General features: G+C 43.3%; 1 protein-coding gene across 4 annotated transcripts; it reads left to right on the forward strand.

Annotated features, from left to right (window-relative positions):
* Positions 1-57,962: 57,962 nt before the first annotated feature.
* Positions 57,963-205,853, forward strand: CHL1 (cell adhesion molecule L1 like). 4 transcript variants are annotated; one of them, XM_030208520.1, is made up of 26 exons: positions 57,963-58,095; positions 110,737-110,890; positions 111,942-112,050; positions 119,864-120,054; positions 122,205-122,327; positions 125,940-126,110; positions 129,056-129,167; positions 139,705-139,889; positions 142,690-142,821; positions 144,617-144,760; positions 146,679-146,790; positions 146,893-147,059; positions 151,565-151,730; positions 154,029-154,153; positions 154,467-154,568; positions 157,664-157,861; positions 163,980-164,050; positions 167,100-167,322; positions 174,933-175,048; positions 177,273-177,477; positions 179,617-179,739; positions 187,786-187,965; positions 190,686-190,850; positions 195,929-196,060; positions 198,373-198,445; positions 202,047-205,853. In XM_030208520.1, exons 2-26 carry the CDS (start codon positions 110,806-110,808, stop codon positions 202,243-202,245), a joined length of 3,609 nt encoding a protein of 1,202 aa, XP_030064380.1. In that variant the 5' UTR covers positions 57,963-58,095; positions 110,737-110,805; the 3' UTR covers positions 202,246-205,853. The 4 variants fall into 4 exon arrangements, with proteins under 4 accessions (XP_030064380.1, XP_030064378.1, XP_030064382.1 ...); XM_030208518.1 differs by lacking the exon at positions 57,963-58,095 and adding an exon at positions 86,019-86,250; XM_030208521.1 differs by lacking the exon at positions 57,963-58,095 and adding an exon at positions 92,481-92,537.
* Positions 205,854-288,358: the final 82,505 nt, after the last annotated feature.

The raw sequence follows: 288,358 nt of genomic DNA on the forward strand, positions 1-288,358 counted from the left end.
TCAAGCTTTCTTGAATTCAGTCTTCATCTCCATCACTTCCACTGGGAGGCTGTTCCACACATTCACCACCCTTTCTGTGAAGAAGTATTTCCTTAGGTTAATCCTGAGTCTGATCCCTTTACCTTTATGCTATTCCCCTTCAAGGGACTCCTCCTGTGCATTTATACCATGAAGGAATTTTACTGTCTCTATTAGATCCTCCCTCTCCCTCTTTTCTTCCACAGAACATGTATTAAGATCTTTAAGTCTGTCCCTATACACTTTATAGCAAATGCCACAGACCATTTTAGTAGCTGCCCTCTGAACTGACTCCATCTTGTTTATATCTTTTGGAAGGTGCACTCCCTAGAACTATACAGAGACATTATTACCTCATTTTTCTGCTGGTCTTTTCTCTCCCTGTGTAATCAAGCATCCTTTTGCCATCCTTTTCTACCTGTTTGGCCACCTTAAGATCTTCACATATGATCACACCCAAGCAAGGCCAGCCGAAGGCAAGATGCTGCCTGAGGCAGAGCTAACATGCCACCCCTCCCCCCTGCAGCGTTTTACCTCATGTTGACGTTCTAAATCTGGCAGTGATTCCCATACACTGCCCTGCCGTCGGCACCTGCCTCTTCCCTTTACTGTGACTGCACCTCTGATGAAACAGGAAGTTACATCAGAGAGGTAGCCGCAGTAAAAGGAAGAGGCGGCGGGTGCCGGCAGCATATGGGAATCGCTGTCACTGCCAGGTTTGGACATCGCCATGAGGTAAAACGCCACGAAGGAGGAGATGCTGCCTCTCTGAGGTGCCGCTCCTGAAAAGTGTAGCCTAATGGTCGGGCCAGCCCTGCATCCAAGTCCTGCACCTCTTTCATACATAGAAGAGCTTCACCTGCTAAACTGTACCGCTCCCTCAGGTTTTTACTGCCCAAATGCATGAACCTGCATTTTTTAGTATTAAATCTAAAGTGCCAAATTCTGGGCTATTCTTTAAGCTTTGCTAGGCCCCTCCTCATGTAATCCACCCATCAGGGGTGTATACCCTATTGCAGATTTTGGAATCATTCACAAATAGGCAAACCTTACCAGTCAACCCTTCAGAAATGTTGCTTACAAAAATGTTGAAAGGAACTAGACCAAGAACTGATCCTTCCTACACACCCTTTGTAAAATCTTTTTTCTCAGAGTGAGCTCCATTTACTGGAGAGTGGAGCCGCCAGAGCTTCCCTAAATTCCTTTAGAATCCTCGGATGTATGCCAGATAGCCCTATTGCTTTGTCCACCTTTAGGTTAGCTAGCTCCACAAGAACACAGAAATCTCAGTCTTTGTTGCCTTCCCATGAATATGCACAAAAGAAATCTGCATTACTTCCATGGCTAGGAGGCACATGAGGATGTGGCTGAAAGCTCACTTTTCTTGTTTCTGATACATGCAATGGAAGCAGTAGCTCCTTCTTAATGCTGAATTAAATATCTTCCTTCTCCTTTCCCCCTCCTCCCACCAACCTTCTGATAGTGTATGAATAAGGCTATCAGTCAATATGATCAACATGAAAAAAGATGAGCAGTGGATAAGGAACTCTATGTTTTGTGATATGAATTTGTTTTTTTCCTTTGGGTCTGTAGTTTATCTTAGCAATGTTGTGCTGATTGGCATATAGTACATAGCTTCAAGCTAAATAAATTTGCATGGGAAGATATGATTGCTAGAATTATTCTCTTATGTTTCCAATTGTATCAATGGCAAGAAATATATATTCCTAATCATCCTGCCAGCCCAGCCCAGATGAGTGGGTATTTACATTCCTATTAGTAGATGGATACTGAGACCCAGATTTCCTGTGACTTCCCTTATAAAGACCCGGTATATCAGGGAAGACTCCATTAATCTCTTAGCATATGGGGGGGGGGGGGGGGGGGGGGTAATTCTATAAAGTTGTCTGCCCCACTGGCACAAACTGAGCACTAATTATATAATGGATTCTTGGTGTCAAATGTCTGTTATTGAGTACTAGTGCAAGCCACCATTGGAAAGCTGCCAAAAATGTAAAGCACTATTGTGACACCTAGGAGTTACTGGCTTTTGCTCCAGTTTCAGCCGGGGAGAAGACAGAGAAAGAGCTCTTTGCTGAAGCTCTGTAAAAACAGTTATATTTCATAACTGGGGAGATCAGGACATATAGCTGCTCACCAGTTATGAAATATAACTGTTTTTACAGAGCTTTAGCAAAGAGCTCTTTCTCTGTCTTCTCCCGGGCTGAAACTGGAGCAAAAGCCAGTAACTCCTAGGTGTCACTTTTTCTGTTTCACTGTTCAAGTTTTCAGACAATAAATACTATTAGTTTGTTGCCTCTGCCTGTCTGGGCTAATAATGAATCCTGGTGGTTTGTGAATTGGGCCTGTGAGTGCTTTCTGGGAACTATGGGACTACTGGGAGTGTGGCTCCAGTAATCTAGAAATCACTGGGGATAATTTGAGAGCGGGAGACTCGCCTAGAGGTGGTTGTGACGCAGTCAGTAGGAGGAGGGTGCTAGTGTAGAGCACAAGTGGCAGGTGCAGGTGATAGAGCTGTGCTGGAGATAGACCCTCTAAGTGGCCACAGGGTAACCCCAGGCAGGTGGCTAGGCATTTTGTGACAACCATAGACATGGTGTAACTGTTGGTGCACTAGTACAGCAAGGGCACATGTAGCTTACAGGATTCCATAAGGTGCCTGAATCAGTTGGCGTCCCTGCCATTCCCCACCCATGCTGCGCCCATTGGCATGTCCCCTAGAACTTATTTGCCAAACCAGTAACACACATTTAAAGAATGGCATTTAGCACACTTACACACTAACAGCCAATTTTTTCAGCAGTGATGTGTGTGTGGTGCGTAACTATATACACCAATTTATAGAACTGCCTTCATCGATGGCATGTCGGTGCAGCAATGATGAAGTCTGTTTTTTTCTTAGGCGCTGCTCCCCCCCCCCCCCCCTCCCGTGAAGCATAAGGCAAAGAAAGCCATCAGTCATTGACTGACTGATCTCCATTCCATGGTAGGATTTTTTTAGAACTGCCTCCATCGATGGCATGTCGGTGCAGCAATGATGAAGTCTGTTTTTTTCTTAGGCGCTGCTCCCCCCCCCCCCCCCCCCCCCCGTGAAGCATAAGGCAAAGAAAGCCATCAGTCATTGACTGACTGATCTCCATTCCATGGTAGGATTTTTTTTTTTTTTAATTGTGCACCATTGTGCAATTCTAGGGCACTAATGGTGTTATATTGAGCATTTGTAATGAATTCATATATAAATGTATTGATTTTGTGTTAGTAATTCCCACATCTGAAAATTAAAGCATGTTCCATAGGAGCACCACTTCTCCTACTGCCTAGACAGCTGGTGGCATTGCATGTTTATAGAGGCAGCACTTCCTCTGGCCTGCATCTCTTGATACACTCATGGTATTTGGATAGGAGAAATTGGGATACTATTTTTAACCTTTTTGCTCCATAAGGAGCAGCAGCATATGACTCACTTGAATCTTCTCTCCCCTCCAAAGTACCTCTGGGAAAATAGAGTGGGATAGATATTGTATGGACTGCAGGAGCCAGTGCAGATGTAGTATGGTTTGCACCCTTTTGTCCTATGTTTAACAGCGGTAGCAGTTTCCTTGAAAATAGAGAAGTGGTAGAGTCAATGCCCCAGGATGATAAGGTCCGTCCTGCAGGAATACAGCCTAGGTGTCAAGAGCCTGATGGTGGGAGCAGCATCCATTCCATTGCGTATGCTGAGCTCTTCTGTAAAAGAAACTGTGAGGGTATCTGCAGCAGGCAGATCTAACCATCCTTCACAGGCCTCATTCAGTTCCCCTAGGCAATCAAAGCTCTCCCTGCAATGTCAGATTCAAAGCCTCCTTTTTTTTTTACTCCAGAATTTATATATTACTGAATTTTATTTATAGCCTGCTTATTCCCACATTTCTAAGAGGGTTATATAAAACATACAAAATAATTAATGACAAACAAAATAGTAATAATAAAAAAACATGTCAAAGACTAGACATTATGACCTCGTTTTCAAATCCAGATGTGTGAACAATGGTGGCTTATTAGTCAATTTTCTGAACTTATATGGATAGGACCAGGCAGAAAATAAGACTGAACAGCCTGATGCTATCTATATAAGAAAATGGGAGGAGGAAGGGCAGAGTGAGAGTGGATCAGAATTTTATCTGGATAGAAGGAATGTGCAGCCACTGTCTGGGGATAGGAGGAATGTTCAGCCACTATCTGGATAATTTATATGTTTAGTTTAGGGTATGGGCTTTTAATTGAAGGAATTTTTGCCTGATAATCGTAATCACTTCAATATTTAAGAAGTAAACATTTTAATAAGAAATAAATAGTAATTAGTACATTAGTGTATATATATAAAGTGTTTTTTGTAGGAAAAAAGGTACCGGTCGGTACTCATTGTGGGTAGTGGGGTCACCATCTATGGCTCCACCCCCTATGGTAGCCACACCCTTTATACCAGCCATGGAGCATATAAATAGGCATCATTTATACCAGTATAGGAGAAAAAAATAACTTGTGATTGTTTTCATTATAAATAATTTCTGTAAGCTGTTACAGCTCCAAAATGCCCAGTGTAAAATAAGACAGCAGATGTAAATTCTCAAATTGGACATATTCCAAACACTAAAATGAAAATAAAATGATTTTTTTTTCTACCTTTGTTGTCTGGTAACTTTGTTTTTCTGATCATGTTGGCACCAGTCTCTGATTCTGCTGCTCTCTATCTGTTCTCTTAACTTCATTTCCAGGGCTTCCTTTCCATTTATTTCTTTATTTTCCTCCTTTCTTCTTCATTTCTTGCCCTACATCCATAAAGTAAAACCTGGGTGCTCCGTGGAATTGACTGGAGGAGGTATAATGTGGACCCAGCTTTTGCCTATTTTTGCCATCCATATGTAGTTTTTCTCCTCTCTTCCCTTTCTCTCGCCTCCATCCATGTGCATCTTCTTTTCACTTTCCTCCCTCCATCCATGTCCAGCATTTCTCCTCTCTCCCCTGTGCTGCCCTATATCCATCCATGTCCAGCATTTCTCCTCTTTCCTTCCCTCCATCCATGTCCAGCATTTCTCCTCTCTCCCCTGCGCTCCCCTCTATCCATCCATGTCCAGCTATATATATATATATATATATATATATATATATATATATATATATATAGCCTGCATACCCCTAATATTCATGCTTTTTATTGTGTCACTTTAATCCCTGATAGTAATGTGAGTATGAATATTAGTATCCTCTATTAACCATAAGAAATGCCACCAGCTAATAGTGAAATTTGGAAAATATAGAATGAAAATAGTTAACAAGCCTTATGATTTCATGGCATGAAGAAGACAGAACCAGCATGTTTTCAGTAAAAATGTTTCTTTCCCCAATTATCCTTCTATAGCAGAGTTCTCAAACCACTCCTCAGTACACACCTAGCCGGGCAGGTTTTTGGAATATCCACAATGACTATGCATGAAATTTCTAAAGAATGAAGGTAGAACATGCAAATGTATCTCATGCATAATCATTGTGGGTATCAAAAACCTGACTGGCTAGGCATGTCTGGAGAACCACTGCTCTAGAGAAAAGCATTGAATAAACAGCTTCTGTCCGTAATAGGCAATTAGGACTATTGTGGAGGAGTGGCCTAGTGGTTAGTGTGGTGGACTTTGGTCCTGGGGAACTGGGTTTGATTCCCACTGCAGGCACAAGCAGCTCCTTGTGGCTCTGGGCAAGTCACTTATCCCTCCATTGCCCCAAGTACAAATAAGTACCTCTATATAATATGTAATCCGCATTGAACCTGCTATGAGTGGGAAAGCGCGGGGTACAAATGTAACAAAAATTAAAAAAAATAAATATGGCGCCTGAAAAATCTGCATGGAAAAAAAAATACGCCTAGACCTAAATTTCTGTGCAGATTATGGAATACACCAAGCGCCCATCAGCATGACTAAATTTAGTCACGGACAGTTACGCCAAGTAAAACATAGTGTAAATGCTGACGCCTAAATTAGGCACAGACCAGGTGTATTCAATATCAATGAGCATACATTTGTGAAACACCCATGACCCGCCCATTCCACACCCAGGGCCATGCCCCCTTTTCAACTATGCAATATAGAATTTATACACAGACATTTGTGAGTATAAATTTTAATTAATGCCAATTAGTGTCAATAATTGTTTGTTAATTGGCAATTATCAGCACTGATTAGCTTGTTTACTAATTAAGTTGCTCACACAAATCCAGAATACAAATGGATTTGCGTGCGCAACTTAACTTGCGGTATGTAGAATCCGGGGGTTAGTGGGTTAATCAGTATTCTCTCTCTCTCTCTCTCTCTCTCTTTCTTTCTTTCTCTCTCTTTCTCTCTCTCTCTCTCTCTCTTTCTCTCTCTCTCGCTCTTTATCAGAAAACGTTTTTTAAAACCCTCATATAAAAGCCTGTTGGCTAACAAACCTAAATGTCAAACACCTGCATGCCTAGGCTACACAGGGGTGCGAGTGCTTCACAGCACCTCCGCTCACTCAGCAGCCCACGTTGTTCTGCTTTGATTTGGCAGCTTTGAGGAATCTAGGGACTGGGGACATGGGTTTTTATAATGAAAGGTGCAGGTGTCGTATATACAGTGGCTTTTCAGGATATGCTTTCTTTGTATCCCTTTTTCATACCACAGACTTTTCGAAATGGCACATTCTGTAAACAGAAGCTAGACCTAACACTGAAAGGTCGAATGAAAGAAACAATTGCAAATACCAAACACAACTGTACAAAACAAAACACCTGCTACTTAGCTGGAGTGATATTTCAGCCAATATTTCCATCGAAGTGCTGGTTGGGTTGAAACACTGTGGTGTGCAGTGTTAAACAATATTGCTACAGACTCTGAAAAGAAGACACTTTTAATATAAAAATTAGCTGCTGCATGATTTAACCTCCTCCCCCTCCCTCCATACACACACACACACACACAACATTGGACACCACTTCTAGCAGCTCAGCCTAAACCTGTCTGGAAGTGCTACAGCATATGCGGTCCACCAGTAATGGCATATCAACATATCCAGAGCATGGCATAATGGAAATTATTATGAATGGTATTTTGTTGAAACTATTGATATACATTACTATGGGGCCCTTTTACTGAGCTGTGTTAAACGCTAACGCACACTGCACTGGCTTCCAATTAAAGAACGTATCGCTTTCAAAATCTGCAAGACAGTTCATAAAATTATTTACGGCGAGGCACCGGGATACACGACAGACCTCATCGACCTGCCAACCAGAAACACTATAAAATCAGCACGATCATACCTAAACCTCCACTACCCAAGCAGCAAAGGACTCAAACACAAATCCACTTATACATCCAGCTTTTCCTACTTAAGCGCACAACAATGGAACGCACTACCAAAAGTAGTAAAAACTACGCTCGACCACCTAAATTTCTGGAAAGCACTAAAAACAGATCTGTTCAGAAAAGCATACCCCACTGATCCAACATAAAAAAAAACCTGGATACCTGGGACATAACGAAACCAAAGACCGTAATGGACATATCCTAACTCTTCCTCTCCCTCTCTAAGTTCCCCCGAATTGTATTTACCATACATGTACCTCATTCTACCATAAGATCACCTTGTAATTGTTCATACCTTGTATTTGTTTATACCGGAATCGGCTAATGCCGTTTACAGTACTATGTAAGCCACATTGAGCCTGCAAATAGGTGGGAAAATGCGGGATACAAATGTACCAAATAAATTAAATAAAACACTGAGGGCTAGATTCTATATATGGCGCCTGAAAATTGCAAGCAGTAAAAAAATACACCTAGGTGTATTCTTTAAAGTACACCTAAGTTTTATAGAATAGGCTTTAATTTCCGCATGGTATATAGAATATGCTGAGTGCCTCTCCATACGACCAAATTTAGTTGTGTCTATTTAGGCAAATCCCGATGCCTATATTAGGTGCAGAGTGGGTGTATTCTATAATAATGCGCATAGATTTTAGAAATGCCAAATCCACGCCCCCTTTTCAACTGTGCAACTTGGAATTTACATGCACCAGAATAGCGAGTTGTGAGCATAAATCGTAATTAATGTCAATTAGTGCTGGTAATTGCTTGTTAATATCCAATTGACAGCGCTGATTAGCTAGTTAACTATCCTGCTTATTTTCGAAAGAGAAGGCCAGTCATCTTCCAACACAAATCAGGAGATGGTCGGCCTTCTCCTAAAGCCAGCCAAATCGGTATAATCGAAAGCTGATTTTGGCCGGCTTCAAGTGCTTTCCATCGCAGGGCCAGCCAAAGATAAAGGGGGCGTTTCGGCAGGGTATGGAAGGCGGGAAGGGGGCGTGGTTACGAGATGGCCGACTTCGGACGATAATGGAAAAAAGAAGGCCCGCTCTGACAAGCACTTGGCCGGCTTCACTTGGTCCATTTATTTTTAGGACCAAACCTCAAAAAAAAGCCCCAACTGACCAGATGACCAGTGGTCACCAACCCCCTCCCACCCCCCCCAAAATTTTTTTTAACATTTTTATGCCAGCTTCTATGCCAGCCTCAAATGTCATACCCAGCTCCATGACAGCAGTATGCAGGTCCCTGGAGCAGATTTTAGTGGGTACTGCAGTGGACTTCAGGCAGGCAGACCCAGGCCCATACCCCCTACCTGTTACACTTGTAGTGATAAATGTGAGCCCTCCAAAACCCACCCGAAACCCACTGTACCCACATGTAGGTGCCCCCCCCCTTCACCCATAAGGGCTATGGTAGTGTTGTACAGTTGTGGGTAGTGGGTTTGGGGCGTTTTGGGGGGCTCAGCACACAAGGTAAGGGAGCAATGGACCTGGGAGCAATTTGTGAAGTCCACTGCAGTGCCCCCTAGGGTGCCCGATTGGTGTCCTGGCATGTGAGAGGGACCACTGCACTATAAATGCTGGCTCCTTCCATGACCAAATGCCTTGGATTTGGCTGGGTTTGAGATGGCCGCCATTAGTTTTCATTATCAGCGGGAAACAAATGGCGGCGATCTCTAACGCTGGCCATCTCTAACGCCGGCCCAAATGTTGAGATTTGGCTGGCCCTGACCGTATTAGCGAAATGAAAGATGGCCGGCCATCTTGTTTCGACTATACGGTACGGTATGATGCTTTCTGGGGCCGGCCTTGGAGATGGCCGCCCATATAGATGGGCGCCCCCGTTCGATTATGCCCCTCTATGTTACAGAATTTGGGGGTTAACATGGGGAAAATGGCCTACTGCATGCTGCATTAAAGCATTTGCGGTAGTTTGCTTCTTAGCATCCGTTAATCTCACGCTATTTATTTTTACACGCTGTTTATTTTTTACAAATATTTTGGGGGAGAGGCATGGCATAGGCAGGGAATGGGCATGGAAGCACCCACCAGCTAACATGATCACATTAGTTTGTGCTAACTGGTTAATACAGGATTAACGTGGGAACACTTAAATAGGAGGTGGTAAGTGCTTCCTTGTTAATTTTGTTTTTGCAAGTCCCGCAGGCTAATGCACCCAGTCTGCGGCTCCTCACTACCTCTCCACCCTCATCTCCCCCTATGTTCCCGCCCGCAACCTCCGCTCACAGGACAAAGCCCTTCTCTCAGTACCCTTCTCCACCACTGCCAACTCCAGGCTCCGCTCATTCTGCCTTGCCTCACCCTATGCCTGGAACAATCTTCCTTTACCCATACGCCATGCCCCCTCCCTACCCATCTTCAAATCTCTGCTTAAAACTCACCTCTTCAATGCTGCCTTCAGCGCCTAACCGCTCGAGAAATATAAAATGCCCCAATCTATCCACCCTATCAGATTAACTGTTCACTCGTCCTCTAGATTGTTCACTTGTCTTTAGTTTGTTCTTTTGTCTTTTAGATTGTAAGCTCTTTGAGCAGGGACTGTCCTTCTATGTTTAAATTGTACAGCGCTGCGTAACCCTAGTAGCGCTTTAGAAATGTTAGTTAGTAGTTAGTAATGGAAAAATTAGTGGAACTCAAAAAAGAAAAAAAAAGTCTTTTTGGGATGATACAGTAAACATGGATTTAACACATAGGAAATCTTACATTAGGGTGTGCTAAATCCAGATTTTGCAACTTAAACAAAATTTTACTTTATGGCAAGCGATTGCAATGTTAATTTATAAGCATCTTCTTTCAAAAATAGTTTGACAATTGCCCTTTTAGGAGTCTGTTCTGCTTCCTTCTCTCTGCTCCCTTTGAACTGGCTTCCCTGCTTAATCCTAAATCTGTTTTGGGAAATGCTGACAGATTAATGAAATATTGTGTATCATTTGAGGACAATTATATTTTTAGGTGACAAAGCACCAGGTTAATTTCGTTTTGAGTAATTCTTTTGTTCCTTAAGGTTCTAGAGTTATGCCATTATTTTTTTTGGCTTATCTCAGAGCCTTTTGATGAACAGTGCAATAAATTATAGGAAAACCAGTGTAATATTTCACTATCCAGAGTCACCTGTAATAGAACATTTCACTGGCACAGAGTTCAAATATAAAATCTGAACTGGATGGGGCTTTCCAGTTTCTTTTGTATCTCCCAGTAAAAGATTTGCTTTATAATCACAACTGTCCTTGCCCACTTATAAACACTTCTAGAACAATCTCTAAAATCGAATTTAAGAAAATAAGAGAAAGCAAATATATTGGGGTTAATCCAATCTCTTCTTAAGTGAAGTGCATCTGACTAGTATAATTTGGGAGAAAAAAAAACTATGAAAGAACAGGCAACTGGCATATCAAATTCCCAACTTAAGTGCACTGCTCTGTACCTACAGCTTCAAATTTATATTGGTGGTGAAAATTAAGGAAGGACAAGGAGTAAGCTTCAGGAGAAGGAGTGCAAGAACCTGGATATGCTCTCCATTTATGTTGTCCTGGCCATCGTATGCAAAGTGCTAGGGCAGGGTGTGGGCAACCATAGTCCTTGAGAACCACAACCCAAGTCAAGTTTTCAAGATTTCCATAATGAATATGCATGAGATTAATTTGCATGTACTGCTTCCATTGTGTGCAAGTAGATCTCATGCATATTCATTGTGGACATCTTGAAAACCCGACTAGGTTGTGGCCCTTGAGGACTGTGGCTACCCATCCTTGTGCTAGGGAATTGAAGAGGAGCAAAACAGAAGAGCTTGCTCAGGGGGACTGGTCAGAACAGTGGAATGAGACGGTATCATGAGGCCCAATTCCCTACTAGTCCTCGATGCTGACTGCCCCCTACAGATGTGCATTCATTAGCATACATTTGATTCATTAGCATGCTATGAAAACTTTAGGGGTCCTTTTACTAAGGCGCGCCGAAAAGTGGCCTGAGCTGGTGTAGGTGCGTGTTTTGGATGCAAGCAGGTCCATTTTTCAGTGCGCCTGGAAAAAAGGCCTTTTTTATGGCTGAAAATGGAGGTGCGGCAAAATTAAAACCAGAATGTGTCCATTTTTGGCCTGAGACTTTACTCCCACCCATTCACTTAACGGTAAAGTCTCATGTACTAACCAGGCGGTAAGTGTTGAACGCGTGTAAACTGCCAATTAAAACCAGGTAAGCGCCATTCGGTAGAAAATAGAAAATATTTTCTACCACATGTTTTGGACGTGCATCAAAAATGGAATTGCAACCCAGGGCACGTGATAGCTGGATGGTAGTTCCAATTTTTAATGCCCGTTGGATGCGCATAAGCGCCTTTGTAAAAGGGCCCCTTAGAACTCACTAAATCAATTTAATGCATGCTAACCTCTAAATTAACACATGTGGAAGGGTATTTTCAATAAAACGTCTAAATCCGATTTTGGACATTTTGCTAAAATCATCTAAAAAAAACGAATGGCAAACTTAGCCATTTTCAAACCTGAAAAACGTCTATCTTTTTGGTTCAAAAATCTCCTTTTTCTAGATGTTTTGTGCTCAGTGCATCCAAGATAAAAATGCCCAAATACCAGCCATTGGAATGTCTGGGGGTCCATCATTCTTAGTAGACTGGCCACACAGACATCCCAGCAGAGCAGTGGGGCAGCCTAGCGGGCACTAAAATGGAATTCATGCACGTCTCACCATAACCTCTTTATATTGTATGGTGAACCCTCCAGGAGCAGAAAAATATGTAGTGGTATACCTCACTGTACACCACTACAATAGCTCTCAAGCTTGCAGGTGCCACCTATATGTAGGTACAGTAGGTATTTAGGGACCTGTTTACTAAGGCACGCTAACATTTTTAGTGTGTACTAAAATATAGTGTGTGCTAATACTAGAGACACTTATATATTTCTTGCGTGCTAAAAATGTTAGCGTGCCTACAGTATGGCTTAATAAACAGGTCCCTTAGAGGGGCATAATCGAAAGGGGCGCCCAGGTTTTCCTGAGGACGTCCTCGCAGGACATCCAGGCGAAGGGGCGGGGAAACCCGTATTATCGAAACAAGATGGGCGTCCATCTTTCATTTTGATAATACGGTCGGGGACGCCCAAATCTTGACATTTAGGTCAACCTTAGGGATGGTCATCCTTAGAGATGGTCATCCCCGTTCTGAGCCTTTCTGGAGTGCTACGGTATATAAAAACTGATATGTTAATGTTTTATGTCAATGTTGCTGTGAATATTGTAGCTGGTTTTCTGTGTCTCCTTTTTTTAAAAATTGTATTATATAAATCTAATGGAGAAAGTTAGATTAAGAAGTTTGTCCCCTTAATATCTATTACCTCTTTTCCCATAGATATGAAACAGGAGAAAATCCTAATGAATCCATTCCTATATGTTAACAATCTCTCTATATAAAACGCACCTCCAACGTTCTAATGAAGCCTCTGTTAGCCAACATTCTAAAGTGAAGGGGGTGAGATCACATTGTGTCTGCCCCGCCCACGCGTCAAACGTGATGACGTCGAGGGCGGAGCAATGACACTCAACCAATCGCAACGCTCGGCAGCGAAGCGTCAGGGAAGGAGGCGGCGCTCTCGACGTCTAGCCTTCCCTTCGCTGTGTTCCGCCTTCTTCTGACGTCAAGGATGACGTCAAAAGAAGGCGGAACACAGCGAAGGGAAGGCTAGACGTCGGGAGCGCCGCCTCCTTCCCTGACGCTTCGCTGCCGGAACCGGCACGGAGGTAAATTTAAAAACAAGAAAAAAAAAAAACAAAACAACCATGTTGGGGGGAGAGAAGAGGGTGGCCACTAAAGAACAACAATGGGAGCGGGAGGGCAGGGGAGAAACGACAGCATGGATGCGAAGGGGGGGGGGAGAAGAGGGCGGCCCAGGCTGGGACATGGGAGAGAGAGGAGCATGGATGCAAGGGGGGTCATGAAAGGGAGACAGGGGACTTGCTGCAAAAGGATGAATGGAGGCGGCAGGGGACAGAGGAGCATGGATGGGCATGGATTGGGATGGCAGGGCTCAGGAAGAGAGGGCAATTGCTGGAAAGTGATGAATGGAGGGGGCAGGGGACAGAGGAGCATGGATGGGCATGGATTGGGAGGGCAGGACTCAGGGAGAGAGGGAAATTGCTGGATAGGGATGAATAGAGGGGACAGATGGGCATGGATGGAAATGGATTGCAGGGCAGGCCTCAGGGAGAGAGGGCAATTGCTGGATAGGGAAAAATGGAGGGGCCAGGTGACAGATGAGCATGGATGGGCATGGATTCGAAGGGCAGGACTCAGGCAGACGGGAATTGCTGGATAAGAATGAATGGAGGGGACAGATGGCCATGGATGGATATGGATTGCAGGGCAGGCCTCAGGCAGAGAGGGGAAATGCTGGATAGGGAAAAATGGAGGGGCCAGGTGACAGATGAGCATGGATGGGCATGGATTGGAAGGGCAGGACTCAGGGAGAGGGGAATTGCTGGATAGGGATGAATGGAGGGCACAGATGGCCATGGATGCATATGGATTGCAGGGCAGGCCTCAGGCAGAGAGGGGAATTGCTGGATAGGGATGAATGGAGGGGCCAGGTGACAGAGGAGCATGGATTGGAAGGGCAGGACTCAGGGAGAGGGGAATTGCTGGATAGGGATGAATGGAGGAGACAGATGGCCATGGATGGATATGGATTGCAGGACAGGCCTCAGGCAGAGAGGGGAAATGCTGGATACGGAAAAATGGAGGGGCCAGGTGACAGATGAGCATGGATGGGCATGTATTGGAAGGGCAGGACTCAGGGAGAGGGGAATTGCTGGATAGGGATGAATGGAGGGCACAGATGGCCATGGATGCATATGGATTGCAGGGCAGGCCTCAGGCAGAGAGGGGAAATGCTGGATAGGGAAAAATGGAGGGGCCAGGTGACAGATGAGCATGGATGGGCATGGATTGGAAGGGCAGGACTCAGGGAGAGGGGAATTGCTGGATAGGGATGAATGGAGGGCACAGATGGCCATGGATGCATATGGATTGCAGGGCAGGCCTCAGGCAGAGAGGGGAATTGCTGGATAGGGATGAATGGAGGGGCCAGGTGACAGAGGAGCATGGATTGGAAGGGCAGGACTCAGGGAGAGGGGAATTGCTGGATAGGGATGAATGGAGGAGACAGATGGCCATGGATGGATATGGATTGCAGGACAGGCCTCAGGCAGAGAGGGGAAATGCTGGATACGGAAAAATGGAGGGGCCAGGTGACAGATGAGCATGGATGGGCATGGATTGGAAGGGCAGGACTCAGGGAGAAGGGAATTGCTGGATAGGGATGAATGGAGGGACAGATGGGCATGGATGGATATGGATTGCAGGGCAGGCCTCAGGCAGAGAGGGGGAAATGCTGGATAGGGAAAAATGGAGGGGCCAGGTGACAGATGAGCATGGATGGGCATGGATTGGAAGGGCAGGACTCAGGGAGAGGGGAATTGCTGGATAGGGATGAATGGAGGGGACAGATGGGCATGGATGGATATGGATTGCAGGGCAGGCCTCAGGCAGAGAGGGAAAATGCTGGATAGGGATGAATGGAGGGGGCAGGGGACAGAGGAGCATGGATGGGCACACACACACACTCTCTATCACACTGTGTCTCACATACACACTTGCACACACTCTCATTCTCACACACACACTCTCACAAACACACTCTCTCTCTCACACACTCACACTTTCACTCTGACTCTCAAACAGTCACTCTCACATACACTCTCCCAAACATACACACTCCGAGGAAAACCTTGCTAGCGCCCGTTTCATTTGTGTCAGAAACGGGCCTTTTTTACTAGTGTACATATAAAATATTTGTGGATCATTTTCAGCCTTTTTTTCTGATTTTGGGACTTTATTTTGCATTATTTCACTTGTTTGGATAAAATTAATATGTGTTAAACATTTTAACATATGTTAACAGGTAATTCCTAGGTTACTGTGCATTAAACCAATTTTTCATGCATTAAATTTTTTAGGGTACAAGAGCAAATGCACTTCACTCCTATAATGTGATTATTCTTTCACCATTGTTTTGGGTATTTTATGAATGTTTCCTTTTGTTTCTGTCTCAAAGTAATTTCCAAGAACTAAGAAGACTGGCAAAGTGTTTAATCTTCTAAGTAGCTAACTGCTTTGTTTTTTCTGGGAAGTATTACTTTAAGGTAGCCTTTTTTTTGTTACATTTGTACCTCGCGCTTTCCCACTCATGGCAGGCTCAATGCGGCTTACATGGGGCAATGGAGGGTTAAGTGACTTGCCCAGAGTCACAAGGAGCTGCCTGTGCCTGAAGTGGGAATCCAACTCAGTTCCTCAGTTCCCCAGAACCGAAGTCCACCACCCTAATCACTAGGCCACTCCTCCTTGTTGCATCAATAATAGCAAGCCAATTTTTGAAACAAGTACAGTAGCCGGAGGGCTGAGAACTGTAAACACAACGGTTACTAGGATCAGCTACCAGTGGAATAAACAAGGCTACACCTGCACTCTTTTTATTAAATATATTTCATCAATGTCTTTCTTCATACCTGTACATACGTTTTGGAAACATGTTCTTGTCTTGTCACTGGCATTTAAAGGGGTGCACTGCTTAAAAATCATGTTATATCCTTTAAGAGAATTATTTCTTAAACACAGGGAGCCAATACAGTAAAGTAGGATTCAGAAAGGGACGTAGACCAATAGGATGTACATGGAAAATACTTTCAGCGGGGTTTTTTTTCTGTGTGTGTGTGTGTGTGTGTTGTTTGCATCTGTTCTTGCAGCCAGCGGAGTCCAAACAGGCCAGCAATACTACACAGACAAACCCTCTCAACTATACCTTAAGAAACTCTGACAGGTGGATTAAAGCCTTTAAAATAATAACACAGAAAAGAGAGCCAAGAGAAGCTTCCATTGGGGGAAAACACAGGTTTATTTTTTATCCAGAGATTTATGATAAATAATAAGAAATAGTCATAGAAATAGTCTAGAATATGACAGAAATGAGAACATATATAGAAATGGAAATTGCAATGGAAAGTTGACCAGGGCAGTCTCCCTGTTCTCTGGCATGAGACCAGGAGCACTGCACACTGACCTCCCTCCTATCTGGCAGAGGAATATTATATAGGATTTATTTTTCCTTTCAATACCAGAGGAGCACAAGAAGGAGGGAGGGTTTTTTTTCTCACCCCCTTAATTAGCATCTTACAGTCAGGCAGGATCTCCTGACAATAAAGAAATATATAGCATCTGTTTATATTTCCTTTTGAAGGTGCATTTGGTCTGTTGTCCAAATGTTTTGGACCATTATACCTCTTCTATTCATCTTTACAGCTTTTCTCACACAAGAATATATTACTCAGAACCTTTGACCTTTTATCTTAGTATTTCCCCTATTCTAAAAGAGAAGACAAAAGTTAACTACTGCTTCCTTATAGAGTTGCTATACAGGTGTTAGGTTTCTCTTGCTATTGACTCCAGTGATAGTGTTTGATCGAATTGTTCTAGGCAGAGAAGGAAATAAGGTGTTACCTGGTCTTCCTCTCATGGTTGTAAAAAAGGTAATTCTCTCCTGGATAGTAGCCTTACTTCAAAGGGCATGGGAAAGAATTCTGTCTCCTGACCATATTCAATGGGAGAGATTGTGGGCAATCAGGGCAAGAGTGTACTTGCCATTCCAGCAAGCCAGCAAGCTTTTCTCATGATTAGAAGGAAAGAAACCTTCATTTCTCTCTGTCCAACATATGAGACATTCATTTCTGTGCATTAAATAATTGGAGGCCTTCCACCTCCTACAACAGTGTACATGTGGTTTCATTTTCTCTCAATTTTCAGACATTGGTTCATTTCATGCATTTTGTTAAAATAAATGTATATTAGATCTTTTAAACACATATCACTCAACTTAAAGCACAACAATTCATATCTTAATGTGCATTAAATTCATTTAGTGCCCATTAAGGGGCAATGATATAACTGGTCACCTCTGTTTAGGTGCCTTGAAAGAGGAGGTAGGACCTTATCTATAACAAAACCTAAGTGTCTAGATTAGGTTATAGAATACTAGTGTAACCCAGTATCAGTGCACCTAACATGTAGGTGGCCACAGAGCTGGTGTAAGTGAGGGCACCTAAATGCAGCAGAGATACACACAGTGGTATTCTGGAGCCGGCTTGCACAGGCTCGCAAGAGCCGGTTGTTAATTTTTCTGACATCTTGCGAGCCGATTGTTGAGGTAGGGCGAGCCAGTTCACGGCACCTCTCCTCCCCCCCGAGCCGCATGTCCCAGCACATACCTAAAGCCTTTAAGGCAGCCACCCTGATAGTCTAGTGGATTCTTCGGGGCCTGGACAGGAAAGATCCCCAGTCTTTCCTGCCCGCTGCCAGCACTGACCCTCCACTGCCACATCGCTCTTTAAAAATGGCTGCCAAGACTTCCAGCTGATTTGAACTATAATGGATGCCATTCTTCTGTGATTTGAAAACAAGAATTGTGCTTTGAGTAGCAAAAGAGGAGAATGCATTCTGATTTCCTCTTCCTCTACTCCTCTTCTATTTCCTACCACTTAATTACCACGAGGGAAGGTATAGAAGGGTAGTCAGCCAGGGAAGGAGGGAGGAAGAAAATGTTGCAGGACAGCTGCTGATTCCAAGACCTGGCACCATAACCTTTTCCCCTTCTCACCCTTCCACAGCAGAGTCATCTTTAGTTGCCCTCTTTTAAACTGCAGAATCCTGGAAGGTTTGGGTCCTTGCTCATAATTACAAAGCTTTTGTATTTTAAATAAAATGTGGCACCCCATTTTACATAGAGATTGGGATTGAGATATCTAGTCGGGATGCACTTGCAAGCATGTAGCCAGACCCCTTTACCTCAAGTTTTGGGGAGGCCTGAGCCCAAAGTGGGAAGGGGGCAAAACATTTTCCACCAACCCCCATGAATTTTGGCCCTTCTCACTTTCCACCCCCCCCCCCCCCCCCCCCCATGTACTCACATTCCTGAGCTAGTGAGGATTTCCAGCGGAATACCTCCTCCACCCAAAGTCTGGCAGTTGGCAGCGCTTTTCCTGGATCATAGCACAAGGCCCTCACTTCTGCACATGCTTGTTTTTTACGAAAGTGAAGATGCCCACACCCTGAGCATGCCCGTTTTTCACACATGCGCAGTAGGTGGGCCTCCTTGTGCACGCTCAGTTTTACAAACATCAGGCATGTACAGGTGGGCCAACATGGTGGTAGCCAAGGAAATACACCACCAACTGCCAGGTTTCAGGTGGAGGAAGGGTTCCACTGGTGGGACATAGGGACCCCCATCAGCCAAAGAAGCAGGAGCCGCTTCAGTTTGGGGGGACCAAGGTCACCAAGGCCACCAAGGCCACTGGTATTTAGAAAAGGATCAACTGACACAAGCCTTTTCTAAAATACACACAGCCTGTTAAGCACTTAATTATTATTTTTCAGCACTTAATGAACAGGGAGGGGGGGTTGTTCCTCATTGTAGATATTTATTGAGCAGTTGCTTGTACTTTTGAGTATTATCAATAAAGTTAATTTTAAAAATATTCAGCATTTAACCTGTTGCAGGTTGCTACATAAAGATAGGACTGTGGTTTATGTGATCCCATTTATGCAACTACCCTGGCCACTTAAGTGCTGAATATCGGCACTTAACCAGCCAAGTGCTGACTCCGCCCCCAGATCACCTCCATAATAACCTGTTTGCACTCAGCGATAATTGCTAATTTCCAGTGGAAAAAGTGAAGAAGTGCAAATGATAATTAGCAAAAAGCCCAGAACAAGCAATTCAACCAGTCAGCAGCCATTTCTGGCTGATTAGATCATTCTCTTTATCATGTATAATCATGCACATTTTGAGTCTGTGAACATTCATCCTTTGCTCTATCCGTTGTGATTATCATCTTCTTTAGGTTCCCAAGAAAAGTCATTTGTATGGATGAACTTCAAATGCATGTGTCAAATAGGATTTTAATCCCTCTTAATTCATATCACATGGACTTAAGGAGCACACTATGATGTCTCCCCCACCAAAGCAAGTAAAGGTCCCACTAAGAAACCCTTCTGCCACAGTGCAGATCTCCATCTGGAAGACCCTCTTCAAAATGTAGACCCTCAGAATACAGACTCCTTTACCTAGAGTGCAGAAGACCTTCCTTACACAGTAGACAAAGAGCAGCTGGACAACAATGAGGTTAACATTTATATGCCAATACTTATATAAATGATTAGAATACTTTTACTGACTAGTGTCTATACCCACATTCAATTTCAGCCTAATAGCACAACAAAATATTCTATTCTAATTACAAGTAGCACTTGAGTGCATTCTATAAATATATGTATATATTTTGGGGATCATCAGAGTGTTGTAGCCTTTCAAAACAGGATACTGGGCTAGATGGACCATTGGTCTGACCCAGTATGGCTACTCTTATGTTCTTATGTCCTTCTCAGAGCATTAGGTTATAACAGGGGCAGACTGACCATTCAAGCAACTGGGCTGTACAGGCCTGAGAGTCCAGAGGCTCTAGGGGGCCCAGAGGCTCTGCCCAGTTTCCCCTCCCCCCCCCACCACTACCGCTGCACACTACAACTGTCCCCAGTCCCACGAAGGGCCCTGGTGGTCTAGTGGTCTCTGCGGGGGGCAGGAAAGAACACTCCTGCCCGCTGCTGCTATTCTGTCAGGCACTGCCATGTTTTAAAAATGGCTGCTGAGACTCTTTGTGGAAGTCTAGTGAGATCTTCCACTTAGGACTCAAAATACCTCTCTTATCCTAATGTCCTGGTTCACTGACACTGTACTGTATGACTGCTGATTGTGTTTAATATTATTGCAAGATAACCTATAAAGGTGCCATTGAAAAACTGCAAATAACATACCCACGTTTGGTAACATTTCTATAACCAGATCTTTCAGTCTTTCTCTGTGTCACATGACTGTAAAGGCTCCCTTTTTCCCAATCATCATACACTAGCACCATCTAGAGATGGAATGCGTTTGTGCAAATGTTTTCTTTATAAAATTATAGTGTACTTATAGCACAGTGTTGAGTAGAGATTTCCAAATATAATCCGGTAATATCTACTTACATTTTATACCTGCTAAAATACACTCCCAAACGGACTGCAGTATTTTTTTTTTTTCATTGGGTCAATACTTTCTTCCATCTTCAGTTAAACCAACGTCTCTCACTATCTCATAAGTCAATTTTATTAGCTTATTTTGGCCACAGAATGACATGCAGTGATCCCTCTTTACAACAGAATCCTTTATAACCAAATTTGGTTGTAACATACTGAGCTATTATTCCTTTGAGCATTTTGAGATCAGCCTTTGTTAAAACTGTCAGGCTCTGCTATAACAAATGCTCTTTGTAATGTACCTTTTTGTTGGCTCACAAATCATTTCTTAGAAAGAGACCATTTTAAATTGTTATAGATTCTTGTCCTGGTTTCTCTTTATTTTATACTTTGTTGTATTTTGCAGGTGTTTCTAGGCAGTCATTTATAAACTGCTTAGCAATACAATGCTTGGGCATTTGATACCCATTTCATGAAAACTGCCAAAGGTGTAAAGAGCCTGAGGAGAGGACTATTCTGTCTGCCTTTTGTGCAGGCAAGATTTCAATGGGAAAGAAACCATGCAGATTTGAAATTAAAATCTATGCACATCGGGTCTGATTTTCAAAAACTGAGCGCCTAAATTTATGTTCCTAAAATTGTGCTTATAAATGTGTGCCCTATTTTAAGTCAAACTTATGAGCACAAGTTTTCAGCTGTACAAAAGTTTTTCTCGTACAGAAGTACACAGCTATGGAACACATTACCCATAGCCTTGAAAACCATGGACAATCTAACCAACTTTCGCAAATCTTTGAAGACACATCTCTTCAACAAAGCTTACAAAAAGAACCCTTAATGACTTAATTCCACCCAACCCACTCAAGGATTAAAATACACCTCTTACACCACCCTACCTAATCACTTACCTCTCTAATTCCTCATACATCTTCTGATTACTACCGATTGTATCTTAGATCCTGTCATGACTTTGTCATAACAACACTCTGTAAGCCACATTGAGCCTGCAAATAGGTGGGATAATGTGGGGTACAAATGCAATAAATAATAATAATAATAATAATAAATTCATCTTAATTTAGCAGCTTAGAAGTTATGTGAACCTAATTTATGGACCTAGTGCTAAGCTCTTCATTTTTACCCCAGCCTAAATCCAAACTTGTTTTCATTCACTTTTTATGTTCCTAAATATAGGAGTTCAGTGAAATTTTGAGTATCATATTATACACCCAGTCCTTTAGTATTTTTTCAAAGGGATCAATATTCAAAGCGATTTAACCAGCTAGAAATGGATCCTGGCCAGTTAAATCACCTATTCAGAGCTGACTGTGAATTTACAGCAACATTTAGGGGCCCTTTGCTAAAGTATGGCAAGCCCACTGTGGGCTTGCCACACACCAATCCGGAACTATCGCCGGGCTACTGCAGGAACACGGTGGTAGTTCCCACCCCCAGCATGCACCATTTCTAGCACTATATGAATTTTTCTGATTTTTGTAACACTGGAACTTAATTGGCAGTAATCGGGTAGTGCCTCATGCTGCCCTGTTACCGTAGGGTTAGCATGGGAGCTCTTACTGCCATCCTCCTTAACCCTGACCCCTAACCCTGAGGGAGGGGGGAGGAAGGGGAGCTGGGGGAGAGGGATTGCAGCGGCAAGGGGAGGGGAGCTGGGATAAACATAAAGGAATCCTGTTCAGAAGGAAGGGATCCTCAGAAGCTTAGCCTTGAATGGGTGGCAGAGACGGTTGGGAGGCGGGGCTAGTGCTGGGCAGACTTATACGGTCTGTGCCAGGGCTGGTGGTTGGGAGGCGGGGATAGTGCTGGGTAGACTTATATGGTCTGTGCCAGAGCCGGTGGTGGGAGGCGAGGCTGGTGGTTGGGAGGCGGGGATAGTACTGAGCGGACTTATATGGTCTGTGCCCTGAAAAAGACAGGTACAAATCAAGGTAAGGTATACACAAAAAACTAGCACATATGAGTTTATCTTGTTGGGCAGACTAGATGGACCGTGCGGGTCTTTTTCTGCCGTCATCTACTATGTTACTATGGATGTGAAGGGAGGAAAAGGAGAGAGGGTGGGTGGTGAGATGAAGAAAGGAAGGGGTGGGGATGGAAGAAGTGAGGTGGGAGAGGAGGAAATAGAGGGGAGGGATAGAAAGGGGACAGAGGAGGAGGGAAGGAAATAGAGGAGAGACTGAGGGGAGGGATCAGGAAGGAGAGAGGATGGGAGGGAACAAGGGAGGAAGGAAAGATTAGAGGGAAGGGAGAGGACTAGGGGATGGAGGGAAAGGTAGAGAGGGAGGGGACAGCAGGTAGAAGTGGAGAGAGAAGAGGCAAGGGAGGGAGAAAAAGGGGTAATGGAGGAAGAGGAAAGGAGGAGAGCAGAGAGAAGTAGAGGACAGAGGAGAGGAAAAAGAAGATGGAGAGAAAAGGGAGGGATAGAAGAGGAAAAGTGGGGGGAGGAGGAAAGGGAAGAGAGAAAAAAAGGGAACAGAGAAAGGGGGGAGGGGAGTGAAAGGAGGGAGAATCAAGACCACCATTTAGGGGAGGGGGAAAGAAAAACAGAGAACTTGACCTGACCCCACTTCTCCAGGGGACCTCCCCCCATGGCCCATGCATCTCTTGACACCCTCCATCGCCTCCTCCCTAATCCCTTTAGCCCCCGATGCCCTCACCCTTCATTCTCTAACCTCAACTCTCATATTCTACATCCCTAACCCTCTTTGTACCTAGAGCAATGGCAGGTTAAGTGACTCATGCTATGCTACAGTGAGAATCAAACCCAGGTCTCTGTGATCTAAGTCAACTTCTTCCTCTCCCTCCCTCCCCCTTGCTCTCTCCACCTTCCCCCTCTGTTCCCTCCCTTACCTATACCTTCCCTTCCTTCTCCCTCCCTGTTCACTTTCCAGTTTCAGTCCAGCTTTCCAGTTCCAATTTGGGTCCTTCCCCTCCCACTTCCCAGCTCCTCCCTCCTTTTTCTAGTTTCAGTCTGACTTTCTAGCTGCAATTTGTGTTATTCGCCTGCTGCAAGCTGTACTCCGGCAGCGGCACATGGGCTCACTTACCTGGCATCTGTGACAGATGTGCATCTTTGTTACTATTGCTAATCGTTTCTATAGCACTACTATACACAGCACTGTACACATTATATGCAGGTACTTTCTCTGTCCCTCACAATCTAAGTTTTTATACTTTGGGTATTGGAGGATTAAGTGATTTACCAAAGTGGAAATCAAACCCAGATTAGTGATATCAAAGCCTGCTGCACTAACCATTAGGCCAGCATCTTGGTGACCTGGCTTTGAATCCCACTGCAGCTTCTTGTGAGCTTGAGAAAGTCACCTACTGCTTACAGCAGTTGACTTTGATCCTAGACCCTGGGTTTGATTCCCATTGCAGCTCCTTGTGAATTTGAGTAAGTCTCTTAACTTGCCAATGCCCCAGGTACAAAAAGGAGCGGGAGGATAGGTGGGAGGGGGAAGTGGGGAGGAGGACAGGAAGGAGGATGGCAAGGACAGGTGAAAGAGGAATTGGAGAAAGAGGGTAAGGGGATAAGGGGAGGTGATGAAGTGAACAGAGAAGATGAAGGCGGAGGAGCCATTGCTCTGAAGTCGACGAGCTTGAAACGAGAGAGAGCATCAGCCAGTACATTATCCCTACCCGGAATGTGTTTTGCTTTAATGGCAACATTATGCACTAAACATTGCAGTACTATCTCCCGAATCAAATTAATGGTAGGGACTGTATTAGCAGACAAACGATTTAAAGAGTGCACTACCACCATATTATCAGAGTGAAAAATAATAGCTCTGTTAGCTAAACTGGGTCCTCAAATATGGAACGCAGCCATTATCGGGAAAAGTTCTAGAAACGTGATATCACGCGTGATCCCTGCTGTCACCCAGGCCTCTGGCCATCGCGCCGTGCACCATGCCCCCTGGACATAAATGCCAAAGCCTTCCCCGCCCGCTGCATCTGTGAAGAACTGCAAAGCGTCCGCTGGGACAGGGGCATCATGCCAAAAGGAAATCCCATTGAAATTTGCTAAAAAAACATTTCCAAACTTCCAGATCTTGTTTAATGGCTTTTGTTACTCTGATGTGATAATACGGCCAGGACACCCCTGCCGTCGCTAATGCTAGCTTTCTAGCGAATATGCGCCCCATCGTCATCACCCTCGTGGCGAAACATAACAGCCCTAGAAGCTCTTGAAACTGCTTTAGCATTGCTTTTTTGGCCTGAAGCATAGCGTCGACCGCCCCTGTCAGCCTATTTATTTTCTCTAATGGTAGCCTGGAACACTGTTGGCCAACGTCTAGCTGTATCCCCAAAAAGGTAATTACTGGATCCGGGCCCACTGTCTTATCTGCTGCTAATGGGATGCCGAACTTCTCTGCTACCTGCATGAAGACCTGCGTTATGGCAGCGCATTCTTGCGCATCCCTGCCGCAAAACAGGAAATCATCCAAGTAATGTATTACAGCTCCCGCTGTGGCTATCTGCTCTACCACCCAGTGGACAAAGGAGCTGAACTGTTCAAAGTACACACACGATATTGCGCAACCCATCGGAATGCATTTATCGAAGTAAAATTGGTCCTGAAAAGTAAATCCTAGCAAATGAAAAGACTCAGGGTGCACCGGTAGTAAGCGAAAAGCGGACTCTACATCGGCTTTTGCGAGATGCGCTCGGATTCCATGTTGGTGCACTATCTGAATGGTCTTATCTAGCGATGCATACTGTACTGTACAGCTATCCGGGTCTAGGAAATCATTGACCGAGGCGCCTACAGGATAAGAAAGATTATGGATAAGGCGGAACGGCTCTTTTTTCAGTATTATCCCTATCGGAGATATCATCATGGGCGAGAATGGTGGGTCCGCAAAGGGGCCCGCAATTCTGCCTAGCGACAGCTCTTTGCGTAGTTTAACCTGTGCGATCTGGCACTGCGTGTTAATCGAGGCTGCGTTCCTCAGACAAGTAATGACCATGGGTAAGGGACCTTTGCAAGGAATGATATATCCGGAGCGGAAACCTGCAGTTATGGCTTCGGCTCCGGCTGTATCCGGGTAGCGCGATAACCACCACTTCGTGGCCTCAAGCCTGATGGGTGACAGTGCTAGTTGCTTCAGATCCATTCTTTTGTCTCCTATTGTTTGTGCCCCTGCAGTGTGCTGCGGCGTGGCCCCCTCCACAACTGGCACAGGCATGCCTGAACTTACAGGGATGCCAAGTACATGTCCCGCTGTTAAATTGCCTACAGGTTCTTTTACCTGCTTGCCCGCCCTGTTGACGCTGCCCTGGTGTAAACACCTGAAAGGACTGCCCCTGCCTATGGCCTGCAGTGTCTTGCATATTAAAACCCTTGTCATGCACGAATGGTCTATTGACTGACATCTCATCCAACCACAAGTCTAGCACCCTGTGGTTCCATGAGATCGCAGGGTTATCAGCCATACTTTTGCGAAATTTGATGTAACTGAGCCAAGCCCATCCCCCATAACGCTTATGTGCTCTGATAATGGAATCCATGTATCTTACTAAACACGGTCCCATTTCTGGCTCCTTTTCAATTATTACCGTCATAAATATATGAAAAGCAGATTGCCATTTGTTAATGGATTTGTAAATTTTAGGTTTTCTGTCCCGCTCCCATGGCGGAATAAGGCTGTCTTTGCCTTGGCTATTGTCCTCCCCATATCCCTTAGCAATAGAGAAAAGATGTCAATGAACTCATTGTTCCAAATTTTCTCTTTCATTGCTCTGGGAACACAAGTGGATAGGGTAAAAACCCCACAGAGAGCATCACCTCTCGGATTAAATACAGTCTCTACCTTGTCTGGCGTGGACGCTGGCCGTGACCCAGGTTCTGCAGCGCTCGGCGTGTTACCTGCCACTGCTTGCCCACTCAGCTGCGCTGCAGACTCTGGAGCAGTTGGCCTGCTACCCTCCACTGTTTGTCCACTCTGCATTGTAGCCCCAGGATGAGCCAGCACTGCCTCATAATCATGTACTGCATTTCTAATAACCTGCAGGAAGGCAGAGTGCTGACTCATTGCAGTGTGTGGTGTGGTGTTGTCATGTGACTTACCCCCTAAGGGTGTCTCCTGCGCAATCTGGATCGCAGGCACCTGCAACTGTGGGTGCTCCAGCAGATGTCGTGACATTCTTGTGTCTTGTAGCTGCGACACCCCTGCCACCTCCGCCTCATTCGGCGCTTGGGCTCCTATGGACCGCAACTGTTGTGTAACCGTAGACACTCCATGTTGCTCGACCTGCTTCCTAAGCTCGACCATCAATGCGTCCAGCTCTGCTGCCAATCGATCTTGCGATGTCTCCGCTTGCCGTGTATTTCCTACACGATTGCGACACTGTTGCGTTGCTCCGCTCGCCTCTCCTTTACGCCCTGCTTGCTTCGAGGTTGCATTATTCTTCTTTGTCGACGCAGCTGCCTTGGACACTTTCCCTACTGCGCCCTGTTTCTTTGTGCGCTGTGCAGGCATATCAGCTCTGGAAAAGACTACATAAAAGTTAACAGGCTTTTTTTTTTTTACTCCCAGTCACAGATCCTGCTGCTATGTATTCTCACTGTTTCCCTTTGCAGTCTAACTCTATCCATTTGTAATGCTGTGCTGGCCTCTAGTGGTGATCCTGCCACCTTACATCCCCTGAATATAATTTTTGCAAAACATGTATTGGCCCCATGTGGAACTGTGCTCACCCGCCCTACAGGCTATAAATGGCCGCCTCAGCATTTTCTATGCGTCTTAACGACGTAGACCGCGACACGCCCGCTAGGCTGGGCTCACCAGATGCGCTGAAACTGCGCCCCGTACCTCTCTTCACAGCGTTTCGCCAAAGACACCTCTGCAACGTGTGGCGCTATTGCAACCCGCCGTCGTCCCTCCCTTCTCATGCTTAGCCTCTTACAAGCAGGGCAAACTTTCCTCCCTTCCGTCTGACTAGCACTACCTAAACTTGGTCACCAGGTTACGTTCGCCTTCGGGAACGTGAGGCAACATCGCTCGCCATCTAAGCGGTCTCCCGGTTCGCGCCCTCGCTACACGGTATCCCCGCTCTGATCTCCTATTGTTTTCAGTAGGTGTGTAGGAGCCGCCCCTGTGGACACGCTAGGTGGAAATCGCATGTGCTCTACAATCACGGGTGTGCCTCAGCGTTACACCACCTCCCTACTGCCGTCGTATGCATGCGATCCGTTGGGCCCTGCTATTAACTCCCCCGTTGCTGTGGTACTACACGAACGGTATTATTATTATTAAGAAGGGCGATATCCGACTACCACGATCTCGCTTGATGCTACCGCCGCTCTGCTTGATTGCCCCGCCCAACACGCACTGCTCGTCTCTCGATTCCACAAGGGTCCCCTACGCCAAACTGCCCGCACATGTATTTGTTTTCTACTCACAACGAACAAAGTTAAACCTTGCACTGGGAAAACAACTGTGCCTCGTTGCTCGGCCTGCACGTACGACTCTGGTGCAGCCTTGATTGCCGAAACAAGTGATTCCCGTTTCTGCCCAACACGTGCGACACCGATGAATCAGAGGTATTTCTTTCAGCACTGCTCTCGTTGGTTGTCTAAATTCAAAAAGACCCTCCTCCCACTCTTCACTTCTTTTACCTTGCCTCTTTCTCCGCCCCTCCTCCTCTTCCTATTAACCCTTTCTCGCCTACCTTACCTTTCTAGCTCTCACTCCCCCTCTGCTCTTCCCCTCCCCTCCTCCCTATCACTGTCCTCACAGGCCTTCAGCCCGGTTGTGCCCAGCCCCCTTTTAACGGGTGTGGCTGGGTTCTTAGTCTGTAACAGAGAGGTCAGATACAGAAGGTGTGTTAAAGACATGGCTTAGGCCCAATAGTTCTGCTGGAATTCCAACTCTTCTATTAGAATGAATTCCAGTAGCAGTGGGCTCACAGTATTCTGACCACAATGCATATTGTATAACTAAGAGGTCGGATACAGAAATAAAATACCGCCTCTTTTTAAAAGCTGGATTTTACGGTGGGTCAAAATGAGGAGGTTTGTGGCCTCCACAGCTCTCCTACAGCCACTCCCTAACCTCCTTTTTAGTAGAGGCAACTTGCAGACATTCGATATGAAACTTTTTTTTACCCACCCTCCTCCTATTTGACCCCCAACTTTTCAAGAGCTGTTTGAAGACAGTTGCTCTACAATTTCTGGGAAATCAAATTTAGCCTGTTTATTGAAAGCTAATTTTACTGGAACTACATCCGAGGAGGTTTGATTTAATGCGAAACTAGACACTAAGTCGAGCCCTATATAATGTCAACGAGAATGCCTCTGCACAATTCGGACATTACTTATACAATTCAGCCTCATTCAGATCCACCGTAGCTTTAACGTTACATCTATGGGATTAATTTCCTCACAGGAGAAAAGGCCTGCCAGAAATGTTGCCAAGAACCGGACAGCACAGCGCCATGGGAGAATAAGGTAGATCTCTCCGATTAACACTCACGAAACATAAATCCTGCTAGCTTAAGAAGAACACCCCATTATGCTCCACAGAGGAATTGCGACAACCTCATGGAGGTGTTATGATTGGGGTCAGAACCCCTCTCAAACTTACCTCTTTCCTGGGGGTCAGCTTCTTAGCTGACTTCTGTTTCTTTTCTCTGTCCTTTCTGAGCTGGCTCTGTCTCTCTGTGCTGGCAGCTTCCAGCAGCATGGAGTTAATTGTTTTACTTTACTACAGCTGTGTGGGTGGACTGAGTTAGCTCTACCTCTCTTTGGGTGTACTGGCTTCAAGTGCTTCACGGTGTTGCATTGGTGTGGGTTGGGCCTCTCTGGGTCAGTGTGCTTTTGCCTAGGTCTAGGGAGTGTGACATCATCAGGGAGGGCCTTGATAAGGAAGTGGTGTTGTTTCCTTCAGAGGCTTTGCAACAGTGGTGTTTGCTTTAGGTAGGGTGGTGCAGTGTGCACTTCTGACTTTGTGTCTAGTTTCCTTGCTTGCTTTTGCTAAGGTCCAGGTTAGTGTTAGTGCAGTGTGCACTGGTGACTGTGTGTTTAGCTTTCCTGCTTTTCCCTTATGGTTCCCCTGCTTTTCCCTCTTGGTTTTGGAAGCATTGCTATGTGTAGGGCTTTGGAAGCTCTGTTGCTGATAGAAGTACTTCAGGGTTTGGTGTTGTTAGGAACACTGCAGAGTTTGCTGTTAGAAGTACTTCTGGTGTTTGTGCTATTGGGAGCATTGCAGTCTTTGCTGTTGGTGTTTGGTGATTTAGAATCACTTTTGGCTTATGTGTTAGCTTCCCTGCTTTTTCCTTGTGGCTCCCCTGTCTTCCCTTTTAGTGCTAGGAGCTCTTCTGGTTGCTTGCCAGAGTAGTGCTTAGGAAGCTCCTTGTTAGTTTTGTATCTAGCTTGCTAGACCAGTGCTTAGGTAGCTTGTTAGTTCTGTGTTTAACTTGTTAGTGTAGAGCTCTGCTTGTAGCTTGGTGCTTAGTAGCATAGGAGCCAACTTTTGAAAATTATTGGGGGTGCTAAGCCCAATGGAAATGACCCCTCCCTGGACACATACAAGGAATTTTCTCAATATTGGGGGTGCTCAAGCACCCACAGCACCCACAGAGTCGGCTCCAATGCTTAGTAGCACCTGTGTTAGCTTTGTGTTTAGTTCCCTGCTCTGTTAGTTTAGGGCTTAGGAAGTCCCTTTCTTGAGCAGGGCTTAGGAGCTCCTGTTTAGTATAGGGCTTAGGAAGTCCTTTTGTCAGTTTACTGTTAGGAACACTCCTGCTGGTTTAGGGCTTGGGAGCACGTAGATCAGTTTAGGTTTAGGAGTACTTCTGTTTCCAGTCCTGGTCCCTGTGTCATCCGGTATCCAGTAAGTCCTGCCGGCTACTCGAACCCAGGAGCTCAACTCCTGGGGGGCTTAGTAGCTAAGCGCAGGTGAAGCTGTGCGGACCAGTCCAGTGTGCTCCAGTCCAGTGTGTTCCGGTCCGGTGTGTGTTCCAGTCCGGGGGATTGCAGTCCAGTGTTCCAGTCCTGTGTCCTCCAGTCCGGGGGATTCCAGTCCATGTGTTCCGGTTCGCTGGGCAGTGCCTGCAGTCCCTGCCGGTGTGCTTACCCAGTGTTGGTTGGTGGGTTTTGCCTGCTGTTGTCGCTCCTCGGCAGCAGCCCAAGGGCTCACGTTTGCTCCAGAGCCCGGCCCCACGGGCTCTGAACCTGAGAACCTGACAGGAGGGGGCAACTGCTCCATCAGCAGCAAATATTAAGGAATCCTTTCTAAATATATCAGAAGGTAATCCAGCACAGCATCTAGGGCCGAAGTTTTGCATGGGCCGAAGTTTTACAGGGGCCGAAGTTTGGCTAGGGCCGAAGTTTTGCAGGGGCTGAAGTTTTCCATGGGCTGAAGTTTCGCTAGGGCCGAAGTTTTGCACGGGGCGAAATTTCGCTAAGGCCGAAGTTTTGCATGGGCCGAAGTTTTGCACGGACCGAAGTTTCGCTAGGGCCGCAGTTTTGCATTGGCCGAAGTTTTGCAGGGGCCGAAGTTTTGCTAGGGCCGAAGTTTTGCATGGGCCGAAGTTTCAACAGGGGCAGAAGTTTCGCTAGGGCCGAAGTTTCACTAGGGCCGAAGTTTCGTATGGACCGAAGTTTCGACTGACGTTTTGCACGGGGTGAAGTTTCGCTAGGGTCGAAGTTTTGCACGGACCAAAGTTTAGCTAGGGCCGAAGTTTCGCTAGGCCGAAGTTTTGCATGGACCAAAGTTTCGCTCGGGCCGAAGTTTTGCTACGACGAAGTTTTGCAGGGGGCGAAATTTTGCTAAGGCCGAAGTTTCACTAGGGCCGAAGTTTTGCTAGGGCCGAAGTTTTGCAGGGGCCGAAGTTTCGCAAGGACAGAAGTTTTGCATGGGCAGAAGTTGCATGGGCCGAAGTTTTGCACGGGGCGAAGTTTTGCATGGGCCGAAGTTTTACACGGGCCGAAGTTTTGCATGGGCCGAAGTTTTACACGGGCCGAAGTATCGCTAGGGCCGAAGTTTTGCAATGGCCGCAGTTTCGCTAGGGCCGAAGTTTTGCAGGGGCTGAAGTTTCGCTAGGGCCGAAGTTTTACATGGGCCGAAGTATCGCTAGGGCCGAAGTTTTGCAATGGCCGCAGTTTCGCTAGGGCCGAAGTTTTGCAGGGGCCGCAGTTTTGCATGGGCAGCAGTTTCGCTAGGGCCGAAGTTTTGCATTGGCCGAAGTTTTACATGGGCTGAAGTTTTGCAGGGGCCGAAGTTTTGCAGGGCCGAAGTTTTGCATGGGCCGAAGTTTCAACAGGGGCAGAAGTTTCGCTAGGGCCGAAGTTTCGTATGGGCCGAAGTTTCGCTACGACTGACGTTTTGCACGGGGTGAAGTTTCGCTAGGACCGAAGTTTTGCACGGACCAAAGTTTAGCTAGGGCCGAAGTTTCGCTAGGCCAAAGTTTTGCATGGACCAAAGTTTCGCTCGGGCCGAAGTTTTGCTACGACGAAGTTTTGCAGGGGGCGAAATTTCGCTAAGGCTGAAGTTTTGCATGGGCCGAAGTTTCGCTAGGGCCGAAGTTTTGCAGGGGCCGAAGTTTTGCAGGGGCCAAAGTTTCGCTAGGGCCGAAGTTTTGCATGGGCCGAAGTTTCGCAAGGACAGAAGTTTTGCATGGGCAGAAGTTGCATGGGCCGAAGTTTTGCACGGGGCGAAGTTTTGCATGGGCCGAAGTTTTACACGGGCCGAAGTATCGCTAGGGCCGAAGTTTTGCAATGGCCGCAGTTTCGATAGGGCCGAAGTTTTGCATGGGCCGAAGTTTCGCTAGGGCCGAAGTTTTGCATGGGCTGAAGTTTCGCAAGGGCAGAAGTTTTGCATGGGCAGAAGTTGCATGGGCCGAAGTTTTGCACGGGGCGAAGTTTCGCTAGGGCCGAAGTTTTACACGGGCCGAAGTATCGCTAGGGCTGAAGTTTTGCAAGGGCCGAAGTTTTGCACGGGCCGAACTTTCGCTAGAGCCAAAGTTTTGAAATGGCCGAAGTTTTGCACGGGCTGATGTTTCGCTAGGGCCAAAGTTTTGCACTGGCCGAAGTTTCGCTAAAGCCGAAGTTTTGCATGCATCGAAGTTTTGCACGGGCCGAAGTTTCGCTAGGGCTGAAGTTTTGCAGGGGCCGAACTTTTGCACAGGGGCCGAAATTTCGCTAGGGCTGAAGTTTTGCATGGGCCGAAGTTTGGCACGGGCCGAAGTTTTGCTTGGGCCAAAGTTTGGCACGGGCCGAAGTTTCGCTAGGGCCGAAGTTTCAACAGGGGCCGAAGTTTCACAGGGGCCGAAATTTCGCTAGGGCCGAAGTTTTGCATGCGCCGGTTTGGCACAGGCCAAAGTTTCGCTAGGGCCGAAGTTTTGCATGTGCAAAAGTTTCGCTTGGGCCGCAGTTTTGCTAGGGCCGAAGTTTCAACAGGGGCCGAAGTTTCACAGGGGCCGAAATTTCGCTAGGGCCGAAGTTTTGCATGCGCCGGTTTGGCACAGTCCGAAGTTTCGCTAGGGCCGAAGTTTTGCATATGCCAAAGTTTTGCTAGGGCCGAAGTTTTGCATTGGCCGAAGTTTCGCTACGGCCAAAGTTTTGCATGGGCCGAAGTTTCGCTACGGCCAAAGTTTCGCTAGGGCCGAAGTTTTGCATAGGTCGAAGTTTCGCTAGGGCCGAAGTTTTGCACGGGGCGAAGTTTCGCTAGGGCCGAAGTTTTACAAGGGCCGAAGTTTCGCTTGGTCCGAAGTTTTGCATGCGTCGAAGTTTCGCTAGGGCTGAAGTTTTGCAGGGGCCAAACTTTTGCACGGGCCGAACGTTGTGAAGGAGAGGACCTGGGGGTGGATGAGATGGAAGTGGAGGGGGAAGAAGTGAGGAGGCTCAAGAGCCGAAGGAGGCCGAACAGAGCCTTGCCTCCATTCCAGCCACAGAGAGCGAGAGGAGAAGTAGTAATGCCCCCTATGCAAGGGGGGAGGGAGAAGGACTACATTACCCATCATCCCCCGAGAGAGAGCAGAGAAAAGGTAGTGCCCCCTAGAAAATGGAGGTGGGAGAAGGACTACATTTCCCAGCATCCCCGGGGAAAACCCTGGTATAGGGATTATTGGCTCCAGCATTCCCCGGGAGAAGGCTCTGACAAGGCAAGGGAGGGGCACCTGGAACCTAGTCAAGTAAGAGAGGAACAGCTGCCCAGAGTAGAGGAGAATGAGCCCAGGGCAGGGACTGGCAGGCTGCTGGAGAGAAGGAGCAGGAGGCAGGCTCTGAGGAACCCATGGACCTTTCTGCCTAGGCTCATGCCTTGAAAGCTAAACTGAAAAACCAGGTGAGCTCTTGGTGTCAGAGCTGGGCTGAAAGTGGGAAGGGGAAAGGTCATGCGGGAGGAGGGTCAGTGAAGTAATAGAGTGACCCAGAAAGGGGGGATCTTTTCCTCTTTCCAAAAGGAGTTCAGGCTGTGTTTTTGTGAAGAGACTGTGTGTCTGAATTGAGTGCTAAGGCATTGAGCCCTGTGGATTTTGAAAGGTTGGGAAAACAAACCTTCTTTTGTGTGGGGGAGGGGAAAGTAAGCTACAGTTTTTTTTCCCTTTTGTGGGCTGAGGCCCAAAGAACTTTGAGGTTTTTGAACTGTTGCAGAAACCCAAGCATGGGGCCCAGCTACCTGGGTTCCTTTTGGTTGTGAAGTTGGACTACAGGGGAATCTATCTTTGGGGACTGTTAAATTGGCTCCAATTGTTTTTTTTTTATCTTGAAGCAGCAGAGAGCTGCATGGTTTTTTTTCTGCTGTACCTGGGCCCTGGGAGAAAAGCAGGAGCAACTGTTTGAAGGGCTGCAGGATTCCTTTTGCAAGTTACTGTGAATCCCTGACAATAAAGGAGCTTGGTGACTTTTACCTTTTTGAAGTTTATTTTCTTTGAGCCCTGCCCTGTGGACTGCAGTGGGCCGGGAGGCTGAGTGTCCAGGGTGGAGGCAAGATCCCAAAGACCCTCGGGCGGAGGGGAGGATCTTTCACAACGTTTGCACGGGCCGAAGTTTCAACAGGGGCCGAAGTTTTGCACGGGCCGAAGTTTTGCACGGTCTGAAGTTTCGCTAGGGCTGAAGTTTTGCAGGGGCCAAACTTTTGCACGGGCCGAAGTTTCGCTAGGGCCGAAGTTTCACAGGGGCCGAAGTTTCGCTAGGGCCGAAGTTTTGCATGTGCCAAAGTTTCGCTAGAGCCGAAGTTTCGCATGGGCTGAAGTTTCGCTACGGCCGAAGTTTTGCATGGGCCGCAGTTTCGCTAGGGCCAAAGTTTCGCTAGGGCCGAAGTTTTGCAAGGGCCGAAGTTTCGCTTGGTCCGAAGTTTTGAATGCGTCGAAGTTTTGCACGGTCTGAAGTTTCGCTAGGGCTGAAGTTTTGCAGGGGCCAAACTTTTGCACGGGCCGAAGTTTCGCTAGGGCCGAAGTTTCACAGGGGCCGAAGTTTCGCTAGGGCCGAAGTTTTGCATGTGCCAAAGTTTCGCTAGAGCCGAAGTTTCGCATGGGCTGAAGTTTCGCTACGGCCGAAGTTTTGCATGGGCCGCAGTTTCGCTAGGGCCGCAGTTTTGCTAGGGCCGAAGTTTTGCATAGGCCGAAGTTTTGCTAGGGCCGAAGTTTTGCATAGGCCGAAGTTTAGCTAGGGCCGAAGTTTTGCATGGGAGGAAGTTTCGCCAGGGCCAAAGTTTCGCTAGGGCCTAAGTTTTGCACAGGCCGAAGTTTCGCTTGGACTGAAGTTTTGCATGCGTCGAAGTTTTGTACAGGCTGAAGTTTCGCTAGGGCTGAACTTTTGCACGGGCCGAACTTTTGCACGGGCCGAACTTTTGCACGGGCCGAACTTTTGCATAGGCCGAAGTTTCGCTAGGGCCGAAGTTTTGCATGGGAGGAAGTTTCGCCAAGGCCAAAGTTTCGCTAGGGCCTAAGTTTTGCACAGGCCGAAGTTTCGCTTGGGCTGAAGTTTTGCATGCGTCGAAGTTTTGTACAGGCCGAAGTTTTGCACGGGCCGAAGTTTTGCACGGGCCGAAGTTTCGCTAGGGCCGAAGTTTTGCACAGGCCGAAGTTTTGCACGGGCTGAAGTTTCGCTAGCGCCAAAATTTTGTAAGGGCCGAAGTTTTACACAGGCCGAAGTTTCGCTAGAGCCGAAGTTTTCCACGGGCCGAAGTTTCGCTAGGGCCTAAGTTTTGCATAGGGCGAAGTTTCGCTAGGGCCGAAGTTTCAACAGGGGCCGAAATTTCGCTAGGGCCGAAGTTTCACAGGAGCCCAGGAACAACAGACTGACGTCGAAGGAGGGAGAAGCAATTGGCGATCAGATGTTTTATCCCGTGGAGCACCTTCGCATACAGGTGAGAGGCGCTGCACAGGATGGTAATATGGAGGGGGGGTCCGGTGGAGGGTGGGAGCGGCGGCGAGGATCCAAGGGGGGCGGGGCACGGGGGTGGAGGTGGAGGATGGCGGGAGGTGGAGCCCTGGAGCAAAGGACAGGAGACACAGGAAGGGTGGGGGAGCGGGGATGAGAAAATGTGGAGATTTGTTTTTATTAAAACCGGCTGAAGCAGGGAACAGCAGTGATCTCGGAGGGGGGGGGGGCAAGGGCGCCCATACAGGACGCTCCTGACGAGCGCCTTTGCCCCCTCCCAATCTAGTTGGATTTTTTTTTTGTGTTATGGTTAGTGCAGGGGGAAGTGGGGAACCACGTGTTTGTGTTGTGGTTTTTTTGAACGTTTGTGGCATGCGCAGAGCAGCCAGCAAAACACTTGGCTGCTCTGCGCATGATTTAGGGGCCCATTACCGACGGGGATTACGATTGATTGATACATTGTGTTTCTCGATACCGCAACGAACATGTTTGACCTGTTTTTTTGGTGCATGCTTCGGTTTTTCAAAATCGTTAAGGACTTTAACGATTTAGATTTTTTTACGTTTGTTTGTTTGCATCTGGGCCTAAGTTCTCTAATGTGGCTAACACAGGAAAGGGATCTAAAACTGTCTTACAAAAATGGCCACTACCGCATGTACTACAACAGGAAACAAAACAGGGCATACTCTGACCCAGTAAGCAGGGGGAAAAGCACCATGGGAGTACAGCCCACTCACTACCTTACACCCACCACAATGCATTGCTGATGTGCCTCTGCAGTGCACCTAACAGAAAAGGTGTCTCACTCACCTGAGAGCCACACCACAACCAGGGAAAGGCTGTCAGACGATACAACACATTCTGCTGTCATGGAGGTGGGTACGGCATTTGAGGCTGGCAAAAAAGGGTTTTATTTTTATTTTTTTAGTGTGGGACGGGGTTGGCGACCACTGGGGGAGTACGGGGAGGTCATCCCCGATTCCTTCCGGTGGTCATCTGGGGAATTGGGGCACCTTTTTGAGGGTTGGTCGTGAAAATAAAAGGACCAAGTAAACCCGGCGAAAAACTGATTAATGCCGCTTTTGTTTTTTCCATTATCTGCGAAAGCCGGCCATCTGGTAACCACACCCATGCCCGCCCATGTCCCGCCTTCGCTACGCTGCCAACACATCCCCTTGAACTTTCGCCGGTGAGGCGACGGGAAAGCGGCGATGCTGTCAAAACAGCCGCTTTCGATTATACCGATTTAGCCACTTTTGAGAGATCGCCGGCCATTTCCCGATTTATGTCAGGAAATGGCCGGCGATCACTTTCGAAAATAAGCCTGTTAGTTACATAAATCCTTACTTTCTCCCCATCACCTTCTCTCGGCAGTCTCCATTATTTGATAATTTGAAATACCATAATCCTGTATATTCCTCTCAGTTCTCTCACCACTGCAGTGGTGTTCACTGACAGTCCTCAAGGGCCACAGGGTGTCCTTAGGACACATACACAGTCTCCAATCTGGGGGAATCATCCTAAGGTACATGGTTCTCCTTGAGATATGAAATCACTGCTTCAATATCAGGCTAAGTGTCACACTGTAATAGAAGACTTTTCCTGTTGTATCAGTGTGCAAGTAAGTTATAGTTACTCCAGCATCTGTTCACAGGTCTTGGAAAGTTCTCCTAGTTTAACAAGTGCATAATCAGCACAGTTCAAAGCCATCTGACAGTCCTTTTGGGCAGAGTAACTTGAGCCTTCATGGGGCTGGTCCTGTTGCCACCTGTTTGAAACACAACCACAACCACATTAATTCCATAAAACTGTAAACATCTGTCAATTTACACCATCCCCACTTTCCTTGCAATAACCATTCCTGGAGTTCCCCCATTTTCCCCTTTATTGCACTCGTGATGTTTCACTACACTGTAGATTAATATAAAAACATAAGAACAGCCATATTGGGTCAGACCAATGGTCCATCTAGCCCAGTGTCCTGCTTCCAGAAGTGGCCAATCCAGGTCGCAAGTACCTGGCAGAAACCCAAATAGAAACAACATTCCATGCTATCAATCCTGGAGCAAGCAGTGGATTCCCCATGCCTTTCTCAATAACAGACTATGGACTTTTCCTCCAGGAAGTGGAGGAGTGGCCTAGTGGTTAGGGTGGTGGACTTTGGTCCTGGGGAACTGAGGAACTGAGTTTGATTCCCACTTCAGGCAGCTCCTTGTGACTCTGGGCAAGTCACTTAACCCTCCAGTGCCCCATGTAAGCCGCATTGAGCCTGCCATGAGTGGAAAAAACACAGGGTACAAATGTAACAAAAACAAACCTTTTTTTTTTAACACACATCCTCTGGCAATGAGTTCCAGAGCTTAACTATTCTGTGAGTGAAAAAAATATTTCCTCCTATTTTTTTAAAGCATTTCCATGTAATTTCATTTGAATGCAATATTCAAGGTGAGGTCACACCATGGAGTGATACAGAGGCATTATAGTATTTTTGGTCTTATTTTGCATTCCTTCCCTAATAATTCCTAGTATCCTCTTCACCTTTTTTGCCACTGCCACACGCTTGGCAGAAGATTTCAGCTTATTGTCTACAATGACACCTAGATCTTTTTCTTGAGTGCGGACTCTTACTATGATTCGGATTATTCTTCCAATGTGAATCACTTTCAACATGAACTGGAAACACCAGAAGAGGAACAAAATGTTATGCAGTGCAGAAAGCGGTCCAAAGAAAAGCAGAACATACGTCTAATGTGATAAAAAGGCTTTATTTGTGCCACTCTGTAAAATGTCCTGACGTGGCCATGTTTTTGCCTTACTAGAGGCTGCGTCAGGGTCTAAAACAGCTATTGTGGTCCCAAAGGGCACATACACGCAATAGAGCTAAAATCAAATGAAAGCAGCAACAAACAACCTTGCAGCTCGCACGGTTGATAGAACACAGCAACTGTCTCTCTCATTCCAGAGTTCTCTTGTGAGGCGAAACGTGGCCACATCATGACATTTTACAGAGTGGCACAAATAAAGCCTTTGTATCATATTAGACGTGTTCTGCTCTTCTTAGGATCACTTTCAATTTGTCCACATTAAATTTCAAATATGTTATGGCAGAGCTCAACAAAGTTTCGTAGGATCTAGGAGCAAGCCCAAAAATCTAGGAGCCAGACTTAAATGACAGGAATTTTTATTTATGTACACATAAATTACACAACAAGTTATTTATTAAAATGGTACTCCTGGGAGAATTCTGCACTACTGTGCAATGTAGAATTTCTGCAGAATTCTTATCTTCCACAGACTGCACAAAATTCTTTGTAGTCTACTGCTGCAATGCAGTGCAACACAGATGCTTCATTTCTGGCTGTCTCCTTCCCTCCCTGCACACACACCACTTCAGTGTGGCAAGAGAAAGAACTGCCCAGTAACTTCTCCTTGCACTGGAATATTTATTTGTGACATTTATATCCACAATACAGGTATATACTGCGGGTCTACTCATACAGAGAGTGAGACTTGACAAATGAATGGAAGGAGGGAAGAGACCTCAGACTGGTGAAAATATAGCACAACTGCTGGTCACGCTCTGATCGGAGGATCACCATATATCAATCATTGGTCTCGACCCCACCACCTCCCTTAACATGGAACAATATACTTTTTTGTATTTTTTTAGAAAATATGCTCAATCCAATGGAGTCCCAAAGTTCACACTACATATAGTGTAAGAAAAACCACTTAGCTGTGTGCAGCCTCGGAAACGGGGTTCCCTGCCCAACGGTCCGTTTCGCCAGAAGGGCTTCTTCTGGAAAAATAACACATATAAGGTGACCAATCATAGTCTCATTCGTCACACTAACTGTACCAAAAAACTGAAAGATCGTACTTACATTTGAACAGCCTGACTCACGGCTGAAAAAACGCTGCTGTGCGAGCATCACAAAAAGATCAGCTGTTTTTTAAGTGCTTAACAGCCAATGACGAATGAGACTTTGAATGGTCACCTTTTATGTGTTATTTTTCCAGAATTTTATGATTACCTCTGGAGCAGTGTTTTTTTGGACCAGGTGTTCGTGTTTCCCCTGAAGAAGCTTTTCTGACGAAACGGACCGTTGGGCAGGGAACCCCGTTTCCGAGGCTGCACACAGATAAGTGGTTTTTCTTACACTATATGTGGTGTGAACTTTGGGACACATATAGTGGATTGAGCATATTTTCTAAAAAAAAAAAAAATACAAAAAAGTATATTGTTCCATGTTAAGGGAGGTGGTAGGGTCGAGACCAATGATTGATATATGGTGATCCTCCAATCAGAGCGTGACCAGCAGTTGTGCTCAGTGGCGTAGACACAGGTGGGCCTGAGTGGGCTGGGGCCCACCCACTTAGGGCTCAGGCCCATCAAACAGTAGCACTTGGTAATGAAAATGCTGCTCTCCACAATACTGACACCTTCGCATGCTCAGTTTTCAGTGCATGCCTGCTGCAGACTACCAAGGTGGAGACTGGAGAGAAGCATTTTCCAACCAGCTGAGATATTTTTTTGGTGTGGGGGTGGGGGAGAGAACATTTGGTGCCCACCCACTTCTTGCCTAGGCCCACCCAAAATCTGCTGTCTGGCTACGCCCCTGGTTGTGCTGTATTTTCACCAGTCTGAGGTCTCTTCCCTCCTTCCATTCATTTATCAAGTCTCACTCTCTGTATGAGTAGACCCGCAGTATATACCTTTATTGTGTTTGCAAACCATAGCGGGTTCCCCTCGTTTGCATTTGTGACATTTATATCCCACATTATCCCAAGCAAGTTTGAGTTCAATGTGGCTTACAATAAACAATATAGGATACATAACAAAGAATAATGCATAAGAAAGTAATTTGTTGTAAGAATCCAATTTTACAAAACAATATCAGAAACATACTGGGATAGCTATGGATGTTTAACATTTAGAAAATCTATTATGAATGAGAAACTGTACATGAAGCAAAGAGAAAGTTAATGGTAAACAGAGTAATAACAAACAAAAAAGTGGGCACAAAACCAGGAGTCCCAGAGACTGGATCACAGTAAAGCTAAAACCAAATTTTATTAATTAGTATATTTGACTCGTATATTTGACTCGACACAACCGTTGTGTTTCGGCCAAAGGGCCTGTTCAGGAGTCTAAATACTGCTGAACTCTTCACGCAAGTGATCCGTTCCACAATTCAATACAAAGGTATTTTTTAAGACCATTTATACACTATTCGCCAGTATTTCTTATTCTGGATCATCATTAGCTGTCTACCTTAGTATTTAGACTCCTGATGCAGGCCCTTTGGCCAAAACACAACGGTTGTGTCAAGTCAAATATACTAATTAATAAAATTTGGTTTTAGCTTTACTGTGATCCAGTCTCTGGGACTCCTGGTTTTGTGCCCACTTTTTTGTTTGTTTTACAAAGTATCCGTGGGTCTTCTTTGAGTTCTCCACGCTTTGTGGATTCTCTATAAACAGAGTAATAACCAATTCTGATAATAATTAATTGTTTGAGATATGGTCATTCTTTGTGAGGGTTTGTTTGAATAGTAACGATTTGAGGATTTTGCAGAATCTAGTATATTCCTGAATATTTCTTATTTTGGGTGATAAGGAGTTCCACCATTTGATTCCTAGGTAAGTGAAGTCGAAAGAGTGGACAGTTTTGTAGATCACTTTTTTGCAATTTGGGAGGTGTAGTCCGAGATAGTTTCTTGCCTCATATTTAGTGTTTCTTTGAGATAAGTTTATTAATGGTACCATATAGTCTGGAGCTGTGCCATTTAGAATTTGAAAGATAAAGGTACATAATTTGAAGGTGATTCTCGCTTTGATAGGAAGCCAGTGTAATTTGATTAATAAAGGGGAGGGACTTTCAAAATGAGAGATTTTATATATGAACCTGGCTGCAGTGTTTTGAGCTGTTTGGAGTTTTTTTTCCAATAGGTACTCATTACAATAATCGAATTGGGATAATGTTAATAACTGTACCAATAGTCTGAATGTTTCTGATGAGAAATAGGGTCTGATCCTTTTTAGTCTCCAAAGAGACCTGAAAGATTTTGTGATTACTGAGGAAACTTGAGTATCAAATGTTAAATGTTTGTCTATAATTATACCTAGAATTTTCAGATTATTGTCAATGGTGAATTCAGTGATGTCATTTGTGAAACTGTTGTAGTTGTTTTGGTCAAATAGGTTGGTAATGACCATGGATTTAGTTTTTTCTTTATTTAGCTTTAATTTGGATTCTGAAGTCCAGGTTTCCATCAAATTTAAACCAAGTTTTGCCTTTTGTAAGATGTCTTTAATGTTCTTTTTGAAGGTTATGTATATGGTAACATCAATATTGTGTATGAAAGGAGGAAGCCAGGGGCAGGTGCCTGGAAAAAAGCTGGATGGAGTGGTATTTGCCATAGGTGGGGGAGGGATGTAGCAAGGTGGATGGGGTGGTCTGTGCCAAGGGAGGAGGAGGGCTGGGGGTGGAGAAAGTGGATGTGTTTGTCATGAGTGGAGGAGTTGAAGGAAGGTAGATAGTGTGTGTGTGCCATTGGTGGTGGTTGGGGGTTAGAGAAAGGTGGAAGGTGTGTGTGTGTGTGTGTGCCATTGGTGGTGGTTGGGGGTTAGAGAAAGGTGGAAGGTGTGTGTGTGTGTGTGTGTGCCATTGGTGGTGGTTGGGGGTTGGAGAAAGGTGGAAGGTGTGTGTGTGTGTGTGCCATTGGTGGTGGTTGGGGGTTGGTGGAAGGTGTGTGTGTGTGTGTGCCATTGGTGGTGGTTGGGGGTTGGTGGAAGGTGTGTGTGTGTGTGTCTTTCTCCTCACCCCCGTCCTATCCCCCATAGCCAGCCTTCAGTTTGCTGCTCCCATCCCCATGACACATTCACCCCTTTACTCTGCCCCCAATCCCCCCATGGCATATGATTCACCCCTTTAGTCTGCCCCAATCTTTCCCAGATACATTAAATGCTGATACCACAATCTCTGGCAACAAGTTCCAGAGCTTAACTATTTGTTGCATAAAAAAATATTTCCTCCTGTTTGTTTTAAAAGTATTTCCATGTGACTTCTTTCAGAGTCCCCTAGTCTTTATACTTTTTGAAAGAGTAAAAATCAATTTATGTTTACCTGTTCTACACCACTCAGGATATTGTAGATCTCAATCATATCTCCCCTCAGTCACCTCTTTTCCAAGCTGTAAAGCCCTTAACCTCTTTAGCCTTTCCTCATAGGGGAGTCGTCATAATAACATAATAAATGACGGCAGATAAAGACCTTACGGTCCATCCAGTCTGCCCAACAGATAAACTCATTTTACATGGTATGTGATACTTTATATGTATACCTGAGTTTGATTTCTCCTTGTTATTCTCAAGGCACAGACCATAGAAGTCTGCCCAGCACTACTGTTGTACTAACAGTTCTGAAGATTCTGGAATCCTAAAGAGTTACAAGATTCTGGAATCACTATTACATAAGTAATGCCACACTGGGATAAGACCAAGGGTCCATCGAGCCCAGCATCCTGTCCACCTGGCAAGCTTCCCAAATGTGCAAACATTCTATACATGTTATTCCTGGAATTGTGGATTTTCCCCAAGTCCATTTAGTAGTGGTTTATGGACTTGTCCTTTAGGAAACCGTCTAACCCCTTTTTAAACTCTGCCAAACTAACCGCCTTCACCACGTTCTCCGGCAACGAATTCCAGAGTTTAATTATGCGTTGGGTGAAGAAACATTTTCTCTGATTTGTTTTAAATTTACCACACTGTAGTTTCATCGCATGCCCCCTAGTCCTAGTATTTTTGGAAAGCGTGAACAGACGCTTCACATCCACCTGTTCCATTCCACTCATTATTTTATATACCTCTATCATGTCTCCCCTCAGCCTTCTCTTCTCCAAGCTGAAAAGCCCTAGCCTCCTTAGTCTTTCTTCATAGGGAAGTCATCCCATCCCCGCTATCATTTTAGTCGCCCTTTGCTGCACCTTTTCCAGTTCTACTATACCTTTCTTGAGATGCAGTGATCAGAATTGAACACAATACTCAAGGTGCGGTCACACCATGGAGCGATACAACAGCATTATAACATCCTCACACCTGTTTTCCATACCTTTCCTAATAATACCCAACATTCTATTTGCTTTCCTAGCCGCAGGAGCACACTGAGCAGAAGGTTTCAGTGTATTATCGACAACGACACCCAGATCCCTTTCTTGGTCCGTAACTCCTAACGTGGAACCTTGCATGACATAGCTATAATTCGGGTTCTTTTTTCCCACATGCATCACCTTGCACTTGCTCACATTAAACGTCATCTGCCATTTAGATGCCCAGTCTCCTAGTCTCGCAATATCTTCTTGCAACTTTTCACAATCTTCCCGCGATTTTATGACCTTAAACAACTTTGTGTCATCAGCAAATTTGATAACCTCGCTAGTTACCCCTACCTCCAGGTCATTTATGAAAATGTTAAAAAGCAACGGTCCCAGCACAGATCCCTGAGGGACCCCACTAACTACCCTTCTCCATTGCGAATAGTGACCATTTAACCCTACTCTCTGTTTCCTATCTTTCAACCAGTTTTTAATCCATAACAATACACTACCTCCGATCCCATCACTCTCTAATTTCCTCTGGAGCCTTTCATGAGGGACTTTGTCAAACACTTTCTGAAAATCTAGATACACAATATCCACAAGCTCACCTTTGTTCACATGTTTGTTTACCCCTTCAAAGAAATGCAGTAGATTGGTGAGGCAAGACTTCCCTTCACTAAATCCATGCTGACTTTGTCTCATCAGTCCATGCTTTAGAATGTGCTCTGTTATTTTGTTCTTGATAATAGTCTCTACCATTTTGCCCGGCACTGACGTCAGACTCACCGGTCTATAATTCCCCGGATCTCCCCTGGAACCTTTCTTAAAAATTGGCGTTACATTAGCGACCCTCCAATCTTCTGGTACCATGCTTGATTTTAAGGATAAATTACATAACAACAACAGTAGCTCCGCAAGCTCATTTTTTTAGTTCCATCAGTATCCTGGGATGAATGCCATCTGGCCCAGGAGATTTGCTACTCTTTAGTTTGCAGAACTGCCCCATTACATCCTCCAGGTTTACAGAGATTTCATTAAGTTTCTCCGACTCTTCAGCCTCGAATACCCTGTCCGGCACCGGTATCCCAACCAAATCTTCCTCGGTGAAGACCGAGGCAAAGAACTCATTTAATCTTTCCGCTATTTCTTTATCTTCCCTGAGTGCCCCTTTTACTCCTCCGTTCATCCAGTGCCCAACTAATTCTTTTGCCGGTTTTCTGCTTTTTATATACCTGAAAAAAAATTTACTATGTGTTTTTGCCTCTACCGCTATCTTCCTTTCAAAGTCCTTCTTAGCCTTTCTTATCTGCGCTTTGCATCTGATTTGACATTCCTTATGCCACTTTTTATTATCTTCAGTCGGTTCTTTCTTCCATTTTCTGAAGGATCCTCTTTTTGTTCCAATAGCCTCCTTCACCTCTGTTTTTAACCATGCCAGTTGTCGTTTGGCCTTCCGCCCTCCTTTACTGATACATGGAATATATTTGGCCTGGGCCTCCAGGATGGTGTTTTTGAAAAGCATCCACGTCTGTTGTAGGTTTTTCAGCCTATCCTTCACTTCTCTAAGTTCTTTTTTACCATTCTTCTCATTTTATCATAGCTCCCTTTTTTGAAGTTAAACACCAACATATTTGACTTCCGTTGTCTACTTTTTTGAAAGCAGATTTCAAAGCTGATCATATTATGATCACTGTTATCAAGCGGCCCCCGCACCATTACCTCTCGTTCCAGATCATGTGCTCCACAAATGACTAGATCTAGAATTTTTCCTTCTCTCGTCGGCTCCTGTACCAGCTGCTCCATGAAGCAGTCCTTGATTTCATCAAGGAATTTTACCTCCTTGGCATGCCCCAATGCTACATTAACCCAGTCTATATTGCCAATCAGCTGGAACTAAAATTGATTGACAGAGGCTACCCCAATAGATTGGTGTCTGCAGCGAAGAAACATGCAAGAAATAATCATAGAGAGTGGCTGTTGCAGCCAAGATTGACTTCTCAGAATTGAGAAGAAATTTTGACATTTGTGACGCGATACAATGCTCATTCAAGTAAAATGATTAACATCATCAGAAAACATTTACTTATGTTACAAGCGCATCCTTGTCTGCAGAACCTCAGGATCATTTTTGCGTACCAACGTAATAACAACCTTAATGATGCTTTGTGTCCTGCAGATACGTGGAACCGCATAGATTATTTGACACCGAAAGAAAGTTCCCATAGGGCTTGTGGTCATTGCTCGGTGTGCAGTGTCATGGTTGAGTCCAGGGTGTTAATAGATAAATGCACGGATAATGTTTATCCTTTGCGTTCAATAACTAGCTGTGCTTCTGACAATGTAATTTACATCATAAGCTGTCCGTGCAAATTGCTTTATGTAGGACAGACATCTCGGCCCTTGAGAACACGATTAATAGAGCACAGACACTGCATACAAGCGGACAAGACTTATGAGCCTATGGTGTCTCATTGTTTAAAGAAACAGCACCAATTTTCAGAACTGAGGTGTAGTGTGGTGGAACAATTAAAGGTACCAGAAAGAAGGGGTGACATTAGACGTCTGTTAAGACAAAGGGAACAACGATGGATATTTTTGTTACAAACAGTGATTCCGAAAGGTTTGAATGTATCCATTGAATGGAAAGCATTTTTGTAATCACTTTGCTCATCTGATTGGAGCACATGTCTTTGACGTCGGACGCAGAGTATTTAAGCTGTTCATTTGAAGAAAAAGCCATCCACCATTTTTGTACCATGATGAATTGGAGACTGTGAGAAGTTTCAATTACTTGGATGTGTTTTTGACTTGGATGTGTTTTGAAAAAGATTTCCCCTGAAGCAGCAGTATTTTTGCGAAACAGGGCTTCCCTGTCGGGATTGCGGGACTTTATGGACTTTAAAGAACATTAGAAGAGTTTGTGAAATGGCCATCCAAGATAAGTAACGATTTTGTTGTTACTTTCTAACATATGTGAAGTCTCGAGTATATGTGTTTGTGAGGGTACAGGGGCTGAGTTATTTTGAATTGAATCAGTGGAGTTTTTTTTGTGAAGACATGATTAAAGTGGTGCCCTCATTATATAAAAGGCATGTCCTTTAAAAATGAGGTGGTTCCGAGAATTCTGAGGTCTTTTTTTCTCCACTTTTTTCATTATTTTCAGCCACTGCTGCCCACAAACACGTGGTTTACGCAGTAGAATTATTGGAGTGTTTTTGGTAATTGAAATCACCCATTATTATCGTGTTGCCCATTTTATTAGCGTCCCTAATTTCCTTTAACATGTCTGCATCTGTCTGCTCATCCTGGTCGGGCGGACACTCCTACCACTGTCCTTTTCCCATTGACACATGGAATTTTGATCCATAATGATTCCAAAAGGTTGTTTGTTTCCTGTAAAATTTTCAGTCTATTTGATTCAATGCCCTCATTAATATACAATGCTACTCCTCCCTCAATTCGGTCCACTCTATCACTGCGATACAATTTGTATCCCGGTATGACAGTGTCCCACTGGTTATCCTCCTTCCACCAGGTCTCGGAGTTGCCTATTATATCTATTTTTTCATTTAGTGCAATATATTCCAATGCTCCCATCTTATGTCTTAGGCTTCTAGCATTTGCAAAAAGACACTTCAAGTTATTCCTAGTCACATTATGTTGATTACTTGACAGTATTAATTTACTATCTTCTGCCTGATTTTTATTATTTCTGTTTACAGACGAATCTATTACGGTCGCCTTTGCAACCTCACCATCAGGAACCCCCATCCTCCCTGTTTGGGCAATATCTTTACAAGATACCTTATTCCGAACCATACACTGTTGTGTGACTGTCGGCCTTCCCCTCGTTTCTAGTTTAAAAGCTGCTCAATTTCTTTTTTAAATCCCGATGCCAGCAGCCTGGACCCATCCTTACGGAATAGGCTCCCCCTTTCCCAGAATGTTGCCCAGTTCCTAACAAATCTAAAACCCTCCTCCATGCACCATCATCTCATCCACGCATTGAGACTCCGTAGCTCTTGTTGGAGATATTAACTCTGAGCAGATCATTGACACCTATGATGTCTAGTCACCGGATGTTTCTTCACTAATGTGACCATTTCATTTTGGGATTTTCCATGGATGGAAATAGCAGTGTTTAATAATTGATAATATTTTTGAATAGTATGGGAAAATTAGGTTCTTACCTTGGTAATTTTCTTTCCTTTAGTCATAGCAGATGAAGCCATTACGTATGGGTTATGTCCATCAACCAGCAGGGGAGATAGAGAGCACTCAAACTTTCACAGTGCCCTCTTGGCCAGCTAGCTCCACTGCCTCTTCAGTATTTGAAGCTTCCAAAGCAGTATGGCAAACCGCAATGGGAATCACAAGAGCTTTCCTCACAGCGAACGATGGCCCATCACAAGGGCATGAACTCATAAAGGAGGGAATGCACATCCTCCTGGAGGGAATAAACTCATCCTCCTTATTGTATAAGTGGAGGGGAACACACGCGCCTCCTGGAGGGAATCACACATCCTCCCAACACTCTGGGAGGGAATGAACTCATCCTCCTATTTATAGAACTGGAGGGGAACACACGCGCCTCCTGGAGAGAATCAACACATCCTCCAAAAAAAAAACATGCTGGAGGGAATGAACACATCCTCCTAAATTTAAACTGAACATGAATCCTGAAGATTGTTTTCCAACTTTCTCCCAAGGAAGGAACTTCAGGAAATTAGAACAGAACCTGAAAAACAGATTCACAGCATACAGACAATCATACAGGGAGGGCTCATGGCTTCATCTGCTATGACTAAAGGAAAGAAAATTACCAAGGTAAGAACCTAATTTTCCCTTCCTTGTCATCAAGCAGATGAAGCCATTACGTATGGGATGTAACAAAGCAATCCCTAGATAGGGTGGGAACAAGCCACACCACGCGCTAGCACTTGTGCACCAAAATGCGCATCCCTCCTAGCAGCCACATCCAACCTGTAATGTCGGGCAAAGGAAAGCTTAGAAGCCCATGTTGCTGCACTGCATATCTCTTGAAGAGAGAGTGCTCCAGTTTCAGCCCAAGAGGAAGAAATCGCTCTAGTAGAATGTGCCTTAAAGGCTACAGGCGGAACCCTGCCGGCCAGCAGATAAGCTGAAAAGATAGTTTCTTTGAGCCAGCGGGCAATAGTGGCTTTAGACGCAGGAGACCCTCTGCGAGAACCGGATAGCAAAACAAACAGATGATCAGAAGTCCTGAAAGAGTTAGTAACTCGCAGATACTGCAGCAGAGGCCTGCGCACATCCAAAAGGTGCAGCTGCCCAAAAGATTAAGTACATAAGTACATAAGTAGTGCCATACTGGGAAAGACCAAAGGTCCATCTAGCCCAGCATCCTGTCACCGACAGTGGCCAATCCAGGTCAAGGGCACCTGGCACGCTCCCCAAACGTAAAAACATTCCAGACAAGGTGTACCTAAAAATGCGGAATTTTTCCAAGTCCATTTAATAGCGGTCTATGGACTTGTCCTTTAGGAATCTATCTAACCCCTTTTTAAACTCCGTCAAGCTAACCGCCCGTACCACGTTCTCCGGCAACGAATTCCAGAGTCTAATTACACGTTGGGTGAAGAAAAATTTTCTCCGATTCGTTTTAAATTTACCACACTGTAGCTTCAACTCATGCCCTCTAGTCCTAGTATTTTTGGATAGCGTGAACAGTCGCTTCACATCCACCCGATCCATTCCACTCATTATTTTATACACTTCTATCATATCTCCCCTCAGCCGTCTCTTCTCCAAGCTGAAAAGCCCTAGCCTTCTCAGCCTCTCTTCATAGGAAAGTCGTCCCATCCCCACTATCATTTTCGTCGCCCTTCGCTGTACCTTTTCCAATTCTACTATATCTTTTGAGATACGGAGACCAGTACTGAACACAATACTCCAGGTGCGGTCGCACCATGGAGCGATACAACGGCATTATAACATCCGCACACCTGGACTCCATACCCTTCCTAATAACACCCAACATTCTATTCGCTTTCCTAGCCGCAGCAGCACACTGAGCAGAAGGTTTCAGCGTATCATCGACGACGACACCCAGATCCCTTTCTTGATCCGTAACTCCTAACGCGGAACCTTGCAAGACGTAGCTATAATTCAGGTTCCTCTTACCCACATGCATCACTTTGCACTTGTCAACATTGAACTTCATCTGCCACTTGCACGCCCATTCTCCCAGTCTCGCAAGGTCCTCCTGTAATCGTTCACATTCCTCCTGCGACTTGACGACCCTGAATAATTTTGTGTCATCGGCGAATTTAATTACCTCACTAGTTATTCCCATCTCTAGGTCATTTATAAATACATTAAAAAGCAACGGACCCAGCACAGACCCCTGCGGGACCCCACTAACTACCCTCCTCCACTGAGAATACTGGCCACGCAATCCTACTCTCTGCTTCCTATCTTTCAACCAGTTCTTAATCCATAATAATACCCTACCTCCGATTCCATGACTCTGCAATTTCTTCAGGAGTCTTTCGTGCGGCACTTTGTCAAACGCCTTCTGAAAATCCAGATATACAATATCAACCGGCTCCCCATTGTCCACATGTTTGCTTACCCCCCTCAAAAAAATGCATTAGATTGGTGAGGCAAGACTTCCCTTCACTAAATCCGTGCTGACTTTGTCTCATCAGTCCATGTTTTTGTATATGCTCTGCAATTTTATTCTTAATAATAGCCTCCACCATCTTGCCCGGCACCGACGTCAAACTCACCGGTCTATAATTTCCCGGATCTCCTCTGGAACCCTTCTTAAGTGAAAAGTACATAGAATTTTCAGAGAGGTAGTCTGTTTTTGTCTGCAGAATTTTCAGGAAGATAGTTTTGAGGTGGTAGGACGATTTATGTAGTTGTGTGAAGGGTATTGATGAGGTGATTTGTAGAGGTGGGATGTTGATTTTTGAGGAGGGAAGATGATTTATGTAGTTGTGTGAAGGGTACTGATGAGGTGATTTAAGTAGGTGGGATGTTGATAGGGATGGGACGATGATAGAGGTATGACAATAGCTTGTGTGGCTGTTTGATGAGTTTTGATGAAGTAGATTTGTAGGGGTGGGACATTGGTGTCTTATGTAGTTAGCTTTAGAATTTGGCCTACAGTGCTATGAGCCATCATTTGAAGTTATCCTGGGCTCCACCCCTTCCTTTTTAGCCTCTCAACCATGCTCAGTTATCTTGGTAATAAAACTTGGCAAGAAGCCTCCACAAAACTGCTGCCTGGCCTGCCTGCTTACACACCCCCCCCCCCCCCCCATCCTTTTTCAAAACCTGTTTAACAAGAACACATTGGTAGGACTGGCTACGAAAAGAGGACCTTTCCAAAACTTTAAAATACCAGTTATCACTGCATTATATAGAAAAAAAACACTGGTAATTTGGAAGCAAAGCCAGCACTAGGTGGACTTCTATGGTCTGTGCCCTGATGGCGGCCTGGATAGATATGGATGGGTTTTAGAACAAGGACAGTGCTGGGCAGACCTCTATGGTCTATGCTCTAAAAACAGCATGAACAAATCAAGATCAGGTATACATGCGTTATATCACCTCATATCCATACCTTTAAAAAAGAGGGCAAGAAAATAGGCTGGTTTAGGTGAAAGGCTGAAACCACCTTAGGCATAAAGGAAGGCACGGTCCGAACCGTGACTCCGGACTCTGAAAATTGCAGAAAAGGGTCTCTACAGGACAGCGCCTGGAGCTCTGACACCCGTCTCGCCGAGGTAATGGCCACCAGAAAAACGGCCTTCAGTGTCAAATCTTTCTCCGATGCTCGCCGAAGTGGCTCAAAAGGAGATGCCTGCAGGGATTTCAAAACTAGCCCCAGGTTCCAAGCTGGACAGGGTGCTCGCACTGGAGGTCGGAGCCGAAGCACCCCTCTAAGAAACCGTGCCACATCTGGGTGAGCAGCCAAAGACACGCCTTCCACCTTACCACGAAGGGAGGCCAACGCTGCCACCTGCACCCGCAGGGAATTATAGGCCAAGCCTTTTTGTACACCTTCCTGCAAAAAGTCCAGAATCGGCGAGACAGGAGCCCGCATTGGAGCAATGGCTCTGGAAGCACACCAAGACTCAAACAGGCACCAAATCCTGGCATAAGCCACGGAAGTGGACCGCTTGCGGGCTTGCAGGAGAGTGGAAATAACTTTATTGGAATAACCTTTATCCCTCAATTGCGCCCTCTCAATAGCCATGCCGTAAGACCAAAGCGGCCGGCGTCCTCCATGGCTACCGGTCCCTGAGTCAACAGGTTCGGTACCAGAGGTAACGGCAGAGGAGCCTCCAGGAGCATCTGTCAGAGGTCTGCATACCAAGGTCTCCTTGGCCAATCCAGGGCGATGAGGACCACTTCTCCTGGGTGCAGCCGAATCCGCAAGAGCAGGCGCCCTATCAAGGACCATGGGGGAAACACATAAAGTAGACCCGGCGGCCAGGATTGAGCCAAGGCATCCAACCCCGCCGAGCGAGGATCTCTCCGTCTGCTGAAGAAGCACGGGACTTTGGTATTGGCACTTGTCGCCATTAGATCCATCACGGGCTTGCCCCACTTGGCACAGATCTGCAGGAATACTTCGGCTGCCAGATTCCATTCTGCTGGATCGATCTGATGCCTGCTCAGATAATCGGCCTGCACATTGCTCTGACCTGCAATATGAGCTGCCGACAGACACTGAAGATGCAGCTCGGCCCAGTGGCAAATCAGTTCGGCCTGCGCGGCTAGTGCTCTGCACCTTGTTCCGCCTTGTCGATTTATATAGGCCACCGTTGTCGTGTTGTCCGACATCACTCTGACAGCCAATCCTTCCAGGGTCACTTGAAAGGCCAGAAGCGCCTGAAACACCGCTTTCAACTCTAGGCGGTTGATGGACCACTCCGTCTCCTCGGGTGTCCATAGACCCTGGGCATGTTTCCCCTTGCAGTGTGCGCCCCAGCCCTTCAGGCTGGCATCTGTTACCACTAGGCACCAAACGGGGAGCGTCAGTGGCATTCCTCGCCGCAGCATGCTGTCCGAGAGCCACCACTCCATGCTGAGACGGGCCGCAGGGAGCCAAGTAAGTCTGCATTGGTAATCCTGAGAAATAGGAGACCATCTCCGGAGTAGGGAATACTGTAGAGGTCTCAGGTGCGCTCTCGCCCAGGGTACCACTTCCATCGTGGCTGTCATCGATCCCAGCAGCTGGACAATGTCCCAAGCTCGCGGGCGGGGCATCCTCAGGAGCAGACGGACTTGATTCTGAAGCTTGCACCACCTTAGCTCAGGTAGGAACACATAGCCCGAGACTGTGTCGAACCTGGCCCCCAAAAACTCTAGAGATTGTGAAGGGGACAGGTGACTTTTGGCCATATTGACGACCCAGCCTAGAGATTGCAGTACTGAGACCACTCTGGCTGTAGCTTGTAAGCTCTCTGTTGCAGAGTCTGCTCTGATGAGCCAGTCGTCTAGGTATGGGTGAACCCTGATACCTTCTCGCCTGAGAAAAGCAGCTACTACCACCATTACCTTCGAAAAGGTTCGGGGAGCTGTGGGGAGGCCAAAAGGCAAGGCCCTGAACTGGAAATGTTTTCCCAACACCGCAAACCTCAGAAACTTCTGGTGCGGGGGCCAAATCGGTATGTGCAAGTAAGCTTCTTTCAGGTCTAGAGACGTGAGAAACTCTCCTGGCTGAACCGCCGCAATGACGGAGCGCAGGGATTCCATGTGGAAATGCCGCACTCTCAGGGACTTGTTCACTTCTTTTAAGTCCAGAATAGGGCGAAAGGACCCACCTTTTCGCGGCACCACAAAGTAGATGGAGTATCGGCCGCAGCCTTGCTCGGCGGGAGGCACCGGGGTCACAGCCCCTAACTGAATCAGACCTTATAAAGTCTCCTCCACCGCCGCCCGTTTGATGGCAGAACCGCATCGGGACTCCACAAACACGTCTCTTACTGGGGCGTTGAATTCTATTCTGTATCCATCTCTGATCAGGTCCAGAACCCACTGATCTGAGGAAATCTTGGCCCACTCCTCGACAAAGAGGGAAAGCCGTCCTCCAATGACAGGCATCGAGGAGAGGGCCGGCGCACCATCATTGAGAGGGTCGCCCCTGAACTCCTGGTCTTGAGCCACCGGCTGCGGAACGCTTGTCCGAGCGAAAGGAGTTCCTCTGCTGACCACGGGCACGTGAAGTGAACCCAGCAGAACGCCCCGGGCGGTACCTTCTAGCTTCACGGAAGCGAGGTCTATACGAGGAGTGGACCGCCTGGCCCTTAGAGGAAGGCCTCTGCCTATCTTCGGGCAAGCGCTGGGGTTTTGGATCACCCAGGCCTTTCACAATTTTCTCCAACTCCTCACCAAATAGGAGAAGTCCTTGAAAAGGCAACTTCACCAACCTTTGCTTAGAGGCCATGTCCGCTGCCCAGTGTTGTAGCCACAGACGACGGCTAGCCGCCACTGCTACTGCCATTTGTTTAGCCGAAGCTCTGACAAGGTCATAAAGGGCATCAGCCAGAAAGGACAAGGCCACCTCCATCCGCGGAGCCACATCCAAGAAGGGCTCCGCTCCATCTCTGGGCTGAGCCACTGCCTGTTGCAGCCAAGCTAGGCAGGCTCTCACAGCATAACAGCTGCCTGCAGACGCCCGAACAGTGAGACCTGCAATTTCAAAGGACCGTTTCAATGCTGTTTCCAGCCTACGGTCTTGAACATCCTTCAGGGCAACACCTCCTTCAACAGGGAGGGTAGTTCTCTTTGTCACCGCAGTGACTAGGGCATCCACTGTAGGCATTTGAAAACGAGCCATATGTCCCTCACGCAGAGGGTATAACTGCCCCATAGCCCTGGAAACTCTCAAAGGTCCCTCGGGGTCAGCCCACTGAGCCGAAACAAGCTCTAGGATGGAGTCATGCAAAGGGAAGGCCCGAGCAGCTTTCTTGGTACTAGCCATCCTGGGATTACCCAAGGAGGCCATGCCACTGTCAGGATCTTCAATCGAGAGGGCCTGCAGGGTATCTGAAATAAGCGCTGGCAGCTCATCACGGTGGAAAATCCTCACCGCGGAGGGATCATCCAGACCCTGTGGTAAATCCGCACGTTACTCTGGTTCCTCAGACCAAGAACGTCTGTCAGAGTTCTCTGAATCCTCACACCCCGACCACGGGGGGGGGGGGGGGGGGGGGGGGGGGGGGGGGAAGGTGCACCACAATCTGAAGGGGAATTAACCCTTCTGCGCTTATCTTTAGGCCAAGCACCCGGGAAAAAAGCCTCACTGGGCCGTCCCAGGCCAGAATCCATCGGGGGGGCAATCAGAGGAGCCTCAGGCGACCCTTGAGGAAGGGCTCTTTTCATCATGTATGCTTTATGCAGCAAAAGCACAAAATCCGGGGAGAAAATCTCACCCTGGGCACCCAAATCCTATCCGGTGCTAGCCACTCCTGAAATAACCTCATCTCGAGGTGCCCCACCCGGCTCAGGTCTCTCCGTGTCCACGGAGGCCACGCCATGCGGTGTAAGCAAAATGGCGCCCGCTGCCAGCTCAGAGCAGGAAGAAACATCGCTCGCCAAGCTCAGGCCGGCTCCTACGCCAGTACAGCACGATTTACAGAGCCCTGCTACTGATTTGCGCTTGCCACAAGTGGAACAGCGCTTTACATTGTCCACAGCCATCGCCAAAAAAACGGCGGTAAAATCCAAAATGGCGGTTTCGCGCCAAAATCGCCCCGATCGCGGGCCCACCCCGGAGGAGTTGGAAAACTCTCTTACCTCAAAGGATCTAGTGTACAACTACGATCCTGCTGAAAATCAGGTCAAAAAACCTCTGTTCCAGCGTCTCTGCGTTTAAAAATGTGACGTGACTTTTTTTTTTTTTTTTTTTTAAGCTGTGAGGAAAGCAGAGGTATTGAAGACTCCGGAGGCTCAGATGAGTGGGAAAGGCAGGGAAAGGGCGAACCTATATGCCTGCAACCACTGTTGGTGGGTAAGGACAGGGAAAGCAAGGCAATATGTCCACATCCACAGAGGTATGGGTAAGGCAGGGAAAGGGCTAACCTATGGGCCTTTAAAGTGAAGCTGCTATAGCCTCCAACACCCCGGTTAACAACTGGCAAGCCAGGAACCACCTCCCGGCAGATTTTTCTGGAGCTCGAACAAGCTGCAGCCACCCTGCTAAGGGAGATAGAGAATACTGAAGAGGCAGTGGAGCTAGCTGGCCAAGAGGGCACTGTGAAAGTTTGAGTGCTCTCTATCTCCCCTGCTGGTTGATGGACATAACCCATACGTAATGGCTTCATCTGCTTGATGACAAGAAAACATTGGTTAATATATGCTTTGAGCAACCACTTTTCTCTTTGACATATGATACATATCTAATATCTAAAGTTAATAAAAGGTATTAATTGTGACTATTTTACTTTTACTTATTTTTTTACTGTGTGTTGCCAGACAATTATGGATGTAAGCCCCACCCCTGGCCCCACCCTTAACCCCACCCCCTTTAGCCTCCCCAAACAGTTGGGCCACCGACCACCTATGCTGCCCAGCTTGGCTGGTCACATTTTAAAAATCGTCAGATAGCTGGTTATAGCCCCGATATAACCAAATACCCACTAGCTGCTTACTGCTTATCGGCAATATTCAGCAATACAAGGCCAGCCATGTATTGGCGAATAGCTGGTTTTTCGCCATTTAATCGGCCAGGTGCTGAGCCTGGCTGTTCAACTGCTGCTGAGTATCGGAGGGGGGGGGTAGGTTTTTTCAGTTAATGAGGTTATTAATCGTGAACAGTCTGGAAGTAGTAGTGAATTCCAGACTGAGCTCTGAGGCTTTTTCCTTCTAGATCAGAAGAGTGTTATCCACAGACTGTTCCAATTGTAACAGCTGTGCATTATCAGTATCATTTATTAATAATAATTTGTTATATTACCTTTACTAACAAGTAGACCTAGGCGGTTTACAATCTAAATACAATAAACAAGGTTGTAGAAATAGGAAAGGAAATACAATGCTTGATAGAACAGAACAGCAATCATTCTGACAGGGACAATGTATACTCCTGAGACAAGAAATGGGGAGGAGCTAAAGGGGGATGAGAAGGGGCTGGAAGAAGAATAGGGGGAAGGTGGGGCTTGAGGATGAAGTAGGAGTATGTGGCAGCACACCGCCCTCAGGGAGGTTATAAAGTTGGTGAAACAGCCACTTTTATGGCTGGTTTAAATTTTTTAAAAGGACTGCTCTGGAAGAATGTCAAGGGGGAGGGAATTCCATGGGAAAGGGGCTGCAACATAAAAGGCACAGTGTCTAGTGGTTTCTAAGCTGGATTGTTTAGGGTTAGGTAGGACCAAATGGTAATCATTGAGGGATCGCAACAGACATGTAGGTGAACAAGGAATTTGATGGACTTGTTAGAGCCTGTAGTTTTTCCACAGTGTTTTTTGCCTTTCTTTTTTATTCAAAGCCACTCTTATCCCTGAGGTTAAGTAGTAAGGAATCTTGCTACATCTTGGACTGCCAGGTACTTGTGACCTGGACTGGCCACTATTAGAAACAGGATACTACATTAGGTGGACCCTTAGTTGACCCAGTAGGGCAACTCATGTTCTTATGTTCTTATTCCTGACATATTAGTTAGGATTCCTTTCTCCATACTCCTCTCTTTGCTTTCATTGTGTTGTGCTAGTCAGGAGGCAGCTCTCCCTCTTTCTGTATTTCCTGCATTCTGTCAGTCCTATACCAGTTTCCATGACGCCAGGAAACAGCCCCTGTATATCGGGATGCTGCTCACGCCCCAGTCTATTCTCTGCTGTTCTATGAAGAGAGTGATTGATACTGTGATGGGAGGGAAGAAGTAAAGGGGGCTGTCTTTGAGGGAGCACATAGAGGGACAGAGATGTTCTGACTATTTCAAGGTGTGATATGTGAAACCTTTAATCGTTATTCACATCTCTTCACTCTGCTCAACAGGCAGAGACACCAACAGGATTATTATGGGAGCTGAGGGGAAATACTCAGAGCTGATACAGAAATAGAGGGGTCTCCTTCCATCAGCTTTGGTCCATCAGGGGTAAGACATACAGTTTATGTATCTGTGTTGATTTCGATTTCAGTACTGGTTAAGGGTGTTTATATCTCTATGGGAGCTGAATCTATCTGATTCCCGTACTGGGTGATTTAGTACCTATGATTGTGTCAGCAGCATTTGCTTGGTGTATCTGTCCATGAGATCTGCACTGAGCGTAATTGCCTAGTATTCCAAAACTGGATTTGGTTATTTGTGTCTGCAATTCCATTAGTGGATTAGTGTATCTGTGCATTGAAGTTCAAAACTGGATCAATGTATCGGTCTATGATTCTAACTCTGGGTTAAGGTATCAAATCTAGAATTCCAGCAGTGCTTCAGAGCATATGTGTCAGGATATTCATGTCTGTGACCTCATAGATATATGGTTACACATATCTATGCATAGGATTCGAGCACTGGATTGTGGAATCTGTGCCTGGTATTTCACGGTTACATGTATTTATGCATAGGATTCCAGAATTGGATTGCTGCGTCTGTATGTAGGATTTCAGCATTGGACTGGATTAGCAGTGTGTAGGATTCCATCTTTGGATCGGTGTAGCTGTGTCTCAGAATTCAGCATTGGATTGTGGAATCTGTGACTGCACTGGGTTAAGGTATCAAATCTAGAATTCCAGCAGTGCTTCAGAGCATGTGTGTCAGGATATTCATGTCTGTGACCTCATAGATATATGGTTACACGTATCTATGCATAGGATTCGAGCACTGGATTGTGGAATCTGTGCCTGGTATTTCATGGTTACATGTATCTATGCATAGGATTCCAGAGTTGGATTGCTGCATCTGTATGTATGGACTGGATTAGCTGTGTGTAGGATTCCATCTTTGGATCGGTGTAGCTGTGTCTCAGAATTCAGCATTGGATTGTGGAATCTTTGCCTGGGATTCGTTCAGTGAATCCAGACTGCCCCAATTTGACTGCCCCTATCGGACCGACCGTTCACTTGTCTATTAGATTGTAAGCTCTTTGAGCAGGGACTGTCTCTCTTTGTTAAATTGTACAGCGCTGCGTAACCCTAGTAGCGCTCTAGAAATGTTAAGTAGTAGTAGTAGTAGTAGTATATGCATCTTTGTGTTTTTGATTTTAACACCTGGTCAGTGTACTGCATCTGTGCCTGTGAGTCCAGCACTAGGATAGAATACTTGTATCTTATTGCATCGGTATTTCTGAATCATTGATTCCAGCAGTGGATTAGTGTGTAAGTTTCTGTCACTCAGTGCTGGATTGGTGTATCTATGATTGTTATCCCAGTGCTGGACTGTGTCTCTGTAGCAGATCCCAGCACTAAATTGATGTATTTGTGTCCATGATTCCTGCACTGGGATGATGTAGCTATGAATAGGATTTCAACACAGGATCCTGCTATCTGTGTTTGTGCTTTCAGCAGCTTATTATTATCTCAGTGGAGAAAAGTAAATAGTGGAGTGCCCCCAGGAACCTGCATTTTCACTTATTTATAAATTACCTGGAAATGGGAACAATTGAGGGGATCAGATTTGTAGATAACACAAAATTATTCAATGTTATTAAATCACAAGAGGACTGTGAGAAATTCAAGAGGACCTTGTGAGATGGGACATCCAAATGTCAGATGAAATTCAGTGTGGACAAGCACAGAGGGACTCACATGGGGAACAGCAACCCAAACTATAGCTACAGAATGCAAGATTCCACATTAGGAGTCACCACTCAGAAAAAAAGAACATTAATGTGTGGCCATGGCCAAGAAGGTAGATTGTATGTTAGAGGGGAAGGATTTTCAATTTTATTCATACACCTTATTCAGGTGAAACTCAAGGTGGCCGATATTTAAAACTATTTAACAGGCCATGAATGGCTCAGTGCGAGATACCCTACTATCTCAGTTTAATATTAGCACTTAGCTCGGTCACCGGCTATGTTGTACGATATAACCAGTTAGCACCAATATTCATTGGCTGACCGGCTAACCTGCGTAAATAGCAGGTCTATCTTTGGCTGCTATAACTTAGCTGGTCAGCCGATGAATATCAGCTTATTTGGCTATATTTTAGCAGCCAAAAACCCCCCCCTGGAAATTCAATGCCGGTTGTGGATATGGCCCCAGCATTGAATTTCCAGATTTGCTGCCGACTGCAGGAGATAGCTGGGCTCCCTCCCATGTCTGAATATTGGTCCCAAGGTGAATTACATTCAGGATCTGTAGGAATTTTTCTGTCCATAGAGGGCTTACAATATAAGTTTGTAAACCTGAGACAATGGAGGCTTAAGTGACTTGTCTAAGATCACAGTGAACCACAATGGGATTTGAACCTGGTTTCCTCTACACTTAAGTTAGGTTTAGGTTCTCAGCTTGGAGAAAAGGCGGCTGAGGGGACATATGATAGAGGTCTATAAAATAATGAGTGGAGTTGAACGGGTAGAAGTGAAGCGTCTGTTTACGTTTTCCAAAAATACTAGGACTAGGGGGCATGCGATAAAGCTACAATGTAGTAAATTTAAAAGAAATTAGAGAAAATTTTTCTTCACTCAACGTGTAATTAAACTCTGGAATTCGTTGCCAGAGAATGTGGTAAAGGCGGTTAGCTTAGCGGAGTTTAAAAAGGTTTGGACAGCTTCCTAAAGGAAAAGTCCTAAACCATTATTAAATGGACTTGAGGAAAATCCACTATTTCTGGGATAAGCAGTATAAATGTTTTGTACTTTTTGGGGATCTTGCCAGGTATTTGTGACCTGGATTGGCCACTGTTGGAAACAGGATGCTGGGGTTGATGGACCTTTGGTCTTTCCCAGTATGGCAATACTTATGTACTTATATGTACTTATCAATTTGATATACAAATCAAGATGGTTTACATATACTATACAGGTATTTGCACTGTCCCTGATGGGCTGACAATCTAAGTATATTGTACCTGGGGCAATGGAGGGCTAAGTGACTTGCCCAGGGTCACATGGAGCTGCAGATGGAATTGAACCTGTTTCCCAGGATCTTAGCCCACTGCTGACCGTTAGGCAACAGAGGAATTAAACCCAGTTCCCCCGGATCAAAGTCCACGCACTAAGAATAAAAAAAGAGAATCTCATAGTGTCACTGTATCACTCCATGTGCAACCAAAAGAAAAGCAGACCTCATGAAGAAAAGCAGTCTTTCCTAGGATTCACATGGCCAGAAAATCAGCTGGTGTAACAAGTGTGCCTTCTCCTGGGTCCTTTGAAGCCATGGCACAGGAAATGGTACCCCAGCTACTTTTCTAATGTGTTTGGACCATTTCACCATGGATGCATTGCCTGTTCCTGCCTGTTGCTGTCACATGGGACCTCTCCAGTCTAATCTTTTCCAGGGAACCAATTGGACTTGTTTTTCATCAGGTGGATGTGAAGCTGTCTGTTCACGCTTTCCAAAATACTAGGACTAGGGGGCATGCGATTGAAACTACAGTATAGTAAATTTAAAACTAATCGGAGAAAATGTTTCTTCACCCAACATGTAATTAAACTCGGAATTTCGTTGCCGGAGAACGTGGTGAAGGCGGTTAGCTTGGCAGAGTTTAAAAGGGGGTTAGACGGTTCCTAAAGGACAAGTCCATAAACCGATACTAAATGGACTGGGGAAAAATCCACATTCCAGGAATAACTGTATAGAATGTTTGTACGTTGGGAAAGCTTGCCAGTGCCCCTTGGCCTGGATTGGCTCTGTCGTGGACAGGATGCGGGGCTCCGATGGACCCTTGGGTCTTTCCACAGTGTGGCATTTCTTATGTACTAGTGGCCGTCATTTTATATTTTCGATTCAAAAGTCTGCTGTCCCCCCCCCCCCCCCCCCCCCCCCCCCCCCCCCGGATATTCAAAAGCATTTAACAGGCCAGGATCGGCACCTGGCTGGTTAAATGCCCCATAACCGACTATCTGGCGATTTTCAGCGGGGGATAGCCGGCTATCTCCCCCTGAATATCAGTGGCTAGCAGATAGTCGGTTATATCGGCTGACATAGCTGCGTGAATATGTGGGATATCTTTGCCCGGTTCGAAGATAACCAGCTAAGTCTGAATATCGCTATAGCTGGTTATCTTCTAATCAGCCGAAAATAAGCCAGATATTCAATGCTGGTCACCAGAAATGGTCCAGGTTTAGCGGTGACCGCTGGAGTTAGTTGGACTAACTTCCGCAGTCTGAATATCGGCCCTTGTAAGTCTTGTCCAGTTGCTCTTTCATGGTATTTGGAGTTCACCCATTAGTTCATTAGGTTTTTCTCTAGTTTCTAAGGGGTGAATATTCAAAGTGATTTAAATGGGCAGGACAGCCTCCTGTCTGTTTAAATTCCTTGTGCCTGCCTAGCTGCGGCACTCAACTGGGCAGTGCCGCTGAAAATCAACACTCACCAGCCATACTGTCAGACCAGTGGTCCATCTAGCCCAGTATCCTGCTTCCAACAGTGGTCAATTCAGGTCACAAATACCTGACAGAATCCCAACAGTAGCAAGATTCATACTACTGATTTGAGGAACAAGCACTGGCTTTCCCCATGTCTATCTTAGTAGCAGACTATGGCCTTTTAATACAGGAACTTGCCCAAACCTTTTCTAAACCCAAGTGGGCAGGTCAGGAGCATTACAGGGGGCGAAACTGGGAGTTATGTGGGTCCTGGCAATATTCAGTGTCAACACTCGTATAGTTAACCTGGTATGTAGGACCATATAAGAAGCAGTTCTAACTTTGTCCGGTTAGCTATGCAGGTGCTGCCACTGAACATCTGGGTACTGGCTTGCAACGTAGTGTCCTGCCCTCCCTTTCTCCCACCCTGACAAGTTGTGATCCCCCTCCTAACCCTCTCGACACCAGGACTGACACTCCCTTCCCCAAGTGGTCCAGAGGGGTGGTGGGGCAGGAGTGAACCACACTCGCTCCTACCTCTAGCGGTTCCATAGTAAAAATAGTCATGGTGATCTCTAGTAGTAGGTCTCATGATACTACTGCTAATACTGCCAGACGTCTGCTACAGGTCATGGCAGCTATTTTTACTATGAAGCTGCTAGGGGCAGGGCTCTCACTCTTGTCTCAGAGGGCCTAAAAGTCACAGCCAGCATTGCAGGGAAAATCAGGATCAGGGTTTTGACTGCCTTCACAAGCCTACCAAGAACATGAAGCTTAATAAGCTCTTGGCATCAAGAAATACCTACAAAGGAACTCTCTTCCCTCTTAGAGGCCAATGCAATTGAGACTGTTCCACTGTGGGAAATTTTATTCCAAATATTTTTCTGATTACAAAAAAAATATGGGCAGATATCGTCCAATCCTAGACCTGAGGGTCCTGATCTAACATCTCACAAAGCAAAAGTTCAAGATGGCTTTTCTTGGGTTCCTTTATTCCACTACTTCAAAAAAAAGGCTGTGGCTGTGTTCTCCGGATCTAAAGGACTCTTACATGCACATTCAGATACATGTATGCCATAGGAAGTATCTATGATGTGTTACAGAGAAACACTCCTACCAGCACTGCATTTTGCTGTTTGGCTTTGTGTCAGTTCCTCAGATGCTTGCAAAATGTTTGTATCTACACAGACTGGGGATGCATGTGTTTCTCTAATTTGGATGATTGTCTGGTCAAGCACATAACTCAGGAAGGGGCAGAAAGATCTCTTAATTCAACCATTTGGGTATTGGAGTTACTATCCCAAATCACATCTAGAGCTAACACAAAAATTAGATTTCATAGAACCCTTGCTAGACACGACTCAAGCAGCCAACTTAATTTCCACTGTGGAGGAAATTTAAGAGCGTCAGCAAGTATCAACTGGTCAAATGTTGAGAATACTAAGCCACATGGCATCAGGAGTCCAAATCACTACCATGGTTTGTCTTCATTGGATTGCATCTACAGGGAACCTCCAGGGTGTAATTTCTGTCATCAGTCCTCTATGGGACTGTCTGTCCAGGGGGACAATCCCATCCAATTTGGCAAAAGGAATCCCATTCCAAATTTCTCTGACTCAAGAAACTTTAGATGCATCTAAACTGAACTGAGCAGTCATCTAGATAGGCTTCACACCCAGGGTGTACAGTCTGCTTAGCAAAAACTTCATCAGATAAATTTCCTAGAGCAAAGAACTATATGAAATGCTCTATAGGCTTTCAAACATTGGTTGTCATACAAAGTCATCCTGAGGTAAGTATTACACAAACAAGGAGGTAGGAGCAGGGTCATCATACCTTCTGTGTTGCAGTGGCATTTCTAGGGTGGCTGACACCCAGGGCGGATCTCCAATGTGCCTCCTCTGGATGCAGAGCGACCCCCCCCACCCCCGGTGAAAGGACACCTCCCCCGGGTGCAGCGCGACCCCCACCACCCCCGGCGAAGGGACACCTCCCCCGGCGGAAAGAAGGAACACCCCCCTCCCCGGGTGCATTTTTACCTGCTGGGGGGGGGGGGGCGCGCCTGTCGACTTTGCTCGTTCCCTGCTCCCTCTGCCCCGGAACAGGAAGTAACCTGTTCCAGGGCAGAGGGAGCAGGGAATGAGCAGAGCCGACAGGCGCGCGGCACCCCCCCAGCGCCGTGCACCCGGGGCGGACCTCCCCCCACCGCCCCCCTTTGGTACGCCACTGCTGTGTTGGCAGACTCTGAGAATGTGAAAATGGGCCATTTCTCACAATATGTACCTCAGAGCCATGCATATGGTGGGCAAGGACAATGTTCTGGCAGACAAACCAAGTTGAGTCCTATGGTTCCACAAGTGGTCACTGGACAGCGAAGTTGCCCATAGTATCTTTTGGGAGTGGGGCATCCCTTTGATAGATCTATTTGCTATTATATGCAATAAGTGCAATAAGAAAGTACCTCAATTTTGCTGATAGGTGACACAGCAAACTAGCTTCGAACGCCTTCCTTCTACATTGGGGAGAGGGTCCCATGTATTCATATGCTCCAAGACTCCTCATAGCGAAGACCATTCTGAAGCTCAAGCAAGATCAGGGGACCATGATTCTCATAGCCCCTTTCTGGCTGAGACAAACATAGTTCCCATTTCTGTTAGACCTTTACATCAGTAGTCCAGTGAGACTGGGGTGTTTTCCATCACTAATCACACAAGAGCAGGGCCTCACAGCTTGGACTTTAAGAGAGTAACATTTTTTCCCCTGAACTGTCTGTTACTGTCTCACAGGTCTTGCTAGCTGCCAAAAAGGATTCCACTAAGAGGGCATATGGTTTTACGTGGCAGAGATTTGCATCTGGTTTGAGGGCAGGGTTGCAGATCCCTTCACTTACCCTACATGAAAACTTATTGAATACCTTCTGCATCTATCAGAGACGAGTCTCAAGACCAACTCAGTAAGAGTTCACCTTAGCACAACTGGAGTTATCATAATCAAATTACATTACATTACATTACAATGCAATACTTGCATTCCACAATTACCTATATAGCTCTAAGTGAATTACAAAACAAGAGGGCTAGGTCAATCCTAGGATATATATCTGATTTTTCAACATTATCAAGTTAGAAAATTTTCCAGCTTAAAAAATTAAGAAGTACAATAAGACAGGAATCATATTCTGGATAACACACATTTTTAAAATAAACTGGCCAATATTCAAAATGATTAAAGTGGGCCAGCTTAAATCGCTTGTCTTTGGCTAACCACCAATATTCAGCAGCACTTAACTGATTATCAATGCTAAATATTGGAGATTAGTACCTGCACCAAAACCGGCTAATTTGTGGACGTTCCAAGGGCAGAATTGGCACTTATGCAGTTAAGAGATAACTGTTTAAAATGGGCCAGATAAATAGTAGTCCAATCTTTGAGTGGTTCAGGTTATGCGGTCGAGGGCTGACTATTGCACTTAACCACATAAGCTTTAGCAGCCAACCTAAAACTGGATTTTCAGTGCCAGTGCCTGGACATTGACTATTCTGGAAAATACTCGGAGGTGGACGTAAAACGTTGACCACCACAGCTGAATATTGGCTGGAAAGTTTTCAATGCTTTCCTAAACTTAAGATAGTTTTTCAGCAACCATACTGAAGATGGTAAAGAATTCCACACCAATAGCACTTGATATGAAAAAGTCCCTGTTAATAGCTTGTAAGACCTAATATTATTCACTGCAGGAAAATTTAAAAGCATCAGATTTTGGAAGGAAGGGATATTACTGCCATTCGATAATTGAATAAGATGCATATGATGGCACATTACCATATAAGATTTTAAATGCTAACATACACAATTTAAATTGAGCTCTAACCTCAAAACGGTAGCCAGAGAAGGTTAAGGAAAAATAGAGACATTTTTATCAAACTTATGAGCAGAATTTATCAGTCTACCAGCAGTATTCTGTCTGTAATTAAGGCCCCCTTTGCAAACCCGTACTAGCAGTTGCCACACCAGCAACTGTTAGGGCAGCTTTGTAAAAGGGGGCCTAAGGATTTTGAAGATCCAAAATAAACAAAATGACATTAGTTCATTTACGATAACAGCAAAAATTGGATTATCAATCAAAATGTTATTAATTCGAAAACTTCATAATAGTTCTGAGCTGCATTTGCCACACCGAGAATCACTACTGCGCCTTAGTAAAAGGAACCCTTGATATTGTGAAAGAACATTTTATTATTTTAGAACATAAGAGTAGCCATACTGGGTCACACCAATGGTCCATCTAGCCCAGTATCCTGTTTTCCAAACAGTGGCCAAGCAAAGTCGCAAGTACCTGGCAGAAACCCAAATCATGGCAACACTCCATGCAGAATCTCAAATAGCAGCAACATTCCATGTAGAACCCTAAAGAATAGCAAGATTATGGAATCATAACAAATAGCAAGATCCCGTGAAGAATCTCAAAGAGTAGCAAGATTCTGGAACCCTAAAGAGTAGCAACATTCCATGTAGAACCCCAAAGAACAGCAAGATTCCTGAATCCTAAAGAGTAACCAGATTCCATTTCAGAATCTCAAAAGATTAGCAACACTCCAGACTACAAATCCCAGGGCAAGCAGTTGCTTCCCATGTCTGCCTCAATAGCAGACTGAACTTTTCCTCCAGGAATTTGTCCAAACCTTTTTTAAACCCAGATACGCTAACCACTGTTACCACATCCTCCGGCAAAGAGTTCCAGAGACATTAACTATTCATTGAGTGAAAAAATATTTTCTCCCATTTGTTTTAAAAGTATTTCCATGTAACTTCCTCGAGTGTCCCCTAGTCTTTGTACTTTTGGAACAAGTAAAATCCATAGTCAGCTGACTATCCACATGCATCCCCAAAACTTGAGCAGACATATTTAGGGCCAGATTCTATACATGGCGCCTAAAAAATCCGCATGGACTTAAGTGCATTCTACAAGATTTAGGCGGTGTATAGAATATGCTTAGTCAATACTGTAACGCCTAAATCTATGCACGTCCATTTACGCCAATATAACCTGTGTAAATCTGAGATTCGATTGCTACTATTTGAGATTCTACATGGAATGTTGCTACTGCAGGAGTAGCCTAGTGGTTAGTGCAGTGGACTTTGATCCTGGAGAACTGGGTTGATTCCCACTGCAGCTCCCTGTGACTCAGGGCAAGTCACTTAACCCTCCATTGCTCCAGGTACAAATAAGTACCCGTATATACCATGTAAACCACTTTGAATGCAGTTGCAAAACCACATAAAGGCAGTATATCAAGTCCCATTTCCCCTTCCCTAGTTGAGATTCTACATGGAATGTTGGTAGTATTTGAGATTCTGTTGCTACTATTTGAGATTCTACATGGAATGTTGCTAGTGGCGGAGTAGCCTAGAGGTTAGTGCAGTGGATTTTGATCCTGGGGAACTGGGTTCAATTCCCACTGCAGTTCCTTGTGACTCTGGGCAACTCACTCCATTGCCCCCCCGGTACAAATAAGTACCTGCATATACTATGTAAACCACTTTGAATGTAGTTGCAAAAACCACAGAAAAGCAGTATATCAAGTCCCATTCCCTTCCCCCTTTCCAAAACTCTACTGGATCAATTTAACTCTTGAGTAGCAAGGGTCCTTAAATTTTAATTCTTTCTTTTTGCACTTACCCATTCAAATTATTTCAAAATCTAACAAATAACAATAACTTCTTTGGTTGGACAAATAATTTTGAGATACATGACTAGAAAATCCTATTAAATCTAATTGATGCTCCTTTTCATATAATTTATGACTTGCAGGCCATAGTAAGCCAAGTGACTCCAGAAACGTGCATAGATCCATGGATTTTGGGTCCAGATGCTTTTCTAAATACAGATTCACATCTCCTATTAGTAAATTATGATCATAATTTAAAACATTCTTTGCAATGAAATCATAAAAATGATCCTTTGCTGTTGCCCATTTCCCTGGAATATAACAAAGGATCCATAAAACACTCATCCTAAATTTCAAACGCCAATATCTCAAGAGATGGGGACATATATTCCGCATGATATTTAAAACTATTTAACTGGCTGGGAATGGCTCCTGGCCAATTAAATGGCACTTAACTGGCTATGTGAAAATATTCCATGTAGGAGATAGCTGGTTCTCTCCCACTGAATATTGCCTGTTAGCGCTTAGCAGATAACCAATTATATCACGTGACATAACCGGCTATCCTGCTACCTTTCCAATCATCTAAGCTAAGTACATTAAAACACTCATAAAAAGCACAAACGGTACAAAAAAACCCCATACAAGCAGCAAAGACCCAGTAAACCTAAAAACCTACCCACCAACCAAACATCTTACAAATCAACCAGGTTTTTAACTGCTTCTTGAATTGGGATATAGACAGAAGTTGACACATAGCCAAAGGTAAAGAATTCCACAAATGGGGATCAGAAACAAAAACTCGGCTAGGAATTTCTTCCAAACACATCTGATGAAGTGACGGAACAACCAGCAAAGTCAGGTCTTGAGACCACAGCAGCCTAGGACCACAAACAGTGCACTAAAGCCAAGGGAGCGACACCCTGACGGGCCAGAAACACCAATAACAGAAGTTTAACCGGCCAGTGCTGAATATTGACTCGGCAGGATACGTTGAAAACTACTATACTACTATTTAGCATTTCTATAGCACTACAAGGCGTACACAGCGCTGCACAAACATAGAAGAAAGACAGTCCCTGCTCAAAGAGCTTACAATCTAATAGACAAAAAATAAAGTAAGCAAATCAAATCAATTAATGTGTAAAGGAAGGAGGAGAGGAGGGTAGGTGGAGGCAAGTGGTTACAAGTGGTTACGAGTCAAAAGCAATGTTAAAGAGGTGGGCTTTCAGTCTAGATTTAAAGGTGGCCAAGGATGGGGCAAGACGTAGGGGCTCAGGAAGTTTATTCCAGGCGTAGGGTGCAGCGAGACAGAAGGCGTGAAGTCTGGAGTTGGCAGTAGTGGAGAAGGGAACAGATAAGAAGAATTTATCCATTACTACAATGGCCAAAAATAAGCCAGACATTCAGTGCTGGTCACCGGAAACGGTCCAGCATTGAATAACTGGGCTCACCACTGACCGTAAAAGCATAAAAACAATAGCCTTCAGCAGCAGCTTGGATGCGCAGCCCAGCTCGTCAGTCGCCAATGTCCCCCAAGTGCCAGCATCCCCTGTAGCCCTGACCAGCTCAGTGACAGCAGTGGCTTGGGCAGCAGATCCTTATTGTCATCATATGCAAAAATAAACACACATGGGACTAGATTAACAATTACACATTAACAATTTGGTGCCAAAATAAAATCCGTTGCCAGAGAATATGGTAAAATCTTACTGTACACTGCCTTGAGAATTCTTTCAAAAAGGCGGTAAATAAATCATTAAAAGCAGTTAGCTTAGCAGGGTTTAAAGCAGGTTTGGATAATTTCCTAAAAGAGAAGTCCATAAGCCATTATTAAGATGGGAAAATCCACTGCATATTCTAAGATAAGCAGCATAAAATCTGTTTTGCTGTTCTGGGATCTTGCCAGGTACTTGTGACCTGTATTGGTCATTGTTCGGCTTGATGGACCTTCGTTCTGTCTTAGTATGGCAATGTGCTTATGTTACTATGTTATGTATTCTATAAAGTATGCTTTAATTTAGGAGTACTGTATAGAATAAGCCTAAATTTCCACGTGGTTTATAGAATACACTGAGTGCCGATCCATGTGACTAAATTTAGTTGCAGTCAATTACAGCAAGTAAAACCTGGTGTAAATCCCAACGTCTAAATTAGGTGCAGAGCAGGTGTATTCTATAACAATGCACGAAGATTATAGAAATGCCTGTGACCCGCTCATTTCACACCTTTAACCACGCCCACTTTTCAACTATGCGGCTTATATTTACAGAATACGCTTAGCAAGTAGTGCATGTAAATTCTAGTTAATGCCAATTAGTGCTGATAATTAACACCCATTTATCAGTGCTGACTAGCTTGTTAACTAATTAAGCTCTGTGCATTGTTATGGAATATGCTTCAATTACCACATGGAAATCTCAGCACTATATAGAATCCCGAGGATAGCACAGCATTGAAATAAACAATACAGCATAACAAAGCAAACTCTGGAGCACTGACAAATACATTTTGAATATAACCCTCCCCCTTCACAGACCCCCTCAAAAACTCCCGAAACCCCCCCCCCCCCAACTCCCCTTGCATCCCCCATTGATCCCCTCCTAACAGAGAGAATGCAAAACAATATACACTTCACAATTTTACTATTGTTTTGAATAGTGTTTACTACTGTTTTGAACAAAATCAATATGGCGCAAGCTCTGCCCAGGCTTCAGCCCAGATAACATCACACTGCCTCCTATCATTAAATCTCCTTGGGCTGCAGTGCCCCAGCACCCACAGCAATGCTCACAACTGGTCCCTATGCTGGTAGATGCTAGCTTCAATACAGGCAATTGTTGCCCAGGCAGTGGAGTGAACCTGGGAACAGATACCAGGGTGTCCCCTAACTATCACCCAAGCATCCACTTAACTTTCACCATCTCCTTTTCTACCTGTTTGGCAAGCTCAAGACCATCAGATACTATCACCTGCCATGTCCTGCTCTTCTTTTCTGCATTGAACTTCTTCACCTCTTATGCTGTACTGCTCTCTTGGGTTTTTGCAGCCCAAATTCATGATCCTGCATTTTTTAGCTTTAAATCTTAACTGACAAAATTCTAGACCATTCTTCAAGCTTTGCTAGATTCCTCCTTATGTTACCCACATCATCAGGGGTGTCTACCTTATTACAGAGTTTGAGATCATCCACAAAGAGGAAAACCTTACCAGACAGCCCTTCTGCAATTTCACTTAGAACAATGTTAGAAAGAACAGAATCAGGGCTTTTTTTGAGGGGGTACTTGGGGGTACTGAGTACCGGCACCTTTTCCATTGTCTGCTAAAATTGACCCATGGTCCCCAAGTTTTAATGAAAGAGCTCAAGCTCTACACACCAATTCTGCCTTGTCATACATTCTGTGACTGGTTGCAGGGTCCTGGCTATTGTGGGGTGGGTCCCTTAGTGATCACCCCACCCCCTGAAGGGTGGCCTGGCATTTGAGTACTGGCACCTTTTTCGCTAGAAAATATGCACTGAACAGAACCAAGAAATGTTCGTTGTGGCACACCACTGGTAACATTTCTTTCCTTGGCATGAACTCTAATTAACACTCCAGTCGCCTTCCCTGCAACCAGTTTCTAACCCAGTCAGTCACTTTAAGGGTTATGGCTGAAAACACAGCAAAATTATTCATCTGTATATCAGTGTGAATCTCTCTCAGTCTCTCTGTCCTCTCCGTTTTTCTTGGAAAGAGTCTCCCTGTGTCTCTGTTTTCTTCCAAGGAGCATATGGTTTGAAATTCCTGTGCCTATGTGGATCTTTCTGTCTCTTCTCTTTAGTCATTAGAGTCCCTATGTCTCCAAGTATTTCTTTTCTTAAAGAACATATTGCTTGGGAAAGCTAGTCCCAGCTTCCTCACAACTGTATGAAAGAGCCGAATTGATCACAAGCAAATGAAAGCAAGGGACAGTTGCTTAGCAACCAAACATTACGCTTCTTTTTCTTTTGGTTTATTTACCCAGCCAGAGAGGAAAATGAGCTTTTGTTAAGAACTGCTGTTGACTGTGAAATAAAATCTTAGTGACAACTAAAAGAGTAATTCTATAACAGGACATCTAACTTGTGCAGGAATGTGATTAAGTTGCACTAGTTTTCAAAAGGAACATATGAGCCCAGTCTCCTGTTTTAAATTATCCCCAGGAAAGCAGTTGCATATTTGCCACCTCTGTTCAGACACCTACTTCTTTGTTGGTTTATTCACATGCTTATGAGTGTATTTTATCAAACATGTGCAGAAGGGCAAAACCCTAGAGGGTAAAGGTCCATGGATTTGATATACCACCTGGTTTACATTTATTATATGCAGGTATTTTCTCTGTTCCTAGTGGTTTCACAATCTAAGTTTTTGTACCTGAGGCAATAGAGGGCTAAGGGACTTGCCCAGGGTCACAAGAAGCTGCAGTTCTCCAAGTTATCAGCCCACTTAACTAACCATTAAGCTACTCCCCCCCCCCCCCCACCCATAAGACCCTATCTCCAGGATCCCCTTTGACCAGATCAGGCAAACTTCATGGGCCCAATATTCAGACCGCAGGAGTTAGCCGAGCTGCCTTCCATGGTTGGCACCAAGCCCGGATATTAAATGCTGGGTTGTTTCCAGTGACCGGCGTTGAAGATCTGGTTTACTTTTGTGGCTGGTTTAAACATAATTGGCCAAGCCAATATTCAGCGCTGGCCAGTTAAGTTGAAACTGATCAAAGATATAACTGATTTGGCCATCAAACTTAGCTGGTGATGATGCACTGAATAGTAGCAGAAAGCTGATTATATCGTGTGGTAAAACCGGTTATCTGCCTAGTGTTATTGGCAATATTCAGTGGGAGATAACTGGTGATCTCCCACTGAATATTGCCGGATAGCTGGTTAAATGCCATTTCATTGGCCAGGAGCTGTTCCTGGCTGGTTAATTGGCTTTAAATATTGGGCATGAAGGTGCCAATACCATGGGTGGGGCTAATATTCAGGCCACAGGAGTTAGATTGGCTAACTCCCACGGTCAGTGGTGCCCGGATAATCAATGCTGGACTGTTTCTGGTGAGTGGCATTGAATACCCGGGTTTATTTTGGGCCGGTTTAAAGATAACCGGCTAAGTTGATATTCAGACTTAGCCAGTTATCTGTAATCCAACCAAAGATATTCCACTGACAGCTAAACCTGGTTGAAAAACCTGGGGATATTCACTGGGGGATAGCTGGTCATCTCCTGCTAATATCGACAGCTTGTTAAGTGCTATTCAATCAGTCAGCAGCCATTCTGACCAGTTAAATAATTCTGAAATTCGGGTAGACTATTTTATGTATAGAAGCACCTTATAAAATTATCTCCAAAGAGAATAACTTTATAACTTTTGAGGCCAGTACATACAAAAACGTATTTATATTTATTTAATTGGTCATTTTTTATCTGCTTACAACCAGTTTTCTAAGGAACAATAAGCATATCTTCTCCATTTGAAAATTATCCCACGGATCATATACACACACACACACACACACATTTATACCTGCTGTTCAGTATACTCAAGATTTTCTTTAAAATGTACACTCGTACTTTTGAAAATGAAAAAAGTCTACAACTAAGCTCTCCCTCGAACAGTAGAAAAATCTTCTAAAACTGGATATATAAGTTGATTGAGGAGAGAGACACTGCGGAGCCTTGAACTAAATTCCCGGTCGCCCAACCTGGACCAAGTCACCGCGTGGAGCCAGCCGTGAGTTCCCTTCGATTACTCTCAAGCGGGACCCGTTGTTATCCAGCCGCAACTACCCAAAAAGAGCCGCGACCAACCCAACTCAGAACTGCACCGCCGCCTAACCCAGCCTTGGAGCTTGCCTGACTGTGTCTTCCTCCAGCGGCATTGACTGGCGGCCGGCTGCGCCCACCCCTGAACCGCTGACCATCCAACTGATGAGTTATAGCCTACATCGCCGAGGCACCTAATGGAGGTCGTGGTCAAGGCGCGAACAGACTGCATTGATGAGATGGACAGCCCAGCACATATCAGAACAGGTCCCGGGTTCTGCAGTTGTGATTGGACTTTGCGATATTCATTGTACCAGATCTAAACAGGACGCGATCCCTGTGTCCTGACTTCGCATTGAGCCTACCACGTGGCTTGGAGCGTTCCCCTGGGTTCAGAGTGACTGGCGCTGAAAAGAAAATGGTCATTGAGTACTACACTACCCCGGCGGGGTGAGCACCCCTTTTACTTACCACTCACTCACTCACTCTGTGGGAAACCATGGTCCCAAGGTCCATTGTAGAACGGAGTCCAGCTACGAACAACCCCAAAAATATATTAGCTCACTAGGCATAGACGATTGATAACCCAGCCACGGACGTTTCCATCAAGGAGCATTCAGAGACCTGCTGGCTTGATTACAAAACCTGGAGTTTTGTAATAAAGATGGCCGACGAGCAGATGGCTGAGTAGCGATGAGCTCCGTGGGGGCTTGACGGGATCTAGACTGAACTGATCTTGGTTGGTCATTATTTCAACTTGTTCTTGTTGGGGGCTCACTTCTAATAACCGACGAGCCTTGCTGCTTTTGATCGTCCATTTCAAGCTGGATCAAGCAGAGAAATCTTCTTGGCCTGGTTCACGTGGACGCCGGGTCCTTGGCTGTGCTGTTGATGGCCCAGCTACGATCTTGTTGGGGGCTCATTATTGAACATCTGACAAGCCAGCTGTTGAGCTTTGTTGCTTCTGATTGCAGCCCAGCTACGATCTTGTTGGGGGCTCGTTATTGAATATCCGATGAGCCAGCTGTTGAGCCTTCGTTGCTTCTGATTGTCCATCTCAAGCTTCCTGGCTTCTGACACGTGGATGCTGCAACCTCGACTGTGCTGTTGAGTGCCCAGCTTGTGATCGGCCAGGTTCACCTGCCTCTGGCACTGTCGTTGACTAGAATTGACAATATCTCTATACTGTTAAAATATCAGATATTCAACTTACTTTATTTGCCTCTTCTACCTACAATCACTAGGTCCTGCTAATTAATTACAGTTATGTTGTGATATTAGCTATTTAGCAGACAATATTTTCAATGTTGTTATAATCTTAGATATTCAGTTGACATTAGTTGCCTCTTCTACCTAAAATCTCAAGGTCCTACTAATTAATCACTGTTTTTGTTGTTGTTGTGATATTAGCCACTTTGCTGACAATATTTTCTAACAGTCCCACTAATCAATCCTTATATTCCTATTGTTGTAGTGAATATCTCTGCAGCTGACTGTGCTTTCGACCCTGTATTTTAAACTCATTAGCTAATGTTCTATTATAACTAACACAACCTATTGTGTCTAGTTAATTATACCTCTTTATAGCCTTACCAATTGCCCCACTATATTCCTTATCATAATTGTGAATATAACAACTAAGTTTGGTATTACATACAGACATCTGCCAAAATGTTCTTCCTAAATACTCTTATTGCTATCCACTCACTTGCTCTTATCCTTTCAACCTAAAAAGACCTCCCGCTGGATATCAACTTCATACCAGTTCATCACCACCATAAAAGACTTAACAAACCAACCACATCTTCAAGAACCGATCTCAACCACAGAAACCCATCCCAGCTTTACCTGGCTACATTAGAAGAAGAAAATCCAACATTAAATAAGTCTAAAATAATCAAAACCAAAGCATAAAAACAAGACAAATCATAAATATTCCTCCACCATCAAATACTATTAAACCTTACTTATCTATACATATAGGTTACATTAATGCCAGATCATTAGCCAATAAAACCGAAATTATATCTGACTGGATTAAATCTGACAACCTTGACTTGCTCTTCATTACTGAAACTTGGATCCGTAACTCTATAGACCCCATCATACTTGAACTCTGCCCTCCTGGCTACAAAATTGCACATTGGCCTATAAAAGAGAAAATTGGTGGAGGTATAGCATTAATCTATAGATCCAATTTTTTACTTGAAACCATTTCTGAATGCATTACTCCACAACTAGAAATCACCTCATTTAAATTATTCAGTCCCACATTATATGATTTTCTAACTTGCATCCTATTTTACAGACCCCCATGCAACTGGAACCATAACCAATCTACCTTCATGGATTTCATATCTAACTTGTGCATCAACAACCCCAATGTAATTATCCTAGGCGATATAAACCTTCACCTAGAGGATTCCAAGTCTGCCCATACCCAAGAATGCATGGATCTTCTTTATTTATGCAACCTCACCATATCTCCTCCACAACCCAATCACATCAAGGGCCATTCATTTGATATAATTTCTTATAAATTTTCCTCCTACCAAAACTTCATTACATCCGACATTGATTGGTATCCCACACCATGGTCGGATCATTACAAAGCATCCTTCACCCTGCTATGGCGTAAAAAAGGTCAACCTAAATCTCATGCCCCTACCACTATCCTTACCAGAAGACGGATCAATAATGTTAAATTCTGGCAACATATTTATGCGAACAATTGGTCAATTCAACCTAACTCTGATCTCTTCCTTACAAACTGGGATAATAGATGCGTAATGATATTGGATGAAATTGCACCACTACGATCCATGACTACACGTAAACGTAACCCTTCAACGTGGTTTAACGACTTGCTGAGAAACTTAAAATCACAAACTAGGAAACTGGAAAAAGCATGGAGCAAATCTAGAGATAACCTTGCCTTTAATACGTGGAAACAATCTCAAGAAACTACAATACGCCATCAAACATGCTAAAAGAGCCTATTATACACAAAAAGTCTCAATGTTTGGCACAGACATTAAGAAACAATTCCAACTTATAAAAAAACCTCTTAAACACAGGTCCAGTGATATCATCACCTATAAATCGTCCTTCGGCCGATCAATTGGCAAAGTAATTCAGAGAAAAAATCATTAATCTTCGTAATTCAATCTCTAAAGATAACTTCACTGTTGACACCTTCCTTGATGAACTGGACCCTGGACTAGATGAAGTTCCGGTCGACCGTTATTGGACAAATTTTACCCCCCTTACTACCAAAGTCATCCTAACCATCTCGAACTCTCTCAGTCACAATGCCACCTCGACCCCTGTCCCAACTACCTTCTGAAAGGTGCCCCTTCATGCTTTATCTCTGATCTGACCTCCCACTTAAACTTTTTACTTCAAAGAGGCTCTTTCCCCACCAAGCATGGTAATATATTACTAACACCTATTCCAAAAAATCCAAAGAAACCTGCAAATGACATTACCAATTACTGTCCAATTGCATCCATCCGTCTAATCACTAAATTGTTGGAAAACAGAGTGACCTCACAACTTAATGAATATATCCAGAAATTCTCCATCCTTCACAAGTCCCAGTCGGGTTTCCGTCCTGCCCACAGCACAGAAACGGTTCTTCTAACCTTAATATCCAAATTCAAACATGAAATAGCAAATGGATACAACATCATCCTTTTACAATTTAGCTTATCCAGCGCTTTTGACATGGTTGACCATTCCATCCTTACCAAACTCTTGGACAAACTTGGGATTGGTGGAAACATTATCAACTGGATAAAAAACTTCATTACAACAAGATCCTACCAAGTCAAAGGGACTACAAATCTATCATCCCCATGGTCATCAGAATGCAGAGTACCACAGGGATCCCCACTCTCCCCGATACTTTTCAACCTTATGATGATCCCCTTGGCCAGACTACTAACCAAACATGGCCTAAATCCCTTCATGTACACCAACAACATCACCATATATATCCCCTTTAAATCCAACTTATCTGAAATCTATGACAAACTCATTATTGCCATGACCACTCTAACCTCTTGGGCCAATGCTTTTAAAATGAAATTAAATAAAGAAGAAACGCAATGCCTGGTTCTCTCTCCCCAATACTCCCCTCACCTCCCGACTACTCTCAACATCCCTGATGTCAAACTCTCTATATCCGACAGCTTAAAGATCCTTGGAGTAACGATAGACAGCCATTTATCTTTTGATAACCACGCCAAATCCACCACGAAAAAATGTTTAATATGATGTGGATTTTGAAACGAGTGAAACCATATCTCCCATTCAACACTTTCCGGAACATGGTGCAGTCCACTGTTATTACCCACGTTGACTACTGCAACAGTGTTTTTTTAAGATGCAAAACCCAAATACTGAAGAAACTCCAGACTGCACAAAACAAGGCAGCAAGACTTATTTTTGGCAAATCAAAATTTGAAAGTGCATCACCTCTTCGAGTAAAGCTTCACTGGCTCCCCATCAAAGAAAGAATACATTTTAAGGTCCACACAATGATCCACAAGGTCTTACACAGTGAATCCCCCGGCTACATGAATGATTTGATCGACCTCCCTGCCAGAAACAGTTCTATATCCTCACGAACTTATCTCAACCTACACCTTCCCAACTGCAGAGGAATTAAATACAAGACCTATTATGCATCCAGTTTCTCCTTTTTGGGCAGCCAGCTTTGAAATGCACTACCAAGATCTATCAGATCAATTAACGATTACTTACCCTTTAGAAAAATGCTGAAAGCTCATCTCTTTAAGCAAGCCTACTCTAATGTCCCAACCTAATTTTATTAACCTCCACTCCCAATTCTGTTCTGACACTGATACCGACCTCATCATTGGCTTTACTTACCCCACCTCCCCATAATTCCCTCTACTCATCCCAACCTTTCTTCTCTATCTCTCCTTTACTATATACCTCCTTACCCCATTTCCCCAACCTATACTATCCTATCCTGTTTACCCTCTCTTTCCCTAATCATTCATTATCGAGCTTCAACTTTTCATGTTTCATTACCAGTGGTGTAGCCAGAAGGCAATTTTTGGATGGGCCAATAAGTTGGATGGGTGGACACTAGAGTTGCCAACGTTTTGAAAGAGAAAAAAAACCCAGCCACCTAATACACCCATGCTTTGCCCCTACCCCACCCCATGCTCCACCTCTACCTCACTCCCAATTACTTCAATGAGAGTAGCAGTGCAGGCTTCAGTGGCCAATTGAGAGCTAAAGGAAGTACAAGGAACTGCACTCTTCTTCAGCCCCCATTGAGCCACAGTCCTCCAACACACATATGGTACTGAAAGGCCAAACATTGAACACAAAAACACATTCCGCATCCAGAGAACCTCCTAGCCTTCCATCAACAATGGATGCAGAGCACAGCAAGGACATTTCCCCATAAAACTCACCCTACAAAAATTCTGGTAATCTCAATAATAGACATGTTGCAAAGTGATTTTAAAAAATCTACAAACAAAACGTCACTCAAAATCTAGAGCAAATCTACCATGCCAGCACTAACTTCCAAAACCCGGATCCTCTACCTATGAAAGGTAGTGCCCTAAATATTAACAGAGCAGCTCTAAAATATTGATACATCTATCAAGAAACCTGAACAATCCAAATTAGTACAGAATGCTACATAGAAACATCATGGTGACAGAATACCTCGGGGCCACAAGAGGCAAATACAGAATAAGTGACCACAAACTCTATAAAAATAAATTAAACTGAAACCCCAAGAAACCAGACCTTGCATGTAGTACAACACTAGAGAAACAAAAAAGAAAGGCATTTCCTCCTGTGCAAAATATAAAGGTATCACATGTCAGGGATGGTGGTTTTTTTTAGGGGAGGGGTGCAAATAGGGCAATTGTGCTTGGCTCTCTGGCCAGAGAGAGCCCCAAGCCTGCCAGAAGCTGAAGAAGGTGCAGCCTGGTAATGGGCTTTGGGGTCCTCTCCCAGATTTCTTCCCTGGGCCCCCAGCCATGTCTGACATATGCCAAATCTGACATAGTCTAATCACAAAATAGAAATAAAAATAATGTTTTTTGTACCTTTTTGTTGTCTGGTCATTTTATTTTTCATTTCATATTGGTCCCAGTCTCTGGTTTCTCTGCTCCCCTGTGTCTTTCCTGTCCATTTGACATTTCTTCTGTCTCCATGTCCACCATCCATCTCCCATCTCTGTGTCCATATATTTCCTTATCCAGAATCTCCCTGTGTTCATATCCCCACATCCATCAACATTCCTTTGTGCACCCATGCACCCCATTGCCCAGCATCTCCCATCTGTGTTCCTATTCTCCCCCTTGTCTGGTATCTCCCCTCTGTGTCCATTATATTTCTATTCCCATATCTCCTCCCCACTTCCGGGTCCATTGAATCTCTATTCCCATATCTCCCTCCCCACCCCCCATGTCAGGCATTGCCCCTCTGTGCCCATATGCCATCCCAATACAGCATCTCATCTATGTCCCTGTCCCCATGCTATTACTACTACTACTATTTAGTATTGCTACAAAGCGTACACAGCGCTGCACAAACATAGAAGAAAGACAGTCCCTGCTCAAAGAGCTTACAATAAGCTTTAAAATAAAGAGCTTTAAATAAGCAATTCAAAGAGCTTTAATAAGCAATTGCAAACTGGCAATAACATACTTCTCTTACAATTCGACATGTCCAGCGCCTTCGATATGGTCAACCATGGAATATTACTACATATCGTAGAATACTTTGGAATAGGAGGTAACATTCTTAACTGGTTTAGAGGATTCCTGACTTCAAGATTGTACCAAGTAACAACTACGAGGCTATATCAGCCCCCATGGACACCTGAATGCGGAGTTCCCCAAGGATCCCCCCTTTCACCAACCCTCTTCAACCTAATGATGACACCCTTGGCCAAGATACTAGCCAATCAAAACCTCAACCTATGCATATATGCAGATGATGTCACGATTTACATCCCGTTCAAACATGATCCAAAGGAAATCTCCAACGAGATTAACCAAAGCTTCCAAATAATGCACTCCTGGGCGGATGCATTTCAGTTAAAACTTAACGCAGAAAAAACACAATGTCTTATACTCACTTCATAACATAATACAAATAAATTTACCACCATATCCATACCAAACGTTTCCCTTCCCATCTCAAACACACTGAAAATTCTTGGAGTCACCATTGATCGAAATCTTACACTTGAATGCCACGTGAAGAATACAACTAAGAAGATGTTCAACTCCATATGGAAACTTAAAAGAGTAAAACCTTTCTTCCCAAGATCCATCTTTCGCAACCTTGTACAGTCAACGGTACTAAGCCACCTGAACTACTGCAACGCACTCTTTGCCAGCTGCAAAGAACAGACAGTCAAGAAACTTCAAACAGCCCAAAATACCGCAGCCAGACTCATATTTGGAAAAACAAAATATGAAAGTGCAAAACCCCTAAGAAAGAAACTAGACTGGCTCCCACTTAAAGAACGGACCACGTTCAAGATCTGCACGATTGTTCATAAAATCATTTATGGAGATGCCCCGACCTACATGCTAGACCTCATGGACCTACCTCCCAGACATTCTAAAAGATCTGCCCGCACATTTCTTAACCTACACTTCCCCAGCTGCAAAGGATTAAAATATAGAGTAATACACGCGTCCAGCTTTTCCTACATGAGCACACAGTTGTGGAATGCACTACCAACAAACTTGAAAACAATTAACGAAATAACTTTCGCAAATCTCTGAAAACCTCTCTCTTTAACAAGGCCTACCACGAGAATCCATAGCTTAACGATAACACTTCACCACTCTACCCTTACTTTGAACGACGCCTTTCTGTAACTGTTTGCTTAGTTCTCCTCCGTTATCCTTGATCTCTTTGTAACACCAACTGTATTTTCAACCCTGGAATGGCGATGCCATAACAGGTCTTTGTAAGCCACATTGAACCTGCAAATAGGTGGGAAAATGTGGGATACAAGTGCCAATAAATAAATAAATACAATCTAATAGACAAAAAATAAAGCAAGCAAATCAATTAATTTGTAGAGGAAATTGGAGGGTAGGTGGAGGCGAGTGGTTACAAGTCAAAGCAATGTTAAAGAGGTGGGCTTTCAATCTAGATTTAAAGATGGTCAAGGATGGGGCAAGACGTAGGGGCTCAGGAAGTCTATTCCAGGCGTAGGGTGCAGCGATACAGAAGGAGCGAAGTCTGGAGTTGGCAGTAGTGGAGAAGGGAACAGATAAGAAGGATTTATCCATGGAACGGAGTGCACAGGAAGGGGTGTAGGGAAGGACGAGTGTGGAGAGATACTGGGAAGCAGCAGAGTGAGTACATTTATAGGTTAGTAGAAGAAGTTTGAACAGGATGCGAAAACGGATAGGGAGCCAGTGAAGCAACCTGAGGAGAGGGGTAGTATGAGTAAAGTGACCCTGGCGGAAGACGAGACGGGCAGCAGAGTTTTGATCTGACTGGAGAAGGGAGAGGTGACTAAGTGCTCCCATCCAATGCTCATCATCTCCCTTCTGTTTCTTTGTACCTCTCTATATCCCCTTTCTCCCTTCCACACACCAATGTGTCCCTTTCCTCTCTAACCCCACTCCAACCAGCAACTCTCCTTCCCTCCCCCTTATGCATCTGGTTCATTCTCCACTTTATCTCCTTGATTCAACATCCCTCTCCCTTTCCTGTAACACTAACCCCTCCCCCTCTCATAGGTCCAGTACTTCTCTCCCTTCGTTCTAGCCCCCCTTGCAGGTCCACATCTCTCCCCATCCCTCCAGCCCTCCCCTGCAAATCCAGCACCTCTCTCCCTTTGCTGCAGCCTCCCTTGCATGCCCAGCTCCTCTCCCCCTTCCCGCCTGCCCTCCCCCACATATCCAGCACCTCTTTCCCTTCCCTCCCACACCCTCACCCAGCACATCTCTCCCTTCTCTCCCCCTACATATCCAGCACCTCTCTCCCTTTGCTCCAGCCCCCTAGCATACCCAGCACCTCTCTCCCTTCCCTCCCACCCACATATCCAGCACCTCTATCCCTTCCTTCCCACCACATATCCAGCAACTCTATCCCTTCTCTCCCCCTACATATCCAGCAACTCTATCCCTTCCCTCCCCTGGCAGTTCCACATCTCTATCCCTTCCCTCCAGCACCTCCTTACATGCCCAGCACCTCTCTCCCTTCTCTCCAACCTCCTATCAACAAGCATTCATGTCCAGGGCCCCCCCCCTCCAACCCACATGTCCAGCACCTCTCTCCCCTCCCACAGTTCTGGCAACCGCCACCCTCCGTGTCTTCCTTACCCAACCCCCATCCTTGCCGCGGCACTTGCTCACTCTATCATCGCCGCCCAGCAGGAACTCCAAACTGCGCTGTGTCAGAGCCTTCCTCTCTGCTGCGTCCCACCCAGCCTGCGTAAACAGGAAGAGATGCGGGAGATACAAAGGCTCTGACACAGCACTGTTTGGAGTTCCTGCTGGGCGGCGATGATAGAGAAAAGTGCAAGCGCTGCGGCAAGGATGGGGAGAGAGGGTAAGAAAGATGTGAAAGTGCCGGAACTGCAGGAGGGGTTAGAGGCGCTGGACATGTGAGGGTGGAGGGAAGGGAAGAGGCGCTGTGCTGGACATGTGGGAGTGAGGTTGGAGGGAAGGGAGGGAATGTTTTGGTTTGGGTGTAGCGCTTCTGGGTGGGCCTGAACCAAGATTGGATGGTACACCCCTGTTCATTACAGTTTGAAATTTTCTTCTATCCTTATTAGAATTTGTATTTCAAATTACTATGTAAGCCGCATTGAGCCTGCAATGTGTGGGAAAGCGCGGGGTACAAATGTAATAAATAAATAAATAAATAAGACATAGGGAACAGGGACTTCCTACAGCAGTCTTGTGAGACTGCCACAGGAGGTCCCGGCAGGCATTTTTGACTAAGGAACTGATGGGGCCAGGAGGGACTGGGGAATCATTCCTGCCCAGAAGAGGCCACCAGACCACCAGGGCATTTAAAGGTAAGCTCAGCGAGGGCCTTCGGGCTGTGGGAAGGAGGTAGGTTTGTACTGGTGGAAGAGGTAGGGATGTGCCTGGGAGGACCAGCGAGGATGCACTCTATGCCAGGAGGCAGAGCAGGGCCAGATGGACCCACTCTCTGCTTGGGGGGGGGGGGGGGGGGAGAAGGTGCCATTTTCAGCTTTGGTTTAGGCTAAAACAGAGTGGTAAATTTCAGCTGTTGATTTGGTTTTGGTCAAAACTGAGAACCCCAGTTTTGGTTGCCCCCCAACTCCTTGCATTTGCACACTAAAGCTCTGACATGCACCCTTATAGAACAGTGCTTAGGGTGCTTACCCTCATAAGTACTATTTTCCCCCCCACCTTAGGCACATAAAAGGACATGTACCTCTAAGTGGTTAGTTAAAGACTTGCCCTTTATGTATTTTCTGAAGTTTGTATGTACCACAGACAGATGGTTCCAGTTGTAAGTAAGAGGGTAGATGATTGCAGATTGTGAGACCTCTCACACTGAAAACTGAATTTTGTATTGAGTCTAAAGGCTTGATATTCACACCATGGGAGGTAGCCGGGCTGTCTCCTGTGGTCAGTGCTAAGCCCTGATATTCAGTTTCAGGCCCTTTCCAGCTAGTATTTAGATGAGCTGGGAAAACTGGATATCCCACTGAAATGCCACTTACATAGTAACATAGTAGATGACGGCAGAAAAAGACCTGCACGGTCCATCTAGTCTGCCCAACAAGATAAACTCATATGTGCTACTTCTTGTGTATACCTTACTTTGATTTCTATCTGCCATTTTCAGGACACAGACCGTAGAAGTCTTGCCCAGAACTAGCCCCACCACCCAAACACCAGCCCTGCCTCCCAATCTCGGCTAAGCTTCTGAGGATCCATTCCTTCTGCACAGGATTCCTTTATGTTTATCCCACGCATGCTTGAATTCCGCTACCATTTTCATCTCCACCACCTCCCGCGGGAGGGCATTCCAAGTATCTACCACTCTCTCCGTGAAAAACTACTTCCTGACATTTTTCTTGAGTCTGCCCCCCTTCACTCTCATATCATGTCCTCTCGTTCTACCGCACTCCCATCTCCAGAAAAGGTTTGTTTGCGGATTAATACCTTTCAAATATTTGAACGTCTGTATCATATCACCCCTGTTTCTCCTTTCCTCCAGGGTATACATGTTCAGGTCCGCAAGTCTCTCCTCATACGTCTTGTAACGCAAATCCCATACCATTCTCGTAGCTTTTCTTTGCACCGCTTCCATTTTTTTTACATCCTTAGCAAGGTACGGCCTCCAGAACTGAACACAATACTCCAGGGGGGGCCTCACCAACGACTTATACAGGGGCATCAACACCTCTTTTCTTCTGCTGGTCACATCTCTCTCTATACAGCCTAGAAACCTTTTCTGGCTACGGCCACCGCCTTGTCACACTGTTTTGTCGCCTTCAGATCCTCAGATACTATCACCCCAAGATCCTTCTCCCCGTCCGTAACTATCAGACTCTCTCCCGTGGATTTCTACTCCCTAAGTGCATCACTTTGCATTTCTTCGCATTGAATTTTAATTTGAAGAGTCAATTATCCAGTTATCTATCCTTAAGTAGATTTAGCCCCAACAAATATCAGCCTCTATTTTTCTAATGCAACCTAATATTCACAGTGCTGAATCACATCCTTGAGTTTACTGGCCCTCAGGCTTTTCTCTCATTCCAGGGAGGGATTTACTTCTAGTTCTTATATGTTTTGCTTAAGACAGTATATTTTCATTCCTTTTGCCAGTTCAATGTTTCCTGTGGAGGTTTAAGAACATTCATTTGAACACATGATATCTGAACAGTGTGAGGAGTGCTGTTCCAAAATATTACAAGCTAGGTCTTGCACATTGCCATTTTCTGTATTACTCACTGGGAGGACAGTTTGGCTCACAGACAGTCCTGCTATCATTGGATTAAAAAAACAATCTGTTGCCGGGCCCTGAGATCAGTGGGTGTGCACAGCAGCTGCTGAATGTCTACACCTTCTACTGCAGGACTCTGCTCAGACCTTTTCCAGATTCGTCACCATTATAACCAGTCTTTCTTGATAAGATTTTAGCATTGGACACACCTTAATGATATTAAATTTGGGGGGAGATTGCCTTATGGTAGAGGTGTCCATATGGTTACTACAGGTTCTGTTGGGCTCACAGGTTGATCTAAGAGAGACGATGCTCCAGGATGGCTTTAAAAAGTGTGGGAACATGTTGGTGAAACCACCTCACAAAGGTATTTAAATATTTATATTTACTGTAGCTTTTTGTTCAACCTGAAAAAGAGATCTGCTGGAACTGAAACAATTACTTTTCTTTAAGGAGTGCAGAATTGTGTCCTGACTATTGAAAGACTATCAGTTTTCTCAGATGAGCCACTCTATGGGGATTAGTTGCTTTAGCTATATTTTTTATTTAAACAGACTCTTGCTTTTCTTTACTCTAAACAATACAACAGGAACAGACATGAAACAGTACTGTTTGCTTTCCTTTTCTTCATTAAACCAATAAAGAATAACATCTAAGAAGTGGTTGTTACAATACATCCACTCTTTACCTTCCAAATCATAGAGTGGAATTTTCCAAAGCTTAATTGGGATGTAACACACATGTGGGGCAAATTTCAAATTAGGCAGATTGGTGCATTCTTTACCAGTTCTCAAAGCGAAAGTACCTGGTCAACATTTAAAAACTCTTTGCAGTCAGAATTGGGTACAGACTGATAAGTGTGTTGTTGTTTTTTTTTTTTTTAATTCCTGCCAAGACATGGTTAAATGTTGTCCATATTTGTCAATTTGTGACCAAAATGTATCAATTTACATTGAAGACAGGGCTGCATATTCTAAGGGCAGAGCCAAAAGTTATGTGGATAACTTTGTCTAAGTGGTGCACATAAACCCAAGGAGGTTTAGTAAGGCAGGAGACAGCCTGATGTCACAAGGCTGAAGCTGTCTCCCCCACACGGCCACCATATTGGTACACCCAAAACAAATTATCATGTGCTGCATCCACGTTGTCATTGTTAATTGTTATTTTATCTCAGGTATATTTAGAAACATGCTGTGCAGCATATGGATGTACACAGAGGAAGTGTCATAATGAAATAACCTTTCATTGGTTAGAGTTAGTAATTAGTTCTAAATTGTAATCATTGTGTTATTTGCAGGTCTGGTTGTAGGAACATCCTAGCAGGCATTGTATTGGTACTGAGATTTTTTTCACCTAGTAAAGGGTCACCAAAACAGACATCATCTTATGAGAATCAGATGCTCAACATTCACAGTTTTTAGTTTTAAGTACAACGTTTTTTTAAAAACTTTAATTAGGTTGAAACCTGGGAGCATTTAAAATCTTCTTTTCCTGTGCTTAGATCAAAAGAGAAAGAAGGTATGTCGATACATGCTCCTTTTGTTTTGTGGAATGCAATGGTAAACTATAAAAATGCACTTGATATTTTTTTATTACTACCATTTAAAAGACAGGTATTGAATAATGAGGGAAGAGCTAATTTCATGCATTAGTTCTGTCCTGAGTCAGTCTAAATGTACCAACATTGTCCAGTTCTGTTGTATATATTTATTTCTTTTTAAGTCTGTTTGGATGTAAATTGCATTTTTATGTAATCTTTGTCTCCTAGCTGTGTGTTTGTATATAGATGAGTTTTGTTAAATTTATTTGCATGTTTAATTGCCTTTTTGATGTTCTCACATTGCGGAATTTGAAATGTTGAGGTTCCAATTACGCATATTGTTGCCTTCCTTGACTTAGCTTACAGAGTGGGAAATTTTCCATGACCTGTCTAAAATGGGGCTGTAAATAGATAAGACAAAGGGATTGTGATAAGCGGGTGACTAGAATGATAACAGCTGAATAAGGTATGTGGAACTGTGTGTGATATTGTGCCATATAGATTTATTTATTTAATTTATTTATTTAGTCAAATGAGTAAAGGTGCACATGTATGTCTTAGTGCATGCTTGAAAGTAAATTTGAGAAACTGAACAGGCTGTAGTACTGAGGGGAGCTTATAATAGTTTGTAGTCATGCAAATAATCATTGTCCATGAGAATGTGAAATTCCACAGATCTAAAGACACCAGATGTTAAAACAAACACCCCCCCCCCCCCAACAGAAAAAGTCATAGATAAAGCAGTCATTGTATATTACCTGCCTCACCCTTATCTGAAAGGCAAACCTCTCCCAAAATAGAATACAAGGAGACAAGAACACTGGACAAAAAAAAAGCACATGGAAGTTTTTCCAGCCCTTCACTGAAACAAACACACATAAAACATTGTAGTGATTAACAAGTCAACAGAAAGCTCAGATCACAAATGCCTACAGTAGATCACAAAAGTGACTTCTGTGAAAGAAATCAAAAGATAAAAGTAGAGAAGGATTTCAAGTCTTGATATGCTGACAGTTGAGCCAGGTCATTCATAAGCAGGAATGGTCTATCCAGTGTTGTTTTTCTAGGAAAAAAGGTGCCGGTACTCAAATGCTAGGCCACCCTTCAGGAGTGGGATGATCACTGAGGGATCCACCCCAAAATAGCCAGGCCCCCAACCAGCCACAGAATCTATGACAAGGTAGAATTGGTGTGTAGAGCCTGAGCTCTTTCATTAAAACTTGGGGTCCATGGGTCAATTTTAGCAGACAATGGAAAAGGTGCCGGTACTCAGTACCCCCAAATACCCCCTCAAAAAAAGCCCAGGGTCTATCAATAATAGTACTTCCTAAACATTAATCTAATATGACCTCACTTTAATGCTTGAAAGTTTACCGAAACTCAGAGATCAATTTAAACAAATTAATTGACCTCCTCTTCCTCACCTGCCTCCTTTCCCTGCTTCACCCAAAGTGACAAAGCTGCAGTCAGCATAAAGACTTTGAATCAGCGAACTCTCCCATTTTGACCTGGAGAACCTGAAAAGTTCCATAAATTGCAGGGAGAAACTCTGGAAAGCTCAAGGCTTAGCATTTACTGCTGTGGCCTCTCCCCTTCAAACAGCATTCAGAGGAAAGGAGGGGAGGTGCTGGAGAAAATTGTGTCTATGTCTGTTGAGACATAGAAAAACTGAAGGCAGCATTTACATACTTTGCTTTCCCTAATAGTATATCAAGTGGAGTGGAGGAGTGGCCTAGTGGTTAGAGCACCAGTCTTGCAATCCAGAGATGGCCAGCTCAAATCCCGCTACTGCTCCTTATGATCTTGGGCAAGTCACTTAACCCTCCATTGCCTCAGGTACAAACTTAGATTGTGAGCTCTCCTGGAGCATAGAAATATCCAGAGTACCTTGAGCTACTACTGAAAAAGGTGTGAGCAAAATCTAAATAAATAAATAAGCATTCAAAGTAAACTGCTCCCAGGTATCCATAGCTGTCAGCTAACTGCTCATTTGAACTTGTGGTTTAAAAAGCAATCAAGGGAAAACTGTGCTTAACTCTTTGGTAGTAAAACGTGCCTCCGATAAAAAAAGGTGGTGCTTTACTTGGCTCCATTTTGATGTGCAGGTTTTAAAAACGAGCTTACTAATATGTACAAATGACAGAATTTACATGTACAGAGCACTGAGTGATTCTGCTCTTTTTTTTTTTTTAATGGATATTCCCATTGTACATACCCTCAAATGAAGAAAAGCACTGGTGAGTTAGAAGGCTAAAAGAGAATATGAAGAGAAAATTGCTGCCAAGGCAAAAACTCACAGTAACTACTTTTTCAGGTATATCAGACACAGAAAGCCTGTGAGGGCATCTGTGGGATCTTTGGATCACAAAGAATAAAAGGCAGACAGGGCCATAGCAGAGAGACTGAATGAATTCTTTGCTTCAGTCTTTACGGATGAAGATGTAAAAGATCTATCTGCACCAGAAATGGTTTTCAAGGGTGACGATGCAGAGAAACTGAAAGAAATCTCAGTAACCTGGAAGAAGTACTGAACTAAACCCAAACCAACAAATTAAAGAGTAGTAAATCACCTGGACCTGATGACATACATCCAAGGGTATTGAAAGAATACATCGAAAGGTACTGAAAGAATTCAGAGGCAGATGCATCAACCAAATGTTAAAAAATCTAAAACGTTAAAGTCCCTAACGATTTAAAAAAAACAAAGAATGCACCAAAAAAACAAGTCGCACATGCTTGATGCGGTATTCAAAAGTACAATGTATCAAAGAATCATAATCCCCGTCCGTAATCGGCCCCTAAAGCATGCGCAGAGCAGCCAAGCATTTTGCTGGCTGCTCTGCACATGCCACAAACGTCAAAACACCAACAACAAAAAAAAAACAGAAACACGTGGCTCCCTGCTTCCCCCTGCCTATAGAAAACAAAAATCAAAAAAAGGATCGGGAGGGGGCAAAGGCGCTCGTCAGGAGCGCCCTGTATGGACGGCCTTGCCCCCCCCCAAGGTCGCCGCTGATGCCCGCTTCTGTTCGTATAAAATAAAAAATTAAAACAAAACTAAAAAGTTTAGCAGCCAAGGTCCCCCTCCTTACCTGTGTCTCTCTGTACTCCTCCCATAGCTCCGCCTCCCGGCAACCTCCGCCCCGTATCCCGCCCCCCTGAGGTCGTCGCTGCCGCTCCCCCCCTCCACCAGACCCCCCTCCGCATTACCAGGCCCATGCAGCGCCTCTCACCTCTGTATGAAGGCGCTGCACGGGCAAGAAGACCGTCTGATCAGCTGAGTCTTCAGGACGTCTCTTTCCTTCATCTTCCCTGAGCTGGCCCCGCCCCCGTATGACATAAGCAGACTGGGGCAGGCCCAGTTCAGGAAGACGAAGGAGAGAGACGTCCTGAAGACTCAGCTGATCAGACGGTCTTCTTGCCCGTGCAGCGCTGCATGGGCCCAGTATTGCGGAGGGGGGGTCCGGTGGAGGGGGGGAGCGGCAGCGATGACCTCAGGGGGTGGGACATGGGGCGGAGGATGCCGGGAGGCGGAGCTATGGGAGAAGGAGTACAAAGAGACACAGGAAGGGAGGGGGACCTTGGCTGCTAAACTTTTAAAGCTTCTACTACCTGAAGCTTGGAAGGTCGCTAATGTAACACTGATTTTTAAAAAGGGTTCCAGGGGTGATCTGGGTAATTACAGACTGGTATGCCTGACGTCGGTGCTGGATAAAATACTGGAAACTATTATAAAGAATAAAATTATAGAACATATAGATAAACATGGTTTAATGGGACAGAGTCAGCATGGTTTCAGCCAAGGGAAGTCTTGCCTCACCAATTTGCTTCATTTCTTTGAAGGCATGAATAAACATGTCGATAAAGGTGAGCAGGTTGAAATTTGTATCTACATTTTCAGAAAGCTTATGGTAAAGTTCCTCATAAGAACAGAAGAATAGCCTTATCCTGCTTCTAATAGTCCAGTTCTAAACTAAACTATCCGTGCAAAACAGATTACCCGGATAAACACTGTCTCTTCATAGTACTACAACATACTGCTCCTTTATCTGTGTCTGTGATCCCTTTTTTTTTTTTTAACTCTTTCTAATGCCTGGTCTCTCATAGCTTCTGTTTTACTCTTTCTTTCTGTCATTCTTTGTTGTGTGAACTTATTGCATTTATAATTTATATATATATTTTACTTTTGATATTGTAAGCCACCTAGAAGATATGTTTATGTATATCAAATATTAATAAAGCTTGAAAACTTGAAACTTTTAGGTTATTGATTCCCAGATGCTGATTAAATCTAGTCCTTAGAACTGTTTTTATTTTAAATATACCAGAGTCTTCTCTCCACTCTGTGATCCTCTTTGACATACACAGAGGCAGATATAGAAAGCTCATGGTAGAGTCACACGCTGACTTCTGAGTGCATGGCTTCTACTGCGAACATAACATTGCAGAATGCAGTAAGTTAATTAGATGTACATTTTATGCACAGAAAACCTGTGACAAATGTAGGGGGAGAATGCCAGATGCATGTATTTATTTATTTATTTATTTATGGTTCATTTCTACCCCACATTTTCCCACAAATGCAGGCACAATGTGGCTTACATGAATTATAGAAAGAAGAAAAGTACAATACATGAATGCTACAGAAGAATAAGGATGTAACACTAACAACAATGATGATGACTAAACAGCAGAGTTACTGATGGAGTATGTTTTTTCGAATAGGAACGTTTTCAGCAACTTCTTGAAAAGATGGTGATCAGCTTGCGATTTTAAGTACAAAGGTAGAGCATTCCAATTCTTCGGGCTGGAGTAGTGGAAAGACGAGGCAAAAAGAAGCTTGTATTTGACTCCCCTACAAGTTGGGTAATGTAGTTGAAGATAAGAGCGAGCTGTTTTTATGGCATTTCTTGGCGGTAGATCTATTAAAGGAATCATATATTCTGGTGCTAATCCGTAAATTATTTTATGTGTTAATGTGCAGATCTTGAAAGCGATTCGTTCTTTTACTGGTAGCCACTGTAGATTGAGATGCAGACGCTGCGCAGGAACCAAGCGCGATTTTCCCAAGATGAGTCTCGCAGCAGTGTTCTGGGCAGTCTGGAACTTTCTCAGTAAGTGCTCCTGACAGCCCGCATATATCCCACTACAGTAATCTGGGAGAGACAGGACTAGCCAGTGAACGAGAGTGCGGAAGAGCTCTCTGGTGAGACAGAACCTTATACACTGCAGCCTCCACATTGCATAGAACATCCTCTTGGTTACCGCTCGCACCTGCAGGTCCAGTTGCAGATGAGGGTCCAGCTCAACACCTAGAAGTCTTAGGCTTTTTGAGATAGGAAGTGTCTGGTCTTTGATGACAAGGGTGCTTGAAGAGAATTTGGTGTGGAAGGATGAGAGGACAAGACACTGAGTTTTGTCTTTGTTTAAGTTGAACTGAAACACCTTAGCCCACAGATCCATGATGGAAAAACTCGCTTTGATCAAATCTGTGATTTCAGCTAAAGAGGAATGGAAGGGGATGTAGATGGTTATATCATCTGCGTAGATAAATGGATTTAAGCCTAGGTTAGCTAGTGCAGTTGCCAGGGGAAACAGCATGATATTGAATAGTGTTGGTGAAAGAGGCGAGCCTTGGGGTTCCCCACAAGAGGTTTTCCAAGGAGCGGAAAAAGCCAGTGTGCCTTTGACCTAGTATGTTCTTGATAACAGAAAACCCTTGAACCAATGTAACACGCTCCCTCCGATGCCTAAGGTATCTAGTAGATGTAGTAAGATGTTGTGGTCCACCATATCAAATGCGCTAGACATATCGAACTGCAGCAGTATATTTTTTTCCAACAGATATCTCCCTTTAATATTTGACAGGGCGGTAACCAGGACTGTTTCAGTGCTATACTGAGCACGGAATCCTGACTGTGAGTAATGCAGAATGTCAAAGTTCTCCAGGAATTCATTTAACTGAGTATTTACCATGCTTTCCATTATTTTGATAAGCAGTGGTCGATAGTTTGAAATTACGTCGGCTTTGATCTTTGGATTTTTTGGAATGGGTGTGAGAAGTATACTGCCATGCTCAGGGGGGAAGATGCCCTGTTTCAGCATGTAATTTAGATAGGAAGTCAGGTCAACGATGAAGCGCTTTGGAGCCGCTTTTAAAAGGTGGCTTGGGCAAACATCCAGACCACAATACTTGCTAGAGAACTTTAGTAGTGCTTTAGATACGTTATCTGCAAGAATGCTACTAAAGGCAGTCCATGTGCGATCGGCTGGACATAATCAGTGCATGGAATCCAATGTGTTTAGGAAATCATCCACAGCTGCGGGGGAACAGTTAGTGTTGATCTAAGAATTTGTATTTTCTCATTGAAATAAGTAGCAAGCAGGTCTGCCGAAGGAAGTTCGTCTTGGGTGGTCTCCGGCTTATTGGTGGCAAGAAAAGAGTTCAAGAGCTGGTTTAGCTTTTTGCTATCTTTTCCTGTAGGTTTCTCAGTAACCGTGGCTTAATGTGCACATGTAACATAATAACATAGTAGATGACGGCAGAAAAAGACCTGCACGGTCCATCCAGTCTGCCCAACAAGATAAACTCATATGTGCTACTTTTTGTGTATACCTTATCTTGTTTTGTACCTGTTCTTTTCAGAGCACAGACCGTATAAGTCTGCCCAGCACTATCCCTGCCTCCCACCCACCAGTCCCGCCTCCCACCACTGGCTCTGGCACAGACCATATAAGTCTGCCCAGCACCATCCCCGCTTCCCACCACCGGCTCTGCCACCCAATCTCAGCTAAGCTCCTTAGGATCCATTCCTTCTGAACAGGATTCCTTTATGTTTATCCCACACATGTTTGAATTCTGTTACCATTTTCATTTCCACCACCTCCCCTGGGAGGGCATTCCAAGCATCCACTACGCTCTCTGTGAAAAAATACTTCCTGACATTTTTCTTGAGTCTGCCCCCATTCAATCTCATTTCATGTCCTCTCGTTCCACCACCTTTGCATCTCCGGAAAAGGTTCGTTTGCAGATTAATACGTTTCAAATATTTGAACATCTGTATCTTATCACCCCTGTTTCTCCTTTCCTCCAGAGTATACATGTTCAGGTCAGCAAGTCTCTCCTCATACATCTTGTAACGCAAATCCCATACCATTCTCGTAGCTTTTCTTTGCACCGCTTCAATTCTTTTTACATCCTTCGCAAGATACGGCCTCCAAAACTAAATACTCTAGGTGGGGCCTTACCAACGATTTATACAGGGGCATCAACACCCCCTTTCTTTTGCTGGTCACTCCTCTCTCTATACAGCCTAACAACCTTCTAGCTACGGCCACCGCCTTTCACACTGTTTCATCGCCTTCAAATCCTCAGATACTATCACCCCAAGATCCCTCTCCCCGTCCGTACCTATCAGACTCTCCCCGCCTAACACATACATCTCCCGTTGATTTCTATTCCCTAAGTGCATCACTTTGCATTTCTTCGCATTGAATTTTAATTGCCAAACATTAGACCATTCTTCTAGCTTCCTCAGATCCTTTTTCATGTTTTCCACTCCCTCCCGGGTGTCCACTCTGTTACAGATCTTAGTATCATCCGCAAATAGGCAGACTTTACCTTCTAACCCTTCGGCAATGTCACTCACAAATATATTGAACAGAATCGGCCCCAGCACCGATCCTTGAGGCACTCCACTACTCACCTTTCCCTCCTCCGAGCGAATTCCATTCACCACCACCCTCTGTCCGTCAACCAGTTCCTAATCCAGTTCACCACTTAGGGTCCTATTTTTAGCCCATCCAGTTTTATTTAAGAGCCTCCTGTGGGGAACCGTGTCAAAAGCTTTGCTGAAATCTAAGTAGATTACATCTATAGCTCGTCCCTGATTCAATTCTCCTGTCACCCAATCAAAGAATTCAATGAGATTCGTTTGGCACGATTTCCCTTTGGTAAAACCATGTTGTCTCGGATCTTGCAACTTATTGGCTTCCAGGAAATTCACTATCCTTTCCTTCAGCTTTGCTTCCATTACTTTTCCAATAACCGAAGTGAGGCTTACCAGCCTGTAGTTTCCAACTTCTTCCCTATCACCACTTTTGTGAAGAAGGACCACATCCACCGTTCTCCAATCCCTCGGAACCTCTCCCGTCTGCAAGGATATATTAAACAAATCTTTAAGAGGACCCACCAGAACCTCTCTGAGCTCCCTCAATATCCTGGGGTGGATCCCATCTGGTCTCATGGCTTTGTCCACCTTTAGGTTTTCAAGTTGTTCATACACACTCTCTTCCGTGAACGGTGCTCCATCCACTTCAATCTCATTTGTACTTTTTCTAGTCCATCGCGGTCCTTCTCCAAGATTTTCTTTGTGAAAACAGAACAAAGGTATCTATTTAGCAAATTTGCTTTTTCTTCATCATTATCCACATAGCGGTTTGCAGTATCTTTAAGTCTCACAATTCCCTTTTTAGTCATTCTCCGTTCACTAATATACCTGAAGACATTTTTGTCACCCCTTCTTAAATTTCTAGACATTTGTTCTTCCGCTTGCGCTTTCGCCAGACGTATCTCTCTCTTGGCTTCTTTCAGTTTCATCTGGTATTCCTCCCTGTGTTCCTTTTCTTGAGATTTTTTGTATTTCTGGAACGCCAACTTTTTAACCTTTATTTTCTCAGCCACTTGCTTGGAGAACCATATCGGTTTCCTTTTCTCTTGCTTTTATTTACTTTCCTTACATATGTCCAAATCAAAAGTGAGAGCACACATCTGCACTTGTTTTCTGTGCCTAAATCTGAGCTTTGCAAAAATTGTTTGCAATTTAAATTTTTGAGGGGCTCATATTTAGGCACAGATGAACAGGCATAAGAACATAATAGCCATATTAGGTCAGAATAATGGTCCATCTAGCCCAGTATCCTGTTTCCAACAGTGGCCAATCCAGGTCCCAGGTACCTGGCAGAAACCCAAATAGAAGCAACATTCCATGCGGAATCCCAAAGAGTAGCAACATTCCATATTACCAATCCCAGGGCAAGCAGTGGCTTCCCCATGTCCATCTTAATAACAGACTATGGACTTTTTCACCAGGAACTTGTCCAAACCTTTTTTTCAACCCAGATACTCTAACCGATTTTACCACGTCCTCCAGCAGCAAGTTCCAGAATGAACAAATATTTCCTCCTATTTGTTTTAAAAGTGTTTCCATGTAACTTCATTGAGTGGCCCCTAGTCTTTGTGCTTTTTGAAAGAGTAAAAAATTGATTCACTTCTACTCAATGTAGAATCAATGTGTGCTTTCACTTTTGGTTTCTTTTGGACATGCACACGTTTGTTGCTTACCATCTGCATTTAAAACTTGCACAGGCTTCCTTCTTCATAACAAGCCAAAACCAGCAGTTAAATGTGAAGGATTTAGAAGACATGCTCTCTGGGAAGCCTTTCACGCAGCCCCACACCTGGTGAAAACATTATTGCGTTATATGTGCATCATAAGTGGGCGGCATGCTCTCTGATTTTGCACAGAATACCTTAATTATATTTTAATACAATCTGTAGCTGTGTCTTTCCGCACAAGCTAACACCCACACACAATTTCTCTCTGCATCACTAGGCACATACAACCCACATTCAACCTGTGGTAACCCCGCAGCTAAGCCCATTGTTTTCTGCATCACCCCACACTCTTTCAAATGGGTGTTTTCCTCACAGTTCTTTACTCCTTTTTGTTAAGCTCCAGTTTGGGGCTCCAATATGTCTTCACTCCTCTTGTGCTGTAGGCCAAGCTAAAGTCAACAAGTTCCTCAATTAATTTATTTGTTTGCAGTCGGACAAAGGGTATATAAAATCCTCTCTCTTCACAAAAGACATATACAGGTCCTCAACTACAAAGCCAAAAGAAATACACTTTTCACTGATTTGGGAAACAAAGAAATCCATAGAAATCTATGCTGCTACCTAGGAGTCACTGGCTTTTATAGGTATAGGCAAACTATTGAAGCTATACCAAATGGGAGTGTTGTAGAAGAGGGGTTTGTACCTCTTCACTAAGGTGGTATGGTCCTGCTGCCAGGAGTATACTGGGCTACTGAGGGTCCAAAGGGATCCACAGCGGTATGTTATTGTTACAACTGTGGGGCAGGAGTAGTATTGAATCGCCGCTGACCTATGACGATAGTAAGTAAGAGGGTTTAGAGAGAATGCTGGAGGGGATTGAAAGAGCACGGGAGAGGTTTTCTCTTTTTTTATTTTGCAGTGGGGGACTGGCTGAAATTGTAAAATAAAACCAAACAGGATGAACATTCATTTATTCTTCTGTTTTATTTGACAAATGAAATCAAATGAAACCGAAAATTTAATTTCCAAAGAAAGAACATGCAAAGGCCAATATTCAACTGTGTCCATGTAATGGTATCCAGAGAATTTTGTCTGGTTATTTTATTTTGATATTCAGACTATATATCCAATCTAAGGTTAACCAAATAGTTGTCTGGTTAACTTTACATCAAGCTGAGGAACCTCAGTAACTCTGACACCTTTGCCCAGCCAATGCTGAACATTGGTGTTTACCAGCTAAAATGGAACTATTCACTTAAACACCCCAGCAATTTTTTTTGGACCACATAAATGTTGTTGGGACATTGAGATTGGGGGGGGGGGAGGAGAATAATTTTCTCTGTCAGGGTTTGTACATCTAACTCCAAAATTTAAGCAGATAAACTTTTTGAATATGAAGGTAACACGCCACCACATCAGAAGTACAATAAAAATTAGCAAGGAAATGAAATTAACTGCACTGGAAATCTAATGCTTATTTTTAATAGAAGTTTACGACATGAGGCTGGAAGCTAGGATCCCAGACTCTTTAAATATTGGTGTGGAAGTATTTGGCTCTTTTAAGAACCTCAACAAAAGTGAAAGTAGATAAGTGCTTATGAGAGTGCAGACTCACATTAAGCTGTCTTTGTGCCCTAGGGCTGAGAGATTTTCATGACGTTTTCCAGTGCTACTAAGATCAAGCAGTAGGAATGTTTCCCGCCAACAAGATGAATGAGCATGGGAGCTAATCAAAGCCCACCTAGACATGCAGGGTCCTCTAGTTTCACAGGCACATCTGTCTCAAACACAGCACATTAACTGCAGTATGAGCTAGAACACAAACACAGAAGGATTGTCTGTTAGGGCTGGTTAGCACAGCCCGAGACTAAGTTGGCAAGAGTAAAGTTGAGCTATGATTTTGGGAAGTTTGGACTACTGTAATGTGACTTGTTTGGGGTTACCAAATTCTTGTGTACAGTCACTTCAAGTGATACAAAATTATTTGAACTATCTATAATGGAGCATGTGACTGTTTGAAATGGCTGCCTGTGAAGCACCGTCTTTTGTATAAACTATTGTTGCTTACACATTGTGTGTTGTACCATGATTCATCTACTTACTTGAAGAAGGCTGTGATATGATATGCATCAATGCCTGCACTGCGGTCACAGGAGCACTGTAATCTTGTACCTTCTCTTCAACATTTTTGCCTGTAGTTAACTAGAGCTGGTATATTTTCTGTGGTAGCACCAGTGGAGAGAACTAAACTGCCCTTGCAAATAATGGTGCAATCACAGCTTATTAGCTTTAAAAATAATTTAAAAGACGATCCAGCTGAAATTCAGAACAATTTAGTTGCCTAAATGACACGTATCCAGATATCCAATGATATAGCTGGATATCCCTGGCTGAATATCACCAGTTAGCACCTAGAATATAGCTGCTTATATCATGGGATATAACTGGCTATTTGCCGATTTTCAGTGCAAAGCTGAACACAGAGAGGAACACTGAAAGGATTAACAAATGAAACTGAAAGAAGCCAGCAGAGATATATGTCTGATGAAAGCGCAAGCAGAAGAGCAAATGGCTAGAAATGAAGGAGGGAGTGAAAAGAACTTTTTCAGGTATATTACTGAAAGGAGGAAGACTAAAAATGGGATTGCGAGACCAAAAGATGCTATGAGCAGCTATGCGGATAATGATGAGGAAAAAGCAAATCTGCTGAACAAATACTTCTGTGTTCACAGAAGAAAATCCTGATGAAGGACCATGATTGACTGGCAAAGGTACACAAGAGAATGGAGCAGATATAGCAACGTTAATAGAAGAAAATCTGAAGGTTGACAAAGCCATGGGACCGTACAGGATCCATCCTAGGATATTGAGGGACCTCAGAGAGGTTTTAGTGGGTCCTCTTAAAGATTTGTTTAATAAATCCTTGGGGGGGAGGAGAGTTCCATGGGACTGGAGAAGAGTAGATGTGGTCCCTCTTCACAAAAGTGGCGACAGAGAAGAAGCTGGAAACTACAGGCCAGTAAGCCTCACTTCGGTTATTGGAAAAGTAATGGAAACTATACTGAAGGAAAGGATAGTGAATTTCCTGGAATCCAATAGGTTAAAAGTTCCAAGATAACATGGTTTTACCAAAGGTAAATCATGCCAAACAAATCTGACTGAATTCTTTGACTGGGCAATCAGAGAATTGGATCAAAGACGTGTGCTAGATGTAATTTACTTAGATTTCAGTAAAGCCTTTGACACTGTTCCTCATAGGAGGCTCTTGAATAAACTTGACAGGCTGAAGTGAGGACCCAAAATGGTGAACTGTATTAGGAACTGGTTGACAGTGCCAGAGGGTGGAGGTTAATGGAGTTCATTCAGAGGAAGGAAAGGTGAGTAGTGGAGTACCTCAAGGATCAGTGCTGTTCAATATATTTGTGAGCGACATTGCCGAAGGGTTAGAAGGTAAGGTTTGCCTTTTTGCTGGCGATACCAAGATTTGTAACAGAGTGGACACCCTGGAAGGAGTTAAAAACATTAAAAAAGATCTGCAAACTGTGTTTGTGTTAGAAGAATGACCTAATGTTTGGCGATTAAAATTCAATGCAAAGAAGTGCAAAGTGATGCACTTACGGAGTAGAAATCCAAAGGAGATGTTATGTGTTAAGCAGTGAGAGGCTGATCTTGGAGTGACAGTATCTGAGGATTTGAAGGAAACAGTGTGACAAGGTGGTGGCCATAGCCAGAAGGATGCTAGGCTATATAGAGAGAGGTGTGACCAGCAGAAGAAAGGAGGTGTTGATGCCCCTGTGCAAGTCATTGGTGAGGCCCCACCTGAAGTATTGTGCTCAGTGTTGGAGGCTGTATCTTGCTAAAGATGTAAGAAAACTTGAAGCAGTCCAGAAGAAGGTGACAAAAATGATATGGGGCTTGCACCAAAAGACATATGAGAAGAGACTGGAAGACCTGAATATGTATACCCTAGAGGAGAGGAGGGACAGGGGAGATATGATACAGATGTTTAAATACTTGAAAGATTAATATAGAAATAAATATTTTCCAGAAAAGGGGAAATAGTAAAACTAGAGGATGTGAATTGAGGTTGCAGGTTGATAAACTGAGGAGTAATGTCAGAAAATTCTTTTTCACGGAGAGGGTGGTTGATACCTGGAATACCCTCCTATGGCAGGTGATAGAAAAAAAAAACAGTGGTGGAATTCAAAAATGCACGGGATGAACACAAAGGATCTCTAATTAGAAAATGAATGGTATGAAAAACAAAAGTTAAAGGGTTGCATATGTGTTTCAAGTGGTGCTTAGATGGCAACTCCTTACCTCTCTACCCTCATCTCCCCTTACGTTTCTACCCGTAACCTCCGCTCTCAAGACAAATCCCTCCTCTCAGTACCCTTCTCCACCACCGCCAACTCCAGGCTCCGCCCTTTCTGCCTCGCCTCACCCCATGCTTGGAATAAACTCCCTGAGCCCATACGCCAGGCCCCCTCCCTGCCCATCTTCAAATCCTTGCTCAAAGCCCACCTCTTCAATGTTGCCTTTGGCACCTAACCACTACACCTCTATTCAGGAAATCTTGACTGCCCCAACTTGACATTTCGTCCTTTAGATTTAATCTCCTTCGAGCAGGGACTGTCCTTCTTTGTTAAACTGTACAACGCTGCGTAACCCTAGTAGCGCTCTAGAAATGTTAAGTAGTAGTAGTAGTAACTCTGGCTGTATCAACTAAGGCTGGTGCTGGGCTGGTTTGTACGGTATGAGTCCCGTAAATAGCAATCTGCTTTAGGATGGGCTGGAGAGAGCTTTGATGGAAACTCCAGTCATTTGGAATGAGAGGACAGTGCTGGGCAGATTTTTATGGGCTGTGTCCTGCAAATGACAAGACAATTTCAGATATGCTGGGGTGGGCTTCTATAGTCTATGTCCCAGAAACACCAAAGAAAGACCATGATCACTTTCATTGTTGATTTAATCTTGAATTGATAATGAATGTGACTGTTGGGGGGGTCTTTATCTGCCATCACTTACTATGGGTGGCGGCCATCTTTGGTCACATCAATAGGTAGAATAACTTTGTTTGGTTCCAACTTAACTGGCCAGCGCTCAATATCGGCTTGGCCAGTTAAGTTGGAACCCGCCAAATTTAAGCTAGATATTCAGTGCTGGTCACCAGAAATGGCCCGGTATTGAATATCCGGGCTCAGCACCGACCATGGGAGGCAGTCTGGCTACCCTCCACGGTCTGAATATCGTCCCCTATTTGTTTTGTATGTGACATATTTTGTGCTTACTTCAATTCTGCTACCCTGTTAGGACTCATGGATTTTTTAGAAGCTGTTTTTTGATCTGTGTTGCAATGGTTTGAAAGTGCTTCTGTTTCTGTTTTTTATTATGTATATTTTTTGTATTCCCTACTTTGGACAAAGGCAGTTTATAAATTCAAAAAAGTCAAAGAATTCTTTTAATTCTAATAGGAAATGAGGCAAGTAAAGCTCAGAAAATAACTTGTGTAAGCTTTTAGCAAAACTTTTCTGGTGTTCAAACATGTATAAAGGTCATAAAAAGTGCATAACAATTGGAGCATTGTACAGTGCAGTGATGTTTGCTCCAGTTATGCTGCAAGGCTTGTAAATGATGAAGAATCAAAGGTAATGAAGAGAGAGCAGCCATGGGGATGCCAGGGAGTGAGCCTGACCTATCAATGTGCTTCCTTGGAACACAGACAGAACTGGCAGGATTCTGCTGTATTAGGGTTGCGGCAGAATAGGAAATTGAAATGCCCAATCACATCTCTCCTTCTCTTGCATTCACAGAGCTTTCTGCATCTTCTCCCAGTGACTGAAATGAGGAATCTGCCCCTTGTTTTGCTCAATTAAACACAATCAAAAGAAATATCTGACAAATAGATTTTTATTTAAACGTAGAGAGACAAATTTCACCAGCTTTGTGATGAGAATGCACAGGAAGATATTGGTCCAGCATAAGCTCACCCCCTCACAGGGCCATGCTTAGGAAGCTCAGCCAGAAGGAGTGTTTCAGCCAAGGGAAATAAAAGTTCAGGTTTGGGAAACACAGGAAGGCTCAGACCTACAGATGTCTCCTATAAAATATATTTAAAGGACAAGAGAAAAAGCTTTGTGCACATTGTGGAGGCAATACTCAGTGGTTTAAGCAGGCAGGACAGGCGCCTACCTGCTTAAACCATGCTGAGAGGGCCAGCCACTGATATTCAGTGACACTTAACTGGAAAGTGTGGCTGAATATAGACTCAAACCGCCCATCTCCAAACTGGGTAATGGAGTTGGGGAGGAGCCAGCCAGACCATATTCAGTGACAGCTCCTACATAGCTAAGCAACCAGACAGGACTGTACAAAAACAGGTACTTTTTATGGCCACTTAACTGTGTGGATGCCAGCACTTAATATCATCTGGCACCTGCATAACTTCTGGGCTGCAGATGCTGATCCAATGCCCCCCGATGCTCACCCACCCGACCCCCCCTGAGAACCCCTGGAACTCACCTGGGGGCCATCCCTGGTGGTGCAGTGGGAGGGAGCAGGAGTGGGCTCCCTCTGTTCCCATGCCATCTAGCTGACTGACCCCTGGTGGTAATCGAACAGTATGGAACGTTGAACCCTAGTGGTAGAAACATGACAGCAGATAAGAGCCAAATGGCCCATCCAATCTGCCCAGCCACAGCAACCACTATCTTCTCCATTCTCTAAGAGTTCCCAGTTGCCTGTTCCGTGCATTCTTAAATTCAGACACAGTCCTCGTCTCCATCACCACCACCACACGTCCACCATCCTTTCCGTGAAAAAGTATTTCCTTAGATTACTCTTGAGCCTGTATTCTCTTAACTTCATCCTATGCCCTCTCATTCCAGAGTTTTCCTTAATTTGAAAGAGTAATAGTGAGCAAGTGGTAGTTACTGCAAGACTACTGTGAGAGGTCTGTAGATGCTATTTTGCACCCAGAACCAGAAGGGGATGGAGTGTAGGGGAACTGCCCCTGCCCATAATACTACACCACCAAGGATGGCTATTGGCAAGACCTGAGGGTTCTTGGGGGGGAGAGTGCGGGGTAGGGTCGTGTTGGTGAAGGAGTATCAAGGGGATGCTCAGTTGGAAAGAAGTATTGGGTGCCGGAGAGAGCATTGTGGGACCTGCAAATATGCCAGCCACCAGCCCATGTCTGGTTATGCCTGGATATTCTGTGACCCGGCATTGAATAACTAGGTCTAATTTAGCCAGTGAGTATTGACTGATGTGTGAGTTTGGTAGAAAGCAGACTCTCTATGAATCTACCCATTTTTCTGCTTTTTATTTCCTTGCTCCCTCTCTTTCAAATTATCTCCCTCCCTCTATTCAATATGAATTATTGTCACGTCTGTGAATGTTTCCTTGTCAGTGGTCGCCTCGTCCTCTGGTAGCCAGAACCAGTGGCTGCTATGAACTGCCATAGACTGTCTTGCTGTTCCTACCTGTTCCAGATTTCAGCCCAGTCTGGTCCGGATCTTCCAGACTGCCAGAATTGCTTTCCTTCTTTGTCCCTGAACAGCACCCGTAGCTGCCTTCTGATTACTGCAGTGAGCTTCAGCTGTTGATGGGCTTTATTAACTATCTGGAAACTTCTGAGCTTTTGTCTTTGCATTGCGCCTTAGGCCCTGGTATGTGGGTGTACACTGTGCACTTCTGCCTAGTCCAGTTTTGTCTGTAATTCTTGCCTTGATTCTTGCTTTGTTCTAGTTTAGTCTGTGGGTAGTTTAGATTAGGTTGTTGGTTGTTTTCTAGTCTTGTCCCTGAGTTATGGTTTTGTGTTTAGTCTTTGTCTGCTTGTGTCTTTGTGGCTGCTCTGCAGCTTTCAGTTCTGTGTTTTGTTAGTCAGTGTTTTGTTCCCTGTTTAGTGGCTGCTTGCAGCTTCCAGTTTCTGTCCCCTAGCTTGTCCTTTCCCTGCCTTGTGTTGTATTGTCTTTCTGTGAGTTCTAGCCCAGGTTTCCTGCCTTTTGCCCATGTTCATTCCTTTCCCCTCTGACCCTCAGTCCCTGTGCTGCCTAGCTGTTTTCCAGTCCTGCCTTGTCCTGCAAAGTCCTACCGGCCGTCTGCAGCCAGGAGCTGAACTCCTGGTGAAGGACAGCTAAGTGTAGGTGAAATTTCACTGTTTGCCAGAGTTCTGCCTTGCCTCCGGTGTGGAGTGGTTTTGCCTGCTGCTGCCACTCCTCGGCAGTGGCCCAAGGGCTCACAACCTAGTTCCAGCTTTGGAAACGTGACAATTATGATTTAATAAGTTCAAAGTTTTGCTAAAAACTCATTTATTTGAAACAGCTTTTAAATCTCCACCGTGATTTTTGGGCTTCAGAGTTGGGTCTGACTATCTCAAGGGCGGGGTGGTGGGAGCGGTCCGCCCTGGTTGCTTCCTGTTCTGGGGCAGAGGGAGCAGGGATCCAGTGGAGCAGTGGAGCCAAGAGCTGCGCGGCTTCTCCCAGCAGCCAAGAATGCACCCGGGGGGGGGGGGGGGTGATGCGCCGGGGGGGGGGGGGGGTGTCATTGTGCCAGGGGAGGGGGTGTCATGCTGTACCCAGGGGGTGTGTGCATTGGCAATCCACCCCGGGTGGCAGCCGACCTAGGATCGTCACTGCCCAAGGGCCCAGTGAATATCCCCAGATCTTTCATGAATGTGTATGTATGATTCTGGTTGACTGGTCTTTGCTTTCCTGTATTATTATGGTGTTCTTTTCTAATTTCCCTAAGTGGCCACCTGAAACAAATGGCACCTCCCAGAGTTTGGAAGGAGATCAGAAACAAAATAAAGCTGACCATTGAGAATTTCCTAGAGGCCTTGGACTATCCACATGTGGATGAAAAGACAACTACAGTGTCATAACTTGTTCAACCAAGCAGTTGTTCAGCAAAGTAAACAGACTACTGCGACCCCTACAACAGAATCAGCCTGCCTAGTCTAAACTGAACTGCAATGATTTTGCTGCATACTTTGTCAACAAAATTAAAAGTCTCCACCAGGATTTACAGGCAATCCCACTCAGTCTCCAATCAGTTAACTAGGAGTGCACAAATTCATTTCCTCCTGAAAGAGATAGATGGGACACTTTTAACTCAATGACAGAGGAGAACCTTGATAAACTCCTAAGAGACCTAATGTAACATAGAGATAAAAACAAAGTAATATTTTAGTGCCTGGGGGTCTTCCGGAATTCTGGTGCTCAAAAGTGGTCAGACATCCAAGCAGAATCTTGGTTGGCTAGGCAACGGACTGAGCTGAGAGAGTGAGTGTGGCTGCTGAAGTGAGAGAAGGTGCTGTGATGAATGGGAACAGCTGGAGTGTGATTTCAGGTTAAAATCATACATTTAAAGAGATTACTGTGACTGTAAGGATTACTGTAGCTCTAGTGTGAGAGTTAATGTTCAGATGGAGAGAGTTTTTATGTGATTTCTCTGAAGTTTTAAAGTTTTGGTTTGTGGTGAGTGAATTTGAGGGGAAGTAAGTGTGATTGATGAAAGAAAAATTATACAGAAGGATTGTGATTTGAAAATTCTGAGTAAATAAAATCACAGAAAAAGGAAAAGAATCTATGAGAGCTGTGAGTATATATGGTGAGCAGTGAGGTGGAATGTTGGTGAGGGAGCTGGCAGTGGAATGTTGAGTGAAGGTCAGTGATGCAGAGTGTGATCAGTCACTCTTCAATAGCTGAGGGAGATAAAAAAAATTAGCATAGGCCTGGAAAGGAAGAGAATTTTATTAGAGTTATATGGCCACAGTTTACTTGCTAAAGTCACCTATTAGTTTGAACTTCTTCCATGAAAATAGGGAGACAGGGTTTTGCTTCTGTTTGATTTAATTAAGAGAGAGGTTTAGGAAGAAGCAAAGGAGTCTCAAGGACGGACAGACGGATTCCGGAGGACATCTGGGCCCCCACGCAAGCAAGCCTGCACTTCAAAAAGAGAAAAAAAATCTACTACAGCTAAGTGACTTTGGCGTTACAGGGAAAAAGTACTTTGAAAAAAACAAGACTAGAGCCTTTTAAGAGAAAGCTACAGAAAATAAAAGAAATACTTACCCAAATCCTCAGTGAAAGTTAATGAGTTAGAAGCAGAATCTGTAAATAGATTAAAAAAAAAATAGACACAAAGAATTAAATTCTTGATGAATTCAGTAAAAATCATGCAAAGTTACTTTTAAAAACTTGTACTTTACATTTGTTGTTTATGGAAAATACTTATCTGATGATAGTTTCAGGTTGAGGTAAGAGATTCCTATAAGAAACAAAGAAGTTACAAAGGTTACTTAAGAAGTATAACTCCAAAGTGATACATATTTAAAAATTGAGTTTTCATGATTGGAGAAAGGAAAGTTTACATTTGTTTCACTTGTTGACGTAATGTTTAAAAATAAAACTTTTTAATTGTTTAAGAAAAATCTAATTCTAATTATTTTCCATCACCTAATTTAGGGAAAATCCTAAATCTAGTTTCCTTTTCCTCTCTCGTCCTCAGGGGACAAGAGACGAGGTTAGTGATCCTGTATCGCTCCCTGTGTTCAGTAGTGCATTTGCAAATACTAGGTTCGACTACTATCACCAGGTTTTGGGTAATACACAGTTTACATCGGGACACAAGGGGGCACATTACGCTAACACAAGTGGATGCATACCTGACATCAAAATCTCTTTTGGGAAGTACGAACTCCCCCTCAAATCACAAGTCAGGACCTTGGAATACAGTTAGATTCAACACTTACTCTGACTCCTCAAATCCAAGCAACCTTCAAGAGCTGCTTCTACTATTTGCGACAGCTATGATGCTTCACTCCTTAAATTGAGAAGGTAAATCTTATACCAGTTGTCCATATCATGATAACTTCAAGACTGGTTTACTGCAATGCACTGTACAACGGTCTGACTACAAATGGCCTGCACCAGCTCCAATTGATTCAGAATTCTGCAGCAAGACTCACAAAAGGTTGCAAGTGACGTGACCACATCACATCATTTTTGCAAAAACTTTATTGGCTACCAGTACAATACAGGTCTAAATTTAAAACTTTATGCCTGATCCTCAAGCCCCTTAAAGGAAATGGCCCCAAGTACCTGAAGAATAGGATGAGCCTCTACACGCCTCCAAGGCAGAGGCGTAGCCAGACAACAGATTTTGGGTGGGCCTAGGCAAGAAGTGGGTGGGCCCAGGCCCACCTGTGGCTACGCCACTGCTCCAAGGACACCAAGATCCTCTCAAGGACTATCACTAACCACACCCTTTCCAAAAGACATTACATGATGTGACACCCGCAAGCGAGCCTTCTCCGGAGTAGCCCCCACACTCTGGAATGCATTGCCTGAAAGGCTCCGCTTAACACAAGACTACCTCTACTTCAGGAAGCAGGTGAAAGCTTGGCTCTTCAACCAAGTCTTTAACGGAAGAAGTAACTAACTTGTTAGTCTCACTCACACACACAAGGAGTGACACGGGCTGCACATACTGTAGCAGGACATGTTTATCCACTGCTATCCTACCTAAGATCATATTTAATCATCTCTCTGACCTCATGTGCATCTTTCTTTAAATCAGTCACCTTACTTTCTAACTCTTCTTACTCTCTTACCTATTTATATGTTCTATATTTGCTTTACCCTTCATTATCAATTAAAATGTTCTATTATGTATTGTGTTGACATTGTAAGTAGTATATTATGTCATACTTTGCATTGTTATTTGAATACTTTTATTGCTGTAATTGTCTACTGCTCAAGTTTGATTTATTCTTACTGTACACTGCCTTGAGTGAATTCCTTAAAAAGTACGGTAAATAAACCTAATAAATAAATAAAATATTTTATTTAATTAAGTCGCTATGACCTGCCATTCAGAAATAGTGGGATATCAAGCTTTTTAATAAACATAATAATACACATAGTATTGAACTCCAAACCATAATATTTAAAGCTATTAAACCGGCCAGACACGGCCGCTGATCGGTTAAATAGCATATCGGTGCCTAACCACTAATATTCAGTGGAAGATAGATAACCGGTTATATTGAGTGACATAGCAGGTTAGCTCAGATACTCAGTGTTAAACCGGCTATGTTCAGTGGCTAAAATAGGCCGTATAAATATAAAAAAAAAAAAAAAATGTTAACCGGTTAGTGCTGTATATCAGCTTAACTGGTTAACATTTTGGCAGTTTGAAGAATCCTGGATACTCAATTACGGTCACCATAAACGGCCTGGCATTAACTATCCGGGTTTAATGCCAGCAGCAGGCAGCGAAAGTGCTGGCCACTGCCAGCTGAATATCAGGCCCTAATAGCCTGCAAGAGGAATAGGTTCCTGTATGTTTTTTTCTTTAAAACCATGAAGATTTTTTGTTCCCTTTTAAACTGTGGTCTTATGTTTCTGAAGACCCCCTCTCCCTACACCTGACCACACTATCCCAAGCTCTTGTAGTTTTCAATGTACATAAGCACTTTTACACTGTGCTCATTACAAAGGAACTACCTGTGTATTTTGTAATCTACAAGTCACAAAATTTTATAACGGGTTGCCGAGATAGATAGGGCATATGTTCAGCCTATACCATAGATGTAACACATGAACCTATGGGGCCAATAATCAGACCATGGGATGGATACCAGCTAACTTCCGCGGTCAGCCCAGATATTCAATGCCAGGCCATTTCCAGTGACTGGCACTGAATATCCGGTTTATTCTTAGCTGGTTTAACATTAACCTGCTACGTCGATGTTCATAAAGAGCTGGTTAACTTTAAAATGGCTAAAGATATACCAGCTATTTAAGCGGCCCGAAGTAACCACTTTCAATAATCGGATATGAATTGACTATTTGGGGATAGCTAGCTGTATCATGCGATATAGCTGGTTATCTCCTAGGTGCTAACCAGGAATAACCAACCATCCCCCGCTGAATACTGCTAGATAGTCAGTTAAGTGGCATTTAACTGGCCAGGTGTCATTCCTGGCTGGCTAAATGGTTTTGAGTATCAGGGGTATGAGCCTTAGTAACATTACACCTAAGAAAGCAGGTCTACATGTTTACCGCTGCACCAAGGTAGGTGCAAATGCCCAGTGGCGTTCCTAGGAGGGGCGGTGGGTGCGGTCTGCCCCCGGGTGCATGCCGCCGGGGGGGGGGGGGGGGGGGGGGGGTGCCGCGCGTGTCTGTCCTCCGTTGTTCCATGCTTCTTCTCTGCCCCGGAACAGGTTACTTCCTGTTCCGGGGCAGAGAAGAAGCATGGAACAACGGAGGACAGGCGCGCGTCACACCCCCCCCCCCCCCCCCCCCGGCGGCGTGCACCCGGCGGGGGGGGGGGTTCCTTCGCGGGGGGGTCCTTTCGCTGGGGGGGGGGTCCGCGCTGCATTGGGGGGGCGGGGCGCATCGGCGATCCGCCCTGGGTGCCAGCCCCCCTAGGAACGCCACTGCAAATGGCTGACTGAAGTATGCATCGATACATAAATATCTTGCAGTCCCTGTACCCTCTAAGTTGAGCAGGGAGTCCTCCAACTGTATTGCTGCCAGTTGGGGTTGCTGGTTCAATATTGTGTTTTCAATTGCTAGAGACAGGGAGGTTCTCTGAAGTCCTGCAGAGCGTGCCTGTCCCTCACTATTGAAAATGTGAGGGTGAAACAGCACCACCCGCTGGCAGGACTGTAGATGGAGGACTTCCACTCAGCTTAGAGGGAACAATGCTTGCAGTTCTACCCAAGCTCTACTCGACCTTTGCCCCTGTTAACACCTATGTGTATATCATACAGAAGTAAGTGCCACATGTCAGTAGTACAAACCTTTATGCATGTATTACCCCTGGGCAATTTTATAAGTCTTTATTAATGTGCATAAAACCTTTTCTGGCAATAAAAAACACTTATAAAATTACCCCTAAGGTGACATTTTTGCTACTCCAAACTAACAGATCTGGATTAATCATGGCTCCCTTATTGTTCACAGATTAATGGCTTAATGATCTGCCTTTTTTCTAACTGCGGCTAAGAGGCTTCACCAGTTCACAGCCAAGAGATGAAGCGCCTGGCTGCAGATATCCTTCTTCTGTGTCTCTTCTCCATCTTCAGTTTAACTCAAGCTGTTGAAATACCACCTCAAGGTAAGTTGCTTCCTTCCATTTGCTCAGAATTAATATCAGACCCAGATGTAGGCAGAGACAACATAGGCAACTGCCTAGGGTACCAAATGTTGAGGGTGCCAAGTAATTGTTTATGTTTATATTTATTAAAATTTGATGAATGCTTTTTTTAAAACAAATAAATCAAAGTGATGTACAAAATCTATAAAAACAATTTAAAATAAGGAAAAGAATGCCAATGATAAATAAGAAAGAAACCAATCTTACCAAAGAACAGACACAAACACTCTGCATTACAGTGACACTTCAAACTTTTGGGAAAAAAATAAGTTTTCAAAGCCACCTTAAAAGTTTTCAAGAGGGGCTATGCCCTAATCTGCAGAAAATATCCTCACCCCATTTAAAGTATTTCATAGGGGCACCAGCATGGCACTCAAACCCAACACCTCACTTCTGCTTTCTAGTATTCAGGGGGCCCGTTTGGCTGTCCAGACTCCAAGGAAGGATCTCTACCCTCATTCTCTTAAATCTAGACCTAATTAAAGTGCAGGATATTCTAGGCTTGTTGGGAGTCCACTACTTCAAAGTATGGTCACTTTCACATCTCACTGGAAACAGGTGCAAAAATGCAGAGAGAATTTTCATAATGTCTAGGCCTAGCATTGAATATCCAGGGTTATCTGGCCATGTGCTGGCCTTCAGCTCTTATACAGGTGCAGACATTTACATAGCTTAGTGGCCAAAGTTAGGACAGTTTTTTTGTGAAGTCTTATCTGGTTGCTTAGCTATAAGCACATGGAAAGTGACTGAATTTTGCTGTTCTCCATATTACCTTTCATGCTACCTCTACGCTAACCCAATTCCTGCTCCTTCTAAAATGCATTTAATGGGTGGGAGGGGAGGTCAATACATTTTAATAAATATCTTTCATGCAGTCAGAACCTGTGGGCAGCCACTATTCAGTATCAACTTTTATTTTGTGGTACAACATGGTAAAATTTGTTTCTTTTGATTTTGAATGTTCCAATAATTTTTTTTTTTTTTTTGTAAATGAACTATATTTGCTTTTAAGTGGAACAGCTTCCCACTATTACGGAGTGGTCAACAGCACCGATAGTGGCATTCCCTCTCGAAGAAGATTTTTCAATCAAATGCGAAGCTAAAGGAAATCCAGAGCCTGTGTAAGTCCTTATGCTGTAACATCAAAGAAGGATGTAAGGAGGATGAGGAGGGGTAAAAGGATACAGGGAAATGAATAAAAGGGTGTGAACTTGAAGATGGGGAAGGAGGTGGAAACATGAGATGATGTTAGAAAGCAAGAACAAAGAGGGAATAGAAAAGTGATATGAAAGGTTTAGAGACTGGGACAGAGAACAGAAGGTGAGGTTAAAGAGAACAGGATGATTAGATTGTAAGAGGTAATACAGTAACAGGAGGACATATTTCCTAAACTGCGGAAAAAACTGCTCATTACTGGGCCGTTTTTTGCAAATAAATTGTTGCAAAATTTATTAAACTGTATTCAATACATTCTGTAGGAAACTCAGTGTGCATCTTGAATACGTTGTGCAATTCTGGTTGCTAAATCTCTGTAAAAATATAGCTGAATTAGAAAAAGTACAGAGAAGGGAGATGAAAATGATAAAGGGGATGGAATGACTCCTCTATGAGGAAAGGCTAAAGAGATTACAGCACTTAACCTTGCAGAAGAGAAAGCTGAGGAGAGATATGATAAGGGTCTGTAAAATAATGAGTGGAGGGAATGGGTAGAGATGAATCACTTGTTTACCCTTTCCAAAAATAATAGGACTAAGGGGCACAAAATGAAGATGGTAAAAGCAATTAGCACAGCAGGATTTTTAAAGGTGTTTACTAGTTCCTGGACAAAAAGTTAATAAAATATTATTCAGGGGGGGCTTGGTGTTCAGCCCTTTCATTGGCTGTGATATACTGCAGCTTAAACCAGAGTATAGAACATCACTGTGAAGACTCAGAACTCTTGAACCAATATCTTCTTTAATGCAAATTCAAAGAAAAGAAAATGACTTACAGTTAGATGTGCTGGACAAGAATCTCTGCCTTGCAGAACTGGAAGTCTGTTCTCTACCAGGTCATTCTGTATACAAGAGGAACTGGGAGATTTCTGCACCAAGCTGAGATTGTAGATTCTGTAAATACTTTTAAACTGGTAAAAACGTGGTGATATTACAGTAGTTTGAAGGGGGCGGGGAGGGGAGTCATACAACAAAGTACAGCAAAGTCAGCTTATGGTTCTTAGAAAAGAATGCAAATTCCCTCCACCCCACTGGAGACAGAAGTGGGCCAGCTACAACCCAGCACACACAGGAACAAGGGCCAGCTAATAGGAAAAGCCCCATAAGGTATAGGGAACAGGTATATGTGCTTAGGAAGAGCCTTTTACAGAACACTGCAAGAAGAGTAAGATTTGTAGTCCAAAGACACTTCCTGCCTTTTTAAAGGTCATAAGCACTGTAAATTGTTACAGGCAGTACAGTCTGATATAAACAATGTCCAACATATACATATAAACAATAGGCAACCTGCCTCAATGCAAATGGGGATACAACACTCCCCACTTGGTAATGGTAGATACCACTATTTAATTGTCAAACATCAAGACCTCAAAGCTCATTTGTTTGAAGAAGCCTTCCAGTTATTATCTCATCCCCAGCTTCTTGCACCATAGGCTTGGAAACTACTCCCTCACCTGATGTTTTTCCCTTTTCCCCTCTTTCCTATCATGATTATTGTAGTTCTCCCCCTTCCCCATCTAAACTATATTGTCCTTTCTTTTTCTCTCTCATTTATTTTTAGTCGCTTAGCTGGCATTGTTAATAAGTGGGGTAGTAAGTCTACAATAAACTTGAAACTTGATCAATACCACAAAGTCCATGCAAAGTCTATAAATAAAACTGGATCCTGAAGGTTGACAACTCATTGATCATCTCCGGTTCACTGTTGCTCTGGCGGCTTCTCTCTTGTAGTCTCACAGGAGCTGACATGAGAAATAGACAACACAAACAATAAACAACATAAAAGAGAAAGAAAGCTGAGTCTCTGGAGTGGACAATGGTCCACGTTGTCCTCATATCTTTGTGGTGTGGATCAGTGGTTCAGTGATGGCTTTGCTGATGAAGTTCCTTGTTTTCCAGGGAAGTCTTATGTCAAAGCTCCCAGGTGGTGCTAAGTTATCATTGATGATCTGTAGTTCTGTATATCTGATAGCACTTTGGTGGTCGATGTTTGGTCTTTCATCCATTGGTTGATGAGATAAAGATGCAATGTTGGTGACAAGAATAAGTACATAAGTATTGCCATACTGGGAAGACCAAAGGTCCATCAAGCCCAGCATCCTGTCTCCAACAGTGGCCAATCCAGGTCACAAATACCTGGCAAGGTCCCAAAAAAGTACAAAATATTTTATACTGCTTATCCCAGAAATAGTGGATTTTCCCCATTAACAAAGACGTCCAAGACTAAAACTTGGACATTTTTTAAGCTAGACCTGTTTTTGCAACAAATAGCTGCAGTGGGAATTGAACCCACTTCCTCAGGATGAAAGTCTGCAGCACTAACCACTAGGCTACTCCATCTTTGGATGGATTCCTGTGTCAGAGTCAGGATCTATAAGTTCAAAGGCGTTCTGCATGTCTAGAGATGTGTAGTTGGTTTTTAGAAGGAAATCTGGTCCTGATAACTAGGTGGCTATCATTAGACAAGATGCTGGTACCACTCTGGTGGCACAGTCTGCTGGATTTTACTTAGTTGGCATGTAGTGACATGCTCTGGTCGTGTTGACTTCTGTATACATTCAACTCTGTTGCTGACATAACGTAAAATCTGGTTTGGTTGTAGATGTATCCCAGGACAATTTTGCTATCAGCGTAAAAATTGACTGTGTCTATTTGAATGTCCATTTCATTGAGTATCATTTCTTCTATGTCTACTGCCAGCACTGCTTCACACAGTTCCATGCGTGGAATAGTATGATTGGGTTGTGGTGCTAACTTGGTTTTGCCAAAGATGAATCTCACATGAGATAGTCCATTTGTGTCTGTAGTTCTCAAATAGGCCACTGCTGCTATGACCTTTCCGAAGCAACTGAGAAGATGCAAATCACTTTGTGACAGACAGTACTGAGTGCTACAGGGATGTAAGTACATATGATATGCAGTTGTTCAAGAGTCTTTAGAGAATGTTTCCATTTCTCCCTCTCTCTTGTTGCATCTCTGGTGACAGTAAAGCATCCCACTGATCAGTGCTTTGGGAAAGTTCTCTCAGTAGGGATCTCCCTTGGACGGTGACTGGAGCCACAAACCCCAATGGATCATTAAGACTATTGACTGTGGTCAAGACACCTCTGCGTGTATATGGTTTATTTTGGGTGGAGACTTGAAAAGTAAAAATGTCTCTTTCTAGGTCCCAATGTCACCCAAGTCTTCTCTGAAGTGGAGGGGTGTCTACTCTTACATTTACATCCTTTAAATCTTTGGCATGATCCTTTGCAGGAAGTGCTCTCATTATTTCTAGACTGTTGAAGGCAATTTTACGAAGTCTCAGATTGGCCTTTGCTAGCATTGCTTGTGTTCTCCTCAGCAAGTCAGTGGCTTCTTCTGCAGTAAGAAAAGACTTCAGACCATCATCAACGTAAAAGTGTCTTTCAATGAAATGTCTGGCATCTGTACCATACTCTTTTTCTCCCTCTTGGGCTATCCTTGGAAGCCCATAGTTTCTACTGCATGTGACAGACTGTTACCAAAAACACAAACTCTCATTCTGAATTTTACAATTTCATGGATGATGTCATTGTCACAGTACCACAGGAATCTCAAGTAATTTCTGTAGTCTGGGTGTACATCAAAGCAGTAGAACATTTGCTGGATGTCTGGTGCTATGGCAATGGGTTCCTTTCTGAAGTGTACCTAGACTCCTACTAGGCTGATATTTATTTAGATTTTGCTCACACCTTTTTCAGTAGTAGCTCAAGGTGAATTACATTCAGGTACTCTGGATATTTCTCTGTCCCAGGAGGGCTCACAATCTAAGTTTGCACCTTAGGCAATGGAGGGTTAAGTGATTTGCCCAAGACCACAAGGAGCAGCAGTGGGATTTGAACTGGCCACCTCTGGATTGCAAGACCAGTGCTCTACCCCACTAGGCCACTCCTCCACTCCTGTTATTCATGTCAGGCCCAGAAAGTAGCACATTGTTGAGTGAGCACATAAGCACTGCCATGCTGGGAAAAGACCAAAGGTCCATCAAGCCCAGCACTCTGTCTCCGACAGCGGCCAATCCAGGCCCCAAGAACCTGGCAAAAAACCCAAAATTTAATAACCATCAATGGACTTTTCCTTCAGAAATCTGTCCAGACCCCCGTTAAACTCAGCAAGGCCAGCTGCCGTCACTACCTTCTCCGGCAATGAGTTCCAGAGTCTAACTATGCACTGAGTAAAGAAAAACTTTCTCCGATTTGTTTTAAACCTACCACATTCTAATTTCATCTTGTGTCCCCTGGTTCTATTATTGTTAGAAAGCGTAAACAAACGCTTCACATCTGTCCCCTCTATTCCATTCATTATTTTGTAAACCTCTATCATATCACCTCTCAGCCACCTTCTCTCCAGGCTAAAGAGTCCTAACCTCTCCTCATAGGGTAGTCGTCCCATCCCTTTTATCATTTTTGTCGCCCTTCTCTGCACCTTCTCCAATTCCTTTATATCTTTTTTGAGATGAGGCGACCAGAACTGAACACAATACTCCAGGTGCGGTCGCACCATGGAGCGATATAATGGCATTATAACATCCTTATGCTTGTTTTCCATCCCTTTTCTAATAATACTCAACATTCTGTTCGCCTTCTTAGCCACCGCAGCACATTGAGGTGAAGATTTCAACGTCCTATCCTCCTAACGCGGAACCTTGCATAACATAGCTGTAAGTCGGGTTCCTCCTTCCCACATGCATCACTTTGCACTTGCCAACGTTGAACTTCATCTGCCATTTGGACGCCCAATCCCCCAGTCTCACGAGGTCTTCTTGTAATTTTTCACACTCCTCCCGCGATGAGACGACCCTGGATAACTTTGTATCATCTGCGAATTTAATTACCTCACTAGTTACTCCCATCTCGAGGTCATTTATAAATATGTTAAAAAGCAGCAGTCCCAGCACAGACCCCCTGAGGGACCCCACTAACTACCCTTCTCCATTGAGAATACTGACCATTCAACCCTACTCTCTGCTTCCTATCCCTTAACCAGCTCTTAATCCACAATAATACACTGCCTCCGATCCCATGACTCTCCAGTTTCCTTTGGAGCCTTTCATGAGGCACTTTGTCAAACGCCTTTTGAAAATCCAGATATACAATATCCACCGGCTCCCCTTTGTCCACGTTTATTCACCCCCTCGAAAAAATGCAGATTTGTGAGGCAAGACTTCCCTTCACTAAATCCGTGCTGACTTTGTCTCAGTAGCCCATGCTTTTGTATGTGCTCTGTAATTTTATTCTTAATAATAGCCTCCACCATTTTTCCCGGCACCGACGTCAAACTCACCAGTCTATAATTTCCCGGATCGCCTCTGGAACCCTTGAAACTGAGCACTGAAATCGAAAATAAAGACCTCCCCCTTTCTTTTTCTAACTGTAACTGCAAACCTTGGCTCTGTGCCAAAAAAATGTTTCTTTTTGCTGAGAGGCTAGGAAGTCTATGGCCTCCTTTTACTAAGGCGTGCTCATGTGTTTAGCGCACACTAAACTTGTGGGCATGCTAAACGTTAGACACGCCCATAGGAATGCATTGGCGTCTCTAATGTTTAGTATGCGCTAAAAACATCAGTGCACCTTAGTAAAAGGGGGCCTCAATATGGTAATTCCGTTTTTTAAACCACTACTACTACTTATCATTTCTATAGTGCTACTAAATGTACATGAATGTAAAGAGACAGTCCCTGCTCGACAGAGCTTACAATCTAATCAGGATAGACAAACAGGACAATTAAGGGATAAGAGAATGACTTAAAGTGGGAATGATAAAACAGACATTGGCACTGAACAAGTGAATAGGAGTTAGGAGTTAAAAGCAGCCTCAAGAAGGTGGGCTTTTAGCCTAGATTTGAAGACGGCCAGAGACGGAGCCTGACGTAGTGGCTTAGGAAGTCTATTCCAGGCATATGGTGCAACAAGATGAAAGTTTATCAGAGAAAGAAAGGTCAGAAAGAGTAACACAGCAGCAGCAGACCACGCATTGGAAAAAGTAAAAAAGGAACCACAGACACAGATAAATGTGCAATATGTTGTAGTATTATGAAGTGTTGGGTAATTGTATGTTTTGCACACGTGTACAGTAAAGTTTAGTTGGAAACCCCCTGAAGAGGTTCTCGGGTTGATGAAGAAATCTGTGCGTTTGTTACAGCCACTGACTCTGTACTTTAGCAGCCTTTATCCGGCACCCCTTGTTCCAACAAAAATCTTGTAAGGTGTCTCACATTCACAAACTCATGCCACTGATCATAATTGTAACCATCTGTCCCAGTAAATGACCTAGAGTCAACATGTATTGCTATTACTCCCTCCCTCTCCCCCTACTATCACCCTCTTTAGCCATACAACCCCCCTCTGAAATCCAACCCTCATGTACCATGGACCACTCGTGTTTGAGACCTCTTCCCCTGAAACTATTCACTGAGCAACTGATCACTGAACAACAGAACAATATAAATATTCACAGTGTCAAGCAATACATTTCAGAAACTTAAGACACATCTCACACCAGCATTGCTTATTGTGAAAGGGAGGTATTCTTCCCCTCCAACAGACCTTGCAATGGCAAAATCCAGGAACAGTGTAGTTAGTTGGTGCTTTGCCTCCTCCAGGGTTGTAAAAATATGTGGGAATACCATTATGAAGCACACGCTGGATACTGCACCAAGAAATGGATGTTCTTCTCAAAAGCGCTTTGCAAACAGGATCTTTTCTTCATTGCCACACCGGAAGAGTAATCTTGAAATATTAAAATCTTTTTGCTTCAGTATCTGAGATCTCTTGGCGTAAATCCTGATGCATAAAATATGCATAGAGCGGGTGTAACATGCATAGATTTTAGAAATGCCCTGCTATGGCCACGCTCCCTTTTCAACTATGCGACATAGAATTTACATGCAGTGCATTACAGAATGCGCTTAGCGAGTTCTGCGCATAAATCTTAATACCAATTAGTGCTAATTGCTTGTTTATATTCAGTTGACAGCACTGATTAGCTATTTAACCAATTATGTGCATTTTTATAGAATAGGTTTTGATTTCCACGTGGAAATTAAGGCGCAATATATAGAATCCAGCAGTTAGCGGCTATCATGGTGGGCGATTTTGGGGGGGGGGGGGGGGGAATTAAATCTTACCTGCACATAGTTGTAAGTAAAACAGCATTTCACCTTTTGAAATGGCTTTGATTTTGCTTCTTATGGGAAGAGGAGTGGGAAGAGGAGTGGAAAGAGAAGACATGAAAGAGGAGGGAGTAATGATAGAGTGAGATACTATAGACAGAAAATGAAGAGGAGGGACCTGAAATATGGAGGGACTGGTAGAGTAGAGGGAGAAAGGGTAAAAGTTTGCAACAGGGTTAAACTATATAGATAGAAGAGGGTGATAAGTGAAGGTTATAGAAAGGTGGCAAAGAAGGTAGAATAAATTATATGAGAGTAACAGTGTAAGAATGATGCTTTATAGTATAGATTTATCATGAATAGGTGACTATTTTTTGGAATGTTAATGTATTGTAGTGGATGGTAAGGATATGTGTGATTGTTGGTTTGCCCTTATAATTATGCGTATTTGTGAGCCATTTAACCTAGTATGGCGGTTCTTATGCTCTTACTGATGTAGCTTGCACCTTTTTGTGGTAAGTCGTGGGATCACCAGTGGCTCTGTACCTGTTCTTTCTTGGTTCTTTAACATTTACAAATCTATTTCAGATTCCAATGGATAAAGGATGACAATCCTTATAATCCATTCATTGACCCTCGGGTGCTAACAACCAGGAACTCTGGAACTTTCACAATCCACAACAATGGAAATACTAGTGACTTCCAAGGGAAATATCGCTGCCTTGCTTCCAACAAACTGGGCACAGCCATTTCTGATGAAGTCCAATTCATTGTTCCAAGTAAGAATCTGCACACTGATTTTATTTCATTTCATAGGTTTTCTCAGGAAATAGGATGGAAAACATTTAGCATCTGATTCAAGCACTGTGCAAATGTTACTCCATGCTACTTGCAGATTTTTTAATAGGAATAATTTTTTTGCTTAAAGATTTATGTTCTACCAAATTTATGTCTTGGCCAAAGATGTGCTTGTTCAAAATTATTCAGATTAAATAATTCAGAAGTTTCTTATTGATTTACTGAAGAGTGATGAAAAATTGAGGATTTTTGCATGAACCTTAAATGTGATTCAATATTCATTGCATATAAAAATTATACAGGTTCCTCAGGGGTCTGTGCTAGGACCGCTGCTTTTTAATATATTTATAAATGATTTAGAGATGGGAGTAACTAGCGAGGTAATTAAATTTGCTGATAACACAAAGTTATTCAAAGTCGTTAACTCGCAACAGGATTGTGAAAAATTACAAGAGGACCTTACGAGACTGGGAGACTGGGCGGCTAAATGGCAGATGACGTTTAATGTGAGCAAGTGCAAGGTGATGCATGTGGGGAAAAAGAACCCGAATTATAGCTACGTCATGCAAGGTTCCACGTTAGGAGTTACGGACCAAGAAAGGGATCTGGGTGTCCTCGTCAATAACACACTGAAACCTTCTGCTCAGTGTGCTGCTGCGGCTAGGAACGCGAATAGAATGTTGGGTATTATTAGGAAAGGTATGGAAAACAGGTGTGAGGATGTTATAATGCCGTTGTATCGCTCCATGGTGCGACCGCACCTTGAGTATTGTGTTCAATTCTGGTCGCCGCATCTCAAGAAAGATATAGTAGAATTGGAAAAGGTGCAGCGAAGGGCGACTAAAATGATAGCGGGGATGGGACGACTTCCCTATGAAGAAAGACTAAGGAGGCTAGGGCTATTCAGCTTGGAGAAGAGACGGCTGAGGGGAGACATGATAGAGGTATATAAAATAATGAGTGGAGTGGAACAGGTGGATGTGAAGCGTCTGTTCACGCTTTCCAAAAATACTAGGACTAGGGGGCATGCGATTAAACTACAGTGCAGTAAATTTAAGACAAATCGGAGAAAATGTTTCTTCACCCAACGTGTAATTAAACTCTGGAATTCATTGCCGGAAAAATGTGGTGAAGGCGGTTAGCTTAGCAGAGTTTAAAAAGGGGTTGGACGGTTTCCTAAAGGACAAGTCCATAAACCGCTACTAAACGGACTTGGAAAACTCCAAAATTCCAGGAATAACATGTATAAAATGTTTGTACGTTTGGGAAGCTTGCCAGGTGCCCTTGGCCTGGATTGGCCGCTGTCGTGGACAAGATGCTGGGCTCGATGGACCCTTGGTCTTTTCCCAGTATGGCATTACTTATGTACTTATGTACTTATGTGTGTGTTAAACTCACTAAATGACAGCGCCGAAAAAAATAAGTGTTAAGAGCTGTTCCACAAACGGTGCTCAGAGTTGGCTCATTATTCAATTAAATTGAGTGCACAGTTTTCAGCACCATATATAGTATTTGGGGGGGACAGTGGGTGGTGGTGATGGGGGATTGTGGTTTTTTATGCTTTAAATCTGGCCCTTTAAGGATCATTTTAGAATAGTGAACTTAGACCCCCTTTTACTAAGGTGCACTCATGTTTTAGCGCATACTAAATGTTAGAGACACCAATGCAATCCTATGGGCATCTCTAACGTTTAGTGTGCTCCCAATTTTAGCGCGCATTAAGAATGTGAGCACGTCTTACTAAAAAACACCCTTAGGCAGGGAAGACACATAGAAACCGAATTTCACCTGTCCCAAAGTAGGAGTAACTTTGTGTTATGCATATGCATCTATTTTATAATACAAGAGCTGAATCCAACCCCTGCGTGTTGTATAAAAAGAGGTCCTATGTTTACAAGCACCTACTTTTTTGGTCTATACTGTGGAGTAATTTTATAAGTGCTGCTTGAGCCACATTGAGCCTACAAAGAGGTGGGAAAATGTGGGATACAAATGCAATAAATAAAATAATAATAATAATAAAACAAGTTGCATGCTCTCAGATACACCACCAGAGTTTCTTTCTGCTATATGCATATGCAATCTTACAGAAACTGTAGTGAGCATTATCTAAATCTTCCCTATGCCTTAGGTCTGCCGAAGTTTCCGAATCAAAAAATGGATCCTGTGGTGGCAATGGAAGGTGATTCAGTGGTCTTACCTTGTAATCCTCCTACTGGGATTCCTCCACTGCACATTTACTGGATGACACTTGGTGAGTAACTGCAGAGAGGGTAGCCTGGTTCTTGCAATACGGGATAAGGGAGCAGTTCTCATGGGGTTTACTACTACTACTACTACTATTTAACATTTCTAGAGCGCTACAAAGTGTACGCAGCGCTGTACAAACACAGAAGAAAGACAGTCCCTGCTCAAAGAGCTTACAATCTAATAGACAAAAAGTAAAGCATTTAAATTTAAAAAATTTAAGCAGTCAAGCACAAGAGAACAGTCACAGAAGGACAGAAGATGTTGAAGGGTGGTTTAAACTCAGCTCTACCTCTGATCCCATATTTCCTTGCACCTCATATCTACTTGCCAATCCTACTACAAATATTTTGCCTATGGAATAAGTCTGAAGACAAAAGACACAATGAAGGTCATTTTATAAACACAAATAGACATCTATATACATCTTTATACTAGTGTAGTGGTAGGAATCACACCTATTATGCAGATGTGGACATTTATACTTGCCTCAAAGCAGGAGTAAATATTCACACATGTAAATTTAATATATTTGGTAATCTACATGAGTACTAATTTATTTCATTTATAACCCGCCTATTAACTTTGGAGAATAAGAAAACACACATAATAAATATACATCAAACAATGTAAAAAACAAAATAATAACATATTATAAATCATACTTCAAATCTAAAACAAAAAACAAATTCAATATTCACCCCCTTTTTACAGATTCTGATTTAGGAAACACCATACAAAACAATTACAGGCCCTCATATTCCATAAAAGCCTAAATAAACAAGCAAGTTTTTACCTGTTTCTTAAATTCTGAAATAGATGTTAGCATCCTAATATTTCCAGGAAGTTTATTCCATAGGTGCGGGCCAGCCAGGAATACCACATTATCACAAGTGTCAACAGAATCTTCGCTAAAGAAGATTGCACCAAAAGCTAAGTTCCTGTCAGTCTCAGGGAGCGAGCTAGTTCATAGAGCCTCAGGGTGTTCTTCAAATGTTCAGGAGTAACACTGGTCAAAGTCTTAAAAATAAGCATCAACACTTAAAAATATATCCTAAAGCACAAAGGTAGCTAATGTAAAGACATCAAGGAAGGCATAACATGATCATTATGTTGTAATCCCACAATCACACATATAGCAGCATGCTGTTCAACCTGTAATCCTTTACAACAAGATTGAGATAAACTCAGAAAAAGACTATTACAATAGTCTAAAATCTGGACAAAATCAAACTCAGATCGAGGGATAATAGGTTTAATTTTACTTAGAACATGAAGCTGATAGAAACAATTTTGAACTACGTTTGCTACCTGCACTTTAAAATTCAGTTCTGCATTCAGTATAATTCCAAGACTCACAATCTGAAGTTTTAACAGGAACAAGATAGCCCTGAATCTGTACTGGGCTAACATGACTATAAACCCCCCAACTAACAAGCATAATTTCTGTCTTTGCTAAATTTAAAGCTAATCCATTATCCTTCATCCAAAATTGAATAGCCCCTATGCATTTCTATAATTTAAGATGACCAATTACAAAATCATCAAAAATGAACATCAGCAAAAATTCTGACATCTACATCAACAGATGGACCTCAGATACCATATCAGCCCATTTTACCACCATCTTATGATTCTCCAGATATGATAACAACCACCCATGAACTTTTCTTCACAAGAGCAGAGGGCGACAAAATGACTTCCAGCCTTGGAGGAGATATTCGAAAGTTGTTTATTTATAAAGCACCAGCAGAATGACCCGACACGGGTCCATGTTTATGGGGACACAGCTGTCTGCCTCAGGGGTTACAAGAAACACTCTATGTTCATATGGTAATGTTCGCCCTTCATTGTGGCTGTGCATTCAGAGCTATTTCATGAGACTGTACATCGTACATTGAGTGCAGTTTGCTACCTTCAAGTGTTTATTCATTTGATGTACCAGGTTCAAACATCATCATATGAACGTAGAATGTTTCTTGTGACCCCTGAGGCAGTCGGCTGTGTCCGCTGAAACACGGACCCATGTTGGGTCATTCTACTGGTGCTTTATAAATAAAGAACTTTCAAATATCTCCTCGCAGGCTGGAAGCCATTTTGTCATCCTCTGCTCCTGTGTTGTTTACCTTTGATGTCTTGTTGAGGGTGTGCCCCACTTCTGCCTTCTCACACATTTCTCCTCAGACCTATGTCCCACAAGTGCTGAAATAAAATACCATGATCTACAGTATGAAATGCAGATGATGTATCAAATGAGACAAAACAAAAGTTTGCCTGTGCATCAATCTCTTTTTGAAATAACATCTACAGTTGATACCAAAAGAGTTTTTCGTACTATGTCCTACTCAAAAACCATACCGATTACTATCTAACAAAGCAGTCTTGTCAATAAAAGCCATCAATTGCTTCAACACCAACTTCTGAATGATTTTAGTCAATGCAGGTAACACAAAAATAGGCCTGTAATTAGAAATAGCAGATACATACAAATTATTCTTCTTCAGCAATGGTTTCACTGTGGCTATTTTAAGTGGTTCTGGCATCTTCCCCTCACTCAATGATTTACTCACTATTTTCAAGAAGACAGGAGCAAGTTTATCACCCAAACCTGTTAAAATCACTGAAGAGCAGCCTTCATGAACTGCCCTAGTAGGTGTCAGTGAACAAACAACTTAACTTCTCACACTTCCTCAAATACTTCCCAAATAGATCAGCTTATTTTGTTGCATCTCCTGCTACTTAAGAACTCCACTCGGGCTCTATACAAACTCTATCCTGAACAAGGCTAACTGCAAACTGCAACTACCATGTTAACATTAATATTTTAATGCTGGTCAGAATTTATAAAAGGCTATTCCACAGGCAGGGCCCAAGAGGGAAGGCAGAACTCTGAAGTCTCAATTTGTGGTTGAGATGATGGTACAGGGAAGAGGGATTTAGATTTTTAGAAATATTAGCGGATAACCGGATATATTGGGAAGGGAAGGGAAATGGGACTTGATATACCGCCTTTCTGAGGTTTTTGCAACTACATTCAAAGCGGTTTACGTATATTCAGATACTTATTTTGTACCAGGGGCAATGGAGGGTTAAGTGACTTGCCCAGGGTCACAAGGAGCTGCAGTGGAAATCGAACTCAGTTCCTCAGGATCAAAGTCCACTGCACTATCCACTAGGCTACTCCTCCACTCATTCCACCAATAAGAGCCAACCTCATCAGTGATGTCACAACAGCTTGATTGCCCGATACTTGGCTCACTTCTGATATTGTGATGTCATAAGGGAAAGGGGGAAAGGGAAATGGGACTTGATATACTGCCTTTCTGAGGTTTGTGCAACTACATTCAAAGCGGTTTACATATATTCAGGTACTTATTTTGTACCAGGGGCAATGGAGGGTTATTGCACAATATAACTGGCTATCTGCTAATATTCAGCACATTGCCAGTGATGTTTGGTGGCCAAATTAGGCCACCAAAATAGCAGGAATATCTTTGGCCAGTTTAAAGTTAACCGCTTGAATGTACATTGTCTGTAGGATGCGTACATTTTCATTTGACCTATAGACTTTTTAAGTTTTGTGATTTATTGTCATAGCTCATTACTTCTTTCTTCCTAGATGTGGTACATATTCCTCAAGATGACCGTGTGTCTGTGGGCCTGGATGGAAATCTATATTTTGCAAATGTGGAAGGAACAGACAGCCGGAGTGATTACTGTTGCTTTGCTGCCTTCACCAGAATTAGAACAATCGTCCAGCAAATGCCAGTGAACTTGACTGTTCTTTCTGGTAAGGAATCAGTTTTTATTTATAAATTTGGGGGAGGGGGAATTTTAGATTTAATTATTTTCCATTTCCAAATTTCATTTCAGGTTGAGCTATTTATATAATAAGGTCCATTTTAGATAGGATTTAGAGAGGAGGATTAAGACGTCCAGGTCACAATATTCATAATTCCCCCTGCATTTTACAAAAGGCACTGACAAGTGCAGAGTCTTTTGTAAAATATATAAAAGGATGTGCAGGAATGCATGTGCTTTTGCTGTCATGTCCAACAGGAGCAGCAATGTTATATTAAATATCCCAATGTCACAAATTATGCAGCAATCTCAGACTCACTGTCTGGTAAAGAGGTGAGATCTAGGTTTAAAAGAGGTTTGGACAAATTCCTAGAGGAAAAGTCCATAGTCTGCTTTTGAGACAGCCACTGCTTCCCTGAAATCGGTAGTATGGAATGTTGCTACTCTTTGGGATTCCATATGGAATGTTGCTACTCTTTGGGTTTCTGCCAGGTATTTGTTACATGAATTGGCCACTGTTGGAAGCAGAATATTAGGCTAAATGGACTCTTGGTCTAACCCAGGGGTAGGCAACTCCGGTCCTCAAGAGCCACAGGCAAGTCAGGTTTTCAGGATATCCACAATGAATACGCAGGAGATAGATTTGCAAGCACTGCCTCCTTGGTATGCAAATCTATCTCCTGCATATTCATTGTGGATATCCTGAAAACCTGACCTGCCTGCGGCTCTCGAGGACTGGAATTGCCTACCTCTGGTCTAACCCTGTAGAGCTATTCTTATGTTATACATCGGCATCATATGTCCCTACTCCCTACCCTCCTAGGCTTTTACTGGGGATTTCCCTGGTAGTGTAGAGGGGAATAGGAGTGATCCTCAGTTGTTCCTCCTCTGTTGGGTGCATGGACTCAAATGGCACTTTTGATCCCTAGTGATAGAATCAAGGTAAGCTAGCAAATATGGGTCAAAAGTATCCCCTATACAGTTTGATAATTAGCTTCAACAAGATTAAATCATCTTTGAAAATATGAACAGGCCAATATTCAAAAGCAATCATTTGTTCAGCATCTGCTGTTTTTAAGAAGGCAAAGCTCAGTCGTGGACTTGCATGTGATGCTCTTAAGAGGCTTTAGGAGTACAATTTGGAGGGGGGCCTTTCTGAGACACAATGGAAATCATTTTGAACTAGAGTCCATAGACCATCTCAGTTTTTGTATTATATACCCATCGGACTTTGTGGATGCTTTCAAAGGTTGAAAAATTGAGTGCTGGTGGCTTTAATAGCTGATGGTCTTCTGTTTCATATGTTGGATACGAGTGTGAATTTGAAACAGTTCCAGTGTGGTAGTGGATTATTAGTGTGTTACAAATTTGCTCTGCTTTTAGTTATAAAAAAGGTATTTGGAAGACAGTTGCAATATCTCATTTAATAAGTAAAGAGAGTACTAGACTGTTTGATGTACTTAAGGCTATAAGCACATAGAGATCATATTATCCGAGTGGAAGAATAATACTGCTTTGTCCAAATGCTTTGGGGAATTTTGTATGTCTCAAAAGCTGTTGCAATTAAAAGCCAGATCTTCTCAATGTTAAAAAAAAAGTTTGAGCGCTTTTAGATTTCTATTGTTGAAATGCTAGGGTGTGGTTTTGAATGAAATCTCAGCTTATTTGTAATAAGTAATGTGTTTGTATAACCCTAGGTTGTTGGTGGGGGGGGGTTGCATTGTTTATGTTTTCTTTGTTAATAAAGTGATTGAAGTATATATATATAAAAAAAAGGAGACATGCTGAGGGTGTTTCAAAGGTGGCAGAAGTGCTGATAACAGGGTGCCTAGAAGGCAGGTGATAGGAGCCTATTCTGTATAAGAAAGCAGGCACTTACTTCCTTTTTTACAATACTGGCTTAATCTACTGTCCTGTATACACATTTCATTTAGGCCATACAGCAAATAGAAATATTTGTACCTAAGTGCCAGGAAAATGTGGGTAACTTGCAGTATTGTAGTACAAAATGCTTTGCTCCGTGGATCTTGTTGGGTGATTGTGACCTGGATTGGCCACTGTCGGAGACAGGGTACTGGGCTAGATGGACCTTTGGTCTGTCCCAGTGTGGCGATGCTTATGTCTTATTCTAGACGTTCTGTGCGTAAGAGTCAACTCTGCCCTGGCTCTGCCTTTCTGTAAACCTCGTTACAAATATAAAGCTTGAGTAATGAGTGTGTCATTTTCAGTCCAGTATGCAATGTTTTTACATGATGTTGTTTTTTCATGCTTTGTATGTATGATGTACTCCTTCTCTTAGAATTTTTAACATAATGTGGGATAGCAATAAATTTTACTATTATTATACAAGTATATCTTTTGGCAGTTTTCACACAGACAGCATCTGGTAGGATTGAACAAACGCTCAGTGGTGGCTGGCAATTTACTCAGAATGTCTGAACATTCCTGCTCATATATTGTGAAGACACACTTTGACCCCTGAGGCAGGCGCTTGTGCGCCGAAACACGGCCCGTGTTGGGTCTTTTTCACAATAAAGGACTGCCATTGTCTCTTTCTTGAAGGCCCAGTGTTGCTTTTTCTTGTTTATATTGTATGCTTGTATGCTGTATTACCCTCTCTTTTGTGATGAAGTATATAAAGAGGCAGGACCTCTACATATACATCTATATTCGAGTGGTACTGAATAAACATACATATCGCTGAATGTAGATATAATTTCAAACATCTAGATTACATGTTCAAAGCTGAATATTGTCTCCAGAGTTTTTATCTGTGACCTTTCAAAACTTTATTTTATTTCTTGTGTAGCACACACCCTGTATTATTCTCAACAGGCTATAAGTTGTTTTAAATATATTAGTCAAAAAGTGGAAGAAAATGAGCTAGTAATCTGTTTTATAGTAACCATATGAACCTTTTATTATGTTTTATAGCAAATTCCCTCAAAGAAAGACGCCCAAATCTAGTGGTACCAAGAGACAGTAGCACATCCAGGGTTGTTCTCCGAGGTGATGACCTGGTGCTGGAGTGTATTGCTGAGGCTCTGTACGTACAAGGCAAATGTTTAATAATCTTCTCAAGGCAATAGTTGAAGAAGGAAAGAGACGTCATATTATGTGACCTCTTCTCCCTATGTTGGAATCTTTCTACTATTCCATTATTTTTAGCAGAGAATGGTATTATACATGTGTTTGCTTTTTTTTTTTTTTTTTTTGGCCGGCTCTTGTTCCTGTTGTGTGCCAAAATAGGCTTTAAAAATTTCCCAGTAGAGTTTAATTACATGTTGCTGGTGCATAGCATATAATCTACTATAATAAAACTCACCCTCAACGTTCTGACACTGACGTCATAATATGATCGGTTTTGATATTGGCATTGAAGGAAGTGAAACTAGGAAATCAAGTACGCTAGCGTTTAACTATAGAAAGGGTGATTACGACAAAATGAGAAAAATGGTGAAAAAAAGACTGAAAGGAGCAGCTCGCAGAGTAAAAAACTTGCATCAGGCGTGGATGCTGTTTAAAAACACCATCCTGGAGGTTCAGGACAAATATATTCCACGTATTAGAAAAAAGGGAAAAAAGACTAAACGTCAGCCGGCGTGGCTAAACAGTAAGATAAAGGAAATCATTAGAGCCAAAAAACAATCCTTCAGAAAGTGGAGAAGAGAACCAACTGAAAGTAACAGGATAGATCATAAGGAATGCCAAGCCAAATGCAAAGCGGAGATAAGGAGGGCAAAAAAGGACTTTGAGAAGAAATTAGCGTTGGAAGCAAAAATACATAGTAAAAACTTTTTTAGATACATTAAAAGCAGGAAACCGGCCAAAGAGTCGGTTGGGCCGCTGGACGAAAATGGTGTTAAAGGGGCGATCAAGGAGGACAAAGCCGTAGCGGAGAAATTAAATGAATTCTTTGCTTCGGTCTTCACCGAGGAGGATTTGGGGGGGACACCGGTGCCGGAAAGAATATTTGAAGCGGGGGAGTCGGAGAAACTAAACAAATTCTCTGTAACCTTGGAGGATGTAATGGGTCAGTTCAGCAAGCTGAAGAGTAGTAAATCACCGGGACCTGATGGTATTCATCCCAGAGTATTAATAGAACTAAAAAATGAACTTGCGGAGCTACTGTTAGAAATATGCAATCTGTCCCTAAAATCGAGTGTAATACCGGAAGACTGGAGGGTAGCCAATGTTACTCCGATTTTTAAGAAAGGTTCCAGAGGAGATCCGGGAAATTATAGACCGGTGAGTCTGACGTCGGTGCCGGGCAAGATGGTGGAGGCTATTATTAAGAATAAAATTGCAGAGCATATACAAAAACATGGACTGATGAGACAAAGTCAGCACGGATTTAGTGAAGGGAAGTCTTGCCTCACCAATCTAATGCATTTTTTTGAGGGGGTAAGCAAACATGTGGACAATGGGGAGCCGGTTGATATTGTATATCTGGATTTTCAGAAGGCGTTTGACAAAGTGCCGCACGAAAGACTCCTGAAGAAATTGCAGAGTCATGGAATCGGAGGTAGGGTATTATTATGGATTAAGAACTGGTTGAAAGATAGGAAGCAGAGAGTAGGATTGCGTGGCCAGTATTCTCAGTGGAGGAGGGTAGTTAGTGGGGTCCCGCAGGGGTCTGTGCTGGGTCCGTTGCTTTTTAATGTATTTATAAATGACCTAGAGATGGGAATAACTAGTGAGGTAATTAAATTCGCCGATGACACAAAATTATTCAGGGTCGTCAAGTCGCAGGAGGAATGTGAACGATTACAGGAGGACCTTGCGAGACTGGGAGAATGGGCGTGCAAGTGGCAGATGAAGTTCAATGTTGACAAGTGCAAAGTGATGCATGTGGGTAAGAGGAACCCGAATTATAGCTACGTCTTGCAAGGTTCCGCGTTAGGAGTTACGGATCAAGAAAGGGATCTGGGTGTCGTCGTCGATGATACGCTGAAACCTTCTGCTCAGTGTGCTGCTGCGGCTAGGAAAGCGAATAGAATGTTGGGTGTTATTAAGAAGGGTATGGAGTCCAGGTGTGCGGATGTTATAATGCCGTTGTATCGCTCCATGGTGCGACCGCACCTGGAGTATTGTGTTCAGTACTGGTCTCCGTATCTCAAAAAAGATATAGTAGAATTGGAAAAGGTACAGCGAAGGGCGACGAAAATGATAGTGGGGATGGGACGACTTTCCTATGAAGAGAGGCTGAGAAGGCTAGGGCTTTTCAGCTTGGAGAAGAGACGGCTGAGGGGAGATATGATAGAAGTGTATAAAATAATGAGTGGAATGGATCGGGTGGATGTGAAGCGACTGTTCACGCTATCCAAAAATACTAGGACTAGAGGGCATGAGTTGAAGCTACAGTGTGGTAAATTTAAAACGAATCGGAGAAAATTTTTCTTCACCCAACGTGTAATTAGACTCTGGAATTCATTGCCGGAGAACGTGGTACGGGCGGTTAGCTTGACGGAGTTTAAAAAGGGGTTAGATAGATTCCTAAAGGACAAGTCCATAGACCGCTATTAAATGGACTGGAAAAATTCCTCATTTTTAGGTATAACTTGTCTGGAATGTTTTTACGTTTGGGGAGCGTGCCAGGTGCCCTTGACCTGGATTGGCCACTGTCGGTGACAGGATGCTGGGCTAGATGGACCTTTGGTCTTTCCCAGTATGGCACTACTTATGTACTTATGTACTTATGTACGTCACTGAAGCCAAGCCCTGACTTCCTTCAAAAAGGTTCGAAGGTTCGTGGTGGTGAAGCCACCAAAATCGCTCCGGCCACTGCCCTCGAGGGCGGAGCAATGGCAGAACAACGAAGGGGTTGGCAGGCAGGGAGGCGGGGGGGTGGGAAATCGCTCCGGGCCCTGCCCTCGCGTCAAACATCATGACGTTGGGGGCAGAGCAATGGCAGAACAATGAAGGGGTTGGCCAGGGAGGGGGGTGTTGGCGACAAAAACCTTGCTAGCGCCCGTTTCATTTGCTCTGAAACGGGCCTCTTTTACTAGTTTTATATAAAGTATGTGCAGGTATTCCTGGGAATAGATGTTGGATGGAGCTGGGGAATCGTTACAAGATGGTGCACATGCTATAAAATGTACACATATCCATGCAAGATGGGCAGAAAAGCTACACATGTCTCAGGGCAGGTGTGACTTTGTGAGGGACATTTCAGGTAGGCTGGTTTATAAAGGCATAAAGGCACATGTGCTACCTTTGTAAACCAGACACACATACACTCGAATTCGCTTTCATCCTCCTCACTTTGTGAAGGAATAATTTAGTGCTTAGAGCAGTGAGGTGACAACCAGAGATATCAGGGATCAAATCCTGCTGCTGCTCCTTGTGATTATGGGCAAGTTGAGTCTCTTCATAATGGCAGTTATTAAATCCCAATAAAAAATACAAATAAACCTTCCATTGCCTCAGGTCATAAGTAATGCCACACTGGGACAAGACGAAGGGTCCATCGAGCCCAGCATCCTGTCCACGACAGCGGCCAATCCAGACCAAGGGCACCTGGCAAGCTTCCCAAATGTACAAACATTCTATACATGTTATTCCTGGAATTCTGGATTTTTCCCAAGTCCATTTAGTAGTGGTTTATGGACTTGGCCTTTAGGAAACCGTCTAACCCCTTTTTAAACTCTGCTAAGCTAACTGCCTTCACCACTTTCTCCAGCATCGAATTCCAGAGTTTAATTACACGTTGAGTGAAGAAAATGTTTCTCTGATTTGTTTTAAATTTACTACACTGTAGTTTCATCGCATGCCCTCTAGTCCTAGTATTTTTGGAAAGCGTGAACAGACGCTTCACATCCACCTGTTCCACTCCACTCATTATTTTATATACCTCTATCATGTCTCCCCTCAGCCGTCTTTTCTCCAAGCTGAAAAGCCCTATCCTCCTTAATCTTTCTTCATAGGGAAGTCGTCCCATCCCCGCTATCATTTTAGTCGCCCTTCACTGCACCTTTTCAAATTCTTGAGATGCGGCAACCAGAATTGAACACAATACTCAAGGTGTGGTCGCACCATGGAGCGATACAATGGCATTATAACATCCTCACACCTGTTTTCCATACCTTTCCTAATAATACCCAACATTCTATTCACTTTCCTAGCTGCAAGAGCACACTGAGCAGAAGGTTTCAGTGTATTATCGACGACTACACCCAGATCCCTTTCTTGGTCCATAACTCCTAACGTGGAACCTTGCATGACGTAGCTATAATTCAGGTTCTTTTTTCCCACATGCATCACCTTGCACTTGCTCACATTAAACGTCATCTGCCATTTAGTCGTTCAGTCTCCCAGTCTCGTAAGGTCCTTCTGTAATTTTTCACAATCCTGTCGCGAGTTTACAACTTTGAATAACTTTGTGTCATCAGCAAATTTAATTACCTCGCTAGTTACTCCCATCTCTAAATCATTTATAAATATATTAAAAAGCAGTGGTCCTAGCACAGACCCCTGAGGAACCCCACTAACTACCCTTCTCAATTGTGAATACTGCTCATTTAACCCCACTCTGTTTCCTATCCTTCAAGCAGTTTTTAATCCACAATAGGACATTTCCTCCTATCCCATGATCCTCCAATTTCCTCTGTAGCCTTTCATGAGGTACCTTGTCAAACGCCTTTTGAAAATCCAGATACACAATATCAACTGGCTCCCCTTTGTCCACATGTTTGTTTACTCCGTCAAAGAATTGAAGTAAGTTGGTCAGGCAAGATTTCCCCACACTAAAGCCATGCTGACTTGGTCTCAGTAATCCATGTCCTTGGATGTGCTCTGTAATTTTGTTTTTATAATAGCCTCTACCATTTTCCCCAGCACCGACGTCAGACTCACCGGTCTATAATTTCCCGAATCTCCCCTGGAACCTTTTTCAAAAATCGGCGTTACATTGGCCACCCTCCAATCTTCCGGTACCACGCTCGATTTTAAGGATAAGTTGCATATCACTAGCAGTAGCTCTGCAAGCTCATTTTTCAGTTCTATCAGTACTCTAGGATGAATACCATCCGGTCCAGGAGATTTGCTACTCTTCAGTTTGCCGAACTGCCCCATTACGTCCTCCAGGTTTACTGTGAAGTCAGTAAGTTTCTCCGACTCGTCCGCTTGAAATACCATTTCCGACAATGGTATCCCACCCAAATCTTCCTCGGTGAAGACCGAAGCAAATAATTCATTCAATCTCTCCACTACGTCTTTGTCTTCCTTGATTGCCCCTTTTACCCCTCGGTCATCCAGCAGCCCAACCGATTCTTTTGCCGGCTTCCTACTTTTAATATACCGAAAAAAAATTTTTACTATGTTTTTTTGCCTCTAATGCTATCTTTTTTCGTAATCCCTCTTGGCCTTCTTTATCTGCGCCTTGCATTTGCTTTGACACTCCTTATGCTGCTTCTTGTTATTTTCAGACAGTTCCTTCTTCCATTTTCTGAAGGCGTTTCTTTTAGCCCTAATAGCTTCCTTCACCTCACTTTTCAACCAGGCCAGCTGTCTTTTGGACTTCCGTCTTTCTTTTCTAATTCGCGGACTATGTTTGGCCTGGGCCTCCAGGATGGTATTTTTGAACAGCTTCCATTCCATACCTGTTGTACAGTTTTTACCCTTTCAGTTGCCCCCCCTAAGTTTTTTTTTTTACCGTTCTTCTCATTTTATCATAGTCTCCTTTTTTAAAGTTAAACGCTGACGTATCTGACTTCCTTTGTATAGTTACTTCAAGGTTGATATCAAAACTGATCATATTATGATCATTGTTATCAAGCGGCCCCAGTACCATAACGTCCCTCACCAGATCATGCGCTCCACTAAGGACCAAGTCTAGAATTTTTCCTTCTCTCGTCTGCTCCTGCACCAGCTGCTCCATAAAGTTGTCCTTGATTTCATCAAGGAATTGTACCTCTCTAGTGTGTCCCGATGTTACATTTACCCAGTCTATATTTGGATAATTTAAGTCACCCATTATTATCACATTGCCCATTTTGTTCGCGTCTCTGATTTCTTTTATCATTTCTGCGTCTACCTGCTCATCCTGGCGAGGCAGACGGTAGTACACTCCTATCACCGTTTGTTTCCCTTTTATACATAGAATTTCAACCCACAGTGATTCAAAGGTGTGATTTGTGTCCCGTTGAATTTGTAATCTGAGTCAAGGCTCTCGTTAATACACAATGCTACCCCTCCACCAGTCCGGTCCACCCTATCACTACGATATACTTTGTACCCCGGTATGACAGTGTCCCACTGGTTATCCTCCTTCCACCAGGTCTCAGTAATGCCTATTATATCCAATTTTTCATTTAGGGCAATATATTCCAACTCTCCCATCTTATTTCTTAGACTCCTAGCATTTGCATATAGACATTTGAGACTATGTTTGTTGTTCCTATTTGCATGATGCTTAGTAGCTGACACTATTGATTTGCCATCTTTTGTCTGATCTTTAATAGTATTTAAGGGCACCTGGCCTACCACGGTCTGTTGTGCAACCTCACTATTCAGAAACCCTATCTTCCCTGTTTGTGAGGTATCTTTGCAAGATACCTTATCCCGAACCATGTGCTTTTGAGCGACTGTCGGCCTTCCCCCCATTTCTAGTTTAAAAGCTGCTCTATCTCCTTTTTAAGTGCTGACGCCAGCAGTCTGGTCCCACCCTGGTTAAGGTGGAGCCCATCCTTTCGGAATAGGCTCCCCCTTCCCCAGAATGTTGCCCAGTTCCTAACAAATCTAAAACCCTCCTCCCTACACCATCGTCTCATCCACGCATTGAGACTCTGGAGCTCTGCCTGTATCTTGGGCCCTGCGCATTGGACAGGTAGCATTTCAGAAAATGCTACCCTAGAGGATCTGGATTTGAGCTTTCTACCTAAGAGCCTAAATTTGGCTTCCAGAACCTCTCTCCCACATTTTCCTATATCATTGGTACCCACATGTACCAAGACAGCCGACTCCTTCCCAGCACTATCTAGAATCCTATCTAGGTGACGCGTGAGGTCCGCCACCTTCGCACCAGGCAGGCAAGTCACCAGGCGATCCTCACGTCCACCAGCCACCCAGCTATCTATATGCCTAATGATCGAATCACCAACTACAACAGCTGTCCTAACGTTTCTCTCCCAGGCAGCACTTGCAGACATATCCTCGGTGCGAGAGGATAGTACATCCCCTGGTGGGCAGGTCCTGGCTACAGGAGTACTTCCTACTTCACCAGGGTGATGCTTTCCTTCTAGGAGACCTCCCTCCTCCAAGGTAGCAGAAGGGCTACCAGACTGGAGGTGGGACTTCTCTACAACATCCCTGTAGGTCTCCTCTATGTACCTCTCTGTCTCCCTCAGCTCCACCAAGTCTGCTACTCTATCATCAAGAGAACGGACATGTTCTCTGAGAGCTAGGAGCTCTTTGCATCGGGCGCAAACATATGACATCTCACCAACTGGGAGATAATCATACATGTGACACTCAATGCAAAAGACTGGATAGCACCCCTCTCGCTGCTGGACTGCTGACTCCATCTTAGTGTTTTTGGGTTTTTCAATAATTTAAAACTTGCTACAGTATTAAGGATATTAGCCTAATATAAAAGTGTCTTTTTAGTTTATATACCTGCTTATAATCGAATGAGAAAAACGCCCAAGTTCCGACCTAAATCGGGAGATGGACGTTTATCTCACAAAAACGAATAAAGCGGTATAATGGAAAGCCGATATTTGGACGTTTTCAACTGCAATCCGTCGCGGATGCGGACAAAGTTGATGGGGGCGTGTCAGAGGTGTGGCGAAGGCGGAACTGGGGCGTGGTTATCTGCCGAACAGAGATGGGCGCATTTCACCGATAATGGGAAAAAAGTATGCGTTTGTAGCTAGAATTTAGGACACTTTTCCTGGACCCTGTTTTTTCACGAATAAGGCCCCAAAAAGTGCCCTAAATGACCAGATGACCACTGGAGGGAATCGGGGATGACCTCCCCTGACTCCCCCAGTGGTCACTAACCCCCTCCCAGCACAAAAAATGAAGTTTCTCAACTTTTTATTTTCACCCTCAAATGTCATACCCAGCTCCCTGACAGCAGTATGCAGGTCACTGGAGGAGTTGTTAGGGGGTGCAGTGGACTTCAGGCAGGTGGACCCAGGCCCATCCCCCCTACCTGTTACAATTGTGCTGCTTAATGCTTATTAGTCGTCCAACCCCCCTAAACCCACTGTACCCACATGTAGGTGCCCCCCTTCACCCCTTAGGGCTATAGTAATGGTGTAGACTTGTGGGCAGTGGGTTTTGAGGGGGATTTGGGGGGCTCAACACACAAGGGAAGGGTGCTATGCACCTGGGAGCTCTTTTACCTTTTTGTTTGGTTTTGTAAAAGTGCCCCCTAGGGTGCCCGGTTGGTGTCCTGGCATGTGAGGGGGACCAGTGCACTACGAATCCTGGCCCCTCCCACGAACAAATGCCTTGGATTTATTCGTTTTTGAGCTGGGCGCTTTCATTTTCCGTTATCGCTGAAAAACAAAAACGCCCAGCTCACACATTGTTGAATAAAACATGGGCGTCTATTTTTTCCCAAAATACGGTTCGGTCCGCCCCTTCACGGACCCGTTCTTGGAGATAAACGCCCATGGAGATAGGCGTTTTCGTTCAATTATGCCCCTCATTGTATATTGTATGATTTATTTAGTATTTCCTTCTTAGATGGTAATGAAATGTATTTAAAACTCTGTAAGAGCACTCCTTGCTTGTTACCCTAATTACAATAACTGACTATAAATGAGGAGTTGTCCTAGGGGTGGGTGGGAATACTAAATTAGAACCTGCAGTGGCTGTTAGATACTATCTGTTAATGCTGTGGTACAAAGCTTTTAAAACTAAGTGGAAAAGACTATGGAGATTAGTTGTTAAAATGTGCTTTTTATATTTTTATTTTGCCTAACACTAACCTACAATTCCTCCTTTAAACCCCAATCTTTAAGTTCCCAAAGCACAAAGCAAAGTAGCGTTCACTTACCAGAGAAATGTCCTCTTCTCTCAGAACTTCTCAGAAAGAGAGTTCAGTGGGACCTTTCCTCTTTATATAGTTTTGAATCTAAGGGGCCTCTTTTAAACAGGCTCTTTGAATCTCACTCGGCAACCAATGCAAGTATTCTACTTCCCCACACCTTAATTAACACTTGAGGTCGCTGGATGAACTACCTCGCCAGCAGCCAAGGAACAGACTGTGTCCAGCGATCAACATTGAATTTCTGGTTTCATTTTTGGCTGCTGGAACTTAACTGGTTAAGTTCTTAGTGGTTAAAGATAGGACTGCTATTTATGCATTCCTATTTAACCGCTAAACCCATTGCTGAATATTAACGCTAACCGGCTATATCGCGCAATATAGTCAGTTATGTGCCCACCGCAAGCATTCAGAGATAACCGGTTATTTCCCACTGAATATTTGCGGTTAGCAGGTTAAGCACAATATAAGTGGTCAGCGGCCATATGGGGGGGGGGGGGGGTTACGTAATTTTTAACAACTTTGATGTTTTTCATGTTCTACAGCCTAAAAACTGGGGTATGTGATTTCTAGGGTTAACTACTTTTTTTTACTGATGAATATTTATCATTTTTTAAAAGACACAATTAGTCCATACCTGAGGCTGAAATGTTGCATAATTAGGCAGTTGATATCCCTCTATCTTGTGGTATAAATAAGTCACCTACCCCACCTTCGACACCTTTTTGCTCAGCGGGTGCATAAACGCAGATATTGCATTGGCATTGTCAGAGATGATTGTGTTGAAGACACATTCCACTAGAACACAAATGACTTACAATCCATCCAGGAAGTCATTTGTGTTCTAGTGGAATGTGTCTGTCTTTAGGGATCCTCCTTTGGTGTCCAGTCATCAATTGCTTGGCATCCTTCATTCTTCTTGAAGAGCCTCTTCCCCTGCTCTTCTTGGGAAAAGCGTTTTTAAAGGGCTGCTTCCCACCAATCCCACCCTTCCTTGAGCTGCTCCTATATTCTGGAAAAGGTACAGGACCTTATCCAGTGGGCTTACTTTATGAAGGGCACTATTCCTACTTTCTAACACTGCCCTCTCCTTTCATCTTAGCACAAGGGTAACCTCCACCCCTCCCCAGATAACTGTGTCAGGGCTATTGCTGGGGCAGGGCTCCCCTTAGTGGTCTATACAAAAACAACACAAGGGCCTCACTATTAAAATGCCCTCTAGTGGCTGTTACCCATCTAAGCAGGCTTCTTCTACTCCTGAGCGCCCTCTAATGGCTTCCAGCAGTCTTCCACCATAAGAGCTCCCTCTGGTGGCAAGGTCCGGTCAAGGCATGTCCTATATTTATCACTGTGTGTGTGTGTGTGTGTGTGTGTGCATGTGTGTGTGTGTTTTTGTGTGTATATGCATGAATGTATCAGGGCAATTCTAATACACAGTACTTAGACTTAGCATCCAGAGGTTGCGTAGTAGAAGCCTGTTCTGTAGTGCAGGGAAGAGCCAAAGAGCTGTCGAGAATCAAAAGGGTGAAAACTGTTCTGTTTTTATATCAAAACCTATAACTTTTGTACATTTGTTTTCTGTTAGCCCAACTCCTAAATTAGAGTGGATGAAAATTGGAGGAGATATGCCAAAAAATCGAGTTATCATAGAAAATCATGGGAAGATCATAAAGATAAAGAATGTGTCAGAGGCAGACCATGGAACATATCGTTGCATAGCCAGTAACCACATCGGCATAGCCCAGCATGATTTTCGTATACATATAGAAGGTATGTCTCAAAGTACTTTCAACGCCCAAACAGACAGGAAGAGAAGCGAAGCATGGAAGCTGAGAGAGGTTGGCTGCAATACAGAAGAAAAATAAAGGGAACAATTTATAAGGGAGAGGAATAGGTGTACCTGAGCAGAAAGTGCTGGGGATAGCTATACTACTTCAGGACAGACATGAATTAATGTAACACAGAGGGAGAACCTGACTCAGGTGGCACCTATAACAGGCTAATTCTATCCTGTCTTTGCCCCAATGAATGGATTTGTAATGCCGATTTCCCTAGCAAAATTGAGATTACATCTTCGTATATACTATGGAGCAAAATCAGCTCTGGATCAGATTGATAAACTGATGCTACAGAGAATATTTAGACCACCTTGGGGCAATTCATAAATATCTCCATGTAACTGCAAAGGCTGTAGCTACTTTTCTTCATGGAGTTTGCACCAGCTCTCAAAGAAAAATAACACAAACATTTGCTTTGAGAAAAGTACCCCAGAGATTTTTTTTTTTTAAAGAGGTGTAGTTTTGAAAAAGCCCCATCCCTGCCACCATGAAACTTCCACTCAAAGGAGGTAAAAGGGAACATATTATGGAAAAAATGTGATTTTCACTCAGATAAATAAATATTGACCAGCGCTAATGGTGTTTAAAACTTGTCTAATTTCTGAGGGATATCGATTAGTGTAGGTCATTTTAAGCAATTGTTCCAAGCATTAATTTTACTGCTGGGATTATTGCAGTTCATTACAAACTCTTTTCCAAACTCCAGTTACTGCTGAATACCAGTATCAAATTCATCTTTAAGTGCAGTAAATTTGACAGGGCTACACCTCTATTGATCAGTTTACACTGGCTGCCTATTCAAGCCAGTTTAGGGTATGAAATTGCATGTTTAGTCCATAAAATCTTATCTGGGTCCAATATTCAGCCGTTTGCTGTCCAAAAACAGTAATAAACCCAGATATTCAATGCCGGGCCGTATCCAGCAACTATCATTGAACATCTTGGGGGGAGGGGGGTTCTATCCACTAAAAAGTTAAAACTGGCTATGCCGATGTTCTGTGCTAACCGGTTAACTTTTATGCAGTCAAAGATAGGCTACTTAAGTGACCTATTTTGACCACTCAACATACTCGTTTAGCAGCTACATGCTAACCGGGATATTCAATGGGAGATAACCGGTTATCTTCCGCTGAGTATCCACGGTTAGGCGCTTAAACTCTATTTAACCAGTCTGGAACCATTCCTGGCCAGTTAAATAGTTTTGAATATGGGGGGGGGGGGGGGTCTATGTTCTGTATTTCTTATTTCTGTAACAATATATCCAATAGTCATATTTTTGTCCCATTTTCAAGCTACTGTGGTGTTGAGCTTTCCCTCAGCTAGGTCAGTTCATTACAACAGAATTTTAAATAATTCCCCCCCCCCCCCCCCCCCGATATTCATCCTGTGGTGGTCAGCAGTTTTTAAAATGCTGATCGTTGTTGGCAAAATTATCCCCTGATGTTCAGTGCCAGGCCATTTCCAATATCAGGGATAATTTTAGGCGGCCTGGCCACCTGGACCTTATGTGGGTCTGGGCAATATTCAGACCGGCACCCGGTTAAACTCCGTGCATAAAGTTAGGCCAGTCTTTTTTCTCTCCTAACATTTTGTACTCTCTTATCCAGTTGAGAAGTCTGAATATGGTTGCTAACCATCTAGGGCCATGTGCCACCTGATCTCTGCCCTGGCCTGCCCCCAACCTCACCAGTTAGGGGTTGGCTGTTAAATGGCAATATTCAGTGACATTCCAGCTTATTTTCGAAAGAGAAAAACACCCAAATTCCGACCTAAATCGGGAGATGGACGTCTTTCTCTTGTGGGTGCCCAAATCGGTATATTCGAAAGCCGATTTTGGGCATTTCCAACTGCACTCCGTCGCGGGAACGCATAAAGTTGACGGGGGCGTGTTGGAGGCATGGTGAAGGCGGGACTGGGGCGTGGTTATCGACTGAGGAGAGATGGGCGCGCTCGGTCGATAATCGAAAAAATAAAGGCGTTTTTAGCCAGAATTTAGGACACTTTTTCTGGACCCTGTTTTTTCACGAACAGGTCCCAAAAAAGTGCCCTAAATGACCAGATGACCAACGGAGGGAATCGGGGATGACCTCCCCTGACTCCCCCAGTGGTCACTAACCCCCTCCCACCAAAAAAAAACCCGGAACTTTAAACACTTTTTTTTCCAGCCTCTATGCCAGCCTCACATATCATCCCAAGCTCCATGACAGCAGTATGCAGGTCCCCCGAGCAAATTTAGTTTAGTTGGTGCTGCCCGGACCCATGCAGAGAGCAAAAATCGGAAGAAAAAAAAAAACATGCAAGTGCAGTTGGGGATGTCCAAATTAAAAAAAAATAGTAAAAGGGAGATTTGAAACAGCCACCTTCTGATTCCCAGGCCAGTGCTCTAAGCACTGCACCACACGAACCAGTTGTTTAGACATCCTTCCCTTTCCATTAAGTCCCTCCAAGTTTCTATCAGCCAATCACAGCTCATTTAGCTGACTTTAGCTGCCCCGTTTCCACTTCAAAGACAGTAATATCTTGTTTTTCTAAAAAAAAAAATCCTTCTCAAAAGTCTAGGTTCAGCTCTATGTGTGAACAAAAAGCATAGGATTCACCACTTGGCAGATTTTTGTTAATAGGTAAAAAGTTGACAATGAGCAAAGTAGTTTATTCAGTGTCAAGATACACCATGTAAGGGTTCAACGACATCATTCAACACTGGACTTTGCATCTTATTTTCTGTGTGTCAGAGCCTCCACAATGGAAGAAGAAACCAGACAGTAATGTCTACAGTATTGGTTCCAGCACCGTCTTACTGTGTGATGCTACTGGTAATCCAGAACCAGAGATCAAATGGAAAGTGAATGGCATAGCAATTGAGAGTAAGTACTAGCAGATGAATGGGGACATGGTAAGAACCCTGTGGGTAGTAAGTATGAAGAGATGAAGGCACCATAGTATTTAGTCTCAGTACATATAGGCAGATTACCAATAGGTAGTAAGTATGGTGACATTGAGGCCAGATATTACCAGTAGGTAATAAATATGATAGAAAATATGATAATATATATGAATAAGAACTATTTGAGACATAGCAATACTTCTGCATAGGAGAGTGTAGAAAATACAGTATATACAGAGACAATATAGAAAGTATGGGTTTTATATGGAGAGAGAGAAATACAATTTAAAGGACTGAACTTTAAAAAGTATAGGGCACCACCCTCCCCTTTATCATTTTTGCCCCTATCTGGAAGCCTATGTGGTGCTGCCAATGTCCTTGTCAGGGTAATTTCAAAACTCATTTACCACGTAAATGACGTCATCCTGGAGAATGATTCGTAAAATTGCCCAAGCCTGCATGAAGGAGAGAAGGAGCTTGGCAACATTTTGGGGAACTGGGAGCCTATTACAAAAAGATGGGCTGGAACCAGGCTGCTGGCACTGACTATTCCTGGGGGAATTCTCTGCAACTGCGCATCGCAGAATTCCCCTCCTACACACTCCACGTAGAATTCAGCGCTTCTAGCACAGAATTCTGCACAGGGCCCAAAGCAGCCCAGCAACTGGCACGATTACTACTACTACTAGATTAGGCCCCCATCAGCCCCAAACTTGTTCTCCGAGCTCTGTCCTGCCCCCCCCCCCCCCATTCATATTACCCAGTTTATCTTCTTCATTTCCTCCTTCATTCCCCTCCCTCCCTGGTGCTCAACTCAAGTGGAGGAGCAGGAAGAGAGTGACTGTGTGTTGCTCATCTGCCACACTGAATTCTGAACCTTTTAAGATTGCCAATACTGTTTGTAAGAAATCATATGGAGACAGACTTAATTTAAATGTGAATATCATAGAGGAGAGGCAGAAGATAAGAATAGAAGACATCCCATTCCATACAGGGCTAAAATAAAGGGCATGAAGGCTATCAGCCTGTCTCAAATACCTGCCAGGATCCCAAGTATGAGATCAAGATCTTTTTGTTAGCAATGCTAATAATACTTTATGGCCTTTTCCTCCAGGGAATTGTCTAAACCCTTTTAAAGCTCAGCTATGCTAAGTACTTTCACCCCACCTTCTAGCAAAAAATTCCATAGTTGGAACAGCTGTAAATGCCAATGGAAATATTTTCTAAGAAATACATGTATTTGATGTGTGAATGATATTGTAGTGAAATGATTACATGTTGTAACCTGCTTTGATTCTTTGGAGTGAAATTAGCAGGATACAAAAACTGGAATAGAATAGAAAGTATTGTTCTAAAATATGATATGAACATATACTTTCAAGGTCACCCCAAAAAATGACTAGAAGATTTCTTTCCATCTTTGTATGTTGAGTGTATAAATAAGGGATTTTTTTCTATTTCATTTTTATATAATGTGTTTGGAATTCAGAACATGCCTTTTCAGAACTAGTTCATGGCAAATTATATTTAGATACACAATGTACCAGTTTTTCTAACAGCACTGCTCATACATACTGATGATTTACATATAACCCTGGGCAAGTCACTTACTCCTCCATTGCCCCAGGTACAAATTTAGTTTGTGAGCCCACTAGGGACAGAAAAAGTACCTGCATATAATATATATAAACCACTTTGGTTGTACCCACAGGAATGTGGTATATTAAACCCTTTCAACGGTACCTAAATGTTCTCTCTCTTTTTTTTTTTTTTAGATGTGTCGCTTCCTCCCAATCATCTGATCCGTGGAAAAGAGATCAGTATCACTAACCTACAGGAGAATGACAGCGCTGTGTTTCAATGTGAGGCCTCCAATGAACATGGTACCCTCCTTGCAAGTGCAAATGTTGATGTGCTCCGTAAGTAATCTTTCCAACACACGACATGTTGCTGTTATGCTCAGAACTGTCCAAGGCCAAACCAAGGGACTGTGGCACCCTGAGCCAACGTTTGCATTCCTGCCTCCCGACCCACCATCAATCTTGTATCTCCCCCCCCCCCAACACACCTATGATCCGGTATCTTCCCCTCTCTCTCAAGCCTCCCCTTCCTGCTGGACCAGGTGAGGCACTGGTTCAGTGAGTGCCAAAATTCCCATCTGTTCCTCTAGGAGTTTAAAGGTAGACTGGACTAGGATTTTGGTGCCTTTGACACCGGCACCCTGGGCCACCGACTGACCTGTCCATAGGTTGAGCCAGCCCTGCAATTATCATTTACCAATAATGCGGGGAAGGTTGCTAAGTGATGAACCTCAGTTTTGATGATTGTTATGTTCTTATAAGAGTCTTTGGGGTCTGTGTTCAAAAAGATTTAGGTGCTGAAATCAGAATGTTAGACATCTACATCAGCCTCTTTGAAAAGTGACTAAGGGAAAGGAAATTGGGCCACACTTTTCTCAGCAGTAGCTTAAAGCAATTTGCATTGACATACAGCTGGTATTGTCCTGTCCCCCAAGGGCTTACAATATAACCAGTCAATATTCAGTTGACATTTTTAAAATGCCGACCACCGCAAGATAAATTAGGCCTATCCGAGTTCTGGCTATGCCTGGAATGCATTTGGGTAAGTAGAAAAATCAGCCTGCTAATAACCAGCTAGTGAGCTGAATATCAGGTTTTCATTTTATGCGGTACTTCTATGGTCCCTTCCCCCAGAACCCCACCACAAGAACTTACTCCAGTCCTGACCCCCCCTCCCCAGAAGACCTCACTCACCTGAAGGACCCCTCCTGGACCTACCTTAGGGTCCCTGATGGTTGTGGTGTCCTGTTTCTCCAGCTGGTTCTAGTAGTGGTACCTCTTGTTTTGTAATGCTCTGGTCTTCTTTTCCATATCTGCTATGGAGAAACATTGAGAAGGACACCTACTACAAACAAAACTTTGCTTCCAAGCTGTGAAAGTTTCAATTCATTTGGGACCCCCCCCCCCCCCCCACCCATCTCACACACACACACACACACACACACAAACCTAACATGGGTCCTTTTGAACTTTCTTTAAATAACTGCACCTTCAAAAGAAAAATGTCTGTCTATGATTTGGTTGGTGTAAATGAGTGGCATCCTCTATGCATGTGATAGCTCAGGGTGAGTCACATTAAGGTATTTTCCTTTCCCTGGACGGTTTTACCATCTAAGGTGACAATTCTATAAATTAGTGCTTCATTTTAGTTGCTGCAAAGGGATACACTGAGCATCAGTTCTTTAACAGCTGAAGGGTACATCTATGATGTCAAAGAATATTAATACAACACCACATTGGTTACTTAAAGCAAGTCAGACTGGTATAAGTGGGTCTGCCTAAGTGTATCGTGCATTATATACAACCCATGTGTCACTTGACAACATGCCCATGACACACCTATGCTCTGCAAACCTCACTCGTTCCTGCCCTTCACAGCTCTAAGAAAATGGCTGCCGTGACAATTGCTCCCTCTTGATATTTTTATCTGTATGATATACTTTAGTAATTCATCTATCTGGATATACTTTCTCTCTGAATCTATCATGTGTAGCACATATTTTTTTCAGTGCAGACAAGGTTGGGGTGGGGGCATGTTTGGTAGCTGGTAACCCCCCAAAATGTCATGTAAATACCATTTTACAGTAAATTTCTCTCTCAGCTGTTTGCAAGTAAAGTGCCAGTGGATCCAGTGACTGCCATATTGGAGGTGTATTGCTGTATTTTCAGTGAACGTTACTGTACGTTTCCATCCCAGCTGATTCTCCTTCATCCCGTCAATCTGAACTAAAAAGCTGACTTGCCTTGTGTCCCACAGACATTCCTCCACTGATTCTGTCCTTGGATAATGTGGAATACATCAGTGTGGCTAGGAAATCTGTTTTCTTGCACTGTAAAGTCTTTGCAGTCCCAGAGCCAGTAATATCCTGGTGAGTAATACTGAGAAACATCTCTTGCTTTTCCATTTATGGTTGCTGCGCTTTGGATTTGCCTACTATTGTTCCAGTAACGTCTTACCTGTTCTATCTCAGGATCAAAGAAGAGAGCACTGTTCCACTAGAGGGAATCCGCTTCTTCTTTTATGACAATGGTACTCTGGAAATCAAGGAGCTGGATCAGGAAGATTCTGGCTCCTACACATGTTGGGTGACCAATCAACTGAACAAAGCAGCAATCACAGCCCACTTGACGGTCTTAGGTAATCCTTTTAATTCTTATCTTCTTCTCTAACATTTTGCATTAATGACTTCTCTTATTATTTCTTCCCATCTGACATGCATCAGACAGGTATCAAACAAACATTCTATTTCTGGTGCTCATCAGGGAGCCATCATACACAGCATCTCTCCCTACTATATTCCATCTGCTTCTTACTAGGGAGCTTTATATGCACCTCTTTCTTATTGATTTCTATCTAGCGCTCATCAGGAAATCATCCTCTGGCTTTTTTTTCTTTTACTGTGTCCCTATGTAACAGGTGAATCAATGGATCTTCTTGCTATAATCAATAACCATAAGAACAAAACAGACTATTGTGGAGTTTCTTCCGCTCCTGTTCCTTTTCTTATCACAAGATGTCACTGTAAAAGCCAGTCTTGTCACTTAACATCTGTCATTTCATCTGAACTACCAAATGTGATGAATGACATTTATTATTGTTTATTTGGAATTTGCTAACCTTCCTTATTTGGAATGCAGTCAAGGTGGTATACAGACTATAGCATAAAGAAAATAGAAACAGGAACTCTTATGGTAGTGACAGGAAAGTATACAACATTCATACAGACAATCATAACTCTAAAAGACATTCTTCTATATCTATGACCAGACAAGTGCAGACACCTTGCAGCCCATGAACAGGGAGGCAATTATTCAGCAATCAAGTTTACAAAGACTGTATTAAAGAGATGAGTCTTCAATATTGATCTGAATTTTTTGTATGACAGTTCTGACTGGAGAGGTAGCGGAAGGCTATTCCAGACTGATGAGGCTAAGAAATAAAAGGCATTATGATGAATAGATTCCAACCATGTGGAAGAGGGATTAGGTAATAGCAGGTGATGATCATTTAATAAGCACAATAAACAGGGAGGGATAAAAGGAATTGCAAGATTTGTTAAGTAAGATGGAGTTCCTTCATGTAAAGCCGTGAAAGCCAAAATTACTATGTTAAAGTGGACAAGGTAATTGACAGGCAGCCAGTGAAAATTAAATAATAATGGAGTAATAAGGTCATGTCTTTTGGCCTTGTATAACAAGTGAGCTGTAGTATTTTGTATCGTCTGTCATTTTTTTAAATGTTGCTTTGGGAAATACTTGGGTATACAATATTGCAGTAGTCTAATCATGAGACCAGTAAGGAAAGGAAGAAGGTGTGTAATGAGGGTGTGTCAAGATATTTTCTAATCAATTTAAGTTGTTGCAAGATGAAAAAGCCAGATCTAACGATGGAGATTTGTTGACTGAAAGATAAATGAGGGTCAATAATAACCCCTAGGAACTTAAAAGATTCTACTAGTGAGACTGGAATCCCAGAAAAATTGGGAGCTGAGACAATTTGATATCTCCAGTGCTTTCGATGTGGTGGATCTTGAAATACTAATGAATCTACTAGACAATATGGGCATTAGTGGAGTAGAAGCCAACTAGTTCAATGGATTCCTAAAAAAACGATCTTACCAGATCAAGATGTCCAACTTGATGTCTGCCCCATGGACTTCAGAATGTGGAGTCCCACAGGGTTCTCCCATATCTCCTATATTATTCAACGTTATGATGGTCCCACTTGGAAGGAAACTAGACCTGGTGGGTTTCAACCCTTTCATTTATGCTGACAATGTCACTATATATGTCCCTTTCCTCAATGACAACTCAGAAATACTGGGCAAGGATAAAAAAAAAGGACTAAACCTAATGGAAACATGGGCCACAATTTTTAAGCTCAAATTGAATAGGGATAATAACAAATTCCTTGTAATATCTAGCTCACACAATCCTACTTCTTATCTTAATTTCAAAATTGATCAACACAACTATCCAAGAGAATCACAACTAAAGATTTTAGGTATTATTTTTGACAAACACCTGTCTTTCGCAAATCAAGCATCTGCAGTCATAACCCATTATCCTATCATTATCAAGACACATGCTAATCTCATTGGGCTATACAAATTCTACCTTGTTTATTCTAAATCCTTCAAATCTACTATAGACTCTCACCATTGCGCATAAATTGTAACCTGTTCAATGCAATCTGTAACCAATTTACTCCAGAATCATGTAAGCCACATTGAACCTACCAATAGGTGGGAAAATGTGGGATACAAAGACAATAAATAAATAAATAAATAAATAAATAAATAACAAACATTTTCAAGAATGTATGGAAATGAAAAGGAATCAGAGATTATTTATCCAAACAATCATTTCGTCTCCTAGTACAATCGATGATACTATCCCAGCTGGATTATTGTAATGTAGTTTATGCAGGATGTACAGAAAACGTACTTAAATCACTGCAAACCGCTCAAAATACAACAGCTTGCTTGATATACAAGAAATCAAAGTATGAAAGGGCAAACCCTATTGCTTATAATGCTACATTGGCTCCCAATTAGGGCAGGACTAATGTTAAAGTCTAGCACCATTATATACAAAATATTGTTCGGAATGTCAACTGAATATATATGTTAGGCCTAATCAAACTATGAATCAGCAATGGTAGACCTGCATTTGTCCAACTGTAAAAATGTAAATCTGTTTACACTACTGGTTTTAATTACTGAGGAGTCCTTTTACAAAGCTGCAGAAGAAAGTGGCATGTGGTAATGTGGATGTGCACTGGGCCACTTTTACCATGGCTGGGAAAAAGGCCATTTTTTTAGTGGACCGGGAAATGGACGTGTGCAAAAATTAAAACTAGTCAGCCATTGACTTAGCGGTAAGGCTCACACGTTACCCATGTGGTAACCATGCAGCGCGTGCCAATGTGGCCAAGCTGCTTATTACTGCCAGGAATGCCCCCGTGGTAGAAAATGGAAAAATATTTTCAACCTTGGGATTTGGCGCATGCCAAACTCAGAATTACTGCCAGGAGCACATGCAACCCCAGCAATGGTGCTGATTCGGCGTACACTACTCATGCATTAGCCCTCCTGCTGCTTTCTAATAGGGGCCCCTTAGTTTCTAAATGGTGGAATTCAACCCCCCTGGAAATAAGAAGTATTGCAAAATATCTTCTAACCAATAATTCATACCTGCTGTTGATACTGTACAATTAACTGCATACTATTATTGTAACTTTATTACTGTTTTATGTAAGCCACATTGAACTGAAACTTAGCTTTTGGAATATTGTGGGATATAAGAATAAAAAAATATATCTTTTGGCCAGTTTAAGATAAGCATCAGCTTATTCGGTTATCTTTAAACCGCCAAAAAATAAATCATATATTCAATGCTAGTCACCAGAAACGGTCCGGCATTGAATATCAGGGAGTTAGCTGGTCTAACTCCAGCAATATGAATATCGGCCCCTTTACCTTCATAGATATATCGGACTCCTTTATATGCCTGTTGAAATTTCGCATTTCAGGGTTGTTTAAAAGCTATTTCTTACGCTGTGTCACTTGCACCAAATTAGATCACGATTATCTGTGGGTCATTTGAAAATATTTGAACAGGAATTTGTTCAATCTCAAATAGATTATTGCAATATTTTATATTTGCAACAATCTAATAGGCAATGTATGCAATTGAAACTTTTGTAAAATATGGCAGTAAGATTGATATTTAACAGTAAGAGAGAAGGTGTTACCAATTCAGGCAAGAATTATCTTTCAGTTATTTTGCTTAGCGGAGATTGGATGGCAGAGGCGGGGCTGGTGGTTGGGAGGCGGGGTTAGTGCTGGGTAGACTTATACGGTCTGTGCCCTGAAAATGACAGATACAAATCAAGGGGCTGGTGGTTGGGAGGCGGGGCTAGTGCTGGGCAGACGTATACGGTCTGTGCCCTGAAAAAGACAGATACAAATCAAGGTAAGGTATACACAAAAAGTAGCACATATGAGTTATCTTGTTGGGCAGACTGGATGGACCGTGCAGGTCTTTTTCTGCTGTCATCATCTACTATGATGGGGCTCCTGTATATATGGTGCAAATGGTTGAATTTTATGATTGCAGTAAAAGGATATGTTCTTGTAATGGTATTTGATTGGCTTTGTGTTCTGTTACCAGTTATAGTTACTAAAGAAAGTTGGACAGGATGTGTAATTTTAATGCTGCAAAGGAATGGAATGCTCTGCCTATTAGTGTGAGAAATTAATCTAAACTGCCAGATGTTTAGAAGTCTCCTGAAAACGTATCTATTCTTAATTTTTTTCCCTAGTGAGTAGAATAGTGTTCAGGTAGGGTGAATGTGAGTGAAGATTGTATTTTTAAAATGTGTTTTAAGAGGGTCACTTGGCTTATGTTATATTGTACTGGAATAGATTGATGCTTTATCTTGAGATAATCCTCTCTGAACCTGTTGGTAATGATGGATTAGAAATGCTGGTATTAATTTAAATTAAATTGTAGTAGATAAAGCATTATTACATATTTAACAATGAAGAAAAAAAAAGATCAACTTAGTACGACGTCTATTTTAATATGTTCCACTCTTTGCTATATCATACTTGGAATTTAATGTTTTCTGATTATCAGATGCCACTAAGATTGTGCGAATTCCAGCAAGTCGCCATATTGTTAAATTCCATAAATGTCAATGGCAGTGTCAGGCGGAAACAGACCTACGTCTCAAAAATAGTTTGAAAGTATCCTGGAAAAAGGATGGTGAAGATCTGCAGCTGATGGACACTGAACACAGCAGGTAGAGAAATGCATCACTCTCAGATGCCAGAACTGTCTCTCCTTTCCTCTTGCTCATCTGCTGTATAAAATCATTAGTGCAGTGGAACAGGTAGACACAACTTCAGAAAGTACAAAGACTAGGGGACACTCCGTGAAGTTACTAAATAGCACATTGAAAACAAATTGGAGAAACTATTTTTCTCTCAATGTATTATTAAGATTTGGAACTTGAAGCCTGAGAATGTGGGAAAAGATAGCGTTACTAGGTTTAATAAAGGCTTAGACAAGTACCTGCAGGAAAAGTCCAAAAATCACTGAGGCAGACAAGTAAAGACACTTTTTATCCCTGGGGGTAAGTAAGATGGAATCTGTCTCTTTCTGCTAAGTACTTGTGACTTGGATTGAACGCTATTGGCAACAAGATACTGGGCTTGATGAATTTTGCTCTGAACCAGAATGGAAATTTTAATGATTTTTCCTTCCTTTCTTTTTATGCCTTATACTTTATCTTCACTCTTCCTCTCTTAGATTTTTCTTTCTGTTTTTTTCTCAAACTTGGGCTATCCTGGCCATTTAAACTGCTTTGAATATCTATAGATAGATAGATAGATAGATAGGTAGGTAGGTAGGAGATGCAGTGTATGCTATCTCATGCACATTCATTGTGGCAGTCCTGAAAGCTCAACTGCTTTGGTGCATCTTAAGTACAGGATTGAGGAACATATTTTTTAACAGCATCAGAAAACTGAAACAAAGAGGCCATTCTACTAAAGTTTAGACATTAGCACGTGCTAAATGCTGCACATCCTATTTATACCTAAGGATCATACTTAGAGCACACTAATGTCCGTTAGCATATGCCAAGCTTTAGTAAAAATGCCCAAAGAGACGTATTAAGTATATCTCTAGATGTATACTTAAATTTTAGCATTCATGGTCACATGAAGGTGGATTTTCAAGCTAATGCAAAAGCTATGCATACACCTATGACAATTCCTTTTCTGTGCTTGTTGGCTTGCTGTCTATTAAAGTATGCATGGAGGAAGTGTCAAGGTAAGTGCAAATTGATCAAAGTCTCCACAGGGTGAAAAAGCCTAACAGAATGACATGAGAAATCTGAGGTTCAAATGATAGTTTAGAATCGATCAAAACGCCAAGACAACAGAACATGTTTACTGGTGTGATAGATCTCTTGAAAAGGACAGGGGTTAAGGCTGGAGTGGGATGTAACCCAGTAATCCACAATGTGACAGTCTTGGATGGATTTTAAAATGAGATGATGGCTGGATAACCAATCAGTCAGAGCATCCAAACAGAACTGAAGATGAGAGAAAGCTAGATAAAGAGGGAAAGTCAGATAATCCAGTAGGATATTGTCTGCATAGGAAAAAACAAACAAATATGATCCTAGATCAGTGTGGCTGGAGGACTTAAATAGATATTGAGCAGCAAAGGGGACAAGATTGAACCTTGAGGAACAACACATGACAGAGAATGCTCAATAGAAAGTGAAGTAGGGATCCTAACTGTGAATGAACGATCCCAGAGGAAAGAAGTGAACCAAACTAGCACAGAAGTGGAGAGACCTATATCAGAAAATCAAAGGCCGCTGAGAGATCTAAAGTTACCACTAAAGCAATCTGGCCATGATCTAGGATGGAATGGAGCTCGCTGAGGAGGGTGGCGATAGTTGTTTCAGTACTGTGAAAAGATCGAAATCCTGTTTGTTGAGAGTGAAGAATAGAATGCTGTTCCCAATGGCTCATAAGTTGGTCAAATATGGATAACGGTGAAATCCACCCACTCTTCATATAATCTATGGAAGTCTGAACGCATGAATAGCAGGTATAACTTTATACAAATTAGTTACCTGTATAAAGTTATATCAGTTTATTCAGCGGCGGTATATACACTTATCATCACTGAATATATGTATAACTTTGTACTGATAAATTATATGGTTTCCACTCCACTGAAAATTTACCTCATTACATTTAAATAGGCTTATTAGCATAAATGTTTATATTAATCAGCTCTTTTATCCTCATCTATCTACAGATATAACGGGCAAAATAGGAGTAAATTTTTATTCCTGTAGAAGCAATGGTGAATTTTCAAAAAGATATTAACCAGGTCATTTCTTCTTGAACATTTGTTACCCTTATGTGGTTAGAAAATTGTCACGTACTTTGCTGCTGGACTGTTTAAAAATTCCCCCCTTCATTGCTATGAACTGTTATCTTCCTTTTCTTTTATCTCTCTCTTTCTGTCAATCCCTCTCTTAAATTGCATTACTTTGCCTCTTTTGTCCTTGCAGAATAATTATTGAGAAGGACTCATTGACCATTTCAAGTGTGATGCCAGAGGACCAGGGTGATTATTCATGTGTTGTTCAAACATCGTTGGACAGCATCTCAGCTAATTTTCATCTCACTGTAGTAGGTATGAGACTTTTCTTCTGTTTGCAAACTTAATGCTGGGGCTATTTCCAAATGTGTGGGGCCCAGGGCTGAAAAAGAAACACTGGCTTCATAGGCAGAGAGATTTTATAAGATATTTTAAATAAAGTAATTTAATTTGGGGCATGGATTAGTCCACATGAGCTTCTGAGACCACCTAGAACCCGTCCTAAAGCATGATGGGAATTGGATAGAAAGCTCAGATGCAGCTTTTGGATATGTTCTATGTTTCTCAAACAAAATGTATCACAGCCTGCACAAAACCCTTGTCATGCAATGAACCATCTTATTTGCAGATGTTCCTAATCCACCAGAAAACCTATATCTGATAGAAAAACTGAACCAGAGTGTTCAATTATCCTGGGAGGCTGGAAAGAACCACCACAGTCCCATGAAAGGTAAGGCACCATTTAACTTATACTCTATAGTGACAAGGATGCACCTAAAAACCACAAACAGCAGAAGAAATCCTCCAGGATAACCGAGTTGCAGCTTTCCACAGCCCTTTTCAGTGAGTTTTATTAAAAAAAATACACACACATTATATAGGTTTACCTATGTGTCAGTCTATCCATTGGTGACCCCCCTCCCCCCGATTTTGAAAAGCATTTAACTAGCTAGGATTGGCACTTGGACGGTTAAATGCCCCATAACCAGCTATTTGGTGATAGCAGCCATCTCCTGCTGAATATCACTGGCTGGCGGCTAGCAGATACCCAGTTATATTGACCGATGTAATTGGCTGTCCACAGATTTTAAGCCCTACTTTAGTGCCTATATTTGGCCACGTGAATATGTGGGATATCTTTGACCGGTTAGAAGATAACTGGCTAAATCTGAATATCAACATAGCTGGTTATCTTCTATCCATCCAAAAATAAACCATTTATTCAATGCTGGTCACCGGAAACGACTCAGCATTGAATATCCGTGATTAGCGGTGATCGCAGGAGTTAGCCGGGTTCAGCCCCACAGTTTACCATCACATGATCAGCAACCATCAGCTGTCCGTGCTGATGACATCTCTGACATGAAATTAATTCAGCACTTCAGACGGCTTCCAGCATGCAATGTCCAGGAATCTGCAGCCGTCTGGAAGTTAACCGGGCAGCAGCCGATATTCAGACTTGTACCCAGTTAATTCTGTGCATAAAGTTAAAACAGCTTTGATGCTAGTCTAACTGTATCCACATACTTAGCCAATTACTGGATTGAGTATCAATGGTAACCCTGCTAGGTAGTATCTCAGTCCAAACTCTGCCCCCAGCTGGTTAGAGAGTGGCCTGTTAGAGACAATCCACCTGATATTTAGCATATTTCACCAGTCAGAATGGAAGCTATGGTTATTCGTGGGTAGGAACTGGTGGATAACCAGTTATATCATGCAGACTTTTAAACTGGGTTTGGCAGTCATATTTGGCCACATGAAACCCTACTATATCTTTGGCCGGTTTAAAGATAACCGGCTATGTCAGAATATAGACAGCTGAAAAAAATCCCGAATATTCACTGGAAATGGCCTGGCATTGAATATCCGGGTTCAGCGCAGACCATGGGAGACAGCCTGCTTACCTCCCGCGGTCTGAATATTGGGGCAAATGGGCCCCAATATTCAGCGCAATTTAACCGGCCAGGAATGGTTTCTGGCCAGTTAAATAGTGCTTAGCATAAGATGGCCGGTTATCTTCGCTAAATATTAGTGGTTAGCACATAGCCGCTGACAATGTCACGCCACGTAGCCGGTTAAGTGCGAATTTTCAGGCCTATCTTTAACTGGTTAGAGCTGAATAGTGTCTTAGCCGGCTAAGTTTCTGCAGATAAAACTGAAAAAGGATCTTCAATGTCAGTGGTCATATATGGCATTAAAAATCTGAGATTAGCGTTGCCAGTGGCAGGTAACTGCACTGCCTGCTGCTGGCTGAATATCGGGGGGAATATTCTGCAACATTACCCCTGAATATTAACGCTCAGCCATGTCAGCGGAGTTTAACTAGGCTGGACCCTCTCCTTTGAATATCGGGCTAATAGTACATTAAATGTAGACAAAACAAGCGGAATTTCGGAACTTGTGGAAGAATAGATTTGTGTGTGGACAGTTACAAATTACTCTGTATATGGCCTTCCTTGAAATTGGGGTAAAATGCACACACGTACGTTTCCACCACTGCAAATGTATTTTAGAAAGCATGCAGGCAAATTGGGACTCTGACTATGCTCTGCCCCAGAGCATGTCCACACCTCACACGCAAACTTCTGTGCACAGGATAATTTTATAAGGAACATGTGGAGGGCAATTCTCTAACAGTTCACCCAGGGGCGTAGCTACTATGGGGCCACGGGGGCCTGGGCCCCTGTAGATTTGGCCATGGACCCCCCTGCCGACGACCCTCTCAACCCCCCCTCCCGTCGCCAACCTGCCATCGTCGTCTGCTACCTTTGCTGACGGGGGACCCCAACCCCCACCAGCCGAAGTCTTCTTCCTTCATTTGGTTTCTGAGTCTGACGTCCTGCACGTACACAACGTTCAGGACGTCAGACTCACAGAAACAGAACAAAGCCTTGCGATCTGCAGGGCTTCGTTTTGTTTCTATGAGTCTGACGTGTGCAGGACGTCAGACTCAGAAACCAAACGAAGAAAGAAGACTTCGGCTGGCGGAGGTTGGGGTCCCCCGCCAGCAAAGGTAGGCGACGGCGGGTGGGGGGGTTGAGAGGGTCGTCGTCGGGGGGGGGGTCAAAGTTGTTGGAGGTAGTGTTGGCAGCGGCGGTGGAGGGTGTCGGCAATGGCGGCGGGGGGCTAAAATGTGCCCCCTCACCTAGGCTCTGGACCCCCCTCCTGCCAAAGTCTGGCTACGCCCCTGAGTTCACCTATATTAGGTATATGTGCATATAGCATAGAACTGGTGTAAGTGCTTGTGCCTTAGTGCTAAAGATACGTGTGTAACTGGTAGTGTTAAGTGCTCGTGTTCTAGTGCTAGAGATAAATGTGTAACTGGTAATGTGACGGCTCATGCCTCAGTTCTAGAAACGTGTGTAACTGGTAGTGTTAAGTGCTCATGCTCTAGTGCTAGAGATATGTGTGTAACTGAGAGTGTAAGTCCCATGCAATGTCCAGTCATCTGTCAAATACGTGTGATGTAAGACAGATGTGTATTTACTGAATAGTGCTTATGTGGAGTTTTGGCGTTTACATGTGAATGTGCATACAGACCTTATTTAATTATGCACTTTATCAGCGTGTAAATGTTAGTGTACACTTTATAGAATTATCCCCTCTGTGTCCATTTATTGGCATATGCTTGAAAGTTACTTTACAAAGTTACGCCCATATGCATTATCTGATTAATCACTCTGCTGGTTACCTATTAGCAACTCCTTGGTCCTTAAGCATTTTGCCAGCTTTAGCATCTTAGCAAGAAACAAGACAGCTTCTTTTTAACATTGTTCTATTGTTTACCTTTCTAGCTTTATCTAACATCTTCCATTGCCCATCCAGAGTTCATCGTGGAATATGAAGAGAAGAAATGGGGGCCTGGAGAATGGCTCGAGCTGGCACGTGTCCCAGCTAATGAGAGCTCAGTGCTTCTGTCTCTGGCCCCTTTCCTGCACTATGAATTCCGGGTCTCAGCAGTAAATGAAGTTGGAAGAAGTCAGCCTAGCAAATCCTCCGAACTTTATGAAACACCACCTGCTGGTATGCAGTGATTCATTGATTATTTCTGTGATAGAACAGTGGAACAGATGCTTTAATGTTAAGGAGTTAGAAAACAGACATGAGAGAGGCATTTCCTGGAAGTTGATACTCACTAGAATATTAAGGTGAAAAAATCCCTGCCTAGGCCTGAAGAAGGTTCCTGAGCAAATACAGGGCTTGTGGGTAAAAGGTCTGTCTGAAAATTATTGTCCTTTTACTTGGCTAAAAGTATGTAAAGAGTTTTACAACAATGTACAGTTAGCATCACTGTTAGGGGTGTATTTACTTCAGGAAGAAAACAAGGAATGTAGATTGTATTTTTCATTGTATGTATGTTGTTTCCATGCAAAAATATTGGTGATTTAAACCTGCCCATTTTACTGGAGACTTTATGAAAATTGTGCCCTATATTAATATTATCTAGAAGATATTTAAATTATAAAACCATAACCATCTTTATTTAAATGACAAAACTATTAATCACATATGAGGGTCATTTTGTAACAGGTCACCTAAGAAGGGATCTAATCACTACAGAAACATTATTATTATTACATTTGTACCCCGCGCTTTCCCACACATGGCAAGCTCAATGCGGCTTACATAGTAACAATATAAAGAATTACAAAGTCGTAAGAAGAATATACAGTATGTAGGAAACGCAAAATTAATGGGGTTAATGGATAAGTAAATTGAACATAAGAGGAATTGGGTGCAGAAGGAAATGATCGTTGGGAGGTAGGCGTAGAAAGATGGAAAGGAATAGATAACATGCATAAACAGAGTCAGCCAACACCAATGATGAACAAAAATTTATTAAAGAATGACCAAATGTGGACTGCGTTTCAGCACCTGACTGCATCAGCAGTTTAAAAAAGTTATTTAAAGGCAAAGATTAAACATGTGAATATATATAAAGATCATATGGCCCATCTCTGCCATTTATCAGTCTCCACTGTCCCTTCCTCTCCTTCAGAAATCATCTGTGATTGTCCTGTGCTTTCTTGAATTCAGTTACAGTCTTCAACTCTACCATCTCCACCAGGAAGCTGTTCCACGCTAGAGAATGACATGGGGACAAAGTTTGTCCCCTTTCCTGCTTTGTCCCCCGTGCCTTCTGTCTCCATCCCCACCCTGTCACCGCAGGTTCTGTCTTGGTCCCTGTCCTGTCCCCATGGGCCCTGTCTCCATCCCTGCCCCATCCTCATGGGCTCTGTCCTCATCTTCAGAAGCCTTGAACACTTATGATTTTATATTTAAATCTTTTTATTAAAATATAAAAAGGAATATGCTGTAAATCACAAATAGAAAACAACAAAAACAAGCAACTTGTCTTCTTAGACGATGTGTTGGTAGCAGGAATGTACAGGATCCCCCATGCAAATTTTGCTAGTTGTGGCCAGCATGTTTGCTCGTTTTTCCAAAAAATCAAAATATCGTCACCTGCATCACTCAAACATAAATAACAGACCAGTTCATTAACAGGCTTTAAAGTAGAAAGTGACACGGAGACAAAGTTTGTTCCCGTCCCCATGTCATTCTCTATTCTACTCATCTATCACCCTTTTTGTAAAGAAGTGTTTTTCAGGTTACTCCTGAGTCTGTCTCCTTTCACATTCATTCAATGCCCCCACAGTCCAGAGTGGCCTTTCAGTTCAAGAAGGCCACCATGTCTATTGCATTTATACCAAGGAAATATTTAAATATTTTTATCATATCTCCTGTCCCCTTCCTTCTGCCAAAATATGCATACTGAGATCTTTAATTCTGTCTTCACGTGCTTTATGGAAGAGACCATTACCCATTATAGTAGCCACCTTCTGGCCCGACTCAATCCAGTTTATATCTTTTTGAAGGTGCGTCTCCAGAGCTTTATATAGTATTCTAAATGAGATCTCAACAGACACTCATACAGGAGCATTACTTCCTTCTTCCTACTGGCCATTCCTCTCCCTGTGCACTCAAGCATCCTTCTAGCTTTTGCTGTCACTTTTTCTGCCTGTTTGGCCACCTTAAGTGGACAGGTTTACCGCATAAAAGTCTCTTCTGGCAGTTTAAGGGCTGAATATTGGCTTTAGTGGCTTATGTGTTAGCTGGCTTAAAAATAACTGGATATTCAAAGACAAAACCCGCACAGGTCCCAGCTTTGAATATCCAGAAATAATGCACGATCCCAGAACACTAAAACTGATTTTATGCTGCTTATCCTAGAAATAACCAGTGGAGTTTCCCAAGTCCAACTTAATAATGGCTTATGGACTTTTAGGAAATTATCCAAATCTTTTTTAAACCCTACTAAGCTAACAACTTTTACCACATTCTCTGGCAATGAATTCCACAGTTTAATTACTTGTTGAGTGAAAAAATATTTTTTCCAGTTTGTTTTAAATTTACTTAGTAGCTTCATTGTGTGCTCCCTAGTCCTAATATTTTTGGAAAGAGTAAACTAGTGATTTACTTCTACCCGTTCCATTATGTGCAGTATTTTATACACCTTTATTATATCTTCTTACCAAGCTGAAAAGCCCTAGCCGCTTTAGCCTTTCCTCATAGGAAAGTTGTCTCATCCCTTTTATCATTTTCATCACCCTTCGCTGTACCTTTTCTAATTCCCCTATATTGTTTTTGAGATGCGGTGACCAGAATTGGACCCAGTATTCCAGGTGTGGTCACACCATGGAGTGATCCAAAGGCATTATTATATTCTCAGGTTTGTTCTCCATCCCCTTTATCATTTTCATCACCCTTCGCTGTACCTTTTCTAATTCCCCTATATTGTTTTTGAGATGCGGTGACCAGAATTGGACCCAGTATTCCAGGTGTGGTCACACCATGGAGTGATCCAAAGGCATTATTATATTCTCAGGTTTGTTCTCCATTGTTGACTAACGTGTGTACAATAATTTTTTTTTCTAAATGTTATTATTTACCAAAAGAAGTTCTGAGGGAAGCCCAAGATAAGCTGGCTCCAGATGTATTGTCACATAATCTTAATGAAATAGAAAATCTGACTGCTTTTTTGAAGACTACTCAGGATGATATAACTTCTAGATTCACTCTCCTGGTTGCTTTCTGCTCAGAACTGGAAAAAGTACTATTTGGAAGAATTACTTTAAAAGGAGATTTCCTGTTTTGTGGAGCGAAGATACAGGTTTTTCCTGATGTTTCCCGGGTTACTCAGTTGAGGCGGAAATAATTTCTTCATCTTAATGCAAGGGTGTTGGCACTTGCAGCTACTTTTGTTCTTGAAATTTCTCTCTAAATGTACAATTACTTTAACTGATGTTAAATATATTTTCTTTGACCCACAGTTGCTAGAAAGTCAGATAACAGATAGGGAAGCTAAATAGTCAGTCTGAGTGGCTTAAATATTGAAGGGTTTGCTATTCACTTGCCGAGGCCCCCTTTTACTGCAGCAGATACAAGCTTTAAAAAAAAAAGGAGAATGTCCGTGTGATAACTTAACCACTTGCCATGTGTCCATTTCCTGGGAGAGTACTTACTGCTACCTATTTAGGAGATGGTAAGGATTCCCTCGCTAACCCAGTGGTAACCGGGTAGTGTGCAGCGCTGCCCGACTACCACCAGGTAAGTGTCATGGATTCAGGGATGGTGAGCCCTTGGACTGCTGCCAGAGCTGTGGCAGACAGGTCACCCTGGCTGGCACAAGGCAGGAGTCAGAACAAGTCAGGACAAGGCAAGACAGGGCTAGAATAAACCAGGAGACTAGGCAAGGCAGAAGTAACAAGGTACAAAAGACAAGACGAGGACCGGATTCAGACAAGGCAAGGAAAGCAAGTCAAAGGGGCTAGAACTGGAACCCAGACAGGACAAGGCTAGGGAGGGCAAGAACTGGATCCAGACACGAGAAAAAGCAAACACAAGGCACAAGACATGGAAATTGCCCTAGGCGGTGTACAACACAGGAATATAGATAATCATCATCATCAAGACAGTACATATTTAAAAACAAACACAGCCCCAAACACATTGGAGTGTGAACAGCCCCTATATCGCGATTCCAAATGCCTGAGTAAAAACGAGTTATTTCAGCTGCATCCTGAATTGCACAATGGATGACACCACTCGCATTTCCATTGGCAATTTGAAGTATTGCAGATCGATTAGTCCTAATTTGATTTTTTTTTTACTGGCTTCTTGCTTCTAATATACCTGAAAAAGTTTTTACTATGTTTTTGCCTCCAACGCAATCTTTATTTCAATGTCTCTGCCTTCCTTCTCAGCACTTGCCTGCCCTTCTCCAGTCCTCTAAAAAAGCATTGAAAAGGTTCGACAGCTGAGTCACCAGAGCTTCACCAACCCCCCCTGACATTCAGCCGGAGGCAGTCAGCATTTTTTTAAACGCTGATCTTAGCTGGCTAAATTATCCCCCGATATTCAGTGCTGGGCCGTGTCCGGGCACCGGCACAGAATATCAGGGGATAATTTGGGGTGGGAAGGCTGCCGGAACTTATGTGGGCCTGGCTGATATTCAGCCGGAGCCACTTAAGTTATACAGCCACAGCTGTATATCGGGGCCAGGGCCCACATAACTTTTGGCTTTTTTTTTCTAGCTAAAAAAAAAATGACCCTCCTGCTCCCGACAATGGCCCTCTTTTCTTCCCCCCTCTCCCATACCTTGGCAACCCCCCCCCCCCAGAGGGACCCCACCCACCCAGTTGTCCAGGTAGACCTTCCCCCAGCCCTACCTGTAGCTCTGGTGGTCATTGAGGGCAGGAGCGTGAGGTTGCGGCAGCCATTTTCCTTCAGTGACCGCAAACAGCAGGAGTGAGGGGCCTGCACTCTTGCCCCCTATAACCACCACAGTCCACCAGGGCTACACGTAGACCTGGTGGGAGAGCCTATCTGGATGGCTGGGAGAGCAGGGGGGGGAGGGTTCTTGCCTTGGGCTTGGGGGAGAGAGAAGGAAAGAGGGCAATTGTCTTGGGGGCGGGAGGGGGCTCGAGGACTTTTTAAACAGCAAACGTTATGCAGACCCCCGCCCAATATTCAGTACCGGGATCTGCATGGCTTTTGAGCTGTCCTAAATTTGGCTGCTTAGCTATGCAGGTGTTTTACAAGGACCTGCATAACCTCAGATAGGTCAGATAGGTGTGAATTTATAAAATGGTGCTTATGCAGATTTTGGCTTTTTTGCATGTATGCATATGTCAGTAGTCTAAATATTTTTGCATGTAATCGGTGTGTAAACGTTAGCACCTACTTAACAGAATTTCCAACTGAGAGGACAGTTATAAAAAGGGTCAGCTATATACACCTATTGGGAAAGTATTTCAGGCATGGAGCTGCATAACAGGGATGGGCAACCAGAGTCCTTGAGGGCCACAACCAAAAAGCGTCTTCAAGATTTCTACAATGAAAATGCATGAGATTCTCTTGCATGTACTGCTTCCATTATATGATTATATAGATCTCATGCATATTCATAATGGAAATCTTGAAAACTCAACTGGGTTGCGGCCCTCTACTACTAGTACATACACAGCGCTGTACATGTTACACGCAGGTACCTCTTTTCTCTGCAGGGCTCATGATCTAAGCTGTTTTTTTGCACCCAGAGCAATGGAGGGTTAAGTGACTTCCCCAGAGTCACAAAGAGCTGGAATTCAATCCAGTTCCCCAGGATCTCAGCTCACTGCACTAGCCATTAAGCTACTCCTCCACTCCCTTGAGGACCATGGTTGCCCACCCCTACTTTACATGCAAAACCAGGTGCTTATAAAATTCATATCATGCATGAAAACTAGGCACATGGCAAGATCTGTGTTAAGACATTTGCGGGGATGTAACTTGGGCGGACATTGGGTAAATTTACAACTTTAGAAAATATGCATATTCATTAGGGATATCCTTAAGACCTGGCATTTTTGTGTGCTTTGAGGACTGCACTTGGACAAGTCTGGTTTAGGAGGACCACCAACTTAGCCATTTGTAATTATGACTGCTATTTATCTGTTCCACTTCAGCAGCATTCAGCATATGGACATCAGACATAATGATCAATGGATAAATCATCCACTTAGCTGTATGCAATATTATTATAACTGTTATTACTCTGAAATGGAAGTGGTTTGTCTAAAAGATAACATTTTTACAGCTCCAGACAGAAATCCTGGAAATCTCAGAGTAGAAGCTGATGACCCAAATGAGATGACCATCAAATGGGAGGTAAGAACATAGAAGCACTAGATCAGTCATGAGCCTATCAGAAGAGTGAGCAGGTTACGATCGATTCGACTTCAGCTCTTCTGTTACTGATATTACTGATTCCTAGCCTCTGCCCGGCTGATTTTCAGCGTTATTTAATCAGCCAGGAATGGCTCCTAGCCAGTTAAATACCACTTAACTAGTTAAGCGCTAATATTCCTGTGGACTCAATATCAGCTGGTACCTCTCTGCTTCCATTGCACATCTCTTCAGCTGCCGTCCTCTGCCTCCCTATGGATTCTATAGGAATTGTTCAGCGGCTTCATGATGTCTTATAGCAGTGTAGATTTCTCAGGAGTTTTTGCTTAGTTTTCTGTATTTTGAGAACATTTTTTTTTAAGTGTAAGGCTACAGATTTCTGATGGGTGAATCTGGACCACATGTTTCTCGTTCTGCCAATATGGGGAAGCTGTTCCTTTTGGGGAGGGGGAAAAGTTGTTACCTACTGCAGCATTCCCATGGAAAATTAAATTAAATCTAGTCTCTAATTATGCCTAGTAATGTATATTCTTTAGATTATGTTACCACAAAATATTCTGACTACAATACAAAAGCCTCAATATAACAAAACGTACTATCAACTAACAAACTTTTCTCTGGCTGATATTCAGCTGGCAAGTACAGCATTTTTTGTCCACCACTGGTGCTGAAACTGAAAATTTGATGCTGGGCCTTGTGCAGGCTTCAGCATTGAATTTTCATTTTTTTCAAGCCAGCTGGTGCATGCCTGGTTGCCGGCCAAGGAAAGAAAAGACTGCTATTTATGCGGTACTATTCATCCACTATGGTTGGCTAGTTAAATTCTGAATATTAGAACTTAACCAATTACACCCCCCTCTCCCGGAACACCCCTGATGTAGCCTGCTTAAAGATCAGTACTAACTGGTCACTTTCAGCATTTCATTCAAAAGAATCCCAAAGCTTTTAATCAGGGAGAGGGTCAAGACTTCATCAATGCAACTACACTGGTGAAAGACAACAAAGTTTGGAGTTAAAAGGAAGACGAGCACGAAGATGGAACAACAGAATCTGTGGCGGGAACAGAGACAGGGAGATTGGGGCTCAACAGTGATGGAGAAGTTAAGGAGGCCTGCAGAGAAGAGATCTTAGAACTGAGGAAATTCAACAGGACCTCAGCTGAGGGAAGGGTTATATATATATATATATATATATATATATATATATATATATATATATATATGTGTGTGTGTGTGTCTGTGTGTCTGTGTCTGTGTTGTGGTGGGGTTAACACCTGCAGTGACAGACCGGTGAATGAAGTAAAGTTCACAAGCTGATTTAGTTGAGGAAGAGCATTGTGATTGAAAGTAACTGGCCTTAGCCTTTCTCAGATGAAAATTATAGTCCCCATGTCAGGCTTGGCAGAACTTTACAGTGTCTGAAGACCCTTGACCTCCTCCAGAGGCACTCTGCTCTTCTTGCTTTGCGCTTAAGAAATCGCAACCCAGAGTGGTACCAAAAATGTTTTTGTAAAGAGGTAGAAGGATGGAAATAGAGGGGGCTATAGAATCAAAGGCAGAAGATAGAGATGAGTGCCAAGCCTGCACTTGATCCTCAAAGGATTTAGAAGTGAAGTCGGAAGGAAAATTTAAAAAAGTGGGAGAGAAGAATCGATGAAATGGGATGATCTTGACCAATGGCTAGAAGGGGGAGAACTACTTGACATGCAAGGAAGGGAAAGGTTAAACAGTACCGCATAATGGTCTGACCAAGAAAGTGGTATGGAAGAAAAGGCCATAATGGTGAAAGAGGGAAATTGAGGGGAAATGACAAGGTCAAGGGTATGGCTCACCTGATGGGTAGCCTAAGAGCCTAGCTGCTCGAGGTGAAGCTCATCAAGAAAAGGCAAAAAGGGAAGACCTGAGTATGTGATGGGAGTCAACATGGATATTAAAGTTGCCCAGTATTAGAATGTTGGGAAAACAAAGAGAAGCATCGATGAGAGATTGGAGGCAAGATTTACAACACTCTGATGACAAGGATGGTTGACAGTAAAAAAAAGGAGGATATGCAGAGGGGTGGGGGCATGGATCTTAAGGAATAATACTTCTGAGTAAGAAAATGGCAAGAGAATTTCAGTGAAATGTAGTGAGGGGGAGAAAATGGCTGCAAGGCCACCCACCCCCTTTCGATGCCCTGGAGGAGGAATAGAGGACATCAAATTGGAGAGGAAGAGCTTCATAGAGGAAATGCATTTCACTCCTTCCAAGCCAGGTTTCAGTTAGGAAAAAAAGCTGATACTTGTGGTGCACAATGAGATCACATATTAAGGGTGATTTAGACTGGATGGATCTGTAATTGAGTAAAGTTGTGGGGATTGAAGGAGTGAGAAGAGGAGAGGAGACAGTTTGATTTATGGGACAAAAGTAACGTATCTGCAGAAATTAGAAGGGAAAGAAGAAACTATCAGGGCAGTGGCCCTGGGATGGGAAGTGCCACGAGAAATTCTCTGGACTGTTCAAAGGCATAGGAACTGACAAAGAGCAACCAAAAAGCCAAGACCCTAAAGTGCTGCTATGGCAAAGTGAATGGTAGCCATTGTGAGGACCAAAGGAAAGAGTAGAATGTCCTGGAGCCTTGTCCCTCTGAGGGTCACTAAGAAGCTCACCCAAGGAGCACTATCTGCTCCATTGTGGTATGCCCAAGTGTCTTGATAAAATAGCTACTAAGCCCAGGGGGCAATCCTTACATAGCGCATCACGTGACATGAAAGGAGGAGAAGTCGAAAGCAGAGTCAGTGCTGGCTGAAAGAGTCTATGAGCGCCTGAACCTGAAAAATACAATACATCATCTTCTTGAAACCAGGTCTTCACAGCCCTGTAGTAATGCAGGGATTAAAAAATTTTTTAAAACTGCCTAATTTCTGTTTCAGTGGTAATTGGATAAGAGCATGATTGGTTCTTCATGGTGAAGGATGAAGTTTCTTTTCAGATTTACTGCACTGCTTTCTTCTTAGTTATAAATGACTCAAATCTATTCTCTTCCTTTACAGCCTCTGAAGCCAGCGGAACACAATGGACCAGACCTGGTTTATAAAGTGAGCTGGAGGCTGAAGGGGCAGGAGAGTGAATGGCATGAAGAGACAGTAAGAAGGCATTTTTTCACAGTGAAAGACACCCCCACATTTGTCCCTTACGACATTAAAGTGCAGGCAGAGAACCACTTTGGGTTTGCTCCAAATCCCAAAATATTCATGGCATATTCAGGAGAAAACAGTGAGTAACAGAAAATTCATTTTATATCTGTCATACGTTGTTCATGCTTGCCTAATGTGAAATAAACAATTCAAATGTTTCCATGATACATTGCTTTGGAAAAGGGAACTTTATATGCAAGTAGTGAGTTGAGAAGGAGATGGAAGTCCAAGTTTTGCCCTGTTAGCTTTATGGGTACGACACTGAATATCGGCCGTACACACATACCTTCTGGACACCACCAAAGACCCAAATGTTCAGTGCTGATGCATGCATATGGCCTGGCACTGAGTATCTGGGTCTAAAGTAGTCTGCAGCAGTCAGCGTTTAAAAAATGAACTGAATATTGAGCTGATTAATTATAGAAAACTTATAAAAATTATAAAGCAAGTCTTTCAAATGGAACTCAAAAAAATTAAAATCAGGAGTGCCTTAAAAATAATAAAGGTTCTAGAGAATGATAAGAAACCTTGTAGTGACAGTCATAAACATTCAGTTATAAAGAGAAAATAGAGAAAAATAATACCTTTGTTACCGAATTCTTAAAGGCATCTTAAAGGTTCCAGGGGTGATCCAGGAAATTATAGACCGGTGAGCCTGACATCGGTACCGGGCAAAATGGTAGAGACTATTATAAAGAACAAAATTACAGAGCGTATTCAAAAGCATGGATTAATGAGACAAAGTCAACATGGATTTAGTGAAGGGAAATCTTGCCTCACCAATCTACTACATTTCTTTGAAGGGGTGAACAAACATGTGGATAAAGGTGAGCCGGTCGTTACTATGTATCTGGATTTTCAAAAGGCATTTAACAAAGTACGTCATGAAAGACTTCAGAGGAAATTGAAGAGTCATGGGATAGGACGTAGTGTTCTGTTGTGGATTAAAAACTGGTTAAAAGACAGAAGTAGTAGTAGTAGTAGTACATGTGAGAAAGAGGAACCCGAACTAAAGGTACATAATGCAAGGTTCCACATTAGGAGTCACTGACCAAGAAAGGTATCTAGGCGTCATCGTTCATGATACGTTGAAACCCTGTGTGCAGCGGCAGCTAAGAAAGCAAATAGAATGTTAGGTATTATTAGGAAAGGAATGGAAAACAAAAATGAGGCCGAATATTGTGTTTAATTCTGGTCACCACATCTGAAAAAAAGATATAGTGGATTTAGAAAAGGTTCAAAGAAGAGCAACCAAACTGATAAAAGAGGGTGGAACTCCTCTTGTATGAGAAAAGTCTAAAGAGGTTATGGATCTTCAGCTTGGAAAAGAGACAGCTGAGGGGAGATATGACTGAGGATCCATTTGGGGAGGGTGGCAGTATATATGTGTGTTGTTGACATTGACATCTGCAAACTCCTGAGTGGTGTAGAATGAGTAGAAGTGAGTCAATTTTTTACTCTTTCAAAAAGTACAAAGACTAGAGAACACTCAATGAAGTTACATGAAAATACTTTCAAAACAAATAGGAGGAAATATTTTTTTCACTCAACAAATAGTTAAGCTCTGGAACTCTTTGCTAGCGATTAGTGTATCTGGGTTTGAAAAAGTTCCTGGTGGAAAAGTCCATACTCTATTGAGACAGACATGGGGAAGCCAATGCTTGCCCTGGAATTGGTAGCATAGAATCTTGCTACTATTTGGTTTCCTGCCAGGTACTTGTGACCTGGATTGGCCACTGTTGGGAACAGGATATTGGGCTAGATCAGGGGTAGGCAACTCCGGTCCTCGAGAGCCGCAGGCAGGTCAGGTTTTCAGGATATCCACAATGAATATGCAGGAGATAGATTTGCATACCATGAAGGCTGTGCTTGCAAATCTATCTCCTGCATATTCATTGTGGATATCCTGAAAACCTGACCTGCCTGCGGCTTTCGAGGACCGGAGTTGCCTACCCCTGGGCTAGATGGACCATTGGTCTGACCCACTATGGCTATTTTTATGATCTTATTTTCTTTTAACCCAATAACAGAGGAGGGCCTTGACAAAATCCTAAAAGGACTTTGACCAACTACCTGCAATGGTTTTCTGGTTTCTTCTTCAGGGAAATACTCCTCTTTATTTGGCAAAAAATGTTTCTTTTTTAAGTAGGCAATTATTGCGAGGGCAGGTCTCCCTATTATTTCCATCAGTTAATTCAGTTAATTATTTAAGACAGTTTTCCTCTTCAATCCCTTATTGATTGGTGCTGGGTTGCAAAATTTAAAGGTGTATGCTGTCACCCCCACTGTAAAATTGACTGGACTGTTAAAGTAGATTCATCAAAAAATTGTGAATGCCTCTCTTATGGGCAACTACCAACGGCATTAAAAAGAGCAGTGGTGTGTCCTTTGCTAAAGAAGAACATCTTGACCAGAACACACCTGAAAGTTACCAGCTAGTATCTAACAGTCTGTGCTCAACTCAGTGATTGGCTACAAGAGAGAAACTGGCTAGTTCCATGTCAAACTGGATTCAGATCCATTTATGGAACAGAAATGGTTCTTGTATCCCTATGTAGGGGTGCAAGCCCCTACCACACTATAACTAGTGCATTACAGAGCTTAACAGTGTCCTGTGCTACATTATACAAACGTGCAGAGCTAGTGCTTCAAGACAGCATGAACTTTGCACTTCATAAGGAAAATACTTGTGACCCTCTTTGGATGATGCAAGAACGTGGGCAACCATGACAGGGACCCATTCTCAGGTTGACCCCAGTCTCTCTGGAACCAGAATTTGGAGAAAGCCTTCAGAATCATGTCAAAAGACATTCTTGTGGTTTCTTCAGTTACAACATCAGGGCTCAGGCTAATCACTTATCTAATCATCGGAGACATTGCTGTTATTAAAATGATATGAAAGAGGTATCTGCCATGTCACGTTTTCTCTCTTGAACTCCTCTGAACTTATCTTCACTCATTCTATCGTGGAGGAGTAGCCTAGTGGTTAGTGCAGTGGACTTTGATCCTGGGGAACTGAGTTCGATTCCCACTGCAGCTCCTTGTGACTCTGGGCAAGGCACTTAACCCTCCATTGCCCCTGGTACAAAATAAGTACCTGAATATATGTAAACCGCTTTGAATGTAGTTGCAAAAACCTCAGAAAGATGGTATATTAAATCCCATTTCCCTTTCCCCCTTCCCCCTTTCCCTTAAGACATCACAATATCAGAAGTGAGCCAAGTATCGGGCAATCAAGCCATTGTGACATCACTGATTGGGTTGGCTCTTATTGGTGGAATGAGTGGAGGAGTAGCCTAGTGGTTAGTGCAGTGGACTTTGATCCTGGGGAACTGAGTTCAATTCCCACTGCAGCTCCTTGTGACTCTGGGCAACTCACTTAACCCTCCATTGCCCCTGGTACAAAATAAGTACCTGAATATATGTAAACCGCTTTGAATGTAGTTGCAAAAACCTCAGAAAGGTGGTATATCAAGTCCCATTTATATCAAGCCCCATTTCCCCTTCTACTGGAACACTTCAGAGTGCACACTGCCTGCTGACTACCTGCAGATCCAGTCATTCCCATGGGAAGAGACTTGCCTCACTGCCTATAAGACAAGCTCTGTAATCACTTGTGAGTAACAAAAAGGTGGCTTGGTCTATGTCATAGGGAGAATGTGTTTACTCCAACTAGTGTCTTTTAAGTGTTCATTCTAAGGCATTCATAGAAGTTTTTATTCTCGACCTCATTGTAAGCTTATCTAGAAACTTTGTACATAACTCTTCTTTCACTTTTGGGCATACTACCTTTTTGTAAATAATAAAGCTTTCAGTGTTGTTGTCTTCATTATATGTGTTACGTAGTTTTCCAGTTTATCTAGAAGGAGTTAGCACTTAGTAAGCTAAATACAGGCTTGCTTATCATTCCAGAGTGCTTTGGCAAAATTATTACTAGGTGGTAAGTTATTGGTTTACTTCTATACCGCTAGATGATCTTCACAGAAACTGAGCCAGGGGATTCTCCTCAGTGTTAGTAGTGCTACATTTTTCAGCATCTTATGACACTGTGGACCACAATATCATGCTAGTACAACTGGCAGAAACAGGTATCGGTGGCACAGTACTTGCTCGGTTCAGATCTATCAGATAGGCAACAGTTCATACTGTTTAGAGGAACCTTATCGCTTCCATGGGACTGACCTGTGGGGTAACACAAGGATTGATACTGTCACCTACTCTGTTCAATATCTTCCTCAAGCTACTGGCCAAGTTGATTCGGTTGATGGATACTCAGTTCTACAGCTATTTATGCCGATTGAACCAGACGTACCTATACCCCTGAATAAACTATGTGTTTAACAGCAATTCAAGAATCGGCTACAAACAACAAACTTTGCCTGAACCCAATTAAACCTGAGCTCCTGTGGGTCTCTAACATGAGTGGGAACATATCAGACATCAAAATCTCTTTTGGGAGATATGAATTCCCCTTAAAATTATGTCAGGAATCTGGGGATGCAACTAGACTCCACACTTAGACTGATCCCCCAAATCCAAGCAACCTTCAAGAGCTACTTCTATCATTTGTGACAGAGTACTTGAAGAACAGGATCTCTCTCTACTTACATCCAAGATCACTACGATCCTCCCAAGGAGTATCCATAACCACACTCTCTACAAGGAAATCACACAATGTAATACCCACCAGTGACCTTTCTCCAGAGTAGCCCCCACACTCTGGAGTGTACTGCGAAAGGTTCCACTTAAGACAAGACTATCTCTACTTCAGGAAGCAGGTGAAAGCTTGGCTCTTTTTCCAAGCCTTTAACGGAAGAAGCAACTAACTTGCTGGTCATACACATACAGGGCACAATATTTATTTATTTGTTTGTTACATTTGTATCTCACATTTTCCCACCTATTTGCAGGCTCAATGTGGTTTACATAGTACCGTAAAGGCGTTCACCAATTCCAGTGTAAACAGTTACACAGAATGTTGAGTATTATTAGAAAAGGGATGGAAAACAAACATGAGGATGTTATAATGCTGTTATATCGCTCCATGGTGCAACCGCACCTGGAGTACTGTGTTCAGTTCTGGTCGTCTCTTCTCAAAAAAGATATAAAGGAATTGGAGAAGGTGCAGAGAAGGGCAACAAAAATGATAAAAGGGATAGGACAACTACCCTATGAGGAGAGGTTAAGACGGCTAGGACTCTTTAGCCTGGAGAAAAGGCAGCTGAGGGGTGATATGATGTACAAAATAATGGTGTACAAAATAATGTGTGGGGTAGAGCGGACTGATGTGAAGCGTTTGTTTACGCTTTCTAACAATAATAGAACCAGGGGACACAAGATGAAATTAGAATGTGGTAGGTTTAAAACAAACCGGAGAAAGTTTTTCTTTACTCAGCACGTAGTTAGACTCTGGAACTCATTGCCGGAGAAGGTAGTGACGGCAGCTGGCCTTGCTGAGTTTAAAGGAGGTCTGGATAGATTCCTGAAGGAAAAGTCCATTGATCGTTATTAAATTTTGGGTTTTTGCCAGGTTCTTGGGGCCTGGATTGGCCGCTGTCAGAGACAGAGTGCTGGGCTTGATGGAACTTTGGTCTTTTCCCAGCGTGGCGGTGCTTATGTGCTTATGGTAGAATCAGTTTCAAGTAGAACAGGTATTAGGGAATCATATAGAGGAAGAGTTACGTTATGTCCATTACGTTCTTTGGTTTCGTAATGTTGCAAGGCTCAGGTATTTAAGTAGGATCGGTAGGGTATGCCTTTTTGAACAGGTAAGTTTTTACTGATTTCTGGAAGTTTAGGTGGTTATATGCTGTTTTCACAGCTTTTGGTAGTGCGTTCCATAGTTGTGTGCTTATGTAGGAAAAGCTGGATGAATAATTTGATTTGTATTTGAGTCCTTTGCAGCTTGGGTAGTGCAGGTTTAGGTACATTCATGAGGATTTTGAAGTATTTCTAGTTGATAGGTCAATCAGGTCTGTCATGTATCCCGGGGCCTCGCCGTGGATAATCTTATGAACCAGGGTGCAGATTTTGAAAGCAACACGTTCTTTGATTGGGAACCAGTGCAATTTTTCACGGAGGGGCTTGGCGCTTTCGAATCGCGTTTTTCCAAATATAAGTCTGGCTGCCATGTTTTGAGTGGACTGAAGTTTCTTTATGAGTTGTTCTTTGCATCCCACGTAAATTCCATTACAGTAATCTAGGTGGCTTAGTACCATTGATTGTATCAGGTTCCGGAATGTTTCCCTTGGGAAGAATGGTTTCACGCGTTTGAGTTTCCACATTGAGTAGAACATTTTCTTAGTTGTGGATTTCACGTGGCTCTCTAGTTTAAGGTTGCAGTCGATTGTAACGCCGAGGAGTTTCAGGCTGTCTGAGATGGGGAGGGTGTAGTCTGGGGTGTTTATATTTATGGGGTTGTTCACGTTGTATTGGGATGAGAGGATGAGGCAGTGTGTTTTTTCTGTGTTGAGGTTTAGTTGAAATGCATTAGCCCATGAGTCCACGATGTTCAAGCCGAGCTTAACTTTGTTAGTGATTTCTGTCGGATCATGTTTGTAGGGAATGTATATTGTGACATCGTCTGCATAGATGATAGGCTTAAGACCTTGGTCGGAAAAGGACTTGGCTAGTGGGGTCATCATTAGGTTGAAGAGGATCGGTGACAGTGGTGATCCTTGAGGTATATTCAGCGCTGACCCTGGATATTCAATGCTGGGCCAGTCTGGCGAGTGGCATTTTCCATGGCCAGCTAGCACATGCCTGGCATCGGCTAACGCATAAAGATAGGACAGCTATTTATGTGGCCCTATCTATGAGCTAAGCATGCCCGGTCAGTGTTGCTTATCGGGCATAACTTTGACATGCCCTAAAACAGCCCCCGAACACCCCCAAAATAGCTGGCTCATGGGGGGACAAGCACTAACACTGACTGCACATACTGTAGCTGGACTTTCTTATCCACTCCTACCCTAGCTGAGGTTATAGTCATGCACCTTTCATTAAATTAGTCCCCTTATTTTCTAACTGCTTTTACTCTATCTTATCTACGTGTTCCACCTTTGATGTCTATTCAAACGTTTTATTACATATCGTGTTGACAATTTAGGTAGCAAACTATCCATAGTATGTACTGCTATTAGAATATGTTTACTGCTGTGATTCTCTGTTCCCTATATTCAACTTATTCTTGCTGTACACTGCCTTGAGTGAATCATTTCATAAAGGCAGTTAATGAAGCCCAATAAATAAATAATTCTGGATGTCTAGTTGAAGTAGCTGAATAATTGTATGATGGAAAATAAATAACTGAATAAAAATTAAGTTTAAAAAGTACCTCTGCTGTTCAAAGTGTGTGTTTTGTGGGGGGAGGTGGGGAAGGAATGGGGGGTTATTTTGTAAAGAGGGAAAACACTTGCATAGCTTTGGTTTTGAAAGCCTTGCACAAACTTTTCATGGGCAGATCAGTATCTACTTAGAAGCTGGTACAAAGGTATATAGGTTGCTAAGTTCCTGCTGCCCTCCCCAACGGCTGGATTATAATAAATATGTAAATTATAGATTGCCACCCTTCTAGCTCTGTGAATCGCTGCAGATGTTCCTCCAGCCAGACTTCAGGAACCCGCAGCATTGTTTACTTTTCATAAATGCAAATATTTATTTTTTCTAATGTGTTTTATTTTCTTGCAGCTCCAGATGCCGCCCCTCTGAATGTGACTGTAGAAATTCTGAACAGTACATTAATTAAAGTTGGTTGGTCAAAGATCACACAAGATCAAGTTCGTGGACACCTCGAAGGATATAAGGTTGTAGACAATTTTTCTTTGTTGTTTTACTGGTTTGTTACCCGCTTTGCCCTGTTCGTCAGATAAAGCGTTATATTAAGTTTTGGATAAATAAATAACTATGTCTGGAAAGTAGTGATAGAACGCATTCCATGATGTAAGGACCACTTACAATCTACTGATAATATCAAAACCTTGCATTTATTTATTGCCCAGGTTGTTCCTCAGTAGAAAACCTGACTGCAGCTAAACAATGTGGAGGCTGATACTCAAAAACCTCTTTACCATGGTCTACGACATTGAAAAAGTTAGACTCTCCAAAACATTGCTATTAGACTACTTTGCCATGCTCATCGTACTGATTGCATTACCCCTTTGCTGAAACGCCAACTCTGGTTACCCTTTAAATACCAAATCACTTACAAAATAGCACTTTTGACTTTCAAAGCTTTCAGAATTGGCGTTCCTGACTACCTTTCCCATCTCACGGTCCCTTACTCACCTGCTAAGAGTTCTTCATTTAATCAATGATCATCAACTGGTGCTAGCAAGCCCCAAACTCACTCACCTAGCAACCACTGGACACTGTGTCTTCTTTTTCCTTTCCCCTCATGTTTGGAATAATCTGCCTCTTTCTGTTAGTAGTGACCCCTCACTTAAGACTTTCTAAGCCAATTTAAAGACCTGGCTCTAAAAACAACCTTTTGGAGAATCAGTCCCAATGAAATCCCCAGCATGAGATATTTGGGATCACTAAATTTGCCTCTGCCCTACTGTTTTGCTTTCCTATCCTCTTACATTTTTGGTTTGAATGTTTAACTTTGCTATTTCCTTTCCTTTCTGAATTTTTTGTAGATTGTACACCACTGTGCTCTGCCTTGGCAACTAGAATGATTTAGCAAGTTCTATTAAGCTATAACTATGTGGTCTTTGTGTTAAAAATGGCAGCCTGGGAAATGCATAAAATTTGTTCCAAAATTTATCTGTGTAAGTAGAGACATTCTAGGATCAGGGCGTAAAGTAATGTGGAGAGCAGCAAATTCCAGCTCCTCGCGTAAGTTTCTGAGTTTAAGTGAAATACACACTAATAGTAGGAATAACTTCAAACAGTTCATGTAATGGTGAGTGCCGGATGAATGTATTATTCATTAAGGAGGCAATTTGATAAAGCATGTCCCACATGCAAACCTTATTTTACCCATGGAAAGCTGCTATTATAAAAATGTGTGTGTGGTGGTGGTGGTGGGGGGGGGGGGGTGTGGATGTAAAAATTACTGAAAGATAGCACCTACGATTGTGGAATAGCTACATAGCTGTTCTCTGGGGTGTAGTTTGGTAGCAGCAGGGACAAAGCTGCAGTATACATGTGTACCTTAGAAAGTATGTGCAAACATCAGTATAGATTGTGTACATATTTGCCCCTCTTGCTGAGTAAGGGTAAATTTCTGGTAGGAGAATTTGGTTGCTATTTAGAGCAGCTCTGAGAGCCCATTACAATGGGCATAAAATAGGTTCTTTTTTGGAACTGTTTTATAGGTTCCCTGTTATGAAATGACCCCTCACATTTTTATAAAGGCATGGCGTCTTGCTGAAAAGTGTCTGCATAGTGATAGGATTTCAGATCTTGTGAACAGATTCATTGTAATGAATGCAGAGAAATAAAAAGTTAAAAATAACATTCAACTAATGTAATAGATTTTTTGACTAGCTTTTGTAATTTACCATTCCTGTCCTCAGGTCAGACTAGATTAGACTAGGGCATTACCAGAAAATATAAATGAATCATAGAAGGCATTCCAATAATAGTCCGACAGATGTGGGGGGAGGGGAGGAGAAACCTCTCGTGGAATCATGAATGGGAAATTTGTTTTTACCTGCCATCACGATGGTTAAATAATTAATAACTCAATGATAATACAACTAATTTCTTAAAGACAGATAATTACCTGGCCAACTGCAGATAAATTTAACTGGACAACTGTATCTGTTTAACTTCATTTTTTGGACTGTATCTCTAGACTAAAGTTCGTGGGTAAGTCATCTGCTTGATTTTAGGCCTGCAATCTCTGATCAGTGGTGAATATCAGAGCTGATTGTCCAGAGTTGAAAGATACCCTGAGAACCCCCGAAGCACTGCTGCTCTTTTGTCTGACTAAATTCTGTTGGGGGAGGGCAGGGGGAATAGGGGTAAAAATTTAGACAAATCTTTAGAAAATGTATACTAAATAATAACTCTACCTCACAGGTGAGCTGGTGGAAAATCAGGAGCTTGCTGGATGGAAAACGAGACCACCCTGAGCACCACTTCCTGACATTCCCAGGGGACAGGGATTCAGGAATGATTCCAGGACTTGAACCATTCAGTGAATATCATTTATCCATTGCAGCCTTTAACAGCAGGGGAGATGGTCCTCAGAGCACGAGGAAAACATTTCAAACCCCCCAAGGAGGTAACAGGAAAAACAGTTTAAGAACTGAATTTTAAGCAAGGGTTAAACTTACCAATTCTACTATTGCTTATCATTTCAACAGGGACTACTAGGTCTTCAATCACTGCTCTCTGTTCAGGACAAACAAAGACAAGGATCTCCAGTGAATTTATTTTAGTATAATTATCAGTAAATCATAAATCAGAACTACTCTAATGACAAAAAATGGGAGTACTTCCAAACTCACAATTTCAAAACTTCAAACATCAATAAGATTGTTAATGAAAACATAAAGAAAAATAGAAGTAGAGGAAAAAGACTTCAGTTAATATCATAACCCTAACACAAACGTTATCGGGTTGGATTTCTATAATCTTAGGTCTAAAAAAACTCCACTAAACAAAAAGAACGAACTCTTCATATAACAAAATAATAATAATGAAATCCACACTTTACATAAATTTTATAGCTAACATGGAAAAGAAAAAAAGATGATACCTTTTTTATTGGGAATAATACATTTCTTGATTAGCTATCGAAGGTTGCCCTTCTTTGTCAGATCGGAAATAAGCAAATGTGGTAGATGACAGTATATATAAGTAAAACATCCAAGCATTTCATTGACAGTCTAACAGGGTGGGGATGGGTAGGAGGTATGCATGGGAACATCAAAGCATTTCAGAGATAGTCTAACAGGATGGGGGTGGATAGGTGAGAGGAGGGTGATAAACATAGCAATACAACTTTATGGTTTATAATGGGCTAGAAAACCCAGATCTTTGTTAAGTCCTGTCTATTGGGTGTCAAAATATTCAATCATTCTGATTTCAAAGGTCTTATGTTCCTGTATTGTTTTAAAGTTACCTTTCAGGATTCTTACTATGAAGTCACTGGTACAGCGATCTGGTTTTGTAAAGTGCTGGCCCACAGGGGTGGGAACCCAGCTGGCACCAGTATTGTTCATGTGATGTCTATGTAAGTTATGTCCAATAAAAAAGGTATCATCTTATTTTCTTTTCCATATTTTATTTTGTTTTATTTCTATTGATTACCTTTAAAAGTGGACTAACCCGGCTACCACACCACTCTACTCATAGCTAACATGGAAAACTTATATAGAAGGAAAATACACTTATCTTTTCCACAGTAGCAATTTTATTGGTGTTTGAACTTTTGAAATTAAGTCTCCCATTTGTCATTAGAGTAGGTTTTTTTCTGGCTTTTCTAACCTATTTGCTCCCTCTGGATTTTGTTAAGTAATTTTCAGTAACCCGTGTTGCACTTTTACTCTACAAATCCTGATGCTAATTCTCAAATAATCCAACTGATTATTTTCCTTTGAAACTTTGTGGTCACTGGTTACATGAACTAAAGTATGACCATATTTTGTACCTACTATTTGTGGAGGCAACTGAATAAACCACACAAACCAAAAAAAGGAAGAAACAACCCTATCTTGAAAATCACAGAAGAAACACACAGGACTCAATTCTATAAACGGCACTGAAAAAAATAACGGTTACTGCCGGGAACTTGCCTAATTTAGGTACAACTATTTATACCAGCGAAACCTTGGGTGTAAATCCCTGCACCTAAATTTGGCAATGATCCCCTTTAGTCTAAAACAATGCGCATAAATTAAAGGAACACCCTTGATCCACCCATGATCACGCCCCGTGTGAAACCTGTGTCTAAATTTATGTGTGTAAATTTTAATTCCAAATAGCACCAGTAACTGCTGCTTAAGATCTCAATTATCGCACTAATTGGCTCTTCATTCAATTAAATTGTTTTTATTTTTAGCCCTTCTACAGTTGGTGCATCCATAACTATTTTCACTGTTGCTTCACCTCTGGATACTTTTTAAAATTATTTACTGGAAGGCCACTTATCCATCCCTACTCTGTGTATTTCTTCAGCAGTTGAATTAAGTCAAAATGGTGCACATACATGTCAAAATCAAGACATAAACATATTTTTATCCAGATGAATATGCATTTGAAAAGTGCTTCCTCTCTTTGTATGTAGCTAAAAGTACATAGTCATTGTAGTGTACAGCCATGATAAAGCCATTTTAGTGTATATAGTATTCAAATGCTATGACCACTTGCATTGTATATTGAGGCCTTATTTAACCACTTCTCCACTTGTGTTCTCCAGTCCCTGAACAGCCACATTTTCTGAAGATTCTCAGCTTTGATAAAGATTCAGTAAATCTGTCATGGGGAATTCCTAAGAAACCAAATGGCATTCTCACTGGTTATCTTCTGCAGTACCAGATCAGTAAGTACATGATAGAGAGATCTTCAGTGCTATTCTACTACTATTTAGCATATTCCACCATGAAGAGCCAAAACACGGTTGTTCTGTCCTCCGACAGCCTTGCACTAGTTTGTAATGTGATTCTAAAATGTGTATAATGCATTTACTGTTGTTCTCATTTCTAAGGACCTTCACTGTTGTAGTTTCCTCTGCAAAGATATGTGAGCAAGGCATTGTGTGTAATGTAGTTCACAGGCAATTGCAACCACACTTGTCTGTCTAAATAAGAATGGTTACCACTGGTTGTGAGGCTGCTCACACCTCTTTTCTCTCTCAGCCAAGCCTGGCTCCTGTGTCTACTTGCTATCATTTCCTGTTCAGTCTTACTATCTCTGTCCTGAGAGGTCAGCCAGGTATGACCTTTCCCTCCAATTGAGAGCCATCCTCTAGGACCACCCCTAGCTACTCGATGGCAGGCTCTGTCCCCACTGGTCTCTATCTGCTCCTCCCTGAGCCTGTGTGAGGCTTCAACACCTCTTTGTCCTGTCAGCCATGAGGCATTTCACCATCTTGTTAAAGACATGGAGCATATACCATTGTGCCCCAGACAGCTCTGTCCTGCTGTAACTCCCTGCAACGAACTTGGTATTTTACCTTGAACATATCTCCTCCCTAATGAGATATTGCACATTCCAGTCACCCAGCTTTGAATCACTTCTATCTGGTTAACTATTTATCACCTTCAATAAAGCTACCTCTCCTCAGATCTCCACCTCCAACAGCTCTCAGATTACAGAGTCTCTGTGCCCTGGAGCAGCACTTCTGAACATCTGATTGTGAGTAAATTATCTGTGATTTATTCAATAAAAGAGACTTCAGAAAAATAATAGTGACTTCAGGTGTGATTAGTGTGCTAAGGTTATACTTCAAGATATCATAGACTTTGCAGTAACAAGTCTATGAGAGTCTTAACAATGGTAACTGTTGAGAATGTAAATAAAAGAACATAAGCACTGCTATACTCGGACAGACCGAAGGTCAATCAAGCCCAGTATCCTGTTTCCAGCAGTGGCCAATCCAGATCACAAGTACTACTACTACTACTTAACATTTCTAAAGCGCTACTAGACGTACGCAGTGCTGTACACTTGAACATGAAGAGACAGCCCCTGCTCGACAAAGCTTACAATCTAATTAGGACAGACAGGACAAATAAGAGATAAGGGAATATTAAAGTGAGGATGATAAAATAAGGGTTCTGAACAAGTGAATAAGGGTTAGGAGTTAAAAGCAGAATCAAAAAGGTGGGCTTTTAGCATAGATTTGAAGACGGCCAGAGATGGAGCTTGACGTACCTGCTCAGGAAGTTTATTCCAGGCATACGATGCAGCAAGATAAAAGGAACGGAGTCTGGAGTTAGCAGTGGAGGAGAAGGGTGCAGATAAGAGAGATTTACCCAGTGAATGGAGTTCCCAGGGAGGAATGTAGGGAGAGATGAGAGTGGAGAGGTACTGAGGAGCTGCAGAGTGAATGCACTTATAGGTCAATAAGAGGAGTTTGAACTGTATGCGGAAACAGATAGGAAGCCAGTGAAGTGACTTGAGGAGAGGGCTAATATGAGCATAACAACCCTGGCGGAATATTAGTCGTGCAGCAGAATTTTGAACAGATTGAAGAGGAGAGAGATGGCTAAGTGGGAAACCTGTGAGAAGCAAGCTGCAATAGTCTAAGCGAGAGGTGATAAAGAGAGTGGATGAGGGTTCTGGTAGTGTGCTCAGAAAGGAAAGGGTGAATTTTGGTGATATTATTGAGAGAGAAACGACAGGTTTTAGCAGTCTGCTGAATATGTGCAGAGAAGGAGAGGGAGGAGTCGAAGATGACCCCAAAGTTACGAACTGATAAGACAGGAAGGATGAGAGTGTTATCCACAGAAATAGAGAATGGGGGAGGAGGAGAGGTTGGTTCAGGGGGAAAGATAAGTACCTGGAAAGATCCCAGAACAGTAAAAGAGATTTTATGCTGCTTATTCTAGAATATGCAGTGGATTTTTCCTAGTCCATCTTCATAACGGCTTATAGACTTCTTTTAGGAAATTATCCAAACCCTTGTTAAACCTAGCTAAGCTGTTTTTACCACATTCTCTGGCAATGAATTCCAGAGTTTAAGCACTCGTTGAGTGAAGAAATATTTTCTCTGATTCATTTTAAATTTACTACTTAGTAGCTTCTTTGCATGCCCCCTAGGCCTAGTATTTTTGGAAAGAGTAAACAAGTGATTCACATCTACTTGTTCCACTCCACTCAGTATTTTATATACCTACTACTACTTCTACTACTACTTATCATTTCTATAGCGCTATGTTAATATGTGTTGTAACTTGAGGCCTATCCACTGGAATGGTGGTGGGCCAAGTTACTGGGCTTTGGCCAGCTGAGCAGCCCTGACTAGGCCTGAAAGCCCACCAATGGTCTTATAGATGGGAACCTGCAAAAGCAGGCCTGCATGATGGGTCTTAACAAAATCTGGTAGAACTGTTAAATTGAACATAACACCTAAGATGTAGAAATAATGGACAAAAATGGATGAAGTTTGGTTTTTAAAATGAAGTCTGTGAGATTGGCACTCAGATCATAAGATAATATGAAAGATGATATGAAACTGAAATGCTAGTATTGAGATATTTTTGTATCAAGAGGGAGAAAAACAAGTGTTGACAAAAGCGGAAATGTCATAATCAGGTGCAGATATTTTTGTAATAAGAAAAAACATGTTGTTGACAATAACGGAAATCTTGCAATAGCTAAAACGGAAAGAAGAGGGTACAGATGGACATCTGCCGGAAAGGAAAGTATGAATCAGAGGTTGGGCAATATTAAGGAAAAAAAACCAGGGGTCTTGCCATTGATTTGCATGTAGACCTGCGCCTATAAAAGAGAAGAGATTTTGGCAGATCGTTGGAACTTTTCCCCAACACCTTGGAAGCAGCAACGCTCTGTCCAGAATCTGTCCAATGTCTGTACCTGACTGAAGTCCCTATTTGAGGGTAAGAATAAATAAGTAATTCTTTCACTAACTGGTTTCAGTCTTTATTTCATTCTATTTTCTGTCATTCACCTATTTCACTGAATACCACCCACAAACACATAAGTTAGATTCCTTCTCTCTCACTTACATAGATTTAATGTGGGAACATAAATGGCTAAGGATTTATTTTGATTCAGATAGACAGAAAGCCATGGTAATGGGAATTAGATTTGAACTGCACCTTCTGATGGCTCCCCAGCGCCGATACCCCTGCCAAGGAGTTTCACTGGAATTTAGGGAGGCGGTCTACAAGATCATAGAAGAACAGACCCTCTGTATACCTCCGTGTGGAAATCTCAGACGGGGGTCTACAGAGGGTCAATAAAACAGCTACTAGACGTACGCAGCGCTGTACACTTGAACATGAAGAGACAGTCCCTGCTCGACAGAGCTTACAATCTAATTAGGACAGACAGGCAGGACAGACAAGAGATAAGGGAATATTAAAGTGAAGATGATAAAATAAGGGTTCTGAATAAGTGAACAAGGGTTAGGAGTTAAAAGCAGCATCAAAAAGGTGGGCTTTTAGCTTAGATTTGAAGACGGTCAGAGATGGAGCTTGACGTACCGGCTCAGGAAGTCTATTCCAGGCATATGTTGCAGCAAGATAAAAGGAACGGAGTCTGGAGTTAGCAGTGGAGGAGAAGGGTGCAGATAAGAGAGATTTACCCAGTGAACGGAGTTCCCGGGGAGGAATGTAGGGAGAGATGAGAGTGGAGAGGTACTGAGGAGCTGCAGAATGAATGCACTTTATAGGTCAAGAGGAGTTTGAAGTGTCTGCAGAAATGGATAGGAAGCCAGTGAAGTGACTTGAAGAGAGGGCTAATATGAGCATAACGACCCTGGCGGAATATTAGTCGTGCAGCAGAATTTTGAAGAGGAGAGAGATGGCTAAGTGGGAGACCTGTGAGAAGCAAGTTGCAATAGTCTAAACGAGAGGTGATAAGAGCGTGGATGAGGGTTCTGGTAGTGTGCTCAGAAAGGAAAAGGCAAATTTTGTTGATATTGTAGAGAAAGAAACGACAGGTTTTAGCAGTCTGTTGAATATGTGCAGAGAAGGAGAGAGAAGAGTCGAAGATGACCCCAAGGTTACGAGCTGATGAGACAAGAAGGATGAGAGTGTTATCCACAGAAATAGAGAATGGGGGAGGAGGAGAGGTTGGTTTAGGGGGAAAGATAAGAAGCTCAGTCTTGGTCATGTTCAGTTTCAAATGGCACTGAGACATCCAGGCAGCAATGTCAGACAGGTAGGCTGATACTTTGGCCTGGATTTTGGCTGAGATTTCTGGTGTGGAGAGGTAGATCTGGGAGTCATCAGCGTAAAGATGATACTGAAAACCATGGGATGAGATCAGAGTACCAAGGGAAGAAGTATAGATGGAGAAGAGAAGAGGTCCCAGGACAGATCCCTGAGGTACACCAACTGACAGTGGGATAGAAGTAGAAGAGGATCCACTCAGGGCCGGTCCTAGGGTCTCTGGCGCCCCCCCCCCTGCAGACTAAGAGTTGGCCCCCGTGCGCCACCCCTCCGGCACCCGCGCGCCCTCACCCCCCAGCATCTCCTTTCTCTCTTCTCCCACCCTGCCCCTGTCCAACAATTCTCCTTCGCCCCCATCCCCCGCCACACTTGGTGCTTTAAATCTTTACCTCCGTTCCAGCAGCTGCGTCATTTGAAAGCCTTGCCCCCTCTCTAGCCTTCCCTCCCTTCGTGAGTACGTTCTGCAGTCCCGCCCTCGAGGAAATGACATCAGAAGGCGGGACTGCGGAACGAACTCACGAAGGGAGGGAAGGCTAGAGACGGTGCAGGGCTTTCAAATGATGCGGCTGCTAGAACGGAGGTAAATTAAAGATTTAAAGCACCAAAGGCGGCCCAGTATGGCGACGCAGCACCGCAGCAGCGCCCTTGAAGGCAGGCACCCCCTGCGGCGCTTACCCCGCTTACCGGGTTTGACCGGCCCTGGATCCACTAAAGGTACGCTGGGAGAGATAAGAAGAAAACCAGGAAAGAACAGAGCCCTGAAATCCAAGTGAGGACAGTGTATCAAGGAGTAGGCTGTGATCAACAGTGTCAAAAGCAGCAGATAGATCGAGAAGGTTGAGGATAGAATAGAGACCTTTGGATCTGGCTAGGAACAGATCCTTGGAGACTTTAACAAGCGTTGTTTCAGTTGAATGAAGGGGGCGAAAGCCAGATTGAAGTGGATCAAGAATAGCTTGAGATGAAAGAAAGTCAAGGCAATGGCGGTGAAGAGCATGTTCAAGTATCTTGGATAGGAAAGGGAGGAGGGATATGGGGCGATAGTTAGAAGCACAGGTAGGGTCCAATGAAGGTTTTTTAAGGAGTGGTGTGACTACAGCATGTTTGAAGGCATCAGGAACAGTCACAGTGGACAGTGAAAGATTGAGGATATGACAGATAAACGGGATGACATTAGGAGAGATAGTGTTAAGTAGATGGGTGGGAATAGGATCAGAGGAACAGGTAGTTTCGAGGAGGAAGGAAGATGTATAGTTTCCTCTTCAATGATTTCAGAAAAGGAAGAAAGGGAGGCAGGGGTTGGAGGGTTGAGAGAATGGACTAAGGGAAGGAGAGGTGTCCTAAGCTGTCTGTTCTCCAAACTGAAGAGCCCTAGCCGCTTTACCCTTTCCTCCTAGTGAAGTCATCGCATCCCCTTTATCATTTTCGTTGCCCTTCTCGGTACCCTTTTCTAATTCCACTATATCTTTTTTGAGATGTGGTGATCAGAAGTTCACACAGTATTTGAGGTTGTGTTCGCACCATGGATGATACAAAGGCATTATATTGTCCTGTTTTCTATTCCTTTCCTAATAATTCCTAACATTCTATTTGTTTTCTTTGCCGCTGTTGCACATTGAGCAGAGGATTTCAACATATCATCAACAATGACACTTAGATCCTTTTCCTGGATGGTGACTCCTAATGTAGAACCTTGCATCACATAACTATGGTTTTGGTTCCTCTTTTTCCACATGCATTACTTTCCACTTGCTCACGTTAAACGTCATCTGCCATTTGGATGCCCAGTCTCCCAGTTTCATATGGTCCTCTTGTAATTTTTCACAATCCTCTTGTGATTTAACAACTTTGAATAATTTTGTGTCATCAGCAAATTAAAATTACCTTACTAGTTATTCCCATCTCTAGGTCATTTATAAATATGTTAAAAAGCAGCAGTCCTAACACAGACTCCTGTGGAACCCCACTATCTACCCTTCTCCACTAAGAATACTGGCCATTTAACCCTACTCTCTCTTTTCTATCTTTTAACCAGTTTTTAATCCACAATAGGACACTACCTCCTATCCCATGACTCTCCAATTTCCTCTGGAGTCTTTCATGAGGTACTTTGTTAAATGTCTTTTGAAAATCCAGATACACAGTATCGACCGGATCACCTTTATCCACATGTTTGTTCACCCCTTCAAAGAAATGTAATAGATTGGTAAGGCAAGATTTTCCTTTACTAAATCCATGTTGGCTTTGTCTCATTAATTCATGCTTATGTATATGCTCTGTAATTTTGTTCTTTATAATAGTCTGTACCATTTTGCCCAGCACTGGCATCAGACTCAATGGATCACCTCTGGAACCCTTTTTAAAAATCGGCATTACATTGGCCACCCTCCAATCCTCTGGTACCATGCTTGATTTTAAAGATAAATTACATATTACTAACAATAGCTCTGTAAGTTCATTTTTCAATTCTATCGGTAATCTGGGATGTATACCATCTGGTCCAGGTGATTTGATACTCTTCAATTTGTCAAATTGCTCAATTACATCTTCCATGTTTACAGAAATTTGTTTCAGTTTCTCTGACTCGTCAGCATTGAATAGCATTTCTGGCACCGGTATCTCTCCTAAGACCGAAGCTAAGAATTAATTTAATATTTCTGCTATGGCCTTGTCTTCCCTGATTGCCCATTTTATCCTTCAGTCTTATAGCGTTCCTGGCCAATAAAGTCATTTTAAATATCGGCCAGCATATGTATGTATACTTTATCTTGATTTATCCTTGCCATTTTCAGGGTACAAACCATAGAAGTTTGCCTGGCACTGGCCTTGTTCTCCAACTTCTAGTTATCACTAAAGCCCCCCTCTAGCCTACCTAAATTTGTTAATTCTTCCTTATTGAAACAAAGAAGGATCAATTTTAGTAGTACAGCACTTGACCTTTCTACATATATGACCCATAATATCTATAGTCTCGATATAAAGTGGCATAAAAATATGCTTCACAAGGTGTTGAAATTTGGGGGGGGGGGGGGGGGCATCCTTGAAAAAGCTGCTAGCGGGTGAAACATGTGACATGTAGGATTGAACAACCTTCCATAGCTGACTTTACTCAATGAAAGTTAAGTGACTTACTATATTATAAAAAAGTTAAAGTTTTGATATGATAGTTGAATCTCATTAAGATTGTCAAGTCTAGCAATATAGGAAGCTTAAGATTTAACAATTAGTGACTGGTGATGATTTGGGGGTGGTCAAATGCGGTATGAAAGTTTGACCACTTGATTGCCATGCTGAGGTCCTTTAAATCCATAAAAATATGTTTTGATACAATTACATGTAAGCGAGTATTATTTACTTTTGACAATAATATCCATAAGCATATCCATGACTACAACTTTTCCATTGTTATTTTTACAAAATAACCCCCTCCCCATTTCTCCCATTCTCCTCTCCTCCACCCCATCCCTCACCATTTCCCCCCTCCTCCTCCACCCCATCCCTCACCAATCTTCATAAGGTCACTAGGATCATAGGTATTTTTACATTTCTCACTTTCAATTGCTCCACATTTTTAAAAAGGATTTATGCAACCTATGCTGCTGCCAACTGTATAATTGCTTTTGAAAATCAACCCGAGTATCTCTATCTAATATATTCAAGAAATAAACTTTCCTTTTGAGACTTCAGCTTTATTCTGCTAATTTTGTTTTCTTGGTCTGTTTTAGTAAATGATACACAAGAGATTGGAACATTAAAGGATATCAATGTAACAAACCCCTCAACAGAGACCTGGAGGATTCACAAGCTGGACTCGAGTACCCGCTATAAGTTCTATCTCTCCGCTTGCACTGCTTTGGGCTGTGGGAGGCCTGTCACAGAGGAAGGCCTGACTATAATGCAAGCAAGTAAGTCATTCTGTGGCCTTAAGAGGAAATGTAGTAATTTGGACTCTTCTTTCCAGAATGATTACAATAATTCTTGACTCATCAGGCTTTTCTCTCCCTGGACTCTTTTCTTCTTAATATTAAACGGCATTTGACCGGCCAGGTTCGGCACCTGGCCACTTAAATGCCGGAAAAAACTGTCTATCCACCGATATTCATTGATGAGTAACATGTAGCAGCAGTGAATTTATGTAATAATTCAAACACTGGTTACCACTGTCACAGAAAATTTGCTCTATTATGGTCTTCTTTTCAAGGTTTGCATGTGCTGTATTTAAACACCAGGGGTAAAATTTACAAAGCTTGGATAGGAGTCACACATGTAGAGTGGCTGAATATGCTTAGTTGGTTTTTCTTTAGCTAAAACTAGATGATCAAATTAATAGGGACAATATTCAACACACGTAAATATTTGGTGAACCAGCACCAAATATCCAGATTGACATTGTCGCCTGAAGTTACTTTAGTCTGGCTGATGCTCATTGCCAGCATGTGGATAACGAACTGGGCATCGTTAATCTGGTTCCACATACTTGGTTAGTTGTCTGTGCACCAGCACTGAACATAAGCAATGCTCAGATAATTTCTGAGTATGCCACATCTTCCCCCCTCCCCCAATTACCCTGGTACTATCAGGATAGTATCAGGGCAGTCAGAGATCCTTGATTACTCTCCAATTAGGTGCAACCGAATTTCAGAGCCTGAGCTGGAGAGCACTATTTCTCTGGTCAGAGTCTCTCCCACCTGGTTAAATATTACTGAATATTGACACCAACTAGATTATTATTACTATCATTTATTATACTGCTTCTAATTGAAGCAATTCAATATATCAATAGAGGAAAGAAAGAAAGAAACTCCATAAATTAATAGGAAACAGCAAAATGGAGCCAAACATACACCATTCATCATAATCTTATAGTTATGTGGTCATCTTATCTTACATCCATTCACACCATCAGAAGCCATCCCGCCTGTCACAGGAGCCAGATAATAGAATACTAGTTGTCAAATGCCAACTGAAAGAAGTTGGTCTTTAAGGATGCGCGAAAGAGAGAATACGATTTCTCCAGTTGAAGATATTGTGGGAGTCAGTTCCATAAGATGGGCGAGAGAAAGTACAGTAAAAAGCAGAGGATCAAGCTGACTCCTATCTCGCTTTGGAAGGATGTGGCAGGATGAGCCTATTATCAGTTAAGGACCAGAAGCATAGAAACATGGCAGCAGATAAGGGCCAAATGGCCCATCCAGTCTGCCCAGCCTGCCCACTAACTCCTCCTTTTTCTAAGAGATCCCATGTGCTTGTCCCATGCTTTCTCAAATTCTTGTCTCCATAACCTCTACAAGGAGTCCATTCCACGTATCCACCACCCTTTCCATGAAAGAGTATTTTCTTAGATTCCTCCTAAGCCTATTTCCTCTTAACTTCATCCTATGCCCTCTCATTCCAGAGTTTTTCTTCATTTGAAGAAGGCTCACCTCCTGTACATTAATGCCACTGAATTATTTAAACGTCTCTATCATATCCCCTCTCTCCCGCCTCTCTTCCAGTGTATACATGTTGAGGTTCATAAATCTGTCCCTCTATGTTTTATGATACAGATCAATGGCCAGTTTTGTAACCGCCCACTGGACTGACTCCATCCTGTTTATATCTTTCTGTAGGTGCAGTCTCCAGAATTGCATACAGTACTCTAAATGGGGCCTCATCTGTTTAAAGTACTGTGGGCAAATGTACCCCATACATGTGTGGGTGTGTATGGGATACATTTGCCCACAAAAAGAATGCTCTTTGGATGGGGGGGGGGGGGGGGGAGGTGCTGATTAATTGTTATGAATGTATGTTCATAAATTCAATATTGAAAAAATGAAGTGCAAAATCAATGTCTCAATAATGAATAGATCTTATGTCGCTGTTTGTTGAAGGTAAAGTTAGCTGTGTAACAACCTAAAAATTAAAACAGTACCTTACTTTTGAAACCTTTCATCCATGTAGAACAGCCGATTGAAGGGGGGGGTCATTCCATCCTCTTTGTACTACATTGAGTGGTATAAAATGAAAAGCACTAAAATGCAAATATAATCCTATGATTATAGTAGCCTAGTGGTTAGTGCAGCGGACTCTAATCCTGGGGAGCTGGGTTTGATTCCCACTGCAGCTCCTTGTGACTCTGGGCAAGTTACTTAACCCTCCATTGTCCCAGGTATAAATAAGTACCTGTATATAATATGTAAACCGCTTTGAATGTAGTTGGAAAAACCACAGAAAGGCGGTATATAAGTCCCATTCCCATTCCCATGATAAGGCAATGAGTTTCTTCATTTCACTTTGTAAGAATAGTGAGCAGTCCACACTGCACCCTGAATCCCTGGCACATATATCGCCTTATCTTTCCGAGGAAAGTTGAATCATTAAATTCCAATAGACCATAAACCATGTGTATGGAATGGTTATGGCTATAAGAACAAAAACCTTTGAAACCAAATTTGTAAGTTCCACTGTATAATTTAGCAAAAGCAAAACAAGTTCTATGTTGCTGTTGAATTAAATGTCAAGTGGTTGTTTAGTCTGTGTGAATTTCTCTCCTGTTTTGTCACTGAACACTAATTTTTAATGTCAGAGCTCATGAGAAGGGGTTATTACCTGTGAAGTGTGTCACCTGCTTCTGTACATTTTATAGGCACAGGGATCAGGAGGATTTCGGAAGCAATAAATTCGACACAAAACTTTCACCCCACTGATTTGCACCAGCCAGGAGATCAGCTCACAGTCCGGCTAGTGGCAAAGAGTGAGGCTAATAAATCTTCTAGCATTTTTGAAGATGTAATTGAAACAAGGGGCCGAGGTGAGAAATGCAAACCCTTTGGCGTAATACACTAAGGGTATATTTTCAAAGGCTTAGTCAGGATATGCAAACATGATATAGAGTTAGACGGTTACCCTGAAGCAGCAAAAGAACATTTTCTGTTACTTATTTTCATAGGGGCCGATATTCAGACTGCAGGAGTTAGACTGACCAACTCCCACAGTTGGCGCTAAGCCTGGATTTTCAATGCCGTTCCAGTTCCAGTGACCAGCATTGAATATCCGGTTTCTTTTTGGCCAGTATAAAGATAACAGGCTAAGCCAATATTCGGCAGTAGGGGGTAATCTTTAAACCAGCCAACGATATTCCATGTTTCACATGGTCAAATATAACCATTAAACCAGCTTTAAAAATCAGTGGATAGCCAATTATATCAGGCAATATAACTGGCTAACTGGTAACCAGCAATATTCAGAGGCGGATAACTGGTTATGTACCATTTAATTGGCTAGGGGCCATTCCTGGCTGGTGAAATGGTTTTGAATATCAGGGGGATAATGTATAACCACATTAAAAAGAAGTTTTCTGGGGCATTTTGTGGCATGACTATAAATTATGCACCTACATTTGCAGTTGGAAAATGTAAACACTTAACAGACAAACCATTAAAGTTGCAGTTGATACCTATTGAACATTACTTAAATATATGCACGTATATTTAATTTTTCTGCATATTCAGCCAGCATTAACACAAAGGGAGTCATTTTATAAAGGCTGTTTTACATACAGAAAATACCTTTTATAATCTTATGGTACAGTGTGTTTTCATGTAGGTGTCCTGTGTGTAGAATTCCCAGGGGGAGTTTAGGGAAGCAGGGATGGTGTTGTATTGTGCATGCATATAACATGTGTGAGTACACATGTAGAACACACAGCTACATTTACACCTGTGAGTCTTGGAATTTTAAGCACGATTGGCGCAGTCTGGAAGCCACATGATAGCCTAAGTTGCCATATGCAATAGGTGTCAGGTAAGCATCCTGTTTCAAAATCAGGACTACAATAGGGGCCAGTACTTATGACTGGGTTTGTGAAGGCTGAAAGTGAACTATGTATACAGACACTATCCCTCTGATATATAGTTGGTGTCAGGCAGTGTGGTTAGCTACCGTGACCAGCATTGAATTTCCGGATTTTTTTTTGGGATGGCTCTAACTTAACTGGCTACATGAATATTCAGCACCAGGCCGATTAAGTTAATAGCGAGCAAAGCTAGGACTGCTTTTTATGTTCCGATTTGCCTGCTAAACGTAGCCGACCAGCGCTTGAATATTCGCATATGGCCAGTTATCTCATGTTGAATACTAGTGCTCAGTACTGGCTATGTCGCATGACTCCCACAGTGTCAGTTTCCAAAGTAGTCTAAACACCTAAGCGGATAACATTTACTTGAACATGGGGTTCAGGGGACTGTGTGCTGTCTAAACTCACCCCCAGTGTTTTCCACTGTGAGTCTACCTTATAGATGGTCCCATCAACTACAACATTATTAGTAAGATTCGAATTGTGAGGACGACCAATAACCAGAAACGTAGTCATTTCTGTATTCATTTTCGATTTGACAGACCTTTGCCCATGACTGCAAACAATCCAATTCATAAGTTGGATATTATAACGCCAATATTCATTGCTTTACCAGCTAAGTTCAGCGGACAGATAGACCCATAGAAATAGCAGGGCTATCTTTGGCTTGACCAGCTATGTTCGGCTTAACCAGCTTTGTTCATAGTGGCCAACACCCCCACCCCCCGGAAATTCAAAGCTGATCATCGGATACAGCCAGGCATTGAATTTCCGGGCTTGCTGCCGATTACAAGAGTTAGACAAGCTGCCTCCCACTGTCTGAATATTGGCCACTAGGACTGTAGAGAAGCAGAATTTAGGTCTGACCAAAACTAATCAAATAATGCCACTATGAGCTCCTCTCCTTTCCGCTCAGACTACTTTTATATGGATAGTATTGGGCTGTTCAGTGATTTAAATGGTCCGATATTATCTGTATAACTATAAACGCAAGGATATGCAAATTGTGTGTTCACCACCAGCTGTCAGCAATGCATAATCTGTTTTGAATCATATAAAACAATTATCATTCCATAAGATTAAAGCCACTTTTAAGGCCCTCGGAATAAAATTGCTATGATTATCTTGTTGCAGAGTTTTCCAGAGAGAATTCTTGCCAAAGTTTCAAAAGCATAATCAGGATCTGTGCTCATAAATAAGGAGTTTTAAGAATAGATGGGATAAATGCACAGAAGTGGATTTTCAGCTTCTATGTGTGCATAAAAGAGGCATTTTGGTGGGGGGGGGGGGGGGGGAGGGTGACAGATTTGAGAATAGATGTATAACTTGAATGTATAACTTAAATTTTCAAAAGGACAGTCACTGTTTTGAAACAAGTAAGTAGTGTGTACAGGGTTTAACTAGTAGGTGATAGACCCTGGCCATTCAATTCGTAGGACGTAGAAGATATCTCTGCCACAGTGGCTGTTTCTACTCCTAGTCCAGTGGTGCTCTACAGGAGTAGGAGAGAATGTCAGGCAGGGGCGTAGCCACGGGTGGGCCTGGATGGGCCTGGGCCCACCCACTTTGGGCTCAGGCCCGCCCAGCAACGGTGCACCTCCCGTCATCCGCGTCGTCGGGCAGCTGTGTGTTAGCTGCACGCTGCTACAAAATATGCTTCTTCCGCCGCGGCGCTGGCCCCGCCTCCTCTTCAGAGAGTTCGGACGGGTCGGAGAATATGAAGCCAGCCAGAAGGAAGGAGGCACGTAGCGGCTCGGCTCCCCTGCACTGCTGCAGACAGAGTTAGATCGCCGTTGGATGGAGATGGAAGGGGAGTGAGGGGAAAGAAGGCCTGCAGCGCGCTGGCGGGTCACGGGTGGCTGGGAGGTGGGAGAGAGCAAAAACTGCAGTGGTTGGCTGGGGGGGGAGGGGAAGGGGAAAAATGTGCAGCATGTCAGCGGGTGGGAGGAGGGAGGGAGAGAAATAAACCTACACCATGCTGGCAGGTTTTCTTGAGGGATCAAGGAGAGAGGGAGAGACAGGAGCACTTGGGATGAGGGTAGGGAGTGAGACAGGGTAGTGCTAGATGGGGTGGAGGAATAATTGTTCAATGGGGGGGAGGGATGGAGAGATGCTGCAAGGGGAAAGAGAGGGAGAATTGTTGGATAGGGGTGGGATGGGATGGGGAGAGGGAGGTAAAGGCTGCATAGGAGTGGTAAAGGACCAGAGAGAAAAGTGTTGGACATGGAAGTGGAAGAAAAGGAGGGAGAGAAGAGAGGGGAAATGTTGAACATGACATTGAGGTGAGGGGAAGGAAATATGGAGAGATGCTGTGTGGCGGGGCGGGGCGGGGGGGGGGGGGGTTGTGAGATGTTAGACCAGGGGCTCAAGGCAGGGAGAGGGAGAAAAGTTGGACATGAAGGTGGAGGAGAGGAAAGGAGAGATGCACAAGCGGGGGAGGGGAGAAAGAGGGAAGATGGATCCAGGGAGAGAAGATGGACAATGGATGGTAGGGAAGAGAAAGGGCAAAATGCTGAACAATGGAGGAGGAGAGGGGAGAGAGATGGGGCAGGAAAATGCTGGTGGTAAAAGGGATAGGGAGATATCAGGCTATGAGAAAGAGGGAACAGATGCTGGGCTGGAAGGGTGGAGGGAGGGAGACACTGGGAATGGTGGAAAGCATGGGGGAGAGGCCCAGGGAGTGGAGATGGCAAGGAAATAAATGAGAGAACAGTGATTACAGAGGTAGAAATATGGTAATGGTGCGTAGATTGAAGATGGAAAGGAATGATAGGCTGGGAAGGAGAGAGATGGGGGATGGGAGAGCTAGTGGGTGAAAGGAAATGGAAATGTGATAGATATCTGAAGGAAAAGATTTAGAAAGAGGATGAATTTTGAGTGTACAGAAGCAGAAAAGAAAGAAAGGAAGGAAAGATCAATATTTTAGAGGCAGGTGCAGTGAGGAAATGAAATGACAGGAGAAAAAAAGACAAATGGACAGCCGCTTGAAGAATTAGCAGAAGACAGGAAAGCGGGAAAGAGAAATTGGAACCAACATGATGGAAAAATAAAATGTCCAGACAATAAAGGTAGAAAAATCACTTTATTTTGAATGTTTTAAATGGAATATGTTAGCTTTGGAAATGTGCATAGTGGATGTCTTTTTATTGTGTTAAGTAGAAAAGGAAATGCGCTTTTTTTTTTTCTCCAGTGTTGCAGTGCATGCTGAGGTTCCCAGTTCAATTTTGTCTATATATTTTTATTTCTAATTTGTGATCCCTTGTTCTGTAATTTTGAGCAGGGCCTGTCCTTTTATGTTAAATTGTACAGCGCTGCGTAACCCTAGCAGCGCTATAGAAATGTTAAGTAGTAGTAGTAGTAGTAGTGTGACTGTAACGGCAGATGAAGAGATTAGAGAGGAGAGGGAATTGGGGAGGGGCTTCTTTATTTTCTGCCCTGGTCACCAGCATGGTTAACAGCAGCCCTGACCCTTGCTATAGCTAGTGGGGATCCCCAAGCTCTACCAGCTGGGGATCTCTTCCGAAGCTGGCCAGAGCTGCCTTCCACCGAGCTTGGCAGATGGGGGCAGCATCCTGGAGCCACTGACAACTAAGCATGTATGGGGTGCTGGCATCAGTGGCTCGAGGAATTGCTGCTGCCTGCTGGGCTTGGCGGAGAGGAGTTCTGGCCATCTCTAGTGGAGGACCCCTGCTGACAGACATTGGGGATCCTCATCAGCTAAAGTATTTATATTTTGAGTTGGGGAAGTGCTGGGGGAGAGAGAAAATTTTGTGCCCACCCACTTTGTGCTCAGGCCCACCCAAAATTGATTGTCTGGCTACGCCACTGATGTCAGGTAGCTCCATCTCTCCTCCCTTATCCCCAGGAATGACCCTGTGGATACACAGAGCCACAAAACTCAATTTCCAACAAACTATATGCAAGTAGCTTGTGTTTCAAAGTACGGGTGTAACTTTTTTTTTCTTATGTTCACTAGGGAAAAATATCCCCCTTTCTGTTTATAAAGCCTCATATTGTTCTTCTCGTTTTTTCAGCATATGTCGGGCCTTCCGAGGGCGTCTCTACTCAAGGCTGGTTTATTGGACTCATGTGTGCCATAGCATTGCTCACACTTGTCTTGTTAGCTGTCTGCTTTGTTCATAGGAATAAAGGAGGAAAGTATTCTGGTAAGTGAAACTTATTTATTTCATTTTTCTCTGTTGTTCTATATTCATCGCACAGTTGAAGACTGAAGCAGTTTTCTCTATACAGGGAACATAAGAGTAGCCATACTGGGTCAGACCAATGGTCCATGTACCCAATATCCTGTTTCCAACAGAGGCCAAGTCAGGTCATAAGTACCTGGCAGAAACCCAAATAGTGGCAACATTCCATGTTACAAATCCCAGGGCAAGCAGTGGCTTCCCCATGTCTGTCTCAATAGCAGACTATGGAATTTTTCTCCAGGAACCTGTCCAAACCTTTTTTAAACCCAAATACGCTAACTGCTGTTACCACATCCTCCAGCAAAGAGCTCCAGAGCTTAACTATTCGTTGAGTGAAAAAATCTCTCCTCCTATTTGTTTTAAAAATATTTCCATGTAACTTCTTTGAGTGTCCCCTAGTCTTTGTACTTTTGGAATGAGTAAAAAAGTCGATTTATTTCTACTCATTCTACACCACTCAGGATTTTTGTAGACCTCAATCATATCTCCCCTCAGCCGTCTCTTTTCCAAGCTGAAGAGTCCTAACCTCCATCCTCACCCATGGTGAAAAAGAACAAACAAAGCATGATAGGTCATGGGCATGACTGGCAAGTCCATATTTGGATGCCCAGTGCAGAACAGGTGACATGGACAATGGTTGGGAGGCGGGGATAGTGCTGGGCAGACTTATATGGTCTGTGCCCTGAAGAGCACAGGTACAAATCAAAGTAGGGTATACACAAAAAGTAGCAAATATGAGTTATCTTGTTGGGCAGACTGAATGGACCGTGCAGGTCTTTTTCTGCCGTCATCTACTATATATATATATATATATATATATATATATATATATATATATATATATATATGATGAATCTGTCATCAAAAGATGAGCAAGGGAGCACTAGAAATGCCCCAATCTCTTACCTTTCCAAACCCAGCTCACCCTTACTGCATGGGTGACATAGCAGAGGAATTGATAACTTTATGCATTTATTATTTTATTTCTATTAATTATCTCTATCAGAAAACCCAAAGGGATTTACATTATAAATAACATGTTTTACTCCACATTCAATCCCATCCATTCCCAATCCCTTACCAGTACACCTGTTTCTTCCAGTCAGATAGTCTCAGCCCTCTGCCTGAAAACCCTCCTCAAACTGAAAAGATCTGAACAGTTATGTAGTATCTGTGTTAACAAATTCTTTCCTATTTGTGCTGCTGCTTAAAATGTATGAGGCCTAGTACTCTGTAATAGTACATAAGAAATCCCTGGACTTGCCAGTAGCCCCTGGCACTTACTGACCAATAATCCTGAACTCTTTATTTAAGACACCCCAGAGCTGAAAGGCAACCAATGCAAGAATTTCAATGTGGGAGGTCAGGTGATCCCTTATCCTCTTCCCCATCACCCACTTAGCTGCCATGTTTCTATTCTATTTCAACATTTATATCCTGTTGGATTCAAAGTGGATTACATTAAAAAGATTAACATACTGTTAAAAAACACATTTTATTCGTTGAGTCATGTTTTAAAATACATATAAAACAGATAGGTCTTTATATTTTTAAGGAAGAGAAAATAAGTGGGTTGTGATTTAATTGAAAGAGGAACATCATTTCAAATTTTACTAAAAATGAAAGAACCTCTAACAACTGCTTAAGTTGTACAAATGTGGTGAAATGGTAACTTAGCATTAAAGAAGAATGAAAATGTGAAGAAAGTCTTATGGCTGATGATAATAGATAAGATGTGTTGAAGAGAGGGCACAAAGCTGAAGACTGGAAGGTGGCCAATGTAACTCAGATTTTTAAAAAGGATTCTGAAGTGATCCAGAAAATTACAGACCAGTAACCCTGATGTCGGTGCCGAGCAAAATAGCGGAAACCATTAGAAAGAATAAAATTACTGAACACATAGACACACATGGTTTAATGGGACAGAGTCAACGTGGATTCAGCCAAGGGAAGTCTTTCCTCACCAATTTGCTTCATTTACATGGTAATATTTTTAAAATGAATAGGAGTAAATATTTTTTCACTCAACAAATAGTTAAGCTCCGGAGACACAAAGATAAAATGTGATAGTAGAGGAGCCACCCAAAACCTATCTAGTCTGCCCCATTTATTTGTGGTGTACATCCACAGACCCCATTTCATGTCTGGGTTTCTCCTCTGAATTTTCCTGGGTTTAGTCAGGTAGTGCTACATTCTGTGCTGAGATTCAAGTTTGATTTTTCTAATATGGTCTAAAGAATAAAATACAATAAGCCATGTTTATTATTTTGCAGTAAAAGAAAAGGAAGATTTACATGCAGACCTTGAAGCACGGTCTGTAGCAGAGGAACATTTTGGAGAATATAGGTAAATTAATATTCCCAAACATTGGCTTACCTGGAATGTCTTTCCCTTGAGTGCAGGAGGAACTAACTGAAGAGGGCAGCAGCAGGGTCAGAATTATCCCTTATATATCATTAGAACATGTGGGGGGAAATATACATTAGACTTACCGGTGGTAGCATTCATATAATTTCCAGTGAACTTTGAAAGGGAAAGCTAATTTACTTTAGAAGCAACAGTCTATATTGCACCTGTGTTATTGGTAAGTGGGGTTAGGCAGAAAGCTATGCATGCAGTTTCCCCCCTGACCTGTCTGGTTAGTCAAGTGCTCACCTTTTAGAACAGATAAATCTAGCCTTGTATTGAAAGAAGACAGCTATACTTCCATGAATGGTATCTCATCTTCCCCGTTCCATCAGCCAGTAACTCTGGGGTCAGTTTGGATGCCTCACTTTCATTTTCTATACTCATTGCAAACACTATCACCAACATTTCAAAATGATTTGGGATGCCAAATGCAAGACAAATTACCCCTTCCTGGACACAATGAAGGACTTTCCTCAGTATTGGGGTGCTCAGTATACATTGGCTCATGTGTGTTGTTTCTTCTTTTAACAGCTCAAATTCATTCTTTTCTTTTTCAGTACATAACTCAAAACTTGTCTACCCGCTTATCACCTCACTTCCTGCTTACACTATTCCAATTTGCTTCTCACCTTGAACCATCTTTCTTCAGTACAATCTATTTAAAACTACAGACTCCCCTTCCTTTAATGTTACTATGCAATCTCTCTTCTAATGTCCTGAGTTTAACCTTCTCTAATTTTCCTACATACATTCACTATACAATTCCTCATTTAGCTAATCTTCTCTGTCTCCTTACACTCTTCCTTAGGAGTAACCTGCCTGATCAATAGAGTTCACTAGGTGTGTTACTCCCATCTTCCTACTACTCTTTCCAAATCAATGCACCTGCAATTCATTTCCTAAGTTGGAGCTTCTTCTCTGACCAGTCTAAAAACTCAGTTTTGGGGGAGTGCTTTTCTCCATAATAAATAGTTTCCCTGTATTCTCTTGTCTGTAATGTATGTTTGCCTTGACTTGACTGGAAGCTCCAGGTAGCAAGAGGTGTCTGTTATGTAAATCCAGACAGTGCAAAATATTTTTAATAGCACTTTAGAAGTGGTAATTAGTAGTAGCCATGGGGACAATTTTCACAAGTGATTGTCTAGCTAGCTAGAAATGTCAAGTAGTAGTAGTAGTAGAAAATAGTCTGGAGCAGAACCATTAGTAAATCTTGGCATTCCCAGGGGTGTAAATTGATCAGGGAAGAAAAATAAACAGATTTTATTCCTTGTTTAACCTCCTTCACAAGTATATAAGCCCTTCTGTAAACACATAGTGGAGGAGTAGCCTAATGGCTAGAGAGTGGACTGAGAAAAAGGAAAACCAAATCTCACTGCTGCTCCTTGTGATCTTGGGCAAAATCATTTAACCCTCCATTGCCTCAGGGACAAACTTACAGGTCAAGATTCAAGAGGAATTATTCAGATAACAGCAGCCTTTCTCCAGGTATTTCCCCTAGCTGATGCCATGCATGGATTTTCAGCAGCACTATACAGACATACAGTAGGAGCCCAATTCGATAAAAGGACTAAGACATCCAGGTTCCATTATAAAATATTATCCATAACTGAATACAGGTGCGTGTGACATTTATATACCTGCAGTTACCCCAGCTATAGACCTGGCACATCAGTGGGCACCTACATGTGGCAGGAATGTATGTAACTTACAGTAGTCTGTAAATTGCATGACTAACAGGAGCCTCACACATACCCCATTCATTCTCTGATCCTGTGTACAACGCTCTTGCCATGCAAGTTAAGCGGGCATTTGGAGAATAGTGTTTAGATGCCCTGCTGGTACTGACATGGATAAGTGCTAATATTCTCAGCATTTACAGAAATACAGGTGCCTAGATTAGAAAATTCCATTTATATGGGCAGTGCCAGGGCAGAGTGTGACACAGTGCCAGGTTATATGGCGAGTGGTGATATTCAGTCCATTCTCTGTATAACTATCTGGATAAATTTAGGACAGAAAAAAAGGCTGCCATAAATGCATATTCAGTGCACTTGCTATATCGACAGCAGTGTAAATATATACAATTTCTCCAAGGACAAGCAGGATGGCAAGTCCTCATCCTGTGGCCGACTTTATTGACGGCTCCTCCACAGCTCTAAAATTCTACCTAGGTGACGCATGAGGTCCGCCACCTTCACACCAGACAGTCAAGTGACCAGGCAATCCTCACGCCCAGCAGCCACCCAGCTATGTACATGCCTACTATCGAATCAACAACTACAGCGGCTGTCTTAACCCTTCCCTCCTGGGCCGAAGTTGTTGGAGGATATTACAGCCTCTGGTGGGCAGGTCCTGGCTACAGGATCTTCTTCCCCAGGTTGATGCTCTCCTTTTAGGAGACCTCCCTCCTCCACATTAATCAAACAAAAACTATGTACATACACTGCAGTTCAATGTAACATGGATGTTGTGTTCCAAAATAATTGACTGCATTATAAGTAAATCTGTGTTCTATAGGTGGGTTGATATTCAAAGCCAGAAACAGCTCCTGTTCAAGGCTAACCACTTAACTGGTTAGTGCTGCTGAAAATAACTGGTTAGCACTGAACTGAAAATGGGCTAATTTGGGGGTGTTCCAGGGGCACATAAGTCAGTCCTATCTTTATGTGTAACCCACAGCCACTTAAGTGCTGAATGTAACACTTAATTGGGTATGCATTAGCCAGCTCTGGAAACCTGGAAATCCAATGCCAGTGTCCACATATGGCCTGGCATTGAATTTCTGTGTTTAAGGTTGGCGGCAGTCAGCAAAATGCTAACTAAAAAGGCCAGAGTCTACAGTGTAATATGTAATAACAGAAAAAAATGGAGGAGGATCCCACCCTTGACTGCATTATGAGGAATCCTATGCCCGGGGTGTACATTTTCTTTGATTATTGCACCATGAAAAACTATTCTAACAATTTTGAACCTGCTTTTTGTGTTGGTATTTTTCTAAGGCAAATTTATGTGCTTAGTTTGATCATCCACAAATTAAGCATGTAGTTTTCTCCTCTGACCTAACTGTGTTTTGGTGATATGTAGAATATTTTATCAACACGCATGATGGGAAGTAATCAAAAAGCTCAATTAATGAGTAAAATGGAATTTTCCTGCAAAAGAGCGTCAATTATTTTCCCACACATTATTGCTATAAAAGACAAGAATAAATTCATGAATTCTAACCTCATCTCACCCTGAGGAACTCCTCTGCAAAACACAGTGAAAAAATATGTGCACTGGAAAAACAGAGTAAAAAATGTGCCTTGTACTATACGAGCTTCTTTTCCCACATTATCGAGGTGATCGAACAGCATGAGAAGTTTTGATTAGTTAAAACTGAGTTGTTTTAGGGGAAAAAAATTACCTGCAGAGAAACCTCTTCTAGTCATTTTTTAGGGCCTAATAAGTCAAATGTATCTGTGCAGTTATACTTTGATTTGGGGGATGGGATGATATCCGACACATTTCTTGGCCAACTCTTCATTTATTCTTCTAGTGATAGTGACGAAAAACCTCTGAAAAGCAGCTTACAGTCACTCAGCGTGGACCTGAAATGCTCAGACAGTACAGATAGCCTTGGAGACTATGGAGACGGAGAGCACGGGCAGTTCAATGAAGATGGTTCTTTTATTGGAGCATATACTGGATTGAAAGACAATGGAAGATCTTCAGCCATGTATCCCATCCATGCATAGAGTCCATCCTTACACTGATACACGCAGTGTCTCTTCCAACGTGCAATGCCTCAGCTCCACTGTAGGAATCCTCAGGCCCTTTCCAACAGATTCCAACATGAACAAAAACCTGTGCTATTTTAAAGTTCTATAAAATGTCTTTCTATATTCCTGGTATAGGTGCAGTAGGGATAACAGCAGCATATGATTTTGTGTTTCTGTAACTATGTGCCTAAATCCTACTCTGGGTGGCGACGGGGGTGGGGGGGGGGGGGAGAGAGATTCAGTTGCCTCCACTGCTGAGAGAGGTTTAGTTACTGGCTCCTCAGCTGGCATTTGCACAGGGGATCATCACTGTCAGTCATACTGCTATATTTAGGGACCTGAACTGCAATACAAAATTTGCTTTACATTGAGTGATTGATGGTCATTTCAGGGTGACATCTTTTGTTCATTAAAGTTCAGGGCTGAATCAGAAACATGGTTAAGAAAGTAAGAAATGCCATACTTGGTCATAGCAAAATTCCATTAAGCACTGCTTTTTCTTTCTAACAGTGGCAAATCCAGTAAAAGTACTGGGTGTATCACACAGTATCGATCCATTTCTTGTTACTTACACCCAGAGATTTCGAAGTCTACCTGGTCAGATATGGTGTATTGACCTTTCCTACAAGAATTTGGGTAAACCCTTCTTAAATCTATTTATATCTACTCCTTTCACCACATCTTCTGGCATCAAAAGGTTTTGTCTTCCTGTGCCAAAGCTCTGAAATCCTTATTCCACAGCTGCTCAGGACTTCAGCATATAGACAACTTCTGGAGAAAGAAAAAACACAGGACACATTCCCCAGATTCATTATGGGTCCCCTAAATTTGAGAATGCAGGGTAAATGCACATGCAAATTAATTAATTGATCCAATTGTCAGTAATTGGACTTATACACACATCTGCCAATGCCTTTTCTTTAACACTGGAGCCTAAAGTATCTCATATGCAACCCAAAAGGGGGCATGGTCATGGGAGGGGCATCAGGGCATTCCAGAACTTAAGGCACAGTTTTATAGAATTCTAGGTTTCAGTAGGATTAAGACCTAGCACCCAGAGTTGGGCAGAGGAATCTGCACTAAAGCTCTGTTCTATAACAACCTTTATAGAATATGACCCTGGTATTCAGACCATGGGAGTTAGCCAGGTAGTCTCCCACAGTCCACACTGAACCCAGATATTCAATGCCAGGCAATTTCCGGTGACAAGCATTGACTTTCCGATTTAAATTTGGCCAGTTCCAACTTAACTGGCTAAGCCGATTTTCAGAACTAGCCAATCAAGTTGGAGCTGGCCAAATCTGAATGGCAAATTTAGCCAGCTCTGTGGTGAAAATCGCTGGATAGCTGGTCATATTACGTGATAACCGGCTATCTCTAAGCCGCTATCCAGCACGGAATATTGACGGATGTCCAGATAAGTGCCGTTTCAGCAGTCAAACCATTTTAAATATCTGGCGGTATGAATTTTGCACAGATCTTTCCAGGACCTTAATTTGGGCATCATTTACCAAATCCGGCCCATGATGCTTTCTGAAGCAGAAATACGTTGTTATTATTATTATTGCTGGATCTTTCCAGGACCTTATCATCCAACTTCACTGGTCTGTAGAGAACCTTAATGTAATTCATACTTTATTAATTTAAAACACGGCACTGTGAAAGGGCACAATAATCTTACCAAGCTGAGGCATTGGAAGCTAAAAGTTGACACGTTTACTGGAGACTGTTGTTTACTCTTCAGCTGGAGGATCCCTGCTCTACTGGTCTCTTTCTTCCTTTCTCTTTTTAGCTTGACAATTCCTCTTGCAATCTGAATTTTCAGTTCAATGGAAACAGTCCCATCATTCAAGAAATAGTCTTTGATATGGTCCTTCTCAGGACATCTATAAAAATGTACCCTGAATCCCATTTGTAGATATCCTTGTTGTGTAATGACTTGGATTCCCTCCCCTCATGGGTTACATATATGATTTGATTCAGTTTTTATTTATAGGATTACACTGTATTAATGGCACCACGGAACTTATTTGCATTGTGAAATTCTAGAATGTGGAGTCCACTATTGGTGCTAGAGAAAATGGGATTCTGCTCAGGCTGTGATCTTTTTTGTTCAGCCAATGTAACATTATCCAAAGATGACACAAGTCCAAAGAGATCCCTTCTTTAGGGCTTCATTTCATATGGTGAAAAGGAACTTTGTGGTGTGGAAAGATCATCATAGTATAAAGACCAGCATGATCCATCTGGTCTACCCAGCAAGGTGGCTGGAGTTGTAGCTGCCTCTCACTGCATTTGTTTAGGATGTACCTGCTGTTCTGTGCAGGTTAGGTTACACCCCTCCATGTCTTTTTTTGAAGTGTGAAAGCCATTTGTTTTTCTTTAATCTCATCCTCCTGCTATATAAGGATGATCAATATTAATATTCATGAAATTAATTGATGTAGCAGAATTGAGTTTGTCAGGGGAAGATCATTTCATTTGACAACTCCTTGCTGTAGTAATGAGGCTGACTTTATTCTTTAGCTGAGGCCGTACCCACAAATGTCTCATACGTACGTTATAGGGGCTTGGAGAAGTTAGTCCATCCATAGGAGCCTTTAGTGGACAAGAGATTGTTATAAAGGTTCCAAAGCACAAACCCAGCCACCAGCATCATGGGAAGGGTAAAAGGCCCCTCCCCCATTGTATTGGGAAGGGGATATTGAGGTCATATTACATTGTCTGGTGGACTCTCAGGTACATTTCTTTGTGTTGGTTGAGGAAGAGTCCTCTGGGTTATTAGGGCTCCTGCACTTTGAGTCACTTTGTACAAAGGGTTTTGTCTACAAAACACCCCCATTTCTTTAGCTTTGTGTACACTGTGCTCATCATAAACTTGTTAATTCGGCAGCATGTGCCAATTTTAGCATTCATTCTAATTTTTTCTGATTGCTGTCTTGTGATTCAGTTCCTTAAAGTGAGAGTTTTTCCAAAGAGCAGTCACTCTCCAAAAAACCATTCCCCATGTTCCCAAGCACACATACAGAAATATTTAAAAAGAAATAATTTCAACGAGCATGGGAGGTCTGAAATGAATCTCTCAGAGTCAGCACTGGTTTATCATCTGTCTACCTGGGTTACATGTTAAACTGGGTTGCAAAGCCTCAATGCCAGCTGATTCAAGGCAAAACCAGCCACATAGGAAGAGACTTCCCAGTGTGGGCACAAATAAGTCAGATTTCAAGATACTCACTTTCAAATGGAGCAAATACAGGTCCTACTTCATAAAATGTAGACATTTGGGCATTTGCAACTGCTCCAAGGCATATATGTGTCAGGTAATTGCTTGTTTGAATCGGGGGTTTAAACGACTAATTGAAAAGGTAACTGTGGTTGCCTAGATGATGTTTAAAAGTAGCTCGGAAACTACAGTTTTCTAGCTTAGCTCGTTAATTGGCTCCCTGTAGATGTCCAGTTTTGTAAAATCAGGCATTTATGCGTGTAAGCTGCAGCATTTGCATGCATAGATTATAAAATTACTGCTTACACATTTAAATAGCAGTCCTTAGAGTAGAAGTTCAAAACTCTGAGTGATCCTGGTGGAGGGGGGGGGGGGGGGGGGGGGAACGGGACAAATTTCTTTGTAAAATGGCTGTTTCTGCTGGATGTGCTGTAAATGGCACTTCTATGTCTTGTGGGCTTAGAGATAGTTTACAAAAGGCTTCGAGTTCAGTGAGCTGTTTGTAAAATACTCATGAAATTGTCCCTTTTCCTACCTAAACAACCTATGCAAAGTAGGCCTTAAAATATACTACTTAGCCTGCTAATTTTTAGCTATCACACACATTTTTTATCAGTATATGAAAACAAAAGGTACAGACTCCTATTATTTAGATTATTACAGAGGGAAGAGGGAACTGCAGATATGAGGATCAGGGGAAGGGTGATGGTTGAAGAAGGTTTGGAGATGGCAAAAAGGCTGGTGAAAGAGGCTAGAGAAGCTAAGAGAGGGCAAAGAAAGATACTTAAGGAAGGGGTACATGAGGGATTTGAGAAAGGTGGCATGGGCAGAGAAGAATAGAAACGAAAGGCAAAAAGATGGTAGAGGTTATGAATGAGACAGGTGAGAATATTAGGGAGGAAAAAGAGAAAGCAATTTTGAAGGAACAAAGTGAGAAAAAATGGAGGCTGACTGATTTAAGAACTGAATAAAGGAGAGTACACAAAAATATTAAAAGGGCAGGAGTTAAGAGAAAAGAATGAATGAAAAAGTAACAAAGTCCTGGGAAAGAAGAGAAAGAACAGAGGAGGAAACAGAAACATATTTCATTTAACGATTCTTTTGAACATTTTTCCTCACAATTTATCAATTTAACTCTCTACAACACAGTTCTTCTTACATAGTAGTGACTGCTACAGAGAGACTTTACCATAAAACATTCCTTATATAGGGCTTAATTTCTGGAAGAATAGCCTGGAATGTGGTTCTGCTACTTTTATTCAAGCTCCTGCTGCAAGGTCTCCTTTCCAGGCAGCCTACAGGAAAGAGGGTGAGTTTGGTACAGAGCAGGGGGCTTTTACTCTACTCCTTTATCCAGTGCCTCTTTTCCTGTTTCTGCTCTGGCCAGCCCTCCCCTGACTCTACAATTGCACTCCCCTTTTGTCTGCAAATTAAGCCCTGCCTCCATCTGTCTATAGTTTATTAGGAACTTTCTGTACCGCCTTTCCAAAAAGGTCAAAGTGGTCTACAGTCTAAAAATATTCAATAGAAAGAAACGCCATTGTGTGACAGGAAAGAAGAGAAAGACAAAAGAACCATTTATATCAAAACAATACTATATCTTTCTTGTATCAGACACCACTCCAGCCTAAAGGCAGCTCTCTCAGAAAACAGCTGTTATGTGGTTGGGGTAGGGAGGTTGGTTCAGTTGTGCTGGTTGTGGTACTGGGGAGGGGGAGCTGCAGTAAAACTGGCTCCCAAACTATTAAAGCAGACAATAAAAGCTCACCCTAGCCAATCTCTGGAATAGTGTGAAGCCTCCTTCTATCCCTGGTCTCCTCCATTCCCTGGCTTCCATAGTATGAAAATGACTGTGAGAGCATACTGACCCAGTCCTAAAAGCAAAGTCCCTATTCAGAGGTTGCAAACCCAGGTAACTCCACAGGAAAACAGCATCACGTTTACTTCTATCCCAGTAAAAGTCTTTTCATAGTCCAATGTGTCACTGGTGATAGCACCTAATTAGAAGATGGTTTCTCCTATTCTTTGGATAGGTAATGGAAAGAACTGGTCATGCACCTCAGGTGACTCATTTGACCTCTTATACTGAAGGAATTTGAAACTTAAAAGATGCTCTGTTGTCTTGTATCCAAACCTCACTTCCAGAGGAAATGCTTTCTCTTCTCTTTGTCTGCCCTTCAATGTATATTTTTGATACCTGCCAACTTTTCATTAATTCATTATTTCAGCTTTAGTTAATTTTAGGAATAGTGTTATGTGACTGAATTGTGCATCATGATGTGATTTTTTCGTAAGGATGGGCTGTCGTTCGCAACAACATGGAAAATATCATGTTGCTTGTGGTTAGTGAATGAAAATGAGCAAAAAAAAACCTAATTTCAGTTTTTTTTCATTTGCTGATAATAGTGCACACTCTTTCCAATGAGTGTACACCTGTGTGAAAGAGTGTGGACTCTTTTCCCAAGATTGCACCCAAGGAAACCATCGTGCATGAGAGAACTGCTGCACGTGTGAATATGTTCATGACTGAGTAAGCACTCTTTCCAATAGAGTAAATTCTCTTTGCCAACAGTGCATACTCTGATAAAGGAGCACACACTCAGCAACTTTGCTCCCATGATGACAAAATGATCAAATGAAGACAAAATTTAAAAAAAACAGAACATTCCTGGAAATGAAGTGGAACAAAAATTTTCTGGCCGCCCATTCCTAATTGTTTGATGTAAATGGACACTTGTGTGAATACATTCATTGGAAAAAGACCAGTGAATAACCTGCATCCAGTCAAAAAATCTATATAGATCACCCAAATAACTCAGTTTTTTTTTAAATGTAGAGAATAGTGTGTTTTGCTTTTGTCAATAAAATAAACAACATTGAATGTAAGGCATATTGTTTCCTCTTATTTTTCAATAGAAATCAAACAAAATAAAACATGGAGAACATATGCGCGATGGCAAATTTTGTGCACTGAGCGGTATGCCCACGACATAGTGTTTAGCCTCCCCAGTGACAAACACAAGAGGCATAAACTCTAATAGCTGGTGCCTTGGAGTAGAGGAGAACGGCAATCAATGGTTGCAACCAAGCAAAGCATCCAGGGCAGGGACTTATGTATAGGAAAAGGTAACAAGGCAAGACATGCACACTCCTCTACTCTTATTTTTCCAAACTGATTATGTTTGGTGATTATGCCTCATTTGTTACCACAGGGCTCTGAAGCTGTTCTTTAGATGAGGTCAGTTCCACAGGAAGAGGTGTATGCCTGTAGGGATGGTATAAATGGATATCTGCAGAGAGCATCAATCTCAGCAGAACAGACAAAAGCACTTTTAAACATTTTGAGGTGGCTGTTTAAAGCCTGCTGAACAGTAAAGTGACAGGTTATTCAGTTGCATTCTCTTATGTAGGGGGGTATAGCAAATGTATTTGTAATGCAGAGAATTGTTAATGGTATAGAACTATGACTACTAATCATTTCTATAGCGCTACTAGACGTATGCAGCAACTGTACACATTATATGCAGGTACTTTGTCTGTCTCTAGTGGGCTCACAATCTAAGCTTTGTACCTGGGGCAATGGAGAATTACATGACTTGCCCAAGGTCACAACGTCTAAAAGGTACATCAGACTTAGTTAAGAGAACAGGTGTGTTTTCCTTTTGTAGGGATACAATATTAAGGGAGGAAGATACCAAGATGTGGTAAAATGCAGACTTTTACCGCAGGAGTCACCAACCTGCAGTACCTTAATACTGCAGATTGATGACTCCAGTGGTAAAGGACTGCTTTTGAGCCATTCTTTGTAATATATCGATCTTCAATCAGTCTTTGAAGATTGATATGAAGGAATAAGTAGTGTTGGACTACAACAGGACCGCTCCCCGAGGCACAGTGACGTTCCTAGCCTGGATGGCACCCGGGGCGGATCGCCAATGCGCCCCCCCCCCCCCCCCCGCGGTGAAATGACACCCCCCAGGTGCATGCTGCTGGGGGTGCCGTGGCGTGTGCCTGTCGGCTCCAAGTTCGCTAACTCTGCTCGTTCGCTGCAGCTCCCTCTGCCCTGGAACAGGAAGTAACCTGTTCCAAGGCAGAGGGAGCTGCAGCGAACGAGCGAAGTTAGCGAACTCAGAGCCGACAGGCATGCGCCACGGCACCCCCAGCGGCGTGCACCCGGGGCGGACCACCCCCACCACCCCCCCTTTGGTACGCCACTGCTGAGGTAGCGATCAATGAAACATTGTGCACGTTGGTGTCCAGTCCTTCACATTCAGTTGTTTGCTGTTAAATATCATACATTAAGAAATGTTGAGCATCAAACATATAAATGGCAAGTGACCGTACTCATCCGCAAATGCGCAGTAGAGACTTCCCTCTCTGTCCCGCCCCCGTGTCAATACATGATGACGGGGGCGGGACAGAGAGGGAAACCGCGAAGGGGAGGGAGGGAACCGCCGACGTCGCTACCGCTCCCCCCCCCCCCGAGGTCACCGCTACCACTCCCCCCACCTGGAGTCGCCACCCCTCCACCCGGCCCGACCACTCTCTTCGGTATTGAACTTACATCGCTGACACGCAGCAGGCAGATCAGCTGAGCTCCCGTCGGCCTTCCTTCCCTGCCTGTGTCCCGCCCTCGCCGACGTTACGTCACACGAGAGCGGGACACAGGCAGAGAAGGAAGGCCGACAGGAGCTCTGCTGATCTGCGTGCTGCATTTCGGCGACATAAGTTCAATAGCGAAGAGAGGGCCCAGGCCAGGTGGAGGGGTGGCGGTGGTGGCAGCGACTCCTGGGGGGGAACCGGTAGCGACGACCTTGGGGTGGGGCCCTGCAGCGGTGAGGGGAGGGGACCTTGGAAAAACCCCATACTAGCCCGTTTTAACGGGCTCAACGGCTAGTATGTGTATAAAGGAGTGACTAAGATATGAGATTTCAAAGTTACTATATTTATATAATAAAATCAACAAAAAGAAGCAAAAAAGAAAGTGAAGTAAATGTGATTAAAGGGGTATTGTATATGGCCATGGACGAGGTAAGCGAGTCATGACCTGTGAGAAGTCATGTGAAATGAGTTGCCATTTCCCTAACTTAGAGGGTTGTGCTTCCCATTAATACCAAGCGTTGGGTTTTTGTTGTCAGTGCTGTTGATCACCCCCCGCTTTAAAGTTTTCATTGGCTTGACACTATCAGATCATGCTGCTCTAATTCTCATCCTCCAATATCCAGATGTTACACTCTGTTCTTCTACATGGAAATGTAATGACCCTCAGTTTAAGGAAAACATTATCCAGGCCTGTCATAATTAATTTCAAGTAATTATGGGTCAAACTGCTTTAAAAACATGTTAGGATGCCTTTAAGGCTTTTCTAGCAGGGCAGACATATACATTAGGCACAATTCATAAGACCCAAGAAAATGTCTTAATGTTTCTTAAATCAGAAAGAAAAAAATGAAGGAGAAGTTATTGTAGGGCCCTCCCACAATGTAACTAGTGTATTACAGAGATTGACTATGCTATACCTGTGATACAGCTGATATAGATCACCGAATATGCAATACAGAAACCTTTGCTATGATTAAAACTTGCATAGTCATGTCCCCTCTGAAGAAAGAACACGGTGACCCTGGCTGATGTGGGCAACCTTGACCAGGGCTCTTGACCATGTCAACCCTAATCTTGCTGGAGCCAGAACAACATCAAAAGACATTCCTTGTGGTTTTTCAAGCAGGCACAGCCAATTACCTATCTAAACATCGGAGACCGTGCTGATAACAAAATGAAAGAAAAGGGCATCTGTCATAGCAAGTGATTGACATCACTCGTCCCAGCTTATCTGATCAACTCATCTCATCAATGACAAGTGACAAGGCAAACACCTGCTATTCCATCACCTACCCAGATTGTACAAGTCAAGATCTATAATCACTTCCCATCTAGGGGGACAAACAGTAGGCATATTGGCCACAGAGGGTATGTGCTTATTCCAACTTATTCCTGACAAGTGTTCATTCTTGCATTTAAAGTGCTTTTCTTTTGAACTGTTCCCCCAATATTCAAAGCGATTTAACCAGTCAGCCACTGACTAGTTACATCATAGCTGGGTATCCTTGAATATTCAGTGGGAGATAATCAGTTATCACCACTGAATATTCCTGGTTAGCAAGTAACCGCGAACCAGCTATCACGGGGGTGTTTCGGAGGTGGGTCAAAGTTATGCCCCGATATTCAGTACTGACCAGGCAAGGTTAGCACATCGATAGGACCACATAAATAGCTGCCCTCCTATCTTTATGCGTTAGCCGATGCCCGGTTAGTGCTGAATACCACCTTAACCAGACATGTGCTAGCTGGCCAGCGAAAAGGTAAAATTATGTATCATACCTGATAATTTTCTTTCCATTAATCATAGCTGATCAATCCATAGACTGGTGGGTTGTGTCCATCTACCAGCAGGTGGAGATAGAGAGCAAACTTTTGCCTCCCTATATGTGGTCATGTGCTGCCGGAAACTCCTCAGTATGTCGATATCAAAGCTCCATCCGCAGGACTCAGCACTTAGAGAATTACACCCACAAAGGGACACTCTGCCCAGCTCACCACCGCCGAAACGGGGGAGGGGAATTAACCCAGATCATCCCCACACAAGTGGGGGAGGGGAATCCGTCCAGCTCATCCCCACGGAGCGGGGGAGGGACACCACACCCGCCGATGCGGGGGGATCTGGCTTATCCTGCAACCGCAACCGCGGGAGGAGCTGACTGACCCTAACACCGCCGAAGCGGGAGGGGTACAAAGCTGCCCTACAGCCGCACGAAGCGGGAGGGAGTGCCGGCAGAATTTAAGTCTCAATCCAGCCCCGTAAAACGGAGGGGAGAGGAATGCAGCAGCTCACTGTAACACAAACTCGTCTCAACTCTTGAAGAATCCAAGTGAAAAAAACTTGAACACGAAGTCCTCCTGAAGGAACTGAAGACTAAACTTGAACCTAAAATTCAACCAGAATATAAACAGTACAGATATCTGGGAGGGGCTATGGATTGATCAGCTATGATTAATGGAAAGAAAATTATCAGGTATGATACATAATTTTACCTTCCATATCATCATGCTGATCAATCCATAGACTGGTGGGATGTACCGAAGCAGTACTCACCCAGGGCGGGACATTGAAATCCCTGACCTCAACACTGAAGCTCCAAACCGGGCCTCCGCCCGAGCAGCCACAGTCAAGCGGTAATGCTTGGAGAATGTATGGGCCGATGCCCAAGTTGCCGCCTTGCATATCTCTGCCAAGGAGACGGACCCGGCCTCTGCCATCGAGGCCGCCTGAGCTCTAGTGGAGTGAGCCTTCAGCTGGATAGGCAGCACCTTCCCCGCGGCCACATAAGCCGCTGCAATGGCTTCCTTGACCCATCTTGCCACTGTAGGCTTAGCAGCCTGCAGACCCTTACGAGGACCTGCAAACAGGACAAACAGATGATCCGATTTCCGGAAATCATTGGTCACTTCCAAGTATCTGATGATGACCCGTCTCACATCCAGATATTTGAGAGCAGAATACTCTTCTGGATAGTCCTCCCTACGAAAGGAAGGGAGACAGAGCTGCTGACTCACATGGAAGCGAGAAACAATCTGGGGTAGGAAGGAAGGCACTATGCGAATAGTCACTCCTGCCTCAGTGAACTGCAGAAAAGGCTCTCGACAAGAGAGTGCCTGGAGCTCGGAAACTCTTCTGGCTGAAGTGATAGCCACCAAAAAGACTGCTTTCAACGTCAGGTCTTTCAGAGATGCCCTCGACAAGGGTTCAAAAGGCGGCTTTGCAAGGCTCTTAGCATCAGGTTGAGATTCCACGCAGGCACCACTGAGTGCAGAGGAGGGCGCAGGTGATTAACTCCCTTGAGGAAACGCACCACATCTGGCTGCGAAGCCAGGGAAGCACCCTTCAGGCGGCCCCTGAAGCAAGCCAGGGCCGCTACCTGGACTTTCAGGGAACTGAGCGACAGGCCTTTCTCCAGACCTTCTTGCAGGAACGCCAGCACTGAAGAAATTGGAGCAGTAAATGGAGAAAGTGAACCTGCTTCACACCACGCTGCAAAGGTACGCCAAACCCTGGCGTAAGCAGTAGAAGTAGAGCGCTACCTCGCTCTCAGCAGAGTGGCGATGACCTTGTCTGAGAAGCCCTTCTTCCTCAGACTCTGCCGCTCAATAGCCAGGCCGTAAGACCAAAGGGGGAGGGATCCTCCATCACCACGGGACCCTGATGTAACAGGCCCTGCTCCACTGGCAGTCGCAGAGGTTCGTCCACTGAGAGCCTGATCAAGTCCGCATACCAGGGACGTCTGGGCCTGTCCGGACCCACCAGGATTATCCGGCCCGGATGCTTTGCCACCCGGTCTAGCACCCTGCCCAACATGGGCCAGGGCGGGAACACATAGAGAATCTCTTGTGTCGGCCACTGTTGGAGAAGAGCATCTCTCCCAGGGATCGAGAGTCCCGTCCTCTGCTGAAAAAGCGCGGCAGTTGGCAATTGGCCGATGACGCCATCAGATCTAGGCTCGGCTGGCCCCAGCGCTTCGTGATGTCCAAGAACGCCTGAGCAGATAGCTGCCACTCTCCGGGCTCCAAGGTATGGCGACTGAGAAAGTCCGCCTTGACATTCATGACCCCGGCAATGTGGGCCGCTGACAGCTGTTCCAGGTTCGCTTCCGCCCACTGGCATAGATTCATGGCCTCCTTGGCTAGAGGGGCGCTCTTGGTACCTCCCTGGCGGTTGACATAGGCCACAGCCGTGGCATTGTCCGACAGGACCCGTACAGGCTTCAACGCCAGTACCGGGATGAACTCCAAAAGCGCCAACCGAATGGCTCTGAGTTCCAGGAGGTTGATAGACCACTTTGCCTCTGCAGGAGACCAGAGCCCCTGCGCTGTCCTTCCCAAGCAGTGGGCTCCCCAGCCCGACAAAGAGGCGTCCGTCGTGACGACAATCCACTCCGGGGTCACCAGAGGCATTCCTGCAGACAACTTGTCTGTCTGCGTCCACCAGCTCAGCGCCTTGCGCACTGCTGGGTCCAAGGGAAGGCGCATAGCATAATCCTCCGACATCGGAGTCCAGCGCTGCAGCAGAGAGTGTTGTAGTGGTCTCATATGAGCCCTGGCCCAGGGCACTACTTCCATCGTGGCCGTCATAGCCCAACAGCTGCACATAGTCCCAAGCCCGAAGAGGAGAGGCTACTAGGAACTGGTCCATCTGAGCCTGAAGCTTGACAATCCGATTGTCTGGCAGGAACACTCTGCCCACTTGGGTGTCGAATCGAACTTCCAGATACTCCAGGGACTGAGTTGGGCGCAGCTGGCTTTTCTCCCAGTTGATGATCCACCCCAGGGAGCTCAAAAGAGCAACCACCCGGTTCACAGCTTTGCCGCACTCTGCATAAGAGGGGGCTCGGATCAACCAGTCGTCCAGATAAGGATGGACTTGTACTCCTTCCTTCCTCAGGAAGGCTGCGATGACCACCATTACTTTGGAGAAGGTCCGCGGAGCAGTAGCCAACCCGAACGGGAGGGCTCTGAACTGGAAGTGTCGGCCCAGTACTGCAAAACGCAGAAAGCGTTGATGAGGAGACCAGATGGGAATATGCAAGTCCGCTTCCTTGATGTCCAAGGATGCCAGGAACTCTCCTGCCTTCACTGCCGCTATAACAGAGCGGAGGGTCTCCATGCGAAAGTGCCTGATTGACCCCTTTGAGGTCGAGGATAGGCCGTACAGAACCTCCTTTCTTTGGTACCACAAAGTAAATGGAGTAACGTCCCTTGCCAAGCTGATTTTCTGGCACCGGAACGACCGCACCCAGGCGGATCAGATTGTCCAAGGTCTGCTGCACTGCCACAGCTTTGACCGGAGACTTGCAGGGAGAGAGTACAAACCCGTCTCTTAAGGGTCGGCAGAACTCTAGCTTGTAGCCGTCTCTGATGACTTCCCGCACCCAAGCGTCTGAAGTTATTGTGGTCCACTCGTCCAGAACCGAGGACAGCCGTCCTCCAATCTGCACTGGGGCGTGGACCAAGGCCCCGTCATTGGGTACAAGACCCTAGGGGAGGACCGGAGGGAGCACCTCCGGGACGGCGGTCTCTGCGAAAGGAATGCTGCTTGGGGGAGAAGTTCCTCTTGAAGGAAGATGGGGCAGAGGAGCCCGACTTGCCCGGGCGGTACCGACGGGCTTCCTGAAACCGTCCTCTGGAGGTACCGGGGCGAGCACTAGCTCGAGCCCTGACCTCTGGTAACTTCTTGCCCTTAGACGTGCCGAAATCGGTCACAATTTTGTCCAGCTCAACCCCAAAGAGCAGCTTGCCTTAAAAGGCAATCTAGCCAGGCGGGATTTAGAGGCGTGGTCAGCAGACCTATGCTTCAGCCAAAGCCACCGCCGCGCAGAGATTGTCTGAGCCATGCCTTTAGCTGAGGCCCTCAAGACATCATACAGCAAGTCTGCCAAATAGGCTAAGCCCGATTCCAGGGCCGGCCAATCAGCCCTCAAGGAATGATCCGAGGGGGAAGCCCGCTGCACCATAGACAGGCACGCCCTGGCCACATAGGAGCCGCAAACTGAGGCCTGCAAACTTAAAGCAGCCGCCTCAAAGGACGACCTTAAGGCCGCCTCCAATCTTCTGTCTTGGGCATCCTTTAGGGCCGTGCCACCTTCCACCGGCAACGCCGTTTTCTTAGTCACCGCAGTGATTAAAGAAACCACGGTAGGCCACAGATAGGCCTCACGTTCACTTTCAGGCAAAGGATAGAGGCGGGACATAGCCCTAGCCACTTTAAGGCTCGCTTCCGGGACATCCCATTGAGCCGAAATTAAGGTGTGCATGGCCTCATGCACGTGGAAGGTTCTATGCGGGCGCTTCGTCCCCAGCATAATGGCAGAGCCAACAGGGGCTGAGGGAGAGACGTCCTCCGGAGAGGAAATCTTCAAAATGCCCATGGCCTGCATTAATAGGTTGGGCAAATCCTCTGAGCTAAAGAGCCGCGCTGCAGAGGGGTCATCCGCTCCATCCGAGCGGGGATCCGTCTCCTCCAAGGAATCCGCAAAGGACCGTTGGGAGAACTCAGATACGCTGCCCTCATCTACATCGGAGGAGACAAAGTCCTCCAAGGCCTGGGAATCAACCCGAGGGCGTTTACCTCCGGGGCCTCAACCTCTTTACCAGACGAGGGAGCAGGGGCAGCGTTTTGCATAAGGGAGGCCTGATGCAGCAGCAAAACAAACTCGGGGGAGGAACCCCCCAGACTGTGCACTTCCGCAGCCTGGGCTACAGCCCTAGACGCACCCTCAACCGGCGCTCGCAAGAGCGGGGGAGAGACATGCTGCGCATCCAAGATGGCGTCCGGCGCGACACTCCGCGAAGGAGCCGCGCGGGAAAAACAGCGCTTAACTTAGCCGCTTTTGTGCCGTCGCCCAAACTAAGGGCGTTCATGGCATCAATGTCTCCCACCTCAAGGGCGGCCCAAGAAGAAGCCGTCCGAGCCGCGTGGCCGGCCAATATGGCGGAGGCGAGCCGCGGGGGATGGGCGTTTATGGCGGGAAAAACCGCCACACCGAAGGAAGGACCGGGACACTCATCGGCCACGAAACTGTCACCCAACAAGGGCGATCAGACTTTAAGACCCCCGCATCCCGTCTAGAAGCGCACACACGATCCGGGGAGCGACTCTTTGCGCCCTCGCCCTCCGACGCCATAGGCCACGTGGAGACCAATCGGGGAACCCCCTGCCCGCTATAAAAGGTAAAAATTACCTGCCTTCCGCTCCGAGCTGTAACGACCTGGTGTCCCAGTGAGTAGCTGCAATAAACATTTACATAAACGTCGAAATAAACGCCTTTAAGGACGTTCAAATTTTTTTTTTTTTTTTTTTTCAACGGAGCCAGCGGGAGGGGGGAGAAAAGGATGGACCTGGCGCCACCAGGTTTGCACTTGCTCAAGAAGAGCCCTCAACCCCAGGCACTCAACAAAACCTAAAAATTAGGCTTGGAGGCCTAGCCAGAGCTGCTGCTGTGTGTGACCACCACCTGCTGAGATAGAGAACATACTGGGGAGTTTCCGGCAGCACATGACCACATATAGGGAGGCAAAAGTTTGCTCTCTATCTCCACCTGCTGGTAGATGGACACAACCCACCAGTCTATGGATTGATCAGCATGATGATATGGAAACATGATGTTCAGTGCAACCTTTGACCCCTCACAGCAGCTTCTATAATAAGCCAGCTTCAGGTTTACTATGGTAGATTCACCACATGCTGCATCTGCTGTATAGTAGAGAAGGTGAATTTGTTCTGGTTCTCTGTTTGACTGTATTTTCTTTCTTATCATCTACATCACATCACTCAGGATTTTGTAGACCTTTATTATATCCTCCCTCAGCTGTCTCTTTTCCAAGGTGAAAACCCCCAACTTCTAAAGTTTTTCCTCATATGAGAAGAGTTCCATTCTCTTAATCATTTTGGTTGCCCTTCTTTGAACCTTTTCAAATTCCGCTATATTTATTTATTTTTACATTTCTATATTTATTTATTTTTACATTTATATCCCGCTTTAACCAAAGCTGGTTACAGAATTAACATGCATAATAAAACCATAAAAACCTACAGTAAATATAACAAAATTCAGAAAGTCCAGATGACAGTGACAAACACTTAATGCCATCATTCCAAAAATGCTTTCACAAAATAGTGAGCCTTCAATTACCTCTTAAACTGAATAACATTTGCACATAGTCCCAGAGTATTCAGAAGTTTATTCTACAACAGAGATCCAGTTATTGAAAAGACATAGGCACGAGTCTCTGCATAAAGACATGCTGTGGCAGATAGTACAACCAACTGCTTCATCAATTCCGAACGCATCCATTCAGTTGGCTGATAAGTATTCAACAGTTTCAATTTGCATAAATTCTCTGATAGATTAATACCAGAATCTTAAAACATACTCTATATGTCACTGGCAACCAATGAAATGACTTTGTTAAGAATAACATGAAACGATTTTGGCAACCCTACAATCAAACTTGCTGCATTCTGAATGATCTGCAGAGCCCGGAAATGAGTAGATGTCATACTTAAATAAAGAGAATTGCAATAATCTATTTTGGTTAATACCAGGTTCTGTATCACCAGTTATTATTTATCTGAATCATTATTCCACATTGATCATCTGGTTGGCCTCCTCAAACCCAAAACGGTGTATAGTCAATTAATTTCGTTGGAAACATACTTATTGTCCAATATTAGTGGAAACAATACACCTGATTTCATTTTTTCCCCTTTTAAAACCAGAAATTATTTAACAATACAAACACTTGAATCTCTGATCCAATTCCCACTGATTAAAGTAATCCCAGTTTCACAGGCTTCACTCCTTTTGACTTAATATACTAAAAGGAATCATTTCAGAGGAAAAAAAAACTTTAGGAATCATACCCGGAACTCTGGGAAAACAACAATCTTGATATTAATCATCTGTAACAATATTCATTTTATTCAAATTTTTCTGGTCCATTAACATTTTCCTACTCCTGTAGAACTTCATTTGCTGTATCAATTTTTCATTCTCAAAGGATTCGATTAGATTATCCATGTGGCTCACTAATAAGATTATATCTGAAGCAAAATTATTTACTACCACCGTTAGGTCCTGGCGCGCCTTCCAGGTGATATTCAATGTAACCTCCACGGGAGCCAAAAGCTCCAAGCTGATAGCTCTTACGGGTTTAGGAGTGGCACTGCCAACACGGGTTCAGCTGTAAACGACTTCCGTTTCAGCATACACTCCTAACTCACTCCTCCACTCCTTTGGACATGGTGGTTAAATGATTTGAGAGCGATGAAGTTGTTTTCAGGTCCAAGAGCATCGACGCTCCTTCGCCGGCGCTAATCAATGGACTCATCAACCCAGTCATCTGTGGGCAGCTCGTCACGCAGCGGTCCCACACTTGCTGCACAGGGGACAAAACACTGGCCATCAGCGGCTGACCCCCCCCATTGTCCCCTTCCTCTCAGTTAAGGTAACTGCAGGTGCAAAGAGGAAATTTCAAGTAAACAAAAACAAAACTTCAGAGGACAGCTGGGCCGTTGAGTGTATGAGCTTCAGGTCACCATCTTTCCACTCTCCCTAGTTTGGGACACTCTTTGTCTGGTTTATCCTCAGAGTGTCTGATATGGGTAACCCTTCAGCATAGCCCTCTGAGTCATTGAAACACGGAAGCTCCTCCACCACTACAAGGTGGTGTCCCTTCGGAGAGGACAACATTTCTCTTTAAGATTCACATTCTGATAGCTAAGAACTGCAGGTAATGTAGAATCCACATTTCTTCCTGCATACATGAATTCAGTCTTTGCTAAGTTCAGCGATAATTTATGATTCCCCAGGCCAAACATTAATTTTGTATCAACATTTCTTAAATCTCATGTTCAAATCAACCAAACTTTCCTGCAAATGGTGAGCATACATTCTGATTGAAACTTTTGTTTCCTGAAATACCCCATTCAATAACACCAAAAAGAGATTGAAAAGTAGGGCCAATAATGCGGAACCCTGTGGCACCCCTCAGCTTATCAAAAACTGATCAGGAACAGAATTATGTGTTTTAACTCTAAAAGTCTTCCAATGTAGATAGGAATCCAACCATTGCCACACTCAGCCTCGCAGACCCATCTCAAACAATGTTTTCTATAGGATATTAGTATCAACCATATGAAAGGCCAAAGCAATGTCCAATGTTACTACACAAATGTAGGATTCTGAACCATGCCAACTCACAATTCATCTACCAATGACAATAGTAAAGATTCTACATTATGAGGCCAATAGTGAGACCATAGGAGATCTCCCACGGTTGCCGGCAAACCCAGAAATTTTATGTCAGAGCCATATCTGGTCACCAGCATTGAATTTACAGCTTTTGTTGGGCACCACAAACATAGCCGATTAAGCCGATAAGTACATAAGTAATGCCACACTGGGAAAATACCAAGGGTCCATAGAGCCCAGCATCCTGTCCACGACAGCGGCCAATCCAGGCCAAGGGCACCTGGCAAGCTTCCCAAACGTACAAACATTCTATACATGTTATTCCCGGAATTGTGGATTTCTCCCAAGTCCATTTAGTAGCGGTTTATGGACTTGTCCTTTAGGAAACCGTCTAACCCCTTTTTAAACTCTGCCAAGCTAACCGCCTTGACCACGTTCTCCGGGAACGAATTCCAAAGTTTAATTACAGGTTGGGTGAAGAAACATTTTCTCCAATTTGTTTTAAATTTACTACACTGTAGTTTCATCGCATGCCCCCTAATCCTAGTATTTTTGGAAAGCGTGAACAGATGCTTCACATCCACCTGTTCCACTCCACTCATTATTTTATATACCTCTATCATGTCTCCCCTCAGCCGTCTCTTCTCCAAGCTGAAAAGCCCTAGCCTCCTTAGTCTTTCTTCATAGGGAAGTCTCGTCCCATCCCCGCTATGTCGCCCTTCGCTGCACCTTTTCCAATTCCACTAAGTTATAGCTGCCAAATAGAGACCTGTAATTTATGTGGGTTGTGAAGAATATGGGGCTGTCCTATCTGGGGTAGGCCACTAGGTGGCACTGTTCCCATAGAAATGGGGGGAAATGTCCAGGATGAGTCACTGGAGGGAGCCAGTAGAGGAATGTCCAAGTGGAGGTTGCTAGGACCAAGGAGAGTCCTGGGCTGGAAACAGGTGTAGGTGGTTGGGGACTGGGTCCTGCCTGGAATTAGGGGGAAGAGCCTAAAGGGGTGGAGAAGCTAATTAACTACCTTATACCTGCCTGAGTGGTGAAAAAGAAGAGAGAGGAGCTGGAGACCTGGCAGCTGGAGGAAGAAAATCCCCTTGAAGGTACTGGCTGAACTCTGTGGACTTTTGAAACTCTCTGCTGAAAAGGTGACAGCTGCTCTACCCTCTGAGAAAGAAAAGTAAATGCTTTTGTTTGGCTGTTTGAACTGTGAAAGTTTGAGGAACTGCTGTAAATCTGAAAAGGGTTTAATTAGAGGACTCTGAGAAAATGCCTTTTTGGTTATGTTTGAATTGAAGAAGAAATGTTTAAGTTAAAGAAGGAATAACCCATGAAGATTATGTAATAAAACCTTTAGTTATAAGAAGCCTGGTGTTGGTGAACATTTGTGAAAGGTGAAGAGGAGGCAGAGAACTCCCCTGTGTTTGAGGCAGAGTCCTGGTGAATTACCAAGAAGTGTAGAGCCCAATCGTGACTGTGTGTGAAGGAAGCTAAGCAGCATCAGCCCTGGCCAGGTCCTGGAAGGGCGACCAGCTCACAGGGTCTATCTGGCCGCTAAACTTAACCGGCCAGCTGATGAAAATCAGTGGTAACCAGCTATGTAAGCAACATAGCCACTGACTGGGATATTCAGTGGGAGATAGCCAGTTATCTCCTGCTGAATATCAGTGGATAGCCGGCTTGAGGGTATTTAACCGACCAGGTGCAGTTCCTGGCCGGTTAAATACTTTTGAATATTGGCCAGTATGGTCCTTTCTAAACCCATATTGATGATCATCCAACAACTGCAATTTCCCTACACGTGCCAATATTTGCTTCAATACCTCCTTCTCAATTATCTTTGACACAAATTGCAAGACTGAGATACAGTGACCAGAATTGTACACAGTAGTCAAGGTGAGGCAACTCCACGGAGTGATGAAGAGGCATTATAATATTCTTTGTCTTATTTTCTATCTCTTCCCTAATTATTCCTAGCATTCTGTTTGCTTTCTCAGCCGCCACTGCACAATGGGCAGAATACTTCAGCATGTTGTTCATGAGGACACCTAGATCTTTTTGCTTAAGAGCATAAGAATAGCCATACTGGGTCAGACCAATAGTCCAGTTACAATGTATAATTTATTTATACTTAAATAACCACTGACACCAAAGGTTCAAAGTGGTTTACAATAAGAAAAAAAATCAGGACAATCTCTTGAGAAATACAATTTAAAAAACAGATGTCCGAAAACCTCATTCTTCATTAACAAGTAAAGTGATGTGGTAGCTGTGTAAGTCCACTTTTAAAGCTAATAAATAGAAATAAAACAAAACAGAGAAAAGAAAATAAGATGATACCTTTGAGGATGATGTTTGACAACATTTGCTTATTTCTGATCTGAAGAAAAAGGGTTACCTTTGAAAGCTAATCAAAAAATGTATTTAGTCCAATAAAAAAGGTATCATCTTATTTTCTTTTCTCTGTTTTGTTTTATTTCTATTTATTACCTTGGTTGACAAGAACATTTCTTAAAAGAAGTATATCCAGAGATATTGATAAAACATGAAACATACTGTGACATACTCCCCACTAATCAGGAAATGACGTCTGGGTTCCTCCAGGGACTCTCCCCTCTAGCCTAGGTTTCCAGGTGGGGAACTATCCCCAGCTACTTTTCCTTCTCTCTAGGAAATAGCTGTCCAACTCCTTCGCCTTCCAACAGCAGGTGCTAGAGAGTTTGAAACTTTTCCCTAGAAAAAGAAATCTCAGGAAAATTGTTTACTGACCACAAATCCTTCTTTTCTTTCCCACAGTCAAGCTAGAGAGTCCCTTTTTTCCATTAGGGTGAGTGGTTCTCTAAAAAATGCTTTGGTCCTCTTTTCTGTCCAGTGATAAAAGGGCTCTTACTTTTCTAGTTCATCTCCTTTCTTTCTCCCTATGAGAAGGAAGGAAAAACAGCCATGCCCTTCAATAAGTGGAGGAGTGGCCTAGTGGTTAGAGCACTGGTCTTGCAATCCAGAGGTGGCTTGTTCAAATCCTGATGCTGCTCCTTGTGATCTTGGGCAAGTCACTTAACCCTCCATTGCCTCAGGTACAAACTTAGATTGTGAGCCCTCCTGGGATAGAGAAATATCCAGAGTACCTGAATGTAACTCACCTTGAGCTACTAATGAAAAAGGTGTGAGCAAAATAAATAAATAAAGACTGGTGAAAAACCATATGCAAATTAGTTCAGGTTCCTGTATTCACTTCTCTCCTCCCCCTCCAGGGTCAGTCTAACTTTCCACACCTGTTTCCTAGCTTAAACAAAGTCATTTAACAGTTTTGTTTGAAACAAAAAGAACACTCTTCTTGTCTTTTCCCCAATGTATTTACTACACTTTTTTTTGTTTGTTTGTTTGCTTTTTGTTACATTTGTACCCCATGCTTTTCCACTCATGGCAGGCTCAATGCAGCTCAGGTACTTATGTGTACCTGGGGCAATGGAGGGTTAAGTGATTTGCCCAGAGTCACAAGGAGCTGCCTGTGCCTGAAGTGGGAATTGAACTCTGTTCCTCAGGACCAGAGTCTACCACCCTAACCACTAGGCCACTCCTCCACTCCACTTCAGAGTCTTTCAACAAAAACAAAACATTAGGTAGCAAACCTTCTCAGCCTTTTCTCAATTTTAACAAACAAAATTATTCACAAGAAAAGGAGTTAGAGCCCTCTCTCCTAGTAAGCGTAAGGCTCAAACACTGGCAGACCCTAAACCCTCTACTCCCAATCCAGCAGGCACATGCTGCATTGGGACCCCTCCCTCTCTGCCAGCAAATAAAAACTTGAAAAAAACCAAAGGTGTAACTTATTTCTTCATAGGTTATTCACTCAGTTCCTTTCTCTGAAGCACTGCTTAAAACTTGTGACACTACCTTTATAGGACATTAAATATATTGAACTTCCATCTCCTTCTCTGGGCTTTGGGCAGTGATGTGCTGGTAAATTTTTAACAACAGGCTCTCTCCCTGGTCCACCTCGGCGCCCCCCCCAAATTGCAGATCGCTTACATTTAGACGCTGGGATGATGTGTGCTAAGTCTGAATTCTGTAACAGCAGTTAAGCATGTAACTGCCATTAGAGAATACTAGCGTAAATCTCTAAAAACATTCTTCTTCAAGAAGGCCTACAATCAGAACATATAACCTCACTAAGTCACCTCACCAGTCCAATCAATTATGAAAGCCCATCTTATATACTAACACTCTCTTCCCTCTTCCCTTCCTCGATCATTACACATTACCAACTATATCTGTTTTCCTGATAAGATAACACTAACATATCTATGTAAGCCACATTGAGCCTGCAAATAGGTGGGGGAATGTGGGATACAAATGCAATAAATAAAATAAATAAAAATATTTAACACCTTGGTAATTGACTAAACATTTGCAAGGAGAATGAAGAAAAAAAAGTTGCACCAAGGGCCAGAGTTTCTCAGTGCATGGCAAGAAATAACTTTTTCTGTTGCACATGCAACATCTGAATATATCCATAGCTCCCAAAAATCAAAAGCATTTAACAGGCTAGGATGGGCACCTGGCCAGTTAAATGCCCCATAACCGACATCTGGCAATATTCAGTGGGAGATAACCAGCTATCTCCCATTGAATATCACTGGTTAGTGGTTAGCAGATAGCTGGTTATATTGACCAATATAACCAGCTATCTGCTGATTTTCAGCCCCAGTTTAGCGGCTATATTTGGCCATGTGAATAGGTGGGATATCTTTGAATATCGACTTAGCTGGTTATGTTCAAACCGGCCAAAAATAAACCAGATATTCAATGCCTGTTACCGGAAACAGCTCGGCTTTGAATACCCAGGTTTAGCACTGACCGTAGGAGTTAGCCAGGCTAACTCCTGCAGTCTGAATACCGGCCCTAGTCTCGTTAGCATATTTAAATCTTGTTCAAAGACAACATCGTAGAATCTCTTCAGCGGATGACTATACTTTCAGAAATATTCAAAATGTCAACTCTCTCTTATAATTATTCAGAACATGTAGAAAATATACTCTATAAAAAACAGATAGAGAGGGTAACACAGCATACATATAAAGTATACAAACAAAAAAAGTAACACTGGGCCTTCAGGACTGAGACAATAGTGGTTCTTTATTGACAAGTGACCTGACACGGGCCGTGTTTCGGCGCAAAGAGCGCCTGCCTCAGGGGTCTAACAACAAAACATATAAAGATAAACATTAAGATGAATATTTCAAATCAAAGATAATAATAAAAAACATCAAAAATCTAAACATATAAATGTTCAGCATTGATTATACTTTAAAAGTGTAAAAAAAACAATGAAAGAGTAGCATCACTAAAACTCCACATAAAAATGTAAAATATAAATTATTCCTGAATACAAAAGTTACATATATGACATATAGATATATTTATAAACATCCATATCATAAATAATAATTGTAACTTAAAATAAGTACGTATTTATAAAGTTTAGTAATTATAATATTATCATTATAAAATGCCAATAAAATTATATATACAAACATAATATTTGAAATGAAAAATGGTGTACAGTATATGGTTTGTGTTATATGCCTGATTGGTCATATGGTGTATCCCAATGGCTCAAAAGACATGCTTAGAACAGGTTGTGTGAACAACCTAATAGACAGAAAAACTTTTCTATGAAAGAAACTACCGGTAGGTTTCTTACCAAATTCTCTGTACTGCAATGTGTGAAATATCTAGGTCCAATGCCTATACAATAAAACAAATTAAATAGGTGTAATGTAAAAAGTGAATATATATAAATATCAATAGGAGCTTGTCCCAGCACTTTAGGGAAATCCAATACATGCCAAATTAATGTACCTAGCATGATTTTTCATCTGTATGATCATTTTTGTCCTTAATTAATGCTCCTATTGCTTAATGCTCCTATTGCTTCTTTAGAGTCTTGAACTTCTTTCTCAACAGATACCAAAACTATCCTGCTTTGAGACAAAGAGTCAACTGTTTGTACCAATGAAGCTATATCGGAAGTGCATTGTGTCAACGCCGAGTCTAGCGTAACCAGCATCTCTCAAATAGTTTTCAATAAAACTTCAGAAGTAGGTATTGATGGTAGATTACCTGCTATAACTGAAGCAGTTCCTAGATTCAAAGCCAAGGAGCTGGTCATTTTTGTGTCAGTTGCTGTTGTATAATTCCCAACTGACTACTCACTTCTACCATCAGTCTCTTAGAGGGTCATCAGGTTTACAGCTGCAGATATTTTCCTCATAGCTTCTCCTGCCATATCCTATCCTACAGATGCACCTGGGGTATTCGGCTGAAAGTGGGAGAGGAATGAACACACAGCCTGAGGTTAACCTTTCCTCCCTGTGGCATTGGCTCTCCAACACTGGACACCACCGCAGAAGACTGGCCCCATTTGTAAGTGAGAGCCACAAAGCATAGATGATATACATATATTCAGAACTGCCTTTTTACTTGTTCTATTTGTTAATCTACTATTATGTTCTATCATTATCATGGTACCCAAGACCCCTCTATTATACTAAATGTATGCTTTCTTATATATTTCCACTATTCATGATATATTGTAAGCCACATTGAGCCTGCAAAGAGGTGGGAAAATGTGGGATACAAATGTAATAAATAAAATTAATTCGATGCTGGGAACTTGTAGGCTTTGAGCATATCACAGAGGCAGCTCGAACCTTGCCTTCTCTTTTAGGAGTCATTGCCAGCAATGAAACAAGGTGGCTGAGTGGTTAAATCAATGGATTGCTAATCTATTGTGCTCTGAATGCAGGAGTTTGAATTTATTTTTTTTTTATTTTTTTTTGTTACATTTGTACCCCGCGCTTTCCCACTCATGGCAGGCTCAATGCGGCTTACATATTATATACAGGTACTTATTTGTACCTGGGGCAATGGAGGGTTAAGTGACTTGCCCAGAGTCACAAGGAGCTGCCTGTGCCTGAAGTGGGAATTGAATTCAGTTCCTCAGTTCCCCGGGACCAGAGTCCACCACCCTAACCACTAGGCCACTCGAATCTCATCCTTGTTGAGAAATATCTGATTTTTACTTTGCTTATATCATATATAACTGCCTATATGTGGTTGGCATGATGGCAAATTTCTAACCAGGGTTTAAGTATGAATGACTATAACCTCAACAGAGTGACTGGAGCAGCTCTGGCCGCCTTGTTGGGAAGACTGGGCAGACCATGCAAGTCTTTATCTGCAGTCATTTACTGTGAAAAGAAAAACTTTCAAGGTAACAAAAGATGCTTTCAGCACAGCTATCTTGGCTACTCCCTGGAAACCCAGACTTGCACTTTTCCAGGGGTCATGAATCTCAGTGGTTGCAGAAACATCATATCTAAATCAATTTTCTTACTAACACCACACATGCAGATTAAGAGCATCATGTGAAAGGTTTCTGTTCTGATGGAGTATTAACTGTTATTAACCAGAGCACTCTCTGGTTGGTGCTGGGAAGGTCAGAGATATTGTCAAGGTGGACCTGGAACTAATCAGAGTATTGTCGATATTCAATGCTGGTGTCTAACAATTAACTGGGAAGGTAGAACGGTCCTTGCAATGCCTAGTTAATGTTCCATTCTTGGCTTCCATCCTTTTGCTCTTTAGGGATCCTCTGTGTTTATCACACTCCTTTTTTTAATTCCCGCATTGCTTTTCCTCCACCACCTCCCTCCAGAAGGGCATTCTAGGCATCTATCACTATACCTGTGAAGAAACATTGCCTGAAGTGGCTTTTGATTCTATCTCCTTCTGGCCTCATACCATATAACCAGTTTTACAGCTTCCCCTCATTTGAAAAAAAACTTGTTTATTCTGTAATACCTTTCAAGTATTTAAATGTCTGAATTATATCTCTGTTTCACATTTCCTTTAGTGTATATATCTTCAGGGCTTCCATTTTCTCCTCATATGTCTTAAGATTGACATTTATAGCCATTTTGGCCACTTTCCACTATACTCGCTCAAGTTTTCGTGGGTCCAATGTTCAGCGCAGGTTAACAGGCTGGGAACAGCAGCCAACCAGTTAACTCAGCTTTTGGCAGATAACTGGACATTTTCAGCAGCATTTATCTGGTTATAAGTACTACTACTATTACTTATCATTTCTATAGTGCTGCAAGGCATACGCAGCGCTGTACACCATACACGAAAAGACACATAAGTAATGCCACACTGGGAAAAGACCAAGGGTCCATCGAGCACAGCATCCTGTCCACGGCAGCGGCCAATCCAGGCCAAGGGCACCTGGCAAGCTTCCCAAACGTTATCTCCACTGAAATTGTCTGATTAGTGCCAAAAATAAAGCCAGCAATGTTGGGGGCATTCCAGGGGCAAGACTAGTTAAGTCCCGATATTTGGAACTTAATTGGCTAAGTGTAGTGGCCAAATAAAGCCGCATAGAAAGCTGGCCTATCTTTGCCTGCTAAGCCATGGCCGAAAGTCTGAATATTGAAGTGACAGAACAGTGGGTTTTTAAGCCTGTGTTATTTGTTTTGATATTTTCCTGCAACCTAGTTCTCTATTTTGGCCAGCAGGTGGTGCATGTTATGTTTTAATCTGTTGTAGAAAAACGTGAATGATTCCTCCTTTAGTTTAAGCACAGAAAGGAAGTGCTTGCAGCAGTGGCGTAGCCAGACCTGACATTTTGGGTGGGCCCAGAGCTAATATGGGTGGGCACTATGTATACATAGGTGTGAGTAGTTTTTTTGGGGATCCTAAATAATTTTTAATAAACAGTCTGCCCAACAGCTGTCCTACAGTAACATAAACCACATACATATTCGGAACCTAAGTTGCAAACCTTAAAGCCACCACACTGAGAAACACTGAGGACCTATAGAGCAATTCTACCATACCATAAGCAGTCATTTCTACGAGTCACACAAGGAAAAGGAAAGCATCTTAAACACTACAGTGAGCACTAGAACGTCAATTAACCTATTGTAAAACAAAATCAGACAGAATAGTACAGATCGCCGATCCTGCACAGTCAATGCCAACTGAAAACCATGTCTTTTTCACAAACACAGATACAGCCTAGTCCACTATAAAATAAGTAATCATAAACTTTCTATTTAGACAAAAATTAAACTGAACCCCCAAGATGCCAGACTCTGCATACAATACAACGCCACAGAAACAGAAAATGCCCCTAGTACTGTGCAAAATATAAAGACAGCAGATGTAAATTTGAAAAAACTAACAAATACCAATCACCACTTTACAAATTAACAAATAGAAATAAAACAAATATAGAAAATAAAATAATATCATTTTATTAGACTAATACATTTAGCTGTCAGAGGCCAAAACCTTCTTCCTCAGGTCAATACAGTATAGTGCTGTTACAGTATCCTATCCTGACCTGAGGAAGGGGGCTTTGTTCTCTGAAAGTTTGTCAAAATGTATTAAAATTAGTCCAATAAAAAGATTACCTTATTTACATGTTCTATTATAAACATTTATTAACATAGCTACAATACTACTTTATCCTAAAGCAAAAAAAATTAAAATATATATTTTATTTACAGTTTGTTGTCTCTGGTTTCTGCTTTCCTCATCTTCTTTTCACTGTCTTCCTTCCATCCAGCATCTGTCTTCATTCTTTCTCTGCCATCCAGTGTCTGCCCTCTCTGCTGTCCCCTCCATCCAATGTCTGCCCTCTCTCCCTGCCCCTTCCATGCACATCTGCCCTCTATCTCTGCTCCTTCCATCCACCATCTGCCCCTGTCTGCCCTCTCTCTCTCTCCCTTCCATTCACTGTCTGCCCTTTCTATCCCTTCCATCCACTGTCTGCCCTTTCTCTCTGCCCCTTCAATCCACCATTTGCCCTCCCTCTCCCATCCATCCAGGGTCTGCCCTCCCTCTCTCTCCCCCTTCCATCCAGGATCTGTCCCCTCTCTCTGCCCCTTTTTTCAGCCCCCAGTTCCAGCCCCCTTATCCCACCTGCTCCGAGTTCTAGCCCCAGCCCACATCTCCCACCTGCCCCCCCTTTTCAGCCCCCAGTTTCAGCTCCACTATCCCACCAGTCCCCAGTTTCAGCCCCAGCCCTTTTCTCCCACCAGTCCCGAGATTCAGCCCCCAGCCACTTCTCCCTGTCCCCTTTTCAGCCCTCAGTTTCAACCCCAACCCTTTTCTCTCACCAGTCCCGAGCTTCCGCCCCAGCCACTTCTCCCTGCCCCTTTTCAGCCCCCAGTTCCAGTGCTAACCCCATTATTATTATTATTTATTACATTTGTACCCCATGTTTTCCCATCTGAGACCCCCCTCCCCTCCTCCCATCTGAGACCCCCCTCAGCTCCCCTCCCCCATCTGAGACCTGACCCCCCTCCCCTCCCCCATCTGAGACACCCCTCCTCCCATCTGAGACCCCCCACCCCAGTCCCCTTCTCCCATATGAGACCCCCCCCAACCTGACTACCAGCTCCGTCGACAGCCCTCTTAGTTCTCCTGCCACTACCCTGCCTTAAAAAAAATCTGTGAAGCCATTTTGCAGGCAGCGTTTCGCGTCTGCTCTGCGTGCACTGCAAAAGAAGGAAATTGCCTCGTCATCTTCAGGCCTTCCCTCACTGTGTCCCGCCCTCAGAGGATGGGACACAGTGAGGGAAGGCCCGAAGACGATGAGGCAATTTCCTTCTTTTGCAGTGCACGCAGGGCAGACGCAAAGCGCTGCCTGTGAAATGGCTTCACAGATTTTTTTTTAAAATGCCCGATTTTCCGAGCGCTGACTGGGTGGGCCTGAGTTGTGATTGGGTGGGCCTGGGCCCACCCAGGCCCACCCGTTGCTACGCCCCTGGCTTGCAGTGATGTGGCCAGCTATTTTCAAATGTTGTTGTTCTGGGCTCTGATTGGCCTGGAGTTTGAAGTTACTCAGGAGCTACTGGCTGTTGCTCTAGTTTCAGCCAGGAAGAAGAGAGAGAGAGAAATCTCTTTGCTGAAGTCCTATAAACAGTTATACTTGATAACTTGTGACCAGCTATATGTCCTGATCTCCCCAGGTACTATTTAGATAGTAAGCAAATGTTTAGTTTTATAATTGATCCATATTTCAGTTACTTGTTACTGTTTGCTGATTGGACTTTTTCTGTTCATTGTTCTAATTTTTCAGACAACAAACATTTTCAATTTATTGCCCCTGCCTGTGTGGACTGATTAAGAATCCTGGTGGTTTGTGCTTTGGGTCTGTGAGTGCTTTCTGGGAACTGTGGAACCACTGAGAGTGTGGCTTCCAGTAATCTAGAAATCACTGGGGATAATTTGAGAGCAGGAGACTGGTCCAGAGACAGTTGGGACCAGGGCCGCCGAGAGGGGGGGCAGGGGGATAAAATTCCCCAGGCCTGGGCCTCTAAGGTGGGCCCGGCGCCGCAGTCCCACCCTCCCTCCGTCATCGACTGTCTGCCACCGGGCCCCCTGCATTGAAATCACAGCACCTCTCACCTCCGTGTGAAAGCGCTGCAGGCAGAAGCAGATCGCCTCCCTTCGGGCTTCTTTCCCTCCCTGTGTCCCACACTTCCGCGAGGGTGGGACACAGGGAGTGAATGAGGCCTGAAGGGAGGCGATCTGCTGCTGCCTGCAGCGCTTTCACACAGAGGTGAGAGACGTTGTGATTTCAATGCAGGGGGCCCGGCCCGGTTGCAGATGGAGGGGGGCGGGTGGAGGGGGGAGCGGTGGGGGGGGCGGGGCCCTGGGGGCGGCCTTGCCCCGGGCTCGACCCAGTCTCTCGGTGGCCCTGGTTGGGACCTAGTCGGTCAGAGGAGGGTGATAGTGTAGAGCACAAGCAGCAGGTGCAGATGGATCTGAGCTGTGCGGGGGATAGACCCTCTAAGTGGCCACAGGTTAGCCCCAGGCGGGTGGCTAGGCATTGCGTGACAAAACAACTAGCTGGTGTTGAAAAACCCATATATTAAATGCCAGTTGCCAGAAATGACCCAGCATTGGACATCCAGGTTGAACGCTGGCAGCGGACAGTCAAAGAACTGCCTGTCACCAGCTGAATATTGGGGGCTTTATGTCCTTAGAGAGATATGGCCTCCAAAACTAAACACAGTACTCCAAGTGAGGCCTCACCAGTGTCTTGTACAGGGGCATCATCTCCTCCTCCTTCTTGCTGGTTATTCCTACAGTACTTCTGGCTTTCTTTCACCACCTTGAGGTCCTCAGACACTATGGACCCGATATTCAGACTGTAGGAGGCAGTCCAGCTAACTCTCGTGGTTGGCACAGAGCCCGAATGTTCAACACTGGGCTGTTTCCAGTGACCAGCATTGAATATCCGGCCAAGCCAATATTCAGCGATAGCAGGTTAAGTTCAAACTGGCCAATGATATAGCAGGTATTCGGGCACCATATATGGCCACTTAACTGACGCTGACTATTCCCGGCTCGCTGGTTATATCGCATTATATAACTGGCCAGCCACTATCCACTGACTGACATTCATCGGGTGATAACCGGCTGTATTCAACCAACAAGATTGTAAAATTGTACTTAAGCAATGTTCTACATATAACATTGTATCCAACCTATGCTCTGTAAACTGCACTGAACCCCGAGAGGGGATATTAGCATATGAGTGGAATTGAATCTCCTGCTGAATATAGGTGAATTTAACTGGCCAGGTGCAGCTCCTGGCCGGTTAAATGGGTTTGAGTATGTTTGGGGGGGGGGGGTAATCACTCCACGGTATCTCTCCTGTCCCCTCCTATTACATACAGCTCCCTTAGGTTTCGGTTCTCCTAATGCATCACTCTACAGTTCTTTGTATTTTGAGTTAATTGCCAGTTATTTGATTAGTCTTCTAGTTTTTGCATATCCCCTCTGGGATGCTTAAGGACTCACAATCTAAGGTTTTGTACTTGGGGTGAAGCTGTAGTCTAATGATTAGCACAGTGGTCGGAGGACCTGGGCAACTAGGTTGATTCCCACTGTGGCTCCTTGTGACCAATGTTCTCTCTAAGGAGCAGCCTTGTGCGTGCAAATTTTTTCATGTGAGCGACAAGTTTTAAAAACCAATAAGTTTTGAGCGCCAGTATTAGCAATGCATTTTGGTATTTAGCACAAAAACCCATCACACATGATTATTTACTGCATATTTAATGTTAATTATCAAAAAATTAACAGAAGTGATATGACAATTTTTTTTATATATAAAAAGTTTATTTCTACTCATAATTTCACTGAATATTCAAACAGATTTTACTTTGCTCTGTTGGAACCGAAGCTGCCAAGGAGGAGTGATGACAGCTTTAAAAGTTAACACCAGTGTTGAAAGAATCAGACAAGATATTCCACACTGTGCAAGCTGCCACTGTTCATGAAATTATGCAATACAGGATGCACACATCCATAGAAAAATGGCTTAAAAGCACTACATTTCTTTTAATAGTCATTTATAAATCACATCCCTGGGAACCAATAATACATCCATCAAAAAGTGGTATATATGTCATTAAAACCACAGAAAAAAAACCCCAAATGAAAACAAACACAAATACCAGATCTACAACATAAAAACAAAACATCAGAGCTTCATAATCACAACCACCATCCTCAGACCACAACATCCAAATACTACCCTCCAAGAACTCCTCCCCAACCCCCCATCCCCACCTATTCTTACAGCCCAACAAGAATAAGTTATTGACCAATTTTCATTTCTTCCTGAAAAATATATAGTTCATTTCTCTCTAACAAACTCTGATAGGCTGTTCTGCAAAAAAAAAAAAAAAAAAAAGCCCTTGTTCAAATAGACACCAAACAAACTTCTGCAACTATAGGAATGTAAAGCATTGATGCCTGGGAAGGCTGCAGCATTCGAGCAGGCACATACCAGATCCAGTGCATATCTGGAAGCAGACATGCATGTACCCAGAAGCTGGCAGCAGTTGATACCGTAGGAGCTGTAGAGACGCGGGCTGCTGCCCTGACGAACGGAACGAGATCATGAAGGCTTGCCCAGGTGTCATGACTTTCGAGGTGCATCAGGGCACTGGGGGAAGAGAAGATGGGGAGGACCGAGACATTTGTGACCAACCGTGCAGAAAAAGTGAACTTGTGACCCAGGCCAATTCACTTAACCCCCCCATTGTAGTAGGAGCTGCAGAGACGCGGACCACTGCCCTGAGGAACGCAGCGGGATCCAACAGAAAGGCTTGTCCAGGTTTCCTGACTTTCGAGGTGCATTGGAGGAGCAGGAGAAGATGGGGAGGACTCAGACATTTGTGAGCAACCGTGTAAACAAAGTGAACTTGTGACCCTGGGCAAGTCACTTAACCCCCTATTGCCCTGGGAACAAAAACAGATTGTGAACCCACTAGGAACAAAGAGTAGCTGTATATAATAAATATATAACCACTTTGGTTGTACCAGAGAAAGGCAGTATATCAAATCCATGACCCTTTTATTCCCCACTTACCCTTTACTCTTGCAGATCTTTATGCTATTGGCAAAAGGGCAAGTTTTCCCTTCAGCAATATGACTCACAATGATAGTGAATAGATGAAGCCCTGAGGAACTCTACTCCTCACCTTTCTTCCACATCAAAGCTGTCTACCACCACCTTCTGTCATCTGTCACTCAACCAATTTTTAATCCAGTTGGGTTCCCCAAGACCTACCCCCAGGCCACTCAGTTTGTTTATAAATCTTCTATGAGAAACCATATGAAAAGCTATGCTGAAATCCAAATAAACCACATCCAGCCACCCACTTAACGAAATCAATCAGATATGTTGAAATAATTCCGAACTCCACCCTTTTCTGCCTAAGCTATGCCCATTAAAGTTGGTGGTATCTTTTGCTGCTCCTACTTTTTACAAACATATGAATACATGGGAAATGCTTTATAACCAGACAATACCAATATCGAAAACTTCATCAATAGCCTGGATCCAACCCCCAGAGAATACCCAGCTGACCGAACCTGGTCAAACTTCATTCCCCTCACCGCCGAAACAGTCACCCAGGCGATCAAAAGGTTCTCTAACACCCACTGTAAATTGGAAACCTGCCCCAGCTACCTAATAAAATCCGCCCCTGAGCACTTCATAACTGACCTCACATCCCATCTAAACTGCATGCTTCAACAAGGTCTCTTCCCCAAGGAAAACGGCAACATCCTACTCACCCCAATACCAAAAGACACCAAGAAAAATAGAAACGAAATCACCAACTACCGACCAGTAGCATCAATCCCACTGGTAATCAAATTGATGGAAAGTATGGTAACCAAGCAACTTACTGATTATCTAAACAAATTCTCAATATTATATGGATCACAATCAGGATTTTGCCCCCTTCATAGCACTGAAACAGTACTAATTACTCTCTTGGCGAAATTCAAGCAAGAAATAGCAACAGGAAAAAACATACTTCTCCTCCAATTCGACATGTCCAGTGCATTTGACATGGTAAACCATAATATACTACTACACTCCTAGACTACTTCGGGGTCAGAGGAAATATACTCAGTTGGATCAAGGGTTTCCTAAACACTAGAACATATCAAGTGAAATCAAACTCAAACATATCACCGTGGAAAGCAGACTGCGGAGTACCTCAAGGATCACCAGTATCACCGATCCTCTTCAACCTAATGATGACCCCACTAGCCAAGTCCTTATCCGACCAAGGTCTTAACCCTTTCATCTATGCAGACGATGTCACAATATACATTCTTTACAAACACGATCCGACAGAAATCACCAACAAAATTAAGTTGGGCTTGATCATCATGGACTCATGGGCAAATGCATTTCAACTAAAACTCAATACAGAAAAAACACACTGCCTCATCCTCTCATCCCAATACAATGTGAACAACCTCATACATATAAACACCCAGACTACACCCTCCCCATCTCAAACAACCTGAAACTCCTCGATGTTACAATCGACTGCAACCTAACACTAGAGAGCCAAGTGAAATCCACAACTAAGAAAATGTTCCACTCAATGTGGAAACTCAAACGCCTGAAACCATTCTTCCCAAGAGAAACATTCCAGAACCTGATACAATCAATGGTACTAAGCCACCTAGATTACTGCAATGGAATTTATGCAGGATGCAAAGAACATCTCATAAAGAAACTTCAGACCACTCAAAACATGGCAGCCAGGCTTATATTTGGAAAAACGCAATTCGAAAGTGCCAAGCCCCTCCGTAAAAAATTGCACTGGCTCCCAATCAAAGAACATATTGCTTTCAAAATCTGCACCCTGGTTCATAAGATTATCTATGGCAAGGCCCTGGGATACATGACAGACCTCATCGACCTACAAATCAGAAATACAACCGGATCAATACGAACATATATAAACCTCCACTACCCAAGCTGCAAAGGACTCAAATACAAATCAACTTAAGCATCCAGCTTTTCCTACAAAAGCACACAACTTTGGAACGCACTACCAAAAGCCGTGAAAACAATGTATAACCACCTAAACTTCCGGAAATCACTAAAAACTTACCTGTTCAAAAAGACATACCCTACCGACCCTACTTAAATACCTGAACTCAGCAACACGACGAAACCAAAGAACGTAATGGACATAACGTAACTCTTCCTCTATATGATTCCCTAATATGTTTGTTTGTTCCACATGAACCCTATTCTACCATAATACCACTGTGTAACTGTTTATTCCGGAATTGGCGAACGCCTCTATGGTACTATTGTCAGCCACATTGAGCCTGCAAATAGGTGGGAAAATGTGGGATACAAATGTAACAAATAAATAAATAACATTTTCCCTATAAAAAGAGATCTCTCTGCATCAGTGCAGACATGGCCACTTGTAAGTCCTCTTCCTTATACTATGCTATAGCTCAGCATTTATTTACTCAAAGATTACTGAGATCCATTTCTAAATAACACAGAAGCTATAATGTGTTATAAGGTGAATGCAATGGACTGAGCAGAACGTGCTTTTATGGTTTCACTCAGCGTTTCATTATGCATTCATCGAGGAATGCGCTGGCACAGATCTCATGGGGTTATTTAGTTGTAAATTTATTTAGCTGTCCTGTCAAGAGGTATAATAAAATTGTTTGCCTTCTCCAGTTTCATCTCTGCATTTTCTTTCATATTGTCAGATGTTTTTCAGTAGTTTGCTGCTTTCTCATCTGATTTCTGCTGTTTACTAAGCTGTGTTAGATATTAAATGTTGCTTTTCGCACACACTGAGAGCAAAGCTCTGTGTTAACTGTTAACACATGCTACCTACCACAGGAAGTACTTAAAGGCCAAATGTATAATCTAGGCACCCGCCTTTATGCATAAATATACAACACTAGCACTTATACTACCAAGAGTGCAGATCGGCACATATCTCCCAGCAGGGCGGTGAAGTGCTATTCTGCAAATATCTGTGTAACTTACACAATGTATATTTGTAAGGGGGGGGGGGTACATATGGATAGAGTATAGGTGGGGTAATATACAGAATAGTATAAGTTATTTGCGTCCCTGATCTAACCAAAAGCACCTGAATGTTAGACATGCCAATACCGTGTGGGACCTGGGTGTCCAGGTCATGTTGTACCACAGGCATCTACCAGGAGGCCTCGGGGCACCTAAATGAGAACCCAGTTGATAAATTGCCCCCTTAATACTGAAATTCCTACTGGACAAAGAATTGATGGGCCACCTGATATTTAACACTATTTAACTGGTCAGAACGGATGGCGATAGGTTAAATATTGCTTAGTCGGCTATCCACCGATATTCAGTGGGAGATAACCGGCTAGCGTCCGCTGAATATCTGTAGTTTGTGGCTGTTGGATAGCCGGTTATATCACGTGATATAACCAGCTATCCACCGATATTTAAATGGGGTTTGGTGGTCATATTTGGCAGCGTCAAATCCTGGTATATCTTTGGCCAGTTTGAATATAACCGGCTATGTCTGAACGTTGCCATAGCTGGTTATCTTCAAACCAGACAAAAAACCCGGATAGTCAATGCTGCTCGCTGGAAACAGCCCAGCATTGAGTCCCGATATTCGGACCACAGGACATAGCTGGGCTGCCTCGCGTGATCCACGCGGAACCTGGATAGTCAATGCCAGGAATTTCCAGAGACCAGCATTGAATATCCAAATTTTTCTGACTGGTTTGAAGATAACCAGCTATGCCGATATTTGGACATAGCTGGTTGTCTTTAAACCGGCCAAAGATATACCAGGGTTTCATTTGGCCAAATAGGACCACCAAACGAAGTTTAAGAATTCAGCAGATAGCCATGTATATCACGTGATATAACTGGTTATTCGCCAGTGGCTAACCGCAGGTATTCAGTGGAGAAAAGCTGATTATTCCCTGCTGATTATCAGCTGAAAGCTCGTTAAGTGCTATTTAACCAGCCAGCATCCGTTCTGACCAGATAAATAGTGCTAAATATTGGGCAGTGAATAACCGGATTCAGTGCAGATCGCGGGAGACAACCCGGCTATTTCCCACGGTCTGAATATCGGGGCCGGGGACTGTACCTTGCCCTTAACATAAGTACATAAGTAATGCCACACTGGGAAAAGACCAAGGGTCCATCGAGCCCAGCATCCTGTCCACGACAACGGCCAATCCAGGCCAAGGGCACCTGGCAAGCTTCCCAAACGTACAAACATTCTATACATGTTATTCCTGGAATTCTGGATTTTTCCCATTTAGTAGTGGTTTATGGACTTGTCCTTTAGGAAACCGTCTAACCCCTTTTTAAACTCTACCAAGCTAACCGCCTTCACCACGTTCTCCGGCAACGAATTCCAGAGTTTAATTATGCGTTGGGTGAAGAAACATTTTCTCAGATTTGTTTTAAATTTACTACACTGTAGTTTCATCGCATGCCCCCTAATCCTAGTATTTTTGGAAAGCGTGAACAGACGCTTCACATCCACCTGTTCCACTCCACTCATTATTTTATATGCTTCTATCATGTCTCCCCTCAGCCGTCTCTTCTCGAAACTGAAAAGCCCTATCCTCCTTAGTCTTTCTTCATAGGGAAGTCTTCCCAACTCCGCTATCATTTTAGTCGCCCTTCGCTGCACCTTTTCCAATTCTGCTATATCTTTCTTGAGATGCGGCAACCAGAATTGAACACAATACTCAAGGTGCGGTCGCACCATGGAGCAATACAACGGCATTATAACATCCTCACACCTGTTTTCCATACCTTTCCTAATAATACCCAACATTCTATTCGCTTTCCTAGCCACAGCAGCACACTGAGCAGAAGGTTTCAGTGTATTATCGACGTCGACACCCAGATCCCTTTCTTTGTCTGTACCTCCTAACGTGGAACCTTGCATGACGTAGCTATAATTTGGGTTCTTTTTTCCCACATGCATCACCTTGCACTTGCTCACATTAAACGTCATCTACCATTTAGCCACCCAGTCTCGTAAGGTCCTTCTGTAATTTTTCACAATCCTGTCGCGAGTTAACGACTTTGAATAACTTTGTGTCATCAGCAAATTTAATTACCTCGCTAGTTACTCCCATCTGTAAATCATTTATAAATATATTAAAAAGCAGCGGTCCTAGCACAGACCCCTGAGGAACCCTACTAGCTACCCTTCTCCATTGTGAATACTGCCCATTTAATCCCACTCTGTTTCCTAGCCTTCAGCCAGTTTTTAATCCACAAGAGGATATTTCCTTCTATCCCATGACCCTCCAATTTCCTCTGTAGCCTTTCATGAGGTACCTTTGAAAATCCAGATACACAATATCAACCAGCTCCCCTTTGTCCACATGTTTGTTTACTCCTTCAAAGAACTGAAGTAAATTGGTCAGGCAAGATTTCCCCACACAAAAGCTGTGCTGACTTGGTCTCAGTAATCCATGTCCTTGGATGTGCTCTGTAATTTTGTTTTTAATAATAGCCTCTACCATTTTCCCTGGCACCAACGTCAGACTCACCAGTCTATAATTTCCCGGATCTCCCCTGGAACCTTTTTTGAAAACTGGCATTACATTGGCCACCCTCCAATCTTCCGGTACCACGCTCGATTTTAAGGATAAATTGCATATCACTAACAGTAGCTCTGCAAGCTCATTTTTCAGTTCTATCAGTACTCTAGGATGAATACCATCCGGTCCAGGAGATTTGCTACTCTTTAGTTTGCTAAACTGCCCCATTACGTCGTCCAGGTTTACCGTGAAGTCAGTACGTTTCTCCGACTCGTCCGCTTGAAATACCATTTCTGACACCGGTATCCTACCCAAATCTTCCTCGGTGAAGATCGAAGCAAAGAATTCATTCAATCTCTCCGCTACGTCTTTGTCTTCCTTGATTGCCCCTTTTACCCCTCAGTCATCCAGCGGCCCAACCGATTCTTTTGCCGGCTTCCTGCTTTTAATATACCGAAAATTATTTTACTATGTTTTTTGCCTCTAATGCTGTCTTTTTTTCGTAATCCCTCTTGGCCTTCTTTATCTGCGCCTTGCATTTGCTTTGACACTCCTTATGCTTCGTCTTGTTATTTTCAGATGGTTCCATTTAGCCCTAATAGCTTCCTTCACCTCACTTTTCAACCACGCTGGCTGTCTTTTGGACTTCCGTCTTTCTTTTCTAATTCGCGGAATATGTTTGACCTGGGCCTCCAGGATGGTATTTTTGAACAGTGTCCATGCCTGTTGTACAGTTTTTACCCTCTCAGTTGCCCCCCTAAGTTTTTTTTTCACTGTTCTTCTCATTTTATCATAGTCTCCTTTTTTTAAGTTAAACGCTACAATCAGAGACTAAACTTGCGTATTCTGAATTTCCCGAGGGAATTGGGAACACCACCTTTAGAAGTCTTTAAAAAATATCTGATTGACATTTTAAAATATTCTCCTGAATCTTTACCTCCAGTAAATAAAATCTATTATATATGAAATAAAACTCCATCGGAAGGACTACAACCATCTGTCAAACCAATACATAATAATGGGGAAACAACTCTAAATATATCAGAAATTCTGGAAACATCCATATCAGAACATTTTGAAAGAATGACTTTATTAGTTCAATTTGTCTTTCAACAGGATGCGGAAGCAGTAAAACGATTATATTTTCATTGAATGAATGAGTTATTTTTTGGAAAATGTTTGTGTTTTTCAAGATGTTACTAAACAGACACAGGAGACCAGAAAGCTTTTCTTGAGTATGAGAAAGGAGACCCAGGAAATGGGAGCCTCATTTTTCTTGAATTACCCATGTAGATGTGTCTTAAAATACGAAGGACTAAAATATTTTTTTTTTCAGCCAGAACAGCTGAGAGTGTTCATAGACTCTAGGAAAACATTAGTTTTGAACAGTTAATAACCAACGCAATGATAAATGTAAAATACAAATGTTGGATAGAAAATGCCTGTGAAGTCTATTCTTTTTCTTTTTTTTCTTAATATTTTTTCCCAAATATCCTTTGTACATGCCCCCTCACATTTGTATAATTATGGTACAGCCAGAGACCCCCCCCCCACTGGAATGGTGGTGGGCCCAGTCATAGAGCTCAGGCTGTTACAGACCTTGGCCAAGTCAGAAATCTGATGGCTGACATAACTGGGAGCTTACTGGAAAAGTATGGCCTAGTTTGTAGCCCGGATTGAGGCCTAAATAAGCTAAATTAGGAAAAGTTAAGTTAATAGATATGGAAACAAAATGGAGGATTTCAGCACAAAATGGAAGCCCTTATCTGTTACAAAGTGGAATTTTCTCTAATGTAAGTTAGAAAAACAAGTTGAGAAATGAGTGAGTCATGCCAGGTGCATAGAAAATAGGGAACTAGCTGTCCAAGAGAGGATGATGTAATCTTAAACAATTTTCTTTTGTATTTTTTTCCTGTCTGTATTTCTGTAACAAGAATTTCTTGTAATTTTAATACTTGAAATTATAAATAAAGAATTTAAAAAAAAGTTAAATGCTAACGTATTTGACTTCCTGTGTATAGTTACTTCAAGGTTGATATCAAAACTGATCATATTAAGATCACCGTTATCAAGCGGCCCCAGTACCACAACGTCCCTCACCAGATCATGCGCTCCACTAAGGACCAAGTCTAGAATTTTTCCTTCTCTCGTCGGCTCCTGCACCAGCTGCTCCATAAAGCTGTCCTTGATTTCATCAAGGAATTGTACCTCTCTAGCATGTCCCGATGTTCCATTTACCCGGTCTATATTTGGATAATTATTATCACATTGCCCATTTTGTTTGCGTCTCTGATTTCTTTTATCATTTCTGCGTCTACCTGCTCATCCTGGCGAGGCGGACGGTAGTACACTCCTATCACCGTCCCTTTCCCTTTTATACATGGAATTTCAACCCACAATGATTCAAAGGTGTGATTTGTGTCCTGCTGAATTTGTAATCTGAGTCAAGGCTTTCGTTAATATACAATGCTACCCCTCCACCAGTCTAGTCCACCCTATCACTACGATATACTTTGTACCCCAGTATGACAGTGTCCCACTGGTTATCCTCCTTCCACCAGATCTCACTAATGCCTATTATATCCAATTTTTCATTAACTGCAATATATTCCAACTCTCCCATCTTATTTCTTAGACTCCTAGCATTTGCATATAGACATTTCAGAGTATGTTTATTGTTTCTATTTGCATGATGCTTAGTACTTGACACTATTGATTTGCCATCTTTTGTCTGATCTTTAGTTGTATTTAAGGGCACCTGGCCTACCATGGTCTGTTGTGCAACCTCACTATCCAGAAACCCTATCTTCCCTGTTTGTGAGGTATCCTTGCAAGATACCTTATCCTGAACCATGCGCTTTTGAGGGTATTTCCATGCATTAATTGCTAAAATGGCAGACAATGCCGAATAATTAGCTGCTTCTTCAGAAGTATTGCTAACTGCATTCCGTGTTATCGACTGTGCCATTAACACGTGGCAATAACCATTGCGTCGAATTGGCTGCGTGACTGCCTTCAACAAAGTGTTGAAAACATGACTTATAGTCCACAAATACCAAAATATTTTACTGTGGGTTACAAAATTTAAGAGATTGAACATATTGTTTAGATAATAGTAATTACATGATAAAAGCAAAACCTTTGAGCAGCTTAATAAGCAAGTCCCTCATTTTGAAACATTTCAATAATGTAAGTTGGTATATTAGTTAACTAAATTATTCAAAATGGCTTTTGTCACAGTTGTAAACAGAAATACAAGAGTCACACAATTTAATATCTCGGCTTGACAGAGAAAGAGGAAGATCTGCAAAAGGTTTCTCATTTTGATCTTTCCTAAGCATAAACTGCTGCATTCTTTAGGCTGAAACTGGAGGGCATTCAGCTCATTTGTCTTCTACATTGTCAGAAATGTCTCGGAGACATTAATATGGTACATTATAGCCTTGGATTTCTCAAGGCTCAAGGCAAAGCTGACAGTTCTCATTTCTCTGGCCTTCCTGAGCTGGGTTCTGAAGCTTTTCCAATGCTGTGAGATAAGAGATTACCCAGTTCTCTATATAGGGAAGATGTATGGATTGTCATCAGAAGCTGTCATAAGGCTTTGTACCTTATTCTTAAATTACTAACTCAATAATCTATCTAAACAGGACCATTAATGCTTTGATTTAATCTAAAAAGACTGTTTGGCGTATGAGCACCAGGCAGATCCACCAGCAACACACTGAATATGCTGTGTAACAGCTGAAATCTTTTTCTAGAGCCAAAATTTTGTGAGGAAACTAGTGAGGTGAACATTCAGAAGTGCAACTGCTGGTTTAAGGGGGCTATTTTATCAAGAGTTTTTGAATTGTAACATAGTTAACGACACAGCTTGCATATGTAGTACACAGAAAAGATCATAGCTATTTATACAGGCACCGCATGTCAGTGTGGGCACAGCAGGGTGGAGGTACAATGTACACATACACACTGAAGACATGACAGTCAGTGGAGAGGCTGCCATACAAAGTGAAGCACTAGCACAGGTATATGCAGTGTTGCTGAATCAACATCTAAGTGATGATGGCTGATGGTGACTAACGGATTAATGTAGTCCTAAATTAAATGGATAATTTATTGCTTTAGGGGATAATTTTATTTTTGTTTGTTCCAGCTGCATTTTCTTTAGCTTTAAATCTAAAAGACTTTTTACTGTCGCTAAGTAGCTATTTACTTTCTCAGTTTTTTAAACTTTTTTTTTCCATATTCTGTGATCCAGCTGCCTAGATATTTATATTTTTTGATTTGTCAGCAGATATTTACATAGCATTATTCCCCTTTGTCCTAATTATCATAATTTTCATCTCCTTGCTGTTCAGCCTGACAGAATATCATCTCATGTATGTCCTTTCCCAGCTGCCAGTTCTACAGAATGTTCATTGTGCCATTAATGTTTAGACTTCCAAGACTGGAAAAAATCAGGAATATTATTAGTACTTTATGTCTTTTTATTTCCATGTTCCTAGTGTTTCAGCTATTATTCTGACTATGGGGCTGATGTAGAAATATGGGGCCTGATCAGAGGCATAGCTAGGTGGGGTGCAAGGGGAGCAGCCACTCCCCCAAACAGAGTTTGAATAAAATGATGCCTATGCGGATCAGCCCTTCAGTTTCACACCGATGCCTGTTTTACAAAAGCTCTGCTCCTTCTGACATCAAAGCTTGGCTACTTTTCTGGGCTCGATATTCAAAATTCTGTTCTATTCCACAATTTCTATTCCACTTTTTAATTTGTGATTCAAAGCGAATCACAGAGCAAAGAGAAATCCCAACCGGATAGATTATATTAAAGTCAATAATCTAATCTTAATAAAAAATATTTGTCTAAGTCAGCAGTTCCCCAACTGTGCGCCACAGCGAACTCTCAGAGGTGCCATGGTAAATCCTGACCTCCCTCCCACTGCCCACAATCCAGCATCACTCCCTACTTTCCCCTCCCAGAAGTCATGAGATCTGCTGCTTCCTCCTTCTTCCCCCGCCACCGCTGCAGTGCTTGCAGCTTACATTTTCGGGTCGCCCGCAATTCACACAGGCACTGTGGGGACTTCCCTCTGCCATGTACGGCCTTTGCAACAGGAAGTTACATCAGAGAGGGCTGGACATGGTAGAGGAAGGTCCTGGAGTGCCTGTGTGAATCGTGGACAGCCCGAAAATGTAAGCTGCAAGCACTGCGGCAGGGAAAGGAGAAGGAAGGTAGCGAGTGATGCTGGATTTGGGGAAGGCAGAGGTGTGTTGGACTTATGGGAGGGGGAGAGAGGTGCTAGACAATCTAGGAGGAGAGGGGCTGCAGGGAATGGAGAGGTGTGTGGATTTTCTGGGAGGAGGGGGGCTGCAGGGAATGGAGAGGTGTGCTGAACTTTTAGGGAGGAGAGGTGTGCTGGAGTGAGAGGAGGGGGCTTCAGGGAAAGGGAGACCTATGTGGTAGAGGGGGGGTGGACACCTATGTGGCCGGGCGGGTGTATGGAGACCTATGTGGCCGGGGGAAGGGGGTGCGGAGACCCATGTAGCCAGGAGGTGTGCCGCAAAAAATTGCTCAGACACTAGGGGTGTCGTGAACCGAAAATGTTTGGGAACCACTGATCTAAGTCATTGTTATAAAACATAACATCAAGAAACAAATAAGTTTTTAAGACCTTTCGAAAAGAACTGTAAGGGAGTAGTTAAGTGAACTGTTGTAGGTGGACTATTCCATATTTTTGTGCTTTGGAAGGCAAAAGAATGTTCCCAAACAGACTTCAATCGCATGTTTTTTGTTTTCTTTACATAATATCGAGAGACAGATTTTTAGAAATCCTTAAATGCCCTCTATGACTTCGGAATACAAACATGTTTCCTACCATAACTGAATTAGAACCATAAACACATTTATAGACCAGACAGGCTATTTTAAATTGAATTCAAGGTTCTAATCTTAGCCAAAGTAATTTATTCAACGGGGGGCTAACTTCACAAAACCTGCCTGATCCAAAGATTAATCTAGCAGCTGTTTTCTGCAGAGGTTGGAGTTGCCACATTTGTTTATTTATGTTGCAATATAAAGAATTACAATAATCCAATAATGGAACAAAATTGCCTGTGCTATTGTTTGAAATCCACCTGGGCTTAAGGATGCCCTAATAGCTCTTAATTTTCTTAGATGACAAAAGAATTTCCTTACGAAAGCATTAGTTTGGTATTTAGAATATAAAAATACCAAGAGGCTCCTGGCCATTTTCAGAGGTAACTTAACCAGACCAGTACAACAAATGACAGGAGTAAGGGGGCTGCACTCCTGCCCCCAATGACTCCACTGCACCACCAGGGATACAGGAAGGTCTAGAGGGAGGGTCTACCTGCATGGCTGGGGGGGTGGGGGTCGTCCTGGGGCAGGGGCTCTTGATGCAGGCTGGGAGGGGGGCAGGAAAGAAGGAAACATTGTCAGGGGGGGCTTGAGGGGGCTCGGGGGCTTTAGTCATGAAAAAAAAAAGTTATGCAGACCAGCTGGCCCGATATTCAGCCAGGGCCTCATAACTTTGATGCGGCCCTAGCTGAATATCAGCCAGGCCTGCATAAGTGCCAGGTGCTCAGCCTGCCCCCCAAAATCCCCGATATTCAGTGCTGGTGCCCGGACATGGCCTGGCACTAAATATCGGGGGATAACTTAGTGGGCGACGATCAGCGTTTTTAAAAACGCTGACTGTCACCAGCTGAATAATCGGGGGATATGTTTCCACCGGCTCCATATAACTGGAAATTCAATGCCGAAGCCCAAAGAGGGCCCAAGATTGTCTTTTGTGAAACAGATAAAAGATAATCCCCCCCCCCCCCCGATATTCAGCTGGTGTCACACTGCTTAGTGACTGGCCAACGCTGGCAGTCAGACCGGATAGTCAGTGCTAGGCCATATCCAGTGACCAGTACTGAATATCTGGCCGTACCTGGCCGTACCTGGCAACTTAACCTGTTAAGGCTAAAGTTAGGACCCAAAGTGGTGAACTGGATTAGGAACTGGCTAATGGACAAACACAAGGGTGGTGGTTAATGGAGTTCACTTGGAGGAAGGAAAGGTGAGTAGTGGAGTGCGTCAAGGATCGGTGCTGGGGCCAATTCTGTTCAATATATTTGTGACTGACATTGCCGAAGGTTTAGAAGGAAGGTCTGTTTTTGAATGATACCAAGATTTGTAACAGAGTGGACGCTCCAGAGGGAGTGGAAAACATGAAAAAGGATCTGCAGAAGCTAGAAGAATGGTCTAATATTTGGCAATTAAAATTCAATGCAAAGAAGTGCAAAATGATGCACTTAGGGAGTAGAAATCCAAGGGAGACATAGGTGCTAGGTGGTGAGAGGCTGATATGCACAGATAGGGAGAGGGATCTTGGGGTGATAGTATCTGAGAATCTGAAGGTGATGAAACAGTGTGACAAGGTGGTAGTCATAACAAGAATGCTAGGCTGTACATAGAGAGACATAACAAGCAGCAAGGAGGAGGTATTGATGCCAATGTACAAGTCGCTGGTGAGACCCCACATGGAGTATTGTGTTCAGTTTTGGAGACCATATCTTGCTAAAGATGTAATAAGACTTGATGCAGTCCAGAGGAAAGCAACAAGAGTGATACGAGGCTTGAGCCAAAAGACATACCAGAAGACACTGGAAGACCTGTATATGTATACCCTAGAGGAGAGGATAAACAGGGGAGATATGATACAGTCAGATTTTGGACAAAAACTTCCCATGACAGTTGCATAGGCAGCATGTTTGATGCTTTCACATGGTTACCCAGTGTCTCCACTATAGTTCTTACACCCACATTGTATATTTTATGGCAGAATCCACTTCCCTTACAGCTTGAATGCTCTTCTTACATTAGAAAATAAGAGTAGCCCGTACTGGGTAAGACCAATGGTCCATCTAGCCCAGTGTCTTGCATCCAGCAGTGGCCAATCCAGGTCACAAGTACCTGGCAAAATCCCAAAGAGTAGCAAGATTCATGCTATTGATCCTAGCAACAAGCAGTGGCTTCCCCATATCTACCTCAATAGCGGTCTATGGACTTTTCCTCCGGGAACTTGTCCAAAACTTTTTTTTTAACCCAGATACACTAACCACAGATATCACATCCTCTGGTAACGAGTTCCAGAGCTTAACTATTCATTTAGTGAAAAACATTTCCTCCTGTTCGTAGTAATTTCCTTGAATGCTCCCTAGTTTTTGTACATTTTGAAAGTGTAAAAAATCAATTTATGTTTACCCGTTCTACATCAATCAGTATTTTGTAGACCTCTATCATATCCCCCCTCAGCCGTCACTTTTCCAAACTGAAGAGCCCTTGACCCTTTAGTCTTTCCTCATATGAGAGGAGTTCCATCCCTTTTTATCATTTAAGTTCTCTCTTCTTTGAACCTTTTCTAATTCTGTAATATCTTTTTAAAGATACGGCGATCAGAACTGCACACAGTCCTTAAGATGAGGTCGCACCATTGAGTGATACAGAGGCATTATAATATTATATTTTGTCTTATTTTCTATCCCTTTCCTAATAATTCCAAACATCGTGTTTGATTTTTTGGCTGCCACCACACACTGGGCAAAAGATTTCAGCGTATTGTCTACAATGACACCTAGATTTTTTTCTTGGGTGCTAAGGTGGCTCTTAGCATCATCAAATAACTATAATTTGGATTATTTTTCCAAATGTGCATCACTTTGCATTTGTCCACATTAAATTTCATTGGCCATTTGAATGCCCAGTCTTCCAACTTCCTAAGGTCTTCCTACAACTTTTCACAATCCGCATGTGTACTAACAGCTCTGAATATTTTGTGTCATCTGCAAATTTAATCATCTCGCTCATCATTCCCATTTTCAGATCATTAATAAATAGGTTAAATAGCACTGGTTCCAGTAGAGATGCTTGGGGCATTCCACTATTCACCCTCCTCCATTGAAAGAATTGACCATTTAACCCTACCCTTTGTTTGACCGGTAGCCAATGATGGTTCTTAAGTAGGTTGATGACATGATCCATGCTGTAAGCATGGCACAGTAATCTGATGTCAACAATTGAGCTACTACTGAAAAAGGTGCGCGCAAAATCTAAAATAAATAAATAAATTTGAAGTGTTTCACCTGAATAGAAACATTCAGTATCCTAGGCTGTATACCACCCAGTCCAGGTGATTTACTGCTCTTTAATTTGTCAATTTGGCTCAGTACATCTTCCAGGTTCACTGAGATTTCTTTTAATTCCTCTGAATCGTCACCCTTGAAAACCATCTCTGGTACAGGTAGATCTCTTACATTTTCTTCAGTAAAGATTGAGGCAAAGAATTCATTCAGTCTCTCTGCTGTGGCTCTGTCCTCATTTTATTCTTTGTGATCCAAAGATCCCACAGATTCCCTCACAGGCTTTCTGCTTCTGATATACCTGATGAAGTTATTACTATGAGTTTTTGCCTCCGAGGCAAGTTTCTCTTCGTATTCTCTTTTTGGCCTTTTTTATCAGTATTTTGCATCTAACTTGCCAGTGCTTATGTTGCTTCTTGTTTTCTTCATTCGGATCTTTTTTCCATCTTCTAAAAGATGTTCTTTTGGATCTAATAGCCTCTTTCACTTCTCCCTTTAGCCATGCTGGTTGTCATTTGCTCTTCTTTCCACCTTTATTAATAAGTGGAATACATCTGGTCTGGGTTTCTAAAATGATATTTTTAAACAATGTCTATGCCTGATTTAAAGTCCTAACCTTTGCAGCTGAGCCTTTCAGCTTTTTTTTTTTTTACTATTTCCCTTATTTTATCATAGTTGCCCTTTCAAAAATTAAATGCTGCTACTGTAAATTTCTTTAGGGGGTCTTTTACAAAAGGTGCACCAGCGTTTTTAGCGTGTGCTAACCATGTAGACACCCATAATGTTACTGTGGGCATCCACATGGTTAGCGCATGCTAAAAACGCTAGCAGACCTTTGTAAAAGGGACCTTTAGTGACTGCACTCCAGTTATTAAGTCAAATTTGATCATGTTATGATCAATGTTTCCCAGCAGACCCAACACCGTTACCTATCATACTGTGTGTTGCAATCCACCAAGGACTAGATCTAACTTGGCTCCCCCTCTTGTTGGTTTCTGGACCAGTTGCTCCAAGAAGCAGTCACTTATTATATCTAGGAATTTTACCTCGCTAGCACTCCCTAATGAGGCATTTAACCAATCAATATTGGGGTAACTGAAATCACCCACTATTATACTGTTTCCAAATTTGCTAGCTTTTCTAATTTCTGTTAACATATCTTCATCTGTCTGATTGTTCTGGCCTGGTGGATGGTAATATAGCCCTACGCATATATTCTCTCTCTTCACACATGGAATTTCTATCCATAAGGATTCCACGTTGATATCTGTGTCATGTTCGACTCAATTCCCTCTTTAACATACAGCACAACCCCACACCAATTGGATCCATGCTATCATTGCAAAGTAATTTATACCTTGGTAATATAGCGTGCCATTGATTGTCTTCCTTCCACCAGGTCTCCGATATGCCTATTATATCTACCTCTTCATTTAATGCTATATACTCTAACTCTCTTATCTTATTTTTTAGGTTTGTATACAGACACTTCAAAGTGGTTTTTTCCTTGCATCTTCAAGCTGCTTAGAAGTTGTCAGGGATAATTTGCAACCTTTAATCTGTTCTATTCTTACACAAGCCCAACTTTCTTTCACCTTTGTTGAAACCTCTCTACTGGGATTTCCTTAATTTCCTGCTATAGTAGTATCCTTTAAGGATAACTCCCTCCGAACCATGCGTTCCTGAGTAACTGCTGGCTTTCCCCCTCATTCTAACTTAAAAGCTGCTCTATCTCCTTTTTCAAATGTTAGTGCCAGAAGCCTGGTTCCATCCAGGCTAAGGTGAAGGCCATCCTTTCGGAATAGGTTCCCCCTTCCCCAGAATACTGCCCAGTTCTGAACAACTCAGGAGAAAGACCTTGGGGTGTTGGTGTCAGAGGATCTGAAGGTGAAGAAACAATGCGACAAGACGACGGCCATGGCCAGAAGGATGTAAGGCTGTCTAGAGAGGGGCATAACCAGCAAAAGAAAGGAGATGTTGATGCCCCTCTACAAGTTTGTTTTGTTTGTTTGTTACATTTGTATCCCACATTTTCCCACCTATTTGCAGGCTCATTGTGGCTTACATAGTACCGGAAAGGCGTTCGCCAACTCCGGTATGAACAAATACAGAGTGATGTTGTGGTAGAATAAGGTTCATGTGGAACAGACATATTAGGGAATCGTAGAGCGGAAGAGTCATTGGTGAGGCTCCACTTGGAGTACTGTGTTCAGTTTTGGAGGCCATATCTTGCTAAAGATGTAAAAAGACTGGAAGCGGTGCAAAGAAAAGCTACGAAAATGGTATGGGATTTGCATTGCAAACCATACGAGGAGAGACTTGCTGACCTGAACATGTATACCTTGGAGGAAAGGAGAAACAGGGGTGATATGATACAGACGTTCAAATATTTGAAAGGTATTAATCCGCAAACGAACCTTTTCCGGAGACGGGAAGGCGGTAGAACTAGAGGACATGAATTGAGGTTGAAGGGAGGCAGACTCAGGACTAATGTCAGGAACTATTTTTTCATGGAGAGGGTGGTGGATATGTGGAATGCTCTCCTGCGGGAGGTGGTGGCGATGAAAATGGTAATGGAATTCAAACATGCGTGGGATAAACACAAAGGAATCCTGTTTAGAATGAATGGTTCCATGGAATCTTAGCGGAGATTGGGTGGTGACGCCGGTAATTGGAAACAAAAGAGGAGCTGGGCAGACTTCTATGGTCTACGCCCTGATCATGTCTGAATAGATAGGGTTGGGCTGGAGTGTTAATTTTAAGGGGCGTCGATGTTAGCTTCAGAACTTAGTACAAGAACAGTACTGGGCAGACTTCTACGGTCTGTGCCCTGAGAAAGGCAAGGACAAATCAAACTCGGGTATACATATAAAGTATCACATACCATGTAAAATGAGTTTATCTTGTTGGGCAGACTGGATGGACCGCACAGGTCTTTATCTGCCATCATTTACTGTGTTACTCTGCCTGCCTCTTGAGTTCTGTGCATGGAATGGGGAGCATTTCTGAAAATGCTACCCTGGAGGTTCTGGATTTTAGCTTTCTACCTAAGAACCTAAATTTGGCTTCCAGAACCTCCCTCCCATATTTTTCTATATCATTGGTACCAGCATGTACCAAGATAGCTGGCTCCTCCCCAGCACTGTCTAAAATCTTATCTAGATTGTTTCAAAACATTTCTCTCAGCATTAATTCCTTGTATTTTATTCTCATGATCATTTAACTTCATTGTTATAGCATTTATCTTAGGACACAGGGCTTGGCCCAGCTGTTATGGCTAAGCAGATAGCCTCTATTGTAATGTGTTCAGGACACTTAGATGAGAAGGAAATCTGACCCAAACCCCTGAAATGGTGGTCATTTGTTTGCTCAGAAACAATTTGCAAGGCTTTCTGTGAAAAGCCTATGGGTCCTGGAAGACTTTTCCTTTCAATCCTGCCTTTTGAAACACAGATCATATGTTCACCTCTTCTGGCACATCTGCTCTGCACTCTGCTCCTCCGACTTGCCACATGAGAACATCTTTGTACTCAGTTGCAAAGTAAAGTACTTGGCTTTGTTTGTCCAGCCTAAGTGTGATGGTCGTGACCAAGGTGCTTTCCAGTCTGCTCATTTCTGGTTCAGCCTTAAGCAGTCAATTTTCACTGGACCACTGGACTCGGGATCCATTGCACTCCAAAACTGGTCTATCAGAGTCCTCTGAGGGACAGGACTGAGTTTCCCTCCTTTGTTTGCCCATGGAAAAAGATTATCGGTAAAACAGCATCAGAGCTATTCTACCAGAGCTATTCACTGTTCAACAATGCAACACTACAGCCACTCTGAATTCCCATCCCCTACCTCACCTTCTCATCTCCCGCAAACTTACCTCACTCATACCTTACTCATAGAAAATATATACCATATGCTTGCCTGCTATTATATACCGCCCCCCCTGTTTCCCGTGGGTTCCCTCCAATGTATCGCCCCTTTTAGTTTCCCTGCTTTCCTTCCAATGTCTCAATGATCTTTTCCATTATTATATTCCTTGTTACAAAACTTATCTCTCATAACGCTTCATAATGTAATCCATAACTGAGCTGTAACAAAACGTACTTCTAGCCTTCATAACGTATTGTAAGCCACACTGAACCCGCAAAAAGGTGGGAAAATGTGGGGTACAAATGCAATAAATAATAAAAAAAAAATAATACCAGTTGTCATACTGGCTCTACCCCTTCTCTGATATTTTGGAATTTTTTTACTAGTTTGGGATACAATACAAAATGCCTCTTTGTTTTGACTGAACTCCTAAGATATAAGTTATGAGCTATAAGATATGAGCTTCAGCCTACAGTTTGCTAATGCACAAGCTTAAAAGGTTTTATGCCTTATTGAACAAGTGTGTGTGTGAACTTCTGTTCTACCCTCATTAATAAATGCACTCTTACAACTCATCAAAAGTTTAATTTCAAATATAATCCTCTGAACATTGTATTTGCAACCTTGAGCAGAGGAGAGTATAATGTCTGGAAAGGAGTCGTCATTAATCTCCGTCATACTAGGGACCTACTGTATTCAATTGCAGATCAGTTTATGTAGAACAAATAAAAGTCTCTATTATCAATAATTTTTGAAACATTCACATTTCTGAATTGTACTCAACTCACTCCTGACACAGCAAAAAGATCACTGAGGCTTTGAAAAGGCTCAGCAATAATTCTAATCAATTCATTAATGGAACCCTATTTCATTCCAATCAAAGCTGCATATGAGGACAAAGGACTGCAGCTGAGTACAAGACAGTATAAAATAATTCTGAATCTATCACAATTACTCTGGGTGTGGGACGGATCATGCATTTGATATACTGTCTTTTTGTGGTATAACCAAAGTGATTTACTTATTATCTACAGGGTTAATTCCTTTGTCCCAAGTGGCCTTGCAATCAGATTTTGTTTGTACCTCAGGCAAGGGAGGGTTAAGTGACTTGTCCAGGGTCATAAGGAGTTAAACCTGGCTCCCTGCCCTCTGCACTTACAATTAGGCTACTATTCCATGCCAAAAGAGCTCATTTTAGAAACATTCACACCTGGAAAGGAAATATCAGCATATCCACACATATATACCCTGGATGCAGAGATTTCAAGGTGGTTTGAGCAGACTGAAAAATTCAGGGCGTGATATTCAAAGCAGTGACCAGTTAAATCACTTGGTCAAGGCTAGCTGCTAACATTCAGCAGCATTTAACTGGCTAACTGCCGCTGAATATCATGGTTAGCGCCAAACTAAAAGTCAGCTGTCTTGGTGGCGTTTCAGGGTTGGAGTTAGCGCTTGGTGTTGATACTCAGCTCCTAAGTGGCCACGGTTACCACATAAACAGAACTGCATAAAAGTCTGTCCTATCTTTATGCGGTAACCCATGGCCACTTAAGTGATTTATATCAGCTTAAGTGGCTATGTCTTAACCAGCTTAAAAATTAGCAGATATTAAAAGCCAAAGCTCACACAGTTACTGGCTTTGAATATCCAGGAATAATGCTGGATGGCTGAATATTGACCCCCTGTATATGTAACTCTCTCAGAGAAGATGAGTCTCCTGCCATACTGCCATCACACCTCCCTCTGACTATGTCACTCTGTACTGCTTATAATTAAACCCAACAGCTACACTTAGAAGAGTCTCCTAATTTCTGTAGATCACTTCATTTTGTAGCTTGAGGTCTATAAAATCATGAGTGGAGTGGAATGGAATAGGTACTTGTGACCTGACTTGGCCACTGTTTGGAAAACAGGATACTGGGCTGGATGGACCATTGGTCTGACCCAGTATGGCTACTCTTATGTTCTTATTTCAGCACCTTGATTTAAATCCATATGAAATGTTGCTACTCTGAGATTCTACCTGGAATCTTGTCACTCTTTAGGATTCCAGAATCTTGCTATTCTTTGAGGTTCTACATGGAATGTTGCTACTCTTTGAGATTCTACATGGAATCTTGTCGCTCTTTAGGATTCCAGAATCTTGCTATTCTTTGGGGTTCTACATGGAATGTTGCCACGATTTGGGTTTCTGCCAGGTACTTGTGACCTGACTTGGCCACTGTTTGGAAAACAGGATACTGGGCTAGATGGACCATTGCTTTGACCCAGTACAACTACTCTTATGTTCTTATTGGTGAAATCAAACTAGTCTTTACTGTTTCAAAAAGTACAAAGACACCCATGAAGTTGCTGAGTGATACTTTTAAAACAAACGGGAGAAGATATTAAGTTCTGGAATTCATTGCTAGAGGATGTGGTAACTGTGCTAGTGGCTGCCACACAGCAGTGCCAATACAGTCCATTCAAAGTGAACGGGGTGCGTCGGCATTAACACACGGCAGCTGCTACTGCAGCTTAGTAAACAGGGGGTTAGTTAAATTTATTTACATATATAATTTCAATTTGACTTTTTTTGGTGTATTTTTGCTTTAAAGAGTGGGTCAGGTATGGATATATTAAGGTTAAGCCCCAATTATATAAATTTATGCAAAATATAAAGACAGCAGGAACAGGTAGGTAATTTGTAATTTTATAACTTGATTAGGGACTTTTTATACATTACTAGTAAGAAAGGCCTGTTTCTCAATCAAATGAAGCAGGCACTAGCAAGGGTTTTATCTATTTGTGTTTGTTTTGACGTGAACTGTTTTAATATATGTTTGTTTGTTTGTTTGTTTGTTTGTTTGTTTGTTTTATTGATAGTTTATGTTTGAGTGGAGTTCCTAAGTGTTGTACATCATTGTTCTATTGACAGAGGAGGGGTAGTTGTTTGTGCAGTTCTTGGCTTTTTCAGTGTGTGTGTATATTATTCAGACAGTAACTGTATATGTGATAGTTAGATTGTGTGTGTGTGTTTCTGACAGTGCCAGTGGTGGGGATGGGTTTGATGAACTGCGATGGTGCGAGTGTGTGTGTGTTTGAGTCAGTAATTGTGTGTGTGTGACAGTTACCTTGTGGGGGGGTGGTGGGGGTGGGTTGGGAACTGTGTGTGTTGTGTGCAGTGGCGTTCCTAGGGGGGCTGACACCCGGGCCGGATCGCCGATGCGCCCCGCCCCCCCCCGCCCCGGCGAAAGAACCCCCAGCGGCGTGCACCCGGGGCGGACTGGTACGCCACTGGTTGTGTGTCACAGAGAGAGATCGTGTGTTTCTGTGTAAGCGAGACAGGGGAGGGTTTTTGAGAGGGTGGTACAGTTTTTTTTTCTCTGTCAGAATGAGAGAGGGGGGTGGGGTGATGGGTGTGGTGAAGTGGTCTGTGTCGGTGTTGGGCTTGTATTGGGGTTCCGAAGTATTCATCATCTATGTTGTATTCTCCAAGGAGGGATCAGTATGTGTGTCTATGAGACAGACAGTGATTGCGTATGTGAGAGAGTTATTGTGTGTGTGTGTGTGTGTGTGTGTGTGTGTGTGTGTGTGTGTGTGTGTCTGACAGTACCAGAGGTGAGGGTTACATTTTTTTTCTCTGTCAGAATGACAGGGGGGGGGGGAGTTTAGATGTTGCATGAGTATGTAGACAGATGCAAATCAAGGTAAGGTATACACAAAAAGTAGCACATATGAGTTATCTTGTTGGGCAGACTGGATGGACCGTGCAGGTCTTTTTCTGCCGTCATCTATTATGTTACTATTTGTGTGTGTGTGAGTCAGTAATTGTGTGTGTGTGTGACAGTTACCTTGTGGGGGAGTGGTGGGGGTGGGTTGGGAACTGTGTGTGTTGTGTGCAGTGGTGTTCCTAGGGGGGCTGACACCCGGGCCGAATCACCGATGCGCCCCGCACCCCAGGTGCTGCACCCCCCAGCGAAAGTACACCCCCCCCCCACCCCGGCAAAAGAACCGCCAGCGGCGTGCACCCGGGGCGGACTGGTACGCCACTGGTTGTGTGTCACAGAGAGAGATCGTGTGTTTCTGTGTAAGCGAGACAGGGGAGGGTTTTTGAGAGGGTGGTACAGTTTTTTTTTCTCTGTCAGAATGAGAGAGGGGGGTGGGGTGATGGGTGTGGTGAAGTGGTCTGTGTCGGTGTTGGGCTTGTATTGGGGTTCCGAAGTATTCATCATCTGTGTTGTATTCTCCAAGGAGGGATCAGTATGTGTGTCTATGAGACAGACAGTGATTGCGTATGTGAGAGAGTTATTGTGTGTGTGTGTCTGACAGTGCCAGAGGTGAGGGTTACATTTTTTTTCTCTGTCAGAATGACAGAGGGGAGGAGGAGTTTAGATGTTGCATGAGTATGTAGACAGATGCAAATCAAGGTAAGGTATACACAAAAAGTAGCACATATGAGTTATCTTGTTGGGCAGACTGGATGGACCGTGCAGGTCTTTTTCTGCCGTCATCTATTATGTTACTATGTGTGTGTGTGTGTGTGTGTGAGTCAGTAATTGTGGGGGGGGGGGGGGGGTGAACTGTGTGTGTTGTGTGTCACAGAAAGAGATCGTGTGTGTATGTGTGAGACAGGGGAGGTTTTCTGACAGGGTGTTACATTTTTTTTCTCTGTCAGAATGACAGAGGGTGGGGGAGGTTTTAGATGTTGCATGAGTGTATGTGTGTGTCAGTAATTGTGTGTGTGTGGGGTGGGGAACTGTGTGGTGTGTGTGGGGGGGGGTGAACTGTGTGTGTTGTGTGTCACAGAGAGTAGTATGTGTGAGACAGGGGAGGTTTTCTGACAGGGTGTTACTTTTTTTTTCTCTGTCAGAATGCTGCTGTTGCTTGGGCTCTCTGGATGATGTCATCCGAGGCTTCAGTCCCAGGCACAGCCAATCAAAATGGAGGCACGGACCCAAGCAGCTTCATGGAATGTTCATGGTGCAAATTATTATATAGGATATCAATTTATTGATTTACAGTGGTTTTATTTTCTTTTAACAGGACCTCTATCCACCTTTTCTAGCCCCCCCTCCCTACACACACAACACGACCACCACTTTTTTCCCCAGCATCCCACATGCCTCATTAGACAGTAAGCCCTCTGTGGACAAGGAAACACCCAGTGTACCTGAATGCAGCTCATGTTGAGCTACTACTGGAAAAGGTGAAAGCTACATCCAAATAAATAAAACTTGTTACTACCTTAAGCAGAAATTTGGAATGAGTTTGTAGAACCAAAGGAAGTGTGGTGGGCCATCTGGGACATATCCTATCAATAACATCAGCAACTAAAGAGCTGGGGGCAGGGGCAGAGATTGTTTTGGTTGGTGGTTCCAAATAAACCAATGTCTGCATCCCCTGTGAAAAACCATTTTTAACATGAAGAAATTGTTTGAATAGCTCTTAGGTTACCCAGTGCTTCTTGTCATAGAGGTAACAGCTACTAAGGAAAAGCACTTTCTATGTAGGATGTTTCAGAGACACACACTCCAGTGGCTCAAATAGTGACTACATAAGGGAAATTAAACAGGATTACAATCAAGTTCAATTTTATATTGATATACAGCAAAATCATAGCAAAATAACTAAGCAGTTTACAATTTAAAATAATGGGCGAAACAAACAAAGAAACAATAAGAGAAAAGGAAAATACAAGAGGAAAAATAAAGTTACAATCCATAATTAAAGGCGTAAGAGAGGTGCGGCTGAACAGCAATAAAGGAATTATACCATCTCCTAAAAAAAATGCAAGTCACAAGGAACAAGAGCTTTCCAGTGGTGGCTTTGACAAGAAATGGGAGTCTTATTCACTGGCTGGGGCTGGCTGGCTGAGCTTGGCTGGTCTTCTGGGGGCAGGAAAGAACCCCACTTTTTCCTGTCTGTTGCTGCTGTTGCTCTCGATACATTTAAGCAGTGGCCTCGCAAGACTTCAGTTTGATGCCTCAGCACCTATTTTGAATAAGCAACGGTATTGAGGAGAGCTGTGGCAATGGACAGGAAAGAGGGGGGTTCTTTCCTGCTCTGAACAGGCCACTACATCACCAGGATGCATTACGATAGGCTCAGGAAGGGCACCCTGAGGCTCAGAGGGTGGAGAGTGGGGAGAGACAAGGAGAGGGCACCTCGAGGCTTGGGGCGGGGCATGAGCACGCTTGCATCTAATTGGGTCTGAACTTCCGGTCCCAGCTCAGCTGTTTTCAGGACTGGGAGTTAGGACCCAATCAGCTACAAGCGGAGGCATGGAAAATACTTTTTTTTTAATAATATACTTCGTTACAAAGTACAGCTTTAGTTTTAACAAATTACAAGTAAAAAGCATTGGGAAAAAATGTAACTCGTTACAAGTAAAAGTACTGCCATTTGTACTTAAGTACTGTAAAAGTACAAACACTTCATTACTACCCATCTCTGTTTACCACCAGTACAGACTCAGAAAACTGGGAATCCTAAGCTTACAAACTCCTGACACTGCAGAGCGTCACCAGTGAATCCAAATGCACCTGCAGTACTAGAACAGTTTGATTTAAACATGGCTTTTTTTATTTTAAATAGACATAAAGAAAAAACTTTTAATGTTAATATCTAAAGGCAGCCTGGAGGGGTGGAAGGAGAGACTGCTGATCAAGCATCTCCAGTTCCATCTGCAAAAACTGCCTTCACTTACTCTATTTTATTATGAATCACCATCTGCTTCTTTGAGACAAAAGACATGAGTAACAATTTTTCCACCCATCGTTCAGGCAAGAGAGCTTCAGCTAGACTTTGGGTATAAATCACTTCTTCCTATCTTCCACTGGTGACAATGTTTTCCGTATCACTATACACAGTCGTGAACGGCTGAGCTTGTTCTATTAATCAAACTGAAGGGCTGAAGAGAAAGCAGTGTATGAAAGGGTTTATCCTCTCTGTGAAGTGACACCCTGGACGATGTAGAAAATATTTTCCAGGGCTGATAGATCCCATCTCACATGTACAGAGACCTTTACTGTTCCTTCTTTATTCAATAATGTAGGAAATAATTCATAACCCTACTAGCTTCTACAGTCGGAAAAGGAAATTATGGGATCAGTCAGAGCCAACCACAGAAATAACTGGCTTTGAAAATTCACAGCTGCTGACTGCATAACTTTTGGCTGAGCTAAAAGACAACCAGATAGTGCGAATATTCAGCACTAGCACCTTAAATTTAGCTGTCCTAAATTTATGCAGAGAACTTATCATATTCAGCAGTCCAACTTAAGCAGACAAATTAGCCATATATTTGATTCAGACGGGAGCCAGAGATTTGACAGTGGCCATTAATAGGCAAGATGGTGATATGATATTCCAGGATGGGGATATGTCGCAAGTCTTATAGTTCTCTGTTATGTATCTCTGTTCATGTTGTAGGTCTCTGTATTGCCCCCAACCCCAAATCTTTGCTCAAGATTGTCACACTATACTTTTCTTCTGTCTGCAGACACTGCAAGTCTGAGGCCAGAACACCACAGGATCGAGGTGGCTCAGCATTTTTTTTTTGCTATGTGGGTCCTGGCCAATATTTATTAAGCAGTTACCAGGGAAAACCCCCCAAAATGCACAGTCCAAAAAGATCTCACACAAACTCAAAGTAAAAAAAACCTGTAACAAAAAACTCTCTACAGATTCTTCAAAGCAACATTTTAACAGTCTGTACAGTATTGTTGAACTGATTTTTAAAGCACCAGGTGCTAGAACTTGGATCACTAAAAAAGCAATGTTGCTTTCTCTGCTTAAGATGATCCCCCAACAGGACACATTTCGCCTCAATTATCGTTCACAGATTTGGTATGTTCTATATTGCTCATTCTGTGGTGTCACAGGCTGCAGAAGTGAATGATGGCAGAAACAGGGATATAGTGGTTGGTGGGGAGGGGGAAGAGGAGTGAGAGAGAGGAGAAATCACATTCTCTCCACTTTTGTTCATCTCAATCAGTGTAAATAAATTTACTCACCTTTGCACCTAAAACCCTCTTGAATCAATCTGTATCTGGCAACTACGGCTGTCACACTGGGTAGCTGCACCATCCTCCCCTCCTCGGAGGCAAAGCACTGTCCTGGTCTTCTCTCTTTCATGTTTAAGAAGAGCAAGCTCTTATTGGGGGCTACATATTGTGCAAGATACAATATGCAGTAAAAATTACTCACAACGTCTCAGAGCTGCACAAGAGCTCACCTTCTGTCCTATCAAGGCAACTGAAAGGGCTCTTCAGGAGACCAAAGGGGTACTCGGTCACAGACCTGGTCTGCTGGTATGTTCTATATTGCACATTCTGTGGTGTCACAGGCTGTTATACAGAAGTTAGGAACCAGGTCCTCAGAGGATAACCCCTCTGGGACAGCAGACGTTGTTAGAAATTACAGCAAGGCCAGGTTCTTAAGTGCATGTCCAACATGTGTTTGGTCATGCACAAATGCCTCCGTATGAATGTGGGGAAGTGCTGAGAACCATATGTCACAGTGCTCTGATACTGTATATGCATGTGAGGACCAGACCCCATGAGCCTCCCATCACAAACCTTTGGGAAGTGGAAGGGTGCACGGGACACTTTGTGCACTGAGTGGGTATACCATTGTTTGCATTCTGATTTCCTGGATGATGTAGAGTATACCCAGTCTCTGCTTGAACTTAACTAGGAACCAGACACCCCCAAGCACTCCAGTGGCACAATCTTGACCCAACCAGTACTATGAAAGTATGAAGGCATTATGGCAGGATCCAGGAAATCTAGCACACATGTCTGTGATGAGGAGCCTCACAATGCAGACCTCATGCATATTCATAGAGCTGTAATGCCTGCGGTTCCTGTAGGCCCTCTCATCCAGCCCAAGTAGCCTCAGGGCAATAAATGTGCAATCTATAATCCCCAACACTATGGGGAATTCAAACTCTTTTATAATTTGCTCCTTGTGCTCTCAGCTATGTGGAAAGATGACTTGCTCTTGCAGCCTCCTTAGTAGAGCTTATAGGAAGGGGTCAATGCAATAGCAGGGGGTAGACAGACACCAGCAATTAGCATAACAGCATAAGGAGCCTTCAAATAATGGGCGTCTCAACTTACCTTTATTGATCAGACTCAACACAGTCTGTGTTTAGGCTAAAAATGTCTGCACCAGAGGTCTATAGATGGCATCAATTGCCAAGACTTTTGTCTGGCTTCCTGGTACACGGCAGTTTGGCTTAGTGCGGGATATTTATGCTTGAAAATTACATCTGATCCTGCGTTGCCTGTTTGGCATCTTTCAACTCAGTACAATTGTCTTTCTCAAGACAAGTATTTCCTCGCAGTGGACGACTGGTATCCTTGGCAATAGATATCATCTATAGACCCCTGATGGAGGTGATCTTGGCCAAAACATGGACCATGTCAGGTCTGATCAATAAAGTCAAGCTGAGTCGCCCCTGAAGGCTCCTTGTGCTTTTTTGCTAATTGTTTCTGCCTTTGTGTTTTGGATTCCCTCTCCTTTGTTGTTTCTGTACTAACCCAAGGGACATGCTGGAAACTGCCTATGGCAAGGGCTGGCAAGGCCGTGGTCACCTTCACGTGCACAGCCAAGGCATGGCTCCTTAGCATTTTTTTTATAGCATAAAGGTCGGCGATGGTGGCCTTGTGGAATTGGTACCTCCTGCTCTAAGAGCTGTAAAACATTCACTCTTGGCCTGTACACCTATGGGCTCTGTACCTGCACCTTCTGCACTAGGGCTGTGCTGAGTCTTTTTTTTTTTTTTTTTGCTCTCTCTGCCTCTTTTGCTGCAGCACCCTTCCCCTCTGCTGTTTGTGCTGGTGGTAGTGCCACAGAAAAGGCAGTGAAAACAATCCACTTCAGCAAACTTTCCATTTAACTGAATTACTAGGTCTGCTGCTGGGTAGCTTAGGTCTGAATATTCAAAGCTGGAAAAAAATAACCACAGAAAATGCTGTCTAAATATAACCAGATGGGCATCGTCAGTTGTCTGCTGACACAGCGCTGAATACAATACAATAACACTTCCATACCGCAAAGCTCCGGAGAGTTTTATGCGGTAAACAGTGTAAAGATACAGGACATATCCTGGAATTTCATTAATTTATACTAAAAAGATTAAACCATTTGGAATTTTTTTTAACATAGATCATTTAAATAAGTTTTAATAGCTCTCTTAAATAAAGTGTTATGCAAGTTTTGCCAAATCGGTGATGGTAATAAATTCCAGCAGGAGAAAGTTCCATTAAACAGGACTACTACTATAAATAATTTCTATAGCGCTACCAGTCGTACGCAGCACTTCACAATTGAACATGAAGAAAAGACAGTCCCTACCCAAAACAGCTTACAATCTAAATCAGGACAGACAGACAGGACAAAGAAGGGATAAGGGTAGGATAGACAGATAGGGAAAGGGACTACTGAAGAGAGGAAGACAAGATAAAGGTTACAAGCAAGTGAGAAGTTAGGAGTGAAAAGCAGCATCAAACAGGTAGGCCTTTAGCCCGGATTTGAAGGCGGCCAGGGATGGAGCTTGACGTAACAGCTCAGGAAGCCTATTCCAGGCATAAGGTGCGGTGAGATAAAAGGAACGGAGTCTGGAGTTAGCGATGGAGGAGAAGGGTGCAATTAGGAGAGATCTGCCTCTTGGGCGTTGCAGTATGAGAGGCAGAGTCTAATGCAGAGTTTTTACCTGAAAGATTTATTAGTTTTCCCAAATATAATGGGCCAAAACCAAGAAAGTCAAACAGCAGAGTTTAAACAAACAGTATGCATGAATTCACTGGAAGCCAATGCAGCTTCTTCCAAAAAGGAGAGGCAGGTAAATACCTGGAGGAAAGACAAGGCTTTTTTTGTGGGGGTACTTGGGGAGTACTGAGTACCGGCACCTTTTCCATTATCTGCTAAAATTGACCAAAGGACCCCCAAGTTTTAATGAATGAGCTCAGGCTCTACACACCAATTCTGCCTTCTCATAGGTTCTGTGACTGGTTGCAGTGATCACCCCACCCTTGAAGGGTGGCCTAGCATTTGAGTACCGGTACCTTTTTTGCTAGAAAAGATGCACTGAGGAAACATAAATTATCAAAGTTGCAGACACAGTTAGGCAGAATAAAGGGAAATATCAATGTTATCTGCTAAAGTTCTAGCTACCTCTCAAGAAAGCCCCAAAATGCCTCCCTGCACTGACCATTACTGCTAACAAGACAAAACAGGAAGCTTGCCAGGTGCCCTTGGCCTGGATTGGCCGCTGTCGTGGACAGGATGCTGGGCTCGATGGACCCTTGGTCTTTTCCCAGTGTGGCATTACTTCTGTACTTATGTACTTATGTAGAACAAGTTACCCACGAAGTAATCCAAAGGAAAAATGCAGTGGACACCACTAAAGAAAAAGAGTCGAAGAAACCTAGTTGCAGATGGAAATACTTTATTCTGTATCCAGCCAAAGGTTCCAAGGACTGGTAGGGATAACATTAACAGCATAAACATCTGGTTATAAGAAACCAATGAAATCCTTATGTCAGCAACTCTGTATCTCTATCGAGCTGTGCTCACAAGAACTGCGGACTCCTAATGCAAGCATCCTTGCCGAAATACAGTCTCTGTTGAGTCTTTGGAACCTTTTGCTGGACTCAGAATAAAGTATTTTCATCTGCAACCAGGTTTTCTCCACTTTCCTTCTTTGGTTGTGTCCATGACATTTCTTCCTTCAGACTCAGGTGCTCTTCAGAATGCACCAGTTCACCCATCAAGTGCTCAGTGCCGTTTCTTTTTGCTCATTATCAAACTCTTGACAGAAAGACTCTGATTTCAGAAGGAACTACATCCTATCCTTGGAAATGAAGGACATGAGCTCTAAAGTTATTGTTATGCTCAAGAAATGTTCTAGAAAAATATAACTACATAAGTACGTAAGTATTGCCATACTCGGAAAGACCAAAGGTCCATCAAGCCCAGCATCCTGTTTCCAACAGTGGCCAATCCAGGTCACAAATACCTGGCAAGATCCCAAAAAATTACAAAACATTTTATACTGCTTATCCCAGAAATAGTGGATTTTCCCCAAGTCCATTTAATAATGGTCTGTGGACTTTTCCTTTAGGAACCCGTCCAAACCATTTTTAAACTCCGCTAAGCTAACCGCCTTTACCACATTCTCTGGCAACGAATTCCAGAGTTTAATTAAACGTTGAGTGAAGAAAGCTTTTCTCTGATTCGTTTTAAATTTACTATATTGTAGCTTCATCGCATGCCCCCTAGTCCTAGTATTTTTGGAAAGCGTAAACAGACGCTTCACATCTACCCGTTCAACTCCACTCATTATTTTAAAGACCTCTGTCATATATCTCCTCAGCCACCTTTTCTCCAAGCTGAAGAGCCCTAGCCGCTTTAGCCTTTCTTCATAGGGAAGTTGTCCTATCCCCTTTATCATTTTCGTCGCCCTTCTCTGCACCTTTTCTAATTCCACTATATCTTTTTTTAGATGCGGCAACCAGAATTGAACACAATATTCAAGGTGTGGTTACACCATGGAGCGATATAAAGGCATTATAACATCCTCATTTTGTTTTCCATTCCTTTCCTAATAATACCTAACATTCTATTTGCTTTCTTAGCCGCAGCAGCACACTGAGCAGAAGGTTTCAACATATCATCAACGACGACACCTAGATCCCTTTCTTGGTCTGTGACTCCTAACGTGGAGCCTTGCATGACGTAGCTGTAATTCGAGTTCCTCTTTCCTACATGCATCACTTTGCACTTGCTCACATTAAACGTCATCTGCCATATAGACGCCCAGTCTCCCTGTCTCGTAAGGTCTTCTTGTAATTTTTCACAATCCTCCCGCGATTTAACGACTTTGAATAACTTTGTGTAATCAGCAAATTTAATTACCTCACTAGTTACTCCCATCTCTAGGTCATTTATAAATATTTTAAAAAGCAGCGGTCCCAGTACAGACCCCTGGGGAACCCCACTAACTACCCTTCTCCAGAATGATTAAATATTTTGACACCCACCAGACAGGACTTAACAAAGATCTGGGTTTTCTAGCCCATTATAAAGCATAAAATTGTATTGCTCTGAAAACTGTATTGCTCTGGCACCCTTCTGTCTCCATGCATATCTCCCTGTCTCTCACCTATCCACCCCCATCCTGTTAGACTGTCACTGAAATGCTTTGATGTTTCACTCATATATACTGTCATTGCTTTGAAAATTGTCACCCTCCTGTCTCCATGCATATCTCCATGTCTCTCACCTATCCACCCCCATCCTGTTAGACTGTCACTGAAATGCTTTGATGTTTCACTCATATATACTGTCATCTATCAACATTTGCTTATTTCCGATCTGACGAATAAGGGCAACCTTCGAAAGCTAATCAAGAAATGTATTAAGTTATGTCCAATAAAAAAGGTATCATCTTATTTTCTTTTCCATGTTTTATTGCTTGTTACCCTAATTACAATAACTGACTATAAATGAAGAGTTGTCCTAGGGGTGGGTGGGAAGACTAAACTAGATCCTGTAGTGCCTTCTAGATTCTATCTGTTAATGCTGTGGTACAAAGTTTTTAAAACTAAGTGGAAAAGACTATGGAGATTAGCTGATAAAATTTGCTTTTTATATTTTATTTAGCCTATCACTAACCTACAATTCCTCCTTTAAACCCCAATCTTTAAGTTCCCAAAGCAGAAAGCAAAATAGCTTTCACTTACCAGAGAAATGTCCTCTTCTCTCGGAACTTCTCAGAAAGTTTCAGATTTTATAAGCTTTAGCAAAATGCTTGTGCCAAAAGGAACATTTGTTGTTCAAATATTAAATGTCATCACTGGAAAAAATAAATATTTATTAGGTTGTTTGTTTTCTTTTTCCATTTAAAGAAGGACAAACAAACTCAGATTCTGCATTAAAGATAAATCAGCTCTTACATTTTTAATAATGTCATCTTTGTTGCAAGCGACATTTCCAAGGTTAGCAAAACTTTGAATAGTACATTATAATCTATTATCAATCATGCCAAATATTTACTAAATTTATCTGTAATAGAGGTCAGTGTCATCACACCTGCCTCCCATTGCTGCCACTCAGTTTGTCTCACTTTGACCTTTTGTTCTTTCCTAGTTTAGAAACAAGAAGCTTCTTTATCAGATGTCTAGGAGGTGCTTTTGAAATCATCTTTTCTCTAAACAAACTGGACAAATTATCAGCAGCATAATCATATTGAGGTCCTTTTACTACTCAGTACTGTGGACATGCTCAGGCATCCTGTGGTAATTCTTGACCATACAGTAAAACATTTTTTTGAGGGGATATGTTAGGGGCAGAGAGTGGTAATTCCTCCTAATCAGTTAGTACATCTACATTACCACATGCTAAGTGGTTAGTGCACAGATAATGCAGGAGCCCTTACTACTTACAAAATGGGTGGCGGTCAGCGGCGTACCAAGGGCGTGGCGGTCCGCCCTGGGTGCACACCGCTGGAGGGGTACAGAGAGCAGCCGCGTGCCTCTCGGCTCCGCTGGTTCCCTGCTCCCTCAGAGGGAGCAGGGAGCCAGCAGAGCCGCAGGCTACTCCCAGCAGCTAAGAATGCACCTGGGGGGGGGGAGGTGCGCATCGGCAATCCGCCCCGGGTGGCAGCCGACCTAGGATCATCACTGGTGGCAGTGAAAGGTATTTGAAGTCCCTGTCCTATTTACTGGCGCAATGGTGCTAATCTTATGCTTAGTTTGTGAATAAAGAGGAGAGTAATTTCGCAGAGAGCCTATGTATACATGGTAGCATGGTTGCCTTTGAATTCTTATTACCTTATATTAGTGTTTCCCAAGACAGTCCTGGAGTACCCCCTTGCCAGTCAGGTTTTCAGGATATCTGCAATGAATATGCACGAAAGATTTGTATATAACGGGGGCAGTGAATACAAATCAATTTACATGCATATTCCTTTTGGATATTCTGAAAATCTGACTGGCAAGGGGTTACTCCAGGACTGACTTGGGATACACTGCTTTATAAGATGTGGGTTTTGTTTAGCTGCAGCTATCGCTTTAGATGTGAGTAGTCATGTGTTAATGATGTTAAAACTTTAATCAATGTAATGAGCTACAGAACAAAACTTTGCTGGGATCCCGGAAAACTGGCTTCCTGATTCACAATCATGGTAACAACCCCAGGATGAAGCTTGTGGATGGGGAAGACTGTCCCAACAACCAGATTAATAAAATACTTCAATTTTAATTGGTACAGAAATTTAAAAAATGGCCAGGCACATTAGTGCATGACCATTAATGCAGAAAATAGAAAAAAAAGCTATTTTTATGGCCACGATAAGAATGGCCTTAGCATACGGGAAAGACCCACATAAGGGTATGCAAAGGTCACTTTTTACTGTAGTTTGGTGAAAGGACTCCTTAGTCACTTCCCAGTCTGAAAACTTTTTTCAAGACCAGGGAGCCTATTTTCTGTGGCTTTAAAGTCAGATTTTTCCTGATGTAGCTAAGACTACCAAGCATGGCATAAATTATTTCTTCAACTTAAATCTAAAGTTCTTTCCTTTGGCAGTAGTTTCTTCTTGAAAAATCCCTGTAAAAGTTTAGGGGCCCTTTTGGCCTTACACAGGTTTTTCCCCTGTACACTAAGGGAATTTTTACTGCAGCAATAAAATTGGCTTTTTCTATTAACTGATCAGGACAGGAACACTCACTCCCCACCCCAGACTTGCCCCTTTGCAAAAAAATAAGAAGAATTTTTAACACACGGTTAGCACTGGCAGATTTGCTTTTTACTACAGGCTGTCTGTGTGGCCAGTTTACTAAGAATGACAGCTCCTCCTACATCCTAATGGCTTGATTTTGACTTGGACTTTTTTTTTTTTTAAACAGTGAAAAAATATAGACGCACTGAGCACAACAATGTCTAGCAAAATGGCCATGTTCACTACTGGATTGTTGGACATTTTCCACATAACGACCAAAGCTGTATTTAGACGTCATATCAAAAATGTCCTTCTATATCTTTTCTGAGATGCAATGACCATAGGCCTGCCTCTGCTGGTGCTCTATGGTATGGCCTGCCTCTGCTGCTGAGGGAACCGGTATAGCCTGCCTTTGGTGGTGGTTAATGGTATGCCTCTGCTGCTGAGGGAACCGGTATAGCCTGCCTCTGGTGGTGGTTAATGGTATGGCCTGCCTCTGTTGCTGAGGGAACTGATATAACCTGCCTCTGGTGGTGGTTTATGGTATGGCCTGCCTCTGCTGCTGCAACAGTATGGCCTGCCTTTGCTGAAGGCACTGGTACAGCTTGCCTCTTCTGCTGCTGCTGCTGCACTGGTATGACCTGCCTCTGCCGATACTGCAATGGTACGGCCTGCCTCTGCTGTTGCTGCACTGACATAACCAGCCTCCACTGCTGCTGCAAAAGTACTGCCTGCCTCTCCATCACATGTTCCTTGGCACTCCTACTTTCCATGTGGCCCACAAGGTGTCAGTATTTTCCATTAGAGACTGCAATACTAGCAGTAGCCACAAGGTGGCACAGTTTCCTAGACAGACAGAAAATAAATTTTATTACAATAAATACCTTTGGTTTTCCCTCAGTATTTTCCTCATTGAATTCTGCAAGCCAGCTTACTTTAGCCAACAAGTTATGCAAAAGCTTAATCCTTTTACAGTTTAAATATATTTGTCTCTTGCATTGGCAAACCCTGTTGTCACTAATTGCTTGCATTTGGTGGGCTTCAGGATAGTCTTTAACCCACCTGACTGTGGAGGACTCTATGTGTTCCTTCTCTCTCTCTCTCTCTCTCTCTCTCTCTCTCTCTCGTTACTTTACCTGTTCCTTAATCTTTGTCAATTTCTGGTTAAATTTAGGTTTCTCTTTTATTATTACACTAGTAAAAAAGGCCCGTTTCTGACACAAATGAAACGGGCGCTAGCAAGGTTTTCCTCGGAGTGTGTATGTTTGGGAGAGTGACTGTGTGAGAGACAGAGTGAAAGTATGAGTGTGTGTGTGTGAGAGAGAGAGTGAGTCTGGGTGTGAGTGTGTTTGTGAGAGAGTGTGTGTGTGAGAATGAGAGTGTGTGCAAGTGTGTATGTGAGACACAGTGTGAGAGAGAGTGTGTGTGTGTGCGAGAGAGAGAGTGTGTGTGAGACACAGATTCTCTGTGAGAGTGAGTGTATGAGACCAAGCGAGTGTGTGAGTGACTGTGTGGCACATAGAGAGTGAATGTGATACAGTGTGAGACAGAGTGTGTGAGAGTGAGAGTCAGAAAGACATTGTATATGAGAGAGAGAGAGTGTGAGCCCTGCCCTCCCAATCCATGCCCATCTGTCCCCTGCCCCCTCCATTCATCCTTTTCCAGCAATTCCCCTCTCTCCCTGAGCCCTGCCCTCCCAATCCATGCCCATCCATGCTCCTCTGTCACCTGCCCCCTCCATTCATCCCTATCCAGCAATTCCCCTCTCTCCCTGAGCCCTGCCCTGCAATCCATATCCATCCATGCCCATCTGTCCCCTCCATTCATGCCTATCCAGCAATTCCCCTCTCTCCCTGAGCCCTGCCCTCCCAATCCATGCCCATCCATGCTCCTCTGTCACCTGCCCCCTCCATTCATCCCTATCCAGCAATTCCCCTCTCTCCCTGAGCCCTGTCCTGCAATCCATATCCATCCATGCCCATCTGTCCCCTCCATTCATCCCTATCCAGCAATTCCCCTCTCTCCCTGAGCCCTGCCCTCCCAATCCATGCCCATCCATGCTCCTCTGTCCCCTGCCCCCTCCATTCATCCCTTTCCAGCAATTCCCCTCTCTCCCTGAGCCCTGCCCTTCCAATCCATGCCCATCCATGCTCCTCTGTCACCTGCCCCCTCCATTCATCCCTAGCCAGCAATTCCCCTCTCTCCCTGAGCCCTGCCCTGCAATCCATGCCCATCCATGCTCCTCTGTCCCCTGCCCCCTCCATTCATCCCTTTCCAGCAATTCCCCTCTCTCCCTGAGCCCTGCCCTCCCAATCCATGCCCATCCATGCTCCTCTGTCCCCTGCCCCCTCCATTCATCCTTTTCCAGCAATTCCCCTCTCTCCCTTCCATGACCCCCCTCGCATCCATTCTCCTCTCTCTCCCATGTCCCAGCCTGGCCCGCACTCTTCTCCCCCCCCCCCCTTCGCATCCTTGACGTCAGAAGAAGGCGGAACACAGCGAAGGGAAGGCTAGAGACATCGGGAGCGCCGCCTCCTTCCCTGATGCTGCGCTGCCGGAACCGCCACCACGGAGGTAAATCTAATATAATAAAACGCACCGTGCGTGGGTGCGATCCGTTTGTTTGTTTTTTTTCCGCCCTCGACGTCATGACGTTTGACGCGAGGGCGGGGCAGAGACGGCTGGGTGGCTTCACACCATGAATCCACGAACCCTTCAGGGAGTGTTTGAGTGACTTCAGAACGTTGTCTTCAGAACATTCACGGTGCATTTTATTATATTAGATATGGCAGCATGACAGTTCAGGGGAAGGGGAATGGGACTTGATACAGTTCTTATCTGCTCACAGGGAGGGCAGTTTCCAGTAGTTATTTACTTCATGGGCTAAATGAAAATTGTTGTTATTCAACTAATATTTACAATAGGAGAAATGAGGAGAAAAAATTGAACGTCAAACCAAAAAAGTAATTACATTCACAAGCTATTGAACTCGGGTGAACTCAGTAAAATATTTAAACAACAGAACTATTATGATTTAACTTCTCCGAGGGCACATACTGTTGCAGCTGCATTGAATGCAGTTGTCCTGGGGGCAGAATTAAGGCAAGAATTGCAAAGATGGGCACACTTTTAAATTTCCAAAACTGCACGCATGCTTTTAGAGGAAACTTGCTGGTAATTTTGTGGGTGTATGAAAAATGTCATCATAATTTTCCTTAAGTAACCTTTTCTAAATTCAGATTCATATTTTGGTAGAAAATCAAGCTAATTAACTCTTCTCTTTGATTTTATCTGTAGTGTAGTTATTAGCATGAAACTAAGTGTTTATTGGGCCAGATGCACTTAACGAGCCATACATAAGTACATAAGTACATAAGTAGTGCCATACTGGGAAAGACCAAAGGTCCATCTAGCCCAGCATCCTGTCACCGACAGTGGCCAATCCAGGTCAAGGGCACCTGGCACGCTCCCCAAACGTAAAAACATTCCAGACAAGTTATACCTAAAAATGAGGAATTTTTCCAGTCCATTTAATAGCGGTCTATGGACTTGTCCTTTAGGAATCTATCTAACCCCTTTTTAAACTCCGTCAAGCTAACCGCCCGTACCACGTTCTCCGGCAATGAATTCCAGAGTCTAATTACACGTTGGGTGAAGAAAAATTTTCTCTGATTCGTTTTAAATTTACCACACTGTAGCTTCAACTCATGCCCTCTAGTCCTAGTATTTTTGGATAGCGTGAACAGTCGCTTCACATCCACCCGATCCATTCCACTCATTATTTTATACACTTCTATCATATCTCCCCTCAGCCGTCTCTTCTCCAAGCTGAAAAGCCCTAGCCTTCTCAGCCTCTCTTCATAGGAAAGTCGTCCCATCCCCACTATCATTTTCGTCGCCCTTCGCTGTACCTTTTCCAATTCTACTATATCTTTTTTGAGATACGGAGACCAGTACTGAACACAATACTCCAGGTGCGGTCGCACCATGGAGCGATACAACGGCATTATAACATCCGCACACCTGGACTCCATACCCTTCCTAATAACACCCAACATTCTATTCGCTTTCCTAGCCGCAGCAGCACACTGAGCAGAAGGTTTCAGCGTATCATCGACGACGACACCCAGATCCCTTTCTTGATCCGTAACTCCTAACGCGGAACCTTGCAAGACGTAGCTATAATTCGGGTTCCTCTTACCCACATGCATCACTTTGCACTTGTCAACATTGAACTTCATCTGCCACTTGCACGCCCATTCTCCCAGTCTCGCAAGGTCCTCCTGTAATCGTTCACATTCCTCCTGCGACTTGACGACCCTGAATAATTTTGTGTCATCGGCGAATTTAATTACCTCACTAGTTATTCCCATCTCTAGGTCATTTATAAATACATTAAAAAGCAACGGACCCAGCACAGACCCCTGCGGGACCCCACTAACTACCCTCCTCCACTGAGAATACTGGCCACGCAATCCTACTCTCTGCTTCCTATCTTTCAACCAGTTCTTAATCCATAATAATACCCTACCTCCGATTCCATGACTCTGCAATTTCTTCAGGAGTCTTTCGTGCGGCACTTTGTCAAACGCCTTCTGAAAATCCAGATATACAATATCAACCGGCTCCCCATTGTCCACATGTTTGCTTACCCCCTCAAAAAAATGCATTAGATTGGTGAGGCAAGACTTCCCTTCACTAAATCCGTGCTGACTTTGTCTCATCAGTCCATGTTTTTGTATATGCTCTGCAACGTGGTTTTTAAACTGGTTCTAGCCAGTTTAGCGTGCAAATAGTAAACCGGGACATGCACAAAAGGGTTCTCCGAGCCATTTTCCTGTCATGGTAGCAGCTAATGAAAACGGAATGCAAATGAGCTAATTACTATTATAATGTGAATGCGATGTGATGCACTACCGTTTCCGACCCCATGCACAAAAGCAGTCCCTACCTTTACCGCGGAAATTTTAACGGGAGGTGTGGACCTGCTGGTTCTTCATTATTGCAAGTAGGAGAAGGGGAGAAACAAGGCAGGGAAGATGGAGCACAAAAACAAAAAAAGTGTAACAGCTTACACACAGCTTCTTTGCGTGTATGAAAGCTGTGCCATATGTTTCTTTTTGAAATTACATTTTACTGGCAAGAAATTTGAGGGGGGGGGGGGCAATACCGAAATGTAAAGCATAAAAGTAATGGTGACTTACCAAAAATGCAAGGACAAGGGTCCATCAAAGAAACAGTGTCTGTGGGGCACGGACTTGGTTCCACCCCCAGCTGTTCCTGCTGCTTCCTTCTATTGGCCGGCTGACTTCCTAGAATGCCTCGCAGACCACTTGCAGCCAGGGACCCACGGTCCCAAGCATGAAACACAGAGGGATTCACAAAGAAAATCGCATGCAAATGAGCTGCTCGTTGCTTTTGCGACCCAGCTCATTTGCATGTGATATGGGGGAAGCAAGTCGGTGAGCTGAGCATGCGCAGAACAGTCAATCGCTATGCGTGGCTGCTCTGTGCATGCTACAGACTATTTACCCTTTTTTTTGGCAAACACAAAAGCGCTTTTTTGGAGATGGGCATACCTGTATTGCAGCCCCCTGCCTCCCGCTGCTGGGAAAAAGTGAAAAAAACCTCTCTGCTGCTCTCCGCTCTTCTGTGAGGAATCAGCAGCATCAGGGCTTGGTTCCACCCTTAGCTGTTCCTGCTGCTTCCTTCTATTGGCTGGCTGACATCCTAGAATGCCCATCTCCATAAAGATGGACTCTCATTGGCTGGCTGCTAACCCAACTCCTCCTCCCTGCAGGGCTTTCCGATGACATCACTTTAGAGCTATGAACTGATTGGATGCAAACTTCCTGGTGTCCCCCTCCACAGAGAGGGGCTAAACCAATTGGACAGCATCAGCCTGGGATGTCCCGCCCACTCATTACTAGAGGGGGACACCAGGAAGTTCGGATCCAATCAGTTCACAGCTCTAAAGTTATGTCATCAGGGAAGTCCTGCAGGGAGGAGGAGTTGGGACAGCAGCCAGCCAATGAGAGTCCATCTTCAGGGAGATGGGCATTCTAGGATGTCAGTGTTTCTAAATCGGTAAATTTTTACAGATTTGGAAATGCAGACGAATCCTTAACAGGACCTTTGTGCATCTGGCTGTCAGATCCTATTACTGTATGTTCCAGCATAAGAAACTCCTGCCATAAACTACTGTTCAATCTATTTGATGTGATATCCTATATAATAATTCTCACCTCCAACGTTCCATGCTTGGGACCGTGGGTCCCTGGCTGCAAGTGGTCTGCAAGGCAGACACGCAGGACGTCACTGACGTCAACACAGCTGATTGCAAGGCGCAGCGTGTTTCCCTACTCCTCCTACTGCCTCGGAATCAGCTGTCACCCCCCCCCCCCCGTGCTATGGCCCCCTCGAAACCCACCCCCTCCCGCGAACCTGTCGATCCCCCCCCCCCCCGCCGGAACGCCGAAAACTGCTGCCGCCGTTGTTGTGCTACCTTCCCTTCCCTTCCCGTAGGTTGTTCAATCATCTTCTTAGAAAGTTTTACTCCGTGCGTCTGACGTCAGACGCACGGAGTTAAACTTTCTAAGAAGATGATTGAACAACCTACGGGAAGGGAAGGTAGCACAACAACGGTGGCGGCAGTTTTCGGCGTTCCGGGGTGGGGGGGATCGACAGGTTCGCGGGAGGGGTGGGTTCGAGGGGGCCGTAGCACGGGGGGGGGGGGGGGGGATTGCCTGCCTAAGGCCCGTTTCCTTGCCTACAGAAACGGGCCTTTTTTACTAGTTTATCAATAACATTCAAAATATGTCTTAGAGTGGCAAAGATACCAGTAAGATAAGCAGATATCAAGTTCTTCTTCCCTCTCTACTAGTGATTGCACTTGTATCTATGGTAGTGACTGTAACATGGTGTAAAGTGCTGATCAGGATTTAACAACTTCCTACCACAAATACAGATGTAGCAGGAGAGACTCAAAGACATAGATGAGAAGGATTACGTGGAAATTTCAGCAGCTGAGTTTCTTCTATCTGCAAAAGATGGGATTATCCCACAGGGCCTGGATACTCCAGGGAAGTAATGAACAAGGTTTACGTTTGTTAGCAATCTTGATATACCGTTCTTCCAAACAATCAAAGTAAGGTAACATTGAAGCCCAGGTGTGTGCTGTAGGAAAAGGTATCTACAATCAAAGTTATCACAGGGTACAGTTACTTAAGGACAAAAAGAAGTAAGTCTCTTGGCCAGTTGAAGAGAGGAGGAGGAGGAGGTAAGCAGCCCACCTTCCTATTAAGAGCTCAAATGTACTAGATCCCAGTGGCCCATTCATGCTCAGCATAAAGACTGGGATTCAATCCCAGGGTTGTAGAGAATAGCTTTGAATGCTAATAAAGACATTCTTCCCTAGTACATTCAAGATTATGGTGAGAAATTCTTAATGGATTGCTTCTTATGGCTCTTCTTACTGGATTTGGTAAACTGCTTGATAGTTTCAGTGCGGGAAGCTGTACAGTCATTCACGCAGTTTGCTTCTGTTAGAGGGTGAATTATTTTACACTAGGACATAAATTCATTCTGTTTCAATTTCACTTTATGACTCTCTGAATACATCATGTGTAACAGATTAGATAGTGCTTCAGTTTGGATCCTACTGCCAGAGTATTGCGCAGTTCATTGTGGAATAGAAACAATCAATCAGACATCTGCAATTCTGCTGTAATTCATGTTTAATTCATACTCATACAGCCCATTACTGAATGAGAATAGCATTTACAGGGCCCAAACTACATTCTCTCGATTATATGCTGAGGGATTCTGTGAGGGTCCTACCTCTCCTCATGTGAAGGACCCTTTCAGTCCCTTGCACCTAAATGCTAACAAGCATTAGAGCAAATGGAATTGAAAGAAGTCAGTATTGACAAAGTTTTTATTTTTATTTGTTACATTTGTATCCCGCATTTTCCCACCTATTTGTAGGCTCAATGTGGCTTACATAGTATTGGAGAGGCGTTTGCAGACTCTGGTGAGAACAAATACAAAGTGATGTTATGGTAAGATAAAGTTCATGTGGCATGGTCGCATTGGGGAAACGTACATCGGAAGAGTTGAGTATTGTCCAGTATGTACTTTAGTTTTGTTGTGTTGCAGGAATCAGGCATTTACATTGGATTGGTGGGGTATGCCTTTTTGAACAGCTTAGTTTTTAGTGATTTCTGGAAGTTTAGGTGGTCGTGTGTCATTTTCAAGGCTTTTAGTAGTGTGTTCCATAATTGTGTGCTTATGTAGGAAAAGCTGGATGCGTAAGTTGATTTGTATTTAAGTCCTTTGCAGCTTGGGTAGTGCAGATTTAGATATGATCGTGTTGATTCTGATGTGTTTCTAGTTGGTAAGTCGATCAAGTCTGTCATGTATCTCAGGGCTTCACCGTAGATAATTTTATGGACCAGGGTACAGATTTTGAAGGCAATGCGTTCTTTGATTGGGAACCAGTGTAGTTTTTCACGGAGGGGTTTTGCGCTTTCAAATCGCGTTTTTCCGAATATAAGCCTAGCTGCCGTGTTTTGAGCGGTCTGGAGTTTCTTTAATGTTTGTTCTTTGCATCCTGTATAAATTCCATTGCAGTAGTCTACGTGGCTTAGCACCATTGATTGTATCAGGTTGCGGAATGTATCCCTCGGGAAGAATTGTTTCAGGCATTTGAGTTTCCACATTGAGTGGAACATTTTCTTTGTTGTGGATGCCGCTTGGCTCTCTGGTGTTAAGTTGCAGTCTATTGTAACTCCGAGGATTTTCAGGCTGTCTGATATAGGAAGGGTGTAGTCTGGGGTGTTGATGTTTGCGGGGTTGTCCACGCTGTGTTGGGATGAGAGGATGAGACATTGAGTTTTTTCTTTGTTGAGTTTTAGTTGAAATGCATTTGCCCATGAGTTCATGATGTTCAGGCTGAGCTTGATTTCGTTGGTGATTTCTGTCAGATTGGTATTGTACGGAATGTGTATTATGACATCGTCTGCATATATGGAAGGGTTAAGGCCTTGGTTGGATAAGGACTTGGCTAGTGGGGTCATCATTAGGGTTAGCATAGCCACCTCCCTGCCCATCTTCAAGTCTTTACTTAAAACCCACCTCTTCAATGCTGCGTTCGGCACCTAACACCGTTCAGTAAATCCAGACTGCCCCAATTTGACTGCCCCTATCGGACTGACCATTCACTTGTCTATTAGATTGTAAGCTCTTTGAGCAGGGACTGTCCCTCTATGTTAAATTGTACAGCGCTGCGTAACCCTAGTAGCGCTTTAGAAATGTTAAGTAGTAGTAATAAGGACCCTAAGGTTATGCAGGCAGTACTATTCCCATACTGCAGGGCTACAGACTGAGTGAGCTCTCTTTAAGAGTTATAACATTGCAGCTGAGCACTGAGCCTGTCCATGCAGTCAGTTGATCCTTCTCGAGGTCTGTTCTGCTCAGCTCTGCTCTGTGAAGTGGCTAAAGTTCTTATCTGTATGTAATTAAGGAGTAATGCATGGTGAACATGAGAAAATAAGAATAGCTGTAGTGGGTCAGAACAATTGTCCATCTACCCCAATATCCTGCTTCCAACAGTGGCCAATCCAGCTCAAAAGTACCTGGCACAAATCCAATTATTAGCAACTTTCCATGCTACCATGCTCACCTGGAGTATCGTGTGTAATTCTGGTCGCCGCATCTCAAAAATGATGTAGCCAAATTAGAAAAGGTACAAAGAAGGGTGACCAAAATGATTAAGGGGGATAGAACTGCTTTCATATGAGGAAAGGCTTAAGATGTTAGGGCTCTTCAGCTTGAAGAAGAAACCAATGAGGGGAAACCCTGAATTGAGTAGATGGGTTAAACGTGAATCCATTGTTTACTCTTCCAAAAAGTACAAAGACGGGACACACCATGAAGCCCCATAGTAATACCTTTAAAACAAGTAGGAAAAAAAACTTTTTCACTCAATGAATAGTTAGGCTCTGGAACTCATTACTAGAAGATGTGGTAAAAGCTGTTAGCATAGCCGGGCTAAAAAAAAAGGTATGGGCAAGTTCCTGGAGGAAAAGTCCATAAACTTCTATTAAGACAAGGGAAGCTTCTACGTATCCCTGGGGTCGGTAGCATGCAACCTTGCTACTTTTGGGGATTCTTCCAGGTACTTATAACCTGGATTGTACACTGTTGGCAACAGCATACTGGACTAGATGGACCTTCAGTTTGATCCAGAATGACTATTCTTATGTTCTCTTGCAGCAGCTTTTCAACATTGCTGTTGAACTACCAGCACAAGTGGTGCAGCACAGCAGAGGGATAAGGGGGTTCCAGTAAGGGGGGGGGGAGTAAAACACATTTTTGTTTATGCTGATGATGTCACTCTATCTCATGGATGCTGAGAGGTCTTCTGTATAATGATTTTGGGTGATAGGATCTTACAAGATATTCCCCAGGTAGCCAGAGACAATGTCAAATTTGGAGGTGTTTAGGGAAGTGCAGGGGTTTGCTGTTCCAGCTGCTCTCACTGAGTTTAGGTTATTTAAGTGTGAATTATAGTATCCAGGGATTAGTTTTTTTCATGTCTTGGGGATCTTTTTCAGCTCAGCAGTTTTCCTGTACTCAGCAAGCTAAATTAGACCTCACAGGATGAATGGATAGATTTAGTTATAATCTGGTTGGGTGAAATCTCCTTACTGAAAATGAATGCAATCCCCAGATTAATGTATCTTTTTCATCAATTACCTAGTAATGTCCTTTTGTGTACTCTGAGCTCCATTGTTTGATGTTCAGTTTTATTTGGCAGAACAGGGTCCCCAAAATTAGAATAGGTATGATTTGGTTACCAAGTGAAGCAGCTGGGCAGAGGAGGAAGGTTTACTATGTTACTGGTACAGAAGTGGATTGGTCTGGGACCCTGGTCATCCTGGACATCCTTAGAGGAAATGCAGATGGGTGATTCTGTGGTTATAGATCTGATCGTTTTCCCTCATCTCTTACTGCTGTCTGGGAGGGCAGCTTAAAGTTTTACCAGTTGCTCAAAATTCAATGGCTAGAGTCTTAATGAATGTTGGTAGATTTGAGTATATTACGCCTACCAACTGAGTTTCGTATTACGTTCCAAATTCCTCTATTGGTATTTAAGATTTTAAATAGCTAGGTGTTGGAAGCACTAGCAGCAAAATTGAATGTTTATCAGCCCTCAAGGTCGAGATCTGCACAACAATTATATCTGAACATATCTTCACATCTAATTATAAGGCTAAATGAGTACAGAGCAATTATATTTTATACAGCATGTCCCACTTAGTGGAATAATCTACCATTAAAGCTAAAAAAAATTGCAAGGAATTGCACGGTTTAAGCGAGAGCTGAAAATTCATCTCCTTGTACAAGCGTAAAGAGTTGAGAAAGGATGAAGATGTAACTGATAACTGTTTTTGAATGATTTTAAAGTTTTTAGTACAGTTTTATGTTTGTAAGTTGCATATTATGTATGCGAAATTGTAACCTGCCAAGAACTGCTGGATTGTGCAGTATAGAAGAGATTAAATAAAAAAACAAACCCAATATTAACCTCCATGTTATGGGTTTGGAATACTGTGGAGAAGTGTACACTGACCCCTCACATGGAATTCTGTCCTTTGGGCCGGTTAGAGGTAACCCAAAGCTGGCTATAGAATTGTTTTTTCCACAGTTGAGGATTTGGTGGGATAGAGGCCTTTGATATTTATGGCAATTAAGGGAAGATAGGGAAATGCTTTTTTGTGATCTTGCCAGGTATTTGTGACCTGGATTGGCCACTGTTGGAAACAGGATGCTAGGCTTGATGGACCTTTGGTCTTTCCCAGTATGGCAATACTTATGTACCTTAAACATGAATACAGGGTTCCTGAGGTTACCTCTCATTTTCTTTATTTGCACGAAATAGACTTTCTTAGGATTGAGCTGAAGGCTCAGATGGTATTGGTCCAGGAGAGGTCAGCGCCATGGCATAGAGTATGTCTCTGTTATAAAGGGGTCTCTGGAGATATGCTGTGGTGGGGATCCAGCACAGGGGGTCATTAGGTAGTAGAATCAGAATTTAGGTTTGGAATTGAATTCCCAGAACTGGACTTGTATATGTAAGTCCATCTTCAGATTTTTGATAGTAAAGGGTGGAATAAATGGTAAATTTATTGCATAGAATCTACAGAACCCCTGTTTTTTTTGTGCTTTATGGTTGGGGCTTCTATGCTCTGTTGATGGGGGAGGGGTGGAGGAGGGACATATATACACATATGGTAAGACTAGATTTCATGCTTAATTCTGGAGTTGGGTGAAAGGGGAAATCTCTAACATGCTGCTAGCCTGTTACCATTGCACCCCTTCTAGGTCTTTTGGGTTGGCGGGTAGATTCTGACGATTCCTTGACAGATTGATACCTGGTAGCTCAGCTAATCCTTCGGATATCCTTCACTTTCTGGAAGGGAATTCCTCGATGGACTCACTGGCAGAAGCAAACAAAAGATTTTGCCCTTAGAGAATGCTTCACCCATGTATAAAGGACAAATCCTCAGGTCTGACTAAGTGTGGGCCACTATCTGAAGTATTACAATATTTCTTAAATGGAGCCATGGACAATGCGCACTGGGTTGGATGAATGATGTTTAGCCTTTTGTGTGTTCTGTGTGTTCTTTATGCATAACTTGCAATTTCAGTTTCCCTTCAATGCCCTTGAATAAAAAGTTTCAAAACAAAAAAAATTGGTAAACTTCATGTATCTCAACTCCTGTTGATAAGATTTTAGCTGTTAAGTTAACCTTGTTGAGCAAGTAATTAACAAAGATCTAAGCAATGTCCCGTATGTCGGGAGAATTTTGATACTACTGTTCACGTCTCTAAGTTAAAGTTGACTGCCCTTTCCTTCTAAATTTAATTCTTTCATTTCACCAGATCATGATCATAGCAATGAGAACTCCAGAATAAAACTCCAATCAAAGAGATACCAAATCTAGGACTACAGATTCCTCATTCAAGCCAGTGAGAGAGTCAGACAGACTTACTATCACTAATGCAAGAAGCTACAGGATGAAACTCACTGACCCCTTACACGAGAAACCATCACATAGACAGACATACAGACACCAACTGTCAGAAAGAAAGACACCGTGACTGTTCTCCACGCCAAGGACTGCTAAGTGATCAGACTCTATTATAGGTTGTGGCAGCCATTTTGAACCCAGGGATTATTAAATTAGGCCTGAAGAGGCCTACAGGGGGTGAGAGTGGACTAATGCTTGGGTGGGGGGCGAGGGAAGGGGGTTGCCTCTTGTTGGGAGCAGGGAGGAGGCCAGTGCTTTTTGGGGTGATCAGGAGAGAGGGGGCCAGTGCTTTTCAGGGGAAGGGAAGACCTCGGATATATTCAGACTCATATTGCCCAATTATTCAGTGCTGGTACCCTGACAGCTAGTCAGGCAAAAATAGGGCTGCATTTTATGTGGTCCTATCTGCTTCATTAGCTATCCAGTCACTAGCACTGGATAATACTGGTGCCTGATTAGACTCCAACTCAGCCCAAAATCTGCCCCTGGTCCACCCCTGGGATGATCAGTCCTTATATTCTATTAAGTGCCGCTGAATGTCAGCGAGTACCTCTCTTTCCTGGCTAAATCACTTTGAATATCTTTCTATTCTGTGTATAAACTATGTGAATCACAACTATACAGACGTAATAAAAGATAACAAAATCAAATAATGCACAAACCAACAAAAAATCCAAATACTTCAAAACATAAACTGATATTCAAAACAATTTATTTATCACGTTTGATATACTGCTGAGGCCTTCACAAAGGCATACAGCAGTTAACAAGTACAATTTTCTTTACAGGTACTGGTACTATCCCTAATTATATATTGTACTGGGCAATGCACAATCAAGAGATTTGCTCAGGGTCACACAGAGCTGCAGAAGAAACTGAACCCGGTTCCCCAGGATCTCAACGCACTGCACTAATCAATAGCCACTAAGTTAATTGGGGCCCAGTGTTAGCGTCTTTCTTTGCTAATCCCATGGACTAAGACCCTCCCTTTTCCCTCTTTCTATTTAATTTGTAGCTCTTTTCTGCCTTCATTATTACTTTGTGTTTGTAAACTGCTTTGATGGAATTCCCTATGCTGGTATATCTTGGAACTTGGGAGGAGGCACCTGTAAGCCTGATGCTCTACTACCAGGGAATTAACCGGGCACCAGACAATATTCAGACCCGGTGCCCAGTTAGCTCCATGGCTAAAATTAGCATAGCCTTTTTGCTGACCTAATTTTAGCCACTTACTTAAGCAGTTATCAGTCTGAATATGATCACTAACCAGTTAGGTACCAGCTCCTCCCACAGATCACACCAGCACTAACTGGACAGTTACTCTCAAAGGTAGGACCACAAATCCTTTGATTATCAAGCCCCAGACAACAAAGGTAGGAAAAAAGCGTTTAAATTTCACTGTAGCTTTTGAAGATGTGTTTCTTATATCTTTGTACAGTATTTTTTTCAATAGATCAAAGAGGTTAATATACTTCTATTAAAATTGCCAGATGTGTACAATGGCGGGCTGCAACTAAAGGGGAATTTAAACACACACTTCCCCTTAGTGACGGCAAAGAATGCTGGCACCAGCCACAGTATTGCTTCTGAAACATGCCAACTGCTGCAAATAGCATCTCCCCCACTCATTTCACTGCTGTTTGAACTACACTGAAGACTACAGAAATCTACAGAGCACTGCACAGTTCCAAAAGCTGCCCTGAGCTGGGAACCACATGGGCAAGAGAGGGTGTCAGCAGCCAGAAGAGCAGATTAGAGACGCGCCCGCTTGCCATTTACTTTCCTGATGTCAGCTCGAAATGAGCCACCAGGGGGTGGGCACGTGGGAGAGGAGGGCGATATGGGCAGGTGGTCCTAAATAAAACTTGTGTTGGTGCTCTAATGAGCATTGCTCTGCTACTGACCTTCGGACGTTGTACCTCTTCCATGGAAAGTGAAAACACACCTTTGGGCATTTGCTCTCTAATGCAGCTAAACTGCCCATATTTGGGAGGATAGTTTTTCAGACTGCCAATTCATCCACCCAAATCTCCATTTCTCCTTTCAGTGGTTTTAAAATTTGTCCCCCATCCTAATGCCAAAATGGAAAATACAGACTGCGAGAGTTTCAGAGCATTAAAGAATCTCAAATCTTGCACCTACAGCTTTTGTTGGCTCTTCAAGATGCTTTTGAGCTTTAAGACTCCAGGTCATTAGAATCCACCTGCTGTAATATTTATGCTGGAGAGACCTTAAGTGCTCTCCCAAGAGCAGACAGCTCCTTTCCTTTCCTGGATGGAAGGGTTTCAGTCCCCTTGTAATTAAAATGCCTGAAGACAATAGACTTTAGATGGGAAATTACTCTTTAATATTTAATAAGAAAGATGTTCCTTCAGATATACATGAGAGAAAAATACTGTTATCAAAATGACGTCAGGTTTCACTGATAATACTTCGCCTTTCATTGGAAGAACACTTTAATATTAATTAGACACAGTCCCTACAAGCAGTAAAGTGATGCAGGAATCAGAAAATGTAGTCAGCTGATTGATACAGAGATTCTTGGAGCCAGGGTGAATAGCACCAGGGATAATATAGTAATAAAGATAAAAGTTTAATCAGGATATTTTTATTGGAAGCCAAAGGATGTTTTGAAAAAGAAAAGAAAACTAGAAATAAAGAATATAGGCTAATCATTTTTTTAAACTTTTGTCATATATACAATTATTTCTTTACACTCTTGAGTCAGCCTGTTGGCTCCATTGACCAGGGCAAGATTAACCCTTTCGTGGCCTCTAGGCAAACAAGTACTTTGGGTCCCCATCATAGCATAAATATTACCAAAAACTGGGCCCTATGTGATTCGGACTGCAGAGGAAATCCATTAGAAGGAAAGCAGTAGATAACAGGAACTCTCCCCCCCCTCCCCCAAAGTCCTCCTGCTATCTGGAGGAGAATAAAAGCATAAGAATAGCTATACTGCGTCAGACCAATGGTCCATTTAGCCCAGTATCCTGCTTCCAACAGTGGCCAATCCAGGTCACAAGTACCTGGCAGAAACCCGATTAGTAGCAACATTCCATGCTACCAATCCTTGGGTAAGCAGTGGCTTTCCTCATGTCCATCTCAATAACAGACCATGGACTTTTTCTCCAGGAACTTGTCCAAACCTTTCTTAAACCCAGATATGCTAACTGCTATTACCACATTTTTATTTTATTTATTGCAGCATGTATATCCCACATTTTCTAAACATGTTTGGTTCAAGGTGGTTTACAATGTTAAATCATAGAGGTAGTGAGATACAATTGTGAGACTAGCTGGGGGAGTAGAGGGTTAGGAGAGAGATCGTAGGTGGAGGAGTAGTGGATGAAGAGAAAGAACAATGTGTGAGAGGTAGAGATTATATGTTCTCATGTCATGGAAGATTAGTTGATTAGGATTGGGTTCTTGCTTGCCTGCGTTTTATGGTTGGTTATGATGAGGTCTTGAGCTTAGTATGTGGGGGGGGGGGGGGGGGGGGGGGAGATTGTGTTGTGTGGATGAGGATGCTTCATTTGTGTTGTCTGAGGTTAAGAACTTTTTGAACAGGTAGGTCTTAAGTTGTTTCCGAAAGTTAGTGTATAGCGTTATGGATCTTATTGCTTTGGTAGGGAATTCCATACTTTGGTGGAGTTGGAGAGCACATCTGAGAAAGCTCCTCCTAGACGTTTTGAGCCCTAGCATGTGCCTAATTTGTCTGGGTATTAATGCTGGAGAGCTCTATGCCTGTTTGGCAGGCCCCATTAAGAAGAACCTGGGAGCATCAGGCCTGCCACTTTGTGCCAGATGATTCCAGGATGGCAACACTAACGCTGCATGTGAGAATGACTGCAAGCAACATGTGTATAAACCATGGAAGATAGCAACCTGGAGTACTGAGCTACTAGTGGTTGGTGAGTCCCGTACATGTTTAAAATGAGGCAGAATTTGGGGTAGGCTGGAGGTGGGGGCTAGAAAGTTATATGAATAGATGGTTATATAATTCCCCTATGAGGAAAGGCTGAAGAGGTTAGGGCTCTTCAGCTTGGAGAAAAGATGGCTGAGGGGAGATATGATAGAAGTCTATCTCTCCAATATTCAAACCATTTAACTGGCCAGGAAGGGCACCTGGCTGGTTAAATGGTACTTTGCCGGCTACCCAGCAATATCCAGTGGGAGATAGCCATATTCTCCTGCTGAATATCGCAGGTTAGTGGCTAGCCGGTTATATTGCTGAATATAACTGGCTATCCATCGATTTTCAGTCTAAGTTTGGCAGCCATGTTTGGCCGCATAAAACCCTGGAATATCTTTGGCCAGTTTAAACATAACAAGCCAGTGCTGAATATCGTCTTGGCTGGTTAAGTTCAAACTGGCCAAAAAAAACAAAACAAAACTGAGATTCAATGATTACTTGGTATTTCACAAAAGACTGAAAACTGTCACTGTCTCAGATACTAGAGGTATGTGAGCCTTTGGGCTACTGCCGTTGAGCGGTAGCAGCAGGCAACCCCCCCCCCCCCCCCAACCAGAACTGGACTAACAAACAAGACAGAAGCTGCAGATGTAGATAAGCAAGCAGGAACACATAGGACTAGAACTATCAGACTGGAACACAGGACTGGAGCAAGACTTCACTTGCGCTTGACCACCGTTCCCTAGGGGTTGTGCCCCTAGGTGCGGGCAGCCAGCAGGACTTATGGGATACAGGAACTCACACAGGGTATAGGACTCTAAAGCAAGCTTGACTAAACAAGGACCAGGAATCAGGACGGAGGGTACTCCCTCGGGTGACAGGATACAGCAACAAGCTTGATTAAATAGGGACTGAAGGTAAAGGCAGAAGGGACTAGAGAAACAACACAAGGCAGACAAACACTAGAGGGAACAAGACAAGGCATACAGGCACGAACAAAAGCAAGGTAGAAGTGCTCCTATCAGCACCAAAGGATAAAGCAGGGAAGCTAAAAAGGAAAGACAGGGAAGCTCGGGCAAAGCAAAGCAGAAGTGCTCATAACAGCACACCAACAAGACAGAAGTGCTCCTAACAGCACCAGCAAGACAGAAGTGCTCCAAATAGCACCAAAAGGAAAAGCAGGGAAGCCAAAAGGCCAAAAGGGTAAATCAGGGAAGCTCAAGCAAAGCAGGCAGAAGTGCTCCTAACAGCACACCAACTCACCGCGACCTTTGGTGTTGCAAAGGCAAAGCAGCAAAACCCACAGGTGCGTAATAAAGACCATCACCAGCTGAGGCATCTCCAGGTACGTAAGGGTGCTGCTTAGGTACAAAAACCCAAGCAAGTCTGGCAGACTGGAAAATCCGGACCGGACCAGAAAGAAAGTCTGGAATGTGTAGGGAGACAGCAAGACAGTCTATGGCAGTCACCAGTTCTGGCCACCAGAGGGCGAGGTGAGCACAGACCAGGAAAACAGTCACATTCGTGACAAAAACTTTCCTCTTTGATAGGTTTCTATCCATTGATGGAGTATCTTTTAGATTGCAACTGGCCACCAATGGTCTATTTTTGATATTTTGTTCATGGCTTTATAAACCTTGTCTGTTGTTTATTTACTGTTAGCCACATTGGGATAATGTGGGGTATAAGTGTCAAAATCAATCAATGACCAGAAACAGCCCTGCATTGAATAGCCAGTATCATTGAGGACTGCAGGAGTTAGCTGGACTAAGTCCTGTGGTCTAAATATCGGCCCCTATAAAATGCTGAGTGGTGTGAATGGGTTGACATGAATCATTTGTTTACTCTTTCCAAAAATACTAGACTAGGGGTACGCAATGAAGTTACTAAGTAAGTAGTAAATTTAAAACAAATTGGAGAAAATATTTCTTCACTCAATATGTTATTAAACTCTGCAATTCATTGCAAGAGAGTGTGGTAAAGGCAATTAGTTTAGCAAAACGATTTGGACAAGTTCCTGAAAGTAAAGTCCATAAGCCATTTTTAAGATAGACTTGGGAAAATCCACAGCTTATTCCTGGAATAAGCAGCATAAAATCTGTTTTACTCTTTTTGTATCTTGCCAGGTACTTGGATCTGGATTGGCCACTGTTGGAAACAGTCTCTCTCTCAAAGAGTCTCTCTCTCAAAGAGACTTGGGCCACAACAGATCAGTCCTTTTTTTTACAATTCACTTTCCACTCACAGTCCAGTCTTCTCTCACTGCTTGGGTGCAAGCCGGGGCCGGATAAAGTTCACCAGATTGGTTCATCAAATGCTTAACTGAAAACACAGAATACATGTTCTCGAAAGGCCATTTCCCTTCTGACAGGGCAACGTCAT

Source organism: Microcaecilia unicolor, chromosome 6 (genome assembly GCF_901765095.1).
Source record: "Microcaecilia unicolor chromosome 6, aMicUni1.1, whole genome shotgun sequence".
NCBI lineage: Eukaryota > Metazoa > Chordata > Amphibia > Gymnophiona > Siphonopidae > Microcaecilia > Microcaecilia unicolor.

Excerpts from the sequence above, each read along its gene's own strand:
- CHL1 (XM_030208520.1), top strand. The coding sequence starts at position 110,806 with ATGAAGCGCCTGGCTGCAGATATCCTTCTTCTGTGTCTCTTCTCCATC. Across the intron at positions 154,569-157,663 it reads CCACCACAGTCCCATGAAAG|AGTTCATCGTGGAATATGAA; the intron begins GTAAGGCACCAT and ends TTGCCCATCCAG. Across the intron at positions 175,049-177,272 it reads GACACCTCGAAGGATATAAG|GTGAGCTGGTGGAAAATCAG; the intron begins GTTGTAGACAAT and ends TCTACCTCACAG.